At 43.9% G+C, this 212,500-nt stretch overlaps 6 protein-coding genes, 1 long non-coding RNA gene, 3 other non-coding genes and 1 pseudogene across 18 annotated transcripts; 6 read left to right on the top strand and 5 right to left on the bottom strand.

The window, feature by feature from the left end:
- The window catches only part of LOC106600989 (gap junction gamma-1 protein-like), a 39,221-nt pseudogene extending 29,589 nt beyond the window's left edge, over nt 1-9,632 (top strand).
- Nucleotides 9,633-17,416: 7,784 nt separating this feature from the next.
- On the top strand, nt 17,417-20,811 carry LOC106600988 (uncharacterized). Its single transcript, XR_001327927.2, has 2 exons — nt 17,417-18,457; nt 20,556-20,811. It is a non-coding gene; the product is annotated as an uncharacterized lncRNA (long non-coding RNA).
- Nucleotides 20,812-21,845: 1,034 nt separating this feature from the next.
- On the bottom strand, nt 21,846-27,417 carry LOC106600987 (alpha-2,8-sialyltransferase 8F). Of its 2 annotated transcripts, none has more exons than XM_014192811.2 (7): nt 26,684-27,417; nt 25,020-25,103; nt 24,779-24,856; nt 23,792-23,936; nt 23,585-23,697; nt 23,393-23,485; nt 21,846-23,231 (listed from the first exon to the last, which is right to left on the bottom strand). In XM_014192811.2, the coding sequence occupies exons 1-7, from the start codon at nt 26,767-26,769 to the stop codon at nt 22,754-22,756; spliced, it is 1,077 nt and encodes a 358-aa protein (XP_014048286.1). In that variant the 5' UTR covers nt 26,770-27,417; the 3' UTR covers nt 21,846-22,753. The 2 variants fall into 2 exon arrangements, with proteins under 2 accessions (XP_014048286.1, XP_014048287.1); XM_014192812.2 differs by having other exon boundaries at nt 27,132-27,417.
- A 46,456-nt stretch (nt 27,418-73,873) lies between these two features.
- Nucleotides 73,874-76,604, bottom strand: LOC106600986 (60S ribosomal protein L19). The gene is made up of 6 exons (XM_014192810.2): nt 76,356-76,604; nt 75,337-75,443; nt 75,053-75,175; nt 74,781-74,901; nt 74,270-74,380; nt 73,874-74,078 (listed from the first exon to the last, which is right to left on the bottom strand). The coding sequence occupies exons 1-6, from the start codon at nt 76,358-76,360 to the stop codon at nt 73,952-73,954; spliced, it is 594 nt and encodes a 197-aa protein (XP_014048285.1). The 5' UTR covers nt 76,361-76,604; the 3' UTR covers nt 73,874-73,951.
- On the bottom strand, nt 75,544-75,623 carry LOC123741955 (small nucleolar RNA SNORD53/SNORD92). Its single transcript, XR_006769478.1, has one exon. It is a non-coding gene; the product is annotated as a small nucleolar RNA SNORD53/SNORD92 (small nucleolar RNA).
- An 11,374-nt stretch (nt 76,605-87,978) lies between the features above and the next one.
- On the top strand, nt 87,979-124,514 carry LOC106600985 (voltage-dependent L-type calcium channel subunit beta-1). Of its 7 annotated transcripts, none has more exons than XM_014192803.2 (15): nt 87,980-88,258; nt 92,131-92,217; nt 109,102-109,221; nt 109,586-109,708; nt 110,002-110,138; nt 110,637-110,704; nt 114,155-114,183; nt 116,389-116,469; nt 116,573-116,631; nt 116,778-116,887; nt 117,613-117,621; nt 119,205-119,356; nt 119,500-119,595; nt 119,803-119,988; nt 122,227-124,514. In XM_014192803.2, exons 1-15 carry the CDS (start codon nt 88,169-88,171, stop codon nt 122,788-122,790), a joined length of 1,911 nt encoding a protein of 636 aa, XP_014048278.1. In that variant the 5' UTR covers nt 87,980-88,168; the 3' UTR covers nt 122,791-124,514. The 7 variants fall into 7 exon arrangements, with proteins under 7 accessions (XP_014048282.1, XP_014048278.1, XP_014048277.1 ...); XM_014192801.2 differs by lacking the exon at nt 114,155-114,183 and adding an exon at nt 113,420-113,580 and having other exon boundaries at nt 87,982-88,258; XM_014192807.2 differs by lacking the exon at nt 117,613-117,621 and having other exon boundaries at nt 87,979-88,258.
- Nucleotides 124,515-127,201: 2,687 nt separating this feature from the next.
- LOC106600984 (ADP-ribosylation factor-like protein 5B) lies at nt 127,202-131,350 on the top strand. Its single transcript, XM_014192800.2, has 6 exons — nt 127,202-127,622; nt 128,384-128,444; nt 128,553-128,700; nt 129,195-129,278; nt 130,215-130,366; nt 130,507-131,350. The coding sequence occupies exons 1-6, from the start codon at nt 127,577-127,579 to the stop codon at nt 130,553-130,555; spliced, it is 540 nt and encodes a 179-aa protein (XP_014048275.1). The 5' UTR covers nt 127,202-127,576; the 3' UTR covers nt 130,556-131,350.
- Nucleotides 131,351-133,084: 1,734 nt separating this feature from the next.
- Nucleotides 133,085-133,156, bottom strand: trnac-gca (transfer RNA cysteine (anticodon GCA)). Its single transcript has one exon. It is a non-coding gene; the product is annotated as a tRNA-Cys (tRNA).
- An 8,060-nt stretch (nt 133,157-141,216) lies between these two features.
- On the bottom strand, nt 141,217-141,288 carry trnac-gca (transfer RNA cysteine (anticodon GCA)). Its single transcript has one exon. It is a non-coding gene; the product is annotated as a tRNA-Cys (tRNA).
- A 2,058-nt stretch (nt 141,289-143,346) lies between these two features.
- On the top strand, nt 143,347-160,551 carry LOC106601046 (plexin domain-containing protein 1). 2 transcript variants are annotated; one of them, XM_014192924.2, is made up of 14 exons: nt 143,347-143,671; nt 156,391-156,545; nt 157,105-157,248; nt 157,465-157,534; nt 157,721-157,843; nt 157,935-158,053; nt 158,178-158,277; nt 158,379-158,471; nt 158,630-158,711; nt 158,793-158,853; nt 158,972-159,098; nt 159,379-159,408; nt 159,502-159,659; nt 159,786-160,551. In XM_014192924.2, the coding sequence occupies exons 1-14, from the start codon at nt 143,596-143,598 to the stop codon at nt 159,903-159,905; spliced, it is 1,458 nt and encodes a 485-aa protein (XP_014048399.1). In that variant the 5' UTR covers nt 143,347-143,595; the 3' UTR covers nt 159,906-160,551. The 2 variants fall into 2 exon arrangements, with proteins under 2 accessions (XP_014048399.1, XP_014048398.1); XM_014192923.2 differs by having other exon boundaries at nt 143,349-143,671; nt 159,379-159,414; nt 159,786-160,550.
- A 986-nt stretch (nt 160,552-161,537) lies between these two features.
- On the top strand, nt 161,538-208,012 carry LOC106600981 (LIM and SH3 domain protein 1). Its single transcript, XM_014192799.2, has 7 exons — nt 161,538-162,026; nt 178,027-178,121; nt 185,279-185,363; nt 197,441-197,548; nt 203,021-203,099; nt 203,839-203,951; nt 204,339-208,012. Exons 1-7 carry the CDS (start codon nt 161,958-161,960, stop codon nt 204,510-204,512), a joined length of 723 nt encoding a protein of 240 aa, XP_014048274.1. The 5' UTR covers nt 161,538-161,957; the 3' UTR covers nt 204,513-208,012.
- Nucleotides 208,013-212,500: the final 4,488 nt, after the last annotated feature.

The raw sequence follows: 212,500 nt of genomic DNA, 5'->3' as shown, positions 1-212,500 counted from the left end.
CTGCCCCTACCTCCAGCCCCATGCTCCCCTGTCCTACCTCCAGCTCCATGCTCCCCTGTCCTGCCCCTACCTCCAGCCCCATGCCCCCCTGTCCTACCTCCAGCTCCATGCTCCCCAGGAGGACCAGTGTTTCTCTGGCTGCTGAGGTTACATTGAGACACAGCTGGCCCCTCAGTCCTCACCAAGACACACACTCCACTGCTCTGCTCTGTCTGTTGGGAGACTACATACACAGATGGTCCAGAGTCTGTTGTGCATGAGGATGGAGTCTGGGGTTTCAAATGTCTGCCGGTCGGTCCATCCAGACTTGTTCAATGCGGGGTATGATATAATGGCGGTGGTGCGTGTCCATAAGAGGGAATCTAGTGGCATGGTTGCATTATGATGCATCGTAGAAAGTGCATCAACACCAGCGGGGTGTTGTGCACAGAGTCTGCGCAGTGTGTGGTAGAGATGAAACTAGGTTATGTAACCAACTATCCCCTAGGACTCAGCCCTAACCCATCTGACCTTGCTCCTAACCCCTCTCATTTGGGCCTTAGTTTGTCTGTTTGGCTCTGAGCTATGCTACGAGTGTTGGGGAGTTGATATAAGAGGAGTGCGTACAGAATGATGATACTATTGCATGGTCTGTGACATCTCTGCCTGTGGCTTTAAAATCATTGATCCGGACTAAAAAAGTTCAAAGGTTAGGGGTATTTTCTGCTAGAATGATTGAGAAAGGGAAGGCCAGGATGTTGGGGGTGGTAGGATGGTAGGGGGAGGCAGCTGGAGACGTGCCCATGTTGGAGGCTCTCGCATGGGCAGCTGGTGGTATGACGGCCCCAGGCTGCTAGTTCTTTCCATGGCGCTCCAGGCCTGTGAGTGCAGGAAAAGGCTAATCCTGACTGCAAGGCAGAGGACACTCTGGCCATCTTACATGGTGCCATCTAACATGGTGCCATCTTACATGGTGCCATCTAACATGGTGCCATCTAACATGGTGCCATCTTACATGGTGCCATCTTACATGGTGCCATCTAACATGGTGCCATCTTACATGGTGCCATCTAACATGGTCTCTCTGTTCGCATTCACTTTGTGTAACTTTTTCACAGTCACACATAAACGTATTCCACCTCTAGCTCACACATACACAAGCACACGTGTGAACGCACACACACACACACACACACTTTGTTCACTTTCACTTTCCTCCTCCACATGCACAAACACACACATACACACAGATATAACACACACACACACACACTTCCCATTCCAGAGAGACAGCATGTTAACATCCAGGGGTCTGTTACCCAGATCTTCCTTTCACATGGTGATGACTCAATGACAGCTGTCACTCGAGATCCCCGTCTGCCACAGCTAGCGCTGACAGGTAAGAGAAACACAATGCACATTCAAGAAACAGAGAACTGGACGGGGCTTACACAGCAGAAACTTCCAAAAAATAAGGAATGTGTGGTTAACAGGTGTTGGAGCACTCGGAAAAAACAGGCAGACATGTTTATCTTGTTACACTCAGGCTGTATTCAAACACGTATACTGACATCTGATGGATCCTCAGTGACGTCTTCCTCAGATGAAAAGATCCCTGTCTGTGTCACACTGTACTGTAGATTACAAGTCACTTAGTGCCGTTTATTAGCCTTGGACTGGGGGAATGTACAGTATGTGTCTAAGTGTGTCTTGGCAATGTGAAATCATTGGGAGGGATAACAGGGATGGTTCTATAAAGACGGTGTGTTTAATGATGTCATGCAGGAGAGGAAAGGCCAGAGCCAGACAAGAGTCCAGACGGTTGAAGGACAAACTGCATAATGGCTCTATGGGTTAATGTCAGCCCAGCTCCTCACTCTCAATATGTCCCCTCATGATACTTATTCATACATGTTAGGTATGAAGTGTTAACACTGGTGCAGTACTCACTTTTCTGTTTTGGGAGAAAAAAAATATATATGTAAATATATACTGCTAAAAAAAATAAAGGGAACACTTAAACACATCCTAGATCTGAATGAAAGAAATAATCTTATTAAATACTTTTTTCTTTACATAGTTGAATGTGCTGACAACAAAATCACACAAAAATAATCTATGAAAATCCAATTTATCAACCCATGGAGGTCTGGATTTGGAGTCACACTCAAAATTAAAGTGGAAAACCACACTACAGGCTGATCCAACTTTGATGTAATGTCCTTAAAACAAGTCAAAAGGAGGCTCAGTAGGATGTGTGGCCTCCACATGCCTGTATGACCTCCCTACAACGCCTGGGCATGCTCCTGATGAGGTGGCGGATGGTCTCCTGAGGGATCTCCTCCCAGACCTGGACTAAAGCATCCGCCAACTCCTGGACAGTCTGTGGTGCAACGTGGCGTTGGTGGATGGAGCGAGACATGATGTCCCAGATGTGCTCAATTGGATTCAGGTCTGGGGAACGGGCGGGCCAGTCCATAGCATCAATGCCTTCCTCTTGCAGGAACTGCTGACACACTCCAGCCACATGAGGTCTAGCATTGTCTTGCATTAGGAGGAACCCAGGGCCAACCGCACCAGCATATGGTCTCACAAGGGGTCTGAGGATCTCATCTCGGTACCTAATGGCAGTCAGGCTACCTCTGGCGAGCACATGGAGGGCTGTGCGGCCCCCCAAAGAAATGCCACCCCACACCATGACTGACCCACCGCCAAACCGGTCATGCTGGAGGATGTTGCAGGCAGCAGAACGTTCTCCACGGCGTCTCCAGACTCTGTCACGTCTGTCACGTGCTCAGTGTGAACCTGCTTTCATCTGTGAAGAGCACAGGGCGCCAGTGGCGAATTTGCCAATCTTGATGTTCTCTGGCAAATGCCAAACGTCCTGCACGGTGTTGGGCTGTAAGCACAACCCCCACCTGTGGACGTCGGGCCCTCATACCACCCTCATGGAGTCTGTTTCTGACCGTTTGAGCAGACACATGCACATTTGTGGCCTGCTGGAGGTCATTTTGCAGGGCTCTGGCAGTGCTTCTCCTGCTCCTCCTTGCACAAAGGCGGAGGTAGCAGTCCTGCTGCTGGGTTGTTGCCCTCCTACGGCCTCCTCCACATCTCCTGATGTACTGGCCTGTCTCCTGGTAGCGCCTTCATGCTCTGGACACTACGCTGACAGACACAGCAAACCTTCTTGCCTCAGCTCGCATTGATATGCCATCCTGGATGAGCTGCACTACCTGAGCCACTTGTGTGGGTTGTAGACTCCGTCTCATGTGAAAGTGAAAGCACCGCCAGCATTCAAAAGTGACCAAAACATCAGCCAGGAAGCATAGGAACTGAGAAGTGGTCTGTGGTCCCCACCTGCAGAACCACTCCTTTATTGGGGGTGTCTTGCTAATTGCCTATAATTTCCATTTGCACAACAGCATGTGAAATTTATTGTCAATCAGTGTTGCTTCCTAAGTGGACAGTTTGATTTCACAGAAGTGTGATTGACTTGGAGTTACATTGTGTTGTTTAAGTGTTCCCTTTATTTTTTTGAGCAGTGTATATACAGTGTTACTGTACTACTGTAATGTGAGACTGGTGTTAAAAACACTCCTGTTTATGTGCAGCAGTTCTAGTACACACTTGTGGGAACATACACACACACACACGCACACAAACAAACACACTCTAAAACAGCTGTATGCACAGCATTCCTGACATCTACAGTCCCTCCTCTATCCCAGGCAGGCCTTTTATGGTCACAGTGATCAATACTGCACATGTTTTATAGTGAGTCCAGGCAGGCAGCTTCAAACATTCCCATCTCTAACTCTAACTCTCACTCCCTTCCTGCTCCTCTCCTCTCCTCTCCTCTTCTCTCACACTATAGGAGACACTAACCAGGGGTCTGATGAGCTACAGCTCCCCTATGGGCTCTGGTGAAAAGTAGTGCACTATGTAGGGAATATGGTACCGTTTAGGACAGACCCTACAGTATGTCTACTCACAGCCAAGCCTCCACTCCCTCCAGCGTTCAGCAGACCTGTATTGGCCTCCCTCTATCTGAGCTCCCAACCTGCGAGGGGGAAGGAAGGCGCTGTGGAGCTCCTTTTAAACCTCAGCCTGAGCTCTTATTTCATGGTTGGCTTTACCTTTCAGTCCGACTCACAATGAGCCATGCACCATTGGAGCTACTTAGCAGTGAAATATATATATATATTTTGGTGGAGGTGTCACTCTGTGCAGAAGGCAACCTGGCTCTGGACACCTGTCCCTGTCCCCCCCCACTCCCCTGGGATCAGGCAGGAGGGTTAGGGTTTTGCTCCAGTGCCTTGGCTAATGTGGGTCTGCGGTGTGACTCCATGCTCCACTTGTTTTGGCCAGGCCGCCTGCTGGTTTAACTGGTGCAGTTGGACTGGCTGCCTGGAGCCCACGGCTAACCTACATAGACAGGCTTCATCTCTCCCACACACACACATCCATTTTAATACAGCACTACACACAACACAACACCACACCACACTACACTACACAATGCCATTTACACACCAGAACAACACCGTTAAGTCAACACAATCTGCACCTCACACCGAGGAGGGATCACTAAGAGGATTTATTCTCCAAAAGAGAGCGCTGATAGCTCAGTTCCTATTGGGATTATTTTGGCTCCTCTCTGCTACATTTGAGCATCTTTTTCTTTGGTTTGATATCCTATTGTTTGGTTTGATATCCTACAGCCCCTCAAAATACCCCCATTTATTTCACTGTGCTGAAACTGTGTTGTTGGGTTGGAATGTGTATTCTTCTGGGGTATACCAGAGAGTAGAATGGATCTAATACATGTGGAGATTGCAGTCGGTCTCAATTTCAGAGAGAACACTTGTTTGGATTTAGGCTTTTCTATCTGTCTCCTCTCCTCTCCGTAATTCATCTGTGACTCCTGCTGTTGAACTTGAAGAAGCGAAGCTCATTGGTCTAACTCGACTATCTCTACATTCTCTGTCAAAATCCTCTCACTCATCCGCTTTCATGATAAGATATTGCGCGCTCGTACTTCTTTGCTCTTCCTTCGAAAACTTTGAGACATGTTGGTAGACAGTACGTTATGTATAATCTCCTTTCATATTTGACTAATTCTCTCTTTTTCTCTCTGTCATCCCTCTGTCTTCATCACTCCCTCTTCATCTCTCTCCCCTCTCTCTCTTCATCATCCCTCTCTCTCTCTCTCCTTCCACCCTCTCTCTTCATCATCCCTGTCTCTTTATCTCTCTTGGTCTCTCTCTCCATCTCTCCCTCCACCCTCTCTTTTCATCCACCTCTCTCTCTCTCTCTCTCTCTCTCTCTCTCTCTCTCTCTCTATGTAGAGTCTGTGAGCAGGTGAGTGCGGGACCCTGTCTGCCCCACTGTCCAGTGACATAATGAGCTGGAGCTTCCTCACGCGGCTGCTGGAGGAGATCCACAACCACTCCACCTTCGTGGGGAAGCTGTGGCTCACCGTGCTTGTCGTCTTCCGCATCGTCCTCACCGCCGTCGGGGGAGAGTCCATCTACTATGACGAGCAGAGCAAGTTCGTCTGCAACTCGGGCCAGCCGGGCTGCGAGAATGTCTGCTACGACGCCTTCGCGCCGCTATCGCACGTCCGCTTCTGGGTCTTCCAGATCATCCTGGTGGCCATGCCATCTCTCATGTACATGGGCTACGCTGTCAACAAGATCGCCCGGCTGGACGAGGACAAGGGCGGGGGAGGGTTGGCCACTGAGAAAGGGGGAGGGGATGGAGGGGGCTACACCCACCGGAGGCCCAGGAAGATCTGCTTCGGGGCGCGGCAGCACCGGGGTATAGAGGAGGACCAGGACCAGGACCAAGAGGATGACCCTATGATCTACGAGGTGCCTGAGCCCGAGCCCCCTCGCCGGGTCGACCCGCTGGCCCCGCGGCCCAAGCCCAAGGTACGCCATGACGGACGGCGGCGTATCCAGGGTGACGGGCTGATGCGTATCTACGTGCTGCAGCTGGTGACTCGCACAGCGCTGGAGGCAGGCTTCCTGGCGGGCCAGTACCTGCTGTACGGCTTCCGTGTGATTCCCGTGTTCGTGTGCTCCTTCGAGCCCTGCCCTCACAGCGTGGACTGCTTCGTGTCGCGGCCCACGGAGAAGACCATCTTCCTGCGCATCATGTACGGCGTCACGGTGCTCTGCCTCACCCTCAACGTGTGGGAGATGCTACACCTGGGCATTGGGACCATCTGTGACATCCTCCGCCGTCGCCGCTGCCCGCCCCAGGAGGACGAGTACCAGCTGGGGCTGCTGGGATCCAGCGTGGGGGTCTCCGTGGGGGTGCCCGGGCCAGAGCCAGGCGCAGGGGGGTGGGGTGGTGGGGGATGGGGGTGCTGAGTACGTGGGGTATCCGTTCTCGTGGAACGCTCCATCAGCTCCGCCGGGCTACAACATTGTGGTGAAGCCGGAACAGATCCCTTACACGGACTTGAGCAACGCCAAGATGGCGTGCAAGCAGAACCGGGCCAACATCGCCCAGGAGGAGCAGCAGCAGTTTGGAAGCAACGAGGACAATTTCCCCACGGGAGGGGAGGCCCGCGTGGCCCTCAACAAGGACATGATCCTGCATGCCCATGACCAGCTAGAGGCAGCCATCCAGGCCTACAGCCAGCAGCACAGGGCAGAGGAACACCTGGGGGACAACCATGATGACAAGCCCCAAAGCAACATCACCCAGGCCCAGCCACAGCCTCAGCCTCAGAAGGAGCGCAAGCACCGCTTCAAACACGGCAAGGGGGGCAGCAGTGGAGAAGGGACTGGAAGCAGCAGCAACAGCAGTAGTAGCAAGTCAGGGGTAGGCAAGCCTTCTGTGTGGATTTGACCCCGTACATACACAAAAAGACAAACACACACATACACACTCCAACCCTGGCCTGAGCCAGCACTGACGGAGCCCCATATCCGTGTAGTGTATGTGTCAGTGAGGGAAGGGAAGGGGTGGTCCCGAAAGCGCCGGCGCCAGCACTGAATGGAGCGCTGAGGTAGTGGGATGTCATGCTGTCTTTCTGTGGATATTTCAACACCATGTTGTGCCTTTAAAAATCCCACAAGCTGGAGGAGACTAGCCTACAGTAGTAGTATTTCAGTGTGGACAGGTGAGAAGAGGTGTGTCAAAAGCATTAGTGATTTTTCAGCAGGCAGTTGTTTGTCTGGGTTGTCGCTGTCTAACCTACAAGACTCTGACACAACTCTCTGAAACAGTCTCTAGTGTTTCTGAACTCTTCCAGTTCTGAAGCAGACACTTGTTCTCTGTTGTCTTCCTACTGTCCCGTCTTCCAGTAGCCTGACGACTCACACTAAATGATTCTGTAGTTCGCTGCATACTTTAGTCTGAGCCTGCCATCATTGAAGTCGTTTGTGGGGACGAAGGGCACGTGGGGCATTGTACAAAACAAAGTCATCAGGGATTGGATCGTCTCTAACCAATCAGAGTCCATGAGGAATTTTCAAACCGCCGCTTTACCCATGTGTGTTCTGGCTCTGGTCCAACCCATCGGTTTCTGGACCAATCAGATGGCCTCGAATGTGTTGGCATTCGGTGAAGGGTCGGGGAGGTACTCAGATCCAGACTCATTGAGGAGAAGAAACTAACGTCTGTGGGCGTGGTGTAGCGTTTGGCCGGAGCAAGGATTCTGGGCAGCCAGGCAAGTCTTCCAGAGGATATTGGGCTGAAAAAATTACTAAATCGTTATCACCATCTCTTTTTTTGGGATTTCTGATCCATTTATTTATATCCCGTCCATTCTCTTGGTGATCCTGATTTCCATTCCAGATTTCGATCAAGATAATCTGCTGGCTGACTTTCTGCAAAGTCACAGACTTCATAATACATTGGCATCCGAATGAATGGACATCATAATGCAATGACATCATAATGCATTGAATGACATTGTAATACAAAGATAGTATAAAACAATGACTTTATAATGCAATGACATCATAATGCAATGAATGACATTGTAATACAAAGACAGTATAAAACAATGACTTTATAATGCAATGACATCATAATGCAATGAATGACATCCTAATACAAAGACAGTATAAAACAATGACTTTATAATGCATTGACATCATTATGCAATGAATGACATTGTAATACAAAGACAGTATAAAACAATGACTTTATAATGCAATGACATCATAATGCAATGAATGACATCATAATGCAATGAATGACATTATAATACAAAGACAGTATAAAACAATGACTTTTAATGCAATGACATCATAATGCACTGACTTCATAATGCAGGGATAATAATGAAAAGGTCAATCACAATGTCGATGTTCAAATTCCCTGAAGGCTATTGTCTGTCTATTTTCTCTCCAAGGTCACTGATGTTTAATGTGTGTGTGTGACTTTATATTTGACCCAGGCCAAGTCTTTAAGTGCATGCATCTTCCAGGTGGAGGGACTGTTCATGGCTTGATCAGATGAAAGTGGTCAGGGAGATGGTTGATGGAGACAGAGTCTGGTGAAGAGGGCTACTCTTGTAGCCACTGGAGTTCCCCACCTTCACAATGTGTATGAGAAGCAACTATTCTCACCATTAATTAATACCATTTATTGACAACTCCCTGTGTAAACCTGCACTCTTTTCACTTTATTTTATCAGTGTTTCTCCGTCTCTAGTTCTCTCCAGTTTGGACCTGTGTAAGGTTTTCTCAGTACCCGGTTGACATTTTATCTGTCTGGTTATTGAGTGCCCCCTGGTGGTACAGCTTTTAAACTAAGGATTTATCATCCCGTTAGTACAATATTACTTACTTTAATTTGGTATTTTACTAGTACTTACTAATTTCGAGTTACCAATGATCACCCAGCATTCCAAACACCTGAAGTTAGTCTCTCCAGTTACACAGTAGCCCACTGTTTCCTTTTCAACCTCTTCCTTCCAAGAGTCTTCCTTCCTTACAGTGTTCTATATGAGACCAACAAGGCTGGAATAAAAACAGCTCTCTAAGCTAGCCGTGTTGTTGAAGATCTGCCTCTCTGTTCTCCTCTGTCCAAGTATTTCTCTGAACTGCCATATAGGCTGCGTCCCAAATAGCACCCTATTCCCTATGGGCCCTGGTCAAAAGTACTGCAATATATAGGGAATAGGGTGGCATTTGGGATGAAGCTATAGAGACCAAACACTGTTAGTGTGATGACGGCAGCGTCACTGCCATTGCCAAGACAACGTTAGGCTACTATGCAGCCAGGTTGTCATGTAGCTTTGCTAAGGAATACTGTGGCCATGCTACCTGAATCACAAAGGAGAAGAACCTGTGTGCTGTATGTAAGACCAATCCTTTGTATTTTCTGTAAAAGTCGCTCTTTTTTCTATTATGTGTAAGTGTGTTTCGGTGTGTTTTGGGAGGTCTAATGTAGCAGAAGTTAAATTGGTTTCAGTTAGATTTTTTTTGACCAGTGGTGTTTTTCAAACTTTTTTTCTTCAATAAAGATTTTAAAAATAAACAATAAAGATTGTTTTTACAGATCATTTCTTCTAGAATTGTTTTTCCTTTCATTGCCTTCAAATTGTACAAATAATATATTTTTATAGGTACAGTAGTTGTGTATCATGTTGTTGATGTGTAAAATAAAAAATGCAATTGCCAAATGTATCCTTGTATGGAAATAGACTCGTATTTGCCATGTAGCAAACTTCTGGGCCCATATTCAGAAATCATGTCAGGGTAGGAGTGCTGATCTAAGATCAGTTTGGTCTTTTAGATTGTAATTACACTCAGTGTACAAAACATTAAGAACACCTGCTCTTTCCATGACAGACTGACCAGCTGAATCCAGGTGAAAGTTATGATCGATTATTAATCCCACTTGTTAAAATCACTTCAATCAGTGTAGATGAAGGGGAGGAGTTTTAAGCCTTCAGACATGGATTGTGTGCCATTCAGAGAGTGAATGGGCAAGACAAAATATTTAAGTTCCTTTGAACAGGGTATGGTAGTACGTGCCAGGCTCACCGGTTTGTGTCGAGAACTGCAGTGCTTTTGGGTTTTTGATGCTCAACAGTAAAAAAAAAAAAGCTTGTAAGTAATAATCCTATAGCCTATTGTACATGTTCAGTGTCACGTGTCCATGGTTATAAGGCAGCCAACAAGAAGTACTCCGTCCAGTCAGCTTCTCTTCTGGCAGTGATTGGATGATTGGTATGGACGCCAGGCAACCACTCACTCTGCTCTGATCCCAGCAAGCCGCAGGTGTTATATCAACCGCCCAATGAAATGAAATCACAGCCAAAGGTGCTTCAACAAAGTACTGAGTAAAGGGTCTGAATACTTATGTAAATGTGATATTTCAGGTTTGTATTATTTATTTATATCTTAAAACTGTTTTAGCTTTGTCATTATGGGGTATTGTGTTTAGATTGATGAGGAAAGAAAACAATTTAATATATTTTAGAATAAGGCTGTAAAGTAACAAAATGTGGAAAAAGTCAAGAGGTCAGAATATTTTCAGAATGCACTGTACATAGGGCAGCAGCCTCTAAGGTGTAGGATAGAGTACTGGGTGGTAGCCGGCTAGTAACAGTCTGATGGCCTGGAGATAGAAGCTGTTTTTCAGTCTTTCTATCCCAGCTTTGATACAACTGTCTCCGCCTTCTAGATGGTAGCGGGTGAAAAGGCCGTGGCTCAGGTGGCTGAGGTCCTTGATGATCTTCAATGTCAATCTCTCGCTTCCCTTTTTTTTTAATATATATATACACAATGCAATCAGCCCACATTAAATTCAGCACAGGAGAAAAAAAAGATTTTTTCCATTTAGATCCATTTAGTTTCAGTTAATTTATGGGTCATTCTTGAATTACGGTGGCATTTGGGCATGGCATTTAAAAAATTTAAAACAAAATTTATACATATATTTTTTTTTTTACATTCGGGTATATTTTCCCATTCTGAATCAACTAATATGGTATCTCAATAACTTTAAATAATTTTTACCATTATGATAACATTGTGCCACCAGTAGGAGTAGTAGCAATGATGGTGACACCAATGAGACATTTTAGGTAAATGACGATTTTCTAAAATGGAGACCACAAGTGCTCAAATCTAAGTTAATCAATCCTTTAAAAACAATTTACTAAAATGATATGAATAATCATTTTACTCACAATGTTATTTCCCTTCATTTAAATTGACTTACGCCACATTCACATGCTAGTCGGAACAAGGAAACTCTGAAATGTCTGACTTGCTAACTGGTTGTAGTTATACACGTGCCCGTGTTTAACCAGTTAGCAAGTCGAAAATGTCAGAGTTTCCTACTTCCGAATAGCATATGAATGCAGCATAACACCAAGTGACACTTTGGATTTAGACACACCAAGTTATCAATGGAATCCTCAAATGTATGACATACTAGAAGGGTATGATTAGCTAATCATTTTCTTTAATATATAGACCCCTCCCCCGATAACAGTTTGCCAATGGAGAGAATGCTCAAGGTCCTTGATATCCTTGTAATCAGTGATTCTAAAGGCGGTAACACCAATGACATAAACCTGAGGGACAGCCCACCCAAGTGGCGCAGCATTCTAAGGCACTGCATCGCAGTGCTAGAGGCATTACTACAGACCTGGGTTCCATCCCAGGCTGTATCACAACCGGCCGTGATCGGGAGTCCCATAGGTCGGCGCACAACTGTCCGGGTTAGGGTAGGGTTTGGCCTGGTGGGCTTCACTTGGCTTATCGCGCTTCCGCCGGTCGTCAGTTGAATGGCGTTTCCTCCGACACATTGGTGCGGCTGGCTTCTGGATTAAAGGAAGGGGTTAAGATGCGAGGTTTGGCGGGTCATGTTTCGGGGGACGCATGACTCGACTTTCGCCTCCCGAATCTGTTGGGGAGTTGCAATGATGAGACAAGATTGAAATTGGGGGGTAAAATAATAACAAATAATAATAAACTGAGGGACACACATTATACTAGTACAATTGTTTTTATTTTAATTGCCTTCTTTGTTTTTATTGATCTATACAATATATTAAATACTTTTGTTCACTGTCTAGCATTCAAAATAATACATAGATATCTCTAAATACCTAAAACATCACCTCTATACATCACCAGTGGGACAAACTAATTTGCTAGCCCCCAGTAGTTTCTATAATACATACAAATAAATGCGTTGCAGTATAAAGGACTTACATATGTTTTGTTATTAAATTACAGTTAAATAAAATGTAACATTTATTATTTGTCATGTTTTGTCATGTTTTTGTTTTTACATGGTGCCAAAATCAAGAGGCAGCATCTACCACGCAATTCAAGAATGACCCCTAGAGGCAGGGGGAGAGCTGGGCCCCTCTTTGAAATCAAACTGTATACAGTATATAGACTAAATGCCACAGAGAAAAGGCCCAGACTGGGTTCAAAGTACCTGGGTGTGTTAGGGGCCCGTACAGGGTCTGTAGAGGCTCGACAGTGGCTCTATAGGGACCTAGAGTCTATGCATCCCAAATGGCACCCTATTCCCTATATAGTGCACTACTTTTAGGGTGCCATTTGGGATGTATCCTGTATAATCTGTGTGCAGTAGGGGGCAGCTGTCTCTATGTGGCCCCAGCCAGCAGACCCTCAGTGGGACCCGGTCCCAGGCAGTATAGGGGCCATCTCAGAGAGAAGGAAGGCTGAGGCCCCATCTCTTCCACATCTGAGCATCAGTCAGTGCGGACTGGGGTGACTTATGGCTCCAAGATGGGGCCTGTGTGGTTTGGATTTGTGTGCATGTGTACGTTCATGTAGGGTCGGACTGGCCACCTAGCATTTCAGGCAAATGCCAGATGGGCTGGTCCATTTTTAGCTCAGTGGGCCTATCTAACTTTTGTGCAAAATTATCATTATCTGGTTAATAATGGGGGCCTCAAGGAAAAAAATGGGCCGATGTGGGGGCCTCAAGAAAGAAAATGGGCTGGTTTGGTGTCCTCAAGGAAAGTAATTGTCCGGTGTGTTATACAGTGCCTTCAGAAAGTATTGATACCCCTTTACTTATTACACATTTTGTTTTGTTACAGCCTGAATTCAAAATGGGTAAAATATTTTTCACCCAATATCACCCATCTACACACAATACCCCATAATGACAAAGTGAAAACATGTTTTTAGATATTTTTGCAAATGTATTGAAAATGAAATACAGAAATATCACATTTACATAAGTATTCACACCCCTGAGTAAATGCATATTAGAATCACATTTGGCAGCGATTACAGCTGTGAGTCTTTCTGGGTTAGTCTCTAAGAGCTTTGCACACCTTGATTGTACAATATTTGCACATTATTATTTTTCATTCTTCAAGCTATGTCAAGTTGGTTGTTGATCATTGCTAGACACCCATTTTCAAGTCTTGCTATAGATTTTCAAGACGATTTAAGTCAAAACTGTAACTAGGCCACTCAGGAACATTGAATATTGTCTTGGTAAGCAACTCCAGTGTATATTTGGTCTTATGTTTTAGGTTATTGTCCTTCTGAAAGGTGAATTTGTCTCCCAGTGTCTGTTGGAAAGCAGACTGAACAACAAAGGGGTTCATAACAAAGGGGTTGCATACTTATTGACTCAAGAGATTTCAGCTTTTCATTTGTATCAAATTTGTAACAATGTCCAAAAAATGTCATTGCACTTAAACATTATGGTGTATTGTGTGTAGGCCATTGACACAAACTATCAATTTAATCCATTTTAAATTCAGGCTGTAACACAATAACATTTAGAAAAAGTCAAGGAGTGTGAATACTTTCTGAAGGCACTGTAAATGCCAGGGCCAATTTCGGGTCCTAGTCCGCCCCTGCATACTTGAATGTGTGTGTGTGCAAGTGGATTTAGGTACTCTTCCAGACTCCGTGTCAACATGGTCTCAACATGGTCCCATGGTGCTTGGTGAGTGGGGTTGGAACTAGAAGGCGAGGGTATTCAGCAGAAGTGCAGATGTGACACATCGCTTTCCCAGCACTTTTCATTCCAGCAGGAGACATAATGGCTTGTGACTGGCCTTGTTGGCTATTTGTCTAACTGTGTGGGTTCTACATTAGACAGATAATTTTCTCAGACGTCACATTGTGTTGATGTCAGGCCCAGAATATAAACTGAAAAAAATAAAAGATCTCCAGTCTGACTGAATCAAAATGAAGTTTTGTCAACTGTCTACTCATCAGGAGGCTACATTATCTTCCTTCAGCATGTGTCTGTTGATGTCTATGTAGTTGAACCCTTTATGTGCACGCAGGGATCTATTTGTCTGATGATGGGTAGTCTGTTAGAGGTCCTCTATGTTTGTCAAAGTCACCTGTGGTGGCTAATTTCTGCATTACCAAATGAAGAGAGTTACAAACTTCACACACCAGTCAGAGTTATACTTAAACTACATCTTTAATAATTAAGAGTTTTTGCAAAAGCACTTGACTTTCAATGATGCGCTATCTCTAATGAACCATTGAAAGTGACTACACAAAAGTACAAAGATCTTTTATAGCCAAGATACACCCCTCTCAACGTACATGACGAACAACAGATCTTAGAAACAGTTCACAAAGGGACTTTATATTTGAGAAAGGAGTATCCCTTAGCCAGATAACATTCGCTATAAATTATCATTCAGTTTGGTCTCTAAGACGAGGTTCTAATCTCATTCCTGGTACTTCATAGTACAAAAACACCAACTTATCCAATGGCATATATCAATTGTCAACTCTAGATACTCCCATCTCAAGTAAACCCCCTCTTGATCCCACTTCTGGACAAGCTCACTGAGGGGAGTGACTTGCGCACAGACATTGTGGAGACAAATAATTGGTTCCACATTAATCACGCCATCCCTTCACATGGTTTAAGAATAGGTAAAGACACATTCACATATGAAGACAATGTTCCATCCTGTCCTCTTCCCTTTCTGATATTCTGCATAGCACCAGGGACATGTAAAAGACAAGCCTGACCTCTCCCTTCTCTGGGCCCCAAGTGACTGAGACCCAGCTAAGGGAAAAGTGCAAATGCCAACATTCATTATCCAAATGGATACATTCTAATGACAAGTACCTCACATAAGCATATTATGCAAATAAAACATCTTAATTATCTATGTTACCCAACTAATTCTGATTCATCCGCCACACACCCTTTGGGGATTTCATCACAAACCAACAGTAGAAAAGCAGTTTCATAAATAACATAATAACATTTGTGTTTTTCTAGCCTTTTGTAAAGGATGTTTCTGAGAGTTCCAGTCTGGTATCCCCATCAATGTATTTATTGTATGTCTCCCTGATGCCTGTCTCTTCAGTATAGAAACACCACATCACCAGAACAAGACAAGACTAACATGGACTTTTGGGATGTTGTTGTATTGTCCTCTTACTGTCAGTCGGGTTCCCGTTTGATTTTGATTGGTGGAGAGCAGGGGGCTGTACGGTCCTATCAGAAGGATTACAGTCTTACAGGCTGATGCTGTGTCACTATTCCAGCGACCAATGCAGCAGACGGGCCTAATATGTCACTTCTTCTCATGTCAGCTATGTCATATTTATTTGGCAGTTGTTAATTTGGTGACAGTTGAGTTTCAGGTTGGTATGAGAACATTTCAATCCTTGAGGGAGGCCTTGATTGACTGTCACAGAGGCCCCACTGGTATAAAGCCATTCTTAAAATAGAGGGGATTTTCTATTTGCAATCAGCTTGCTTATAATATCATTAATCATACAACAATGCACCAGTCGGAGATGGAACGGAGCTGAGAGCAGCAGCTGGCTCTACACTGAGGTCACAGTCCACATGAATGGGATCTCATGAACCCATGTTCTTGAACCGCAACATGTGGGGACCACTGCTTTCAAACAGTAACAAAAGTATTTTCCCTATTATATGTCCTCGCTGACTGAATTGGCAGTAAAGAAGCTATGTTACAGGGATGCAAACTGGTTTAGGGCTCATAAAGGTGGCACTTTTTCTGTTGCACTGAAACATACAAAAAAAATCCCTGCTACGGGGAAATGCAGGTTTTAACTAATGAAACAACAAAGAATATGATCTACATGGTCAGTCTCTGTGTGTAAAATAAAGTGATTAATGTGAACCTAACTCACAGCTAAAACATTTAAAGAATTTGTATTTATTATGGATCCACATTAGCTGCACTCTTCCTGGGGTCCAGCAAAATTAAGGCAGTTTATAGCATTTTTAAAACATTACAATACATTCAGACTGTGAGCCCTCAGGCCCCTACTCCACCACTACCACATATATACAGTACAAAAGCCATGTGTAAGTGTGTGTGTATAGTGCATATGCTATCGTGTGTGTGTGTGTGTGTCTGTCCCTGTTTGTATTGCTTCACAGTCCCCGCTGTTCCATAAGGTGTTTTTTTTAATCAAATTTTACTGCTTGCATGAGTTACTTGATGTGGAATAGAATTCCATGTAGTCATGGTTCTATTTAATACTGCGCACCTTCCATAGTCTGTTCTGGACTTGGGGACTGTGAAGAGACCTCTTGTGGCATGTCTTGTGGGGTATGTATAGCTGTGTTCCAGTGGTTCAAACAGACAGCTCGGTGCATTCAACATGTCAATACGTCTCATAAATACATGCAGTGATGAAGTCAATCTCTCCTCCACTTTCAGCCAGGAGAGATTGACATGCACATTATGAATATTAGCTCTCTGTGTACATCAATGGGCCAGCCATGCTGCCCTGTTCTGAACCAATTGCAATTTTCCTAAATCCTTTTTTGTGGCACCTGACCACACGACTGAACAGTAATCCAGGTGCAACAAAATTAGGGCCTGTAGGACCTGCCTTGTTGACAGTGCTGTCAAGAAGGTAGAGCAGCGCCTTATCATGGACATACTTCTCCCCATCTTAGCTACTGTTGAATCAATATGTTTTGACCATGGCAGTTTACAATCCAGGGCTAAAGAAAGCAATCCAATGACATTCAAGTCTTGAGAAAAAAACAATACACTAATATTACAGTTAGTCATGACAGCCTTTATAATTTAACACTTGTGACCACACACATCTAAATATTGCACTTGGGAAAAAAACATCTTAAGCAGGAATAGAATGAAACAAACAGGCATTCTATTTTTGCTCTTTTATAGTGGCCACTATAGACATCGATCAAGTGCACAAGGCTACATGTATGCAAAAAGAACATTCACTGAGTACAACATTTAATATGTGGTACTGACTGTCAAGTTCAACACAACAAAAGCAATATCTTTGGGCTACACTGCATTAATACATTGTACACTTTCTGCCTGTGGACATCTGTTCTACAATGTGCCAGCAGAGCATGATGCCCTTTCTTGGCATAATTGATATTTCAGGCAGAGAATACACCTGGCATCCGCCTTTTATCCACTGTATTGAAAAAGTGAGAAAGAGGGAAAGTGTGTGGTGTTCCTTTCACCTCTATAGTGGCATCCAGCTTAAACCAGGCCCAGCTCCTGCTACACTTCTTTAACAAGCAACGCCTCATTTTCACCCAATTCTCTCATTCTGAAAATTAACCACATACTGTAGAGGGAAAACATTAGTTCACAGATAGTTTGTTCGTTAACTAGTTAACATTTCACACAGATTGCCAGGGTCCAGTAAGCCAATGACGCGTTATAATTTGAGGAACGAACGGCAAGGAGTCGTATAACGTCACCAGTTAATACTATAGCGAATTGGTTAGGTTACTAACGTTAGCTCATCTGTTGTTGTAACGTTAGCTAGCTAACACCATAAACTCAATTATTTGCTCAGTTAAATTGGCTAATGTTGCTCAACATTTCTCTGACTAACTAACGGATAATTCGATACAACTAGCAAGATACTTAACAATACTTGTTCCACCACAATTCCTCCCTCAACTCAAACTTTCCAAATGCCAGTTGATTTTCGGTTACAGTTCATGAAGTACGCATCATCACCTTCTCACCCCCGTCTCCGTACCTAATCGTTATCGTTCAGTAAGTTAACTGGCAAACTGCCTTTCCACTCACCCGCAGTCTTTCCAGAGCGTGCGCGGATGTCTCTTCAGTCGCGTGCTGCATTCTGTCATGTGAACGATTGCCCGAGCCTTGGATACAGACAGTATTGCTCCAAACGCGCATCACTCGTTCGCATACAGTTTGTAATCATCCAACCCCCCCCTCGCCTAAACTTTTCTCATAGGATCTAAACAAATCACGTAGGTCACCTATTTTGGATTCAAAATGGCGAATTTCGCCAAAAGGCGACTAGCTTTGCATCCCTGATGTTAACATTATGTATTTGGGGAAGCAAGGGAAGGGAAGAGGAGAGGAGTAACACCAGTGCTTTCCAGGGGATTATTCCGGTTGGTTCTCTGCCCCAGGACGATAAGAAGACAAAGAGTATCCAGACGGTAATTTGAGGGATCCCCGTGGCTGGAGACACAGTGAAAATAGCAGCTCTGTACTGGCAAGGTACAGTAATGATAGTACAATACAAAAACTGAAATATTACATTTACATAAGTATTCAGACCCTTTACTCAGTACTTTGTTGAAGCGCCTTTGGCAGCGATTACAGCCTCACGTCTTCTTGGGTATGACGCTACAAGCTTGGCACATCTGTATTTGGGTAGTTTCTCCCATTATTCTCTGCTGATCCTCTCAAACTTCAGGTTGGATGGGGAGCGTCGCTGCACAGCTATTTTCAGGTCTCTCCAGAGATGTTCGATCCTGCATTGTCTTGGCTGTGTGCTTAGGTTCATTGTCCTATTGGAAGGTGAACCTTCACCCCAGTCTGACGTCCTGAGCGCTCTGGAGCAGGTTTTCATCAAGGACCTCTAAGTACTTTGCTCCGTTTATATTTCCCATGATCCAGATTAGTCTCCCAGTCCCTACCACTGAAAAACATCCTCACAGTATGATGCTGCCACCACCATGCTTTACCGTAGGGATGGTGCCAAGTTTCCCACAGACGTGACACGTGGCATTCAGGCCAATTTTGGTTTCATCAGACCAGAGAATCTTGTTTCTCATGGTCTGAGAGTCCTTTAAGGTGCCTTTTGGCAAACTCCAAGCGGGCTGTCATGTGCCTTTTACTGAGGAGCGGCTTCCGTCTGGCCACTCTACCATAAAGGCCTGATTGGTGGAGTGCTACAGAGATGGTTGTCCTTCTGGATGGTTCTCCCATTTCCACAGAGGAACTCTGGAACTCGGTTAGAGTGACCATTGGGTTCTTGGTCACCTCCCTGACCAAGGCCCTTCTCCCCTGATTGCTCAGTTCCAGCACTAGAAAGAGTCTTGGTGGTTCCAAAGTTCCTCCATTTAAGAATGATGGAGGCCACTGTGTTCTTGGGGAGTTCAATCTTGGCTCAATCAGACCTTTTTCGGTAGCCTTCCCCAGATCTGTGCCTCGAAACAATTCATTCGACCTCATGGCTTGATTTTTGCTCTGATATGCACTGTCAAATGTGGGACATCATATAGACAGGTGTGTGCCTTTCCAAATCATGTCCAATCGATTGAATTTACCACAGGTGGACTCCAATCAAGGATGATCAATGGAAACAGGATGCACCTGAGCTCAATTTTGAGTCTCATAGCAAAGGGTCTGAATACTTGCAAAAACCAGCCTCAATGGTAAGACATTCTCACACAGCATTCCATACATAGTTAATGCTATTGGTGGTGGCATAAGAGTCTGTTAATTTCCATCTTTGAAGTCTAGCGAAATACATTGAAATGGTGTGAAAAGCATATTGGAGTGGGGTTGAAGAAAAGTATTTAAGGGATAATCAACTAGGGGCTATGTGTTCCATGGAAAATAATGAACGAGGTGGAAGGTGTGTTCCATGAACCGCTAGGTGAGTGGAACTGACCTTCCACTGAATTGCATTATTTTCCAGAGAACGCATAGAGCCCCGAGTTGATTATCCCTTTTATACCATGGCTATAATTTAACACATTTGCCGTAGGAAATGTGTTCATTTGACGCTAGAAATGTGTTCAACATCCACTGAAGTAGCTAGCAAGTTTACTAGACAGCTACAGTAGTTGCCGTGGTAACCAAACAAACAGACTTGCTAGTTTAGCTAATCAAACCATCAGTCTGAGTTTACCATTATGAAAATCAAATAAAACAAATGCTGAATAGTGTTTTCATTTGACTTTTGCTTTCAAAAGGAGTTCAAACATAGAACATGTAAGAATGAACTATAGCCATTGAACTCTACCTTCCAAATATATCTTGCATTATAGGGAAATAATGCAAGCTCTAGAATGCCCTTCTTACCCATGCATCTAGTTTTATCCTATTACTTACGGCAGCTACAGTGCTAATAAGTCAATCCTGCATCCCCCCACCACTCCCTTGCTAATGTTGTTATTTAGTCACAGCACAGATTCTTTACTGTCACCATGGTCACAGGGGGAGAGTATTTATTGTTATAACACTTTGACCTGTGAGAGCTGGTAACAATGGAAACCCTTTTTGAAAGAGGACTCCCCAGAAATGTTTATGGGTGTCATCACTTCCCTGGTCTCCTTCTGTTTCCCCTTCTGTGTTTTTGCCCAAGGCTTCTGTGTCTGGGAGGTTGTGTTGCGTTGTGCCAGTGTGGGCATGGCACTACCCAGAAAGCCAACCGGGAGACTGAGGCCTGAGACTGAGGCTGGGGCCCAGGCCATCTCTGTGCTACATCCAGGACTGTGAAATGGTACAACGAACCAGAATGGAAAATATCTCTGTTTGAAGGGTTATGTAACATCAGTGTGTTAATGTTATTAATAAAAACATACTGTGCCAGGTCACTTTCAAACACTGGACTAATGACACTCCCTGGATCCTTTTCACATTTGTTTTTAAATTATGTGCAAAGACAATTTCGTGCTTCAGCATCATTACTCTGAGTTAGTTTGGCCTGGGTAAGGTATCTAGTATAGTGCTTGCTGTGTAAGAACCCTTTGTTGTTATTTTATGTTTACAGAATCATTGAAACACTGTTTTTCTTTCCCAAAATGTATTTTGAAATGATGAAACAAAAAGTGTTGGTATAGCAGTAGGGTGGTTCCAGGAATCCAGTCCCTTCTTGTGACCTAATGAGACTCTTAAGGAAATGTTCTCTAAAGTTGTGGGAACATTTGTTGTTAGCTGGGTTTTGGGTCTAACTTGGAGGGGGAAAAAACGGTTTTATTTCACCTAATTTTAACATTCTGTCATGAAGAGCACATGTTCAACTTAATAAAATAGCGTGTTTTCCCATCATAAGAGGTTGAATAAAAAAAATGACTATAGTCAGTGCCTATTAAGTGCCAAATAAAGTATCAGGGTTAACCGCAACAGCATATACCATTTAATCTTAAATCAGCCATTTCTCCTTGTGATAGGAGGAATGGAAGCTTGTTGTGTGAAACAGAGAAGGGCACTTGAAAGAAAGCATCACAAAAAAAATGTATTGTAAAAATAATTGTAGCCTGTTCCTATATGGGTAACAGGGTTGACATGTTCAATCCACTCAGTTTTCCACCATAAAACACCAGAAAATAGCCAAAAAGAGTAGAAGCAGCTCTGCTTTTACACTAATGATTTGACTGTTAGATATTCAATGTTTCTTTTCACATTTTTTTTTTAAAGGAATAGTTTCACCATATTAAAACGAGAGTTCAGTTCACGTAACAGGTTGACCTTAAAATGACGGCCAGGTTTTTTTTTTACCTTAAAATGAATAACTAAATCATGTGAAATAAATCATCTTCAGAAATGACTTTGTTAAAGCAATGAAATAACTAGGGCTTTACAATGATGGTGAAAATTGGTTAAGTGGGTTAGAATCTTTCTTGAAGTCATAGAGGGTGCACAAAGGGAGATCTAAAATTCAGAAGTCTTTATTCATATAAAAAAATATGATTTCTTGAATTTTCCATGTGCTCTACATTAAAGGGCGCTTCATTTAATTTAGCAGTCTTTTAAAATTCAATATTGGTGCACAATTTCTACTTAAAATATCAAAGAGACAAAAAAGGGACTCATTTCATGGAAGGACCCAGTACCACATTGAATGTATTATACACTATGTCATAATGAGATATGATAATTAATCATCATCGATATTAAATATAAATCTGAATGTAACAGTCCAGCTAAAGATTGCCCAATCCAGGAGGTATTAGATTGACATGACCATACATTCAGTTAACTCTTAAAGGCTCGCATGTGGGTTTTTAGGCTACAGTCAGGAAGGTGAGTCATATTAGGCACTACACTACCTACACTACCTCTGTAGTTGGGAAGGCCTCATCTAAACCATACATGTTCTAAAACACGTTGTATTTAAGTTCAACAAAACAAAAACATTCTCTAGATTCCAGCTGGAACACTTGATGATAAATACATAATTGTAAATCTATACAGTATATAATATGCATATTTCATGTATTTACACCCATTTTGGGTACAGTGCAAATGATTTGATTGCGGATCAACCTGTTCTGCAAACTCTCACACTGAGAATCTACAAATGGCTGCTGGGGAGACTAAACGTCCTAGCCTCCCCCTTGCTCCTCCACTGTGACCAGACATACGTCACATAAAACATGCCCCTGTGCTGAATAGCAGAGTGTTCTGGGCCAGTTGGGGCCATCCCATCTGGCAGGTAGCAAAGACATGACTGGGTAAGTGCATGACTGGGTAAGACTCCTGAGAGAGCCTATAGGAGGGCCCTATGTCCCTGTTGTGTCTGTCCTAGCTGTAGGTAAAGTTCCGGTAAAGGGGTGGGGCCTACCTGGCCGCGGGCGCACACTCTCCCAGGTGTATCCTAAGCACGCCCTGGCTGTGGAGTCTTAGCAGGTGGTCAAACTCAGCGGGCATGGCGTGCACCGTCTTCTTACTCTGCCTGTCGTCGTAGTAATGGTTGGCGAGGGGCTGGTGTCGGTGGGGGTGTTCATTAAAGGGCCAGAACCCGTAGAGATGCACATTGGAGCACAGCTCCAGCGCCAGGCTAGCCACGATGAGTCCTGTGCTGAGGCGTACCGTCCGCAGGCCCTGGCCCTGCCAGAAGTGTGCCAGACTCTGTAGGTACTCTGGGTTGAGGAAGACGGGCCGCAAGGGGCTGTCAAAGTCCTGGATGGTGTAGAGGGCCCGCAGAGACACGGGCGTGTTGGGGCCGTACGAGAAGGCTGGCAAGAGCATCAGGGAGTCGCCATAGCTACGCAGGTTCTCCACGAAGGGCCGACGACGCTCCTGCAGGCCCCCATATCTGAGAGAGGATGGGATGGAGAGAAAAAAGAGAGAGGTGAAGAACAGCTGGAGGAGATGAATTTGACCAGCACTAGAATATATGATCAGGTCATTTCTTGATCCACCATAAAACACCAGGTGATAAGCAGTATGAGAAGCCCAATGAGCTCCGAAACTCACTTCTCTATGAGGATGCTGGGATTAGCTGTCACCAGGTCTGTCTTGTTGCCCACGTCTCTCTCATAGCCGTTCTCCAGAGGAGGGAGGTTACACCTGAGAAAGGGAGACAGAGGGAAGTGGTCAGTGAATTTGTTTCTAACAATGTTTGAGAGGAAAAGGTAATTATTGTGGAGTAAGTTTTCTGTCTCACACCTGATAACAAACTGGGCGGAGTCGATTTTCTCTCCACAGCTGCTATTAGCTAGGATTCCACCATTCCCAACGACAGAACACGTATCCCATGTTGTATTCACAAAAGGATTCTCCTGTAGGCAACACAACATGTGTCATGTCACTCTCTTTCTTAAACACACACTCACACACTAATCATTGAGGTGACACTGGACCAGAGCAACAAACCTTAGCAAAGGTGCTGAACAGTTCAGGGGTCACCTGAAGAGGCTTCCTCTTCTCTCCATCGTACACAACCTTTGACCCCAGAGGAGTGTTGGCCTGTGTCACCATAGCCTTGGTGAGTCCATGACATCTGTTACTCAGAAGAGACCTGAGAACACAACAATAACCTTTTGATTATAAGATAAAGACACAGTATTAAAAGCATACTGTAAATTAATCATGTACTTCACACACACATTTCTCTTATTTTGAAACAGTCTGGTTGATAACTTAGGTATAAAAACCTACTGGTGATAAATGTAAGAAAATATCAGATATAGGAATACATAAAGAAGGCCTCATCTTCATCTGATATAAATATACAAATTGGAAAGGGATGTTTATTGAAAAGTATTGTCTTTTAGAAATTCCTTCCTTTCAAGTGTTTATTCATTTACAAAGCTCCTTACAGTTCGCTTTGATGTTGTTTGGTGTTGTTTAAGTCTCTCTATACTCTTTACTAATTCTGGCTTTACTAAGCCAGAATTAGCCTGCGGAGACAGGAAGCTGAGGAAGATAGCCTTGAGAAGGAAAATACCCACTGACTGACTGACGCAATGTGTCGCAACAATATTACATCTGACCTCTACTTCTACTGCTACTAACAGCATGAAGAAGTAAACGCTAACATTTCACAGGTCACTCCTCCTGCTTTGAAGCACAATTCCACATGCTTTTGCTTCTCAATCAAATGTATTTATAAAGCCCTTTTTACATCAGCCGATGTCACAAAGTGCTGTACAGAAACCCAGCCTAAAACCCCTAACAGCAAACAATGCATCTAGCTGATCAAGGGTGTAAACAGATGCAAACGCTTCTCATTGTTCTAGGAGTAGAAAGGAAACATCCCCTTTGTTATGGTTAGTGACCCTCACAAATTGGTCTTTGGCTAATCTTGGTTGGCTTTTAGTGGGGTTCAGAGTCTGGGTTTATAGTTTGTTTATATTTCACCTGAAATTTCTGAACTTGTCCTCCTGCTTCTTCCAGCTGTGAGAGTAGCGCTCCACCACTTTTTCAGTAACTGTATCCCTTTGACACACACACAGACACACACACGCACACAGACACAAAACAGAGAACATGCAGTTATGAACCATATAATGAAGTTAAGAACAGTGGAGAGACAGATGAGGTGGTTGTTGAGCAGAGAGGATTGTGGGTAGTGGTTGCCAGGGCGTGTATCTAGTCTCACCTGCAGCCCTTGCATGTTCCGGAGGGGACTGCCCCAGAGTTCATAATAGGATCTTTGTGGGGGGGTCTGCCAGGTTGGACATTGCTATGAACACAAACAGGGACAGAGGAAGACAGAGAGAATAGGAGGATGAGTAGACCTCTGTTTGAACCCAGTACACCACTTATCTTGTCAACGCTTGTATAGCTGCATTGTTTGCTGTTGTATTTGCAGTGTATTGCTTGAGTTTACCATGTTACCTTGAATTAATTGTGTTGATGTGGTAATTTACAGTGTGTTTACATTAAATCAATAGCTGAATGTTGTGCATACTATAACAACAACCTGGTGAGCTAAAGGGTTACTGAAGAGTTACACACAGCCATTTAAGCGTGTTTTACTGTTCAAACAGGAAACCCGAACACTTGAAGGAGTTTTACAGCAGCATTACAAACAGAAGTGCAACCCGCAAATTATCTGAATGAGAGAGCAATTTATCAAAAACAGTCTGAGAAGAAATCCAAGGGCAAGGTCAAGCCTGAACTTACTGTATACAGGTAATCCCCCTTGAAGTTTGCTATAAAGAGATATTTTAAGAACACACTATAGAGGGTGCATGGGTTTTCCTGCTCCACAATGTGACACTCTTGTGGACAGTTATTTATGGTGGGATAATTGTCATATCCTGCAGATGGTGAATGTCAAACACCACTTAGTTCTATGATTAATCTGAGTCTAAAGTCACTGTCACAGAAGGGCAGACGCTAAGCTAAAACAAATCAGCAGTGTGTTCATCAAGCGTGTTTTGGTAACAGCAGGAGAAGGCATTTTACAGTGACTTCTCAATCTCAATCTCTTGTTCTGTTCCCCTTTCACTTACTTATCTTCCTCTGCCTACAGGCGACATCTTCCTTTCCCACAGAAAACAGATCACTATTTCAAATCAATATCTAACAGAGCACACCTACAAGCACATGCTAGGTTTGTATGTTTAAAAAATATAAAAAATGGATCAAGGGGAGATAAGATCTGCTATAATATTTTTGTTTAAGTATGATATTTCAAAATGCACCAACGTTGAGCCTTCCATGTGCCTTTGCAACACCTTCCTCTTATTCTACCTATACTGTCAAATAAACAGTTGAGTTCGCTTCAGCACAAGATGTAAAATTAGTACAGGTTGTTCAGAGTTCATTAATAGTGGTCTGGTTTAAATCCACAGTCAGTTAAAGACATTGAGATTTATGATATGAAATCCATCAGCTCTCCTGGGGCACAAACTTAAGTTTCTCTCTCTCTCTCTCTCTCTCTTTTCCACCATATAATCAGGGTGTGTCAGTGGTTTAGTTAAGATACCCACAGTAACAAGCATTGAGAAAAACCAACCAGTGAACAGGCATAACCACCAAGACCAAACATATCATATTTCACCCCCTGCACAACTCTTACCTTGTTCCACTAGAGCAGCTACTCACACCAACCGATGTGAAACAATCACACATTAAAAGCAGAAGTGTGGAGACTCACTCCCTTCTGTCCTCTCTGTGCTTGTCTGGAGTATATGATGCTAGCTACCACCAGCCAGGCCTAATCCCCCAACCTAGCCCGTGGCTAAAGGCTCCAACACCTGCCCAGTCGAGAGGGAGGAAGTTGGGGAGAAGGGATGTGAAAGGAGTGGGACTCACCGGTCTCTGAAGACGTACCAGACGAGTGCAGTCAGGACAGTCCCCAGGATGGACAGGGTGAGCATAAAGCAGAACAGTCCCCTCATGCCTCTCTCCCCCTACTAGGTCCTCTGGCTGGCCCTCTCCTCTTCTCTCTCTCTCCCTCTCTCCTAGTGTCCCTCACTCAGCACTGACACATTAGTTTGTTTTGGCACCTTTCCCCTCTTTCATTTTATTTTTTCTACTTCTCATGCACCCTCCTCCCTCCCTTGCTATTTCTCCCTGATTGTACGTCACTGCTCACTCTCGCTCTTTCTGACTGGTTAATCTTTCTGTCTCACTCACTCCCCCTCCTTTTCCACCCTCTCTTTCTTTCTCTCTCTCTCTCACTCGCTCTCTCTGAGCGTTTCCAGGCACACAGCTTCTGTAAGCAGGCTATCATATCTCTGTCTGTGCCCTATAAAAATACCTCATGCGCCTCTCTCCTTTCTTTCTCTTCTTTCCCCCCTCTTTTCTCCCTCTCCACTCGGCTCCAGTAGAACTACAATGTCCGTCTTGTCCGCACGCCCTCCTTTACGTAGATTGATGTGTCTTGTTTCCTTTCATCTCTCTTTCTGGCTTCCTCTTGCTCACTCCTTCATTGAGAGCACACCATGCTCTTACTTTCTGTCCACTGTAGTCCCAGAGCTCAAGCTGTTGCTCCTTCTGCATTTTCCAACCCCACCCCTGAGCCCCAGCCTACTCTGCACTTCCCCCCTCCCTCCCTCTTCCTGTAATATCCGTCCCACCCCAATCTGAACCCCCTATTCTCTCCCCTCCTCTGCATGAAGAGCAGCCAGTAATATAATTCCCTGGTACTGAATTAGCCCAGGGTCTGCCTCTTGACTTGTGTGTATGAGTGTGTGTAGTGTATGTGTTGTGTGAGCGTCTGTTTGGCAGGGATTTATTTTTCCCCTAGCCAATGATGGTCAGAGTAGGCTAGGGGAAGGGGCTATCGGCCAATCAGATCGACGGTTTCCCTGTTCTCTATCTCGTGCCCTTTGACTGCCCCGTTCCATATCTGGCTGGCTCTGCAAGTTTACTTTCCAGGTGGTTTGCAGACTCAAGTTCAACTTTGTTTACAGCATCAAGCATCAGTTCTAAGAAGCTATTAATTAATATACCTTTTCTCACCCTGAGAGACGTTGAGAGAGAAAGAGAGAGAAAAATATATACTTTGTGTACAACGCAAAACCCCAAACAATGCATGCAGAGCAGAATATGGGCTACATCTGCTAGTTATCAAACTGTAATTCTACAACCACCTAAAAGGAAACAATGCCCACACATTCCACCACAAAACCCTCACCTACAGAGAGATGAACCTAGAGAAGCGTCCCCTCAGCCATCTGGTTCTGGGGCTCTGTTCACAAACACAAACAGATCCTACAGAGCCCCAGGCCAGAAAAACAGTTAGACCCAACCAAATTATGAGAAAGCAAAAAGAGAACTATTTGACACACTGGAAAGAATCAACCAAAAAACAGAGCAAATTGGAATGCTATCTTTTCCTAAACAGATAGTACACATTGGCGGAATAACTGACCACCGTGACTGACCCAAAATTAAGAAAATCCTTGACTATGTACAGACTCAGTAAGCATAGCCTTGCTATTTAGAAAGGTCACATAGGCAGACCTGGCTCTCAGGAGAACACAGGATATGTGCACACTGCCCACATAATGAAGTGGAAACTGAGCTGCATTTCCTAACCTGCCAAATGTATGACCATATTAGAGACACATATTTCCAATAGATCACACAGACCCACAAAGAATTTGAAAACAAGTCAAACATTGATCAGTTCCAATGTCTGTTAGGTGAAATACCACAATGTGCAATCACACGGCAAGATTTGTGGCCCGTTGCCATGAGGAAAGGGCAACCAGTGGAGCACATTGTAAATACCACCAACATTTCTCTTTTTTTAATCTTCCACCACTATTCATATTACAACTCTTTCCACTTTTTTAAAAACATTTTAGTCATTTAGCAGACACTCTTATCCAGAGTGACTTACAGTAGTGAATGCATACATTTCATATTTTTTTCCCCCCATACTGGTCCCCCGTGGGAATCAAACCCACAACCCTGGCATTGCAAACACCATGCTCTACCAACTGAGCCACACGGGACACATTGCTAAACCACTGATAATATAACACTTAAAATGACTTTATCTTTTTGAAACATCTTTGAGTGCAATGTTTACTGTTCATTTCTAATCATTTTGTTGATGTTGTTAAATATGTTTCTTCTTACTCTTGTTTATTGTTTATTTCACTTGCTTTGGCAATGTGCACATATGTTTCCCAAGCTAGAGTGATAGAGGGCTCAGGAATGAGTAGTCTGTGCTGATGAGCTGTGTGTGATGAGAACCTGTTTGTGACATAGCACTGAAGCTGGTTCAATCACCCGGGAAACTAAAGCAACACCCCAAAATGACTGAGAGGAAGAAAGACCAAGAAAGAAAGAAAGAAAGAAAGAAAGAAAGAAAGAAAGAAAGAAAGAAAGAAAGAAAGAAAGAAAGAAAGAAAGAAAGAAAGAAAGAAAGAAAGAAAGAAAGAAAGAAAGAAAGAAAGAAAGAGATGTCCTGAGGAATAATACTGGTTTGTATTATTTGTATGAAACCTGTCTCCAGTTCTGTTACCAGTTCTGGTGGAGAGAGAGGGGGTGTGGAATACAGAGGCAAAGAGGTGGAGGATAATGTTCAGGGTTTGGCTTTAGGAAAACCGTAGGCACAATGAACAATAAACACCAAGCTAATAGAGGCCACACCTAAATCATGTGTATTATACACCATATATACAAAAGTATGTCGACACCCCTTCAAATTAGTGGAGTCGGCTATTTTAGCCACGCCCCGTTGCTGACAGGTGAATAACATCTAACACACAGCCATGCAATCTCCATAGACAAACATTGGCAGTAGAATTGCCTTACCAAACAGTCATACATGATGGGAACATTTTGACATTTGCTGTATGGTTGATGAGAAACTCCAAATTGCAAATGTATGGTCCCTTACTAGACGTCCGCGAATGTTTCTAAAATTCGCCGATGGCGGCGGACCATGCACCGGGGCCAGATCTTCCGGGAAGTCATCGAACGAAGTCTCTCGGACATTCGGTTATCAATTTATAAAATTTTCACATTTTGTTCATTTTTCCGCTGTCCCGGTAAATTCCACCAGAGGGCAAATGGAATCATATTGCAAATGTACAAAACATCACCAATCACGACATGGCCGTTTCTCCTAAACGGAAAAGACTTCAAAGACGAAACTTGGTGAGCATAGGTTTGGCATAATGGGCAGTTAGCCCCGAAAAAGATGGCGTTGAGGCCTCAACGCTTTTGAGTTAAGGCCATTTTTCTGGGATTAAAGGTCAAAAACGAAAATAGAGCGCTAATTTCACCGCTTCACATCAAAGTACATGAACCTACGGTGTCAGGAAAAAAAGAACCAGACATTTATCTATCGTAATTTAAGAGAAATAGTAAAATGTACAATTGGTGATGCTCAAAGAAATGTGTTTTTTCCCCAAAAACAGTTACAGATCCAGTTGCTGCATGTTCAGACGAATCCGTTAAGGTGGGTTTCGGAACTCAACGTGATTTCTGTGATTTTCTGTGATTTTCTGAAATAACACTCAATCATTCAACCCTCTGTAAATAAGTCAGTTCTTAACATAAAAACTTAAAACTCAAAATTCTGTAAGAGCCTACCCCAAGGAGGATATGTGTTCACTTTCAGCTTCCTGTGTCAACTGGAAGTGCCTTAAATTGAGGTCATAGGGGCTGTTTCGAAGGGTTAAAAAGGTCACATCTTTCCAAAACTTCATATGTGTGATTAGGCAACCCTCATGAACTGTAAATCAGTCATTTCTCCCAATAGATGTCAAATACAAAACTCTCTCACACACACACACACACACACACATACACACACACACACACACACACAAACACACACACACACATACACACACACACACACACACACACACACACACACACACACACACACACACACACACACACACACACACACACACACACACACACACACACACACACACAGCAAGGATGGAGTGACACAGTGAGGGGCTTAACCTGTTATGGCTAGGGGGCAGTATTTTCACGGCTGGATAAAAAACGTACCCGATTTAATCTGGTTACTACTCCTGCCCAGTAACTAGAATATGCATATAATTATTGGCTTTGGATAGAAAACACCCTAAAGTTTCTAAAACTGTTTGAATGGTGTCTGTGAGTATAACAGAACTCATATGGCAGGCAAAAACCTGAGAAGATTTCATGCAGGAAGTGGCCTGTCTGACAAGGTGTCGTTCTTCTTGTCTCTGTTTATTGAAGAGTGAGGATCTTAGCTGTCCCGTGACACTTTCTACGGCTGCCATAGGCTCTCAGAAGGCGGCAAAATGCTGAATCGTGGCTTTGCAGGCTCTGGCTGAAAAAAAGTAGCGTGTTTGGGTAGTGGCTGGTTACAGTACTGTGAGACTCAGGCTCGTGCCCGCGTCGACCGAAAGCTTTGTTTTCTTTCCTCTGTTTAGCTAAATGGACATTCCCGGTCGGAATATTATCGCTTTTTTACGAGAAAATGGCATAAAAATTGATTTTAAACAGCGGTTGACATGCTTCGAAGTACGGTAATGGAATATTTAGATTTTTTTTGTCACGAATTGCGCCATGCGTGCGACCCTGATTTACCATTTCGGATAGTGTCTGGGACGCACGAACAAAACGCCGCTATTCGGATATAACTATGGATTATTTCGAACCAAAACAACATTTGTTGTTGAAGTAGAAGTCCTGGGAGTGCATTCTGACGAAGAACAGCAAAGGTAATCCAATTTTTCTTATAGTAAATCTGAGTTTGGTGATCACCAAACTTGGTGGGTGTCAAATTAGCTAGCCTGTGATGGCCGAGCTATCTACTCAGAATATTGCAAAATGTGCTTTCGCCGAAAAGCTATTTTAAAATCTGACACCGCGATTGCATAAAGGAGTTCTGTATCTATAATTCTTAAAATTAATTGTTATGTTTTTTGTCAACGTTTATCGTGAGTAATTTAGTAAATTCACCGGAAGTTTGCGGTGGGTATGCTAGTTCTGAACATCACATGCTAATGTAAAAAGCTGTTTTTTGATATAAATATGAACTTGATTGAACAAAACATGCATGTATTGTATAACATAATGTCCTAGGTGTGTCATCTGATGAAGATCATCAAAGGTTAGTGCTGCATTTAGCTGTCTTCTGGGTTTTTGTGACATTATATGCTAGCTTGAAAAATGGGTGTCTGATTATTTCTGGCTTGGTACTCTGCTGACATAATCTAATGTTTTGCTTTCGCTGTAAAGCCTTTTTGAAATCGGACAGTGTGGTTAGATAAAGGAGAGTCTTGTCTTTAAAATGGTGTAACATAGTCATATGTTTGAGAAATTGAAGTTATAGCATTTTTAAGGTATTTGTATTTCACGCCACGCTCTACCATTGGATATTGGTGCGGCGTTCCGCTAGCGGAACGTCTGTCCCTAATAGGTTTTAAAGACACACAGAGCCTGCAATGACATTACCATAATCTCTAGGCTGTGCCGAGTTCAACGAGACGCCCCGCTTGACCATAGCTCGCTCGGTCTGAGTGCAGCGACCGTGAAAAAAGAAGGCCCAAAATGAAGCCTGGCCCTAAATTTCAGGTGCTTTTAGGTGACAGCGGGAGAACCGTTAGGGTTAGAATCACAATTCGACCCCAGGAACGTTCCTGAGATCCTCCCGATCTGTGCAAGCCTAACCTTGACCGTGTGGCATTAACCCCTAACAGTGAAAACAGGGGTGGCACAGCTTCCTGTGCCAACTGGAAGTGCCTTAAATTGGGGTCACAGGGGCTGTTTCGAAGTGTTAAAAAAGTCACATCTTTCCAAAACGTCATATGTGTGATTAGGCAACCCTCATGAACTGTAAATCAGTCATTCATCCCATCAGATTTCCAAGAAAAACTCAAACACACACACAGCAAGGATGGAGTGACATAGTGTGGGACTTAGAGACACACAGAGCCTGCAATAGGTACCTTTGTTCGAACTATCAAAGAACCGTCAGACCTAGAGCTCTGAAACCTTAGAAACCTGTTCTAGAGCTCAAGTCGATAGTGCACAGTGAGTTATGTGGCTCTAGAAGGTTCTCAGACCGAGAAACAGCCTCGTACCTTTGCAATAACTTCAATTCATTTTGACCATCACGAAAATGACGACATTTAGAAAAGTCCCAGAGTCACAAGACTTGGTGCATTGAAACCGCCTCGGCCCATAGAGACAGACCCCAACGTTTCTGTCCGATAACTCATTCAAGGACCCCGTAGCAATGCCTGGAAAATGTGGATTTTCAGCACCAATTAAGGTCGTTGCTCGGGCACCGAATGACCTATCGAGCCGAAACTCGGGATTCGGGGTCGCCTCACATAGGCCTACACATAAAGTCAGAGCTGGACCCACAGCTAGAACGTCACTACGTGTTTTACGTTTTTATTATGGTTTAAACAGAAGGCGCTGTGAATAATAGGCCTGCTCTGAAATATGTGATAGTTGGCTTCTAAACGAGTTGGAAAAAGTGGGTGTGGTGTGAGTTTGTATCAGTTTGGTGTCCGAATGATATCTAATTGACTGATGGACGGTGACTTGCTGGCTGACTTTTGTCCATTTGCAATATGTTTAAACAGTGATAGACCATCATCAAAATGACATTCTGAAATCAACACCAATGAGCGATGGAGAGGAACCAGAATCACTGCCCGGCCATCAGTTAATTTCACATTCCTGCAGTTTTTTTGTGCATGTCAAATTCATGATGGTAAATGCCCATTGAAACATATTGCAAATGGACAGCCGTGCGCCTGGTGATTGGAACGGGTTACCAGGAGAACATTTTTTAAATGGTTTTTAACCTCTCTAGGCTAGGCGGGACGAATTCGTCCCACCTACGTAACAGCCACTGCTATCCTGTGGCGTGATTTTCAAAACCTTAAAAATCCTATTACTTCAATTTCTCAAACATATGACTATTTTACAGCCATTTAAAGACAAGACTTTCGTTAATCTAACCACACTGTCCGATTTCAAAAAGGCTTTACAACGAAAGCAAAACATTAGATTATGTCAGCAGAGTACCAAGCCAGAAATAATCAGACACCCATTTTTCAAGCCAGCATATAATGTCACCAAAACCCAGAAGACAGCTAAATGCAGCACTCACCTTTGATGATCTTCATCAGATGACAACCCTAGGACATTATGTTATACAATACATGCATGTTTTGTTCAATCAAGTTCATATTTATATCAAAAACCAGCTTTTTACATTAGCATGTGACGTTCAGAACTAGCATACCCCCGCAAACTTCCGGGGAATTCGCTAACATTTTACTAAATTACTCACGATAAACGTTCACAAAAAGCATAACAATTATTTTAAGAATTATAGATACAGACCTCCTCTATGCACTCGATATGTCCGATTTTAAAATAGCTTTTTGGTGAAAGCACATTTTGCAATATTCTAAGTACATAGCCCAGGCATCACGGGCTCGCTATTTAGACACCCGGCAAGTTTAGCACTCACCATAATCATATTTACTATTATAAAAGTTTGATTACCTTTTGTTGTCTTCGTCAGAATACACACCCAGGACTGCTACTTCAATAACAAATGTTGGTTTGGTCCAAAATAATCCATCGTTATATCCGAATAGCGGCGTTTTGTTCGATGCGTTCCAGACACTATCCGAAATAGTAAAGAAGTGTCGCGCGCATGGCGCAATTCGTGACAATAAAGTTCTAAGTATTCCATTACCGTACTTCGAAGCATGTCAACCGCTGTTTAAAATCAATTTTTACGACATTTTTCTCGTAGAAAAGCGATAATATTCCGACAGGGAATCTCCTTTTCGGCAAACAGAGGAAAAAATCCCAAAGGCGGGGGCGGTCGGGGTCACGCGCATAAGCCAGTGTCCCTTGATCGGCCACTTGAGAAAGGCGATAATGTGTTTCAGCCTGGGGCTGGAATGACGACATTCTGTTTTTTCCCGGGCTCTGAGAGCCTATGGAAGACGTGGGAAGTGTCACGTTAGAGCAGAGATCCTTAGTAAATGATAGAGATGGAAAACAAGTTCAAGAAATGGTCAGACAGGCCACTTCCTGTAAAGGAATCTCTCAGGTTTTGACCTGCCATTTGAGTTCTGTTATACTCACAGACACCATTCAAACAGTTTTAGAAAATTTAGGGTGTTTTCTATCCATATGTAATAAGTATATGCATATTCTAGTTACTGGGTAGGAGTGGTAACCAGATTAAATCGGGTATGTTTTTTATCCAGCCGTGTCAATACTGCCCCCTAGCCCTAACAGGTTAATGCCTTTAGGGGAGTGCAAGGGGTCCACTGTTGGGTAGGGAGCACCCCCCACCCATGCCCATCCAATAGGGGGCGCCCCTAGTCATTTTGGACATTTTTCAAAAAATCGTTAAAAACGATTTGATTTGATGACTTCCAAGTTCCAAACTGCCTCTGGAAGCAACATCAGCACAATAACTGTTCGTTGGGAGCTTCATGAAATGGGTTTCCATGGCCGAGCAGCCTAAGATCACCATGCGCAATGCCAAGTGTCGGCTGGAGTGGTGTAAAGCGCTTCGCCATTGGACTCTGGAGCAGTGGAAATGCGTTTTCTGGAGTGATGAACCACGCTTCACCATCTGGCAGTCCGAAAGACGAATCTGGGTTTGGCGGAAGCAGGAGAACGCTACCTGCCCGAATGCATAGTGCCAACTGTAAAGTTTGGTGGAGAAGGATTAATGGTCTGGGGCTGTTTTTCATGGTTTGGCTAGGCCCCTTTGTTCCAGTGAAGGGAAATCTTAACGCTACAGCATGCAATGACATTCTAGACGATTCTGTGCTTCCAAGTTTGTTGCAATCAGTTTGGGGAAGGCCCTTTCCTGTTTCAGCATGACAATGTCCCTGTGCACAAAGTGAGGTCCATACATAAATGGTTTGTCGAGATCGGTGTGGAAGAACTTGACTGGCTTGCACAAAGCCCTGACTTCAACCCCATCGAACATCTTTGGGATGAATTGGAACGCCGACTGCGAGTCAGGCCTAATCGCCCAACATCAGTGCCCGACCTCACTAATGCTCTTGTGGCTGAATGGAAGCAAGTCCTCGCAGCAATGTTCCAACATCTAATGGAAAGACTTCCCAGAAGACTGGAGGCTGTTATAGCAGCAAAGGGGGGACCAACTCCATATTAATGCCCATGATTTTGGAGTGAGATGTTCAACGAGCAGGTGTCCACATACTTTTAGTCATGTAGTGTATGTGATGAGATTTTATCAACAAGAGATAAGTCCTGTCTTTAACTTCCAGGGAAAAGCCCCATTGATTATGAGTAGGGCTCTGTCTTAAAAGCTACCGTTAATCTGGGAAGTTGCCCAGTAGGCTGGACTGTGCAGTCTTAAGCCTCCCAAAACAATAGAGCTCTAAGAGAGGTTCTCCTGGCACATCTCACAGTATGCCCCTGTATGCCCCTGCCCATGCAAAGATCCTGCTCAGTTATATAAGGGTACTAAATGTGCTACATTATGATTATGTGTAGTAAGGCTAATAAAAGATAATGAAGATCAGTCTGTTAATAACACAAACTAGGACTAATAGTGTTGTTAATGTTGGAGCTCACTGAGGCCATGAGGGAGTATAAGGACAATCTGACAGTGCTATTAGCTAGCTCTGTGTAGGCAGGGAGGAAGGTGAATGGGTGAATTGTGTAATGGTTTTGTGAATGATGACTGGTGTCTCTATGCTATGCTAGGCTCATGGATTCAGTGATTTATGTAAGCAGCTGGGCCTCCCATGGGGAATGTGTGCTATGTGTGTGCTGTGTGTTCCATTGGCCTAAGCCGCTGTACCATCTGGGATTGACGGTGGTCAGGAGGAGGGGTGGATGTTATGTCCTTCTAGTTCCGTTGTGTCATTTCCTATTGCAGACAGAAGAATGGACAGACGGACAGACGGACATACACGGACACACGCCGACTCTTCTATCTCCTATACACAGATAACAGTATTTCCTCTCAGATAATAATATGTATCCTTTCAGGATAGAAGAGGGAGTTCTGGGAAAGCTCTCTCTTCTTCAGATTGTATGAACTATGAACCTTGTATAGACGCAAGATAAATTACCCTAGAGCATGAGGCCTGTGGGGAGAAGTACACGGCAGCATGCATGCCTACAAAAATGATATGATAGGAGCAGGATTGTGAAGCACTGATAAGAACAGACAGCGCCAGCTTGGAACCCTAACAACGAAAGTAGCAGGCAGCAACACTGAGTATATAATATGCTAATAGTAGAAGGAGGCAGTGTTCTGTCTCTCTCTCTCTGTCTCTCTCTCTGTCGCTCTCTCTGTTGTTAAAAGTATCTAAGTCTCATCTCATTTTCCCCGTGTTACATGCTGTCCCACACACCACTCCAAGCCACATTAATTCCTTCTTATTACAAGCAAAAATTCCTTTTTTTCTAAGGGCACATTTCTAATCTTATTAAAGCCTCGCTCTCTGGGAACAACCTGCTCTCCTCTCCCCCGCCTCCCCCACCTCCCCCGCCTGACTGAATAATTAATAAATGATCAATCTAATTCAATTGAGTATACTGATTAATCTATTATTCAACAGAGAGAGGAGGAATCAGTCCAGTACACTCTCGATAAATTATCAAGATTTGTGAGTGTGTGTGTGTGTGTGTTTACTGTTGACCTACTACAGTAGATTTGTGTATGGATAAAGGTCTGTTTGAGAGTTCTAAGTTTATCATGAATGGTTTTCTGTGTATTTAGGTGAGTGTGTTTTGTACCTGTGTATTTGTTTAAGTGTAGATAAGTGCTGCTGGTCTTGATTGTCAAGGTGTTGGTTAAGTGTTGCTGTGTATGTTTCCAGGCTGACATAGCCCAGCTGTTGCACACAGGGAGCCTGAGAAAGAGCTTAGCTGTGGGGGTGGGATGGAGGGATGGAGGGGAGGGGCAATTACTTCCTGCCTGTGCCCATGTGACATCACACGGCATGGCTGGGCAGCTTCTGGATAAAGGACAGACGGGAACAAAAGGACCCATTGTCCCCTGGCAAATCAAATCAAATTTGATTGGCAGCATGCACATATTTAGCAGATGTTATTGTGGGTACAACAAAATGCTTATGTTCCGAGCTCCAACAGTGCTGTAATATCTAACAATACACACAAATCTAAAAAGTAGAAGAATGGAATTAAGAAATATATAAATATTAGGACGAGCAATGTCGGAGTCCAGAGTATAAATATATATGTATATGATGGGATGTATAGACGTTATGGACAGTACAGTGGCTTGCGAAAGTATTCACCCCTCTTGGCATTTTTCCTATTTTGTTGCCTTACAACATGGAATTAAAATTGATTTTTGGGGGGTTTGTATAATTTCATTTACACAACATGCCTACCACTTTGAAGATGCAAAATATTTTTTATTGTGAAACAAACAAGAAATAAGACAAAAAACTGAAAACTTGAGTGTGCATAACTATTCACCCCCCCCCAAAGTCAATACTTTGTAGAGATACCTTTTGCAACAATTACAGCTGCAAGTCTCTTGGGGTATGTCTCTATAAGCTTGGCACATCAAGCCACTGGGATTTTTGCCCATTCTTCAAGGCAAAACTGCTCCAGCTTCTTCAAGTTGGATGGGTTCCGCTGGTGTACAGCAATCTTTAAGTCATACAACAGATTCTCAATTGGATTGAGGTTTGGGCTTTGACTAGGCCATTCCAAGACATTTAAATGTTTCCCCTTAAACCACTCGAGTGTTGCTTTAGAATTATGCTTAGGGTCATTGTCCTGCCGGAAGGTGAACCTCCTTTACAGTCTCAAATCTCTGGAAGACTGAAACAGGTTTCCCTCAAGACTTTCCCTGTATTTAGCGCCATCCATCATCCCTTCAATTCTGACCAGTTTCCCACCACCATGCTTCACTGTGGGGATGGTGTTCTCGGAGTGATAAGAGGTGTTGGGTTTGCGCCAGACATAGCGTTTTCCTTGATAGCCAAAAAGCTACATTTTTGTCTCATCTGACCAGAGAACCTTCTTTCATATGTTTGTGGAGTCTCTCACATGCCTTTTGGCAAACACCAAACGTGTTTGATTATTTTTTTCTTTAAGCAATTGTCACGTCCTGGCCAGTATAAGGTTAATTGTTTTTGTAGTTTGGTCAGGACGTGGCAGAGGGTATTTGTTTTATGTGGTTCGGGGTGGTGTGTTTGTGTAAAGGGTGTTTGATTTAGTATTTCTGGGTTTTTGGTTGATGGTCTATGTGGTTGTATTCTATGGTTAGTCTGGTGTGTGTGTTTCTATGTTTGGTTAATTGGGGTTGGGACTCTCAGTTGAAGGCAGGTGTTGTCTATCTGCCTTTGATTGAGAGTCCCATATATTAGGGTGTGTTTGTGTGTGTGATTTGTGGGTGATTATTCTGTGTATAGCCTTGTGCCTTACCAGACTGTTTATTTGTCGAGTGTTCGTTTTTCGTGTTTTGTTATTTTGTATGTTCATTTTTGAGAGTAATTAAAAATCAAGATGAGCATTCACGTACCTGCTGCGTTTTGGTCCTCATTCACCGACAACAGCCGTGACAGAATCACCCACCACCAAAGGACCAAGCAGCAGAGGAAGGAGCAGACGGAGTTCGAGTTGGACTGGCGGGAGAAGTGGACTTGGGAGGAAGTTCTGGACGGGGCCGGACCCTGGCATCAGGCTGGGGATTATCGACGCCCGCAGTGGGAAATTGAGGCAGCCAAGGCGGAGAGGCGGTGGTACGAGGCCAAGTACGCGCTGAAGGAGAAGCACGAGAGGCACCCCCAAGAAATTTTTTGGGGGGGCAAACGGGTAGTTTGGCTAGGCGTAAGAAGAGCCGGAAGCCAGCTACCCGTGGTTATATGGAGGAGCGTATGGGGTGGAGAGCGCTATGTTTCGCTGAGGAGCGCACTATCTCACCCATACGCACGCACAGTCCGGTGCGCGTTATTCCAGCCCCTCGCAGGTGCCGTGCTAGAGCGGGCATCCAGCCTGGTAGGAGGATGCCTGCGCAGCGCATCTGGTCGCCGGTACGCCTCCGAGGACCAGGCTACCCAACTCCCGCTCTACGCACGGCTACCATCAGGCCCCTGCACAGCCCAGTCTGCCCTGTACGGGCACCCCGCTCGTACAGGGCTACTAGTTCCATCCAGCCAAGACGGGTTGTGCAGGAGGTAAGATCGAGACCGACTGTGCGCCTCCATAGCCCTGGGTTTCCAGCTCCTGTCTCTCGTGCGGACCCGGAAGTGCGTCAACCCAGTCCGACTCGTCCTGTTCCCGCTCCCCGCACTAGCCTGGAGGTGCGTGTACATAATCTGGTAAGCCCAGTACCAGCACCACGCACCAGGCTACAAGTGCGTCAACCCAGCCTCGCCAGTCAACAGTCTTCATCAGAGCTGCCCGCCAGTCAACAGTCATCATCAGAGCTGCCCGCCAGTCAACAGTCATCATCAGAGCTGCCCGCCAGTCAACAGTCATCATCAGATCTGCCCGCCAGTCAACAGTCATCGTCAGAGCTGCCCGCCAGTCAACAGTCGTCAGAGCTGCCCGCCAGTCAACAGTCGCCAGAGAGGTCAGACTGCGCTGAACTGCCGGAGTGGTCAGACTGCGCTGAACTGCCGGAGTGGCCAGACTGCGCTGAACTGCCGGAGTGGCCAGACTGCGCTGAACTGCCGGAGTGGTCAGACTGCGCTGAACTGCCGGAGTGGCCAGACTGCGCTGAACTGCCGGAGTGGCCAGACTGCGCTGAACTGCCGGAGTGGCCAGACTGCGCTGAACTGCCGGAGTGGCCAGACTGCGCTGAACTGCCGGAGTGGCCAGACTGCGCTGAACTGCCGGAGTGGCCAGACTGCGCTGAACTGCCGGAGTGGCCAGACTGCGCTGAACTGCCGGAGTGGCCAGACTGCGCTGAACTGCCGGAGTGGCCAGACTGCCCTGAACTGCCGGAGTGGCCAGACTGCGCTGAACTGCCGGAGTGGCCAGACTGCCCTGAACTGCCGGAGTGGCCAGACTGCCCTGAACTGCCGGAGTGGCCCGAGTGGCCAGACTGTCCCGAATTGCCAGACTGCCCAGACTGTCCCGAATTGCCAGACTGCCCAGACTGTCCCGAATTGCCAGACTGCCCAGACTGTCCCGAATTGCCAGACTGCCCAGACTGTCCCGAATTGCCAGACTGCCCAGACTGTCCCGAACTGCCAGACTGCCCCGACTGCCCCCCGGCGATGCCAGACTGGCCCGACTGCCCCTCGGCGATGCCAGAGTGGCCCGACAGCCTGGAGCGGCCGGAACCAGAGCCACCTCCAGAAATAGGTGGGTTGGGGAGGGGGGGTGTAGCACAGTGCCGTCGTTGACGGCAGCCACCCTCCCTTCCCTCCCTTTAGAAAAGGGGATTTTTTTTTTTGGTGTTGCTTGGGGTTATTTTTTAAGGTGCTTCTGGGGTAGCACCTTTAAGGGGGGGGTACTGTCACGTCCTGGCCAGTATAAGGTTAATTGTTTTTGTAGTTTGGTCAGGACGTGGCAGAGGGTATTTGTTTTATGTGGTTCGGGGTGGTGTGTTTGTGTAAAGGGTGTTTGATTTAGTATTTCTGGGTTTTTGGTTGATGGTCTATGTGGTTGTATTCTATGGTTAGTCTGGTGTGTGTGTTTCTATGTTTGCTTAATTGGGGTTGGGACTCTCAGTTGAAGGCAGGTGTTGTCTATCTGCCTTTGATTGAGAGTCCCATATATTAGGGTGTGTTTGTGTGTGTGATTTGTGGGTGATTATTCTGTGTATAGCCTTGTGCCTTACCAGACTGTTTATTTGTCGAGTGTTCGTTTTTCGTGTTTTGTTATTTTGTATGTTCATTTTTGAGAGTAATTAAAAATCAAGATGAGCATTCACGTACCTGCTGCGTTTTGGTCCTCATTCACCGACAACAGCCGTGACAGCAATGGCTTTTGTCTGGCCACTTTTCCATAAAGCCCAGCTCTGTGGAGTGTACGGCTTAAAGTGATCCTATGGACAGATACTCCAATCTCTGCTGTGGAACTTTGAAGATCCTTCAGGGTTATCTTTGGTCTCTTCGTTGCCTTTCTAATTAATGCCCTCCTTGCATGTCCGTGAGTTTTGGTGGGCGGCCCTCTCTTGGCAGGTTTGTTGTGGTGCCATATTCTTAAACATTTTTAATAATGGATTTATTGGTGCTCCGTGGGATGTTCAAAGCTTCCAATATTTTTTTATAACCCAACCCTGATCTGTACTTCTCCACAACTTTGTCCCTGACCTGTTTGGAGAGCTCCTTGGTCTTCATGGTGCCACTTGCTTGGTGGTACCCCTTGCTTAGTGGTGTTGCAGACTCTGGGGCCTTTCGGAACAGGTGTATATATACTGAGATCATGTGACACTTAGATTGCACACAAGTGGACTTTATTTAATTAATTATGTTACTTCTGAAGGTAATTGGTTGCATCAGATCTTATTTAGGGGCTTCATAGCAAAGGTGGTGAATACATATGCACGCACCACTTTTCCGTTTTTTGGGGGGGATTTTATAAAGTTATTTTTTCATTTCACTTCAGCAAGTTGGACTATTTGTGTATGTCCATTACATGACATCCAAATAAAAATAAATTTAAATTACAGGTTGTAATGCAAAAAAAATTGGAAAAACACCAAAGGGAATACTTTTTTGAATACTTTTGCAAGGCACTGTATATTGATAGAACATGTACTATATCTGTAGAACACATAGGACAGAATAGTATATGTACAGCAATAGTTAAATGGGATAGACCTTGACAACAATACAGTATATCCAGTGCATTTGGAAGTATTCAGACCCCTTGGCTTTTTCCACATTTTGTTACTTTGTTATTCTAAAATTGATAAAAATCAATTGTTTTCCTCATCAATCTACACACAATACCCCATAATGACAAAGTGAAAACAGGTTTTTGAAAACAGAAATACCTTATTTACATAAGTATTCAGACCCTTCGCTATGAGGCTCGAAATTGAGCTCAGGTGCATCCTGTTTCCATTGATCATCCTTGAGATGTTTCTACAACTTCATTGGAGTCCACCTGTGGTAAATTCAATTGATTGGACATGATTCGGAAAGGCACAGACCTGTCTATATGAGGTCCCACAGTTGACAGTGCATGTCAGAGCAAAAACCAAGCTATGAGGTCAAAGGAATTGTCCATAAAGATCTGAGACAGGATTGTGTCAGGGCACAGATCTGGGGAAGGGTACCAAAAAATGTCTGCAGCATTGAAGGTCCCCAAGAACCCATTGGCCTCCCCCATTCTTAAATGGAAGCGGTTTGGAACCACCAAGACTCTGCCTAGAGCTGTCTGGCCAAACTGAGCACTTGGGGGAGGAGGGCCTTGGTCAGGGATGTGACCAAGAATCCGATGGTCACTCTGACAGAGGTCCAGAGTTCCTCTGTGGAGATGGGAGAATCTTCCAGAAGGACAACCATCTTTGCAGCACTCCACCAATCAGGCCTTTATGGTGGAGTGACCAGACAGAAGCCACTCCTCAGTAAAAGGCACATGACAGCCTACTTGGAGTTTGCCAAAAGGCACCTAAAGACTCTCAGACCATGAGAAACAAGATTCTCTGGTCTGATGAAACAAAGATTGAACTCTTTGGCTTGAATGCCAAGCGTCACGTCTGGAGGAAAGCTGGCCCAATCCCTACAGTGACGCACGGTGGTGGCAGCATCATGCTGTGGGGATGGTTTTCTGCGGCAGGGACTGGGAGACTAGTCAAGATCGAGAGAAAGATGAATGGAGCAAAGTACAGAGAGATCCTTGATGAAAACCTGCTCCAGAGTGCTCAGGACCTCAGACTGGGGCGAAGATTCACCTTCCAACAGGACAACGACCCTTAGCACACAGCCAAGACAAAGCAGGAGTGGCTTCGGGACAATCTCTGAATGTCCTTGAGTGGCCCAGCCAGAGCTGAACCTGATAGAACATCTCTTGAAATAGCTGTGCAGCCACTTTCCACATCCAAATCCTTTGTATTTCTGACGCATATCACGCTGCAAGTCCTGCCTCTCCCATCTCCTCATTGGTTTATAGAAGCAGGTACACACGTAGGTGATTGAAAGACAAAATGTTTTGCCAGTTGTCATGGTAATACTACGAAAGTGTAGATGCCAATCACCATATACGCCGTGCCTGGACTGGGCACCGGCGCAGAGGAAGGCTCCGGCCATGGAGCAGGACTGGACGCCGTGCCTGGACTGGGCACCGGCACAGAGGAAGTCTCCGGCCTTTGAGCTGGACTGGACACCGTGCCTGGACTGGGCACCGGTGCAGAAGAAGGCTCCGGCCATGGCACCGGTGCAGGAAGCTCAGGGCCGTGGACCGTCACTGGAAGCTCCGGACCGTTGACCATCACTGGAAGCTCCGGGCCATTGACCGTCACTGGAAGCTCCAGGCCGTTGACCTTTCACTGGAAGCTCCGGGCCGATGACCGTCACTGGAAGCTCCGGACTATGAACCGTCGCTGGAAGCTCCGGACTGTGAACTGTCGCTGGAAGCTCCGCACTGTGAACCGTCGCTGGAAACCGTCGCTCCTGAGTCGGACGAAAAGTCCCCTCCGAATGCCTCTTCTCTGCCGGTGGCATCTTGGAGAAGCCTCTGGAATAAGTGGAATCGCATTGAGGGGATCAACAAAGCATCCAATTCAGGAAAGTCGAATTTTTGGTCGAAATGCTGGTGATGGCTCACATCAACACCATTATTCCAGAAACCCTAGACCTACTCCAATTTGCATACCGCGCCAACAGATCCACAGATGACACAATCTCAATTGCACTCCACACTTCCCTTTCCCACCTGGACAAAAGGAGCACCTACGTGAGAATGCTATTCATTGACTACAGCTCAGCGTTCAACAGCATAATGCACAAAGCTTATCACTAAGCTTAGGACCCTGGACTAAACATCTCCCTCTGCAACTGGATCCTGGACTTCCTGACGGGCCACCCTCAGGTCGTAAGGGTAGGTAACAACACATATGCCACGCTGATCCTCAACACGGGGGCCCCTGAGGGGTGCGTGCTCAGTCCCCTCCTGTACTCTCCGTTCACCCATGACTGAATGGCCAAGCACGACTCCAACACCATCATTAAGTTTGCCGATGACACAACAATGGTAGGCCTGATCACTGACCACGATGAGACAGTCTATAGGGAGGAGGTCAGAGACCTGGCCGTGTGGTGGCAGGATAACAACCTATCCCTCAACGTGATCAAGACAAAGGAGATGATTGTGGACTACAGGAAAAGGAGGGCCGAGCACGCCCCCATTCTCATCGACGGGGATGTAGTGGAGTAGGTTGAGAGCTTCAAGTTCCTTGGTGTCCACATCACCAACGAACTATGATGGTCCAAATACACCAAGACAGATGTGAAGAGGGCACAACAATGCCTATTTACCCTCAGGAGACTGAAAAGATTTGTCATGGGTCATCAGATCCTCAAAAAGTTCTACAGCTGCACCATCGAGAGCATCCTGAAAGGTTGCATCACCGCCTGGTATGGCAACCGCTCGGCCTCCGACCGCAAGGCACTACAGAGGGTATTGCGTACAGCCCAATACATCACTGGGGCCAAGCTTCTTGCCACCCAGGACCTCTATACCAGGTGGTGTCAGAGGAAGGCCCTAAACATTGTCAAAGACTCTAGCCACCCTAGTCATAGACTGTTCTCTCTACTACCGCACTGCAAACGGTACCAGAGCATTAAATCTAGGTCCAAAAAGCTTCTTAACAGCTTCTACCCCCAAGCCATAAGACTCCTGAACAGCTAATCAAATGGCTACCCGGACTATTTGCATTGAAACCCTCACCTCCATTTTTACGCTGCTGCTAATGTTTATTATCTGTGCATAGTCACTTTACCTCTACTTAAATGTATATATTACCTCCATTACCTAGACTATGTAATTCTGTACTATATTTCATGTTTTGTGTGGACCCCAGGAAGAGTAGCTGCTGCTTTTTCAACACCTAATGGGGATCCTAATAAAATACCAAATACCAACCTGTGTCCACTCACATTGACTCTGTACTGGTACCCCCTGTATATAGCCTCGCTACGGTTATTTTGTTGCTGCTCTTTAATTATTTGTTATTTTTCTATTTCCTTCTTTCTTTATACTTTAAAAAAAAAATCTTAACACTTATTTTTCTTCAAACGGCATTGTTGGTTAAGGGCTGGTAAGTAAGCCTTTCACTGTAAGGTCTACACCTGTTGTATTCGGCGCATGTGACAAATACAATTTTATTTGATTTGATTTGAGTTACTGCCGCTCTAATATCCAAAAGGTTCTTTCCGGCTGTATATAATAATGAAAACAACTTTCTGAGCTAATAATGTGAGAAATAACACAAAAATAAATAATACTGAAAAGTTGTTTCGGAGCCAGGAACAGGGCGCCCATGTTTATAGGCACCACCCCTAAAGACTTCTCCTCCTTCTTCCCCCTCATCACTCCTTCTGCTCCCCTGACCAACCCACTGCTGAGCTCAGCTGGCCTCTTCTAGAACTAGGCAAGGCAGTATGGTAGCATGGTGAGGAAGGGTGGGGTAGAGGGACTGGATTCAATAGCGCACCCGGCTACAATCCCTACAACCAAATCAGATGTTATTGGTCACAATCACATGGTTGTAGTTCCGACAGTGCAGTAATATCTAACAAGTAATCTAACAATTCCACAACAACTACCTAATACACACAGATCTAAAGAGATGGAATAAGAATATGTACATGTAAATATATGGATGAGAGATGACCGAGCGGCACAGGCAAGATGCAATAGATGTTATAAAATACAGAATGTACATATGAGATGAGTAAGATGTAAGATATGTAAACATTATTAAAGTGGCATTATCTAAAGTGACTAGTGATCCATTTATTAAAGTGGCCAATGATTTGAGTCTGTATGTAGGCAGCAGCCTCTCTGTGTTAGTGATGGCTGTTTTAACAGTTTGGTGGCCTTTAAGATAAGTTGTTTTTCAGTCTCTCGGTCCCAGCTTTGATGCACCTGTACTGACTTCGCCTTCTGGATGGTAGCGGGGTGAACAGGCAATGGCCCGGGTGGTTGTTGTCCTTGATGATCTTTTTGGCCTTCCTGACATCGGGTGCTGTAGGTGTCCTGGAGGGCAGGTAGTTTGCCCCCGGTGATGCGTTGTGCAGACTGCACCACCCTCTGGAGAGCCTTTCGGTTGAGGGTGGTGCAGTTGCCGTACCAGGTGGTGATACAGCCCGACAGGATAATCTCAATTGTGCATCTGTAAAAGTTTGTGAGGGTTTTAGGTGACAAGCCAAATTTCTTCCGCCTCCTGAGGTGGAAGAGGCACTGTTGCGCCTTCTTCAACACACTGTCTGTGTGGGTGGACCATTTCAGTTTGTCTGTGATGTGTATGCCGAGGAACTTAAAACTTTCCACCTTCTCCACTGGTGTCCCATCGATGTGGATAGGTGGGTGCTCCCTCTGCTGTTTCCTGAATTCCACGATCATCTCCTTTGTTTTGTTGATGTTGAGTGAGAGGTTGTTTTCCTGACACCGCACTCCGAGTGCCCTCACGTCCTCCCTGTAGGCTGTCTCGTCATTGTTGGTAATCAAGCCCACGACTGTTGTGCTGTCTACAAACTTGATGATTGAGTTGGAGGCGTGCATGGCCACGCAGTCATGGGTGAACAGGGAGAACAGGAGGGGGCTGAGCACGCACCCTTGTGGGGCCCAAGTGTTGTGGATCAGCGAAGTGCCTTCACCACCTGGGAGCGACCCGTCAGAAAGTCCAGGACCCAATTGCACAGGGCGGGGTTGAGACCCAGGGCCTCAAGATTAATGATGAGCTTGGAGGGTACTATGGTGTTGAATGCTGAGCCACATACAGTGTCTCGCGAAAGTATTCACCCCCTTGGCATTTTTCCTATTTTATTGCCTTACAACCTGGAATTAAAATAGAGGGGTTGGGGGGTTTGTATCATTTGATTTAAACAACATGCCCACCACTTTGAAGATGCAAAAAAAAATTTTTCTGAAAGAAACAAGAAATAACACAAAAAAACTGAAAATGTGACGTGCGTAACTATTCACCCCCCCAAAGTCAATATGTTGTAGAGCCACCTTTTGCAACAATTACAGCTGCAAGTCTCTTGGGGTATGTCTCTATAAGCTTGGCACATCTAGCCACTGGGATTGTTCCCCATTCTTCAAGGCAAAACTGCTCCAGCTCCTTCAAGTTGGATGGGTTCCGCTGGTGTACAGCAATCTTTAAGTCATACCACAAATTCTCAATTGGATTGAGGTCTGGGCTTTGATTAGGCCATTCCAAGACATTTAAATGTTTCCCCTTAAACCACTCGAGCGTTGCTTTAGCAGTATGCTTAGGGTCATTGCCCTGCTGGAAGGTGAACCTCCGTCCCAGTCTCAAATCTCTGGAAGACTGAAACAGGTTTCCCTCAGAATTTCCCTGTATTTAGCGCCATCCATTATTCCTTCAATTCTGACCAGTTTCACAGTCCCTGCCGATGAAAAACATACCCATAGCATGCTGCCAGCACCATGCTTCACTGTGGGGATGGCTTTGCAGCTCTTTCAGTGTTATCTCCTTGCCTTGTCCGTGAGTTTTGGTGGGCAGCCTTCTCTTGGCAGGTTTGTTGTGGTGCCATATTCTTTCCATTTTTTATAATGGATTTGATGGTGCTCTGTGGGATGTTCAAAGTTTCCAATATTTTTTTATAAACCAACCCTGATCTGTATTTCTCCACAACTTTGTCCCTGACCTGTTTGGAGAGCTCCTTGGTCTTCATGGTGCCGCTTGCTTGGTGGTGCCCTTTGCTTAGGGGTGTTACAGACTCTGGGGCCTTTCAGAACAGGTGTATATATACTGAGAGCATGTGACAGATCATGTAACACTTAGATTGCACACAGGTGGACTTTATTTAATTCATTATGTGACTTCTGAAGGTAATTGGTTGCACCAGATCTTATTTAGGGGCTTCATAGCAAAGGTGGTGAATATATATGCACACACCACTTTTCTGTTTCTTTTTTTCTTCACTTTTGTGTATTTTGTGTATGTCCATTACATGACATCCAAATGAATATCAATTTAAATTAAAGGTTGTAAAGAAACAAAATAGGAAAAATGCAAAGGGGGTGTATACTTTTGCAAGGCACGTACGTCTTGTGTCTGAGCCGCTGAATTGCGACTCCACTTTGTCCCTAAACCCACATTTCGCTTGTTTGATTGCCTTGCAGAGGGAATAACTACACTGTTTATATTCTGCCATATTCCCAATTATCTTTCCATGTTTAAATGCGGTGGTTCGCGCTTTCAGTTTTGTGCGAATGCCGTCATCTATCCACTGTTTCTGGTTAGGGTAGGTTTTAGTAGTCACAGTGGGTACAACATCTCCAGTGCACTTCCTTATAAACTCACTCACCGAATCAGCGTATAAATCGATGTTATTCTCTGAGGGTGCCCAGAACATTTCCCAGTTTTTGTGACCAAAACAATCTTGAAGCGTGGATTCCGATTGGTCAGACCAGAGTTGAATGGTTCTTGTCACAGGTACATCCTGTTTGAGTTTCTACTTGTAGGATGGTAGGAGAAAAATGGAGTCGTGGTCGGATTTGCCCGAAGGGAGGGCCTTGTATGCATCGCGAAGGTTAGAGTAGCAGTGATCCAGTGTATTTTCCACGCGAGTGCTACAATCAATATGCTGATAGAATTTAGGTAGCCTTGTTCTCAAATTTGCTTTGTTAAAATCCCCGGCTACAATAAAGGCAGCCTCAGGATATATGGTTTCCAGTGAAGTTCCTTGAGGGCCATCAGTGGTATCTGCTTGAGGGGGGATATACACGGCTGTGACAATAACAGACGAGAATTCTCTTGGGAGATAGCATAGTCGGCATTTGATTGTAAGGAATTTTAGGTCAGGTGAACAAAAGGACTTGAGTTCCTGTATGGTGTTATGGTTACAGCATGAGTCGTTAATCATGAAGCATACACCCCCGCCCTTCTTCTTCCCAGAGAGATGTATATTTCTGTTGGCGCAATGCTTGAAGAAACACAGTGGCTGTACTGACTCCAACAACATATCCCAAGAGAGCCATGTTTCTGTGAAACAGAGAATGTTACAATATCTGATGTCTCTCTAGAAGGCAACCTTTGCCTTAATTTTGTCTACCTTGTTGTCTAGAGACTGGACATTGGCAAGTAATATACTCGGCAGTGATGGATGGTGTGCACGACTTCGAAGTCTGACCAAGAGGCCGCTCCGTCTACTTCTTCTGTGGCGACGTTGTTTTGGGTCGGCCTCTGGGATTAGATCCAATGTCCTGGGTGGTGGTCCGAACAACAGATCCGCTTCGGGAAAGTCGTATTCCTGGTCGTAATGTTGGTAAGTTGACATCGCTCTTATGCCCAATTGTTCTTCCCGGCTGTATGTAATAACTCTTAAGATTTTCTATGCTAACAATGTGAGAAATAATACAATACAACCACCTGCCAATCACACTCATAATCATGCAATCCGTACTCATTAACATCCATACACAATGCTGATAATCCTATATGCCTCCTCCGGTTCATTCACAAACACACACAGGCAGTGCCACCCACCTTCTCCCCATAGCACCTGATAAGTGTAAGTGGGTGTGGGTGTGGGTGTGCTGTGAGAGCTGGCAGAGAGTACACCTGTTACATTAGACCCTGGTCTGAGCTGAACTGAGCTGAACTGGCCCTAGTAAAGCAGCTGGGAGTGACTCAAACCAGACCACAGCTGCTCCATCTTATCTCTCTCCCTGCCTGTGTCTGCTTTATGAGACTGGCCTGGATTGCAAGGTCACTGCCAGAGAACCAGCCTGGCCTCAGAGCCATACGAAACATACTTTACGTATTTCCAAGATGTATGATACCTACTAAAGGTTTAGTTACTTGAGACAGAAACGAAAGTAGGGAGGTTGGTAGGGGAGGATGGGTGGGCTTAATCCGTTCAGTCTAGCAATCCATAGGACAATGGTAGCATTTTAGCTAGCCCTTCCCCTAAACTAATTCTAAACCTAACCCAATTCACCTAACTTGCTACGTAAATGTACCTAACCTTTGTTGTTTTAGTTCTCCTAACCTTTGTTGGTAGTTCCCCTACGGCGGGTAAAGCAACCTGTTCTCAGATAAAGACATGCAATACTAAACATTGTACAATATGTACGATAAGTTGTGTGATCCAATTCCTATGCTATGCTATTATATGACCGATGAAGACGTATGATACTATACATCCACTAATTCGTATGATATTGTACAACCACTATTCCATTCATAATGTAACGTAAAATATCATACTAAATGGAGTGTCACAGATTTACATACAGAATAATACGAATTGCCCTGAGACCACGTTGAAAGGCCAGAAGCTGTATAGGGAACACTGGATGAAGATCAGTGTGCCTGTGAACCTGTGTATTTATCAGTGACGCCCATAATACATTTGGAAAAAGTGAATAGCAAAACCAGGCGTGATAAAGGCAAAACACATTACATGTCTTGGACTGGCGGAGTTAAAGATCATTAATAACGAATTGCAAAAATCACTGAAGTTGGAGACATATCTCCCTCACTAACTTTAAGCATCAGCTGTCAGAGCAGCTTGCCGATCTCTGCAGCTGTACACAGCCCATCTGTAAATAGCCGATCCAACCAACTACAGTGGGGGAAAAAAGTATTTGATCCCCTGCTGATTTTGTACGTTTGCCCACTTACAAAGAAATGATCAGTCTATAATTTTAATAGTAGGTTTATTTGAACAGTGAGAGACAGAATAACAACAAATAAATCTAGAAAAAAGCATGTCAAAAATGTTATAAAATGATTTGCATTTTAATGAGAGAAATAAGTATTTGACCCCTCTGCAAAACATGACTTAGTACTTGGTGGAAAAACCCTTGTTGGCAATCACAGAGGTCAGACGTTTCTTGTAGTTGGCCACCAGGTTTGCGCACATCTCAGGAGGGATTTTGTCCCACTCCTCTTTGCAGATCTTCTCCAAGTCATTAAGGTTTCGAGGCTGACGTTTGGCAACCACCAGGTTTGCGCACATCTCAGGAGGGATTTTGTCCCACTCCTCTTTGCAGATCTTCTCCAAGTCATTAAGGTTTCGAGGCTGACGTTTGGCAACTCGAACCTTCAGCTCCCTCCACAGATTTTTTATGGGATTAAGGTCTGGAGACTGGCTAGGCCACTCCAGGACCTTAATGTGCTTCTTCTTGAGCCACTCCTTTGTTGCCTTGGCCGTGTGTTTTGGGTCATTGTCATGCTGGAATACCCATCCACGACCCATTTTCAATGCCCTGGCTGAGGGAAGGAGGTTCTCACCCAAGATTTGATGGTACATGGCCCCGTCCATCGTCCCTTTGATGCGGTGAAGTTGTCCTGTCCCCTTAGCAGAAAAACACCCCCAAAGCATAATGTTTCCACCTCCATGTTTGACGGTGGAGATGGTGTTCTTGGGGTCATAGGCAGCATTCCTCCTCCTCCAAACACGGCAAGTTGAGTTGTTGTCAAAGAGCTCCATTTTGGTCTCATTTGACCACAACACTTTCACCCAGTTGTCCTCTGAGTCATTCAGATGTTCATTGGCAAACTTCAGACGGGCATGTATATGTATTCTTGAGCAGGGGGACCTTGCGGGTGCTGCAGGATTTCAGGCCTTCACGGCGTAGTGTGTTACCAATTGTTTTCTTGGTGACTATGGTCCCAGCTGCCTTGAGATCATTGACAAGATCCTCCCGTGTAGTTCTGGGCTGATTCCTCACCGTTCTCATGATCATTGCAACTCCACGAGGTGAGATCTTGCATGGAGCCCCAGGCCGAGGGATACTGACAGTTCTTTTGTGTTTCTTCCATTTGCGAATAATCGCACCAAATGTTGTCACCTTCTCACCAAGCTGCTTGGCGATGGTCTTGTAGCCCATTCCAGCCTTGTGTAGGTCTACAATCTTGTCCCTGACATCCTTGGAGAGCTCTTTGGTCTTGGCCATGGTGGAGAGTTTGGAATCTGATTGATTGATTGCTTCTGTGGACAGGTGTCTTTTTTACAGGTAACAAGCTGTGGTTAGGAGCACTCCCTTTAAGAGTGTGCTCCTAATCTTAGCTCGTAACCTGTATAAAAGACACCTGGGAGCCAGAAATCTTTCTGATTGAGAGGGGGTCAAATACTTATTTCCCTCATTAAAATGCAAATCAATTTATAACATTTCTGACATGGGTTTTTCTGGATATTTTTGTTCATTGTTCAAATAAACCTACCATTAAAATTATAGACTGATCATTTCTTGTCAGTCGGCAAACGTACAAAATCAGCAAGGGATCAAATACTTTTTTCCCCCACTGTACCTACCTCATCCCATATTTGTTTTTGTTTTTATGCTCTTTTGCACACCAGTATTTCTACTTGCACATCCTCATCTGCACATCTATCACTCCAGTGTTAATTGCTCATTTGTAATTACTTCGCCACTATGGCCTTACATCCTTACTTCATTTGCACACACTGTATACAGATTTTTCTATTGTGTTATTGACTGTACGTTTGTTTATCCCATGTGTAACTCTGTGTTGTTGTTTTTGTTGCACTGCTTTGCTTTATATTGGCCAGATTGAAGTTGTAAATGAGAACTTGTTCTCAACTGGCCTACCTGGTTAAATAAAGGTGAAATAAAATAAATATGATTTATAAATGCAGAGTAGTCAGAGATGTTGAACCTGAGAGTTCATTGAACAGCAGCTATTCATAGAGAGCATAATAATGTTAATAACTAATTGTTACAACCTGGCTCAAGATTGTAACAAAAAATGGGAAACCACACACTGAGTAAAGGAATAACAAAATGTATTTATTTCACTGAAAAAGTAAACACTCACAACAATAATCAGATGAGGCGTGAAGGTCAGTAAATTAGGTGTCAACTGCCAAAGCCTCAATGAAACAACCAAAGGTATGCATGGAGAGAGGAATCTCTGGCTGAATGGGGAAACAGTAGCTTTATGACACAGTTGAGCTTTCAGAGGTGTGCCCCATCAGCATTGACGACCCTCCCAGCTCCACCCACCTCACCTACTCCGCCCACCAATCTCCTGCAGCAAATCCCAGTAGACAGAGCAGGGAGTGGCCGTCACATTAATCATGCATAGAGCATTTCACTAATGATGTGTTCAGTAGAGGATATGTCTGCTTTGCAGTTCCCACCTGCCCCTGGATGAAGTGAAGCCTTGGCTCTCAGATAGTAGGTCCATCCTGCGCCTCACGGAGCCCAGACTATAGGGTCTTCCCAGTATGAGAGGAGTTGCTAGAGTTATTGAATAAACCTTTTTCCATAAAGTTAGAGCGAATTAAGATGGAATCTCAACGTAATTTATAACGTCCTACAAAGCCTAGGGTATCCATCAAACTAATTATCATTGCGGGATTAATGTGATGTAGTAAAATAATTGAAATACGTTGCATGAGAACATAATTGTTTTTTATTAAAAAGTGCAAGATCTGTTTCCTAGTCAATGAATGTCGATTTAACTCGTTGACTGCTAATCTATTCCTTTTGCGCACGTGAGAATCTCTGCGGAGAAACGCTTGGATCTTTAATTAAGGCTATTTTCTGGGAATTGTGTCGTTATTATGTGCCTGATGTTATGACTACAGACAATTGTAACTTGGGTTATTTGTGGGATTTCTTTGTGATTTCAATAGCATTGGATCTATGGTATTGACTAAAATCTAGGTTTCTGATTGTAATTAAACTATTGGTATTTTTTTTTGCCAGGACAGATACGGACGCCAGTGTTTGTTTAAGATATACACTGATCGTTTTAACAGCTTGCTTAGTTCAAATTGAAAGGCTAATTTATTCAACATAAGTAGTGAGCCGATTTCGATGTAACACGTTGTCTGTTACCTAAATGGTCTGCTGGAATAACATATTGAGAATGGAGTCGTATTTAAATAACTGAATTAAAGAAGAGACGGTTACCTAAATCTAATGAATTCTAATAATAGAGAATAGGTAACTGTGATAGAGCTGTTCCCACTGAAATGTATTTTTTTTCTTCTTATGGATTGACGGATGTATTTGATAAATTTGGCGCATTACATGTTACTTTTAAAGTCTTGGACATTTCATAAGAAGGAAGCCGAAAGAGAAGAGATAATTGTCAAGTTTCTTTTTAACCTTACGATAGAGGTAAGCGCAGAATGTTTTTTGATAATGGGTTATATTTTTTTCCTACTGGTAAGAATAGAAGAGTTAGTCGTGCTTGCTGGGCTATACCGGGCTGTAAGGGATTCAGTGGGATATTCACAGTAGAGGTCTGAATAGTTGAATCGGAAACGTTCAAAGATCATTTATATTTACCTAAACTATAAAACCGAGCAAAAGTAATACCAGTGAATTTGAGCAGAAGTTAATATATTCTAACATTATAGTCTGTTTCCATTATGTGGAACAGTGTCCAGTCATTAAAGTGGATTGCAGGTTAGTTTTGACAATTATGCTGATGAGACAGCACCAACTTTTTAAAGGTTCTATATTTGTTAAACAACAGGTTTATATTTTTACTAAATTAATGCAACAGGTTGAAATGATTAGATTACTGGAAAGGGGTTATGGGTTTGTTTATTGTTTATTTTAGGTGTCGGTTTCACTTAATGAAACACATATGATGTGATTATTCCTTCCGGGACTGATGGAAGTTCCCTACAGTATGTATGTTATGGGAGACATAGGAGATCACGTCTCAAACAACTTTTTATTAAATGCCTGGGATCAAATATCACTGATTCCTTATGCTGAGAATTTGACTACATTTGCGACAGAAAAAAGTATTGTATTTGGATTTATTATGGATCCCCATTAGCTGCTGCTAAAGCAGCAGCTACTCTTCCTGGGGTCCAGCAAAATTAAGGCAGTTCATACAATTTTAAAAACATTACAATACATTCACAGATTTCACAACACACTGTGTGCCCCCAGGCCCCTACTCCACCACTACCACATATCTACAGTACTAAATCCATGTGTATGTATAGTGCGTATGTTATTGTGTGTGTATGCATGTGTCTGTGCCAATGTTTGTGTTGCTTCACAGTCCCACTGTTCCATAAGGTGTTTTTGAATCTGTTTTTTAGATCAAATTTTACTGGATGTGTGAGTTACTTGATGTGGAATAGAGTTCCATGTAGTCATGGCTCTATGTAGTACAGTGTGCCTCTCATAGACTGTTCTGGAGTTGGGGACTGTGAAGAGACCTCTTGTGGGGTATGCATGGGTGTCCGAGCTGTGTGCCAGTAGTTTAGACAGACAGCTCGGTGCATTCAACATGTCAATACCTCTCATAAATAAAAGTAGTGCTGAAGTCAATCTCTCCTCCACTTTCAGCCAGGAGAGATTGACATACATATTATTAATATTAGCTCTCTGTGTAAATCCAAAGGCCAGCCGTGCTGCCCTGTTCTGAGCCAATTGCAATTTTACGAAGTTCTTTTTTGTGGCACCTGACCACACGACTGAACAGTAGTCAAGGTGCGATAAAACTAGGGCCTGTAGGAACTGCCTTGTTGATAGTGTTAAGAAGGCAGAGCATTGCTGTATTATACACAGACCACTCCCCATTTTAGCTACTACTGAATAAATATGTTTTGACCATGACAGTTTACAATCTAGGGTTACTCCAAGCAGTTTACTCATCTCAACTTGCTCAATTTCCACATGATGTATTACAAGATTTAGTTGAGGTTTAGTGAGTGTTTTGTTCCAAATACAGTGCTTTTAGTTTTATAAATATTTAGGGCTAACTTATTCCTTGCCACCCACTCTGAAACTAACTGCAGCTCTTTGTTGAGTGTTGCAGTCATTTCAGTGGCTGTAGTAGCTGACGTGTATTGTGTTGAGTCATCCGCATACATAGACACTCTAGCTTTACTCAAAGTCAGTGGCATGTCGTTAATAAAAATGGAAAAAGCAAAGGGCCTAAACAGCTACCCTGGGGAATTCCTGATTCTAATTGGATTATATTTGAGAGGCTTCCATTAAAGAACACCCTCTGTGTTCTGTTATACAAGTAACTCTTTATCCACATTATAGCAGGGAGTGTAAAGCCATAACACATGTTTTTCCAGCAGCAGACTATGATCAATAATGTCAAAAGCTGCACTGAAGTCTAACATGACAGCCCCCACAATCATTTTATCATCAATTTCTCCCAGGCAATCATCAGTCATTTGTGTAAGTGCTGTGCTTGTTGAGTGTCCTTCCCTATAAGCATGCTGACATTTTGTTGTCAATTAGTTTACTGTAAAATAGCATTGTATCTGGTCAAACACAATTTTTTCCAGAAGTTTACTAAGGGTTGGTAACAGGCTGAATGGTCAGCTATTTGAGCCAGTAAAGGGGGCTTTACTATTATTGAGTAGTGGAATGACTTTACCTTCCCTCCAGGCCTGAGGGCACACGCTCTCTAGTAGGCTTAAATTGAAGATGTGGCAAATAGGAGTGGCAATATCATCTGCTATTATCCTCAGTAATTTTCCATCCACATTGTCAGACCCCGGTGGCTTGTCATTGTTGATAGACAACAATACTTTTTTCACCTCTTCCACACTGACTTTACAGAATTCAAAAGTACAATTCTTGTCTTTCATAATTTGGTCTGATATACTTAGATGTGTAGTCTCAGCATTTGTTGCTGGCATGTCATCCCTAAGTTTGCTTATCTTGCCAATGAAAAAGTAATTAAAGTAGTTTGCAATATGAGTGGGCTTTATGATGAATGAGCCATCTGATTCAATGAATGAAGGAGCTGAGTTGGCTTTTTTCCCCAAAAATGTTATTTAAGGTGCCTCAAAGCTTTTTACTATCATTATTTATATAATTTCTTTGTTTCATAGTGTAGTTTATTTTTTATTTTGATTTAGTTTTGTAACATGATTTCTTAATTTGCAGTACGTTTGCCAATCAGTTGGGCTGCCAGATTTAATTGCCAAACCTTTTGCCTCATCCATCTTAACCATATCATTTTTCAATTTCTCATCAATCCAAGGGGATTTAACAGCTCTTACAGTCATTTTCTTAATGGGTGCATGCTTATTAGTAACTGGAATAAGTAGTTTCACAAATGCATCAAGTGCAGCGTCTGGTTGCTCCTCGTTACACACCACAGACCAGCAAATATTCTTTACATCATCAACATATGAATCACTACAAAACGTATTGTATGACCTCTTATACACTATATTAGGCCCAGCCTTTGGAACTTTGGTTTTCCTAGATATGTCTATTAAATTGTGATCACTACATCCTATGGATTTGGATACTGCTTTAAAGCAAATATCTTCAGCGTTAGTAAAGATGTGATTAATACATGTTGATGATTTAATTCCTGTGCTGTTTGTAACTATCCTGGTAGGTTGACTGACAACCTGATTCAGGTTGCAGGCACTGGTTACAGTTTGAAGTTTTTTCCTGAGTGGACAGCTTGATGATAGCCAGTCAATATTTAAATCACCCAGAAAATATACTTCTCTGTTGATATCACATACATTATCAAGCATTTCACACACATTATCCAGATACTGACTGCTCGCACTTGGTGGTCTATAGCAGCTTCCCACAAGAATGGGCTTTAGGTGAGGCAGATGAACCTGTAGCCATATTACTTCAACAGTATTTAACATTAGATCGTCTCTAAGCTTTACAGGAATGTGGTTCTGAATATAGACAGCAACACCGCCTCCGTTGGCATTTCTGTCTTTTCGGTAGATGTTATAACCATGTATTGCTATCACTGTATCATCAAAGGTATTATCTAAGTGAGTTTCAGAGATAGTCAGAATATGAATGTCCTCTGTTACAAGCAAGTTATTGACTTCATGGACCTTGTTTCTTAGGCTACATATGCTATTTTTAGCACTTTTCTGGGTTGCTTGATTGTTTTTAATGTTTTACTGGGAAGCTTATCAGAGGTAGACTTACTCATGTTATTTACTTTGGAGCTGATAGTGCAGGATGACGTGCTTAAAGTGGTCTTCCTACTATTGCACACCGCCTCAGTGCTAACAGTGTAACTCTGGTTTATAGGCTCATGATTACTGCTAACAATAGCTGTAGGATAAACAGATGTATTCGGTGCAATTAGGGGTACATCAATTAAATGACTTACTTTGTGTTTGCCAATGCCCCTAAGATCATGTACATTTGATGCAGCATTAGGATGACTCATTGTCACAATGGTAGGAATTAACTTAGCTGGTCTTGGATCATTTACCAGTCATTGTTTCAACGCAGCCTTGAAATGCTTGGATAGAGTCCAGGAGCCAAGATGATTTGGATGGACTCCTTCACACCAGTGCCATGATTACTGTATATATGTGATAACCTTTGAATGCTTGCAATGCACAATGATGGGAAAGTACTGGGTAAATGGAGATGTACTGCTTTAGTTCTCAGGCTGAGAACTAGATGTTTCTCACCATAGAGCTGCCTATGATGACAGCTGGTGATGTTGAATGGGCCTGTCTCTCAGGCAGCCTCATGGTCTGGTAAGGCCGGGAGCTCCAAGGATCTGAACCCGAGGCAGAAGCCACCGGAGAAGGAGACAGAGCCGAGGATGAAGACGCAGGTACCTCCGGATCCGATCTTGATTGGGAAGCCACCAAGGACAAAGGCGTTGGAACCGCTGGATCTATTTCTGGTCTGTGTCAGTTCCGGGCTCAACATCTCCATGGAGACCCCTGTTGCCAGAGGACGCCTTCTTCGACATCCACGGCGAGTGACGTACCTCCATGGCTGGTTGGTTGGGTCGAGAACAGTTCCATTCTCCAGGGAAGGGGGAGACCCCATTGGGGATGGAACCCTGCATAGCACTGGCCAGTCGGCGGTGGAGAGCCGACACGGCGGCAAAACTTCCACCAGACCAGAGCGGCGTCCAGCTACTGGGGTGAAAGAAAAATAAAAAGTAGGTGGGCGTAGGTTCCCCAGTAGCTTATGTAGGGTTGCTACTTGCTTGCTAAGAGTAGCTACTTTGCTCCTGTAGTCCTCCGCAAGCAAGCAGTTGCTACATTGAAAGTCAGCGTGGTCCACATTGTCCCGGAACAAAGCAAAGTAAACGCAGAACCTGCAACGCTGGAAACGTTCAATAGCAGCCTCCAATTGAGCCCGCCGAGCCAGCTAGGCTAGCTGGGCATTTTCGCGTCTCTCCCCCTATATGGAATCTGGCAAGATCCCAGGACAGATAGCAGCGCTCACAGCAATTTAGCCCAACACAGCCGCAGGATTCTAAATAAAATAAAAGTATATTAAAACACTGTCAGCTTTTAAACCGAGGTCTTTAGTTAAGGTTTCAGCGTTCAACAACAACAAACATACGTCGCGCTCTGATGACGTGTGGTAACAGGAACATCTAAGGCGAAACAGCTATTACATATGTTGTTGGACTTTGGTCTAGTAACGATATCAGGATCATTTTATATAGTTATGGAAAAGAGAGACCAGTCATATAATATAATATAATATAATATGGGAGTGAATTGTTAGACTCGGTGGCGAGATACATGTTGCCGTGTCTAAGGGTAGCACATAATACATTAAAATGAACAATTAATGATTTGAGGGAGTACAGTGGACGTATCATTATTATCAGGTTGGTTTTGTTTGTAGTTAAAACTTTTGGGTTGCTGAATTGATGAAGTATAGTGAATGCTAACAAAATGTTGTGTGTTTTTTTTCCCCAGGAGAATGGGGGTTTCATTGTCTCTCTGTCACATCCTGACCAGTATATGGGCTATTTGTTATTGTAGTTTGGTCAGGACGTGGCAGGGGGTGTTTGATTTATGTGGTTCAGGGTGTGTTTTGTGTATGTGTTTAGGTAGAGGGGGTATTTGATTTATTAGTCCGGGGTTTGTTAGTCATTGTTCTATGTTAGTATATTTCTATGTTCTATCTAGTCTTTTGTAGTTCTATGTTTAGTTAATTGGGGTTGGACCTTCAATTGGAGGCAGCTGGTTATTGTTGCCTCTGATTGAGGGTCCTATAATTAGGAGTTTACTTTTCATGGGTTTTTGTGGGAGATTGTTCTTGTTTAGCTGTTTGCCTGACAAGACTGTCAAGTTCGTTTTGTTTTATATACGTGTTATGTGTTTTTCCTTCTTCACCTAAATAAAAAGAAGATGATTATATATTTTCCCGCTGCGTCTTGGTCTCTACCCTACGACAACCGTGACACTCTCTTTGGAATGTTTCCCAGGGCTATGGTCTTGGGGAGAGCAGTGAGTGAGATTGAGGCCATAAACTGACAAATTAACTTCTTTGGGATAGGGGGCAGTATTTTCACGGCGGATAAAAAACGTATCCGATTTAATCTGGTTACTACTCCTGCCCAGAAACTAGAATATGCATATAATTAGTAGATTTGGATAGAAAACACTCTAAAGTTTCTAAAACTGTTTGAATGGTGTCTGTGAGTATAACAGAACTCATATGGCAGGCCAAAACCTGAGAAGATTCCATACAGGAAGTGCCCTGTCTGACAATTTGTTGTTCTTCTGTTGCATCTCTATCGACATTACAGCATCTGTGCTCTAACGTGACACTTTCTAAGGCTTCCATTGGCTCTCTAAAGCCGCCAGAAAGTGGAATGGGGTGTCTGCTGTCTCTGGGCAAAGTACAACAGCTCTGTTTGTGAGTGGTCAGCCTGGGGACAGTGAGACTGAGATGCGCATTCACGAGACTTCTCCATGTTTTTCTTTCTCTCTCTGAATGAATACAACGTTGCCCGGTTGGAATATTATCGCTATTTTATGAGAAAAGTAGCATAAAAATGGATTTTTAACAGTGTTTGACATGCTTCTAAGTATGGTAATGGAGTATTTTGAATTTTTTTGTCACGAAATGCGCTCGTGCGTCACCATTTGGATAGTTACCTGAACGCATGAACAAAACGGCGGTATTTGGATATAACTATGGATTATTTGGAACCTAAACAACATTTGTTGTTGAAGTAGAAGTCCTGGGAGTGCATTCTGACGAAGAACAGCAAAGGTAATCCAATTTTTCTAATAGTAATTCTGAGTTTAGGTTGTCCCAAACTTGGTGGTTGTCAAATTAGCTAGCCGTGATGGCCGAGCTATGTACTCAGAATATTGCAAAATGTGCTTTCGCCGAAAAGCTATTTTAAAATCGGACATAGCGATTGCATAAAGGAGTTCTGTATATATAATTCTTAAAATAATTGTTATGTATTCTGTCAACGTTTATCGTGAGTAATTTAGTAAATTCACCGGAAGTTTGCGGTGGGTATGCTAGTTCTGAACATCACATGCTAATGTAAAAAGCTGTTTTTTGATATAAATATGAACTTGATTGAACAAAACATGCATGTATTGTATAACATAATGTCCTAGGAGTGTCATCTGATGAAGATCATCAAAGGTTAGTGCTGCATTTAGCTGTGTTTTGGGTATTTGTGATGCATGCTAGTTGCTTGGAAATGGCTGTGTGGTTTTGTGTCTATGTACTCTCCTAACATAATCTAATGTTTTGCTTTCGCTGTAAAGCCTTTTGGAAATCGGACAACGTGGTTCTATTCAGGAGAAGTGTATCTATAAAATGGTGTAAAATAGTCCTATGTTTGAGAACTTTGAATTATGACATTTTGTGGTTTTAAATTTGGCGCTCTGATTTGTCACTGGCTGTTGAATAGTGTGGGACGATTTCGTCCTTCCTCCCCTAGAGAGGTTAAATAAGGTAAAAACAAGCAAAAATGGCCTTAAGGTTTGCAAACACCCACACACACACATCACACTTGTTATGACTATTTGTTGGTGTTTTTAACCTCTTACATCTAGACGTTCCGCTAGCGGAACACCTGCTCCAATATCCAATGATGGGCGTGGCGCGAAATACAAATTCCTCTAAAATCCGAAAACTTCCATTTTTCAAACATATGACTATTTTACAGCATTTTAAAGACAAGACTCTCGTTAATCTAACCACACTGTCCGATTTCAAAAAGGCTTTACAGCGAAAGCAAAACATTACATTATGTCAGCAGAGTACCCAGCCAGAAATAATCAGACACCCATTTTTCAAGCTAGCATATAATGTCACAAAAAACAAAACCACAGCTAAATGCAGCACTAACCTTTGATGATCTTCATCAGATGACAACCCTAGGACATTATGTTTTACAATACATGCATGTTTTGTTCAATCAAGTTCATATTTATATCAAAAAACAGCTTTTTTACATTAGCATATGACGTTCAGAACTAGCATACCCCCCGCAAACATCCGGTGAATTTACTAAATTACTCACGATAAACGTTCACAAAAAACATAGCAATTATTTTAAGAATTATAGATACAGAACTCCTCTATGCACTCGATATGTCCGATTTTAAAATAGCTTTTCGGTGAAAGCACATTTTGCAATATTCTCAGTAGATAGCCCAGCCATCACGGCTAGCCATTTAGACACCGATCAAGTTTAGCCCTGATCAAACTCCGATTTACTATTACAAAAGTTTGATTACCTTTGTTGTCTTCGTCAGAATGCACTCCCAGGACTGCTACTTCAATAACAAATGTTGGTTTGGTCCAAAATAATCCATCGTTATATCCAAACAGCGGCATTTTGTTCGTGCGTTCCAGACACTATCCGAATGGTAAATCAGGGTTGCGAGCATGGCGCAATTCGTGACAAAAGATTTCTAAATATTCCATTACCGTACTTCGAAGCATGTCAACCGCTGTTTAAAATCCATTTTTATGCCATTTTTCTCGTAAAAAAGCGATAATATTCCGACCGGGAATCTCCATTTAGCTAAACAGAGGAAAGAAAACAAAGCTTTCGGTCTACGCGGGCACGAGCCTGAGTCTCACAGTACTGTAACCAGCCACTACCCAAACGCGCTACTTTGTTTCAACCAGAGCCTGCAAAGCCACGATTCAGCTTTTTGCCGCCTTCTGAGAGTCCATGTGAGCCGTAGAAAGTGTCACGTAAGAGCAGAGATCCCCTGTAATGGATAGAGATAATCAACAAGGCCAAGAAATGGTCAGACAGGGTACTTCCTGTACAGAATCTTCTCAGGTTTTGGCCTGCCAAATGAGTTCTGTTATACTCACAGACACCATTCAAACAGTTTTAGATACTTTGGAGTGTTTTCTATCCAAAGCTAATAATTTTATGCATATTCCAGTTTCTGGGCAGGAGTACTAATCAGATTAAATCGGGTACATTTTTTTATCCGTCCGTGAAAATACTGCCCCCTAGCCATAACAGGTTAAAATACTATGTTTGATTTATTGTGTGTTCTATTTCCTTTGGGTTTAGTGAGTTTTCCATTTGTCTTAGTGCCAACGTATCTTAAAGGGGCACGCACACATATGGAATCTTCTGACGTTTTTATTTTTCTGAGTTTTAAACATATGAATTATTTTGATAAGAAATGTACTGGAAACTCCCTACGACATGTATGAAATGTTTGACTGTTTTTCATTAATTTGTCTAATATTAAGAAACACTTCTTTGAAGGGTTTGTATGACCTCTGTCCTGACTTTCCAGTGTGGTTTGATCACCCTCACTGGAAAACCATTTGGATAATGAATTTAAGGTAATTTGTAATACTGATTTGGAGGTCATTTGTAATATTGATAATTATGATGAAGTTTATAGTTAGCCATATTTGTGATTTGGACCAATGTGAAGGAGAGGGCATTGCCTTTGACTAAGGGTAGGCTGTCTTCAGTCTATTTTCCTATGACCGTATGGGTACAATTATTTGTCTTTATGGAGTTATCAAGGGTAGTGATTCTAATTCAATTTTGTTATTTATTTTGACCAGTAGTAGTGTTTTTTTTGCGTGTTTTTTTTTACACAATACTCACATGGGGAGTCATGTGTCAAAATGGGGGAGGTAACAGTCCACTGAGGTTTTGGATTGAAGTTTACACACCTTGAGTGATATGTAGGAGTGTATTGGGTGATATGTGAAGGAGTGTATTGTTGTGTTGTTTTTTCTGTTCTGTTTTGAAACAAATCTCACCAGATTAGATCTGCTGGATTGTTGGGATTTCTCCCGATGGGTTATAGGTCAATCTTCCTGATCCTGTGGCTCTGCGATGAAGTTGACAGTGTGATGGGGAGTATAAGCCAATTTGAAAAAATGGTTTCAATAGAATGTGTTATTCTCTTTGACATATGTTTAGACATTGGTATTAAGAATAATTGGTAAAAGTAATAATTTATCATATAGTTAATGCTTGTCTGGATTTCATGAATCAAAAATGAACTGAACTGTTGTTCTGATCTGTCCTCTCATGAAGTTATCATGAAAGGTGACGTCAGTCGGTGTCTTAATGCATGGATGAGATAATTGGACCGAACAGTGTGTGTACCTCAAAACCCCCTCTAACTGGCTGAAGAAAAGCGACAAAGGCGTTCAATACGGCCCTGTCCACACCACTTCTGTCCAACCTGTAAGCAGCGTCTGATCGGAGCTATCAACTGCTTTTCTCTCATGTCTTTTCTCTTAGGGGTGTGACAGGAGTCAACGTGGAGTGAGCATGGGGAGAGATCTGTTCCAAACTTATCTTATGTTGCTGGTATACTGGTTGATGAATTGACAAGACATAATTGGTGGTAAAGGTGATGGCGGCTCAGGTGAGACTTTGAAGTTGGGACATTATCATGGGCCATCCACTTTGAACTGTAAAGCAATCTGAAGAAGACAATGAAGAAGACACCAGAAGAATCAGTCAGCTGTGTCCAAAATTGATTTAGACTTGTCTAACAATTGTTTATTTTGGGGTATCAGGTTGATTGTAGAGGTCTACACACTACATAACATTCTAGTAATTTAGATTAAGAATGCATTAAGATACTGATCTGTATTATAATTGTGATCAGAAAGTTAATAGTAGAATTATAGGATAATTATACTAGATGTTAATATAAATGTACATTCTGCCGATGTAAATGTGTGTTAAATTGTTTCGTTTTTTTTTTACTTTGAGTGATAGGACCAATTTGAATCACTGAGCAATGTCATTCAACATTTTTGTTGGATAATTAATTGGGTTTTGATTATGATTTGGAAACTGAATGATTTTTAAAACTGGAGGATTGATTTGAGTTTAGTATGTTAATAACTATATCAGTGAAGCAATTAATGTATTATGGTTTGATTCTTTTTATTTCTGTTATGAACTAAAGATGTTGACACTATTCTCAGCATGCCCTGCTGAATGGAGAGGGTGAACTCTGATCTGGAGAGTGAAACTGATCCTAATCTATGTGATCTATAGGCATTGCCTTATACATAGTGGAATCATGATGCCTGTCTTGGTTCATGTTCATTAGGCACCAACGGAATAAATTTTTCTTAAACCAGGAGTCTACCTGGATTTGTCCAACAAGATATGCTAATATTAGTTTATGGGATGGAAATAGTTATTTCCACTATGCTGATCCATCGGAGTGTGATAGATAACTAAAGCTTATAATGCACTGCATTATGCATTAAATATGTGCTTTTCACTGTCTGTGAAGATATAGCTTTGAATCTCAAACTGTATGCATCTTTTGTTTTTCTTCATGGGTCTGTGCAGGTGACTGTGTATCATGACCTCCCCAGACAAATTGCTAGAATGCTTAGAATGTGTTGGAGGTTGAAATGGAAGACCGTGCTAAGTTTCTTGGGATGAGGCTGAGGCAGTGCTATAGCAGCCGGTCATGTGCAGGAACCCATGCAATGAGTTATTGCTTTTATGCTTCTTATTTTATGAAGAATGTATGCATTTTCTATGTGAGTTAATGTTCCTAAATCTTGTCATTTTCTTTTAAATTGAGAGAATTCTCAAAATGGGGGATTATGGTGGAAATGAAAAGATTGTTATAATACTTTTATTGCATCAAATGGTTGTTTTATGCAACAGAATAGAGGGTTCTTATAACTATTGTGTCTGTGTGAACTGAAAGTGGGCCTCTGGGAGATAACACTGACAGGAGATTTACGATGTCTTTGGGAATACCGCATTCAAGAGCATGAGTTAATGTTTCTGTTCTATACGGTACCAGGGAGAGATGACTCCAGTATGAAGTTGGGGGGCCAGACACTGGTCTCTACACAATGAGAACTGTTTTTACAACAGATACTGTCTGCTGTGAATTACAAGTATCTTTCATATTCTCTCTTTCTTTCTTTCTCTCTCTCAGAGGATCTGAGCCCTAGGACCATGCCTCAGGACTACCTGACATGATGACTCCTTGCTGTCCCCAGTCCACCTGGCTGTGCTGCTGCTCCAGTTTCAACTGTTCTGCCTGTGGCTATGGAACCCTGACCTGTTCACTGGATGTGCTACCTGTCCCAGACCTGCTGTTTTCAACTCTCTAGAGACAGCAGGAGTGGTAGAGATACTGTGAATGATCGGCTATGAAAAGCCAACTGACATTTACTCTTGAGGTGCTGACTTGTTGCACCCTCGACAACTACTGTGATTATTATTATTTGACCATGCTGGTCATTTATGAACATCTTGGCCATGTTCTGTTATAATCTCCACCCGGCACAGCCAGAAGAGGACTGGCCACCCCTCATAGCCTGGTTCCTCTCTAGGTTTCTTCCTAGGTTTTGGTCTTTCTAGGGAGTTTTTCCTAGCCACCGTGCTTCTACACCTGCATTGCTTGCTGTTTGGGGTTTTAAGCTGGGTTTCTGTACAGCACTTTGAGATACCAGCTGATGTAAGAAGGGCTATATAAATACATTTGATTTGATTTGATACAAATCTTAACCTTGTGACCCATTCCATACGTCTGTTGTGTGTCATGTAGACTGGAGGATGGACTTTGCTATAAAATTCTGTGGCTCAAACCAGCTCATTGAGTTCTCAGTGATCACCTCCAGGGGGTGATTACTGACCAGCTCCATTACTGCAGTAATTAAGTAATACAGTTTGATTGTTTTGAAGAAATCTAAAAGTCTCTCCTTTTGATTACAAAAATTCCACCACATTCACCTTCCAACCCTAAGCACACAGCCAAGACAACGCAGGAGTGGCTTCGGGACAAGTCTCTGAATGTCGTTGAGTGGCCCAGCCAGAGCCCGGACTTGAACCCGATCGAACATCTCTGGAGAGACCTGAAAATAGCTGTGCAGCAACACTCTAAATCCAACCTGACAGAGCTTGAGAGGATCTGCAGAGAATAATGGGAGAAACACCCCAAATACAGGTGTGCCAAGTTTGTAGCGTCATACGCAAGAAGACTCGAGGCTGTAATCACTGCCAAAGGTGCTTTAATAAAGTACTGAGTAAAGGGTCTGAATATTTATGTAAATATAATATTGAAGTTTTTTATTTTTAATACATTTGCTAATATTTTTACAAACCTATTTTTGCTTTGTCATTATGGGGTATTGTGTGTAAATTGATTAGGAAAAAAATATTTAATCAATTTTAGAATAAGGCTGTAACGTAACAAAATGTGGAAAAAGTAAAGTGGTCTGAATACTTTCTGAATGCACTGTATATCCTCTTCCTCCCCTGGTGGGCCATACATCACAACATGTGAAATGTTACAGAAATCCAAACCCATTCCCAGGGATGTTGTTGCCACAACAACTCTATAGTTCCCATCCCCATTAAGAGAAGACACAACTCTTGTCTTGTTCTTTGGTAGAGTTTTACTATGATACATCTCAATAACTAGGTGTTCAGCTTCATGTTCAGGATCTTTGTCAACCCAAGCGATTTGCCTAAGCTCAGCTTTTAGATAAGCAAACACCTTTCCTAGTACCTCGAGTGAATGACAGTAAACAAATCAAGACAGTTCAGGTCATTGGCAGGAACCTGCAGCAGTCCAAGCCTAATGTTTGGACTGATAGCTGCTTGAGTTGCCCTCGCCATATTCAGGATCTTGGTTAACAGGCGTCTGGACTCAAGATCACCACCAACACCGGTGTACCTGGAAAACACACAGCAGGATTATTATTTTTATTTTTTGGAACATTGTGTACACATCATGGATCTCCTTAAAAGAACAGTAGTTTTATTTTATCGAGTATCAAAACGGAGTTGTGTGGTTTCAGATAGTTTAGCAGAAAGCAGTCCCAGCAATGACATTTAGTAATATTTCAATAGATATTAAGCTATTCAAATAAACTATAATGACCAACGAGGGAGAGATGACAGGAAATGAACAATAACTCGTTTTAAAAGGATGACCTTTTTTATGCAATTTGAGTAGTGACAAATTCACTCGACCTTCTTGGTTGAGACCGTAGCTCTCCAAACCTTTTGAAGCTCTCGAAATGCTGGCTTTCCTTTTTAACCCTCTCCCCTGATTAGGCATAAAACAAACCAGATAAAGAATTTTGATGAGTGTCTAATGACTGACGTTAGTAATGCTAACTACACTGCTCAAAAAAATAAAGGGAACACTAAAATAACACATCCTAGATCTGAATGAATTAAATAATCTGATTAAATACTTTTTTCTTTACATAGCTGAATGTGCTGACAACAAAATCACACAAAAATAATCAGTGGAAATCCAATTTATCAACGTGGCGTTGGTGGATGGAGCGAGACATGATGTCCCAGATGTGCTCAATTGGATTCAGGTCTGGGGAATGGGCGGGCCAGTCCATAGCATCAATGCCTTCCTCTTGCAGGAACTGCTGACACACTCCAGCCACATGAGGTCTAGCATTGTCTTGCATTAAGAGGAACCCAGGGCCAACCGCACCAGCATATGGTCTCACAAGGGGTCTGAGGATCTCATCTCGGTACCTAATGGCAGTCAGACTACCTCTGGTGAGCACATGGAGGGCTGTGCGGCCCCACCAAAGAAATGCCACCCCACACCATGACTGACCCACCGCCAAACTGGTCATGCTGGAGGATGTTGCAGGCAGCAGAACATTCTCCACGGCATCTCCAGACTGTCACGTCTGTCACATGTGCTCAGTGTGAACCTGCTTTCATCTGTGAAGAGCACAGGGCGCCAGTGGCGAATTTGCCAATCTTGGTGTTCTCTGGCAAATGCCAAACGTCCTGCACGGTGTTGGGCCGTAAGCACAACGGGCGTCGGGCCTGTGGACGTCGGGCCCTCATACCACCCTCATGGAGTCTGTTTCTGACCGTTTGAGCAGACACACGCACATTTGTGGCCTGCTGGAGGTCATTTTGCAGGGCTCTGGCAGTGTTCCTCCTGCTCCTCCTTGCACAAAGGCGGAGGTAGGGGTCCTGCTGCTGGGTTGTTGACCTCCTACGGCCTCCTTCACGTCTCCTGATGTACTGGCCTGTCTCCTGGTAGCGCCTCCATGCTCTGGACACTACGCTGACAGACACAGAAAACCTTCTTGCCACAGCTTGCATTGATGTGCCATCCTGGATGAGCTGCACTACCTGAGCCACTTGTGTGGGTTGTAGACTCCGTCTCATGCTACCACTAGAGTGAAACCACCGCCAGCATTCAAAAGTGACCAAAACATCAGCCAGGAAGCATAGGAACTGAGAAGTGGTCTGTGGTTACCACCTGCAGAACCACTCCTTTATTGGGGGTGTCTTGCTAATTGCCTATAATTTCCACCTGTTGTCTATTCCATTTGCACAACAGCATGTGACATTTATTGTCAATCAGTGTTGCTTCCTAAGTGGACAGTTTGATTTCACAGAAGTGTGATTGACTTGGAGTTACATTGTGTTGTTTAAGTGTTCCCTTTATTTTTTTGAGCAGTATATTTTAGTTCCATAGCAATGAGACGTGTATATGCAAGGTTTCTAACACTATCTTCCTTGATATAACAATAGCCTAGACATTTCATTAGCCATCCTTCACAGCCATACTTACCATTTTTTATAGGCTACATGGACCTCATCCACTACAATTCCGAACGGTCTTTTCTTGTAGACTTCAGATGACGGCATGTTCCTCCACTTGTCGTTGAGGATCCAGGCTTTGGTCTGTCAAACAAACTGACATCGGCCGTCCAGTATGTCAGTGTCATTCTTCACCCCAAACTGCATCGCCTACTTTACCTGGTCGTCCATCAGCACGATCAACGGGGATATGACAATGATAATAGGCCTTTCACAACCCCCAAAGAATTGTATCCGCGGGCATAGCCGTGGGAAGTAAGGGTGCTGACAAAAAAACAAATCTAAAATAGCATTTGAGAAGTCGTTGGGGAGATAAGTGAGCCACAGAGTGATGTGATGTTTGTGAATAGTTTAGCCAAGCAAATGCATTTGGACAGTTAACATTTTCCATTTGGCTCTATACACCAGCATTTTAGATTAAATGTTTCAAATGAGGTGACAGTACAGTCACCTTTTGATGGTATTTGCATTGATATCTGTTTTACAGTTTAGAAATAAAAACAGTATGCACCTAGTCCCCCATTTGAAGTCATTTGGACAAATTCACTTCCAGTGTATTAAAGTACTCAAAACTTTAGTATTTGGTCCCATATGCCTTGCACACAGTTGCTACTTTGTGACTACGGGAGGAGAGTTTAGTAGGAAGGATAGAGCACCCTACTTCAGCTTCTGCGTTCTTTGTGCACAAATGTTGGAATAACACTTGCACTTTTTCTACTAGCACAGACTTTGCTGGTAACTACTTTGAGAAACATTTACTTAATATGACGTGGTTGTCTCGCCTAACTAAGTCAAAAACCAAAGTTCTCTTAATCCCAATACCACACAGTGTTTACGGTTCTTTAATACTGTTCTTATTATTAAAAAAGAGGGTTACATGATAAAAGCAAAACAAAACAGAAGGACAGGCCGGGGCACACTCACACCACATGCACACTAGAGTCCATAGTTGTTTGGCATGGAGCGTTCGTCACGTCAGCATCGTGGTGTTCTGATGCAGTAGTCGTTGCCTCAGCAGTCTTGTCATAGCGGGCCACTTCTGGAGAGGGTGAAGAAAGCTTCATCAGTAACATAATCGGGGCCAGCTTGAGCCTTTTGGGGGGCCTAAGAGGTGGGTCAGAAGTTTACATACATTCAATTAGTAATTAGTATTTCTTTAATCCATCTGGAGGCATTTTGCCTCAATAAGTGAGCCTCCCTTCAAGTGGTCCTTTATTTCTTTCATGTTAGCAATTTCTTAAACTTCTGTAATAACTCCCTTCACCCACTGCCGTCCAGTTTGATCCGGCATGCTACTGTCAACCACACGTTTACATACGTGCTTGAGTTTGTGAGCCTTCTCATATGAAGAACTTTAGCAAACTCAACCTCTCCTACTTTTCTCTCCAAATCCCCTGGTCAACGTGATCAGACTCACCGCAGTGACCCCACCCTCGTCCTTAAATTTCACCAACACCATGAACTCCACTTATCTCAGTACAACACTGCGAACCGAACATCCCTCATCACTACTCTCCTCCGACAGGAACTCCAAAGACTCCTCATGGTTCCTTTTCTTAACCTTTACTCTACCTCCAACTTTTCCCACACTACTCCATCCCGTCTTCCTAACCCCCCAACCTTTCCAGACATCTCTGCGCCAGTCACAGCCCAGTGTTGCTCAACCACCTCCACAGGATTTCACTCTCAAAACCACTTTCATGTTCGTTAACATTTTGGCAACAAGACATAATATCGAACAGAATTTTCACTGGCCTTCGTTCAGCACATTCAGGTGCGAAACATGTATTTTGAGGGATGTCTTTGCGCAGATCCTTAATTAACACCCATTCACATGAAACAAATGCTCAAAAGGGGTTAAACAATTCAAAGGAAGTCACATAAGCAAACCAAAACCCAGCACACAACATTAATAAATATTAAGACGCTTAAGTAAATCCATTCAAAATAAAGCACGAGGGAAAAGGACTAAATATAGGTGACATATGCACTAACTGCGTATGAGTCTGCTAAAAGACTCAAATCTAAAATTGCAGTTTAAGGCTGACCTTTAAAATATAATTGTCCATCTAAATCAGCATAAAGATTTATCCTAAATGAAAATGGCTATTTGAATATACGGTCCATGATCCCCTGCCTTAGTCCCTTCCCAGAAAGAAACATTCTATGGGGCGGCAGGTAGCCTAGTAGTTAGTGTTCGGCCAGTAACCAAACGATTGCTAGATCGAATCTCCGAGCTGACAAGGTAAAAATCTGTCGTTCTGCTCCTGAACAAGGCAGTTCAGGCCGTCACTGTTCCTAGGCTGTCATTGTAAATAAGATTTGTTCTTAACCGACTTGCCTAGTAAATTAAGATATGGACACAATTCTCAAATGGCATAGAAAAGTTGCCCAACTGATACAGATGGACTGACCAGTGTTGTGAAGTAGGTGCCACAGTGACCACGAGATCATAGCAATGATGCTACAGGATCCATTTTGTCCAACAGGTAGGCCTACCAGGGTTGATGTAATGATAGCTTATTCCAGAGGCAAACCCATTAAAAGGAATGAAGTACAATTATGTGACCAATAAAATTTGATTTGAAAAGGGTAGGGATAAGGTCAGTCAGACAATAAAGGGTACCACATGCAACCACACCCCGCATATACAAACCACTTAAATATCACCAACACTTATCACATTCTAACACCTTGTGGCACATCTGACAAGACAGTTTTACCAACTGTCCTCATAGCTCAATGTGGATTCACAAGTTAATAAAAATACCAAGATTCTTAGCTCATCATGTGGCAAATGTAAGGTCATGTAAAAAAAAGGCACAATTACTTTGCTGTGGTATGCATCGAGTGGCATTGTCCTGTCAACTTCCTACAAGCTTTTTGAAAAGCCTGGACTGAGGAAAAACAGTAAAATCAATCACACAATGTCATTGTGTAGGACAGGTTATATCCTTGTAAATAGAAGTAATCCAATGCCACTTAAGAACTGCCCACACAATTAATAAACCCATGAAATCATGTCAGGTAGTGTACATCACAGGTGTGATCAAGAGAGGACTCAGGAGACAGGGTTGTCTTTCATACACTTTTTATTGTCATCACTTGACAGAGGGAAGGGCAGGAGGTGCATGCCAGGGACAAGAAGCTGTTTACTTCTTGGTGGTCTCCTCCTCCTTTGACAGGGTCTTGATGATCTCCTCTTTCTTTGCTGCCAGGCGCTCCTCTCTGCGCTTACGGGCCTCCTTTGTCTTGGAACGACGGGCCTCAGCCTGGTCACTGCAGAGAGAAAAGTGGTCAAACACTAACTTATCTTTTGGCTGAACATAAATGTACATCTAACCATCTATAAACATTCCCATATAAAGATCTGCTTTTAAGTGCTCATCAGCTCAGTTCCTTCTCCACTAATACAAAACATTGCACATAGAAACATCTAAGGCAGATGGGAGTTGTGGTTTTAGACTTACCACAGAAGCTTCTTGCGGGCCTTGTCTGCCTTCAGCTTGTGGATGTGCTCCATGAGGATACGCTTGTTCTTGAACACATTACCCTTCACCTTAAGGTAGAGGCTGTGGTACCTGCGGGAAGGAAAGGGGCAAAACAAGATGAGCAAATTAATCTACAATACACGCTTTAAACAATTCAATAAATACAAAAATGAATAATTTAGCAATTAATGAACTACATTTGAATTTCCTTCCTAAATCAAATAGGAATTTGAACAGGGGTTAATCAGATAGCCAAGAGAAACATGACATCAAATTTCATTAAAGTTTGCAAAACCATTCTCAGGAAACATTTTTACCACTATAACTCTGGGTTGATTGTTAGCCATTATAGCTAGCAAGTTCAGCCTAGGCTAGTGGAGTTAGCTAGTTCAACATAATTAATGTGTAAGAGACATCCTTGAAATGGACCCAATAGGAGTTGCTATGCCCTGTGAATCTGTATACTCGAGGGTGGATGTGGAGAACTTACATGTGCCTGTCAATCTTATGGGACTCCCTGTAGCGACGGAGAAGACGACGCAGGATTCTCATGCGACGCATCCAGGACAGCTTCTCTGGCATACGGGCGTTGGCTGTACCCTTTCTCTTACCTGGTAGGGTGGGCAGAGGAAAGGATGGTGTTAGGCCTGAGATTAATACACCCCAAAATTCACAATCCTGTTTTCAGTACAAATCAGTTAAGTAAATAAAAAGACTACCTGATTGTCATCACTAGCCGATATAGCTACGACATTCACTCACCGATTCCTGTGTGCCTTCCCTTGCGACGCGCCAGCGTGTTCTTGCGGCAGCGGGCGCGAGAGTGCACCGTGACAGGCTTGCGGATGATAAGACCATCCTTTACCAGTTTACGGATCTGCTGGCCTGAGAGGGGACATAAAATATATGGGTTAGACAAAGCAGGTGAATTTACAGCAACAAATCAATATTCAGTCAACTACTGGGTAGATTATGCACAGGCTACATTAACTACATCACATAGTAGCAAAATAATGTGCTACAACACAAGTTGGCTGAATTCTTACGGGAGTTGGCGTTAGCAATCTCATTGGTCTCGTTGGGGTCCAGCCATACCTTCTTCTTGCCACAGCGCAGGACGCTGGAGGCAAGCCTCTTTTGAAGCCTGAGCATGCTGGGTTAGAAATGAAGAGTTAGCTAACGCATTACATTTTGTGTAACGCATAACTATGTTGCTAACATCATAACTTAAATGTTTGTAGTGTGAACAGGGGTTAATCAGATAGCCAAGAGAAACGTGACATCACAAATTTCAGCATAGTTTGCGAAACCATTCTCAGAATCATCATATTAACCATTTATCCAATATAACTCCGGGTTGATTGTTAGCCATTACAGCTAGTTAGATGCTAATGACTAAACGTCACCTTGGCTGCAACTGGGCTAACGTTACTCGACGTTAGGCTAGTAACGTTATCTAACTACTGTTAGTCGTATTGCTAAATATCATCCACACTGTTACGGTTCTTAGAAAGTGACATGGTTGACACTGAATCTTACAAGACACAAGTAACCAGTTCGCTAATACAAAGCATCGGGGAACATCAGTCAAAATCAGATACCAGTGTCCAGGTAGGTCTAGGTAACGTTAGTTGGCAAATGTTAACAAAATGTGGTAGACCAGATTTGCAAGCAGCGTAGCTAGCAAGCCTGCCAAATGTAAACACTCAGATTATTTGGAACATGGATATCGTTGATACTAACAATATGGGAATCAGACATGTTTTAAACGATCATAATCTAGTCAGCTATGATAGCGAAGGGGTTTAACTCGCATTTGTTTAACGTTAGGCCTAAATGTCTCGTCTCAGAAATCTTGGTCGACAACATGGCCTCCCTGGCTTGGAACATCGTGCGACACATTTACACATGAAATGTAACTTTACCAATATGAAATATGTGAAGGGACTTTGACGGAAGTGTCGCGTACATGTTGGGGCAACCTTAGTAAACGTTTAATGGCCAATTAATGTTATTTTATAAAAAAATATGCGAATTTAGACTCGCACAAAGTCGGTTGGCTTACCTCATGGCTGCTACTGCAATAGAAAAAGGAAGAGTCGAGGGACGGACAGGGCCGTACCATTAAAGCTACAGGAGAATCCAAAATGAGATATACAGCGGTTCTTTTGTGAAATAAACGGAATACGACACACATATAATATTTTTCATGTGAAGAGTTAGCATTAAAGTACTAATTGGTAGAGAGAGCGAAAGTAAGAGAGAGCGATATTGTCTGAAATCATAAGATAACGTGTATAGAAAATATGTTCTCCCCTTATCTGGGAATAATAGTATATTCCAAAGGTGGGGAGTGATATCGCACTGCATTGTGGGTGGAATCATACAAAATGCAGCTCACTACTCCACCACAGGAGACCAAATGTCGAAACCAAAGACTAAAACCGTCAACAGCTGACTGACAATGTCAGAGGAAACGTTTCTGTAAGGCTACGTTTAGATAAGCAGCCCAATTGTGATATTTTTTCCCCATTAATTGGTCTTTTGACCAATCAGATCACCTCTGAAAAAGATATGTGAAAAGATCTGATATATAGAATTTACTTTTACTCAAGTATGACAATTTAGTCGTTTTTGACTTTTACTCAAGTAGTATTTTACTGGCTGACTTTTACTTGAGTCATTTTCTATCAAGTTATCTTTACTTTTACACAAGTATGACAATTGAGTACTTTTTTCACCACCTTGAAGGAGACCCGAAAGTTGAAGCCAAGTTCGTGTGACATGCATTGTGTGATTTCCTCTCTGAACTGAAAGAGATGGAGACCCGCACACTGGTGAGAAAAAATAATAAATCCAAAACTGAGGCTTGAATGCAAAATAAAGATTTTTATTAGAACATCATGGTTCCCAAAAAAAATCATAAATAGAATGTGAAAACAAAACACAAACGTTTTGGCGTCAGGCCACACTCAGTGTAAATCTTCAGCAGCACGCACACCTGGCTTCTATTTCAAGGATAATTGCATATGATCAAGCAAGACAGAAAATCAATAAATCTGTACCTACTACAACATAATGCATGTTCTAGATTATATACAATAGGTACAAATGCGGCAAGAGAAATATCATCAATTATTGCTTTTACATATACCACGTGAACGTTTCCTCTGAATAAATAACACAGGATTCTAATACAGTATGGAGCTAGAGAGACCACTAGATGGGGCTATCGATCAACAATAAGAGGCAATATACCAGCTACAGAAAACACTTCAATAACAATCCTTAATTAATAAAATAAAATACAATTTTATTTGTCATGCCGTGACGATTTTAGCATGTAAATCTTGGTGGGGCAAAAAAAAAAAGTGGATACATGCCAGCAAAGCCACTACAAAACACAACACTAAACAATAAATTAATTGCAGTATAACGGTGACAAACGGTGCCCACAAACTGTTAGGACCTACAGAAAGCTGTCCCATCAGCATTCCCAACATCTTACCACTGCTACACCTGGCTATCAGCGGAGCCTTGTCTGGCAGTGAAACAGTTCATTCAGCCTCATTTACTGCCTTTTAAAAAACCATAGCTGATATGGCTGACTTATTTAAACAAATGTGGTTTCTAATGACAATTGAGATGTACAAACGATGACATAAGGGGACAACAAACCGATAAGAGGCAACCCGTAATTTCGATTAAGACTTTAATGAGCGAGCTAGGATGAACGTGGTCAATAAAGCTATATGTTTAGCACTTTTGAAATGTACAGTGGCAGAATTCAGAACATGGGCCATTCATACAGTGTTCTCCCTGTACACCAAGTCAGAACCGTAGGATAAATACAGGGGGCATATAAGCAGACAATGAAAGCTCTTACAATATTCAGTGATTACATTTCTCAAAAACAGGTTATAGGCTACATGTGCACCACCAAGTCAGAACAGTAGGCGAAATTAAGAGGGGTAAAAATACCAAATTATTAGGGTGAGGCACATGGGCTACTAACATCGTACTACACAACATACACTTTGTATTACTTTCTTAGCTACAGTATACATATCTCCCTGGCATATTACATCATTTATGCAGCAGCATACAATACATTTTTGGACTCACCTTGTTGTGCTGAGCTCACTTGAACAGGAAGGTGGCGCGGCGGTCCTTTGTGGGCAAATTTTGTCATCAAAGTCTGGCATTCTCTGGATTTATGGTGCTTTCAAAACAACTGGGAGTTTGGAAAAAAAGAAGGTTGAATCATGATGACATCATTGATCTTCAGGTCATAGCTCCAGAAAGAGGCCAGATTTACAATTTCGAGTTGGATGACCGTTCAAAGCATATTTTCCCAATCGGAGCTCATTTATTCCCGACTTCCCAGTTGTCTTGAACTCACTGAAGTCAAGTTTTCACAGTTCCAAGTTAACAGTTGTTTTGAGCACGGCACAAATCATGCTTCATTGACAGCATGGCTAATGTTGAATGTTTAATCCCAGATTTGGGACCACACAGCCAGCCACTCCACTGAATAGCAGGCTAGTGATTGCTTTGCAATGCTTGCAGTTAGTCACTGATTCCTTCCAAACTACTCATTGTTGAATTTGCGATTTCCAGCTTGTGTATAATGTTTATGTCCAATGGCCGATGAGCACCGATACGTTATATCTATAATTTCTCTTCATTATTTCTCTTCATATGACAAGGATTACAAAGGATTTGCCAGTAGATTGTCGACTTGATTCATGATGATAACTGCTAGCTAAGATTTTGAAAGTATGATGTTTGTACAGTAAGGGGTAAAGTGAATATGCATAGATAAGAAACAGTGAGTAGCAGCAGTGTAAAAACCTAGTACATAGGTCCTGGATGGCAGGAAGCTTGGCCCCAGTGATGTACTCAGCTGTACGCACTACCCTCTGTAGCGCCTTACGGTCGGATGCCGAGCAGTTGCCATACCAGACGGTGATGCAACCGGTCAGGATACTCTAGATGGTGCAGCTGTAGAACTTTTTGAGGATCTGGGGTACCATGCCAAATCTTTTCAGTCTCCTGAGGGGGAAAAGGCATTGTCATGCCCATGACTTTCTTGGTGTGTTTGGACCATGATAGTTTGTTGGTGATGTGGACACCAAGGAACTTGAAACTCTCTACCCGCTCCACTACAGCCCCATCGATGTGAATGGGAGTGTGTTCAGCTGTCACAATCGTCGTAATAACATTCAGACCAAAGCGCAGCGTGATATGGTTTACTGGAATGGGTTACTGGAGTAATTTGCTTGACCAAAAAATAACTGTATGACATTGACACCTGCAGTGTCATATGAATCAGGAACTGAATGGACATCAGTAGGCAAACAGCTGGAGAGAACGCTCTCACCTGAATGCTAAGCCCTTATGCAGCCCAAATGAACTAGTCAATTAAGCAATAAGGCATGAGGGGATGTGGTATATGGCCAATATACCACGGTTAAAGACTGTTCTTAAGCACGAAGCAACGCGGAGTGCCTCGATACAGCCCATAGCCATGGTATATTGGCCGTATTCCATGAACCCCCGAGGGGCCTTATTGTTATTATAAACTGGTTACAAATGTAATTAGAACAGTACAAATAAATGTTCTGCTATACCCGTGCTATACGGTCTCATATACCACTGCTTTAAGCCAATCAGCACTCAGGCTCAAACCACCCAGTTTCAAAAGGCACATAACCTCACATAAATACTTTACACTGGACAGAAGAAGGGGACGAAAAACAATCTACACTCTGTCACACCCTGATCTGTTTCACCTGTCATTGTGATTGTCTCCACCCCCCTCCAGGTGTCGCCAATCTTCCCCACTTATCCCCTGGGTATTTATACCTGTGTTTTCTGTCTGTTTGTGCCAGTTCGTTTTGTTTGTCAAGCCAACCAGCGTTTTTGTGTCTGCGCCTGCTTTTACCCAGTCTCTCTTTTCTCGTCCTCCTGATTTTTGACCCTTGCCTGACCATGTACTCACCTGCCTGACCACTCCGCCTGCCCTTGAGCCTGCTTGCCATCCTGTACCTTTGCCCCACCTCTGGATTACTGAGCTCTGCCTGACCTGAGCCTGCCTGCCGTCCTGTACCTTTGCCCCTGTTGCTATAATAAACATTGTTACTTTGACATGATCTGCATCTGGGTCTTACCTTGATACCTGATAGTACGAACTGGCCATGACTGACCCAGCAGACCCGGGCCAGCTGCGCAACGTCACCTCCACCCAGAGAGCCACCATCGGTATGCACGAGGAATTGCTTCGTGGCCTTGTGGAGGGTTTCCAAACATTGGCTGAATGCCATGACCGGGTGTTGGACAGTTTGCTGGAGCAATTCCGTGGGTTGTCTGGGAGGCTGCCTACCACGGTGGTAACCCCACAGCTCCTCAGCAACTCAGCTGCTAGCAGAGCCGTCTCATCGGTCACTCCACCTTCTCGGGAGTTCCGCTTACCACCTCCGGAATGCTTCAATGGAGAGCCGAGCACCTGTCGGGGTGTTCCTAGCTCAGTGTGCCCTCGTCTTCGAGCTTCAGCCCTCCTCCTTCCCCTCGGATCGCTCCAAGATAGCCTACCTCATCCAGCTTATGTCCGGGAGGGCTCTCACCTGGGCTACTGGCGTGTGCGAACAACAGCCGGCCATGTGCGCTAGTCTGGAGGGGTTCGTGGGAGAAGTGAGGAAGGTTTTTGATGTCCCGTTCTCCGGGCGAGAGGCCGCCGAGAAGCTAATCCAGCTTCGGCAGGACTCCCGCAGTGTAGCTGATTATGCGCTGCATTTCCGCATGTTGGCAAGGAGAGTGCTTGGAATCAAGAGGCACTGTTTGATATGTTCTTGCACGGCGTCTCGGAGCAGGTCAAGGATTAGCTTGCAGCCCAGGAGTTATCTACGGAGCTCAGTTCCCTCATCGCTTTGACCATCTGTATCAATGAGCGTTTACGGGAACGACGGAGGGAGAGGAATTTGGATTCGTTCGCACGCCCAGGGATCCCACCTTACCTCCGAATCTTCCCGGAAGCTCCTGACGGTCTCGTTGCCGAGAGAACCCGAGGCTTCCCGACCTACACTGAGGGCTGCTGAAGATGGCCGAGTCACCGCTTCCTGAGCCTATGCCACTAGGCAGGGCTGAGCTGTCGCCAGTGGAACGACCATACAGGATTGACACGAAGAGTTGTCTGTATTTCGGGACTCTTGGTCATTTCGTGTCTTTTAAAGAAATCAGGCTCACCGGTAGGAGCAAGGACTCTGGTGGGCCATATGGAGAATGTTCCTGCTTCCCCTGCTCGCACCGCATTTCATGCCATTCTGCTATGGGGAGACCTGCCAAATCTCTCCGGGTTCTCATTGATTCTAGGGCTGACGAGAGCTTTTTGGACGCTACCCTGACATCCGAGTTGAACATCCCCACTCAGCCCCTTTCCATTCCCATGGACGTTAGAGCACTGGACGGACGCTCTATAGGCCGCGTCACCCACAACACCACTCCTATCAACCTACGGGTGTCGGGGAACCACAGCGAGGCTATCCAGTTCCTGCTCATCAAGTCCCCTCTGATTCCCGTGGTATTGGGATTATCCTGGCTCCAACAACACAATCCCCTCATTAACTGGTCTACTGGTGCCATCATGGGCTGGAGCCCGTTCTGCCATACCCATTGCCTGAAGTCAGCACAACCTGCCCTGGATCTCTCCGCCAGTCCCACGGAGTACCAGGACCTCTGGGAGGTGTTCAGCAAGGCCCGGGCCAAGTCGCTTCCGCCGCACCAACCCTATGACTGCGGGAGGGATCTTCTCCCTAGCACCACGCCGCCCTGGGGACATCTCTACTCCCTGTCGAGACCGGAGACCAAGGCTATGGATAGCTACATTGGGGACTCCCTATCTGCTGGATTTATCCGTCCCTCTTCCTCTCCCGCTGGCGCAGGGTTCTTCTGCGTGGAGAAAAAGGACAAGACCCTCCGCCCGTGCATTGACTACCGGGGACAATGACATTACGGTTAAGAACTGTTACCCGCTACCACTCATCTCGTTGGCTTTCGAGCCACTCCAGGGGGCCACTGTGTTTTCCAAGTTGGATTTACGGAATGCCTACCACCTAGTGCGGATACGAGAGGGGGACGAGTGGAAGACCGCCTTCAACACAGCCATTGGCCACTACGAATATCTGGTCATGCCCTTTGGCCTCACCAATGCCCCTGCTTTGTTCCAGGCTCTGTTGCATGATGTCCTCCGCAACATGTTGAACCGGTTCATCTTCGTCTACATTGATGACATCCTCGTCTTCTTCCTGGTCCCTTTCAAGAACACATGCTCCATGTCCGGCAGGTCCTTCAGTGCCTTCTGGAGAATCAGCTGTTTGTGAAGGCGGAGATGTGCGAGTTCCATCGCTCCACCATCCCCTTTCTTGGTTACATCATCTCTGCTGGGAGTGTCCAGATGGATCCCGGAAAGGTGAGAGCAGTTATGGATTGGCCCCAGCCTACATCCAGGGTGCAGCTGAAATGTTTCCTGGGGTTTGCCAACTTCTATCGCCGCTTTATAAAGGGTTACAGCACCCTGGGTTCCCCCTGTCAGCACTGACCTCGCCAAAGGTTCCGTTCACGTGGTCTCCAGCTACTGACCGGGCGTTCCGGGACCTCAAACATCGCTTCACCACAGCTCTCATCCTGACCCATCTCGTCAGTTTGTGGCGGAGGCCAATGCTTCGGATGTCGGAGTGGGGGCTGTCCTGTCCCAGCGTTCTGCCCTTGACCTCAAGCTACATCCCTGCGCCTTCTTCTCCCATCGCCTCAATGCCACGGAAAGGAACTACGATGTGGGGAATCGTGAGCTTCTCGCGGTGAAGATGGCGTTGGAGGAATGGAGGCACTGGCTGGAGGAGGCGGAACATCTATTCATTGTGTGGGGAGTATCTCCGCACCTTCAAGCGCCTCAACTCCAGGCAAGCCAGATGGGCCCTGCTGTTCACACGTTCAATTTCTCCCTCTCATACCGGCCGGGATCCAAGAATGTCAAGCTGGATGCACTATCCCACCGCTATAGCCCCACGACTACTACCCCGGAACCCGAGACCATCCTTCCCACTTCATGCCTGGTGACGGCACTCAGCTAGGGAATAGGGAAGCAGGTCCGTGAGGCGCAGCGGTTCCAGCCTGAATCCCGGGGGGGTGGGGGGCCCTGATAACTGGATGTTCGTTTCTGACGCCGCCCACTCCTCCAGGCTTGCCTGCCACCCGGGCGCTCATCGGACCCTGGCCTTTGTGCGACAGCACTTTTGGTGGCCTACTATGGTTCCAAACGTGTCCGCATTCGTCGCCACTTGCACGGTGTGTGCACAGAACAAGACTCCTCTGCAAGCTCCGGCTGGTCTCCTCCAACCTCTGCCTGTCCCCCAACATCCCTGGTCTCACACTCCCTGGACTTTGTCACGGTTCTTCCCCCATCTGACGGCAACACCGCCATCATGACCATGGTGGATCGGTTTTCCAAAGCCGCCCACTTCGTTCCTGTCCCCAAACTACCCTCTGCCAAAGAGACGGCCCAGCTCATGGTGCAGCACGTCTTCTGGATCCATGGTCTGCCCGTGGACATGGTCTCCAACCGGGGTCCTCAGTTCTCGTCCCAGTTCTGGAAGGCATTCTGCACCCTCATTGGGTCGTCGGCCAGCCTGTCCTCCGGGTTCCAGTCCAACGGCCAGTCGGAGCGAGCTAACCAGGACCTAAAAACTACCCTGCACTGCCTGGTCTCTGCCAACCCCACCACCTGGAGCCAGCAGCTTGTGTGGGTCGAATACGCCCGCAACAACCGTTCCCTTCCCTGCTCTGCCACGGGCCTATCTCCCTTTGAGTGTTCCCTGGGGTATCAGCCCCTGCTCTTCCCTGAATAGGAAGAGGTCGGCATACCTTCTGCCCAGATGTTTGTGCGCCGCTGTCGTCGTACCTGGAAGGGAGCCTGGTCGGCCCTCAAGACCACCTCCAGGTATCAACGACAAGCGGATCACCATCGGGCCCTGGCTCCCCGATATCATCTTGGGCAGAAGGTATGGCTGTCCACCCGGGATCTGCCCCTCCGGGTGGAGTCTCGCAAACTTTATAGTCCCTTCTCCATCTCCAAGATCATTAGCCCCTCTGCTGTCCGCCTTCTGTTGCCCCGTACCCTTCATATTCATCCTACATTCCACGTGTCTAGAATTAACCCCGTGTCTCACAGCCCTTTGTCTCCTATTGCCAGGCCCACCCCTCCTCTCTGTGTCGTCGATGGCCATCCGGTGTACACAGTGAGACGTCTCCTGAGGGTTCGACCATGGGGCAGGGCTATCCTGTACCTTGTTGACTGGGAGGGTTATGGCCCAGAGGAGAGGTGCCTGGTCCCCGCTAGAGACATCCTAGACCCAGCCCTCATCACCGACTTCCACCGCCGGCACCCCAGTCAACCAGGTAGGATGCCATGTGGCGCCCCTAGAGGGGGTGAAGGGGTACTGTCATACCCTGATCTGTTTCACCTGTCTTTGTGATTGTCTCCACCCCCCTCCAGGTGTCACCCATATTTCCCACTTATCCCCTGGGTATTTATACCTGTTTTCTTTCTGGTTGTGCCTGTTTGTCAAGCCAACCAGCGTTTTTGTGTCAGTGCCTGCTTTTCCCCAGTCTCTCTTTTCTCGTCCTTCTGGTTTTGACACTTGCCTGTCCTGATCCTGTACCCACCCACCTGACCACTCTGCCTGCCCCTGACCCTGCCTGCCGTCCTGTACCTTTGCCCCACCTCTGGATTATCGACCTCTGCTTGACCTGACCCTGCCTGCCGTCCTGTAACTTTGCCCCTGTTGCTGTAATAAACATTGTTACTTCGACACGGTCTGCATCTGGGTCTTACCTTGATACCTGATACACTCAACACATACCTGTGTGTTGTAGATTCATGAACCTCCCCCAATGAAGAAGATTACTTATTCAGACAGGATTTCCTCTCTATTTTATTTTTGTATTCGTTATTGCTACTACTATTTTTATAAAAAAAATGACATTTTCATTAAGCCTTTAAAAACATATTAATGGGAAAAGTGTATTTGTGAAAACTGAATAAATACTGAAGTGAAGTTGATAAATACACAAAGGATGGCGGTCAAGATTCAGTAAGAACATAGTAAAAAGTTCTAGATGAACCTAGCTGGCCACATCTGTACTGCTAACCAGGACCTAAAAACTACCCTGCACTGCCTGGATAAGAGCGTCTGCTAAATGACTAAAATGTAAAAAAAAATGTAAATGCTAAGCCTCAATATTATTTGACTATTATTCCCCTGAGTTCAGCCACGTCAGATCAATTACTGTGCATCAGACTGTAAGGAGGAATGGACTACAGTATGCCTGTGCATCGCACAGTATGGACATGAATGGACATCTATCTACAGTACCAGTCAAAAGTTTGGACACCTACTCATTCAAGGGTTTTTCTTTATATTTACTATTTTCTACATTGTAGAATAATCATGAAAACAGAACTATGAAATAACACATGGAATCATGTAGTAACCAAAGAAGTGTTAAACAAATCAAAATATATTACATTTTAAATATTTGAGTAAAGTTACTTGTGTAACTCATCTCTGCTGTCCTGCGCCTGACTCCTCTGCACCAGCTACACCCAGACCACTACAGATGGACTGTCATTTCTCTTTGCTTATTTGAGCTGTTCTTGCCATAATATGGACTTGGTCTTTTACCAAATAGGCCTATCTTCTGTATACCACCCCTACCTTGTCACAACACAACTGATTGGTTCCAATGCGTTAAGAAGGAAAGAAATCCCACATATTAACTTTTAAAAAGGCACACCTGTTAATTGAAATACATTCCAGCTGGTTGAGAGAATGCCAAGAGTGTGCAAAGTTGTCATCAAGGCAAAGGGTGGCTACTTTGAAGAATCTCAAATCTAAAATATATTTTGATTTGTTTAACACTTTTTTGGTTAGTAAACTCAGAAAAAAAAGAAACGTCCTCTCACTGTCAACTGCGTTTACTTTCAGCAAACTTAACATGTGTAAATATTTGTATGAACATAACAAGATTCAACAACTGAGACATAAACTGAACAAGTTCCACAGACATGTGACTAACAGAAATGGAATAATGTGTCCCTGAACAAAGGGGGGGGGTCAAAATCAAAAAGTAACAGTCAGTATCTGGTGTGGCCACCAGCTGCATTAAGTACTGCAGTGCATCTCCTCATGGACTGCACTAGATTTGCCCGTTCTTGCTGTTAGATGTTACCCCAGTCTTCCACCAAGGCACCAGCAAGTTCCCGGACATTTCTGGGGGGAAATGGACCTAGCCGTCACCCTCCGATCCAACAGGTCCCAGACGTGCTCAATGGGATTGAGATACGGGCTCTTCGCTGGCCATGGAGGAACACTGACATTCCTGTTTTGCAGGAAATCACCCACAGAACGAGCAGTATGGCAGGTGGCATTGTCATGCTGGAGGGTCATGTCAGGATGAGCCTGCAGTAAGGGTACCACATGAGGGAGGAGGATGTCTTCCCTGTAACGCACAGCGTTGAGATTGCCTGCAATGACAACAAGCTCAGTCCGATGATGCTGTGACACACCTCCCCAGACCATGACGGTCCCTCCACCTCCAAATCGATCCCGCTCCAGAGTACAGGCCACTGTGTAACGCTCATTCCATCGACAATAAACGCTAATCCGACCATCACCCACGATGAGACAAAACCGCGACTCGTCAGTGAAGAACACTTTTTGCCACTCCTGTCTGGTCCAGCGATGGTGGATTTGTGCCCATAGACAACGTTGTTGCCGGTAATCTCTGGTGAGGACCTGCCTTACAACAGGCCTACAAACCCTCAGTCCAGCCTCTCTCAGCCTATTGCGGACAGTCTGAGCACTGATGGAGAGATTGTGCGTTCCTGGTGTAACTTGGGCAGTTGTTGCCATCATGTACCTGTCCCGCAGGTGTGATGTTCGGATGTACCGATGCTGTGCAGGTGTTGTTACATGTGGTCTGCCATTGCGAGGACGATCAGCTGTCCGTCCTGTCTCCCTGTAGTTTTGATGTCTTCACTATTATTCTACAATGTAGAAAAAAGTAAAAATAAAGAAAAACCCTGGAATGAGTAGGTGTGTCCAAAATTTGACTGGTACTGTATTTATGACCATTATAACAATGTAGTGCTCATATGGGGAAAATAAAATGCAATGTACCTTTGATTATCATGTCTCATGATTTTAATGTAATGAATATTGACTTATCTGTATAACATTGGTATCAATGTACTGTATACTTATCATCGTCAGGTCTATATGATGCTTTTCATGTTTCTCTGATTGTATTGAGATGAAGTGAGTGATGTGACAGATAAAATGTATACAAGAAAAAACAGTAAGCCAACAGGCTACATATCCTCGCTGATGTACCACTGGTGACAAGTGCCTACAGTGCCACTTGAAAAGAGGTGAGCTTCGAAAAATGTGGATATCATCTGTGGTTGGACCAGGTTGCAACCTAGTCTAATTGCCTTACCCATTACCCAATCACAAGACATCCCTTCCGTGTTGGTCTCTCGTTGATTAATCAGTGATGAGGGTGGGGCCTGGTCAATGGGGCGTGAACCTATTCCGTTCGCAGCTGGAATCTCGAGTGGAGCGCCCGCTCCGTATCGTCTGAGTGAGGGAACGGAGGGTGGTAGGCTAGGGTAGACTGTAGACGACGCAGCTGTTGCTATTGTACTACGCTTGGGAAGCACCCTCGGGGAAACAACGGCAAGTAATTATCTTCGTTGACAATGACTATAGCGATATCATCATAAATATATGAATTATAAAATAGAATTGAAAAAGTAAATCAATGGTACAGAAAAGTAGTATGTCCAGGACGCCTTCGACCTCAACCCAGGAGATCCAAATGGACATGTTTGATCAACATCCACACGCACAGGTAAGCAGTATAGGCTACAACTCCAGCCTACCCGGGAAATCTCACTGTAGGTTTGATGGAGCCAGTCCGCCTGTTGCTGAAGCTTTTGTTTAGACATTTTGACAGTCCACAGTTTGACTTGTCATAACAGGAAAGCAGGTGAACGAAACAGCTGCGAATAAGATTTAATGGAGTAGGTTATAATTCCCTGATTTAAAAAAAACGTGTATGTGAACTGTATTAGTAGGCCTAATAACCAGGGTAATAACAAAGTAATGCATGTATTCTTCATCTATAGTAAAAGCATTGGTTTGGTCACAGTGGGCCATTAATATGGTAATTAACTGTGGCTGCTGTGCGTCTCTTCCGTTTCTCGTTACCATCTGCAGCTGTTCCACTTTCAAATAGAACCACAGGAATTCTAGGCTATGACATTCATTTATTTTTTACCATTTACGTGTTGGAAAAGTGTGTGTTATTTATGACATGACAATGACTATTTTTGGTTTGACCATTTGATGGTTAATAATTACACAAAGCTGCCTGTTGTTGTAGGCTAATGCTAAATAATGATGGATGAACGAACTCTGATGTCTTTTCCGCAATTAGCGCTATGTGCTACACGTTACTAGATGGATGAAGTCCACAAGTGATGCAAGCCACGCCCACGTATTAATGGACTGTGTGGACAGTGGACACGATTTTCTCTCTCATCCGTTTTGCCTTCATGCAGGAGTAAGGACACCGAACTATGTTTAAATGGCTTTATAGCCTACTCATAGCTACTGCATTGTTATTTATTTGCTGCCAGGAACTGTCATGGCATCAAGGTGCTGCTGATTAATGATGATGATCACTAACAAACTTTTTCCCGAAATGAGAGGCGATGAAGACACATTTAATGGAATAAGATCGCACATAATTATCATATCATGTGTTATAATGCTCTTCCTTCGAGCCATGCCTTTTTTGCCCTCCAAAAACAGCATATTGGCTTTTGATAATTGCTATATCTGTGCTCATGCAATGTTTTCTAACACAACACTTGTTCTTTTAGAACTCTAAATGTTCAGAATGTAACTTTTTTCTGTAGCTATAAATGGCATTCGGGAAGTTACAGTATATGATAAAACTGGTTATGTGGGCATGATTGGTCATAAAATCGAATGGGGGGGAAATGAGAATGACCAGAACAAACCCGCCCAAGCTAAGCTCCATCATTGTCTCTCCACGGAAACCGCGACATCACAGAAAAACAACACATACTGTATACAACCCAACACCTCAAGCCATGCCAAGTATGCTTCCTGCACGCCTCACTCTCCCACTCTTTCTCTCTCCATCTCTCTCTCTCCCTTCCCCATCATTATTTCTCTCTCTCTCTCTCTCTCTCTCTGACTGTTTTTAGCTGTCAGATTTCTATCCCTTGCGTGTTAGTGCTGTGCTGAGAGACAGATGGACCCCCCTCCTTGTGTAATGTGGTGGGGAAGGGTTTGTGTGTGGCACTCGGATCAATTAGATATAAAGTTCACTCAGACCTGCGGCGGGTCACGCTGGCATATTTATAACTCAGCTGTGGAGAGACGACCGGGGGACCACACTTGTAGACTGTGTCCCAAATGGCACCACATTCCCTACATAGTGTACTTATTTTGACTTGAAGCCCTGTGGGTCCTGGTCAAAAGCAGTGCACCATATAGAGAAAATGGTGCCATTTGTGACTATACTAGTAATATCCTGGAGGAAAGGCCCCCTGGCCCCCCAGCAACACTGAATGGCAACAACCAACCCCAACAGAGATGGAAATATATGAGCAGGCGCCGGAGAATGCTGAACTGATCTAAATCAAGCCTGGATACGATAGCTCAGATTATAGATTGTGTTTGTTCTTCTGCGTGCAGCACCAGCGGAGGAGTGCTGTTGCTGTATGTTTGCCTGGAGAATGTTCGACTGTGCTCTGTTAATGCTGGAAGACAGAGACACACCACAGGCTTGTCCTCCCATCCCTCCCCAGTCTACAGTTCCTGTCTAACAGAGCAGCGTTCGCGTCACCCCCCCCCCCCTCTAATTAGTCACTTAGCCCTGGAGGTTGGTTACCGACAGGAAACCTCCCCTCCCTACTTCCTATGGCATTTCTATGGCATTTCCCTGCCCTTTAATGTAGCCAGCATCTCCCCATGGCCAGCTCAATACAACCCACCCCACGCCCCCTTCATTTCCTACAACTCACCTGTCAAGGATGCAGAGATTGTGTTGTGTTTTCTCTTTTCTTCAGCCTCTGAATATGATCTGTAGTGTGTAGACCACAGAGGATGATGCCCATGTCCGGGCCAGCGTTGTTGCGGCTGTTGAGAGCACATTTGTTTAAAAGTTGTCAGCACAGGCAGAGATATACCTCTGGGGACTAGGGTGCCCCGGCTCAGTGAGGATGGGAGGGGAGCTGGACTACAGCTGGACCTACAGCTTGACTCAGACCCTCTAATAGCTGGTCCATACCTCACACTGAGGAGTATTCTGATTAGACCTGTAGTAAAGTGTACCGGTCTGATAAATTTGGTCATAGCTGTGGGCGCAAGTGTGTGCGTGCGTGTATGAAGGTGGGGTTGGTTGGGTTGCTGGGAGCAGGTGTGTGCGTGCGTGTATGAAGGTGGGGTTGGTTGGGTTGCTGGGAGCAGGTGTGTGCGTGCGTGTATGAAGGTGGGGTTGGTTGGGTTGCTGGGAGCAGGTGTGTGCGCGCGTGTATGAAGGTGGGGTTGGTTGGGTTGCTGGGAGCAAGTGTGTGCGTGCGTGTATGAAGGTGGGGTTGGTTGGGTTGCTGGGAGCAGGTGTGTGCGTGCGTGTATGAAGGTGGGGTTGGTTGGGTTGCTGGGAGCAGGTGTGTGCGTGCGTGTATGAAGGTGGGGTTGGTTGGGTTGCTGGGAGCAGGTGTGTGCGTGCGTGTATGAAGGTGGGGTTGGTTGGGTTGCTGGGAGCAGGTGTGTGCGTGCGTGTATGAAGGTGGGGTTGGTTGGGTTGCTGGGAGCAGGTGTGTGCGTGCGTGTATGAAGGTGGGGTTGGTTGGGTTGCTGGGAGCAGGTGTGTGGCGACAAACTGTACAGTTTGTGCTCGTAAAGTGAGCATGAAAGAGAACATGGCTCTGGGAGGTTGATCATGTTTTTGAATGTAGGAATATGTCCCATGTGGGTGTCTACCTTTTGAACACTGCACATATTCATGCATACAGTACACGTGTGAGTGTATTGTATGTTCCTGTGTACTATTCTTGTGGCCTCCGCTCAGGCAGCGGTCCCTGTCCATCTGTGCACACAGGAGCGGCACAACCCACTAGTCTGATCCATCAGGCTTCCTGATTGCCAACAAATGCAATTATCCGGCACTGCGTATCCATGGTGACGTGGCCAGGGTGGGCTCTAATGCAGTGGAGGGCCCTGCCCAAGCCAGATTGGCTGATCCCTGGCTGATCCCTGGCAAATGGCCTATCACATTACAGGGTCCCGACCTACATGAATAATGACAAGTAATGGAGGTTGAACATGAAGCTGAGCTAAGATGGTGGAGTACACTGGAGCTGGGAGAAGACCAGGACACATTGTCTCCTTTTAACTCCCATCTCTGGCAGCGCTCCATCTGTTCTGGTCATTGTCTTCTATGTCCCTGAAGCTCTCCTGATCATAGAGTTCCAGTACACTAAACAATTGAATTTTGTGGACTTAAGTCTTGAGATGAATTTACCGCTAGAACAAAGCTGGGAGGTTTCGTCATGTTTTCTCAACAGAAAATATGTTTGTGAACAAAACTTTGTTCAAGTGTACTTTTTTATTAAGACTTGCTTTGTGAAGCTTCTTCTAATGTCTCTTTTTGGTTTGTTGTCTCCTTATCTTCCTTCCTTCTAGGGAAAGTATTCCAAACGGAAGAGCCGCTTCAAGCGCTCCGATGGAAGCACCTCCTCTGACACCACCTCCAACAGCTTTGTCCGGCAGGTAAGACCCCCTATTCGCCTTATGCTGTACCTATACTGTACCTTATACTAGACTGCCTGATTCCTCTGATAAGTTCAAGAGATTCATAGGTGAGAATAGCCCGATGGGTCAGTATGGATATTGCTGCAGCACTGTTAGCGCCTTCTCATATAAGTAACCCAAACACATTCACATGGTCACTCGCACACAGCCATCAAAGCTCTCTGCAGTTTTACTTACATTACATGTTGTTATCATCTTACTCCTCCCCCTTTCCTTTCCTTCTCTTCTTTCTCATCTGTGCAATAGCTGTCATTTCTTTTTTCCTTGACCTATCTCTGTCACCCCTCATTTAGGTTGCTCTCATATACACAATTGATGCCTCTGCAGTCCTCCCCAATGGACGCTCCCACCTACTCAGGACTCAATGTTTTTCACTATGAATCAACAATAAACTGGTCAGATTGATGCAGCTTGGATAAGAACAAGACAGAGAGTGTCTCTTAGGGACTCCAGGAGATAGATCTCCCCAGTCCTGATTGTCATGCCCTGGTTCCAGGTCCTCATGTAGGGCTCAGACCCTCCCCAGCACGCCCTCCCCAGGTTCCCCGTGGTTCATTGATCAACACTGTCAGGGTGAGCCCATGGGAGCCTGCTATTCTCCAGCAGGAGAGACATGTTTCAGAAACATGTTTCCATGGGGGAATGTACCACACAGAGACACTTCCTTTCCGGGGGGTCTGGAGAGAGGGGAATGGGGTTTAAGGTGACACACGTGTCATCACCATCACAGCTCATCATGCGGACATGACATTTTATTAAAGCGGCCCTGTGTCATGCCACCATGTGTCCCCTTTTCCTCCCCGACCTCTTCATTTGAGGGAGGAAACGTTTTGCCCCTGCCTGACTACATTAACCTGCTGGCTATGGGTGTCACACAAAAAAAAACTCCCCTCTCTTGGCAGTGAACACAGGGAGTGTAGCCTTCCTGTGGATTCTAAAGGTTAGCTATCTTCATCCTCTGTTGCACCCCTCCCCCTCCCTCAACCTGCTCACTGGCACATCTCCTCATTAGCTCTCTGTAAGTCTGCTCTGAGCCGGACATGTACGGTAGGAGGGGCAATTAAAGTGGGTGTGTCCCAAATGGATACCAACCTGTATACAACCTGAATTTGCAGTCAACCCTTCATTTAGATGTCATAACGCAGTATGTAGGCAGGCTATGTAATGTCTATGTATGCAGCTAGCTGCACTGTATGTGTTTGCCCCCTCTTGCGCAACTGCGAGCTGAACACTCTTTCCAAGCTTTAAGTCTCTCTCACACACACACACACACACACACACACACACACTGTCACACAATCAGCCAGCGGTGGAGCCGGTACACTGGTCTGGTTTCCATGGCAACCAGCACACTGAATCTCCCCTCTGTGTGCAGGCGCAGTGGGATGGAGAGGAGGAGAGGATGTTTAGATGGATTAGTGTGTGTGTGTGTGTACACAAGAATAGAGTACTTTAGATACACAGGGAGTGGCAGGCATGTAGTAATGAGCACCATTACTAGCCGGGATTGTGACCTGGGAAAGAAGAGGCAATATGGGTGTGAAAGACACAAGATGTCGATCAGATGCACCTCTTGTGACCGCCTTGCCTCTTTGGAATTGTTCATCGCTGTTACAATGTCTGGGCTGACTGAAGATGGTTTGAGGATTCAATTCTACATATGTCTCTCTTTATCTATCAATCTCTTTCTCTATTTCTCCTCTCTCTCTCTCTCTCTCTCTCTCTCTCTCTCTCGCACACACATTCAGATGGGTTTTTGTGATCAATACAGTTGACTGTCCCGCTGTCCGGCAATACCCTCCAGCTATTCTACCATAGAGACATGAGATGAGCTGACCCCTACACAACACAGTCAGTGAAGGACCATAATCACTCTGGCATCCATAGGGCTCATTTGCCGGGGTTCAGTTTCCTTCTTTGCCATTCCATTTAGAGCAACTGTGTCAGTCCAACGCTATTAGGTCATGATTAATCATTATTTTTGATGGCACCAGGGTCAGGTCAATTCGCTGTTTCACAATAGAGGGGGCGACTTGTGTTACGTAAAAGAAAGCTGCTCCAAGCTCAGGACAAATAAATGAAATACTACGACCGCAATGTTCACAGGATGAAGCCTATCTTAATAAATCACCCTGAAATCACCTCTTCTCATTTGAGTGAGGAGAATTTGATAAACCGATAGTTACAATTTCCTCCATCTGAGTGGCTGTTAGTCATTTTTCCTCATTATTTTTCGCCCTCGTATTTTCTCAGCTGTGTGGGAGAGAAATCCTGCTATGGTGTATGTTCCGTTTCCATTGGAAGGGTAAACGTAATCAGTCCTTCTGTCAGTGCAGCCTGGCAGTAGGCTGCTTCTCTTTGAGGAGAGGGAACCAAACAGTAGTCTGAGTGGCTGACACTTGGGAGTGGCTCTGAGAATACTAGCCTGCCTGCCTCTCTCTGGCAATCTGTTCCTCATGCTGTGGACCTGGCTGGCTGGCTGCCTGTTCATCACCAGTCAGTCAACCACTCCTGCGTCGCTATGGTGAGGCACCTGTCACAGTGTCAGAGGTTGCCCTCTGCTGGTGGAATAGAGAGACACCAGAGCTGTGTGTTCCCCTCCTCCACCCTCCACCCCACCTCCAACCCTCTGCTCTCCTGGCTAAGGCCTAGATTCAATCAGATCAAGCGTTAACCGGCGACAGCCCACATCCACATAGCTGATGTACACTGGCGTAGCACACACCCCCACGAGTCCCCCCCCCCAATAAAACCCCATACATCAACACCCTTTTTTTTTTTAAGGAATAAGAAAACAACATTTTCTCTCAGTCTCATGGAAAAATGTATAGAATAGCAGGAAATTTGCTCAGGGATTCTTTAAGGTTGGGACTCTCCTTGTCTGACGGGGAAACTTTTTATTTTATAGTTGAAAACAATTATTTTGTTGCATTATTTGAGCTTAAAATGTACATTTTTATTTTAGAATTTTCAAACTACTTTCAATATTATTCATTTCCATGTCGGCTCTATGCCTGGAAATGCAAATGATCCCAGTTTCATAATAAAAATGTCAATAATGGATATTAACTGAAAAAATATCTTTCTTGTGACTAAAGAATATATTTTAAAAATTGTTATTCCTAAAAGATGTGTTCGGAGATTTGGCCAACAGCGTCAGATTTGTCTAAACTCCTTATGTCCTCATTACATATAGTGCAATGCATGGTCTGGAAAGTTCTCTACTTTTGATAGATTTAAACAGACAATATGGGAATCACCCATATAATCAACGCCATCTGGAATATGAATGTTGGTTCAAATATGTTACATTTAATTAGCTTCTAGTCATAAAGCAACTGAGGAAAAAACAAATTGCTACTGTGTCTACCACTTGAATGAAGAAGAAAAATGCAATTTTTGTTAACTCTGGGAAACATCAACTCCTTCAGGGTGATGACAGATCTGATGGAATGGTTGTTTTTTATTGGGGATTTTCAAATGAATCGTTTTCCATATTTTACAGATGTTTGTATTGCACTTGACTTTTTAGAGGCAAACATATGTCTGTCTTGAGTATCTGTTGTCAACTCCGTCAGTGGCTTGTCAACTATGTCTCTGATGGCTTAACCCCTTCAGATAAAAAAGAACATGTCATCACCGTTCTGCATCATATGCTTAAAAAGTCGAAGTATTTGTTGTTTTACGTTCAACATCTATAGAAAAACGTGCCAAAATGCTAAAGAAATTAGCCCTGCAGCATTTAATAGTTCTATAAAACTTGGATTACATATTTGAATAATTGAACATTAATATTTGAATAATCTAACGTTAGATTTAGAATTGCTTGGACCTTGCCCCCCGCCCCTCTAAACTGTGCTACGCCACTGCTGATGTTTTGGCAGTGTCATAGGTGGAACTGCGTTGGGAGCTGTCAAATAGAAGAGCAGCTGCTCTTGTGATCATTGTTACGAAGCCACATGCGTTCAACTCGCATTATATAGAAATAATGACGCTCAAATCGAAACTCATTAAACAAAATAATGAGGATTTCTATCAGCCTAATCGAGGTGTGGATTACATCACACATTCCAGTGTTCGAACTTGTAAACAAGCTGCATGGGATTTCGCTTAGTGCGACTCCATGCAGCCAATGGCAATGTCCGCTTTAGGTACAGTATAATGCGAGGAGCCACTTGTGGGTTGGACAGCTCTAACGCAGTTCCACCTCCAACACGTCAAAACATCAGCTATGCGGATGTCGACTGAAGCAGATATGATTGAATTGGGCCCTTAGTTTAGCAGGCTGGAGCCATTTTAACTGACTGACTGCTGTCTGGCTGGCTGCCTCACTGGGCCAAAGAGTTCAAGTTCAATTACTCTTCTTCACTAATCTGCCGACTCGCCTTGATTTATTTTCTGACTACTTGAAATTATCTAAGTTTGCGTATCTGCTTTCAGATCGTATGATCATTACATAAGGAAGTATGATCATTACATAAGGAAGTATGATCATTACATAAGGAAGTATGATCATTACATAAGGAAGTATGATCTAAAGAAGAAGGGACATGTTCATGATAGTAGAAGCTGAAATAATCCATTGAAGTGCAAGACTTTAGAACTGAAAGCTAGTAGGTATTGTATCTAGTTTGTGTAGCTGGAACAGGTATGCCAACTGCTGCCTGAACTTAATCAAAGAGATTTTAGAATAAACCTGTGTGCCCTTGAAATGTGTCAGTTTTATTTCCCTTGTCTTTAGGGGGCACTCACCTCCTGGGTGCTGACTGGTTCCAAGTGTGCTGTCATATTATTGCACACTGGATGTCCTTGTTGCTGCCCCCCCAGTCCCAGTCCCAGCTCCCCCCCCCCCATCTAGTCACTTCCTCCCCTCTAACCTCATATCATCCCCTTGTTTGATGTCCTGTTCTGGGTATAGAGAGGGAGAGATCAGGTTAGAGGAAAGTTTTTTTTTTTCCTGCCCCAGCCTCTCTCCCACGTCAGTGGGGGCATTGAATGACTGACGGCTGCATACCAAGCCTCCTTCTGGGGCTCGCTGCGTTGCGTTCACGGTCCTGTTTCTGTCCTGCCAGGGCTAAATATAATTCCCCAGTTTGCAAATGTAGCACAAGTCCTGCAACCCGACCCCCCGCCCCCCCCCCACAGTCCCAGCTCCCTCACTCCCCTCTCCCTTCCTCATACACAAGGTTCAGGTTCTTGGAGGTGGGGGTGTGTGTTAGGAGGGTTAGGAGAGCACTCTCCTATTTTCACACATGCAGTACTCTCTTTCTGGCTCTCTCTCTTTCAGACACACACACACACACACACACACATACTTTTGGACTTACACACTTGCCGGCACGGTCTCTCTCTCTCTCACACACACGCGCACACACACACTGCTGGTCGTTGGTGTGGACTGTGGCTTTGCCCCTCTGGTTTGCCGTGGTGTGGCGAACGTGGCAAGCGCGGTATGGAGCAGACCGACAGGTATCGCAGGCCCGGCATGGTAAGACAGACCTGGCTAAACCTAAACGCTTTACACTTTTGGTGAGTTTGTTTTGGCACCTAGTCCGGGAAGGGCGCCTTGCCGTACTGTAGGAGTGTGTGTGTTGGAGTATGTCTGTGAGACTATGTGGGCGAGTGTGTCAGAGAGGATTGACATTTAGGTTGGTGGACAGGACACATTAACTTAGAAAAAAGTTTTTGATGCGCCATTTCCTGGTCTCTCTCATTCTCTCTCTCGCTCTCTTTGATCCTCTTCTTTCGCCTGCGTTGTGTGATTCCATTTTGGGCTGGGCCACAGCTGCAGGAAAGGCGCTGGGTTTTTAATTAGACTTCCAGATCCCCCTGGTAGACTGCCTGCCTGCTGAGAGACCCTCCAACCTCACTGTCCCAGACCCTAGCCCCTACAGCCATTTTATGAGGCTTCTTTCTTCCTCTCTCTCTGTCCTGTCCCAGCTGGTCCCAGCCTGGATCCCCAGAGACGCAGATCACGTAGTGCCTAACGTCAGTGTTTCCTAACAAAGTGTGTCCATGAGAATGTAATGGTTTTGACCTCCACAAGTTTCAGACCGAGTGCTATATTTATGTTGCTGATTTCTTGATAGGAGGGTATTTTCTGACGTTTTTAGTGCTTTTTAATGTTACATTTCCTAGGCATATTGTCATTGTTTTGGTTGTTGTTTTGGTTTCAGAGTACCTTTTTTAAATGCTGTATGTCTCAACAGTATAATTAGACTTGCCTAATACTACTATCTGCTATTAGCTTATCCTTTTTCAAAAAGTGATTGTTGATATTTCTTCATTAGTGCCCACTTTGAGCTGAATCACACCTCTCTGTGTATTTGCGATGAGGTCTGTACATGAGCCATGTTTTTAGTTTTTGTCTCTCTCCGCAGCGCAGGGCCTTTTTTAGCTAGCAGTTCACAAAGACACGGTTGTCCGTCGTCCAGCCCATTGTCATGACAACGGCAGGCATCGCGTACCAAGCACATGGCCATTTAGACATTGGGAAGCGCCACTGGCCATCGCGAGACACGCAACGTCTCTAACGCTCCTCTCTTAGTACACTGTTAACTACCAACCTGGCTTTCTGCTTCTCAATACCTGTTGCTTTTTTAATCCTCTGGAAGAGTGTTGCTTTTTGTTGTTGCTTGTTGTTCTTCAGTTCCACCGCTGACTGGTGTTGTACCTACTGTTTTATGTCAGTGCTGCTGTTGTGGGATGTGAAGCCCCTGTAGAATAGGGATTGAGCCTGGGCTGATCATTCTGTCCGTCTCCCTCTCTGCTGGCTGTCTGAGTGTGTGTTTGCCCTGTCTCTGACTGTGTTTACAGCTGGGTAGACTGTTTGCTCCGATCACACAGAGGGCTGGAGGGAGGGCTGGAGGGGAGAGGCAGAAATACAGCCTAGGGGAGTAGCGAGATTGTGTGATCTTGTCAGGATTCGAATGTCATAATTAATCATACCAGTGGTTTGGTCCATTATTGTATTTCACTTCGGTATCTTTTCTTGCGATCTTTTCGATCGTATTTCACTCTGCCACACACACCGCCTTCTCACTTTGAATCTTAGTCTGTTTTTATCGGTAGATCTTTATATCATCATCAAGGCGCGGCATATGACTTTACAACACATATTCTATGTTTTCAGACAGTCACAAAGGAGGACACTAGATAGATGCATATAATATTCACCCACACATACTGGATACCGTGAGCTCTGAAAGTATTGGGACAGTGACACATGTTGTGTTGTTTTGGCTCTCTTCTCCGGCACTTTGGATTTGATATGATACAATGAGGTTAAAGTGCAGACTGTCAGCTTTAATTTGATGGTATTTTCATCAATATCGTCGGGTGAACCGTTGAGATATTACCCCATTTTTTTGTACATAGTCCCCCCATTTTAGGGGACCAAAAGTATTGGAACAAGTTCATTTATATGTGTATTAAAGCAGTCAAGTTTAGTATTTGGTCCCATATTCCTAGCATGAAATGATTACATCAAGCTTGTGAGTCTACAAATTTGTTAGATGCATTTCCTGTTTGTTTTGGCTGCGTTTCATATTACTTTGTGCCCGATAGAAACAAATGGTAAATGTATTGTCACTTTTATTGTAAATAAGAATAGAATGTGTTTCGAAACACTTCTACATTAATGTGGATGCTACCATGATTTAATCCTGAATGAATCGTGACTAATTAGGAGTGAGAAAGTTACATATCATGCGTCTGTAACTTATCTGGCGGTAGCCTAGCGGTTAGAGTGTTGGGACAGTAACCGAAAGGTTGCTTGTTCGAATCCTTGAGCCGGCAAGGTGGAAAAATCTGCCAAATATCATGCGTCTGTAACTTATGCTGTAGCCTGTAGATGCAATGTACACATCTCCAGTCCATAACGGTGTTCTACCGTTCTCCCTCCATCATGCCATCACGTATTGGAACAGTAACGGCTTCACTGCATCAGAAGAGGCAACCTCATTAATATAATTCCTCCCCTCAAGGCAATGCTTTTCACCCCTCATTATTCAATGCTCTTGTCTTTCACACTCCAACTCTTTCCTTTTCCCTCTCCCTCTTCTCTCTCTCCTTTTCTTCACTCTTTCTCTCTCGCCCCCAATTTGTTCGATATCGGAGCTAAGCAGGTGTGAATTCATCCCAGTGGATGCAACTTTGCAGATGAAGAGAGCAGGAGAAGAAAGGCAGTCAAGCCTGCTTGGTGAAAATTGCAACCTCTCATACCTCCATGTCTCCGTGTTTTCATCTGACTAGCCCTGTCTACTAGCTCTGCCCAGCAGCTCTGCCTACTAGCTCTGCTTACTAGCTCTGCCTAGCAGCTCTGCCTACTAGCTCTGCCCAGCAGCTCTGCTTACTAGCTCTGCCTACTAGCTCTGCCTACTAGCTCTGCTTACTAGCTCTGCCCAGCAGCTCTGCTTACTAGCTCTGCCCAGCAGCCCTGCTTACTAGCTCTGCCTACTAGCTCTGCCTACTAGCTCTGCCCAGCAGCCCTGCTTACTAGCTCTGCCTACTAGCTCTGCCCAGCAGCCCTGCTTACTAGCTCTGCCCAGCAGCCCTGCTTACTAGCTCTGCCTACTAGCTCTGCCCAGCAGCCCTGCTTACTAGCTCTGCCCAGCAGCCCTGCTTACTAGCTCTGCCCAGCAGCCCTGCTTACTAGCTCTGCCTACTAGCTCTTCCTACTAGCTCTGCCTACTAGCGCTGCCTACTAGCTCTGCCCAGCAGCCCTGCTTACTAGCTCTGCCCAGCAGCCCTGCTTACTAGCTCTGCTCAACTCTTCCCAGCTCTTCCTACTAGCTCTGCCCTGCCCTGCCTACTAGCTCTGCCCAGCCCTGCCTACAAGCTCTGCCCAGCCCTGCCTACAAGCTCTGCCCAGCCCTGCCTACAAGCTCTGCCCAGCCCTGCCTACAAGCTCTGCCTAGCTCCCCTGGACCAAACTCCAGAGGACATACAGTTACATAATTCCAACCTGACAGCAGTGCAGCTTGATTATTCATCTTTGGTCCATTGTTATCTGATCAATTCATGTGTTTGCTGCACCTTTGGATTTTGGGGTACAGTAACCTTACTGAGTTTTCAACGAAAGCATTTCTTACTGTAAAATGTATTTTAATGGATAAGGAGATATGTGTGAATATTTGCCAAGAAAATATAGTTTGTGAAACCTTCTGCCATGGCTCAGCTTTGAAGTGATTACCGATATCCTCGTCCTCCTTCTCTCCTCCACCGCAACTCTACCTCTTCCTCCTCCTCCCCTCCTCTGGGGTGGCAGGTAGCCTAGCGGCTAGAGTGTTGGGACAGTAACCGAAAGGTTGCTTGTTAGAATCCCTGAGCCGGCAAGGTGGGAAAAAATCTGCCATTCTTCCCTTGAACAAGGTAGTAAACCCCCACAACAACTCCTCCTCGGGCACCAATGATGTGGACATCGATTAAGGCAGCCCCCCCCCCCCCCCCACACACACACACACACCTCTGATTCAGAGGGGTTGGGTTAAATGCGGAAGACTCATATTGGTTGAATACATTCAGTTGTGCAACTGACTAGGTATCCCCTTTCTCTTTCCTCCTCCTCCTTGCAGACTTTGCTTCTTTCTTCAATAAGAAGCAAAGTCTGCCATGACGTCTCGCTCAATGCTCAGTGGTATTCACGTGCTTTGAAATGTGTATGTCTGTGAAACCTTAGAAGGCTTAGATTACATGCAACATTTCTGTTATGTCTAAATGTTACCCACCCATACAAGTCAGATGCTACTAAAATATTCTATGAATCTTGTCAATGTATTTGGTGCCATATGTATTTCTGACAAGTTCTAGGGAGAACATATACGAATCTTGTCAAATTCCGGTAGATCTTTTCCATACGGGTATGGAGTGACATTATCAGAGATGTGCGTATTATGAAACATTCTGTCTTATTGATTTGGGTGTGACCCAGTCATTGTTATATAAGTCTATGGGCCCAGCTCTATAGGCAAAGCCTTGAAGCAGGATGTTTATCAAATACAAGCTCAGCTGTAGCCATTAGTCACCAGTTGAGTGTGTTTCTGAGAGCATGTTAATCTAGCCATTTCTTCTGCCTTCACCACTTCCAAAAGTGAGCGGTGCCATTCTGATGGTGTCTCTCATCCTCTTATGTTTATCTCTCTCTCTCTCTCTCTCTCTCTCTGAACTAAGCAACTGGGCTGGTTACTATGACACTACTGGGATCTCTGGCCTGGCCAATGGGAGAGCAGCTATGGGATCAGGTGGTCTTTAGCTATCTTCAACAGGAGCTGTGAAGTGAAGCAAGCAACTAAATTAGTGACAGAATCCATTGACAAAGAGAGAGGGAGTGGAAGAGAGGGAAGGACCGTATGCAGTAAAGGAGCATGTAGCGAGGCGATGGGAGAGGGAGAAAAAGAGAAAGGTGGAGGAGAGAGAGGACAGTAGGAGAGAAAGACTAAGAGTAGTTAGAGGTATCCATACTGCCTGTTGATCGGTACGTCACCCTGGTCTCTGCCTCACACTCCCCTCCCCCTCCAGACTTTATTTGTTTAGTAAAGGATTGATTGATGAAGTCCCTAATTGTGTCTCCCTCTCTTTTTCTCTCCATCGATTTCACACCCGTCTTTCTGTCTTTTTCTATTCTGCGGGTTTGTTATGTGGCGTGACCAGGTTGAGTGAGTGAGTCACGCATACTGTAAACACACGCGCACACACACACACACACACACGCAGACTCACTCATCCCTCTTGCTCCCTCTCTGCTGCTTTCACTGCATCACAGACCTGTTGCAGCAGTCAGCGAGTTGCTGTTCTGTGAGAGTTATTCTGAGGAGGCAGTAAGCTATTCTCTCCTCTTTATTCTCTCTCGTAGACAGACACAGTCCTCTTGATTTCTCATCTAGCTGAATTAACCTTTCTATGATATTCAGCTCTCCATGTTGGGATGCACCTGTATGGGTTAGAGGATGACTCAGAGCCGGTAAGTGGCAACGGCTATTATCACCATTATTAAACACTGCATGTCTGTATCGGGGAGATGGGCAAGGGTGTGTGTGTTTGTGTTAATGAAACAGGAAGTAGGGATAGTCGGGTGGCTCCCCTGGAAGTGTCTAATCGTTGCCTTGGTTACCCGGGCGTGGCATTGCTAAGCCACCGCGGATTTTGATGCGACAGGTGGCGGCACTAGAATCGACGTTCTGTTTGTTATTAATTCAAACCGTATAAAGTGACACAGTAAATATCAAAGTACCTAGCTCTCACTCGCATACAGTATTCCTGTTTGTCAGCGGCAGGTTGCCCTAGTGTACATTTAGCCCTTCTAGTCCTGTCTGGTCTCTATTGCTCTGGAGCAGAGATGGGGGCTGAAGCCGCGGAAACTTCACCGCCGACCCTTGACCCTGTTTACCTTCTGGGGCGTTCTGGGACTCAACCCTTCTTTTCATTTCTTCTTGTCTTTCACACGGATCTATGCGTAGCATCAGTACCTGTAGTTGCTGTTATAACAGGCAGAGACCAATAGGGAGTCCGAGTTTTCTGATTTTGTGATGGCACGTACTTCTGTGCTAATTACCAAATACCTACGTGTTTGAACTCCCCACTTTCTCATCGGGGAATTATTTCAAGTCATTACATATGGTGGATGTCAATTCTCACCACATTCTCACCTCTATTTTAAAGCCCCACACCTAATGACTCATTCTGCCTCGCACATTCAGCTGTCCGCATTCTTGTCTGCACCTCCCACGGGTGTATGCAGCAAGCGAGAGAGAGAGTCTGACACCTGGAAAAACAGAACAAGTGAGATAGTTACATAAAGAGAGCACTCAAACATTTGACAAGTGAGCGAGGCTGTACTCCCAGATCTGGGCTGTAGTGTACAGTATACCAGGCAGGGAACGCTCTGCCTGGCCTCCCTCAAGAGGAGGCCAGGCCAGCGTTTTTATTGTGTGGTATGGGTGGATTAGGGTCAGCCAGAGAGGCTCAGGTTACCAAGCATCACTGGTGGTGAAAGTGGACGAAACCATAGCCACTTCATGAGTAATTTATCAGTGCTAATATTAAATCCGGGCCTTAGGCCTTTTTATCTCTCGTTTCTATCTCTCTCTCTAGCTCTCCCTCTCTCTCTGACACGACCACACTCAAACACATCAAAGCGCCTGATCAGATGTTATTCAGGTTTGCATATGTGTTTTGATGCATCCACTTCACACTCATATCACACCAGCCAAGTGTTATGTGCCAGACAGCAATGTGTGTATTTGATGAGTAGGCTTGAATGCAGGCAGCCAGGCAGGCAGGCAGGCAGCCAGGCAGGCAGGCAGCCAGGCAGGCAGGCAGCCAGGCAGGCAGGTTCCCTTTGTGCCTCCAGGTTATTAATAAAGGGTGAAACAAAAGAAATGCCACAGAGAGGTTGACCTGATGACAATTAGAGGTGATTGTTTGGGATATTTGCCTTGAGCCATTCAAAATGAGGTAGGCACCAGGCAGTAGTACAGAACACGCTACAGTACATATTATGGTCTGAACAGAGATGGACAGAACACGCTACAGTACATATTATGGTCTTAACAGAGATGGACAGAACACGCTACAGTACATATTATGGTCTGAACAGAGATGGACAGAACACACTACAGTACATCATATTATGGTCTGAACAGAGATGGACAGAACACACTACAGTACATATTATGGTCTAAACAGAGATGGACAGAACACACTACAGTACATATTATGGTCTAAACAGAGATGGACAGAACACACTACAGTACATATTATGGTCTGAACAGAGATGGACAGAACACACTACAGTACATATTATTGTCTGAACAGAGATGGACAGAACACACTACAGTACATATGATGGTCTGAACAGAGGTGGACAGAACACACTACAGTACATATGATGGTCTGAACAGAGATGGACAGAACACACTACAGTACATATTATGGTCTGAACAGAGATGGACAGAACACACTACAGTACATATTATGGTCTGAACAGAGATGGACAGAACACACTACAGTACATATTATGGTCTAAACAGAGATGGACAGAACACACCACAGTACATATTATGGTCTAAACAGAGATGGACAGAACACACTACAGTACATATTATGGTCTGAACAGAGATGGACAGAACACACTACAGTACATATTATGGTCTAAACAGAGATGGACAGAACACACTACAGTACATATGATGGTCTAAATAGAGATGGAGCAAAGCATAGGGAGATGGGAAAAGACAGGCAGTGGAAAATAACATGTTGAAAGAAGAGACAGAGGGACAGAGTGAAGGAGAGATAAAGCAGAGGGAGAGAGAGAGATCCCAGGGGAGGAAAAAACGGATTATCACGTTGGGCACAAGGCCTTGATTGTGTTATACCACATAGAGATGAAACGCTATGACATTTTCATATCACGATTATAGTGACCAAAATGATCACAGTTATCAGTATGATCGCGGTATTGTTCAAATGTGCTGGAAATGTTCAAAAAGTACTGATACACTGAAATCATTTCACCAAGTTTTATATTGAAAAACCAACAAACAACAAATGAAATTAGCAGCACAATGCACTTTTTGTGTGCATAAACATGAAAGTAATAACATTAACATTAAAGATGGCACCATGTGGCCATGAGAGGTAAACGTTTCCCTAGTGCAGGTTTAAATGAACACAACCTTAAGTAAGCTAATCAAATAAACAAACAACAAATAACATTAGCAGCACTCACTTTGTAGTGAGGCACGGCAACCTCCATCAGCCTCAGAAAGCCAGGCCTCTCAACAATATGAAATGGCATCATGTCCTTTGCAATGTAATATGAAAGGCCTGCAGTGAGGTCTTGAGCATTTTTTTGATGTGGGTGCATAAGCAGCCTGCCTTTTAAATGCTTGCTCGAGTGTCTGTGTCACAACTGTAGATGAGGGACCAGTAGCATCACTGGGTTTGCCTGCTGCACGCCTGTAAACAAGGGAATAGCAAATGTATTTATTATTATTATTGGTGTTACGTTATAATTATTAGAATTATAATTATTCACTTACACACACAGTCAATCTTCTGTGTTGCATTTGAGTGTATGCAATGACCCCATGCACTATTGACATAAATACAAATTAATCTTAAGAAGACAGTGATAGTAATTGCAATGAGCCCAACAATTGACATACATACAGGAGTCTTGTATAGGAGTCTATAGTGTTTCTGCTGTTGGAACACTTTTACAACCAAGTCGACGTCTGCCGGATTTTTAAATTAACAAAATATGTTGATTGGGTGACTAAACTAAACTCAGCAAAAAAATAAACGTCCTCTCACTGTCAACTGCGTTTATTTTCAGCAAACTTAACATGTGTAAATATTTGTATGAACATAACAAGATTCAACAACTGAGACATAAACTGAACAAGTTCCACAAACACTTGACTAACAGAAATTGAATAATGTGTCCCTGAACAAAGGGGGGGTCAAAATCAAAAGTAACAGTCAGTATCTGGTGTGGCCACCAGCTGCATTAAGTACTGCAGTGCATCTCCTCCTCATGGACTGCACCAGAGTTGCCAGTTCTTGCTGTGAGATGTTATCCCACTCTTCCACCAAGGCACCTGCAAGTTCCTGGACATTTCTGGGGGAAATGGCCCTAGCCCTCACCCTCCGATCCAACAGGTCCCAGACGTGCTCAATGGGATTGAGATCCGGGCTCTTCGCTGGCCATGGCAGAAGACTGACATTCTGTCTTGCAGGAAATCACGCACAGAACGAGCAGTATGGCTGGTGGCATTGCCATGCTGAAGGGTCATGTCAGGATGAGCCTGCAGGAAGGGTACCACATGAGGGAGGAGGATGTCTTCCCAGTAACGCACAGCGTTGAGATTGCCTGCAATGACAACAAGCTCAGTCCAATGATGCTGTGACACACCGCACCAGACCATGACGGACCCTCCACCTCTAAATCGATCCCGCTCCTGAGTACAGACCTCGGTGTAACACTCATTCCTTTGACGATAAACGCCAATCCGACCATCACCCATGATGAGACAAAACCGCGACTCGTCAGTGAAGAGCACTTTTTTCCAGTCCTGTCTGGTCCAGCGACGGTGGGTTTGTGCCCATAGGCGACGTTGTTGCCGGTGATGTCTGGTGAGGACCTGCCTTACAACAGGCCTACAAGCCCTCAGTCCAGCCTCTCTCAGCCTATTGAGGACAGTCTGAGCACTGATGGAGGGATTGTGCGTTCCTAGTGTAACTCGGCAGTTGTTGTTGCCATCCTGTACCTGTCCCGCAGGTGTGATGTTCGGCTGTACCGATCCTGTGCAGGTGTTGTTACACGTAGTCTGCCACTGCGAGGACGATCAGCTGTCTGTCCTGTCTCCCTGTAGCGCTGTCTTAGACATCTTACAGTACGGACATTGCAATTTATTGCCCTGGCCACATCTGCGGTCCTCATGCCTCCTTGCAGCATGCCTAAGGCACATTCACGCAGGTGAGCAGGGACCCTGGGCATCTTTCTTTTGGTGTTTGTCAGAGTCAGTAGAAAGGCCTCTTTAGTGTCCTAAGTTTTCATAACTGTGACCTTAATTGCCTACCATCTGTAAGCTGTTAATGTCTTAACAACCGTTCCACAGGTGCATGTTCATTAATTGTTTATGGTTCATTGAACAAGCATGGGAAACAGTGTTTAAACCCTTTACAATGAAGATCTGTGAAGTTATTTGGATTTTTACGATTTGTCTTTGAAAGATAGGGTCCTGAAAAAGGAACGTTTCTTTTTTTGCTGAGTTTACATAGCGTGTTATCGTGTGCAATGGGCGAATAGTCTGCAGACACACAGCGCATGCAGCAGAACAACGTGTCGTGTTTTTACAATAGTAGGTAACACTGAAAGCTTCAGTTTACATTATTGACAAGCTATTAGCAAGTTAGACAGACAAACCATGACATTTTTCCCCATTCCGAAGTCCCCACATCATGCATTGAGCTAAAAGTTAATTTACCTTGCATTCGCTATAAAGTAGTGGGTGATGGTCACGAAGATGACTCGAGATTTATAGTGTTGCCCCCTTTCGGAGAGTTTTTTGTTGTTGTTGCATATTCTGCAAACAGGGTGACCATCTTTGATTTAAGTTTCCCTCAGCACTCTTGTAAAACCCAAAATACGACCACACTTCAGATTTGGTCCTCTTAGAAGGCTGAAAAATCTCCCGAGCGCTGTCACTGCCTTCCGCCATGTTTTCACACAAAACAAAACCCACGCTGCACGCTGCGCCTGCATCAGACGGTTGCTGACTTTGGTTGATGCTGGACAGTATTTACCTTGAGTTTTTCAAACCGTGGTAAAACACGGTTTTAATGATAATAAAAATTTGAAATAGTAATACTAATCGTCAGGAATTTTACCGTGGTTTGTCGTGAAACCGGTAACCGTTTCATCCCTAATTCCACACACACCTCTACAGTCCACTCATTTCTCTCCCCCATGTCTGTCTGTTGGTGCTTGTTATGGGGAGGTGTGTGTGTGTGTGTGTGTGTGTGTGGTTCCAGTAGTACTGTTGCTGTCTTTATTGTCCTTACTGGCACAGGGGTTTTATTCGAGGATGTGTGGTCATGCCATAGAATACACTTGTGTACACGCACACACACACACGCGCACGCACGCACTCTCGTACAAACATACAGCACACTAGAAAAAATGACCATGCCACTATCTATCTCCCACATTCTCCTTCTTTCCTTCTCTCTCTGCCCTCTTTCTTTCTCTCTCGCGCACATAAACACACACTCACTCACTCTCTCACTTCCTTACTGTGTGTGTGTGTGTGTGTGTGTGTGTGTGTGTGTGTGTTGCAGGGCTCTGCCGACTCCTACACCAGCCGGCCGTCGGACTCAGATGTGTCCCTGGAGGAGGACCCAGAGGCGCTGCGGAAGGAGGCAGACCTACAGGCCCTCGCCACCCTCGAGAAAGCCAAGGTCAGAGGTCACCATGGCCCTTCCCTGTGACCCTGTCCCTCTGTTATACAGTACCCCCATACAGCCATACAGAACAGCACAGTCTTTAACCATTCACCCTGACCCTAACTATACACCTGACTATTCTTGCTAACAGTGTCCCCTCAATGTTTTATGTACACGGTTAACACATATTATAACATGTATTTCTATTCAAGTAACATTCACTAACAGTCTTTGTGACATAATAGACACTGAGCGACATGACAAGTTGAGTAGTATCTCATCCTGTCTTGTCCGCTCTGTCGCCCTCATTTCATTCATTATTCTTATCCTCTATTCTCATTCTTTGTTCTGCCTTTTTCTTTTGCTCCCACCTCCCCAGACCAAACCAGTAGCCTTCGCTGTGCGGACGAATGTGGGCTACAACTCTGGGCCCAACGACGACGTCCCAGTGCAGGGCATGGCCATCTCCTTTGAAGCCAAAGACTTCCTACACATCAAAGAGGTACCAGAGCTGCGTAAACATCACTGGGCCTTCTTGTTTCTTATTGTTAGATTGTTTCTGAAGATGATTTAGTCCCCAGACCCTGGAGCTTTACGAAGACGGCGGGATATTGTTCAGTTATAATATGAACATCCGGTTCTATATATATGTCTGATTGATGTGTCGACAAGCAAGCTAAGATGGCGGCGGTTGTTGCCTTGGCAACAACAGCAGGGGCTCTGAGCGAGGGAGGAGAAGACTGGTGTGTGTATTATTGGGTGGTATTGAGGTGTCTGTCTGTGTGCTCTGTGCAGAAGTACAATAATGACTGGTGGATTGGGCGTCTGGTGAAGGAGGGCTGTGAGGTGGGGTTCATCCCCAGCCCAGTCAAACTGGAGAACACCCGGCTACTGCAGGAGCAGAAGATGAGACAGAACCGCCTCAGCTCCAGGTACTGGCTGCTGCCCACACCCATGTCCCCTGGCACGCATCACCCAGTCACTTTACGGCAACATAGATCACTTACCTATCGGCTCCGTCATATCAGAGCTGTTATCAAACAGGGTTGGGCTAAATTCGAATTGAAGGCAGTTAATTCAGAAAGTGATTTGAATTTGAAATAAGTAGCGTCTACTTTTCAGTTTAATGAGAAGTCATTGAAAATAAATGCCCTTTTTTCGATTATTGAATTTTCATTTTAGTTTACTTTCTAAATTGACTGCCTTCAATTTCGAATTGAGCCGACCTTGTTATCCAATTAGCTTCCACAATGCATGCAACATAATACAGTACAATGATCACCCAATCACCACTTCACAACAGTCACTACTTCACAATTAAAAATGGGAAAAGTTACATTTATTTTCAATTACAATTTTTTTTCAGTCCACCTCACTTTTCACCTACCGGTAACCATCCACTCATTGTTCTCTCCTCCTCCCTCTTACAGTAAATCTGGTGGCAGCTCCAGCCTGGACGTTGCCACGGGAACACGCAGGCCCACCCCTCCTGGCACAGGTAAGGTCAGGGGTGGGGGGGGGGGGTCATCATCACCTCTCGGCTGGCTAGAATGAGACACACACACTACAGCACTGTGTGTGTGACGATAGATATAGCCCTCTGTCGCGGCCTGTCGCTAATATTCCGTGTCGATTTGAATTGGATAGTTGGTGATCCATGATGAAACGGATATCTGCAGTGTGGAGTGGAGCGTCACAGTGGGGGTGCTGCTGATACTGGAGTGAGATAGACAGAGAGAAGGAGAGGCGTCCTAGCAGGTCATTAGTATGGCTAACAGGACCAGCCTGAAATAGAGCTGAGGATATAGTGCTCCTCTCATTAAATCTGATCACTACGCTTGGCCAGACCAGGGATGCATCCCAAAGGGCACCCTATCCCCTACATAGTGTACTAGTTTTGACCAAAGCCTTATTGGCCCTGGTCAAAGGTAATGCACTTTAAAGGGAATAGGGTCCGATTTGAGACGCAGCCCATACCTTATGTGTTAACACTGAGCAGCAACAGTATAGTTCAGTCATGCTGCTGGATCGACAGTACTGTTCACTGAGACGGAGGGAAATAAATAGAGACAGAATGAAAGATTGATGGTGTGGAATTACAGAAATATATACAGTACTGTTAAAAAGTTTGGGGTCACTTAGAAATGTCCTTGTTTTTGAAAGAAAAGCAAATTTTTGTCCACTAAAATAACATGAAATTGATCAGAAATACAGTGTAGACATTGTTAATGTTGTAAATGACTATTGTAGCTGGAAACATCAGATTTTTAAAAAATGGAATATCTACATAGGCGTACAGAGGCCCATTATCAGCAAACATCACTCCTGTGTTCCAATGGCACGTTGTGTTAGCTTATCCAAGTTTAAAACACCAGTCTCAACGTCAACAGTGAAGAGGCGACGTCGGGATGCTGGCCTTCTAGGCAGAGTTTCTCTGTCCAGTGTCTGTGTTCTTTTGCCCATCTTAATCTTTTCTTTTTATTGGCCAGTCTGAGATATGGCTTTTTCTTTGCAACTCTGCCTAGAAGGCCAGCATCCTGGAATCGCCTCTTCACTGTTGACGTTGAGACTGGTGTTTTGCGGGTACTATTTAATGAAGCTGCCAGTTGAGGACTTGTGAGGCGTCTGTTTCTCAAACTAGACACTCTAATGCACTTGTCCTCTTGCTCAGTTGTGCACTGGGGCCTCCCACTCCTCTTTCTATTCTGGTTAGAGCCAATTTGTGCTGTTCTGTGAAGGGAGTAGTACACAGTGTTGTACGAGATCTTCAGTTTCTTGGCAATTTCTCACATGGAAGAGCCTTTATTTCTCAGAACAAGAATAGACTGACGAGTTTCAGAATAAAGTTCTTTGTTTCTGTCCATTTTGAGCCTGTAATTGAAGCCACAAATGCTGATGCTCCAGAACCTCAACTAGTCTAAAGAAGGCCAGTTTTATGGCTTCTTTAATCAGTACAACAGTTTTCAGCTGTGCTAACATAATTGCAAAAGGATTTTCTAATGACCAATTAGCCTTTGGATAAACTTGGATTAGCTAACACAATGTGCCATTGCAACACAGGAGTGATGGTTGCTGATAATGGGCCTCTGTACGCCTATGTAGATATTCCATTAAAAATCAGCCGTTTCCAGCTACAATAGTCATTTACAACATTAACAATGTCTACACTGTATTTCTGATCAATTTCATGTTATTTTATTGGACAACAAATGAGCTTTCTTTCAAAAACAAGGACATTTCTAAGTGACCCCAAACTTTTGAATGGTAGTGTACATGTTTTTATGAGATAAGAACTGACTGGGAGTGAGTTCATTGAATAATTGAATTGAAGACAGACGGACTAGATCAGACGCGTAGATTGACTGTAACTGGCAATGTTTCTCCATTGATGGATTACCTAATAATAATGGATGTGTAGCATTAATACATAACACTTCTAGTATGGTTCTCTGTATCAACCATATTTGTTATACCTGAACTGATATACCAAACCCCTCTTCCTGCTTGGCTGTGCCAGCTTAAAACACTCCTACCCACATCCAAAACACAGAGCCCTCACCACCGTAACCAGTCCCAGCACACAGCAAACCCCTCTTCCTGCCTGGCTGTGCCGGCTTAAAACACCCCTACCCACACTCAAAACACAGAGCCCTCACCACTGTAACCAGTCCCAGCACACAGAAAACCCTCCTCAGGGCAGCTACACACCTTTTTCTGCCTCCACCTCCTAGCACCTCTTCTTCTCTGCTCGCTCTCTGCTCTTTCTCTCTCTTTCTCTCGTCTCCGCCACTTCTTCTTCAGCAGTGAATAGCTCTCTCTTTCACCTCCTTTCTCTCCACATCTCTCTCTTACTCACTGTTCTGTTTTGATCGCTGTTTTTCTGACCTGCTCACACACTGATTTCGTTGTGACCAAAAGCATTTATTATTTTTTTAGTCACCTATTGACTTTTTATTTCAGCACTGTTATTTCTGGTTCAGAACGCTGTCATTTCTCCCATTTCTAGATCTCAGATCGGAGTCTGTCCTACTCTCTGCTTTTGATTGCCTTGTCTTTTAGTGAGTGTCTTTCTTATCATGCCTTTCTTGTCCTCCTTTTTCTCTTTCCTCCTTGTTTCTTTTTCTTCCTCTTTCACTATTGCTCGATATTCTTTCTCTCTCTTTCTGTCATTCCCTGTCCTCTCTCTCTCTCTCTACCCCGCCCCACCCCTCAGCTCATGTGGACATGTCCACGATGGCTTTTGACCTTGACCCCCTGGACCTGGATGCTGAGGAGCCCCCTGAGCCCCAGGGTGACCCTCGCTCCCCCAAGGGCAGCGCAGGCAGCGTCACCTCCCCCCAGGGCCAAATCCACCGCCTGCCCTTCTTTAAGAAGGTAAAGCCCTCCAGGGGCCCCAGGCACTACGGCTGCTTCCCCTCCCCACCTCCCTTCAACCAAACCCCCCCTACCGCACGCAGCTATGGCCCAGTCCTAGGCTATAATAACCTCTGTCTGTCCCCACAAGCCCCTCCTACACCCCTCGTCTCTGACTTACTGACCTAAACTGACCCACCGTTCCCGCCGCTAGCTAGCGCCTGTCTGACTCCCTAATCCCCATTGGCCCCTCTGTCTCTGGTCACCATGGTAATGCCGAGTTATGTTTGCCTGTGCGTTTCTGCGCTGATTAACTGGGCGAGGGGTTGAGCTAAAGACGAACCTGCACATGTTCATACATTCACCGATGCAAAAGCAATGTATGACTATTCGTCGACGGTGCAACTCTAAACAATAAATGTCATTGTTGATCAGACTACAATGGGTGTGGTCTCCACTGTACTATTGAACAGCTCCACTCCCAATTCCCAACTAATCGTCACCTGTCAATAACAACACGTCCTCTGTCTTTTGTGCTTTTTTGTCCCTTTTGCTCTGTCTTCTCGCGGGGGTTGTGTGCGGAATGATACTGTAGGTGGTCCAGCTAAACAGAAACAGAAGTCGGTGAGTCAGTGCTGACCTTTAATTCACCTTTACCTTCTGTTCTGTCTCGTCCTCCTCCTCTTCCTCTCTGTTGTCTCTCCATGTTCCTCAGTCTGCTCTCATGTCAGCTTATGCTAGAGAGAGTGGGAGGTGACTGGATTTTAACATTTCCTAATTTTTGTCAAGTTTTTCACTTATTCCCCAAGAAGAAGATTTCCGTGTTGCAGTTGTCCCCAGGGATATTGTTTTCCAAGATGATCAATTAAGAAATTATGGAAAATTTGAAATTATAGGGAGGAACTGTAGGAAGGGAAATGTTAGTTCCACCCCCTAAATGCAAGCAGGGCTTCCATTTGTCTCTGTCGTCAAAGCTGATTGGGTAAACACGGGCTGTCAGTATGCAGTCAGAGCTGATTGGGTAAACACGGGCTGTCAGTGTGCAGGCGTGTCACGGCCCCTGTCACACACTGTTCTGGTGAACGTTAATGCTCCCTGATTTGTTTTCATTCCCATTCTGGACGGCTGCTTTGAGTGACAGCCAGTAGCCTATCATCAGCCCGCCTCGCTATCCCTCCCTATCTCAGAGCTGTCAACACAGCTTTGATCCCATAGATACAGGAGACTGTGGAGACAGAGGCACACTTTGTCCTCCAATAGCAAAAAACCCACTTTCTATAGATTACGTGAAAGTTCATGTTATTCAGAAAGAGAGAGATTAATGGTGATACACAGTACACTTCTCTCAGCACTGCCCCTCTAGAGATGAGCACCATTTGGAAAAGTTCTTAAGTGTATTTTTAGATGTAGTGAATCGTAATGAGGTGAACTGAGTCCGCTGCCTGGTTGTGGAGGTGTGGCTTTATGTAACGTAATGTAACTTAGTGGAGGAGAGCTCTTCAAGCCTCTACGCTACTGCTCTCAGTGCACTAAAGTGCTGCATGGAATACAGAGGAGAAGGCGTGCTGAGAATACAGAGAGCTGACACCGAATACACACTAGCACCCTACAGGTGTAGGATCTTAATTTGATCCCTTTTTGTTGCTGAGAATCTTGAAGCTCGTTTGCATTTCCTGCAGCGTGATTTACATACATTTACTGAAAACCCACACTAACACACCGTTATATTAACAGTATTGCACTTTTCATGTACACTACTTTTGGCCAGCTAATAGCCTAACCATGGATCAACCAACGTTATGGACGAAACCTTCAAAACCTGTTGCTGCAGGATTATTTTGCTATGACAATATAGGTCAAATGAAGATCCTACATCTGTTTTCTCCTAATTCCTGCCTATCTGTTAGTGGATAGACCATGGGACCTGTTCTCTTCTCACCTGTCATTCCAAAACAGGACGCTTTCTATAACAGAACAAATGCTTATAGATGCGGTATTGGGCAGATGAATCATGCTCCTCATGATTCATATTGATGGAATGTTAATGTATGCATTTGTTTTACTTGTTAGAATATTGATTGACTGTGTGTGGGTGTTTTGCGTAAGAGTGCATGTTCATTTTCAATGTGATTTGAGTGTTTGAAGTAAGTGTCTGAAATGCATTCTCTGTATGTTGGTTAAAAATGAGGTCTCTTTCTGTAGGTTTAGTGTGTGCTTGTTGTCCATTTTCTCTGGGCCTAATAACCCATTTGGCTTGGTGTCTATCTGGCTTCTTTCTATACAGCAAGAGGGGTCTACCACACAGATACATACTAAGAGAGAGTAGGAGAGAGAGAGTTATCTTTGACTGGAACCACAGTCACGTAAGCCTTTGGCTGGACGAAAGCTCCTGAGAATTTTTAGATATCAATAATGGCTCTTACGACTCTCCATAGCTCATTCTGATCCAGTTGAATTATAGTTCATTTCATTTGCTATGACTGGGAGAGCAGACTGAGAAATGGAAATGAGGGCTCTCTGTGAACATTTTCCGCTTGGTCTTGGTGCTTTTATCCTCTCCAAGATAATAAATGGGCTCTGTCTGAAATGCTTTATATATCATTCAGACTGTAGTACACTGTACAGAGAGAGGGAGAGTGTTGACATAATGTTGATTTATGTGTGTGTTTCTGTGGCGGTAGATTGTGCAGCTCCGTACGTGTGCGTACAAAGTGGCTGTAGATTGTGCGTCTCAGAGTGTGCGTGAGCTCTGTTCGTGTGTATGTCTTTGTTCAGACACAGTGGTTATAGTGTCTCACCCCGCTCTTGGTGCTCTCCTGCCTGACCCAGATGGAGCATGTCCCCCCTTACGACGTGGTCCCCTCCATGAGACCCATCATTCTAGTGGGGCCGTCACTGAAGGGCTACGAGGTAAGGCTACTGTGTAGCTCAATCTCCCCAACTTTCTTCATGGTCTATTATACCGGTCATATTCCACGCCTCAGTTGTTCTTCTTCTCCTCGTCTCCCACCAGGTGACTGACATGATGCAAAAGGCTCTCTTTGACTTTCTCAAGCACAAGTTTGAGGGCAGGTGAGTTTCAGGCCAGCCAGAGAACACGACTGAAATATTTACCATATTTAGTAAAGGTTGAAAATGTCTTCAACTTAGTATTTAGTTAAAGTGCTTTTAGACGTTTCCAGTTCTCAGCCCTGATTGGTTGATCGTGTTTCTTCCAGGATATCCATCACCCGGGTGACCGCAGACATCTCCCTTGCCAAGCGCTCGGTCCTCAACAACCCCAGTAAACACACCATCATCGAGCGCTCCAGCACCCGCTCCAGCCTGGGTAAGACAGGACCTGTAGGGCAAGACATCGTTGTACCTTTTCTTGTAAGAAAACCATTGATCACAATAACACCCACGTGATACACACACCCACGTGATACATTTCAAAAAGCTTTGTTAGTTCATGTTTCTTATCATCCGTTGGGCTATTGTGTTGTTACCTTTCACTATCAGTGTTGTCATATATCAATCTTAGCTTGTGTAAGTGTTTGATCCTGCTGATGACCTGCCCGACTCTAAATGAAATACCAGTTTGTACTTGGACAATGACTGGTGTTTACCTTTCTCCGAATATTGGGAGAAAGATATTTAAAAGTATTGTTCCTGTTGGTAATAGCTACCAGGTCAACAAAAGGTCAGGGAATATTGGATGTTAGCATCTATTGATAACATACAGTAGGGACCCTCATAGTCAATTTCATTGAATTACACAAATGTTTTTACTTAGGTCATCAAGCCACTCCATTTGGCATAGATAGTCTTCAATATCAGTGAGTAGGGCTAAGCACAGAACAGCAAGGCCCCTCTAGGGGAGAGGCTAGCTGAGCAGAGTGGGGCAGTGTAGCCTGTCCACAGGAACCTGAAAGGGTTGTCAGCCTTCTACCTTTAATTACTCGCTGTCCCTCTCTGATCTGGCCTCTTCTCTTTCTCCATCCTGTCTTTTCCTACCCTCCACCCACCTGTCCCTCTCTTCCACCTTCCCTCCACTCGCTCTACGTCTGTCAGACGTACTGGGTATGTATGCTCTCAACCCCACGAGGAAAACAACCAGGAGCTTTTTCTCTCTGTTCTCCTCCCCTGTCTGTCTGTCTCTCACTCTCCTCATCCCCTCAGACCTCATGCATCTGTCTGCCTGTCTGTTCCTCACACATGTTTGTGAAATCCTGTTGCTTGCAGTAATAACAATTTGAACTAAGGCTTGGAAAGAGTAGACTAATTACACAGCAGAATGAGTGCTCAGTGGGTCTGGTGGCTCTAGGCTGCTCAGCTGAGCGTCTGCCTGCTGTCTGTCTGTCTGTCTGTCTGGGGTTCAGGGGAAATGTGATAGCGGGCCTGGGGGGGCAACTGTGATCAGGGAGGAGTGTACAGGGGAAGATGATACTCCCCCCTCCATCCCCCATTGCCTCCCACCCTGTGACCCAGAATCAGGGACCCTACTGTAAAGCAACATGCAACAACACTTTACCTACAAGGAGCCTGTATGCATACTGAAACTCAAAACACAATTAGACGTTCATATATTCATGTGTTTATATACCGTACATCATTGGTTACTACCAATCTCTGATCCAAGGAACACATTCTTCACAGAGATGCAGTGTAAATAGAGGAAATGTGGAGGTTAATAAAAGCTAGGACAGTTTGTTAGGTTTTCATTATTTTAGGTAAAGTTCATTTCTCTTATCTCTGCTGAGCTTCTGGTCGCTGCCTTCCACCTGCAGGTTTAATTCCCTTTCTACTTCAGCCCTTCGGAGGGAGACCGTCTGAAGCCTGCAGCCCCTCTGCAGATTACCTGTCCCCTGTATATGTCATTGTGGCTGGGGTTGCTACCAGAAGCTCCACAGAGAGATAATGTAATTGTGGCTGGAACACCCCCCCCCTTCCCCCCCCCCAAGAAAATGTACACACATCTGAGCGTATGATAAATGTTAAAACCATACAGGCTCTTCTAGGGTTTTGCTGAAGGAGAATAAGAGTGTACAAAGCCGAGAACATCCAAACAGACTGACACGTTTGCAATGCCTGATAGCTCTAACAGCGAATGCTATTACACTTCATCACTTTCAGATGATTTTATTCATTGACATGTTCAGAACAGTATACCAAGTGCCGCCACAGGCATCTCATTCTCACAAGCCTCCTTCCTTCCCGAGTTTGAGTTGATATAAAAAGTTGTGTTGGAGATCTATATTTACCAGTGCAAAACATCTGTTACTACTCGTTGGAAAGTGGCAACAGAATGAGAATGCCCCAGTGTTCCATTTAGTGGCGTGTAAATGGAATATCTAATGCGATGGGTTCTGTTTCCCATGCACTGAACCTCTTGCCAAAATGTTGACATGCATGATAGTGTTAACATGCCACGTTTGCATGTGCGTGTATGTATCCTGTTTATTTTGAAATGGTGAGTGTGTGTGTGTGAAATATGAGTTATCAAAGTGGCAATAGTCCCACTGATCTCCTGTATACTCCAGAAGGGATTTAAATGTGGACAGAATTGAGATTTGACAACCAATTCAATTTGTATACTCTGTGTGTTCAGGCACCTACTACACCCTGTTACTTATTGCATTTCCATGTTGTTCTCTACCACATAGCGGAGGTGCAGAGTGAGATTGAGCGTATCTTTGAGCTGGCCCGCACCCTGCAGCTGGTTGCCCTAGACGCAGACACCATCAACCACCCCTCTCAGCTGGCTAAGACCTCCCTGGCTCCTATCATCGTCTACATCAAAATAGCCTCACCTAAGGTACCCTCTGAGAGGAGTGACTTTGTGGTCGATTGACTTCCTCGATCACGTGCTACTGAAATGGCATGTATGTGACTGAAATGTCTGTAGATGTGACATCTCTGTCAGTGACCAGCGGTATGTTGTTGCCTGTTTCCCTTCAGGTCCTCCAGAGGCTCATTAAATCCCGGGGGAAGTCCCAGGCCAAACACCTGAACGTGCAGATGGTGGCAGCAGACAAGCTGGCCCAGTGCCCCCCTGTGAGTGTCTGTCTGTGACCCTGGATTCTGTGGCCGAAAGGCCCATGTTCTTACATGCTGTTTGCCCTGAACAAATGAATTCACAATGACCAGTCTGAACAATGGCATTGGCTTAACATTGAAATGAATGCCCTTTTAGGTAGTTGGCTGAATCTCTGACGTTGACAGGTGAGACACTGACATAATGTCCCTCTGTGTTGTATGTAGGAGCTGTTTGACATCATCCTGGATGAGAACCAGCTGGAGGACGCCTGTGAGCATCTGGCTGACTACCTGGAGGCCTACTGGAAGGCCACGCACCCCCCCAGCAGTAACCCCCCCAACCCCCTCCTCAACCGCACCATGGCCACGGCCGCCCTGGCCGCCTCCCCAGAGCCCGTCTCCAACCTGCAGGTACAGGTGCTCACCTCCCTGCGCCGCAACCTGGAGTTCTGGCCCGGCCTGGATGGCCCCGGGGCCGAGCATGGGAACGTGGCCGAGCACGCCCTCTAAAGGCCAGCTGTGGGGGACGGGGGACGGCTCAGGGGGAGCGACACCCCCTTCCTAATCCAAACCCGGCTGCCTGCTCTCCAGATATATCTCCTCCCATCCTCCCTCTCTCCATTCCTCTCCTTGACCTGAAAGAAGGAGCCTAATCACATTGTTTAGACCACATCCTCATTCATAATACTGTCTAGAGAAACACCACATGCATGGAGAGATGGAGGGGGCTGTTTACTGGAGAGTGTGTACTGGGTCCATCACATTGGATCCAACTCAATAGCACATACACACACTTACACAGACATTCATATTCACACACACACTTACAAACACCACACACACACACACACACACACACACACACACACACACACACACATCAGAGTACTCGGAACAGTATAGGCCCCACACATTACTGTGAAAGCCTTCTGCATTAGAAAACACCCACACACAAACAGAGAGCTTCGTCCTCTTCGAGAAAACTGCAAATGACACAGTATGTTAGAGCAACACACACAGCAAAATTAGCAAAGGAGAGTTTATATGGGCAGGACACTGGATCCAGACCAAACCAGCACTGGGGAGGGTTTTCAGGAGAATAACACACACACACAATCACATTGGAGTTGTGAAATGAATTGACGGGGGCAGTTATTGGATGAAATGAAAATCCTCCATCATCCTTCCATCAGTTAGAGAGGTACAGTACCTCTGTCTCTGGTCTGTTGCCTATTCCCTGTTTACTGTAATTGGTTGAGAAAATGGAGTTGTGTGCCCCTTACCCAACCTCAGGGCTTCCTGCCTGGCCTCCTTTCTTCAGCGCTCCTTTATCGTCTGGAAAACGGTGTCCAGTTTACTTCCCTTCTCCGTGTTGCCATGGCACCGTCCCTGAAAAGGAGCGAATCATCTCGGCTGCTTGGCCAATGTGTGCCTTGTTTTTGTGGCATAGTTTCTAGTTTTCTGATTTGCGTGGCGTGGCGTGGCAGGGATGGGCTGTGTGTGTGTGTGTGTGTGTGTGTGTGTGTGAGAGCGTGCATATGCGTGTGCGCATGTGTGTGTAAAGTGATGTGGGCCCTGACTAATAGGAATGTCCTATTTCATTAATTCACACAGGAAACTCTATCCAGCAGAAAAATGATAACCTGGGTCTCATCTCCAATCAGCCACTGGCTTCAGCCAAATACATACAGCATGACTCATGACGGTCATAGTCCAAGACCTTGTGCAAGTGTCCAAGCTGCTTCCATATGTCAATGAGTTATACCCACAGAATTGATTTAATCGTGTTCATTTAGACATAAATGCACTATTATGAACAGTGCTTTCTCTGATTTCAATAGGTCGTATTTGATATGGTGCGGCTGGCTGTACATTGTCTTACGTCAGATAGCGCGTCGATTCCGCCTGCACTGATCTGTCTCGGTTGAGGGCCCGAGCGTCGCGTAAGAGTAACACAATCTGACAAAAGACAATGGCGGCTGTATAGATTCATTACAATTCGTTCAGATGGAGGAGATTTTGTTCACTTATTATTTTCCTGTCAATGGGTGTGACTAAGCTCTGCCTATTCAAAGTCATTAGCAAGGATTAGCCAAATGTTGGCTTGACCCAACTCTAAAGTGTCTTGTTCATTGTGCTGAGTTAAACAGAACGTGATACTTGCTACTTAGGATGAGGAACATGCTTGTGAATGAAGAGATATCACAATTAGTTGAAACATCATTTGAGCTGCTGTGAAAAATCAGCCAGAAGAGGGCACTGTTGGTTTTGCAGCCAGGTGCTGGACATGGTGTTTTGCTTGCCTAATGACTGCATGGTTGTTTGTCTTACAGATGATGAATGAACACATTTCTGTAGTCTATGGAAAAGAGTCTGTGTGCATGTATTAAATACAAAAAAGAATGTCACTTTGACCAAGTAATTATTTACACGGTGTCTTTTAAGTACTGCATAAATATATTCATCGTTATACTGTCAACCTCTTTGTGTTGCATTGTGAATTGACTGACTGGCATTACTGATATCTTGTTTTATCTGACTGCACCCTAACCTGTCCTAACCCTGTTGACTAACCCACTGCCTGGGCCTTGTTCTGTCTGTCTCACTGTGTCTCTGCATGGCGTGTGGTGTGGGCGGGGCTCGCTGCAGGGGCCGTACCTGGTGCACGGAGAACAGAAGCGGGAAGGGCCTCTGTCGGAGTGCGGTGGTAGCGGCAGTCTCCATGACTACCAGAGTGACCAGGGAGGGAAGCAGCAACCACAGCAGCACCAGCAGCAGAAGCAGCAGACCTACCTGCACTCCTCACGGGGCCAGCTACGGGCAGGGGGTGGGAGGGGCCTGTCCCGGCAGGACACCTTCGACTCGGAGACTCAGGGCAGTCGGGACTCGGCCTACACTGAAGCAGGGGACTCTTGCATGGACATTGAGACCGACCCCTACGAGGAGTCTGAGATGTACCGCGGGGTAGGGGGCGGGGGCAGCCGCCTCCACCTGGCCCAGCACCACGGCCGGCAGGCCTCCTGGGAAGACGAGGGGGCCGAGCCGGACCAGGAGAACCTCAACCACCCTCCCATGCCCTCCCACACCCAGCCTGGGCAACATGGCCGGGCCAAGCTAAGGGAGAGGTACTGCCAGGAACCCGGGGACACCGGCGCCAACATGGGCTGCAACAAGAATCAGGAGGACTGGGGGAGGGACGTGTACATCCGCTGAACACACATCACAACGTATGGGCTCTGAGGCTGACGGACAGACTGGGGGAGGAAGGGGAGGGAGGGAGGAAGTTCACGGTTAGGGCTAGGGGGTTAGCAGGGAGAGGAGGGTGGGTTTGGGGGCCATGCCAATCAGAGGCTCATGAATTAATCTGTTTACAACCCTATTAAAGAGGTACTTTTCTCATTGTTGAGTACGCTGTAAAGAAAAAAACAACTGCCAGATGCCATCCACCTCATTCAGTTATTTTAGCTATATTCAATTTATTTATGTTTTGAGAAGAAAAGCAGTTTGGTTGGTCTCTTTTTAGTTTATTTTGTTAGTACTACTGCATGAATACCATGGAATCCTACAGAACTGACAGCACGAGGACAGTTATCATTATGATTGTGAATTCATCATTGTGTGATCTGTATGGCTTAATCTCTGTAGTGTAGAATGTGAAGGCTGATAGAGCTGTAGTCTGTCATGTCTGTCCTCTGCCGTCTTAAACAGGGTTGTATGTCCCATGTACAGTACAGAGCATCAGGGTCTCTATCCCCACAGCTTCAGGCTCAGCTTCAGGATTCAGACACTTTCAGGATGGATCCTAAGCTTTTTGAGTCCCTCTCCTCCGATTCCTCGTCACCCAGACCTTAAAAGCTATCTTGTGGAAAAGTTGCCATAAACTCTTCAGAATAGTTTATTGAGATAATTGGTTTATTCGTTTGACGCTTACCTTAATGTTAAGAATAAAAGGAAACACCCCAAAGATATTACTTCCTCTTCCCTAACCGGCTTCAGCCATAGCATTTAAATAGAATTGTTTTTGTCTGGTCTGGTTGTCCCCATCTGTTTCCTGCTATTTTAGGGATACTGTCTGTCTGTGGGTGATAGCTTTGCTCCTGTAGTATACATCATCTTTTTTAATGTGGTACTGTTCATAAGCAGCACTACAGTAGTAGTCGTGTGAATGAAATGTCCTACCTAATAGTCTCTCACACCCTCAGACTTTACTTCAAGAACTCCAATCACAAGTGCCGGAATGTTTCGCCAAGCCACGTCCACCATTGTCATGGTGGGATGTCTTATCTCGTCACACTCACTGTTTTCATATGTGTGTCTTTACTGTATGTGTCTTCTTGGCTACTACCCTGCACTGTAGCCCACCCTGTCGCTCCAGCCTCCAGCACGATGTCCACCACCATCTTGCTTTCTCTGCACCAGCTTTGTGTTGTCTACGTGTTACAGGGCACACTAACAGTTATGTAAGAGTTATTTTGCGTGGTAAATCACCCCAAACGTTCAACCAAACAGCTAGCTTGTCTGAATGTCAGATGCCATGCACTTCTCTTCTTGATTTCTGACTGACTTTAGTGGTGTTTTTTCTGTGGACATTTGCATTTTATAAGGTCCTCAGTTCTTTAGCGCTAGTGAGAGGAGTGTAAAGGGGGGTGGGGGATAGGTACAAAACATGTTCTTTAACTCAGTTAACTAAATGGAGGATCCACAAATGTCTTTGGTGGGCTCCTTCTGCCCACCCCTTTCTTCAGTCAAATAAATAAATAAATATTAAATAATAATTCGTAAATAATGTTTATTGTTGCGTTATCGCAATTGTTAAAAAGATGAAAGAACATGTATCATTGGTGCCTGATTGTAGCTACATTTTGCTTTTTCTGCCTTTCATTTTTAATCTGTGGATAAATTCGTATTTTAATTAAAATTTCAATCAGAAAAAAAAAGATGCTTGGTATTTTCATTGTGTCACTCCTTTGATCAAATCAAATTGTATAGGTCACATACACGTGGTTAGCAGATGTTAATGCGAGTGTGGTAAAATGCTGGTGCTTCTCGTTCCGACCGTGCAGTAATATCTAACAAGTAATCTAACAATTCCACAACAACTACCTAATACACACAAATCTAAAGGGATGGAATAAGAATATGTACATATAAATATATGGATGAGTGACGACCGAGCAGCATAGGCAAGATGCAATAGATGGTATAAGATACATTACTCATCTCATATGTATATACTGTAAGATATGTAAACATTAAAGTGGCATTATTTAAAATGACTAGTGATTCATTTATTAAAGTGGCCAATGATTTAAGTCTGTATGTAGGCAGCAGCCTCTCTGTGTTAGTGATGGCTGTTTAACAGTCTGATGGCTTGAGATAGAAGCTGTTTTTCAGTCTCTCGGTACCGAACTTTAATGCACTTGTACTGACCTCGCCTTCTGGATGATAGCAGGGTGAACAGGCAGTGGCTCGGGTGGTTGTTGTCTTTGATGATCTTTTTGGCATTCCTGACATTGGGTGCTGTAGGTGTCCTGGAGGGCAGGTAGTTTGCCCCCGGTGATGAGTTGTGCAGACCCCACCACCCTCTGGAGAGCGGTTGAGGGCGGTGCAGTTGTCGTACCAGGTGGTGATACAGGCCAACAGGATGCTCTCAATTGTGCATCTGTAAAAGTTTGTCAGGGTTTTAGGTGACAAACCAAATTTCTTCAGCCTCCTGAGGTTTTAAGAGGCACTGTTGCGCTTTCTTCAACACACTGTCTGTGTGAGTGGATCATTTCAGTTTGTCTGTGATGTTTACACCGAGGAACTTCAAACTTTCCACCTTCTCGACTACTGTCCCATCGATGTGGATAGGGGATGCTCCCTCTGCTGTTTCCTGAAGTCCACGAAACAGCAGAGGGAGCTGATAATCACTGATGATTATCAGGGACACACACTTTCACATCCTCTACACCTAGAGGGGTGTATGACTGAATACATTAGTTTGCCATTTAAATTAGCTATACTTTCATTTAAATGATCACTCAATTCTTGCAATACAAGTAACTTAAGTATATTGGTGATTGAAGCCGTTGTCAAATAACAGAAAACCTCATCAGGTGCATGACTTAACAATACATATAACAGCTGAAGCTTGCTGTAGTTCCCCTTTTGTTGCATAAACTATGGCTTAAAATATGGTTTCTGTTTCTCTTGCGAAGGAAAAAAAGAAGAAAGCCTCTTGTGGTTTTTGACTCATCTCTAGTTGAAAACACAACAGCCGCAGGACTCAGCTCAGCGCGTGACGTGCCCTGGATTGTCATGCCTCCACTGTGGAGGAAACTTTTTTTTTTTTTTAATTCCAGACATTTTAAAAGGAAGTAAGAACCATATAATGTTCTATAGGATGAAGTAGTTAAGTAAATATCTAGACGTTTGGGTGTGGTGGTCCCTCTTCCTGAATCTGCGATCATATGTTGCATCGTTTTTCAGGCTTTCCCTAATGTCCAAACCATGGCCCAGAGTGACCCCTGACTGAGTCCTACCATTACAGGATTCTTGAGTGAATCCCATGTAAATAAATAGAGGCCTGATCAGTGTTCGGATTAGGGTAGATGTCAGCAATATTCAGTAGGGATCCGGCTATGATATTCAGTACGAGCACTGGGGCATACACTTCACAGAGTAACTAAAATATATTAATGTGATTGGAATGGAAAAACGGAACAGCTAGTGATCCTGAAGTTACATGGAAAACACATTACCCCCTGCACTGCCATAAAGATCCAGACTTCTAAGCAGAAGCCTCATGTTGTGGGACTATCACTTCTACCACCAGGACATTTTAACTTGGGAAAGTCAAGCCCTGAAGTTAATTCAAACACATTCTCATTCACAGGAATAGAAAGGGAATACCAGGGGAATGTCACAGTCATTGTTTTACTTTTTGATTCCATCAATAAATATCACCTGTAGAATTCCCCTGAAATGAGGCTTGGTCAAAGTACACGGTACTTTACGGGGCAACTAAGATATTAGTGCAGAGTGCCGTTTTTAAAACAATTGATGGATATTCATGTGATTGAAGGGGATCAGCTAGTGACCCAGCCCACTGGGCACAGATGTCAATTCAACGTCTCTTCCAAGTTGGTTTAATATAATTTCATTGAAATGACATGGAAACAACGTTGATTCAACCAGTGTGTGCCCAGTGGGTGAGGTTTACATGCAAAAACATTACACACTGCACTGTGGTGAAATAAAGATCCAGATTTCTTAGCGCCTAAAGTTGTGAGACTATCTCACTTCTGCCATCATTGTAGACAACATTTCAAATTGGGAAAGTCATGCCCTGAAGTTTATGATAAACACTATCTCAATCACAGGAATAGAAAGGACATTCCAGGTGAATGTCACAGTCATTGTTTCACTTTTGGTTACTAAACATGTAGAATTCCCCTGTTGAAATCAGGCTTGAGGGACTATAAAGTAGTTCCGCGTCCATGTGTGGGTGAGATGGCGTTGTCCTCCCGTTCATCAGAGCTCTCATTTTATTCGTCACGTTTGCGTCATGTTTCGCTACAGAAGCGTGGCCACGCCCGCTTTTAGCTGCTGAGGAATTCCTTTGCCCCGCCTTTTTCTGTGACTCGCTCCAATCATCCCCCAAAATCTAGCTAGCTAAGTAAAAGAATGCATTGCCTATTTTGATCGCAGAATCAATTTGGTATCGATAGACAACCCATGGGCACATATCTCGTTTTGTTGGTGTCGATGAACGTCAGAAAAATACCTTTGTAGGCTGTGCTACCTAATGTTTTCCAGGTAGTTGGCTTATTAGCCTCGAAGCACAGGGTTAGTTATCAGTACAGTTATTTAGCTAGCTAACGTTAGCTATCTTTGCTTGAAGTGTGGGGTGCCTATTGTGTTAGCTAGACAGCTACCGTTAACAGCTATCTGATTTGCTGTGTTTGAAATATTTTCATATTTCTTTGCGTTGTCTTCATTCTCATCACCGGTGGATATGGGACTACTCTTTACCAAGCTGATGACTGTCTTCGGAGACAGAGGTAATAATTTGTGTGCCTGAATACATTTAGCTAATTTACTGCTATTATTGTTGCTCCTAAGTAATCTCCACTCCGTGCCTGATCATTTCTGCTTGCTTGGTTTGGTAACGTTAGCTGTTTTGTAGCAGAGTTGTTATGGACTGGATTTAAATTATGAGAACGCAAGCAAAGCTGTTAGGCGTGATTTTCAATAACGTTAGTGACAGTTTAAAAAATGGTTAATTTCGGCATAGCCAAAATCGTAGCTAAATTTCTAAGTACACCGGGCACCTTCCAATAACTGGTTAATTTCTGTCGGACACGCGCTAGTCTGTACTGGATGTTCTGTTCACTGTGTCAACGTTCTGCACACGTGTCCCGTGTAATTATCTGTTTTCTATGTAACGGTAGTGATAGTGAATTGCATTAATATTATGCAACCAATAACATTTCGTCAATCAGTACTGTTTACCTCGTTGATGAGATGATGGCAGGTTAGAGGTCGCTGGGGTTGACTACCAGGGTCAAATGGCCCTTGTTTTACCTAATAGTGACACTGCAAACAAACAGGTTTTGACCCCTTTGGATAATAAAGATGTCTGCCCATGTTTTTCATATCTGGTATTTGAATCCGTGACTAGACCCTTCAAAGAGAGTCCATCAGTCACACGTGTTATCAAGGTGATGATTGATTAGCTTTGGTGGTCACAGGTCTGTGAATGGCAATCCATGTGTCATATGTACAAGTGTGTAAATCACTTTCCTCTTTCCTTCTCTCATAGAACACAAAGTGATCATAGTGGGCCTGGACAATGCTGGGAAGACCACTATCCTCTACCAATTGTGAGTGATATCAAAATAGATTTGTATAATTTATGATCACATAAGTGTCAAATTTATGCAAATGATATTTATAATCACTTAGTCATAACAATCACTCTGTCCTCTCAGCCTTACCAAAGAGGCGGTCCACACCTCCCCCACCATTGGCAGTAACGTAGAGGAGATCTCTGTACGCAAGACCCGCTTCCTGGTATGGGACATCGGAGGCCAGGAAAGCCTGAGAGCCAGCTGGAACTCCTACTACTGCAACACAGAGGTACGGATCTGTCGGTGTGTGTGCGCCGCAGAATGTCTTTGTCGAGGAACAGCATGTGTTTTTTTTATGTAACAAAGTGTGTACAGGTGTGTGTTGGTTTCTGGCCAGTTACAGCTGGAGTAGAAATAGAACCCTGCTAATGCTTAAACACTTTTTGCTTTAACTTCCCTTTCCCTCCGAGACTGTCTGAATGGCTACAGCTGGAGACAAGATGTATTTCAGCTGTCCAACGATTAGGCCAACATTGAGTTATTACACTTTAACCAGCAGCTGATTGTTGTTGTCATTGATAATGCATGGGAACACTATTACATCATCTGTTACAGAACTAACCATATCAGTCTGCTGTCCTGTGTATTCCTCTAACACTCTAGACTCTTACTGAAGTCATATTAAACGTTGATGAGATGAGAGCACTCAGAGCCAGGGGTAAAGTTAAGTGAGTAAGTTGGTCCCCTTTGGCCAGGGTATTCAGTTGTTTTGTCTCTCTTTAGATTGTGATTCTGGTTGTGGACAGCACTGACCGCGAGCGCCTAAATCTGAACAAAGATGAACTTCACCGCATGCTTGCACATGAGGTAACAACCACCTGGGTTTTTTGGGGGCATCATGGGAAGGGGGAGGGTCAGCTCAACCTCACTGTTTAGATTTTTTTTTCTTTCTGAAGACCAGTTTCAAATGCAGGAAAGCACCCTATTCATTCTTAACTTCCTTTTTCCTGTATATGACACACCAGAAATATTAGCCGATTGGAATTTCCTTATTGTATCAACAGGTGGATGAGTGAGGATTACTTTTTAAGAATAAGGGCACTTTGTTTTCTAGGTGGTTCACGTTCCATTGTCACTCACCTTATGTATCTTTTTAAAGGTGCAATATACAGAAATCGCGCCACCATTTCCTGGTTGTTAAAATTCTAATAGTTAACCTAATTTCAGTTTGTGACAAACAAGCAATCTATAGTGTAGAAAATTGTTGTACCATCCAAACTGCTGTGAAATATCTTTTTGATAACCAAAAATATTATATTTTTAGCTGTTTGAAGCTGGTGTATAAAATCGCTTCTTAGACTTGCTTTCAATGAGAATGACAGATCTATAACTCACATTTCTATATGAATTTGATCAGGTGGCCCAAAAAGTCACATATTGCAGCTTTAACATGTTGACACGTGAGCTATGTTCATGCTCTCAATATGACTCATATCACCACTACAGCGCAAACAAACTGATTGCAAAACCATGATGGGTTGTTTCAACATTTCCCCTGTGTGAATCAGTGCATTGACAGCTGAGCTGTTCAGTTTATGTTCTGCTGACGCTGCTATTTTCTATTATCTGAGTCGTCGCAGCGGAGAGATTCTGTAGATATCCACAGGAAACGCTCAGACGTGTAAATATGTTGAATATAAAAACGAGATAATTGTGCCTCTCTCCTGTCCTGTCTGACTGGTGTGTAGGACCTACAGAATGTAACCCTGCCTTTCTCTCCTGTCCTGTCTGACTGGTGTGTAGGACCTTCAGAATGCTGCGATTCTAGTTCTGGCCAACAAGCAGGACATGAAGGACTCTATGACAGTGGCAGAGATCTCCCAGTGCCTCACCCTCAGCTCCATCACAGCCCACTCCTGGCATGTACAGGCCTGTTGTGCCCTCACAGGGGAGGGGTGAGTACACTGCATAACTACAGACACACCTGGGCCTCCTCCGTTTGTGTGTGTTATAACGTTCCCGATAAATAACCTTAAGTCAGTCAAACACAGTTTAATTTTCAAAACCATTTCCATCTCTTTCTCCTAACCTCCAGACTACCTGCCAGTCTGGACTGGATGAGGTCTCGTGTCCTGGCCAGTTAGAACTCCTTCCGTGGGCTCATCCCAATTGGAACCAGGACAGCTATCCTTTGACCCAACAAACACAACCTCTCAGATGTCGCAGCCAAAGCCACAGTGCCCAGATCAGGATCTCCACTATCTGTAGTGACACTGCCCCTCTGAGCCCCAGGGGTGGCCCCAGTCCTCCCCTGTCACCCTCATGCCTTACCCAGCCTTTAGTGTGTATGCCAGGGCTGACCAGAGTACAGGTCTGCCTCGGGATAGAGGAGGCCTGGAGGAACCTGGCAGAACCTCAACTAGACATGCCAGGGTGTGCCAGTGTGCATGTGCGTCAGCATCTATGTGTGGTGTGTGTGAGACTCCGTTCTAGAGGTCCACCATGTTTACATAAGAATCCCTACCTGTCAGACCTGACTCCATGAGGATGACACAGTATGCCCCACATAAGCTGAAAAGGGACCTATCACAGTATTTACGCCTCCTGTCCTCATGAACTCCATAGAGGTAGAATGGGAGGTTGCATTGGATTTCTTTAACATACAAATCTGTATCTCTGACTTGAGGAAAACCACAGTACCACAGGTTAAGAGGCCAGACCTAATGGTGATCAGACTGGTGCTCAGCCTTCTAAGCTATCAATGCACAAATTACTTGAAGTATTTATATCAAAGAAGAAAAAAAGGGGTTGCTTGACAGTGAAAAACAAGTATTGTCTGATTTAAAACAGGTTAATCATGTATTTTTATACATATACAGTGGCTATGTATTTTACAGTACAAAATATTTTTTGTACAAATAAATGTTATTATTGATAAACTGGTGACTGGGCTGCCTTCTCTGTAGTAGGGGAATTACACATGGAACAATTTGGGAACGCCTGAACCAATGATTTATATACTGAACAAAAATCTAAGCGCAACATGCAACAATTTCAAAGGTTTTACTGAGTTACACTTCATAGAAGGAAATCAGTCAATTGAAATAAAGGTATTAGGATTTCACATGACTGGCCAGGGGTGCAGTGATGGGAGGGCATAGGCCCACCCACTTGGGAGCCTGGCCCAGTCAATCAGAATGAGTTTTTCCCCACAAAGGGTTTTTTACAGAAAGAAATATTCCTCAGTAACCGCCCCTTCTCGGACGATCCCACAGGTAAAGAAGCCGGTTGTAGAGGTCCTGGACTGGCGTGGTTACACCTGGTCTGCAGTTGTTAGGCCGGTTGGATGTACTGCCAAATTCTCTAAAACGACGTTGAAGGTGGCTAATGGTCGAGAAATGAACATTCAATTCTCTGGCAACAGGTCTGTTGGACATTCCTGCAGTCTGAATGTCAATTGCACACTCCCTCAAAACATCTGTGGCATTGTGTCATGTATGCAAAGCTGCACATTTTAGAGTGGCCTTTTATTGTCCTCAGCACAGGGTGCACCTGTGTAATGATCAATCTGTTTAATCAGCTTCTTGACATGCCACACCTGTCAGGTGGGTGGATTATCTTGGCAAAGGAGAAATGCTCACTAACAGGGATGTAAACAAATTTGTGAACAACGTTTGAGAGAAATAAGCTTTTTGTGCATATGGAAAAATTCTGGGATCTTTTATTTCAGCTCATGAAAAAATGGGACCAACACTTTACATGTTGTGTTTGTATTTTTGTTCCATATATATATATATATGGAACACCCGTGTCTTGCTCCCATGCAGATTTTGTATTTGCCAAGGAAGGCAGATTAATGTTCTGTATTATGTCGTATAATCTGGAGATTGTGCCCTTCAGATACAGGTTAAGATCTAAACACTTCTCGACTGTACACTTAGTAGGCTCGAGTGGAAATGAAGGGAAATGTGTTTTAGCAAAGCTGCGAGTTTGCCGGTATCTATAAAAAGTGGGTATTGGGAATATTATGGTCAACCCTCGGAGTATAGAATGGGACGAATGTGTTATCAACAAATAGGTCACAAAAAAACCGCCAGAACTGGAATGCCGTGTCAATCTGTGAAGCTGTGAAGAGATGATTAGATGTTAATGGAGAGAAACCGCTTGTTTGTTTAAGGCTAAAGTGATTTCGGAATTGGGACCAGATTTTAATATAACTCACATTTCTATGTCAATTTCGTGGGGTTGCCGAGGTGCCTTATTGCTATTGTAAACGGGTTACCAACGTAATTAGAGCAGTAAAAATACATGTTTTGTCATACCAGTTGTATATGGTCTGTTATAAACTGGGTGGTTCGAGCCCTGAAATCCGATTGGCTGGCACGGCTGAGGGCTGTTCTTACGCAACTCGGAGTGTCTGGACACAGCCCTTTTAGTCGTGGTATACTGGCCATGTACCACAAACCCCCGACATGCCTTATTGCTAATATTAACTGGTTACCAACGTAATCAGAGTACTAAAAATACGTGTTTTGTCATACCTGTGGTATACGGTTGTCAGTCAATCAGCAATCCAAGGTTTATATTCCGAACTGTTTTTAACAACTACACTTTACTTACTAGTCTTGATAACACCAGCCTCTCCACAGCTCGCGCATTAGCGGGTTCAAAATAGGGGGCATCCGGATTTGAACCGGAGACCTCTTGATCTGCAGTCAAATGCTCTACCACTGAGCTATACCCCCACTGTATCTCAGCAGCACAATAAAAGCTAATTATCCTAAGGATGTCAATTATGTTCATAAATTACAAAAAACATTATTTTATGCGGTACAGTTTGTATTTTCGGTTAAAAAAAAATGCATTTCACGGGTTATCGACGTTTTTCAAGACGTGTTCGTCTGTTAGGGGAGCGCACACTGTGTACTCGTTTCCTCCACTAGGAGGAGACAAATACATGTGTCTCTTGGGTGCTTTCAGTACTGTACAGTACACGGTATTTTATATACGCTATCAAGGGAGAAACGAATGTTAGTGTTTCTTTGTATCTTTTTGTCAGTAACAACATCAGTCGGCTCTCATGTATGCCCAATGATATATTTTGTTTTTATGAACATGCGTGCACCCTAAACACATTAGATAAAAAGATGGGTTTGGTAACAGTGGTAAACCTCGGATAGTAAAACTCTAGTTCTGTCGCATTTCATTCGTGCATTTGCCATAAAACAACAACAATAACCACTCACATGACACATTTCGACCAGTTTAAGTTTAATGGTGTGTATAGGGCAGGAATTAATGATGAGACAATTAAGGGTGCAGAATGTTGTTAAAACCGTGACCACGGAAACCAAAAAACATGCGAAAAGGCCTGTTGGGAAGACAATGCAACAACAACAACAAAAAACCAGCTCTGCAGGCCTTATTACATCCCAGCCACTTGAAATGACATTGAGGTTTATTTGCATCACAACAAGGAGATTGCATGCCTCAGAATTTCAAAAGTAAATCTGGTGGTGATAGAAACGTGTAAATGACTAGAGAACGACTCTGACTTCAGGACTACAATAGGCCTGCAATACAATGAATGACCTTCCATCAGGCATGTCTGCTAAATTTCTTCAACAAGGGATTTGAAGGAATGGGTACAATTTTAACAGCTAGTTAGACTACCAGCTGATACTATGAGCTCCCATTGCGATTGTTTTTTAAATTGTGTCTTGTATTTAAGATTGTCCACTTTGTGGTCCCCAAATACCTATGTAACTACTTTAACTTGGTCAGGGAGAGGAGCAGTGGCGTAAAGTACTTAAGTACTACTTAAGTCGTTTTTTGGGGTATCTGTACTTTACTTTACTATTTATATTTTTGACAACTTTTACTTTTACTTCACTACATTCCTAAAGAAAATGATGTACTTTTTACTCCATACATTTTCCCTGACACCCAAAAGTACTCATTACATTTTGAATGCTTAGCAGGACAGGAACATTGTCTAATTCACACACTTATGCTTAATTTGTAATGATGTCTGAGTGTTGAAGTGTAAAACTGGCACCATCTGGTTTGCTTAATATAAGAAATTTGAAATGATTATACTTTTACATTTACTTTTGATTCATTCATTCAGATCTAGGATGTGTTATTTTAGTGTTCCCTTTATTTTTTTGAGCAGTATATATATTTCTAATGGAAAAGGAATAGAGATAGACATACATTTAAACTGTAAACTGGCTAAAACTGACCATATGTGCATGTTTGTTTATAGCTCTGTCTATGTCTAGGCTTCAACATCCCCATATTCTGTTTGCCTATGGCAGGGATGGGCAACTTTATGAGGGTGGGGGCAAAGAGAAAGCAATACAAAAGTAACTGAAAGTTATCAGATTACGTTACTGAGTTTGGGTAATCCAAAACCTACGTTACTGATTACAATTTTGGACAGGTAACTAGTAACTGTAATGGATTACATTTAGAAAGTAACCTGCCCAACAACCCTGTGTTCACTCATGACTGTGTGGCAGCGCACATCTCCAACTCAATCATCAAGCTTGCTGACGACAGAACAGTGGTAGTAGGCCTGATTATCAAAACAACGAGACAGCCTACAGTGAGGAGTTAAGAGCCCTGGCGGTGTGGAGAATAACCTTTCTCTCAATGTCAACAAAACAAGGAGCTGATCGTGGACTACAGGAGACAGCAGAGAGACTTCGCCCCCATCCACATCGACGGGGCCGCAGAGGAGAGGGTGAAAAGCTTTAAGTTCTTTGGTGTGCGCATAACTGAGGACCTGAAATGGTCCCTTCACACCGATACTTTGGAGAAGAAGGCGCAACAGCGTCTCTTCAACCTCAGGAAGCTGAAGAAATTCAGCTTGGCCCCTAACACCCTCACAAACTTCTACAGATGCAACATTGAGAGAGCATTCTATTCGGGCTGTATCACCGCCTGGTACAGCAACTGCACCGCCTGCAACCGCAGGGTTCTCCAGAGGGTGGTGCGGTCTGCTCAACGCATCATCGGGGGAACACTGCCTGCCCTCCAGGACATCTATAGCACCCAGTGTCACAGGAAGGCCAAGAAAATGATCAAGTACCTCAGCCACGGCCCATCCACTACCATCTAAAAGGCAAAGACAGTACAGGTGCATCAAAACTGGGACCGAGAGACTGATAAACAGCTTCTATCTCCAGGCCATCAGACTGTTAAACAGTTATCACTAGCCAGCCTCCACCCTGTACCCTGCCCTGAACCTTAGACACTGTCACTAGCCGGCTACCAACCAGTACTCTACCCTGCACCTGTACATAGAGTCATTGAACACTGGTCAATTTAATAATGTTTACATACTGTCAGTGGTGGAAAAAGTTCTCAATTCTCATACTTGAGTAAAAGTAAAGATACCTTAATAGAAAATGACTCAAGTAAAAGTGAATGTCACCCAGTAAAATACTACTTGAGTAAAAGTCTTAAAGTATTTGGTTTTTAAATATACTTAAGTATCAAAATTAAATGTAGTTGCTAAAATATACTTAAGTATCAAAAGTAAAAATACGAATAATAAAAAAATCCTTATATTAAGCAAACCAGAAGGCACAATTTAAAAACATTTTTTTTACGGGTAGCCAGAGTCACACTCCAACACTCAGACATCATTTAAAAACAAAGCATTTGTGTTTAGTGAGTCCACCAGATCAGAGGTAGCAGGGTTGACCAGGGATGTTCTCTTGATAAGTGTGCGAATTGGACCATTTTATTTCCTGCTAAGCATTCAAAATGTTACGATTACTTTTGGGTGTCAGGGAAAATGTATGGAGTAAAAAGTATATATTTTTCTTTAGGAATGTAGTTAAGTAAAAGTAAAAGTTGTCAAAAATATAAATAGTAAAGTACAGATACGCCAAAAAACTACTTAAGTAGTACTTTAAAGTATTTTTACTTAAGTACTTTACACCACTGCATACTGTTTTACCCACTTTATATGTATATACTGTATTTTAGTCATGGCTCATCCATTATAACCATCTCCACAGAGGAACTCTAGAGCTCTGTCAGAGTGACCATCGAGTTCTTGGTCAGCTCCCTGACCAAGGCCCTTCTCCCCCAGTTGTTTAGTTTAGCAGGGCGGCTTGGTCTAGGAAGAGTATTGGTGGTTCCAAATGTCTTCCATTTAAGAATGATGGAGGTCACTGTATTCTTGGGGACCTTTAATGCTGCAGGATTTTTAAAATATCCTTCCCCTTCCATCTGTGCTTTGACACAATCCTGTCTCGGAGCTCTACGGACAACTCCTCATGGCTTGGTTTTTGCTCTGACATGCACCGTCAACTGTGGGACCTTATATAGTCAGGTGTGTGCCTTTCCAAATCATGTCCAATCAATTGAATTTACCACAGGTGGACTCCAATCAAGTTGTGGAAACATCTTAAGGATGATCAATGGAAACAGGATGCACCTGAGCTCAATTTCAAGTCTTATAGCAAAGGGTCTGAATACTTATGTAAATAAGTATACATTTGTAATAATATCCCCCCCCCAACATTTGTTTTGTCATTATGGGGTATTGTGTGTAGATTGCTGAGAAAAAAACAATATTTAATCCATTTTAGAAAAAGGCTGTAATGTACAAAAAGGTGGAAAAAGTCAAGGGGTCTGAATACTTTCCGAAGGCACTACAGTATTTATATTGAGGACTCTGACATTGCTCGTTCTGCTATGTCTTATTTATTTTGTGCGTTAGGATTATGTGTATTGTTAGATTGCTGCACGGTTGGAGCTAGAAACATAAGCGTTTCGCTACACCTGCGATAACATCTGCAAAACTGTGTACTTGGCCAATAAACTTTAATTTGATTTGTTCATTTGGATATCAATGCTAAGATATGTCGTCTAGGTTCGTAGAGGGTATACACTAACACAACATTTGTTTTATAAATTGTATGTGTCACTCAGTTCCATAGTCAGTAAGGGCCCGATTCCAACATAGTAAATTATGCCTTTCTTACATATGCACTTCCTACACACTTCTCAGTAGTTGGTATTCAGACTTACCTTATGAAGGTGCTTAATGGGCTTTGCAGGCGTGGTTCCCTTGCGCACGCTGAATAAATGTAATTCAAACCCTGAAAACCCTCTAACTTCCTAGCCGGCAGATTTTCAGGGTTTTCAGTACATTTATCTTAAGCCATCTCTTCAAATACAGTGTACCTTTAAATTTGAATTTTGATGACAGACTCAACAGAATAATCCAGAGAACGGGTTCAGAATATTAGGGATCAATGAAAGAAAGCCATCTAAATATATGCATATTGATCTGTCGTTTCAGCACCAATTGATAGATTTAAATTACTCTGTGGTCACCTACATTTTCAACCTCTCCCTGACCCAATCTGTAATACTTACATGTTTCAAGCAGACCCCCATAGTCCCTGTGCCCAAGAACATCAAGGTAACTTGTCTAAATGACTGCTGACTGTAGCATTCACATCTGTAGCCATGAAATGCTTTGGTCATGGCTCACATCAACCTCATCATCCCAGAAACCCAAGCGTTGCAAAATAAATGTACACATACATGTTATTCAATCATTGCACCCACCCTGCTCGCGCGCGTCAACGAGCGTCCGTGTAGCCAGGCGCTAAAATAGAACTTGGTTCTATTTGTGACGCTCGACGCGCTGCAAGTCCTGTCTCTCCCATCTCCTCATTGGTTTTTAGGAATATATACGCCCACGTGGGTGATTGAAAGATGAGCTGAGGTCCACACTCCAGTCCAGTCAGTTGTGGTAATGCACCTAAAGTTGGTAGCCCACCGCCATAAAAAGTCTAAAGAAGAAGAAGAAGCCTGAAGGTGGAGAGATTACTGGAAAACAAACGTTTACCCTTTTATCTGTTGATTAATTGTCGGAGTAGAGGACCTTGTGCATTTCAGGTAAAATGCAACCTAATGTTTATATCCCAAGACAAATTAGCTAGCAACAGCAAGCTAACTAGCTAAATTGCCATAAATGTTTAATGCTTTTCAACCTGTTCCCGAATATAGTTGGTTCAGAGTTTGTTTTGATATTTGAACCTGCTTCTCCTGATTGCATCTGGTGTGGCGGGACAAAATCAACACGCGTGCGATGGAGCACACGGACACACGCGCGTATGCCGTCTGGTAAGCATGTTAGGTCCCTGGGACTGAACACCTCACTCTGCAACTGGATCCTGGACTTCCTGACGGGCCACCCCCAGGTGGTGAAGGTAGGCAACAACACATCCGCCACACTGACTCTCAACACGGGTGCCCCTCAGGGGTGCGTGCTTGGTACCCTCCTGTACTCCCTGTTCACCCACGACTGCGTGGCAGCGCATGACTACAACACCATCATCAAGTTTGCCGATGACACAACGGCGGTAGGCCTGATCACCAACAACGATGAGACAGCCTATAGAGAGGAGGTCAGAGACCTGGCAGTGCGGTACCAGGACAACAACCTCTACCTCAACGTGGGCAAAACAAAGGCGCTTATCATGGACTACAGGAAACGTAGGGCCAGACACGCCCCCATTCACATTGACAGGGCTGTAGTGGAGCAGGTTGAGAGCTTCAAGTTCCTCTGTGTCCACATCACTAACGACCTATCATGGTCCAAACACACCAACACAGTTGGAAAGAGGGCACGACAATTCCTCTTCTCCCTCAGGAGGCTGAAAAGATTTGGCGTGGGCCCTCAGATACTCAAAAAGTTGTAGAGATGCACCATTGAGAGCACCTTGACTGGCTGCATCATCGCTTGGTATGGCAACTGGTCGGCATCGGACTGCAAAGCGCTACAGAGGGTACATTACTGGGGCTGAACTCCCTGCTATCCAGGACCTCTATACCAGGCGGTGTCAGAGGAAGGCCCTAAAAATGGTCAAAGACACCAGCCACCCAAGTCATAGACAGTTCTCTCTGCTGTCGCACGGCAAGCGGTACCGGAGCGCTAAGTCTTGGACCAAAAGGCTCCTGAACAACATCTACCCCCAAGCCATAAGACTGATAAATAGTTAACTAAATAGGTACCTATACTATCTGCATTGACCATTTTTGCACCAACTCTTTTTGACTTTATGCACACACACTGCCCTCTACCCACACACTCACATGTACTTACACTGACACTGACACTCCAACACATACACACACACACACACACACACACACTCACACATAACACGTACACACAGGCACACTGTCACCACACACACACACTTCCACACTCATCACATACACTGCTGCTACTGTCTATTATCTATCCTGTTGCCTAGTCACTTTACCTCTACAGTATATTTACATATCTAACTCAATTTCCTCGTACCCTTGCACATCAACTCGGTACATAGCCAAGCTATCATTGCTCATTGTGTATTTTTTCCTCATGTTACTATGTTTTTCTATTATAATTTTGGTTTTGTTGATCGTATTCTGCATTGTTGGGAAGGGCCCGTAAGGAAGCATTTCACTGTTAGTCTACACCTGTTGTTTACGAAGCGTGTGACAATTAACATTTTCTTAGTTTAGATTTGATCTTATTTAGGGGTTAGAAAAGTATTTATGAATCACAAAAAACTGGTTTGGAGAGCCTTTACACACGAAAGAAAGAACACGGTGGTTTGATTCATTCAGAAAATTGCCACATTCAGATCTTAGACCCATGGTAATGTTGGAAAATTTGTGTACGTAGAATTATAATAGGGAGAATAGTGTACAGAAGTAGGCCTTGTCTATTGCCTGCACTAACCATGGAACTGTGTGAAGACACAGCCAAGTATTGCACCATACGTCAGGTTCAAACTGTTATGGCTTAGTCGGCGCTCAGCTCCGTAACAATTGAATTAGCTTACGTGTCATCTTTAAACAAATATGATCAACTGTTACTAATGATCCTCAGCAACAACCACATGGCCGTGACGGCGCTTACAGAGGAAGAAAATGAGGATAAACGAAACAATTGAATTAAATGGAATGATAATGTAGGCTATACCAACTGAATTGATCTAACAATCAATTGGCAGTTGAATGTGTGTTGTTATTAGGCATACTGACGGTCAATACCGATAGTGTCTAATATTTAACATGATAGAAACAGGAAACGGAGAAAGTTGGGGTAGCCTATAATTAAGACATTCGAGAGAGAGCCCATCTCTGCCAGTTACAATAAAATTCAGTACAATTTAAATTCTGCATAATGGCACAGAATTTCAGAAACTATACTGTGGGAAAGTCGATATGTTGATATGCTTCAGTTTGCAGCCATATGACTGGTTCAACATTTGTCTCGCAATAATAAGATAAAATGTTTCTAAAAGAAGTGTCGTTTATATTTACAATTCCCTTATCCAAACGGATTACTCATTTACCTAGCTCTTATTAACAGCTCTTATCAAGTTGTAAATTGCAGTGCATGAAGAATGGGGTTACTGTATTTCTATCAGAAAAAATACAGTACATGCTTTTTCCACTTGGAACCGCTAGGTTCTCTCGACCTTATTCATTGTTTCCTTCTGCGCAAAGACGGTGGAATTATTAGGGATTAAGTCAAGGTCAGAATCTGGATATCTGTAGATACATTTCCACCACACCTTCATTTATTTGATCTCCACCCAAAACAAATAGCAGGTGAATAGCATGCTATTCTCAAGCTTAAATTCAAGGTCAGAATACACGTAGAGAGCAAACTGCATAGAAAGGGAATTTATGCCCCCTTAACTCGGGTCGGAATCGGGCCCATGTTTATGTTTTCCTTACCTACCCAGTTAGACACCATTCAAAGAAAATGAGGGGGCACCCGGATTTGAACCGGGGACCTCTTGATCTGCAGTCAAATGCTCTACCACTGAGCTATACCCCCTGATAGAAAGTCTAGTCACCAGAGGTATTCTAGTCAATGTTCTGAGTAAGTGTTTAATAGGTTAGTGCTACTAGAACATTGCTCCACCCCCTGTAACTATAAAGTGTATGTTTTCTTTTCTTTTTCTTTAACCTTTATTTAAATAGGCAAGTCAGTTAAGAACAAATTGTTATTTACAAGGACAGCCTACGCTGGGTCAATTGTGCGCCGCCACGGGACTCCCAATCACGGCCGATTGTGATACAGCCTGGAATCAAACCAGGGTCTGTAGTGATGCCTCTAGCACTGAGAAGCAGTGCCTCAGACCGCTGTGTGTGTGTGTGTGTGTGTGTGTGTGTGTGTGTGTGTGTGTGTGTGTGTGTAGGGTTGGGTTGGGTAGGTTACTTTCTAAATGTAATCTGTTAGTTACTAGTTACCTGTCCAAAACTGTAATCAGTAACGTAATTTTTGGATTACCCACATTTTGTAATGTAATCTGATTACTTTCAGAAGCACACACACACACCGCATCCAGAACACAGAGCCAATATTTACCCAGCCGTCTGCCCAACACAGGAGGATCAGATGTACAGACACATGAAAGAGGAACAGAAAAATGGAGAGAGAGAGACAGGGTGACAGGGAGAGAGCTGGGGAAGAGAAAAAGTGGGAGATATAAAGGCTACTAAAAAAAGAGTGAATGAGGAAGATGGAGAGAGAGAGCTGTGTTAAATGAGAGGGAAAGAGTACAGAACTGAGTGAGTGTAATACAGGAGAGGAGCTGAATATAAGAAATAGAGGAATGACACTGAAACAGCAGAACATTCTTTGGAAGTTTGTATTTTTACATCCATATCCAACATGTTATTGACCTCTTTGAATCTGACTGACTCGTGGAAAAGGTATAATGTGAGTCACTTACAATTCAAGTCTCTCCCTCTATTAATGTTGTAATTCCCCAGATGACCAGTAGAGACCAGTGTAAGCAAATGAAATTGTGGGAGCTTATTCAGAACATGCTCATAGAAATCTGTTTACAGTAAAACCGAGATTTATCTTTTCATTGTGCAAGAGAAGTGTCAGTTCTATTGTAACATTCCAATGTTCAATGACATTCTGAGTATCATGCCCTACTAAATATGGCCCTAGCCCTAGTATTCAGGCTACGTTTTCCAGCAGTGAATCTAGTAAAGTCTCAACTGTCATTTCCTCACCAGCGTTCTCCAGCCTGATTTTTCAAAGTGGAACTGATTGTAATGGAACAGCTGAGAGAGAAGCGGAGTGATGGTGGAGACAAACACAAAGTGCTTGTAAAGGAAAGCTTATTTGAGCAGTGTAACAGACTAAACTGCTATCGCATGTGCCTGGAAATTAAACCATAGCCAAACAAAACAAGACATGCCCTTTTTCATATGACCCACAAAATGTATGCTCAATACTCAGACAATATGTTTGTTTTGTATTGACTAGATAAACATTCATAGCAGTGAGCATGGAATACCATAACTAAAGTGCTTATGGACAGTACCTGTATATGTCATTGTGGTAATTATCTGGTATGGTGGCTGTATGGTTAGAAGCACTGTTAACTGCTTGTTCTTCACAGCAGTTTATAACCAGAAGGTCAATAGACAGATTCCGTGAAGAGATTGTACTGTTTTTGGACAGTACCTGTATATGTCATTGTGGTAATTATCTGGTATGGTGGCTGTATGGTTAGAAGCACTGTTAACTGCTTGTTCTTCACAGCAGTTTATAACCAGAAGGTCAATAGACAGATTCCGTGAAGAGATTGTACTGTTTTTAATGCATTCAGTTAATTTTCTGCAGCAGCCATGTCTGAACACAGAGGCACTATATCATTGTCCAAGGCTAGGAGATGCCATGGCATGGCATCTACTATTGAGTTCCCTCAGAGATAAGAGAGAGGGCTCCACTGGGATTCCAGATGATTTCACTAGAATCCAAGTCCAAATATGGAAGGAGAGAGACAGAGACTGGGGCACATCAAAGCAAAGAGGATGGATATAAAACATGAGAGAGGCAGGACATGCAGGGAGAGAGAGAGAACACTTTCATCTCCTCAGCTGCTACGCCTTATCATCCCTCTGTCTTTGTAATCACCATGGCAACGGAAGAACAGCATTGAGAGGGTGTTGTAGAGGGAGAGAGAGTGTGTAAGTGGAGAGAGCATGTGAGGGAGGGAGAGGAGAGGGAGCTACAGGGTGACTGGGACCAGGAGAAACTCTGTTGTTGAAAGAGAAGAGAGGGAGAAGAAGGAAGAGAGAATAAAGAGAGAGCTGTGTGTTTTTGTTGTTGCTGAACAACATGTGTCTCAGTGTGCTGCTGCTCATCTTTCTCTCCCAGGCAGAGTTGGGGAGAGTTTGGGCTCAGCAACAAACAGGTAAGCTTTTCTTTCTCCCCTACCTCTCCTGTGTTTTCCATCCTGGTTATCTTGTCTCAGTGTACTTCATCACCTTTTTTCACCTGTTGTCTCGTCCCTCCTTCTCTCCTCATTTTCCCCATGCATCACTCTCTTCATTGGGGAGGATGGGCTTGTGGTAATGGCTAGAGCAGAATTTTTGGAATGGTATCAAATACATCAAACACATGGTTTCCATGTTTGATGCCATTCCATTCGTTACGTTCCAGCCATTATTATGAGCCGTCCTCCCATCAGCAGCCCCCATTGCTTCACACAGCCTCTCTTTAGGTCACTCAGGTGTTGTACTTTCTGCCGTACAATATCACCTCTTCCAGGCGCTTCTCTACCTTTTTTAAATTCCAGAATCATCTTTTATTTACATAATATATGCCATTTACATCTGTCCATCTCTCTTTCCCCTTCATAGCTCTCACACTTCCATCCTAAGAGGTCACAACAACTTATGATCACATGGAATAATAACAACTTTTGTATTTAACATTAAAGAAAAGCTGTGAGCGTTATGGCATTCTTTTTTATTTGATATTTCATGGCTTTAATAACCTACGTACAGATGTCTTTGAAGACACTGTCTTTACTCATTTACTTATACAAGGGAAATGGTACAGGTTCATGATTGTGTTTGGAAACGGGCATGCCCTTATACTCTTTGTTTGCGCAGAAAAGTTAGTCCCTAGTTTGCAATGAAAGTGTGACCATAAAAAACACCATGTTCCAGAAACGTGCAAATGACTCAGAATAACAACCCACAAAACAGCATTGCTTCTGCCTAAAATTAGATTTGGACATATTCCTCCCTGCCACTCTGCTAGCCTAAAAGTCAGGCAGTCCAGGGTGGGAAAGGAGAGGTGAAACGACAGAGAGAAAAAACTGTTGGGGAATGTAAACAAAAAGGTGGTAGCTTGATGAATCGTGTGTGTTTTTCTATCCTTTATTTATCCAGGTCTTTCTCATTGAGATAAAATCTATTTTTCAAAAGACACCTGGTCCAACAGCAGCAGGGGGAAAAACGTTTCAGACACAACATTGCACAAAACTATAGACACACATAAGTACAACAATGACATATTACATGTGTGTTTGTATGTATGTGTGTTGAAAGTGTATGCATTTCTGTGTGCTTGGGGTGTGACAGGAATGCTTGTGGACCGATGGAGGGGGATGCATTGTGATGTGTTTCTCCTCCTAGCCATTTGTCTCCACCACTGCATTCCTCTTTCTATGATCTCCTGACTTTTCAAAACATCCTGTAACCCTTATTAGACAAATCTCTGCTCCTAATTCCTATTTTATTTCACTAGTACTCTTTGCTGACTGTCTTCCTCTCGTGACCTTTGTTTTGCTCCAAAATTCCTTGAGGAAAGGCAGATGCATCTCATTCTCCTTCACTGATGCTATCTACCACCTTCAAAACAACAACAGCTCTTCACTGAGCTAAATGAATTGCTTTTTTGTGTTTATCTTACACAGCATAAAATTAGATTATTTTATTTTTTACATGCATTGTAAAAAAAAAAGCTGTTTGAAATAGGATCAAGTGGAGCTACCCCTCGAGAGCTTTCTGCAGCATCTAAACCAGATTATGAAAACACAGTTTGAGCGATGAAAATGAATTGTGAGGCTGCTGACCTCAGAGCTTGGCTCAATGTTCTTTGTCCTGTTGAGAATTTCACTTAACAAATGACTTGTGTCTGGTCCAGCCATACTGGTGCCAAGCCTGCACAGAAAAAAATGGAAAGGATAAATCTGGATATACTAAATATCTGTGTGGCTGACATCCATAGATGTGAAATCACTGTCGTGGAGATTTTGATCTGCAACAGCAAAGGTCATTGTGACATCTTTACAGACACTTCTGGCAAGTTTCAAGAGAACAGAAGGATTTGTGAAGTAGGGATAGAGGAGCAGGGAGGGACACAAAGAACCTAAAATCCTAAAAGAATTCTGCCACTTTTCAACCTCATATTCATTATCTCCAGCACCATACCAGTGTCTACATACGTGTTCACGTCACGTTTCTATGATCTGTGGTTAAAGAGATAAGAAGAAACGTCCTAAAATATGGTCATCTGTGACATCACAGAGTAGGATTAAAAGAAACAAAAATAAAACAGTGATTTTCAAAACCTTGTTTCTAGCCAGAGGGGGTATTTTATTGCTCTCCATGTCACTGTGTATCTCATAGTGTTTGAAAATCACCGTTTTTTAGGTTTTTTGTAAATTGTTCATGATCTCATCAGCTAGAATATTATAACTTTGTCTTTTTTTTCTACAAAGCATAGAAATGCTCCATTTTCACATATGTAGAAATGGTATTGTGCTGGATATAATGAAAATGAGGTTGAAAAGTGGTAGAATTGGCCTTTAACGGTTCTTTGGCAGAGTTAAAGAAAGTGATTTTCTGGATGATGAGGTGTGATGTTGGCATTGGGGAATAAGACATGGTTCAGCGCTGATCTTCATTGAGATGCCTGACTTAGTTCGTTATGGGCTTTGTCTTATCGTACAATGAAAACCAGAATTAATTCCTTTACCTCATCCACTGAGAGATTGGGTTTCACCATAACAAAGGAAGTATGAGGTCATCAGTGCTCTCTTGTTTTCATAGAAGAGATCTTGGTGTTTTTTTCCAAATTTAAAATCTCTTGTTTCAGCATGACACCTGTTACCTTATAAGCTTTATCATATATGTTTTCGGGTATTATGCCACCCACCAAGTCTTATTTGACTGATATGAGTAATGTGTTCAAGTTATAACGTGAGGACAATTTGCTTGATTAGCTGCATGCAAGTTTTTCAGACTCTTCACAGTCACTTTCTGTTGGCATTCTGGATGATGGTTGTTCCTCTTGTGGGCCTGACCCTACAATTACCACTGCAGCTGTAGTGAGTGGGTGTGTGTGCATGCAGTATGTGTCAGTGTAAAGCAGGGATGGGCAACTGGTGGCCTGCAGGCCCTTTTTGTAGGCCCGCGGACCAATAAAAAAACATATATATTTATTTAGGAACTCATTTGGGTCTCAACTTAATGTTGAGAGTTAGAGTTATAGAATACACAAAGTGTAAAACTGATACTTTTTCTCTCCGCCTCATGGAAACTAGTTATCACATTTGAATTGCATGAAATTAGGTATAAAATTGCAGGCAATGCCATGACCTGGTCACAAAGCCTAACAATCAACATACATTTCAATAATCCATAAGAATGGCTGAAGAAAAATATTTAGCAATATTTTTGCCATATTAGGTCAAAAGTTCACTTTTTAATTCAGGTATCAATGATCATTTACTGTGGGTTTGTAGTTTGAAGCTTTTTTTTGTCACGTGCACAAGTACAGTGAAATGCCTTTCTTGGAAGCTATTTCCTAATGCAGTAACCAATATCAATGTAGTGCTACAAAATAAAATAGAACAAAAACACACAAGAAATAGAAATAAGAACACTGGAAAGTAAGTATGCTATACACAGGGTCAGTGCCAATATCATATTTACAATGTGCAGGGATACAAGTGTGATAGAGGTAGATATGTATAGGAGTAAGGTGACCAGGCATCAGGATATATGATAACAGAGTGTCAGTGTGCGTGTTATGTGTGTGTGAGCAAATTAAGTGCATGTGCTAGAACGTCAGTGAGTGTGCATAGAGTCAGTGCAAAACTAAAAAAGAAGGTCTTTGTATTCATATGATCGGCCACATTGAGTTGAACTGTGGAAGTAGTGTGGCATCCGGCTGATCCTGAGCCAGCCCTGGCAGCCGCTCCCATGCAGGAAAGGGTGTGCCCTCTCACCCTCCGGTCTGACTGACCACTCACAGAAACCGGCCTGGAAATATGGGCTGAGTGGTTTCATAGCATCAGGGTTATTTTAGTGCTCAGGCCAGAAGGCTGTTTGACTGTCTATCGGCCTATGAGCTGTAGTTTAAACTTGACAATGTTAAGAGAGGGTGTGGTATAGTTTTTCTGCAGACCTGACCTCTGTTTTAGACAATTAAAATGAAATGAAAGGAAAGCCTGAGGTCTGTGACTAAGTGACAGTTGCCTGTGTTTAAGCAGGCCAGACACTCAGCCTTGGTCCTTATAATATAACAGAGGAGGTGTTTATGTTATAATGGTATTCTCACTTGTCATGTCCTATTTCTCCTCTGTCACCAGGCATTCCAATACATCAGTGGTTCCCAGACTGTGGGGTCGAGAGGTCGGCGGGGGGGGTCAATTGGGCTTTCAACTTACTTTTAAAAGTTGTAGTAGTAGACGGCACCAAATTGGGTAGTGCATCTACAGTTTTCATCTTGTCATGTCAGTCATCGCAGGCGTTAGAGAGATATTTATAACTTGTCCGAAATGTCCAGATCAACTGGCCCATTTTAGCTAACATTTTTTTAGGTCGATTTTTTTGGCCCATTGATTTTGTTGTAATGTTTGAGGCACTCACTCTTGTCGTGATGTGTGTTTTGTCCTATATTTTAATTTACTTTATTTTTATTTTTAATCCCAGCCCCCATCCCTGCAGGAGGCCTTATGTAAATAAGAATTTGCTCTTAACTGACTAGCCTAGTTAAATACATTTAAACTTTTTTTTAAATTAACTCAGATATCACATGAACACAAAACAGGATGTTCTCCAATGATGGAAGGGGGGGCCAGAGTGAAAAAGTTTGGGAGCTACTGCAATACATGATTTATCACCCCCGCATGCTGGTTTTAAAAACAGACATTCTAGAACACTATAGTCACATATGCCTGATTCTTCAACTGGTTCTGTATGTTCTCTCTCTCCCATCTGGGGAGATGACCCTGGATTGTAGAACTGTGCTGGAACTGGGTTCACAAGAGAATTGGATGTTGTAGCCATAGAAATAGAATGGTCCTATATGTTTTACATCACCAACCATACCACACCTCATTTCCCCAGAAACATGCTGCAGTGCAGGCAAACGCATACGTCTATGGGGAAAACGTGACACCAAAGATCCAATTGGACTTTTTATATTTTCTTTTGCAGAGACGGTCCCCGTACTTCTCCTCAAAAAGAAGAGCAAGGATACAAAACAATCTAGGACCAAATCTCCCTTGTGACACTACCCACTATCACAGGCCTCTCACGCTCTTTTAGCATTTTAATTGCCCTTTAGTCCCCTGCATTTCCTATCTCCCTCTTCACAGCCCTCTATATACTCCTTATCTCGACTTGAAGCCTCTTGATGTATTTAATTGTTCTCCCCCTGCTCTGGGTATAATAGTCTGTAGAGTTATGCCGTATAATTACTAGCCTTGGTGCTAGTCTGTTTGTTTCTGCTCGCATGCCAAGCAGGCAGTAGGTAGCCTACCTGTTAAGAGTGTTGGGACGGTTACTGAAAGGTCACTGGTTCGAATACACTAGCTGAAAAATCTGCCGATGTGCCCATGAGCAAGGCACATAGACTCTAATTGCGCCTGTAAGCGCCACTGGATAAGAGTGTCTGCTAAATTAATGTACATGTAAACACCTTATGGAATTGTCATGCCAAACATATGTTTGTCTTGACAATGGAGTAGGCAGAAGCACAAAAAGATCTGGGACCAGGCTATAGAATGCATAGGAATTTAACTTACAGTGATTTATAGGATCTATATCAGTTATGGGTTGCAAGAGCCTTTAGCACAATTGCATCCAGTTGGACAGTGTTGTACATGCTTGCAAGATAGTGGTCATTATGTTTTAGTGACATATAAAAATATGACTGAACATTTCCTTTGAAATAGACCTCTGCTAGAGCCAAAAAAAGCATACCATGTAAGAATCTCAAATGAGAACGTCGACAAATTAAGACATTTACGATTTACAAATATGATGGAGTGATAAACCCCTGATCGCCTGAGTCTATTTGAGATGAGGGCCGTTAGATGAACCTTAGCTGCACTTAAACCCTCTTCACACCCTTCTCTCAGCAATCATCCTACTAGTATGACGGAGCACATGCAAAACAGTCTGGATGGAAGCGTGACTCTTTACCACAACAGTCCTTTAGGAAGTGACACCTCATCCTTCACCTCCTGCCCTCTTATCAGAATCCTCTAGACAGGCAAGCTCCTCTTGTTGGCTTGGTGATAAGCCAGTGATTTAAGTACCAATGGCCTTGAGGGTTTTTACTCTAGACCACTTAACTGATCAGAGCTGGCCAACTACAGCCCTGCTCCCTCCAAACCCTTCCCTTCCAAAACATGACCACTCATTGCAATGCAGACCATCACAGAGAGAATAAAGCTCTACATATTGTGGCAATGCATTTCTGTTGCTGTTTTACACAACATAAGAGGCACCTTATAACAATGACCACTTTGTATTTGATGCAGTTTGTTTTCCAAAGCCCATCTCCGTATTCAGCAGTCATGTTTCATTGATGCTGTAATGAAACAAAAGATGGCACATCAAGAAGAAATATCATATTCCGAGTGTACGCAAACATCAGACAAAATGAGCCCTGACAATTATGGGTGGTGCCAGTATGGTCAACACATTGCTAGTAATACTCATCTGTGGCCGTGGTTTGATGAGGGCTTTGGATTAGAATATCACTAATCGCTGGTGAAGTGATCACTAGAACCACATTTTGAGGTGTTGTGAATGAATGCACTTTCATGGTTTGAGCAGCTGGCCTGTGTTTTTCCTCAGTCTACTAATTTTAGTGTGTGAGGTATGCCAACTTAACCGATAAGTTATATCACTAACACCTACTTTATGTCTCCTACCCACCCACACAAACACTTGTGGCCACCATAGAATCAGATCATTGCCAACACACATTCCACTTGCAGGTTATTTCAGTGTTTGGTTTAGCTTTCTATTTATATGCTAAACATAGGCTTCTTTTCAGATTTGCCAGAGACAAGCCACACGGACACAAACTGCTGGCTAGTGTTAGTCAAGCACCAGATTATTCACTTAGGGCTAACTATACCTAAACGTTCTGAAGAGTTTAAATGAATGAAGTGATTTGATTAAGAAAAGGGCAGTTTATATAAAATAAACGCCTGTTTGTGCCAGCCAGGGTTGATTCCACCCAGTCGGTGCAACAACAAAATCGGGTAACAAAAATTGCCATGTTCTGAGTCGGAGTTCTATCACACAAGGTATCCGAGAATAACGAACATCACTTTCGCTCTCTGATCTAGTAAGAAAATTCAAACATGACCAGACTGCAAACTGTGTTACCCGCCTGTTACCCAACTCAGTTTGATCTGCTCAACAACAGTTATTTCCAGAGAGAATTTGCGGCAGCCAAGCTGACCACGGCATGTTCATGGTGATTCCACCGGGAAGAGTGAGATTCACAGATGGAATCTCTTTGCTTTTTTGTTTGCCATGTGCCTACCGATATTCGAAAACTTCCTGTCGTCTACTGAAAGCAAGAGACAAAACAGTAAACGTATATAGTACAGGAAGGTGCCCAAATTTAGGGTTACAAGAGACACTCCGTTTGAAAAAGAAAAACACGTACGGTAACGTTTATATAGTAAATGTGATGTCATGAACACACCCTCTCTTTCAGAGTTGGACGAAAAATTACTAAAAGTAGTGTAACATTTAAGCTGTCTGGATCAGGAAAGCAAGTTCATCAGAAAAAAACGAATCATGTAATGATGACGTTGACAATAAGTGAGATTGTCAACGTTGGCTGGTGTGTTTATGGACATATTCAATATCTCCCTATCCCAGTCTGCTGTCCCCACATGCTTCAAGATGGCCACCATTGTTCCTATACCCAAAAAGGCAAAGGTAACTGAATTTAATGACTATCGCCCCATACCTCCCACCCTAGACCCACTTCAATTTGCTTACCGCCCCAGTAGATCCACAGATGATGCAATCGCCATCCCTCTGCACACTGCCCTATCCCACCTGGACAAGAGGAATACCTATGTAAGAATGCTATTTATTGATTATAGCTCAGCATTCAACACCATAGTACCCTCCAAGCTCTTCATTAAGTTCGAGGCCCTTGGTCTGAACCCCGCCCTGTGCAACTGGGTCCTGGCCTTCCTGACGGGCCACCCCCAGGTGGTGAAGGTAGGAAACATCACCTCCACTCCTCTGATCCTCAACACTGAGGCCCCACAAGGGTGCGTGCTCAGCCCCCTCCTGTACTCCCTGTTCACCCACGACTGCATGGCCTAGCACACCTCCAACTCAATCATCAAGTTTGCAGATGACACAACAGTAGTAGACTTGATTACCAATGATGTCGAGACAGCCTACAGGGAGGAGGTGAGGGCTCTGTGAGTGTGGTTCCTGGAAAACAACCTCTCACTCAACGTCAACAAAACAATGGAGATGATCGAGGACTTCAGGAAACAGCAGAGGGTGCAACCCCCATCTACATCGACGGGACCGCAGTGGAGAAGGTGGAAAGCTTGAAGTTCCTTGGCATACACATCGCTGACGAACTGAAATGGACCACCCACACAGACAGTGTGGTGAAGAAGGCGCAACAGAGCTTCTTCAACCTCAGGAGGCTAAAGAAATTTGGCTTTCACCTAAAACCCTCACAAACTTTTACAGATGCACAATTGAAAGCATCCTGACGGGCTGTATCACCGTCTGGTATGGCAACTGCATCGTCCGCAACCGCAAGGCTCTCCAGAGGGTGGTGCGGTCTGCCCAACGCAGAGGGTGGTGCGGTCTGGCAAACTACCCGCCCTCCAGGACACCTACAGCACCCGATGTCACAGGAAGGCCAAAAAGATCATCAAGGACATCAACCATCTGAGCCACTGCCTGTTCACCCCACTGTCATCCAGAAGGTGAGGTCAGTACAGGTGCATCAAAGCTGGGACCGAGAGACTGAAAAACAGTTTCTATCTCAAGGCCATCAGACTGTTAAACAGCCACCACTAGTCTATGCCTATAGGCATAGACTATAAATCACTGGCCACTTTAAGGAATGGAACATTAGTCACTTTAATAATGTTTACATATCTGGCATTACTCAACTCATATATATATACTGTATTCTATACTATTCTATGGTATCTTAGTCACTTAATGTTTACATATCTGGCATTACTCAACTCATATTTATATATCTCATATGTATACGTACAGTTGAAGTCGGAAGTTTACATAAACTTAGGTTGAAGTCATTAAAACTCGTTTCTCAACCACTCCAAAAATTTGTTGTTAACAAACTATAGTTTTGTCAAGTCGGTTTGGACATCTACTTTGTGCATGACACAAGTCATTTTTCCAACAATTGTTTACATTATTTCACTTATAATTCACTGTATCACAATTCTAGTGGGTCAGAAGTTCACATACACTAAGTTGACTGTGTCTTTAAACAGCTTGGAAAATTCCAGAAAATTATGTCATGGCTTTAGAAGTTTCTGTTAGGCTAATTGACATCATTTGAGTCAATTGGAGGTGTACCTGTGGATGTATTTCAAGGCCTACCTTCAAACTCAGTGCCTCTTTGCTTGACATCATGGGAAAATCAAAAGAAATCAGCCAAGACCTCAGAAAAACAATTGTAGACCTCCACAAGTCTGGTTCATCCTTGGGAGCAATTTCCAAACGCCTGAAGGTACCACGTTCATCTGCACAAACAATAGTATGCAAGTATCAACACCATGGGACCATACAGCTGTCATACTGCTCAGGAAGGAGATGCGTTCTGTCTCCTAGAGATGAATGTACTTTCGTGCAAAAAGTGCAAATCAATCCCAGAACAACAGCAAAGGACCTTGTGAAGATACTGGAGGAAACTGGTACAAAAGTATCTATATCCACAGTAATACAAGTCCTAGAGCGACATAACCTGAAGGGCAGCTCAGCAAGGAAGAAGCCACTGCTCCAAAACCGCCATAAAAAAGCCAGACTACGGTTTGCAGCTGCACAGGGGGACAAAGATTGTACTATTTTGAGAAATGTCCTCTGGTCTGATGAAACAAAAATAGAACCGTTTGGCCATAATGAACATCGTTATGTTTGGAGGAAAAAGGGGGAAGCTTGCAAGCCAAAGAACACCATCCCAACCATGAAGCACGGGGGTGGCAGCATCATGTTGTGGGGGTGCTTTGCTGCAGGAGGGACTGGTGCACTTCCCAAAATAGATGGCATCATGAGGAAGTAAAATTTAGTGGATATATTGAAGCAACATCTCAAGACATCAGTCTGGAAGTTAAAGCTTGGTCGCAAATGGGTCATCCAAATGGACAATGACCCCAAGCATACTTCCAAAGTTGTGGCAAAATGGCCTAAGGACAACAAGGTCAAGGTATTGGAGTGGCCATCACAAAGCCCTGACCTCAATCCTATAGAACATTTGTGGGCAGAACTGAAAAAGCATGTGCGAGCAAGGAAGCCTATAAACCTGACTCAGTTACACCAGCTCTGTCAGGGGGAATGGGCCAAAATTCACCCAACTTATTGTGGGAAGCTTGTGGAAGGCTACCTGAAATGTTTGACCCAAGTTAAACAATTTAAAGGCAATGCTACCAAATACTAATTGAGTGCAAATAAACTTCTGACCCACTGGGAATGTGATGAAAGAAATAAAAGCTGAAAGAAATAATTCTCTCTACTATTATTCTGACATTTCACATTCTTAAAATAAAGTGGTGATCCTAACTGACCTAAGACAGGCAATTCTTTTTAGGATTAAATGTCAGAAATTGTGAAAAACTGAGTTTAAATGAATTTGGCTGAGGTGTATGTAAACTTCCAACTTCAACTGTAGATTTTAGTATTTTGATCATTTGTGCAATTAATACAATCCCTCAAAAATGTGCATGTCAGCAGTCAAGTTTTGAAAATAAAGCTTGATATACAACTTTATCTCGCAACTGTATTCTATACAGAAACGCACAATAAAAAATCTGATGCATGGACAATGTTCTGTGCACATAAAACACAACACTGCTGACATAACCGAGAAGGCTTGGATGTTGCAAACAATGCTAGCCAGCATCTGTATGACACCAGATGGCGACAGGCCAGTAGAACTAACAATGGAATGTAGCTAGCGTAGACAACATCTCCAGCACCACACATAGACAACATCTCCAGCACCACTCATGTGAAACACCTCCTGACTTAGCTAGATGAACTGGCAACTAACCATCTCAATAACTCACAAGCAATTGCCATGCGATAAACAAACAAAAAACAAAAATGACAGCAACAGATCATGACCAGACTGCACTGAGAAATGTCCCGAACCAAACAAAACACTTTCTGCTTTCAGCCCCCTACTCAAAGCACTTTAAAAGAAAACCAACCAGACGCAACTAAACAAAATGTCCAGTGGGGGGGCTCTACATCACAACGTGCAATCAAAGCCTGAATGAGGCTATGGCCACACATGGAAAATGAAAAACGGATGAAATCGTATATGCATTCTTGTTGAATCCGTCATTTCTGTAATTTCCAAACACAAAATCTCTATGTGTCTCCGGTCTGAGAAGCAGAATAACCAGATGCATTGTGGCCTCAAGCAGAGTGATGTGGGGACATGTGTTATCTGATAACCACAGTGGTCCTCAGAGATTGGTCCCTCCTAATCCCAGATGATTTCAAATCCACATTGAGTTATTTGTTTGGATAATGTTTTAGCAGAACGTTGTGGAACATATGCTGTATTGTAAGTAGCTTTGGGAACTGCTCACAACTTTGGATCCAAGAGACAGAACATTGCAGTCCATGGGATATGCAAGACAAGGAGAGGAGGAGGAGGAGAGAAAAGCAAAGCGGCAGACAAACAAGAAATCCTCAAGGCCTTTCTAGTTTGTTGTATTGTGATTAGACTATGGTCCAGCCAACACACGTCTTACGTGTGTGTGTGTGTGTGTGTGTGTGTGTGTGTGTGTGTGTGTGTGTGTGTGTGTGTGTGTGTGTGTGTGTGTGTGTGTGTGTGTGTGTGTGTGTGTGTGTGTGCATGCATGGGTGCGTGCAGTTGTAGGAACTCTGAAAAAAGGAGTTCAAAAGTTGAAATGCATGCCAGCATTCCCTCATGGCCAGAGATATGTTAATGCTATGTTCACTTTCAGCCCACAATATCCAAACCATTGAGTAATACACACTCGGTTCAGGGCTATGCAGTAATCTAAAGCCAGGGTTGGGGAGTAGTTAACTACATGTAGTTCAACTAGTAATTTAACTACATTTTGCAGCATTCTAAATTCTAATCTTGGTAGTGTTTTCAGAAGTGAATTACTTTTTTTCTGCGTGGGTGTAGCTACTGAACTACACACACATTTTTTGCAAAAAGAAAATATGGGTGATGTAGGCAAGAATATCCTTTATTTTTCAGCATAAGACCTGCCTAATTCTCACTTTAAACTGATTTGTGTTTAATGGGCTAAATTAAACATTCTGTTAACATCTGACTCCAGAGTGTTCTGTTCTTCCGATTTGTAGTCCATGACATTTCAGATTTAGATATGATCATTTTTCACAAAGTAGTTTTGATGTAGTGAGCTACTTTTTCAAAGTAACTTTAGTTAAGTGAACTATATTTTTCTTAAGGCTAGCTTTAGTGTATCTTAACTTCCACCAGTGAGAAGTCATTTGAAGTAGCTTCCCCGACTCTGCCTAAAGCAGATGCTTGATTTGTTTATAATGTGCCCGACTGGGTTCCGAAATGCACCTTCTGACTGACACTGACTTGATCTGTGTCACTGACTCACTGTGTTTTGGACAGAGATGCGGTATCATGTGAATGGACAGCAGCACGATGAGAGGCCATCAGACAGGACCCCCAGAGAACCGTGGCTGGGTTACGCCAGGGTGGCCAGGGAAGTACTGGGAGGAGGACTGACCATCAACACCCTACCAGACAACATGACACACTTAGTGGTGAGTGGCGCTGGGGCAGTTGTCCAACAACACACTAGTGTGGGCAAGATGTGTATGTACAGTATGTCAATGCGAGATTCACTTATTCCAGTTGTGGTGGTAGAATACTGCTCCCTGCTGGCCTTATACAAAACAAATCAATGATGAACCACATTAGACTGCAGAGGGTATATTGAAAAGAGTTGAACAATATAGATCAGATCAAATTGCAGTGAATCATTTCAACCTTGCTGCTGAAAGTTATAGTCCAAGACATTCAAGGATATCCTAAGATTTCTAAAAGCATATCCCCTTAACTTATTTAGTATGCACCTTGCATTCTTCATATTTAGTATCCCTCTCTTTTTATACTACTATGTAATAAACTGGAGACTAGAACTCAATGTAGATTGTGTGTTTGTTTGTTTATGTGGGCTAGCATTCAAATGTTGCTTTCACTGTTAACCCTGTTGTTCATTATAACATCTCATCTCCACCCCCCGTCACACCATTATTCTATCTCTCCCATCGCATCCCTCAACTTCTCCTCTTGCACTCACCTCTACTGTTTCTATAACAGGAGGACGCTGGTAGGTATTACTCATGGCGTAGTTTTGGCCCTGATGACCAGCGCACAGATGAACTCTGGGTAGATCTAAACGACCTAGAACATGGCCAAGTCAGAATGCATGGCATTTTGTCCAATACACACAGACAGGCTGCGGTGAGTTATACACTTAGATACACACACACACACACACACACACACACACACACACACACACACACACACACACACACACACACACACACACACACACACACACACACACACACACATACACACATACACACACACACACACACACACACACACACACACACACGTACATTCACGCACATTTAATTTTCCTCCCTCTCTCTCTTCCTCGTATTCCAGAAGGTTGCCCTCTCATTTGACTTCCCCTTCTACGGACATTATTTGAGGCAGATTACCATAGCAACAGGAGGTACATTTCATTATTCTTCCGACACATGGCAAGTTGTTCAAACTCAGATGGAGCCATTTATCACATTTCTTCCTTTCTACTCCCTGCTTGTTACTTACGTTAAGCCTAGAAGGAGTGAACTATTGTAACTACCAGTTGCCACTTGCCATGCATCTCCATAGAACCCTGACCTCTGACCTTCTTCAGGGTTTATTTTCATGGGAGAGGTCACACACCGCATGCTGACAGCAACACAGTACATCGCTCCCCTCATGGCCAACTTTGACCCCAGCTTCTCCAAGGAGTCTACTGTTCAGTACCTGGACAATGGTAAGCCATAGAGTAACATTCAGACAGCGTTTGTTATTTGACTTTTGACCCTTGGTTGACCTCTGTGTGACCTGTCCTGTACTGACCCCAGGTGAGGTGTTTGTGGTGCAGTGGGAGCGGGTGAGACTCCATGGGAGGGAGGCAGAGGGGGCATATACCTTCCAGGCTGCCCTGCACCTCACAGGGACCATCACCTTCAGCTACAGAGATGTGAGAGAGACTTAAAACATGCACACTTATGAACCTTGTACAACACATTTCTGATTTGAATGTATTCCATCTAAACACAGGCACACTCTGTCCATTTTTCTCTACTTGTCTCTCGCTCTTTCAGATACCTTTGCCAGTGGAGGTGATAAGTTCTGCTGAGCACCAAGTGAAGGCAGGGTTGTCAGATGCATTCATGGTGAACCTGCCTTCCCCTCAATCCTCAGGTTAGCAGCAAGGGTTCCCTAACCCACAGTTATCCAGGTTGGCAAGTCTTTGATGTCAAAGACTTTTGCTAAAATGATCTGAAATGATATCTCTCACATAGATGCCCAACGTCGGCTCTACGAGTACCATCGGTTGGACATCGATACAACTAAGATCACCAACAACTCTGCCTTTGAGTTCACTGCATTGCCTAGTAAGCAACTAATCTCTATCCCTCATACAGGCCTCTCAGACATTTCATCCTCAATAACCAGTCACAGGCACAGCTTGGTATAATGTTAATGCCAATGCCAATCATGTCGCTACAGAATCAAAACCCAGGTCTCTCTGTCTCTCCCTCCCTCTGTCCAGCCTGTCTGCAGCATGACAGCTGTGAACTCTGCCTCTCGTCCAATCTAACCTCTGGCTGTACCTGGTGCAACGTCCTCCAGAGGTGAGCAGGAGAGGAGTGTAGGTCACTATCTGAATAAAGGAGTCCTTGTTTCTTTGTGTTTGACATCTGTGTCTGTTTCAGGTGCTCAGACGGAATGGACAGACACAGGCAGGAGTGGCTGGACTACGCCTGTTCAGAAGAGGTAGAATTGGACAATGTCAATGAACGTTCACATACTTTACATGTACTGTACATCAAATGTAAATCACAGTCTCAGCTTCCTCTGTTAAAACCACAATTGTCATCCATTATATGGACAGGCCAAAGATGTCTCCTGTGAGGATTATTCCAAGGGGGTACCAGACAGCTCCATTGACCCTTCAGTTCCCTCAGACTTTGAGGTCACCACTCCCCTGGGGCCCCTACTAGAAGGCCCTGCCACGGAGAGTAAGTCAAGTGTGTAAATGAGTGTGCCTGGGAGGGTTTATATCGGAGAATTAGAGTTCAACTGTGCATGCAGCAGTGTTAAACAGAGCAAGAACAATGATGCCATAGTAATGCTCTAGCGCTCAGTGTCTGTCTTTAGCCAGTGCCTACAGTAATCTGAGTGTTCTTAGAACATGCAAAGAAATTGCACAGAAATGGAGTTCAGGAAAATAACAATGGAAGCAGTTTGAGTCCTAACTGCTCAATATTCAAACTGATCCTACATTTGATCTTCCTGCAGATGACACCAAACGTGTGATTCTATACAATGGTAAAGGTGGGTGGATCTTGATTCCCTTTGAATTGTGTGTATGGAGCTATGTTACAGGATTTTGATTGTACATTGTCTCTCTTTCCTGGTTAGACGTGAAGACAGGCCCTCCGAGACAGCACGACGGGTCAGCTCACACAGGAGTTATAGCAGGTGTAGTAGCTGCATTGGTGCTACTGCTGGCTCTGACACTTCTGGCACTTTACATCAACTCTCATCCTTCTGCTGCCTCACCACTCAACATCCTACAGGTTGGTAACACTATCAGGGCTCACATTCAACCAGCTCTGTCAGTCTATGTCCTGCTAAATGTAGACTTCTACTCCCATTCTCTTTAACCTTTTAAAACAATGACCTGTATGATCTTATTTCAATAGCGACGCAACAGCTACTGGCCATCCATGAAGTTCAGGAAGCAGGGATTCCACTCCAGCTACGCAGAGGTGGAGGTCGAAGGTCACGAGAAGGAGGGAATCATGGAAGCTGGCCAGTGCTGACCGGATTGAGGAGCAACTGGATGATGAGGAGAGAAAAATGAGTTTGTAGGAGAGGAAGGAGAGAGCTTAGAGTTACACACACATTCCCTAGTCCATTACACAAATAATATTTTTTTGTTCATTCATTTTTCAATAATCACTTCAACAGTCCCTGTCTTTGTTGGCAAAAGAATGGGGGGTATTGTATATCATTTTTGGTGGACAAAGTCTTAAACTCTTCTCGTACACATCCGCGACTCAGGTTTTAGGGAAAGGGACAAATGAGAAGAGGCCACTTTTAGGCTTTGCTAGAATTTCTTTGTTGAGTTCCAAGTTTCTCAGCAGGTACGGATTGCTGTCTCACAATTTACCACACACCTCCATGGGATATGTAACTGGAATAAACTGTGATACATTATGACTATCAACATCCATGGAAAAAACACTATAAAGGATTCTGTATCCCTGCGCTTCCATGACAAGAACGAAGACCAGTTGAGGATGTTCTTCAATGATAATCTCTGTACAGTTAATGTTTGAATGTTTTGTTCCTGTATTGCTTTTTCTATACACAGTACCAGTCAAAAGTTCGGACACACCTACTCATTCAAGGATTTTTCTTTAATTTTTACTATTTTCTACATAGTAGAATACTAGAAAGACATCACAACTATGAAATAACACATATGGAATCATATAGTAACCAAAAAAAGTGTTAAACAAATCAAAATATATGTTATATTCTTCAAAGTAGCCACCCTTTGCCTTGATGACAGCTTTGTACACTCTCAAAGCAAAGGGTGGCTACTTTGAAGAATCTCAAATATAACATGTATTTTGTATAACACTTTTTTGGTTACTACATGATTCCATATTTGTTATTTCATAATTTTGATGGCTTCACTATTATTCTACAATGTAGAAAATAGTACAAATAAAGTAAGACCCTTGAATGAGTAGGTGTGTCCAAACTTTTGATTGGTACTGTGTATGCCAAGAATGTATTTCATAAATTAATCAGAGGCAATTCAGTGCTCTTCGTACATGACTTTGACCTTCCAAATTAAACCCAGATTGAGGATCCTGTTTTGAAATACAGCACTTTGAAATAATAAAGCCATTTGAATGAATAATGTTTAATTGTAATGTCAACCAGAAAAGGAGAAAACTCAAAGTGGGCCTGTAATTTCTGCATCCTGACCAGTGAAACCAATTCTGATTTGCGACAGCAGATGTCACCCAAACCAAACTCATTTACAACTGTATTTCATGTAGGCCTTTACAGCAGCCTACATACAGATTGTAGCAGATGGCATGATCATCATGTGGAATAAAAATCGTTGGCGTGTATTCTAGATACTTTTTCTAAGTCATGTTCACGATGTTGTCCTGCGCCTGTTCCACTGTGATGGTGGTTTCCACTAGATAGCACAGCTACAAAGTAAAAATGGGCTTTATCAAAAAAATTCATAAAAACACAAAATTAATTTGTTGGTCTTAATTGAAGATTAGGGTTAGACATAAGGTGTGGTTAAGTTTAGGGTTAAGGCTGGGTTTAGGTTTAAAATCAAATTAGAAGAAGATACATTTTAGAAATAGGCGGAGTTTATGACTTTGTGGCTGTGGTAACTAGTGACGACAAATGATGGCGGTGTGATAAATCTAGTTCCGCATTCCATGGAATCAACCAACTTAAAAGCATTGAGTATTGCTATTTGCGTTGGATTTCAGTATCAAATATAGTATACGCTGATCGATCTCCATAGATTGATATCTGATCACGGGATTTATCCAATTATAAACGTCGCCTCTGAAATCAAGTGTCTCCCGTGGGACCACCCCCTTTCCTTTCTCATCGGGAGCGCGGCATTGGAAAGAGAGGCGCCGTGCCCGCGCTTTACGTGTCTGGTTCGTGTACTGACAGCCAGCTGTGCGATTAGAACGACAACAATCTCCCGGATTTGATAAATCCATCCGTCAAACTCGACACGTATTGTTTGGGAAGAACACTTTTACTTGACAAATATTTTTTTTAATCGTTTAATTTATCCAACTAGACAGCATTCCTCAAACATGAATCCGTCGTGTGGCAGATGTGGCACAATCGTGTACCCCACGGAAAAAGTGAATTGTCTGGACAAGGTAAGGGAAAAAATATTTGCAACCAAACATTTGAATTCGCAGTCCCCTGCTTCTGTTTGTGTATTAATCATTCCATTTTCAATACAATTTTCTTTAGCGTGTTTAATGATTTGTGATGCCCGGGCAGGTAGGCTAACATTAGCTAGATAGCACGTTACCTGTCTGTGTGGATGTGATTGTGAACGACTAGTAACGTTAGCTAGCTTGCTCTTTTGATTTGTTGATGGACGTTTAGCTAACTAGCTAATTAGGTTTACTAGCTAGTAATGTTATCTAGCTAAGTAGACGTTTTAAATTCAGATTTTTATTTCACATTTGCCACGTTGGATTTTAACAGATTTGAATGCTTGAACGAAGTGTTTCCTGTTTTCACCACAGACAAGCCAGTTTTAGCTCGCCGCGTTAACGTCTGGTTAGCTAGCTAACGTTATCAATGACAGCAATGTGGTTAACATTGCCATCAGCCAAACATCAGACCAAAGTGCCAGATTGTGATTGATGGCATTAAAGATTTACTCCGTTGCATTGTGAAATCTATCTTACTAGGTTAGCCCAAACTGTTAATTTAAGTTAACGTAACGTTACCTAGATAGCGAGATTAATGAGCATGTTCGTGATTTCGAAGTTAGTTTCAGTTCTCACCAAATCCAGAAATAAACATGTGACGCGTTACCATCGCGAATTTCATAGCCATAACTTCCTGGTGTAATTTGTGTCAGTGTTTGTTTGACTCAAGCTAAGCATCTTGGTTTTTCAGGTTGGAACAATAATTTGGGGTTCAGTTGCAATATAGTGCCTTATCAAAATCCAGTGTTTGCTAGCAGCTCGCACACGCTACTCCGGATAAGGAAGTGTAATCTATCAAGGTGTGGAAGATTTAAAACTCAAAGGGAACAGAGCCATGCTTCACACGTTAGGTGAAATTGTCAATACTTTTTAAAAAGTCCACACAATGTCACAACATCCATCTGTGAGGGCTTTGTGTGCACGCACAGACTAGCGAGTGTAATATAAAACAGTCACTCTACTATCGTGGTCTTGTCTCTTGTCACTCAGTACTGCAGTAACACATGTTCTGCAGCATGTTGTACCTGTCAGTTGTTGTCTTGTGTAGCTCATTGTTATTTATGCTGTCAACGGAAACGACAATACCTTTATGGCACATCTAGCCAAGTGTTTAGCGTGTTGGGCCAGTAACCGAAAGGTTGCTGGATCGAATCCCCGAGCTGACAAGGTAAAAATTTGACGTTCTGCCCCTGAGCAAGGCAGTTAACCCACTGTTCCCCGAGCGTGGAAGACGTGGTTGTCAATTATGGCAGCCCCCCTGCACCTCTCTGATTCAGAGGGGTTGGGTTAAATGCGTAAGACACATTTCAGTTGAATACCTAGTCAGTTGTACAACTGAATGCATCTCCCTTTCCCTTACACTCTTGTCAATCAAGCTGAACCGCACAATCCCTGTACCCACTTCTTTATGCGCACAGGATAGGCCAAGGCTATAATAATCACATTCTCATGTGGTCCCTCTTTGTGTAATTTGTAGGTCCGTTACTTTTGCTGCCAGAGCGCACTGAGCAGAGTGCACATTGCATTACTCTAGTGGAGGATGTGGGTGGGGTCACCCTTTGTGGTGAGAGAAGGATGCATAGGCATTTTCTACACACTCTCAGCCTTGTGATGCCGGGGGCAAGTTTACAAATTGTCTACTGGACATTGGGAAGGCCTTGTGTAGTCGACCATAAGTGGGTGTAAGCTATTTGGGTCGATAGATGGAGCGTCTGGTGAGAGATGATAGCGCACATTACCAGACATCAGAGATGCCAATACTTGTGTGCACTGCACTCCCATGGGTTTGAACTCCTCATACTCCGTGTTGCGCAAGAACAAGGCCCTTGTTATTGTTGTCCGACAGGATGGAGATGAAATTGACAACCCTGACCTTGGATTGAAATGTTGATCCCAAAATAAAACTATCCCTTACATATTCATGTAAACTGTTTCTGGGTGTTCTGGCTAGAAATCAGGTGAACTGAACATCTGCAGAACCGCCACCGTGTTCTCTGGAAAATCGTGAGCACGCCGCCCCGACGCGGCGCACATTCCGGCAGACAGACACTCCCATAAAAATGTGCTCTGTCAGAGGCCTGCTGTGCTGCCTTGTCTCTCCCTCTGAGCCCAGGGAGCGTCTGTCTGTCTTAGCTGCTATTCCGCATCAGCGCTCTCCTCCTCAGACATGAAAACAACCTCCATATTCCCCTTCTGGGCACTGGCTGCCCTTCTCGTTTGTTTAAACCAGACGAGGCCAGCCGCGACGGGCGGCAGTTTTTCCAGTCTGGTTCAGGTGAAGGTAGTCAAGGCTGCAGCGTGCGGATCCCTCTGCGACCGCTGAATACTTGCTTACCTGACAAACTGTCTTCTGGTGTAATGTATGGGGCTGTGCTGTGGAGAAGCTGGGTCATAGACGCTTGTTTGTCTGCCGCCCTGCATTTCATTATAGTGGGACAGGGCTGGGATCTGCAGGAGGAGGGGGCACCTGAGGATGAGGTGTAAAGACAGGAATTGTTATGTGAGACTTAAGAGATTAGGCATACTTATGTCTTGCGTTCAATATGTTGATGTTGCCTGTTACTAATGCAGTACTATGCTTCAGAGGTTTTTGACAAGTCCTCCTAGCTATCGAAACAGATGAGTGCTGTTGAGGACCAGGGGCCTCACTGTAAGGGTTATGTTAACTGCAGGAGATGGGATTTTGCCAGATAGTAGGTTATTCATAACCATAGTGCTGACTGTACACACTATGCAAACCTGGTTTAACCAAGCTCGTAAACATGGCTGTGTGCGTGTATGCCTATTTGAAAGACTGGATTTGTTTGACTGTGTGCAAGACAGTTGATAATGTGTACGTCTGTGTTTCTGCATTGTTCTAAGAGTCTCTGTTATATTGATGGCATGATTTCCTGTGTGGGAGATTCTGTATACAGGTAATCACGTACTCAATATGTACCTTCTACCCTGTCTGTGACTCGTACCTATACTTTTTTTTTTCTTCATTTGGATGGACGTTCTCTCTCTCCCTATGGGCAACCATTTCTGCAAGGAGTCTTACCTGCTTTATCAATATTTTGACATAAATACCACTATACGTCTGCTCTGTGGCTTCAAACGTGTGTACCTGGGTGTGAGCGGCCCAGGCAGTAGGGTGAAGGCCTTATCAGTTTCTGCCCAGCAGGGAAGAAGCTCACAAGTTCCTCTCCTCTTTGAAAAGCAGAGCCTCCCGCAGGTAGAGGGGGAGAGTAGGGAGAGAGAGAAAGAGAAACCCGTGATCTTCCTCAACTCTGGAAGAAAGGCAGGTTCAGGGAGGGGAAGCACGCACATAAGGCCCTAAAGAAGAATAAAACAAAGTCTATTATCTCGTGTTCCGGCTGAAATATCGGCTCTTAACATGCAAGGTAACATTTTGGAATGCGTTCATAAGCTAACTTGATAAAAGCTTTTAAAAAGATCATAAAAGGTTACATTAGGGCTAGGCAGTATACCGTATTTGACTATATACCGGTATTGATGCATGGACCGGTTTGGGTTTTTACTTTACCTTCTATAACAGTATTTGAACGTTTGGTTTGTTAAATGTGATATGCCGTGTGTGACGTCCATTTTTATAGTTTACTTCGTTACTTGAGTCATCTCTCTCCGCTCTCTCTCCACGCGCTTTCCACACAGACCTAGTCCCGCCCCCTGTCACTCAAGGAGAGCATTTGTTGTTGCTTGACCACTGGACACCTTTCTTTCAGTCTCTATGGTCATTGCAGCACATGCAACTGTTTCCAATTTGATCTTAAAATAAATCCTCAAGTGTTGTATAATTACAATATTAGTTTCTTTCTTACATCTGCAAACAGCTAGTTTGTATTTTCTTAGCAAGTTAAGCTAAATTGTTAGCCACTAATGCTAATTGCTAGTTAGCTGGCTAGTCAGAGCAATCGTAGCTAGCTAATACAGCCTGATACCAGTGCTGGTGGAGGCCTAAATCAGCAAGTTGTTTGTGCAACAGAGTCTTCTAAATCAAAGAGGAATAGGCGAAGCATGAATATGTTGGCTATATGAATAAAGATTTAATGTAGCCAAAAATTATAGGGTCCCCTAGGAAACGTGTAACATTTTCGTTCCTACCCTGTCACAATAACTCATCCATGGCATTTTCATTCGTTGTCATGTCAATCAACACTGTATTCAAAGTGCCCACTATTATTTATATTCGAACTATAGAATTATAATAAACATTCTATTTCCATGATTCCAAAATTTCACCCAATTGTTTTGATCTAAATCGCAATTGCAACATTTTGGTAAAAAATAAGGCCTAGTATTTTTGCCCATATCGTGGCAGTGTGGAAATGATCTCAAATGAGTGCTGGAAATGCAGAAATGTATGGAAATGTAGGTAATTATTTCAGGTTGAAGTTGAATTGAAAAGTATAAAACAATGATATTTTGGTCAAATCGTCCAGTCCTAGCTTTCATGCTTACCACACCGCTCGTGTCGCAAAATACTTTTACACATGCATGTTATTCAATCATTGCACCCACACTGCTCGCGCGCGCCAACGAGCGTCTGCGTTGCCAGGAGCTAAAATAGAAGTCCGTTCTATTTGTGACGCTGAACGTGGTGCAAGTCCTGCCTCTCCCATCTCCTCATTGGTTTATAGAAGCAGATACCCATGTGCCATCTCCTCATTGGTTATACCCATGTTGGTGATTGAAAGATGAACTGAGGTTGGTCAGTCATGGTAATACACCTTTATAATGAAAGTTAGATTGCAATCACCGTATTAAGTCTAAAGAAAAAGCCTGGAAGCAGGCAAGATGACTAGAAATTATTCGGTTGGCCATTTTATGTGTGGATTAATTGTCGGAGTAGAGGACCTTGTGGATTTCAGGTAAAATAACAATTCAACGTTTATATCCCAGGACAAATTAGCTAGCAACAGCAAGCTAGCTAAATAGGACAAATTAGCTAGCAACTGAAAGCTAGCTAGCTAAATTGCCATAAATGTTTAATGCTCTTCGACCTGTTCCCAAATTAATATAATTGGTTTAGAGTTTGTTTTGGTATTTCAACCTGCATGTCGTGATCGCGTTTGGTGTGGGGGGACAAAATCAATTTGCGAGTCCGGTTTGGGTATGGTGTTTTTTTTGCTCTGAGTAAATGCAGGGTAGAGGTTTCAAAATAACAAGAATGGTCAAAATGTAGCCATATAAATGGCATGCATAAACAGGCGAAGCAAGGCTCACCTCATCATTGACATTCCCTCAAGGTGCATTTTAGATTATCAAATTATGTGGCGTATTTATTTTATTTTTTAACATTTTAGTACCGCTTTCTGAAATTGGTTATGGTTAGTTCTAATCACATTCCAGATATTATAAAATAGAGCCCTGGAGGATAAGATTAAGATTTATTGTGGCTCCTGTTTAAAATTATTTAATTAAATTGCGACTGGAAAAACGCTTTCAGTGTAAACTGAAACGACTAAACGCAAATGTATAAAGTATGTAGAACGGGCGGCAGGTAGCCTAGTGGTTAGAGCGTTGGACTCTATCTGTCGTTCTGCCCGTGAACAAGGCAGTTAACCCACTGTTCCTAGGCCGTCATTGAAAATAATAATTTGTTCTTAACTGACTTATCTAGTTAAATAAACTAAAAATATGTAGAAAAGATTATGGACCTATGTATTTTAAAATAATTGAATCTTTGAGAACTAACAATCATCAATGAAAGCTAGACAGTAAGGGAGAATTGACAATTCCAAAAATAATTAATTTAGCAGTATAGATCTTATGTTTTAGCAGAAGAACACTGCATTAGCCATGGCAAAATGCATAGCATTTGAGAAAATTGGCTGTATAACAGCAACATTTTCTCTCATCTCCATGGTAGAATATATAGAATTGCAGGAAAATGGCTTTAAAAAAGCAAACATTTCTCTCAGGTCCATGGGTAACTAGGCCGTCACTGTAAATAAGAATTTCTTCTTAACTGAATTGCCTAGTTAAATAAAGGTCAAATACAAAAATGTAGAAATATAAATGTGTAGAATTGCAGGAAATTGGCTTAGAATGCTAAAAGAAGTGTGTAAAAAAAAAAAAAAAAAAAAAATTTCCTGCCGCTCTAACAATCTGCTGCACCCTCTGCCACACCCACCACCTTAAGCCCCTTTTGATCCAGACACAACCCTGCATGGTACACAGTCTTAGTTAGGTCAAAGGTCAGAATGCAATCTGTTGACTGAACCAACAGATACCGCCACCATCATTTTAAGGAAAGCTGAGAGGTCACACTCAACTCCTCCCCTGTAGCTGAGTCATGTCCACTCCCCCGCTCATCATCTTGGCTGATGCAGTCACACCCCTACAGGCACAAGCCTCATCATGCACTGTTGCTCTGCAAAAAACATATGCAAAACCCCTCTCTCCCCAAATGGCCCCCTCCTGGCTATCTCGTCAGGATCAGCAGTGCCAACTCTCTGCACGCTAGTCTGCCTACCGCCTGTCAGCACTGACTGGACCGTTCTATAGACTGTTTATAACAGGCTCATTCAAATACACGGCGTCCATGACTAACACTGATGATCTGTCAGTTGATCTTATTCAAATAGGCCTTTCTGATACGGTCTGATCAGACAAGCAAGTCATGTAATTCAGTGTTTTTCCACTGAAATGAGCCTAGGCCTATTTAAATAGTTTGGCAAAATTTAGATGGAATGTATTTTAAAAACTGATTAATGTTGTCCGAGGGGTGAGCGGTTTTTCCAGTCAGTCGCCTCCATTTGTGACTCAGATCAGAGGCAGGGTCCATGGTGGAGTCAGTCACCTGAGGTAGTGACTCATGCGTTGCTTCCCTGGTCAGGTGACTTGGTAAGGTAGTTAGTTCTGTGCTCTGTATGTGTGTCTATGGAACTGGGACACCCATTGCTCTCAATACTATGGTTCTATTAATAGGAATACAGAGATTTGATTTTCCTGTTCTCTCTGTGTGAGAGAGAATTTAGGAAAAGACTGTGGAGAAGGGACTGTTCAGACGAACTGTAAATGAACAGTTCAAGCTGGGTCTGTTCTTCCTGTCCAGAAACAAGTGATTCAACATTCTACCAAAATGCCCTGAGTCTCTCAGCTCTCCACAATCAGGGATTTCAGAATTGTTTGGTGCCGGGCAGGCGGTGTCTCTGTCTAAGCACACTACAGCAGATCTCCACACACTCACCACAAGTGGTCTGTTGATGCGTGTTAAGTGCATATTTTAGCGAGCGCTGTGCTTCTCCCACTGGCCAACATAAGCATTTGAGTGTGGTAAAAGCAAACGCATCAGGTAGTTCAATAATTAACAGTGGGATTTAATGAGTTAGTGTAGCATTTCCCAAACTCGGTGCACTTTTTAGTTTTTTGCCCTAGCACTACACACCTGATTCAAATGCTCAGTTGATTAGTTGCATCAGCTGTGTAGTGCTGGGGCAACAACCAAAATGTGCACCCCTTGGGGTCCTGAGGATTGAGTTTAGGGGAAACCCTGAGTTAGTGGCAGCCAGATGTGGGCTCACTGAGGCAAACACACACACACACACACACACACACACACACACACACACACACACACACACACACACACACACAGTGAATGAGTGCGTGTGTGTGTCTGATAACCTTGTGAGTGTAGTAGTGTCCCTATCGGGTGTGCACACAGCCAGACAACGTGTCTTGAGTGCCTCCTATAGCCTGGGGTCTGTCCATACTGGGCGGGGTCTCGGCCGCAGTCTGAGGGATCGTTAGGCTGACCGAGCACGTTCACAACATTTAGTCCTGGGCCCCTGCTGACAGACACACATGCCCGGGAGCTGCGCTGATGCAGGGAGACAGTCCTGCTTTTTACTGGATCACATTTTCTCGGCCTTCGTTTCTGCCGTGTCCCGATTCTCTTACTGACTGCCTGATCCAGCCTCTCAGCCTCAGCACCCACTCAGGCCCCAGCCGGGTTCTTCTGGAGTCTGAACACTGATAGTCTCATTCCCTCGTTCTAAATGAATCGCTCCTCCTCTCCTTGTCTCTCAGTGGTGTATTGGCCCCAGAGATGGCCATGGAATCTGTGGGAGGGAGTAGTCCTGACCTGGTGGGTTTGCAGGTTTCGGCCAGGTATTATATTTTTTTTTGACACGGCTGCAATCCAAGCCTGTTCTCTATGGAACTGGAATTCGCCCAAGGTCAATATTGAGTTTACCCCGGTAAACACAGGATCAAAGTCCACTGCTGCCATTCAGCTCACCTTAACCCCTCCGTTTGCGGCATTAGCGCCCGCAGTCACACATTCTATTGGGTCCCTCTTTGTTCTATTTGTTTATCCATCACTGCTCAATAACACAGATTAGGATTACAGATTAGGGGAGATGCCCAGAGGGAATGTAGAGCGTATGGCAACGGGGAGACTGGAGTTGAGACATTAGGTTGGGATGAATATTTAGACAGGTGGACAGACGCCTTCTAAAATGGCCACCGCATCTGGAAAAAGCTGAGGCCTAGATTTTAGTAGAATTGTGAACTACCCACACAGTGGTGGTGTTTGATCTGTCAGCGATTTGACATGGCAGAGCCACAGAGAGGGAGAGGCAAAGACGATGCATCCGCCAGTGGGTCTTATCTCTCTGACTGGGCCTGTGTAGTGTGGTTGGGGTATAGGTTTGGCCCAGTGTTGCTGGCTGGCTGTGGATCAGAGCTCCATTGACCAGGGCCTGTGTCCAGAATGAGCCCACTCCTTTGTCTGCCTCAGCCCGGCTCTGCTGGTCAGCAGCTTCACACACACACACACACACACACACACACACACACACACACACACAGTCCTGGGTGGTCCGTCCGTAAAGGCCAGTGTGAGAACAGACTAGAATTCTGAAAAGGTATCGGAGAGAATGGGGTCATGGATTTAAGGCAAATGCTTTTGTCCCGTAGTGGATAAACTGCATCCAGGAATCCCTGCTATATGTTCTGGAAACACTCTTTGTTCAACAATCCTCCCCTAGTCATTGTAGTTGTCTTGTCTATTCCGTAGTGTTGTAATGTGTATCCGCGGCTGTCGTGGTGGATATACTGACCCTCTCCAGACAGTGAGGAGAGAAGATGATTTATAGTGTGCTGTATTAGTATTATAATACTAATAATATTACTAATATTAATTAGTAGTAATGTGCTGCATGCTTTTATTTTAACCTAGCCTGTATCACTGTAGACCACACAGGGACCTGATGATACCCCCAGCCTGTATCACTGTAGACCACACAGGGACCTGATGATACCCCCAGCCTGTATCACTGTAGACCACACAGGGACCTGATGATACCCCCAGCCTGTATCACTGTAGAACACACAGGGACCTGATGATACCCCCAGCCTGTATCACTGTAGACCACACAGGGACCTGATGATACCCCCAGCCTGTATCACTGTAGACCACACAGGGACCTGATGATACCCCCAGCCTGTATCACTGTAGACCACACAGGGACCTGATGATACCCCCAGCCTGTATCACTGTAGACCACACAGGGACCTGATGGATACCCCCAGCCTGTATCACTGTAGAACACACAGGGACCTGATACCCCCAGCCTGTATCACTGTAGACCACACAGGGACCTGATGGATACCCCCAGCCTGTATCACTGTTGACCACACAGGGACCTGATGATACCCCCAGCCTGTATCACTGTTGACCACACAGGGACCTGATGATACCCCCAGCCTGTATCACTGTAGAACACACAGGGACCTGATGGATACCCCCAGCCTGTATCACTGTTGACCACACAGGGACCTGATGATACCCCCAGCCTGTATCACTGTAGACCACACAGGGACCTGATGGATACCCCCAGCCTGTATCACTGTAGACCACACAGGGACCTGATGATACCCCCAGCCTGTATCACTGTAGAACACACAGGGACCTGATGATACCCCCAGCCTGTATCACTGTAGAACACACAGGGACCTGATGGATACCCCCAGCCTGTATCACTGTAGACCACACAGGGACCTGATGATACCCCCAGCCTGTATCACTGTTGACCACACAGGGACCTGATGATACCCCCAGCCTGTATCACTGTAGAACACACAGGGACCTGATGATACCCCCAGCCTGTATCACTGTAGACCACACAGGGACCTGATGATACCCCCAGCCTGTATCACTGTAGAACACACAGGGACCTGATGATACCCCCAGCCTGTATCACTGTTGACCACACAGGGACCTGATGATACCCCCAGCCTGTATCACTGTAGACCACACAGGGACCTGATGATACCCCCAGCCTGTATCACTGTAGACCACACAGGGACCTGATGATACCCCCAGCCTGTATCACTGTAGAACACACAGGGACCTGATGGATACCCCCAGCCTGTATCACTGTTGACCACACGGGGACCTGATGATACCCCCAGCCTGTATCACTGTAGAACACACAGGGACCTGATGATACCCCCAGCCTGTATCACTGTAGAACACACAGGGACCTGATGATACCCCCAGCCTGTATCACTGTTGACCACACAGGGACCTGATGGATACCCCCAGCCTGTATCACTGTAGACCACACAGGGACCTGATGATACCCCCAGCCTGTATCACTGTAGAACACACAGGGACCTGATGGATACCCCCAGCCTGTATCACTGTTGACCACACAGGGACCTGATGATACCCCCAGCCTGTATCACTGTTCACCACACAGGGACCTGATGGATACCCCCAGCCTGTATCACTGTAGAACACACAGGGACCTGATGATACCCCCAGCCTGTATCACTGTTGACCACACAGGGACCTGATGATACCCCCAGCCTGTATCACTGTTCACCACACAGGGACCTGATGGATACCCCCAGCCTGTATCACTGTAGAACACACAGGGACCTGATGGATACCCCCAGCCTGTATCACTGTAGAACACACAGGGACCTGATGGATACCCCCAGCCTGTATCACTGTAGAACACACAGGGACCTGATGGATACCCCCAGCCTGTATCACTGTTGACCACACAGGGACCTGATGATACCCCCAGCCTGTATCACTGTAGACCACACAGGGACCTGATGATACCCCCAGCCTGTATCACTGTAGAACACACAGGGACCTGATTAGAGATCGACCGATTATGTTTTTTCAAAGCCAATAGCGGTTATTGGAGGACCAAAAAAGGCGATACCGATTAATCTGCCATTTTTTATATATATTTTTTTATATCTATCTAAAAAATTATGCAAAAACCGTGTTGGAGAAGAAAGTAAAAGTGCAATATGTGCCATGTAAAAAAACAAACGTTTTAAGTTCCTTGCTCATATGAACGCTGGTGGTTCCATTTAACATGAGTCTTCAATATTCCCAGGTAAGAAGTTTTAGGTTGTAGTTATTATAGGACTATTTCTCTCTACCATTTGTATTTCATATACCTTTGACTATTGGATGTTTTTATAGGCACTATAGTATTGCCAGCCTAATCTCAGGAGTTGATAGGCTTGAAGTCATAAACAGAGCTGTGCTTCAAGCATTGCGAAGAACTCCTGGCAAACGCAGGAAAGTGCTGTTTGAATGAATGCTTACGAGCCTGCTGCTGCCTACCATCGCTCAGTCAGACTGCTCTATCAAATATCAAATCATAGACTTAATTATAATAAACACACAGAAATACGAGCCTTTGGTCATTAATATGGTAAAATCCGGAAACTATAATTTCGAAAACAAAATGTTTATTCTTTCAGTGAAATACGGAACCGTTCTGTGTATTATCTAACGGGTGGCATTATTAAGTCTAAATATTGCTGTTACATTGCACAACCGTCAATGTTATGTCATAATTATGTACAATTCTGGCACATTAGTTCGCAACGAGCCAGGCGGCCCAAACTGTTGCATATACCCTGACTCTGCTTACACTGAACGCAAGAGAAATTATGCAATTTTCCTAGTTAATATTGCCATTTAACATGAATTTATTTTAACTAAATATGCAGGTTTTAAAATGTATACTTGTGTATTGATTTTAAGAAAGGCATTGATGTTTATGGTTAGGTACATTGGTGCAACGATTGTGCTTTTTTCGCAAATGCGCTTGTTAAATCATCCCCCGTTTGGCGAAGTTGAAGTAGGCTGTGATTCGATGAAATTAACAGGCACCGCATCGATTATATGCAACGCAGGACACGTTAGATAAGCTAGTAATATCATCAACCATGTGTAGTTAATTAGTGATTATGTGAAGATTTATTGTTTTTTATAAGATAAGTTTAATGCTAGCTAGCAACTTACCTTGGCTCCTTGATGCACTCGCGTAACAGGTATGCCTGCCATGCAGTCTCCTCGTGGATTGCAATGTAATCGGCCATAATCGGCGTCCAAAAATGCAGATTACCGATTGAAATCGGCCCTAATTAATCGGCAATGCCAATTAGTCGGGTCGACCTCTAGACCTGATGGATACCCCCAGCTGTAATGCCCTATTCCCACCACAGGGACACTGCACAATCTACTGTGTGTGTTTGAATGAATGTATGTTTGTCTATCTGCTTCAGTGGACTGTCTTATTTGTGTGTGTGTGTGTGTGTGTGTGTGTGTGTGTGTGTGTGTAGGCAAGTAGTGGAAAATGTTTAGTGAGCGGAAGAGGGAGAAAAAGGAATGGCTGACTAGAGAATACCCTAGAGCCACGTTAATAAGGACTGTATCTTTCTCCCTCCCTCTCTCTTGCCTTCCCTTGACAGCAGGAACGGCCAGATCATTGCCTCACTCCCTGGCGTTGCTCTCATCCACCCCTCCCTCCCCTCGCTCTCTCCCTCCTTTCATGTTCCTTCCTCTTTCCCTCTAGCCTCCCTCCCTCGGTCCCCCTCTGAACCCTCAGGCCACAGATCAGCCTGCTGTCGAGAGGCGGGGGGGTGTGTGTGTGTGTGTGTGTGAGTGAGACTAAGAAGGATAGGGCTGTTGTGAATATGGATAGAGGGAGAGAAGGAGACCCAGGCTTGCAGAGATGGACGGAAAGGAAGAGAGAGGGTCAAATCAAACTGAACACACGTCTTTTCCAGCAGTCAGTCATCCCATCAAGAGAGCTCAATGTGCTCTGTTGGCAGTGTTGTGAATGGCTATGGGTGAGTAGGGTCAGGGCAGGGAAACTGGTTCAGTCACTAGATGTGTGTGTTTCTGATTAACGTTAGATCTCCACACAAGGCCAGGAATATCAAGGCGGTGTGACTTTGAGGCCTTGATTATGCTGCCAGCTAGGTTAACAACCTTTCAGGACATTTAGCTCTTAATTAAACACTGTGTCTATCCTCTGACACTCGCGTCATTGTGCAACCTCTTCAGAGAGTGGCTGACCATTAAGAGTGGCGTTAGTGGAATACTAAGAAGGTGTGCTGGATGCCTGGGGCAGTTGGAATGACTTTTCAAACGCACACAACTACCTCTCCATCCACCATGGTAGAAGGACTTTCTGACAGGATGCTCAAACCAGCAGGTTTCATCTCTAAAACATGAATAAAACTGTTCAGGGATCCTCAGTAGAGGTTGACCGATTTAATCGGAATGGCCAATTAATTAGGGCCGATTTCAAGTTTTTATAACAATCGGTAATCGGTATTTTTGGACATCGATTTGCCGAATATTTATTATTCAATTATTTTTTTACACCTTTATTTAACTAGGCAAGTCAGATTAAAAACACATTCTTATTTTCAATGACGGCCTAGGAACGGGGGTTAACTGCCTTGTTCAGGGGCAGAACAACAGATTTTTACCTTGTCACCTCGGGGATTCGTTTTTGCAACCTTCCGGTTACTAGTCCAACGCTCTAACCACCTGCCTTACATTGCACTCCACGAGGAGCCTGCATGGCAGGCTGACTACCTGTTACGCGAGGGCAGCAAGAAGCCAAGGTAAGTTGCTAGCTAGCATTACACTTGTCTTATAAAAAAACTATCAATCTTCACATAATCACTAGTTAACTACACATGGTTGATGATATTACTAGTTTATCTAACGTGTCCTGCGTTGCATATAATCAATGCGGTGCCTGTTAATTTCTCATCGAATCACAGCCTACTTCGACAAACGGGTGACGATTTAACAAGCGCATTTGCGAAAAAAGCACAATCATTGCACCAATGTACCTAACCATAAACATCAATGCCTTTCTTTAATATCAATACACAAGTATATATTTTTAAACCTGCATATTTAGTTAATATTGCCTGCTAACATGAATTTCTTATAACTAGGGATGTGACGTTGTCACTTCTCTTGTGTTCCGTGCAAACAGTCAGGGTACATGCAGTCAGGGTACATGCAGTCAGGGTACATGCAGTCAGGGTACATGCAGCAGTTTGGGCCGCCTGGCTCATTGCGAACTGTGTGAAGTCCATTTATTCCTAACAAAGGCCGTAATTCATTTGCCAGAATTGTACATAATTATGACATAAGGTTGTGCAATGTAACAGGAATATTTAGAGACTTAGGGATGCCACCCGTTAGATAAAATACGGAACGGTTCCGTATTTCACAGAAATAATAAACGTTTTTGAAATGATCGTTTACGGATTCGACCATATTAATTACCAAAGGCTCGTATTTCCGTGTGTTGTTATGTTATAATTAAGTCTATGATTTGATATTTGATAGAGCAGTCTGACTGAGCGATGGTAGGCAGCAGCAGGCTCGTAAGCATTCATTCAAACAGCACCTTCGTGCGTTTGCCAGCAGCTCTTCGCAATTCTTCAAGCATTGCGCTGTTTACGACTTCAACCCCCGAGATTAGGCTGCTGTAACCGATGTGAAATGGCTAGCTAGTTAGCGGGGTACACGCTAATACCGTTTCAAACGTCACTCGCTCTGAGACTTGGAGTAGTTGTTCCCCTTGCTCTACATGGGTAATGCTGCTTCGAGGGTAGCTGTTGTCGATGTGTTCCTGGTTCGAGCCCAGGTAAGAGCGAGGAGAGGGTCGCAAGCTATACTGTTACACTGGCAATACTAAAGTGCCTATAAGAACATCCAATAGTCAAAGGTATATGAAATACAAATCGTGTAGAGAGAAATAGTCCTATAATTCCTATAATAACTACAACCTAAAACTTCTTACCTGGGAATATTGAAGACTCATGTTAAAAGGAACCACCAGCTTTCATATGTTCTCATGTTCTGAGCAAGGAACATAAATCTTAGCTTTTTTTACATGGCACATATTGCACTTTTACTTTCTTCTCCAACACTTTTTTTTGCATTATTTGCATTACTCCAACACTGTTTTTGCATTATTTAAACCAAATTGAACATGTTTCATTATTTATTTGAGGCTAAATTGATAGTATTTTTATATTATTATATTAAGTTAAAATAAGTGTTCATTCAGTATTGTTGTAATTGTCATTATTACAAATAAATAAAAAAATCGGCAGATTAATCGGTAGCGGGTTTTTTCCTGGTCCTCCAATAATCGGCATCGGCGTTGAAAAATCATAATCGGTCGAGCTCTAATCCTCAGTGCTGCTTTGTTCTATGAGGGAGTTAACTTTTACAGAAGATGGGTGGGGTGTCATGGTGGACTTTGGCAGTTCTCTCTAACAGTGGATGTGGCTCTGCTCTAAACGGTGTCTAGTCAGCTACTGGGCTTCACGCATGGGTTTTGCAAACACGCCACACGTCCCGTGACGTGGCTTATAAATAACCACTGTGTAGACATGCCCAGAGAAAGAGGAAGTAACCCCTCTGCGCCTGGACAAACAGACCTCTCTCTTTCTCCCATCTCCCTCTTTCCTCCAGCTAAAAAGATGATTATGGTCTTATTCATCCACATATGTCACTTCCTGGTGTGAATATGCTGTGTGGTTTAGGTCCTCCATGCTAGCATTGAGAACAGTGAAATGAATGTCTAATCTCTCTCCCTCCCTCTCTCTCTCTCTCTGACAGTACTGGCACAAAGGATGCTTCAGCTGTGAGATCTGCAAAATGACTCTAAACATGAAGAATTACAAAGGCTTTGAAAAGAGACCTTACTGCAATGCGTAAGTAGTCCCCAAACCTGTGTGGGTGTGAAAGATGTAATAGAGGTTCGCAAAAGGCTCAGGAGTTCGTCCCTCTTACCAAACAGAAGTGTCTGATTTAGCCTATTGCAGAAGACTGGTCCAGAGACTGACCCAAGGTGGCGTGTGTGATGTTCCAGACCCAGCTGTGTGTACTTCAGAGCAGTGTAGAGGCTCCTCAGTTCCTCCCTTCCTTATTTCCTCATCTCCTCGCCTCCATTTCTGTGTCTCTGGCTCACCGACGAGAAGGGCTGGGTGTGGGAAAGGGCATGCTTACACCCCTCTCACACACCCCCTCCTTGTCAGGGGGCCAACAAGGAAAATTCCATAAGTTCCTCAGCAGTGACACACACACCAGCCAACTCATACTTCACACACACACTCCCACTCAAGCACACACACCTACAGCTGGTTAAGAATCCTTGGAATCCCTCTCTCTCCGCTCCAATCATTTTTGCCTCATCTCACGGTGTGTGTTTGGGGAAAGAAGGTGTGGCTTTCTGTTCTGACGAGCTTCTGCATTTGCTTTCCCCCTTCCCCACGCGCGCACACAGTTAGTGACCCCCTTCACTCGCGCGCACACAGTTAGTGACCCCCTTCCCTCATGCGAGCACACAGTTAGTGACATGCACTTAATTACACATCTGGCTAGGAAAACACTCTTTAACTAATGATACACCTTTGCAACCTTCTCCTCCGCTTCTCAATATGTTTGTCCGTCTGTCTCTCTGCCCAGAATCCAACCAGGAACACACACACATTAATTTTGAGTACTGGAGAGTAGGGATTTTCCCATGAACTTCCTCCTTCTCCAGTCACTCTCTTAGATCCCATTCTTTCAGAGAGATCATGCGGCTTTGCCTTTAGCAGGATAATCTCTACTCTCTCCTCAGACCTCTGTTCTCCCTATCCCTCCTTCAGGAAGCAGGCCCCTCCAGACTGTTTATTGCTCTTCTTTCCGCTTGTGTAAATCCCTATTCGTTAGAGTAAACCCCATCAGCGGAGAGACTCCCCGGCTCCAACTCTACTATAACTGTGTTGTGGTTTTACTGTGATCATAGGTTTCTCCCTGCAGTGGATAGAAACCTGTTTGTTTTCACTGAACGCTGCCCACCCACAGCTGGGCTGAGAATCCCTGTGCCCTGATTAGTCGGCCAGCTCACAGGGGGATTGTAGGAGATTTAGGAGGACGGACTGATTGGAAATTCTTCTTGACGATTTGTTTCCATGGAGTTCGAGAGCGCCTTGGGCAAGCTACTGTCATACCGTTGTTGTTCTCATGACCCCTGGATTCACAAACGCTGTAAACCAACTTTAATTTAATCAATAGTGTTTACAGAGGCAGTTTCACCTTGACCAGTCGCACCATGTTCCATAGCAGGCAAATTCAAATCTGGACCTCCAAGTCAGTTCCATTGTTGATTAGGCCTGGGAACTGCCAGGGACCTCACCATACGATATTATCACTCTACTTAGGTGCACTTACAATATGTATTGCGATTCAATACCGATTTGATGTTCCCAAAATATTGCTCTGTGTGTGTCTGCTGCAGAGAGTCGAGAGAGCATGAGAAAAGGACTTTTGATCAGTCATTGGAAAGAAGTGCTGAGAACATGTTAGCTCACTGTTTATTAAACAAATGGAGAACAGGCTATTGGGTGAAAATGACTGGCGTTTTGGTGCAGGTACAGCCGAGTTGCACTCAATCACCCTACCTAGTTTTTATTTTATATATAGAAATCGATACTTTGCGGTAAAGTACTACTGCTGAGTATCAATCTTCCCTTCTTATCGGTGACTGCGACGCCAGGCGGGTGAAATGAATTGTCAGGACGGGTAGAACAGAAACCCAGCAGTACTCCGGACCTCCAGGCTCAGATTTCAATAGCCCTGTTCTGTAGTAACACAGTAGGCAAGTTTTACTTTCAAATTGTGTGTAACTGTATAGTTAATGAATAACAGAAGTCAACACAAGCCATTCTTTCTGAGAGAATTACATAATCCCAGTGTTGTTGCAGCGCTGGTACATTCCACAGTTTGCCCAAGTGCTCAGTGCTAGGCCCTGATCGAAACTGACTGGATAAGAACCCAGTCAGTGAAATGTCTCAGCCAGACATTTCTTAACATTTTAGCCTCTGTAATGGTTTCTGTCAGTCTCCCTGTGTGGACGTCAGTCAGACTAGAATTTACAGCGGCTCGATCTTAGCTCCGTCTCTCTGTGTTCTGCCATCTACACCAGCTCAGTCCCATAGATAAAGCCAGAGGCTTACCACACATCTACTCTATAGTACTCTGCCCCGGCCTACCTCAGAGTAGCTTCCATTGATTTTCTTCCCTGACCACGATCCAGGGTCACATCAGGTATTCTCATCCCATTAAGGGGTAGGCTCATTAATTTAGCATTGGGGATACACTGATCCTAGATCAGCTACTTTGTCCTTGAGTGCCCCTATGGACAGGAGTGGGTGTGGCCTTCCAGAAAGTTATTTTCCACCTGCTCCTAGTTCCACTATGCCAGTAACCCTTGCTCTCTCCCTTAGTGGGTTAGAGCCTGTTCTATCATGTTGACTGTAACAGTGCAATAACGTGTGTCTGTGGCCGTCATTGATAGCAGAGGGAGGCAGCGTGTGACTCCTAACCTTGTTACACTGCAGCCTGACAGATGGATGAGTGTTATTGGTTACTGACTCAAGACTCATGCATGTACAGGCATTACATAGCCTTCACACACGCATTCTTGTATAACTGGTCCCCACAAGTATAGTTAAACTCGTCCACACACACCAAAACAAACTCAAACGCACAATGAGTATCAAGTATCTGTGTGCCAGATGCACACCCGTCTCTCTGTTCCATGCTGCAGCAGCCTAAAGCACAAAAGATGCTCTGTAGAGCACACACTAGCCACAAACCAACCAGACACACCCGTATCCCCAAATAAAACCTACAAATAATCTATTAGGACTTTTAGAATGCAGTGATTGGAGGGCACCTCAGTTTACCCAAGCCGCCCAATCACAGTCCTAGAGCTCTAATAGAACAGTAGATTACAACAGGATGCTGTTACCAAACGTTACACATGACATGGCAAACTGAGGCTTCAGCTCTCACCCTGACCAGAGCTGCCGCTAGCACAGCCAACCACTACATTTGAATGGAATTTGATAGCAGCACTCTCTCTGCCTTTTCAGGAACGTGTCTGAGCATACACACGGACCTGTGTGTGCTTACACGCTCCAGTGCGAGGAAGGTTGCAGGTAGCCAGCTGTTAGAGGTAAGGCAGCAACCGGAGGGTTTCCAGTTCGAATCCCGGGTCCAACAGGACAAATCGTCCATGAGGTGAGCCGGCAACCAGAAGGTTGCTGGTATCAAATCCTAGATGCCTTTGCCTGACGTTTTTCCCTTGAGCAAGGCCCTTAACCTCCCACAACAACAGCTCCCTGGTTGCTCAGTGTGGCAGCCCCCCACACCTCTCCAACAAACCTGTATGTGTGTCTTTTGGAGGGGTTGGGTTAAAAGTGGAAGTCACTTTTCGGTTGGACCTTGTGTACAATTGACCAGTATAAGTGATCTTAATCTTAATATCATACAGCCTGTAAAGTGCTCTGTTCAGCACTTTCACTATACTCTGGGCTCACACTCCCTCTCTGCTGTTTGAGCTGAGCTGTGTGCTGGTTTAAAAGTGCTTGTTAGTTCGTTTCTCCTTCCTGGTAGTAGATAATTGCACGGCATTCTTCAGAAGGCCTCATTGTTTGAGGCTTTGAGCTCGTCTGTCTCTCTACATCAGTTTAAGTATAAATTCAATTACCAAGTCAAGGAAACACTAAACATATTGCCTAACTGGGATACCCCGAGGCAGGGATACCCCCCCCCCGGGGCATGCTGGGTAGTGGATTCCATATGAGCAGCTAGATTCAGTTGAGGGAAACACAAATGCTTCGTTTGCAAATTATGTTGGAGTGTGCCCCCAGCTATCCATAAATTAAAAAAGAATGAAATGGTGTCGTCCGGCTTGCTTAATATAAGGAATTTGAAATGGTTTATACTTTTACTTTTGATACTTAACCTCTTGGGGCTAGGTGGGACGCTAGCGTGCCACCTGTGGTGCACTCCATCAACAGCAGGTGCATTTCAAGAGCGGCAAATTTGAATCCAAATAAATGTCAAAATTCAAATTTTTCAAAAATACAACTATGTTACACCATTTGAAAGATAAACATCTCCTTAATCTAACCACGTTTTACGATTTCAAAAAGGTTTTACGGCGAAAGCATAAATTTAGAGTATGTTAGGACAGTACATTTACAAGAGTTGTGTGTAATGTTTTGTCAAGTCAAAGACAGGGTCACCAAAACCATAAAACCAGCTAAAATGATACACTAACCTTTTACAATCTCCATCAGATGACACTCCTAGGACATTATGTTAGACAATGCATGCATTTTTAGTTCTATCAAGTTCATATTTATATACAAAAACAGCGTTTTACTATGGCATTGATGTTGAGGAAATCGTTTCCCTCCAATAACCGGCAGTCAAGTCAGCGTCACAAATTAAATAATTAAAATTAGAAAACATTGGTAAAATATTATATTGTCATTTAAAGAATTATAGATTTACATCTTTTGAACGCAATCAACTTGCCAGATTTAAAAATAACCTTACTGGGAAATCACACTTTGCAATAATCTGAGCACTGTGCCCAGAAAAATACGCGTTGCGATACAGACTAGACGTCATGTTGGGGAGATCTAAAATCGAAAATACTATGTAAATAATCCATTACCTTTGATTCTCTTCATCAGATGTCACTTCCAGGTATCACAGGTCCATAACGAATGTAGTTTTGTTCAAAAAAGCTCATCATTTATGTCCAAAAATCTCCGTCTCGTTAGCACATGATGTAAGCCAGCCGGACTTCTCGTCATGAACGAGGGGAAAAAATATATTTCCGTTCGTTCAAACATGTCAAACGTTGTATAGCATAAATCATTAGGGCCTTTTTAACCAGAACATGAATAATATTCAAGGTGGACGAATGCATAGCCTTTTATAACGTATTGGAACGAGGGTACCCAACATGAAGTAGCGCGCCAGGTGTCTAATGGGACATCACCGTTCCATGGCTCTTGTTCGGTCAGATCTCCCTCCAGAAGACTCAAAACACTTTGTAAAGGCTGGTGACATCTAGTGGAAGCAATAGGAAGTGCCAAAATATTCCTAAACCCCTGTGTTTTTCAATGGGAGAGGTTTAAAGTCAATACAACACATCAGGTATCCACTTCCTGTCAGAAAATGTCTCAGGGTTTTGCCTGCCAAATGAGTTCTGTTATACTCACAGACACCATTCAAACAGTTTTGGAAACTTTAGAGTGTTTTCTATCCATATATAATAAGTATATGCATATTCTAGTTACTGGGTAGGATTAGTAACCAGATTAAATCGGGTACATTTTTTTTATCCAGACGTGCAAATGCTGCCCCCTAGACCCAACAGGTTAAGTATATTTAAAACCAAATACTTTTAGATGTTTACTCAAGTAGTATTTTACTGGATGACTTTCACTTTTACTTGAGTCATTTTCTATTACGGTATCTTTACTTTTACTCAAGTATGACAATTGAGTACCTTTTCCAACACTGGTTTTTCAACACCTGCTATGACTCAACCAGGCATTTAGTAACCTTGAAAGAAACAGCCCCCCCCACAACGCATACCCTCCTGCCAGTCACCTCTGGTCCCTGTTGACGGTGACAGGAGACAAATAGAAACGGACCGTTCTGTTAGAGATGTCATCTGTCTACATGGGTTCTTAATTCCCCCTTGAGACAACCTCTAACAGTGACTGAGGTTTATTTGAGCTGCTTTGCTTTTCTTCAAATTCTAGACCTCTTCAAGTCAAATCTGGACCTTGAAACCAGTTCTGTTGCTTTTAAAAATAATTCTTCCCTTCTTACCAGGGACTGATTTTTAGACCTGGGACACCAAGTGGGTGCAATGAATTATCAGGTATAACAGAACCAGCAGTAGTCCACACCTGGTAGGTCAGATTTAAATACCCCTTTTCTAGACCAGTGGTTCTCAAACTGGAGGTCCCGAAAAGGTTTTGGGGGGGGGGGGTCGTCAGTGTGTGAATCTGAATGGGGGAAAAAAACTTTTTTTTTTTTTACCCCCCCCCTTCATTTTAATAGCCTCTATTTCCGTTTGTATTTTACATTGATACCTTTGCCTATTTGACCTGGTGACTAACATAAGCTTACAGTATTGCATCAAATGATTGTCTCAAAAACATTATCTGTGCTTCAGAACCAAGAAGTTGTGTGTCTTGATTGTTGACCAATGACCAGTCATCAGCATTGGTGTGCAAAGGCGGGAAAGCCTATATCCACATTAGTGACTAGAAAGCACTTGCCTGGCAAAAACAGTACGTTTTATATATTATCCACATAAAATACACTTCAGCAATCTGTATTAGTCGCGTCTTTGCAATAGGCTACCTGGTGATTTCATTGATCATTTTCATATTTCAGATGGGCATCGTTTGAGTGTTGTCATTATATACCTCAGTGGTGGTACTGGTTGTATGTCTGAAGATGGCTGTATCACTCTACCTTTAATACTTATGGGATGAAGATGGAACATTCTGGCAAATTTAATTACGGTATTTGTGAGGACGAGAGAAGCTACAGACAGATCATGCTTCCTATCCGATCCTGTAACGCGCGCTGCATACAGGTAGGCCGTATGATGCTGCTGGGCCTGGACTCCACAGAAGTAACATGTAAACCCTCGTTGATATTGGCTGCTGACATGAATGCCATTCGGTTCAAAATGCAGGTGTAGAACTCATTTCTGTGTCTAAAGTCTACAAAATAACGAAACAAAGTCTACACCTGTTGTATTCGGCGCATGTGACGAATAACATTTAATTTGATTTATCTTGTGTTTTAGGGCTGTAATAACAGGTTACATTTGCCCAATGCACAGCGATTCGTGCATGTGCGTGAGAGCAGGTCGCGAGCTTTGAACCACTCTCTTTTCGCGGGTCGCCGGTCAGAAGGTGTGAGAACCACAGTTCTAGATGGTGTGAATGCCCTGTGCTAATGTTTTCCTCCTCCCTCTCCTGTGTTTTTACAGACACTACCCCAAGACAAACTTTACCTGCGTGGCCGACACTCCCGAGAACCTCCGCCTCAAACAGCAGAGCAAGATGCAGAGCCAGGTAACTAGCAACTCATCAGAACACACACACACACCCTTTCTATTCCATTTTACACACCGGTAATCCCAGTTCACAGGCCTCATAAGACCGTCAGTGTGGGAGTAATTAATGATCCTCATATTGAAATTGTCTATGATGAGGCTCTAATGATCTATGATGAGGCTCTAATGATCTATGATGAGGCTCTAATGATCTATGAGGAGGCTCTAATGATCTATGAGGAGGCTCTAATGATCTATGAGGAGGCTCTAATGATCTATGAGGAGGCTCTAATGATCTATGAGGAGGCTCTAATGATCTATGAGGAGGCTCTAATGATCTATGAGGAGGCTCTAATGATCTATGAGGAGGCTCTAATGATCTATGAGGAGGCTCTAATGATCTATGAGGAGGCTCTAATGATCTATGAGGAGGCTCTAATGATCTATGAGGAGGCTCTAATGATCTATGAGGAGGCTCTGGCTCTAATGATCTATGATGAGGCTCTAATGATCTATGATAGGGCTGGGCAGTATACTGTATTTTACTATATACCAGTATTGATGCATGGACCGGTTTGGGTTTTTACTTTGCCTTCTATAACGGTATTTGAACGTTTGGTTTGTTAATTGTGATACGCCGTGTGTAATGTCAATTTTTATAGTTTACTTCGTTACTTGAGTCATCTCTCTCCGCTCCCTCTCTCCGTGCCACTTTCCACACAGACCTAGCCACGCCCCCTGTCACTCAAGGAGCGCGTTTGACGTTCCTCAACCACGAGACGCTTGAGTTCGGTCTGCATGGTCAGCGCAGCACATGCAACAATGTTGATGACAACCACAATGCTGTTTTCACTTTGCTTCTTAATATAGCAAACAGCTAGTTTGTATTTTCTTAGCAAGTTGCCCTAAATCTTGTGAGACTCTTAATTGTTAGTCGCTAATAGCTAGCTAATAAATGTACTGAGTAAGAGCAAACGTAGCTAGCTAATACAGCCTGACTCTATCAGTGATGGTGTAGACCTAAATCAGCATGTTTGTGCCACCGTATCTTCTAAATCAAAGAGGAATATGCAAAGCAAGACTATGTTCGCTACATGAAGTAACTAAGAGAACATGCAATATAGCCAAAGCTTTTTGGGTCCGCTAGGAAACACATATCGAAACTTTAGTTCCTACCCTGTCACAATAACTCCTCCCTGGCATTTTAATTCATTGTCGTCTCAAGCATCACTGTATTCAAAGTGCCCACTATTGTATTCTAACTATAGAATTAGAATAGTCCTTCCATTTCCATGATTCCTGCTTGCACTTCCCGGTGGCTCAGTTGGTAGAGCATGGTGTTTGCAAAGCCAGCATGGTGTGTGCAACGCCAGGGTTGTGGGTTCGATTCCCACGAGGGGCCAGTACAAAAAATAAAAAATGTATGAAATGTATGCATTCACTACTGTAAGTCGCTCTGGATAAGAGCATCTGCTAAATGACTAAAATGTAAATGTAAACTGTTGGTTCTCTGCCTGTGTCATTGCTGATTCTCCTCCAGTCATGGTTCTCCTCCCACTCTGCTCTTTTCCCCTCTTTCTTTCGTTCATTCATATTTTACCTCCCCAGAAGAGACAGTCCCCCCTCTTTATGACGAAGAGCCTGTCTCTATTAGCATTCCTCTCATTTCCTTCCTCTTCAGATTTCACTTTTATCTCGTCCTCCTTCGACCTCCCTCCTCCTGTATCAGTGTCTTTCTGTCTCTTCCTTTCTCCCTCTTGTTTTCTTTCTCTCCCTCTCGTAAAGTATTGTAATGAGGTGTGACAGACCTCCCTACCCTGCTACCATAGCAATAGGGTTCCCGTGGCAACACTGCGGGCAGTGGTGAGGGGATAGAGAAGCGGCCCCAGTTCGCCACACACCCTCCACCTCCATTCGCCACTAACACTCAAATGATGAGCTAGCATGGACACACACACATGAACGTACAGTAGCTAGCTACAGACACACACACACACACACACACACACACACACACACACACACACACACTTGCATGTTCACAGTTTCCGAGACACACGGACAGTTTGAGTCAGAGGCTATTTCCTGTCTACTCCTCTAATACTCTATGACAAGGCCTCTGCTACGGCCACACACAGTATGTCCAGGAAACGTCTATGGGAGGCTCACAAAGGACCCTTAGTCAGTTACATGGAGTATTCCCCACACACACTTAACTCACACACAGCTACATTTTATAAATCATTTAGTTTATATGAATAATCATGTTCTCCAGTGTGATTAGGATACGTATTTAGGAGGACAGGTTATTTGTAGTTGTTAGTTGAATGTACTAACACCCCATGTAGAAAAACACCATCTGTGCCGGTCTCTCTTCTCTCTGATTCCCCCACCCCACCCCCCATATATCTCACACACTCTCTCCACCAGCTCTTTGCCCCAAGAGTCATGTGGACTGGAAGCGATAGTCTGACTCAGTCCTGATGCCCCCCCCACTAGTGTGTCTCTCGTTCCATCTCTTTCTCTGTATATAAAGTAAAAGGATGACTAGAAGACTAGATTTGGAGAAATGGCCACTGCAGTCAGTCACAGTCCAGACCCACGCTGATTAACAGCACCACCACCAATCCGGATTACATGCAGAGGGGATGGGCGTGTGTTTGTGTCCCTGTGTTTGTTTCTCTCTGAGTGTGCGTGTGTCGGGGTTAGCTGTGGATTAGCAGCCATATTGACTGACTGTCCCAGTGTATGTAGTCTGCTAACCAGCTCCCAGGGGGCTCCAAGAGGACTGGGAGGATCCTAGAAGTCCAGTAAACAAACAGATTGAGGCAACATGGCCACACAGAGATAAGAGACCAGCCACACACAGAGAGGAGGCTAATGGGACCACTGACAGATGCTGGAGCTAGTATCTACAGCACCAACCTACAGAGAAGATCAACCAGCTCCACATCTCTGCTACGTGTAAACAACACACACAGCCTACATCATACGACAAAGTGCAGTAGCTCTAAAACGGACAAAAAACACACCACCAACTCTTTAGTGCACAGAGAGCAAATCTCCACTCATCTTATTATAGCAATAACAGGTGACCCAGTTTGGGTATTTTGGTCAGTTTCTTTTTCCCCTCTCTCAAAATAGACTGTCATTCTGGTACTTCCTGTGATAGAAGGCTGATTTCTATTGGCCAGGCTCTGAGGCCTGGTGGCTGCTGGAACATCTGGACATGGGTTGGAGACAGGTGGGGTGGATTTTGGGGTATTGAGAAGACTGGGGGTGAAAGGTTATGAGAGACAGTTGGCCCTAATAAAACTGTCTGGAAAATGCATTGGTTTGTCTTACTGCTAGAACAGGACAATGGGGGTGTACAGTTGAAGTCGGAAGTTGACATACACTTAGGTTGGAGTCATTAAAACTAGTTTTTCTACCACTCCACAAATTTCTTGTTAACAAACTATAGTTTTGGCAAGTCGGTTAGGACATCTACTTTGTGCATGACACAAGTCATTTTTCCAACAATTGTTTACAGACAAATTATTTCACTTACAATTAACTGTATCACAATTCCAGTGGGTCAGAAGTTTACATACACTAAGTTGACTGTGCCTTTAAACAGCTTGGAAAATTCCAGAAAATGTTGTCATGTCTTTAGTAGCTTCTGATATGCTAATTGACATCATTTGAGTCAATTGGAGTTGTACCTGTGGATGTATTTCAAGGCCTACCTTCAAACTCAGTGCCTCTTTGCTTGACATCATGGGAAAATCAAAAGGAATCAGCCAAGCCCTCAGAAAAACAATTGTAGACCTCCACAAGTCTGGTTCATCCTTGGGAGCAATTTCCAAATGCCTGAAGGTACCACGTTCATCTGTACAAACAATAGTACGCAAGTATAAACACCATGGGACCACGCAGCCGTCATACCGCTCAGGAAGGAGACGCGTTCTGTCTCCAAGAGATGAACGTACTTTGGTGCGAAAAGTGCAAATCAATCCCAGAACAACAGCAAAGGACCTTGTGAAGATGCTGGAGGAAACTGGTACAAAAGTATCTATATCCACAGTAAAACGAGGCCTATATTGGCATAACCTGAAATGCCGCTCAGCAAGGAAGAAGCCACTGTTCCAAAACCGCCATAAAAAAGCCAGACTACGGTTTGCAACTGCACATGGGGACAAAGATTGTACTTTTTGGAGAAATGTCCTCTAGTCTGATGAAGCAAAAATAATAGAACCGTTTGGCCAAAATGACCATCATTATGTTTGGAGGAAAAAGTGGGAGGCTTGCAAGCCGAACAACACCATCCCAATCGTGAAGCACGGGGGTGGCAGCATCATGTTGTGGGAGTGCTTTGCTGCAGGAGGGACTGGTACACTTCACAAAATAGATGGCATCATGAGGATGGAAAATTATGTGGATATATTTAAGCAACATCTCAAGACATCAGTCAGGAAGTAAAAGCTTGGTCGTAAATGGGTCATCCAAATGGACAATGACCCAAGCATACTTCCAAAGTTGTTTCAAAATGGCTTAAGGACAACAAAGTCAAGGTATTGGAGTGGCCATTACAAAGCCCTGACCTCAATCCTATAGAAAATGTGTGGGCAGAACTGAAATAGCGTGTGCGAGCAAGGTGGCCTACAAACCTGACTCAGTTACACCAGCTCTGTCAGGAGGAATGGGCTGAAGTTTACCCACCGTATTGTGGGAAGCTTGTGGAAGGCTACCCAAAACATTTGACCCAAGTTAAACAATTTAAAGGCAATGCTACCGAATACTAATTGAGTGTATGTAAACTTCTGACCCACTGGGAATGTGATGAAAGAAATAAAAGCTGAAATGGAATGATTTATTATTATTCTGACAATTCAAATTCTTAAAATAAAGTGGTGATCCTAACTGACCTAAGACAGGGAATTTTTACTAGGATTAAATGTCAGGCATTGTGAAAAACTGAGTTGAAATGTATTTGGCTAAGGTGTATGTTAACTTCCGACTTCAATTGTATTTAGTAGACTACAGTAGAGGGATTGACGGAACATCTGAAAGGCAGTCAGCAGTGCTCAATTTGGTTGCCTGACTGTTAAGATCACATACAGTGCATTCGGAAAGTATTCAGACCCCTTGACTTATTCCACATTTTGTTACATTGGTGACTTATTCTAAATTGGGTTAAAAAAAATATTTCCCCCCCTCACCATTCTACACACACTATCCCATAATGACGAAGCAAAAACAGTTTTTTAAGAAATGTTTGCAAATGTATATATTTATATAAAAAATAGCACACTTACATAAGTATTCAGACCCTTTACTCAGTACTTTGTTGAAGCACCTTTAGCAGCGATTTAGTCTCGAGTCGTCTTGGGTACGACGGTACAAGCTTGGCACACCTGCATTTGGGAAGTTTCACATTCTTCTCTGCAGATACTCTCAATCTCGTGTCAGGTTGGTTGGGGAGTGTCGCTGCACAGCTATTTTTCAGGTCTCTCCAGAGATGTTGGATTGGGTTCAAGTCCGGGCTCTGCCTGGGCCACTCAAGGACATTCAGAGACTTGTCCCAAAGCCACTCCTGCGTTGTCTTGGCTGTGTGCTTAGGGTCATTGCCCTGTTGAAAGGTGAACCTACACCCCAGTCTGAGGTCCTGAGCGCTCTGGAGCAGGATTTCATCAAGGATCTCTCTGTACTTTGCTCCGTTCATCTTTTCCTCGATCCTGACCAGTCTCCCAGTCCCTGCTTCTGAAAAACATCCCCACAACATGCTGCCACCACCATGCTTCACTGTAGGGATGGTGCCAGGTTTCCTCCAGTTGGCATTCAGGCTGGAGTTCAAGCTTGGTTTTTATCAGACCAGAGAATCTTGATTCTTGTGGTCTGAGAGTCCTTGAGGTGCCTTTTGGGAAAACTCCAAGCGACTTGTCATGTGCCTTTTACTGAGGAGTGGCCTCCGTCTGGCCACTCTACCATAAAGGCCTGATTTGGAGTGCTGCAGAGATGGTCGTCCTTTTGGAAGGTTCTCCCATCTCCACAGAGGAACTCTAGAGCTCTGTCAGTGACCATTGGGTCTTTGTCACCTCCCTGACCAAGGCCCTTCTCCTCCAATTGCTCAATTTGGTTGGGCGGCCAGCTCTAGGAAGAGTCTTGGTGGTTCCAAACTTCTTCCATTTAAGAATGATGGAGGCCACTGTTGGGGACCTTTTTTGTACTCTTCCTCAGATCTGTGCCTCGACACAATCCTGTCTCGGAGCTCTACGGACAATTCCTTCAACCTCATGGCTTGGTTTTTGCTCTGACATACACTGTCAACTGTGGGACCTTTATATAGACAGGTGTGTGTGCCTTTCAAAATGTCCAATCAATTGAATTCACCACAGGTGGACTCCAATAAAGTTGCAGAAACATCTCAAGGATGATGAATGGAAACAGGATGCACATGAGCTCAATTTCGAGTCGCATAGCAAAGGGTCTGAATACTTATGTAAATAAGTTAGTTCTGTTTTTTATTTTTAATAAATGTGCAAAGATTTCTACAAACCTGTTTTTGCTTTGTCATTATTGAGTATTGTGTGTAGATTGAGGAATATTTGTATTTAATCCATTTTAGAATAAGGCTGTAACAAAATGTGGAAAAAGTCAAGGAGTCTGAATACTTTCCAAATGCACTGTATGCCCAGAAATTCAAATTAGCTGTTGACACTCAAAACATATGTAAAATTTCTGTCTTCCACTTAAACACGAGAGGAACCAGAAAGATCAAATGTTGAAAGGAGAGTAGCCTATATTTAGTAATTTAGCACAAATGGGACCCACACGTCACACACACATTGTGAATCATGACCCAGTCATCTCCTGCCTATCCTCACAAGGTGTGTGGATAGGCAGTCAAACAGCAGTCAGGTGACCTGTGTGGTCAAGGAGCATTTAGAGCCACAGACCCTGACCAACATGGGTTCCAATCTGGCCCAGAGTGCACCTCTACCTAGTTTCCACTTTCCTGTCTACCAATAAACCCATCAAATACATTTTTACATTTTAGTCATTTAGCAGACGCTCTTATCCAGAGCGACTTACAGTAGTGAATGCATACATTTCCATATTTTTTTCTCCGTACTGGTCCCCCGTGGGAATCGAACCCACAACCCTGGCGTTGCAAGCACCATGCTCTAGCAACTGAGCCACACGGGACCACATAGGGAGTGGGACTGCCCCAGAACAACGCTGGCTGGCTGGCTGTAAGAGATGAGTGTAGTCGTAGAAATATAATATATAGATTGTATTTCTGTAAGTGTGAGACTGGTCAGAGTGCTGCTTGGTAATGGATTACTGCAGCAGGCTCTTCCAGGGGTGGGCCAGGCGGGTGGATATTAGTTATTGGTGCAGTCTAGCACCAGAGAGAAGTGATTGTCAATGTTGACATGTTACTGGGACTCTTATGTTTCATAATGAACCTGAGTATGTACTTCTGTGTGTGTGTGTATGTGTTGGTAGTTAATTAGTGTGTTTGTTTACTGTAGTGTGTATGAATCCACAAGTGTTGCCTCAGTGGCACAGTAGACCAGCTGTGTGTGAGGGAGAGCTGCTGTGTTCATTGTCATTAGAGCGATACCCATCTGATTCTACATGGGCTGGCCACTTCCTCTCATATTGAGGGTCACACTGGGAAGGGAGGGGTAAGCACGCACAAAGGCCTATGCATCATGGTTTCCGTTAACTGGTAATAGCTGGCTTTTAGCTGTAAATTATTGTTTTATAAATAGAAAAGCCGATAAATAAAATTGGCGCCGGCCAATTTTCCAGGAGAAGAATAAATCTAATTTGCGAAATAATGCTTTTATTTGTATTTATTTTTTACTATTTGGTGGAAATACATTTGACTGTTTATTAGTCTATAGGTTAATTTGTATAACATGTCAGACAGAATGAGAGCTGCTGCTGAAGCATCTCAAACAGCAAATGCATATGGTGCTTTAAAAACAACTGAGAACTTCAGGTCGGTAAGTTGGACCTCTAGAAAGAGGCCCGAGTTCCAGACTTGGAATTCTGAGTTGGATGACTGTTCAAAACTAGTTTTCCCAGTCGGAGCTAGTTTAAAAAAAAAAGCATTTATTTATCGTGCTTGAAGCATTGCGAAGAGCTGCTGGCAAAACGCACGAAAGTGCTGTTTGAATGAATGCTTACGAGCCTGCTGGTGCCTACCACCGCTCAGTCAGACTGCTCTATCAAATAATAGACTTAATTATAATATAATAAACACACAGAAATACGAGCCTTAGGTCATTAATATGGTCAAATCCGGAAACGATCATTTCGAAAACGAAACGTTTATTTCAGTGAAATACGGACCGTTCCGTATTTTATCTAACGGGTGGCATCCCTAAGTGTAAATATTCCTGTTACATTGCACAACCTTCAATGTTATGTCATAATTACGTACAATTCTGGCAAATTATTTCGCAACGAGCCAGGCGGCCCAAACTTTTGCATATACCCTGACTCTGCGTGCAATGACCGCAAGAGAAGTGACACAATTTCACCTGGTTAATATTGCCTGCTATCCTGGATTTCTTTTAGCTAAACATGCAGGTTTAAAAATATATACTTCTGTGTATTGATTTTAAGAAAGGCATTGATGGTTAGGTACAGTCGTGCAATGATTGTGCTTTTTTCGCAAATGCTCTTTTGTTAAATCATCCCCCGTTTGGCGAAGTGGGCTGTCTTTGTTAGGAAGAAATAGTCTTCACAGTTTGCAACGAGCCAGGTGGCCCAAACTGCTGCATATACCCTGACTCTGTTGCAAGAGAAGTGACACATTTTCCCTAGTTAAAAGAAATTCATGTTAGCAGGCAATATTAACTAAATATGCAGGTTTAAAAATATATACTTGTGAATTGATTTTAAGAAAGACATTGATGTTTATGGTTTGGTACACGTTGGAGCAACGACAGTCCTTTTCGCGAATGCGCACCGCATCGATTATATGCAAAGCAGGACAGGCTAGATGACTACACAAGGTTGATGATATTACTAGTTTAACTAGTGATTATGATTGATTGTTTTTTATAAGATAAGTTTAATGCTAGCTAGCAACTTACCATGGCTTCTTACTGCATTCGAGTAACAGGCAGGCTCTTCGTGGAGTGCAACGTAAAGCAGGTGGTTCGAGCGTTGGACTAGTTAACCGTAAGGTTGCAAGATTGAATCCCCGAGCTGACAAGGTAAAAATCTGTCGTTCTGCCCCTGAACAAGGCAGTTAACCCACCGTTCCTAGGCAGTCATTGAAAATAAGAATGTGTTCTTAACCTCTCTAGGGAAGGTGGGACGAAATCGAGGGCGCCAGATTTAAAACCACAAAATGTCATAATTCAAAGTTCTCAAACACAGGACTATTTTACACCATTTTATACATGCACTTCTCCTGAATCGAACCACGTTTCCGATTTCCAAAAGGCTTTACAGCGAAAGCAAAACGTTAGATTGTTATGAGTACATAAATGACCACACAGTTACAAATAACCACACAGCCATTTTGCAAGCAACTAGCATGCATCACAAATACACAGCTAAATGAAGCACTAACCTTTGACGATCTTCATCAGATGACACTCCTAGCACATTATGTTATACAATACATGCATTTTTTTCCCGATAAAGTTCATATGTACATATAAAAACAGCATTTTACATTGCCCCGTGATGTTCAGAAAATATTTTGCCTCCATTACTGCCGGTGAATCAGCACCACAATCTACAAGAATACTCGTCAAAAACATTGATAAAATATTAAACTGTCATTCAAAGAATTATAGTTTAACATCTCCTGAAAGCAATCGCATTGACAGATTTCAAAATAACTTTACTGGGAAATCACACTTTGCAATAATCTGAGTACTGAGCTCAGAAAAAAACACTAGGCGATACAGATAGCCGCCATGTTGAAGTCATCTAAATTAATAAATAGTATTAGAAATATTCACTTACCTTTGATCTTCATCAGAAGGCACTTCCAGGAATCCCAGGTACTCAACAAATGTTGTTTTGTTTGATAAAATCCATAATTTATGTCCAAATAACTCCATGTTGTTTGCGCGTTCAGTAAGGTACTCCAAATGTAGGGCACGCGAGGGAACTTTCACGACGAAAGGTAAAAAAAAAATTGTATTTACGTTCGTTCAAACATTGTAAAACATCAATCTTTAGGGCCTTCAGAACGTGAAGATTCAGTAATATTTCAACCGGACGGTTCCTGTGTCTTGAAAAAAGTTTTTGGAACGGAGCATCCTCTCTCGTGAACACGCCCCAATGAAGTGATGTCATTCCCTGGTCTCCAAGTTCCATGTCTTCTAATTCGGTCTCTTCATCGTAGACGCTCCAAACAACTTCCTAAAGACTGTTGACATCTAGTGGAAGCCTTAGGAAGTGCAAAATGAACCCTAACTCACCGTGTGTTTGAATGGCAATGACTTGAAAGGACTACAAGCACCAGAATTCTCACTTCCTGCTTAGATTTTTCTCAGTTTTTTGCCTGCCATATGAGTTCTGTTATACTCACAGACATCATTCAAACAGTTTTAGAAACTTCTGAGTGTTTTCTATCCAAATCTACTAATAATATGCATATTCCAGTTCCTGGGCACGAGTAGTAGGCCGTTTAATTTGGGTACGTTTTTCATCCGGCCGTGAAAATACTGCCCCCTACCCTAGTGAAGTTAACTGACTTGCCTAGTTAAATAAATAAAGGTGTAAAAAAAAAAAATCAGAAATGCCTCTTTAGTGTCCTAGGTTTTCATAACTGTGACCTTAGTTGCCTACCGTCTGTAAGCTGTTAGTGTCATAATGACTGTTCCACAGGTGCATGTTAATTAATTGTTTATGGTTCACTGAACAAGCATGGGAAACCCTTACAACGAAGATCTGTGAAGTTATTTGGATTTTTACGAATTTCCTTTGAAAGACGGGGTCCTGAAAAGGGACGTTTCTTTTTTTCCTGAGTTTATTGTGAGGCATGTCTTTCAAGGTGTTTCAAGGTAGCCTAGCAGTTGTGCAGTTATTTTAAATAAACTTTAATTGGCCAGTATCCAAAGGCACAATTTTAGTCGTATTAGCAACCCATGCTAGTTGTTGAATATTAGACCTAACCCTCTTTCTTAATGTCTAACGGATGTTTTCATCTTTCACATCAAACTGCTCACATGTGTGGTGCGTTTTCCCGCTAATTGCATTATGGGACATACATTTGCGCGTGTCCTACTGCCTTGTGCGCATTGCTGCAATTTTATAATGTTAAGAATGAATAGTATCAACATTTTAAGCTAAAGTTCTGATCTGTTTCATCGGACTCACTGCTTTTTAAACATTTTTGTTTTTATATATGTAGCCTTGGCCTACTGGTTGTATGAATTTAGGATCTATCATCCCACAACTATCGCAGAATCTGTTTGGAATAGGATATTTCTTTCTCAACAAACTAACCAATAGAATAGGTCAACTTTTTCTACTATGGGGGACAGTAGATTGACATAGGCTAGTGATTTTCCTGCTCATTTGGCCTACTTGTCTTGTTGGCTGAGATGCCCTCTGTTGTACACACACCTCTTGGTGTGACCTTATTAGGCTATGTCAGCACATCCTGTGTGTATGGTCTCACTGCCCTGGCAACAGGAAGTGACTGTCACCACCACTTCTGAGGGAGGGCGGGCGGGCCGCGCACGCTAAAAATCATTAACTATAGCCTGTTTATTTACTTTCTAGTTATATGTACATATAACTCATCTTAATTACCTCGTGCTCCTGCACATAAACTCGGTACTGGTACCCTGTGTATACAGGCATGTTATCGTTACTCATTGTGTATTTATTACTTGTTATTGCTTCTCTATTTTCTCTGCATTGTCTACACCTGTTGTTGCTGATGTAAAAATAGCTTTATAAATACATTTGATTTGTTTACAAAGCATGTACCAAAATAAAATGTGATTTGATCTTATTTTTGACTCTTTCAAACATTTGACTCTCTTGAAGTGTGTGTGTGTGTATGTGTTAGGATTTACAATGACTATACAGTGTGGTCTGACCGGGTGTGATTGTGTGTTTCAGGTGCAGTACAAGGAGGAGTTTGAGAAGAACAAAGGGAAAGGTTTCAGTGCCGTGGCCGACACGCCAGAGATGCAGAGAATCAAGAAAACACAGGACCATATCAGCAACGTACGTCTATCTGTCAACGCTCACACGCAGTACCTATCACAGGACAGGATCTCTCTCCCTCACCCTCAGGTTGTTTCAAATGGAACCCTGGTCAGAGTAGTGCACTATAGGGATCAGGGTGCCATTTGGGACTCAGGCCTACACTGCCCACCCACTAAATATTCTGAGTGGGTGCCAATCATCACAAGTGCCCAGCCTTTGTACGGGGGCGTGCCTGTCTTTTTATCTCTTATCTGGAGTGCTGGCTCCTTTGACCGCTCTCTCTCACTCTGTCATATATACACTACATGGCCAAAAGTATGTGGACACCTGGTCATCGACCATCTCATACCAAAATCATGAGCCTTGATATGGAGTTGGTCCCCCCCAGCTGCTGTAACAGCCTCCACTCTGTTGGGAAGGCTTTCCACTAGATGTTGCAACATTGCTGCGGGGACTTGCTTCCATTCAGCCACAAGCGCATAAGTGAGGTTGGGCACTGATTTTGGGGATTAGGCCTGGCTCAGTCTGCGTTCCAATTCATCCCAAAGATGTTCGATGGGGTTGAGGTCAGGGCTCTGTGCAGGCCAGTGAAGTTCTTCCACACCGATCTCGACAAACCATTTCTGTATGGACCTTGCTTTTTGCACAGGGGCGTTGTCATGCTGAAACAGGAAAGGGCCTTCCCCAAACTGTTACCACAAAGTTGGAAGCACAGAATCGTCTAGAATGTCATTGTATGCTGTAGCGTTAAGATTTCCCTTTACTGGAACTAAGGGGTCTATCCCGAACCATGAAAAACAACCCCAGACCATTATTCCTCTTCCACCAAACTTTACATCTGGCACTATACATTGGGGCAGGTAGTGTTCTCCTGGCATCTGCCAAACCCAGATTCGTCCGTCAGACTGCCAGATGGTGAGGTGTGATTCATTACTCCAGAGAACACAATTCCACTGCTTCAGAGTCCAATGGCAGCGAGGTTTACACCACTCCAGCTGACGCTTGGCAATTCACGTGGTGATCTTAGGCGTATATGCAACTGCTCGGCCATGGAAACCCATTTCATGAAGCTCCCGACGAAAAGTTTTTGTGCTGACTTTGCTTCCAGAGGCAGTTTGGAAGTCAGTAGTCAGTGTTTTAGTCGAGAACAGATGATTTTTAAGAGCTTCAGCACACAGCGGTCCCGTTCTGTGAGCTTGTGTGGCTACCACTTCGCGGCTGAGCCGTTGTTGCTCCTAGACGTTTCCACTTCACAATAACAGCACTTACAGTTGACCGGGGGAGTTCTAGTAGGGAAAGAATTTGACTAACGGACTTGTTGGAAAGGTGGCATCCTATGACTGTGCCACATTGGAATTAACTGAGCTCTTCAGTAAGGCCATTCTACTGCCGATGTTTGTCTATGGATTTTGCATGGCTTTGTGCTCAATTTTATACGCCTGTCAGCAACGGGTGTGGCTGAAATAGCCTAATCCACGAATTTCAAGGAGTGTCCACATACTTTTAGCCATTTAGTGTGTGTGTGTTATGTACAGTCGTGGCTAAAAGTTTTGAATGACACAAATATTAATTTTTACAAAGTTTGCTGCTTCAGTGTCTTTAGATATTTTTGTCAGATGTTACTATGGAATACTGAAGTATAAATTACAAGCAATTGTCAGAGGCTTTTATTGACAATTACATGAAGTTGATGCAGTGTGTCAATATTTTTGTGTTGACCCTTCTTTTTCAAGACCTCTGCAATCCGCCCTGGCATGCTGTCAATTAACTTCTGGGCCACATCCTGACTGATGGCAGCCCATTCTTGTATAATCAATGCTTGGAGTTTGTCAGAATTTGTGGGTTTTTGTTTGTCCACCTGCCTCTTGAGGATTGACCACCAGTTATCGATGGGATTAAGGTCTGGAGTTTCCTGGCCATGGACCCAAAATATTGATGTTTTGTTCCCCGAGCCACTTAGTTATCACTTTTGCCATATGGCAAGGTGCTCCATCATGCTGGAAAAGGCATTGTTCGTCACCAAACTGTTCCTGGATGGTAGGGAGAAAATGCTCTCGTTGGGACCATTCTTTATTCATGGCTGTGTTCTTAGGCAAAATTGTGAGTGAGCCCACTCCCTTGGCTGAGAAGCAACCCCACACATGAATGGTCTCAGGATGCTTTACTGTTGGCATGACACAGGACTGATGGTAGCGCTCACCTTGTCTTCTCCGGAAAAGCTTTTTTCCGGATGCCCCAACAATCGGAAAGGGGATTCATCAGAGAAAATGACTTTACCCCAGTCCTCAGCAGTCCAATCCCTGAACCTTTTGCAGAATATCAGTCTGTCCCTGATGTTTTTCCTGGAGAGAAGTGGCTTCTTTGCTGCCCTTCTTGACACCAGGCCATTCTCCAAAAGTCTTCGCCTCACTGTGCGTGCAGATGCACTCACACCTGCCTGTTGCCATTCCTGAGCAAGCTCTGTACTGGTGGTGCCCCGATCCCGCAGCTGAATCAACTTTAGGAGACGGTCCTGGTGCTTGCTGGACTTTCTTGGGCGCCCTGAAGCCTTCTTCAAAACAATTGAACCGCTCTCCTTGAAGTTCTTGATGATACGATAAATGGTTGATTTAGGTGCAATCTTACTGGCAGCAATATCCTTGCCTGTGAAGCCCTTTTTGTGCAAAACAATGATGACGGCACATGTTTCCTTGCAGGTAACCATGGTTGACAGAGGAAGAACAATGATTCCAAACACCACACTCCTTTTGAAGCTTCAAGTCAGTTATTTGAACTCAATCAGCATGACCGAGTGATCACCAGTCCTCGTCAACACTCACACCTGTGTTAACGAGAGAATCACTGACATGTCAGCCGGTCCTTTTGTGGCAGGGCTGAAATGCAGTGGAAATGTTTTTGGGGGATTCAGTTCATTTGCATGGCAGAGAGGGACTTTGCAATAATTGCAATTCATCTGATCACTCTTCATAACATTCTGGAGTATATCCAAATTGCCATCATACAAACTGAGGCAGCAGACTTTGTGAAAATTAATATTTGTGTCATTCTCAAAACTTTTGGCCACGACTATGTATTCATGCACCTCCTTACCACTCTGATGTGCAGATTGTCTCTTAGTCCAGAAGTGCTGTGTGAAGCCTGGGCACAGGGTTATGTTACTATGTCCCTGTGTGGTCCTCTGTTGCAGAAGGCTGCTCCCTAGGGCCTTGCTTGCTCTGGCAGACCAGGGACACACATCCTGACATCGCAGCACATAGTTGCCCTGCTCGGTCTTCTCTAATGACTTAATGAGTGTGGAGGGTGTTGGTTAATTACTGCTTTCATACAGGATCAGATCCTGTGTGTCTGAGACGGTGGAAACAGACACACACACACACACACACCAACACTTCTACAACCACAGGCAAATAAAGACAAATACAGAGAAGAGAAACCTCATGAGAAGTCTGTTACAATGTCCCAGCTGTTAGCAGTGTGTGTGGACAGACTAAGCCAAGGGGCGCGGCTGATGATCTCTGTCTTTCTCTCCCTCCTCCGCGGATGTACCCACACTCAGTAGGCCACAGAGAGACAGACATGTCCAGCTCTCTTTGAAATGTGAGATGTCCAATTCCAGCCCCCTCTCGTTCACAGCTGTCTGGACTAGTCCCCGTCTCGCTCTCTCTCCTTATCTCTCTGTCATATGACTCTAATTGACATTCATTTAGAACGTTCACTAAATTCTCCATCCCTCTCCCTTCCTACCTCCTTTTACTTTCTACTGATTCATGTAGTGAGGGTTAAGAGGAAGGGGCGGGGGGCTCTTTTGTGTCCGGGAGTGGGACTGGCTTGGACTGGGATTTTCCTGTTCTCTCACACACACACACACACACACACACACCATCTGTGTACAACCTTCGCCTTCAAAACAAACAGAAGTAATGTCAGACTCTCTCACGTAACATATTGAACATGTTGCTCGCTCTGTCTCGCATAAAAAAACTCTTCTCAGTCACTGAACGCAATGTCATCACTCACACTTAACACTGGCATCTCCTCCAGTCAGTCTGTGAATACACTCTTCTGACACTCTGAACACACTGGCCTCTTTCACCCACCTAGGGAGGGAGAGAGAGAGGGAGGGGGCAGAATCTAGGCTGTGTGAGTGTCTTATCGTTCAGTCAGGCTGGGAATATGAGTAGGGCTGTTATACTGCAATAAAGGATCAATCTCTCTCAGGTTTATTGGTCATTGAGATGAATGCTGTCTGTCTCTCTCTGTGATGTTGACTGGGTTGATATATTATTGGTGCTGCTGGTTGTGATGCAGCTTTGATTTACCTGAATAAACAAGGAAAGCATGTCTCTATACCAGGCGGTGTCAGAAGAAGACCCTAAAAATGGTCAGACTCCTGCCACCCTAGTCATAGACTGTTCTCTCTGCTACCGCACGGCAAGCGGTACTGGAGCGCCAAGTCTAGGTCCAAGAGGCTTCTAAACAGCTTCTACCCCCAAGCCATAAGACTCCTGAACATGTAATCAAATGGCTACCCAGACTATTTGCATTGCCCCCCCCCCCCTTCACTCCTCTGTTATGCATAGTCACTTTAACTCTACCTACATGTACATATTACCTCGACTAACCGGTGCCCCCGCACATTGACTCTGTAGCGGTACCCCCTGTTTATAATCTCGTTATTTTACTGCTGCTCTTTAACTACTTGTTACTTTTTATTTCTTATTTGTATTTTTTAAACTGCATTGTTAGTTAGGGGCTTGTAAGATGAAGTAAGCATTTAACTGTAAGGTCTACAACTGTTGTATTCGGTGCATGTGACTAATAAAATTTGATTTGACATTCTCACCCACTATTTTTGTTAGGCATGATATATTTTGCACCATTCTTTTCTGTCTTCCTCCTTTGGGTCTCTGTTACTCTTTCAATTTCTTACCCTCGCTTTAGGCCTGTCGCTCTCGCTCCTCAACTCTCTCCACTTTTTCTCATTTCACCTGTTCCTCGTGATGTGTCAGCAAGCGTTGCTAGGCAGCGCTGAGGTCACCCAACTTCCGACTGCGATGTAATTTCCTGTGTCAGCAGGCCTATTGTAGAAACAGAGAAGCACGTAGCCTAGCACTGTAGCGCCCCACCTATTACACACGCAGCCCGCCTTCCTGGGGAGGGATCTGGAGACACCTGCTGGACACGACGGGAACTGCACTATTTCCCTGCTCTAAATAGCGATCTGCTGGACTGGTAGTCAACAGGATGCAATCAGGGTTTTCTTATCAAACTAAGCAGCACCATACATGACATCTGGGTATTATATCTAGTCACTCTGTATTAGAGCTAAATGACAAATGTCACAATGTAAATGTGTGTGTGTGTGTGTGTGTGTGTGTGTGTGTGTGTGTGTGTGTGTGTGTGTGTGTGTGTGTGTGTGTGTGTGTGTGTGTGTGTGTGTGTGTGTGTGTGTGTGTGTGTGTGTGTGTGTGTGTGTGTGTGTGTACACAGATTAAGTACCATGAGGAGTTTGAGAAGAACAGGATGGGAGGAGAAATCCCATCTCCCCAGCCCAACAGCCCCAATCCAGGTACACATGCTGTCTCTCTCTCTCACACACACACACACAAACTATGAAAATACATTTATTAAAGTTGCACGATGCCATTTCTTGGTTGCTAAAATTCTAATGGGTTGCCTAATTTCACAAGCAAGTAAAGTGTAGAGAATCATTGTACCATCTAAAATGTATTTTCCACCACCAAAATGTGGTTACCTTTTGCAGCGTTAACATCAGCGAGAGTAGACAAATGGTTACATTTATCCCTGGGCATAAAATGTTTGCTCTTTCTGCTCTGTGGACAGTTCCTGTTTTTAGCACACATGAATACAGTGTTTGTGAGCTAGTGGTTAACCTGTGCATTCACTGTGTACATGTTGTCACCTCTCAATATCACAGCGACTCATTGTTCTAATAATTGACTGAAAGGCGCTAAATGATGGCTGCATGTTTTGACTTGCTGTGCTGTGGAATTCTCTGAATCAGAGCCCTGGGGCTGACCAATGAGATGCCAGTTAGATGGAGAGGTAGAGGTAGAGGGGGGGAAATACAGCAGGAGGAGATGAGAGACGGGGGGGATTGTTTCAGAGTGCCGGGGAATGGGGGATCCCATTTGTCAGACTGAATAGCCAAAAATGTCTATCCTTCACTCTGATTCAATCACTCAATCTCTCCCTCTCACAATTCTCTCTCCCCAACTCACTCTCGCTATCTCTGGCTGTCTCTTCCCTCTCTCCTTTCCCCCCTCTCCCCTTCCCCCTCTCACCAGTGTTCCAGCAGCCCCACCAGCCCCCTGCTGCGTCTAAGAACTACAGCTATGAGCCAGCAGCGGCTCCTGGACCAGTCCGCCAGGCGGCCGCCGCCCCCCCTCCCAGCTCCGGGGTGAGACAGAACCATCCTCTCTATTGTGTTAGGATCTATCCCAAATGGCACCCAATTCCCTATATAAAGCACTGCTTTTTACCAGGGCCCATTCTGGCCCAGTCAAAAGTAGTGCACTATATAGGGAATGGGGTGCCATTTGGGACACAGCTACTGTTTTCTCTCTGCATGGTGGACCCCACTGTGTCTGGCAGTATCCACATGACCCCCCCCCCAGTAGCTTTGTCTTGTTAGCAGAGACTGACCGTCTCTGTTGAAGGTGGTGTTATAGGAACTTCATCTTCTCTTTCTCTCCCTTTCTCCATACCTTCTCCCCTCCCTCCTATTCCCTTTTACATCCCCTCACCCTCCATCTCTCTCTATCCCCCCTTTTCTTTCTGTGTGTAGAAGCGGTACCAGGCGGTGTATGACTATGCGGCAGCTGACGAAGACGAGGTGGGCTTCCTGGAAGGAGACGTGATCGTGGACGCGCAGGTGATCGACGAGGGCTGGATGTACGGCCGTGTGGAGCGCACTGGCCAGCAGGGCATGCTGCCTGCTAACTATGTAGAGGCCATCTGATCTGAGAAAGAGAAGTGAGGGAGGGAGGGAGGGAGAGAAGCAAGTGAAAAGCCCAGTGCCATCTCATCTTAATGCCGCTTTCTATTTCTTTCACTCGTTCTCTGATCTGTCCTGTAAGAACCCCCCTGGTGTACCCCTGGTCTGCTCTCCTCCAACGACAGACTCTCTGTCTGTCTGTGCTGCAGTCTGTCTGTCTGTTTGTCTGCCTGTCTCTGTCCCAATTCTTCGGTCCACTAAAAAAGCAGTCACAAGTGGAATTTAAGTCTTAGAGAAGTAACATACCTCCATCTTACAGGCTATATATACGTCAGGGGTCATAGTGTATCACAACTATCCTAGCTACAGCACTTCATATTCCAGCAAACTATGATGCAAAACGTTATCAACCCCCCTCTTGTCAATCAAGTTGCCATGACAGCAAAGAACTGAGGCCAATGTGGTCATGAGAAAATGAGTTTGGAATGTGGGGGTGTGGCATCTTCAGAAGTTTGTTTTTTGTTTTTGAAACTGTTTGAAATTGGCCTGACTGGAAGCTCAGTGTAGAATCTTACTGTATCTGGGCAGTTAGAACTAAGCTTGAATATTTGACTTGTGTACATTCCATTAACCCCATTGATGTCGCATCAGCCAGTCAGTGAGCAGTCTACAGTATCAGTCTTACCAGAGAGGTCTTATATATTTCTATAACTACACGTACGCATTTATCAATAGTACTTATCTGTTACCTCACCTGTCTTACCCTGTTCTGCACTGCATTGTGGGTATTGTTCAGAAACTAAACTGTGGGTATTGTTCAGAAACTAAACTGGAATCCTATCTTAACTGAAGAGCACCTCCTGCCTTGCCTTGTACCTCAAGTTCAGGCATTTGAAGTACAGGAGGGATCAGGGACGAGTTAGTTAGGGGACGTGGTTACAATCTTCTTACGATCATGTCATCACCTTTAGTCAGTGGGTGTGAAGATGTTCTCCCGCTCGCAGCCTCAAACGCCTTCCGACAGTCTTACAGGAAGCTGAGTGACGTGGTGGTTATGGTTGGAGGGGGTCTGGGGAGGAGAGAGGGGGCGGGATCAGGCCAGGCTCTGCCCCTATTCCAAGATCTGAGTTTATCAATCGTAAGCGCGAAGGCCAAATACAATTCTCAAAACAATTCTGTATCGTTAATCTTTTTTCTTTTTTTCACTTGTTTTGTTATTAAACATTCCAATCCTTTATGAGAAGTGTTGAACTGAGGTCAGGAATCCAGGCTGTGGTAAATGTTAGTGTTTCTATTTCCTATCATGCTGTTTTCTTTCCCTTTGCTTTTGTTGGTATTGCAAGAGGCTTATTTTAAAAATGTCAATGTATCAAATACCTTTCAGAAATAAAACGGCAACTCGATTTATGAACCAATAAGGCACGCTAGTTTGTCTAGACCTGTGCGTATGCTGGGTTAGCAATCTCACAGATTTAGATCCACGGGGTAAATCAACCATCAACCTCCTGGGTTATGTATTTGCCTGATAATTCATCAACCCAATTTGCCTGTTTTTTTTTATTTATTTTTTTATTGTGCCAACTCGTGACTGGACTATCTCGCCCAGTTCTCTTTTCCATGAAACTCTGAAGAGTGGAGAGCGATGTTCTGGAGTGCCACTGGCTCATGAATATTCACATGCTCATTAATGAGCAGTCGTCATGGCGTATAGTAACATTAGGCCCGCTCCCTCACCCGCATTCTAGATATTCTCTGACATTCTATAGGCACACATTTCCATAGGACATTCCCTACCTATATAGTGGCACGCCTGTGTTAGTGTTGCACACACACAACTGAGAAATGTTACGCAACAATGTGTCAACTTTCATAGTAGTAGCTACGAGATCTGTCTGGGTGTCCTCTCACGGGCAGATTCTTCCAGTTCCGATCGTTCTACGTTCCATGTCCTGAGGGACCGCGTGAGGCTTGGAGAGGGACGCGGTTCAGTAGAGGGGGAACTCCACCTCCTCCTTGACCTCTTACTTCTCTTATCTCTCCCATCCTACTGTTTCTTTTCTCTGATGCACTGTGACTGTCACAGACGAGGGTGACACAATGGGATTAAAAGTCTTGTTCAGCTTTATAAAAACAAAACAGTACTCTCACCGTGTAGCCTGATGGTGGTGTTGTACAGTTGTTGTAGGTCATTTTGCTGGGGAAGGAAGGGGCTTTGCCTGCAGACTAAAGCTGTAGTGTGGAATGATTTTGATCTAATGAGGTAAGGGGCAGTATAAAGGGTAAACGGCACCCGTTTTAATACCAGTGTGGTGGGACGTGTTGGACAACAAGTAGGTGTTGACCGTTCATATCATTTTGGCTTCAACTTTGTAGTGTGATGAGTTATAACAATGATGTTTAAATGAATTAGAATGAACACACCTCAACCCGACTAGATAATCAGATTGCCGTGCTGATAAAAAAGGTAAGTCTAGGCTGGCATTTAGCATCTATGATCTCTACTTGACAACTGGACATTTTTAAACTCGTACACTGTAGGAAGGGCAGTTTTGGGGCAGAGCTATTGGAAGTCTCATTTGCTTTGCTGCAGTAACTGTAGAAAGGGTGAGGAAGAGGTGGTTTGGCTTGAAGTGAATGTAGTGTTCTTGGGAGTTTTTATGAATTTGATTGGCCTTGTACAGTATCTGCAGTCAATGCCTCTCAAAAGAAACTTGCCTTGGCTACTTGGTGTGTTTTACAGATGGGGAATAAACCAAGCCCATGTTGGCTACCACAGTTTTTCCTTTGCAGTGATGTGGATTTCTTTTAGTTGCTGGGTGGATTTAGGAGGGAGGTGAATGATGGTGGTAGTTGGAGGGAAACCAATCCAAAGTGGCTAAAGACGAGCCAATGGTGTTTTTGTGTGACTTGAGTGATGCTAGACCACAGTGGCAAGGCGTAGACGTTTTTTATTGTACCATGTTATAGTCTGTATTGAGCTAGGAAAGGGATGCTGTTAACACACTACTACCCCCAACCAGGAGGGCGGTGGTGGTAAGGAAAGACTTGGAATCTGTCAGGAGACCAATATTCTCTTCTGCTTTGGTATCGCTCCTACAACTCTGCAGTATCTCATATCATCACCTTGTTCTCCTCGCCCAATGTATGTGGTCATATCAGTCCTATGGCCAAGAGTCCTCCAACCTTCAACCCCAATTAAAGACTCCTATGTTTCTGATGAATCAATCATTCCCTGCTTTTGTATGATACTGGTATAGAAAGTGCAGATATATAAATCACATCAACCAACCACAAACACTGACCTAGCATTCAGACCGATGTTGTGCATTCCATCAAACAATGATTTTGTTTTGATAGCATTTGTTATTCCGATTTTTTTTTGACATGCATATATTGACATTCTTAAAACAAAATCAGACTCCAGTTGAATTTTAAGGAACTGATAAAAGCGTCTCATGTTGCCCTGTTTCAGCACTTCGAATTGTACTTAAAGATTCTACAGATTCAATAAAATGTCATTTTTACTCGGTAGCGTCCAGTATTATTTGCTTCCTCATTCGGTGTGATTCCTTGGCTATATGACTACGAGTTTACTGAACACTAAACGCAGATTGCGTGTATTAAATGTATATGGGACTGGGCCCTCAGTAAAAACAAATGTCCCATTTTTTACGCTACTCCCTATCCTGGTTTTAATGTCTACCTGTATGCTTCCACGCATACAATATTATAGAACGTAAAGGGCGGGGAGGGGTTTCGTGCAGAGAAGAGATTATTCTGCTCCGGCTATTTCCGATCTCCCCCGATCTGCGCCGGTGTTGAGGCTGCCAATTTCTTCGTCGTGTATTCTGGGGATACATCTGCATCCTCCATTTCTGGCATTCTCATCATGTTGGACATTTTAGTGTTGATGTTTTTCGCTATCATGGGACTTGTTTTCCTATCCTACATCATTTACATGTTATGATGTGTGTCCGGATTTTGGACCCAGCCGGTGGACGGGCCGGGATATAAAAGATGTTTGGTGAGCCTCTCCTACATCCGCGCTACCCATCGCTGACAATGGTAAGTAGCGCACACAGATGAGAACGTCAGCCTCTTATGCTCTTTAGTTATTGAATTGTAAAATTGCGAAGATACAAAAACGAAAGATTAAGTTATATATGACAGATAGTGCTGAAACGATGATGGGCTATATATTCATATTTTTTTGAATAATATAAAACCAGTTTCTAGTTGGCGTTATGATACGATATTGGTTCATACTATTAAAAATCTTACCACCGGTATTTATTTTCTTTCAATTATGAAGCTATAGTAATGGTGGTTAAGGTGCTGGGAACTCTGTTTACCCTGTGTCCGGGGAGTATAATAAATGTGACACCTGTGCATCCTGCTCAATCTGTTCCAGGGAGGAATGCTCTTCTACGTGGAGGAGAAGGGGGGCTTTACTGCCACTCTGGGGGGAATGAAGATGGCCCATCAGAGGGGGAAGACCTTGTAGGATGGATAGACTGGCAGCTGGTGGACACTTCCCCTCTGTTGGTCTCTGTAGATTCAGCCACCCGACTATGATGACCCTTATCGAGATCGGGTCTCCTGTACCCTAGTAGGCTCCAATAGGCAGCCCCTGTGCCCTGCGCTCCATCCCTTTTGACTCCTCTTCTAAAATGTTAATGTGTGTGTAGAACGCATATGAGTTAGTAAAGATGTCAAATTGGTAAGGATGTAAAGCTGTAAGGTTGTATTGCGGTAGTATTGTTTGCGCCTATCTGACTACACTGTGAGGGTTAACACTAACCCCCAAACTGTGCAATCCTATCAAGGAACTTGGACAGTTATTATCGTAGTCATAGTTGTTTTCTATGAACAGGCTGAGATGCTCTTGATTGACCTCTACCTGACCTAAGCGTTGAAGCAGGAATATGTCCTCTCTGCCCTTTTACAATCAGTGAACCTAAAGGCCAGGGCGTTGTGTTAATACAAAAGCTATTAGCCACCGTCACACAGAGATTATATTGACATGTCAGTACTAACAAAAAATGTATACGTTAAAAGTATTAATAACAATCATGTTGGGGGAGATTGTCTTGGGTCTGAGCTAAACTGTTTGTCCTGGAAGAGGTATTCCATCTAATTGCATTAAATTGATAGGATCCGGAAGTAACTCGCATATCATCACTGTTGTCACTGTAATCATGAACGACTGATTTATCTTAAACAGTATTGATAACAGTCGAGTGGTCCGCACACTGAATGCATGTTTTTATTCATCACTGGAGTTTGTTTTTCTCTCACAAACATAAGTGTTATATTTATCAGAGCCAAGGCAACTGCCGATATTTTTGTGTGAAGCCATTGAAATAAAGATTTGTGCACGACAACCTGGCTAACTTTATTTCACTTCAAAATGTGTGAATGTGCATAGGTATGCGAGAGGGAGTGAATAATTTGAAGGAATTTTTATGTTGCCTACATTTGAAGGTTTGAGTACAGAAGAAACAAGATCGCAAGCCAGTGGTTGACATAAGAGCGAATGTGTGCAAACACACAGTGTACAAAACATTAGGAACATGTTCCTAATATTCAGTTGCACCCCATTTTGCCCTCAGAACAGCTTCGATTCGTCAGGGCATGGACTCTACAAGGTGTCGAAAGAGTTCCACAGCGATGTTGGCCCATGTTGACTCCAATGCTTCCCACAGTTGTGTCGAGTTGGCTGGATGTCCTTTGGGTTGTGGACCATTCTTGACACACATGGGGAAACTGTTGAGTGTGAAAAACCCAGCAGCGTTGCTGTTTTTGACACACAAACCGGTGCGCCTGGCACCTACTGCTATACCCCGTTCAAAGGCGCCTCAATCTCATGTATTTGAACCAGCTCTGTTTGGTTATAGGGTTATTTTTTATTTTGGGGGGGGAGGCCCCCTAGAGGTCGAGGGGAAACGGCATTGAGTACAGTAGATCAATAAAGCTACAGTACTCTAGCACATGGTTTCCCAAACTCGGTCCTGCCCCCATATTCAGACCCTTTGCTATGAGACTTGAATTTGAGCTCAGGTGCATCCTGTTTCCATTGATCATCCTTGATGTTTCTACAACTTGATTGGAGTCCACCTGTGGTAAATTGATTGGACATGATTTGGAAAGACACATACAGTACCTGGATATATAAAGGTCCCACAGTTGACGGTGCATGTCAGAGCAAAAACCAAGCCATGAAGTCAAAGGAATTGTCTGTAGAGCTCCGAGACAGGATTGTGTCAACCCACCGTTCTGGGGAAGGAAACCAAAACATGTATTCAGCATTAAAGGTCCCTAAGAACATAGTGGCCTCCATCATTCTTAAATGGAAGGTGTTTGGAGCCACCGATACTCTTCCTAGAGCTGGTCGCCTGGCCAAACTGAGCAATCGGGGGAGAAGGGCCTTGGTCAGGGAGGTGACCAAGAACCCAATGGTCACTCAGAGCTCTAGAGCTCCTGTGGCGATGGAGCAAACTTCCAGAAGGACAACCATCTCTGCAGTGCTCCACCAATCAGGCCTTTATGGTAGAGTGGACAGACGGAAGCCACTCCTCAGTAAAAGGCACATGACAGCCCGCTTGGGGCGAAGGTTCACCTTCCAACAGGACAACGACCCTAAGCACACAGCCATGACAACGCAGGAGTGGTTTCGGGAGAAGTCTCTGAAAGCCTGGACTTGAACCCAATCGAACATCTCTGGAGAGACCTGAAAATAGCTGTGCAGCAACGCTCCTCATCCAACCTGACAGAGCTTGAGAGGATCTGCAGAGAAGAATGAGAGAAACTCCCCAAAGGGTCTTAATACTTATGAAAATGTGATCAGTTTTTTTAAAATAAATTTGCACAAATGTCTAAACCTGTTTTTTCTTCGTTATTATGGGGTATTGTGTATAGATTGAGGGATTCTTTTTAAATAATCAATTTCAGAATAAGGCTGTAACGTAACAAAGTGGAAAAAGTCAAGGGGTCTGAATACTTTCCGAATGCCCTGTATATCAAAGATGGTGGATAAAGGAAATGGATGTTTTTTTTCCCCCATTGAAATAAAATGGTCAAGGTTCCTTTCTGTGTAAGTAGGCGTTCCCTCTTTCGCATGAGCTGTGATCTCGCGTGGGAAAGCATGCTCAAAGATGGTCACGTGAGAGAGAATGCCCACTTAACCAGACAGGAACCATGACAAATTTCTTCAATGGGAAACTGCCCAATAACAGCTAGCTCTTGTCTACTTATTTCTAACGTGTAAAGCCTCACAGAGGGTATTCAATCGTGAGGGCAAATTGATAGTTTATATTGCAAAGATACAATATAATAAAACAAAACACACCAAAACTGACAGGATGCACACTGATCAGAAAGTAAAGAGAGGCTAACAATCTATAACGCTCCCTTTCTTCTGCACAGTTCTCTCACAGTGAGAAAGAATAGGATTACAAAAGTGTGCTATGCTTTCTTAATTTGATCTAATTCACTAGTACCATATATTTTATCAGATGACTAGGTGATGGAGTGGCTTTAATGTTAGCTCGCCTGAGAGAACTGAACAGGCTTCTCTCTTTTATGTGTACGTTTGTGTGCTTTTAAGGTGCTCAATTGGGGAAAACACTTCCCACAGTCAGAACAGTAGTAAGGCTTCTCTCCTGTGTGCACTCTCTGATGAATGTTTCAGGCAGATGATTTAATGAAGCATTTCCCACAGTCGGAGCAGGAGTAAGGCTTCTCTCCTGTGTGTATTCGCTGGTGATATTTTAAGGCATCCAATCGGAAGAAGCTCATCCCACAGTCAGAGCAGGAATAGGGCTTCTCACCTGTGTGAATACGTTGGTGTTTTTTTAAGCTGCCCAGTTGAGAGAATCTCTCTCCACAGTCAGAACAGGAGAAAGGCTTTTCTCCAGTGTGCACTCTCTGATGAACTGATAGAGCTTGTGATTTTGTGAAGCACTTCCCACAATCAGTGCAGTAATACGGATTCTCTCATGTGTGTATTTTTA

The sequence above is a fragment of the Salmo salar genome, chromosome ssa03 (assembly GCF_905237065.1).
Source record: "Salmo salar chromosome ssa03, Ssal_v3.1, whole genome shotgun sequence".
Lineage (NCBI taxonomy): Eukaryota > Metazoa > Chordata > Actinopteri > Salmoniformes > Salmonidae > Salmo > Salmo salar.
The sequence above is the reverse complement of the archived record's forward strand: the minus strand, read 5'-3'. Positions and strand labels throughout refer to the sequence as shown.

Coding starts and splice junctions, on each gene's coding strand:
- LOC106600984 (XM_014192800.2), top strand. CDS start 127,577: ATGGGACTACTCTTTACCAAGCTGATGACTGTCTTCGGAGACAGAG. Junction 127,623..128,383: donor GACTGTCTTCGGAGACAGAG/GTAATAATTTGT, acceptor CTTCTCTCATAG/AACACAAAGTGATCATAGTG. Junction 130,367..130,506: donor TGTGCCCTCACAGGGGAGGG/GTGAGTACACTG, acceptor CCTAACCTCCAG/ACTACCTGCCAGTCTGGACT.
- LOC106601046 (XM_014192923.2), top strand. CDS start 143,596: ATGTGTCTCAGTGTGCTGCTGCTCATCTTTCTCTCCCAGGCAGAGTTG. Junction 158,054..158,177: donor TCACCTTCAGCTACAGAGAT/GTGAGAGAGACT, acceptor TCGCTCTTTCAG/ATACCTTTGCCAGTGGAGGT. Junction 158,472..158,629: donor TGAGTTCACTGCATTGCCTA/GTAAGCAACTAA, acceptor CCCTCTGTCCAG/CCTGTCTGCAGCATGACAGC.
- LOC106600981 (XM_014192799.2), top strand. CDS start 161,958: ATGAATCCGTCGTGTGGCAGATGTGGCACAATCGTGTACCCCACGGAA. Junction 178,122..185,278: donor AAGAGACCTTACTGCAATGC/GTAAGTAGTCCC, acceptor GTGTTTTTACAG/ACACTACCCCAAGACAAACT. Junction 185,364..197,440: donor AGAGCAAGATGCAGAGCCAG/GTAACTAGCAAC, acceptor TGTGTGTTTCAG/GTGCAGTACAAGGAGGAGTT.
- LOC106600987 (XM_014192811.2), bottom strand. CDS start 26,769: ATGAGGGGACTGTTCTGCTTTATGCTCACCCTGTCCATCCTGGGGACT. Junction 23,937..24,778: donor GACAAGTTCAGAAATTTCAG/GTGAAATATAAA, acceptor TTGTGTTCTCAG/GTCTCTTCTGAGTAACAGAT. Junction 23,486..23,584: donor TCCGCCCAGTTTGTTATCAG/GTGTGAGACAGA, acceptor TCCCTTTCTCAG/GTGTAACCTCCCTCCTCTGG.
- LOC106600985 (XM_014192801.2), top strand. CDS start 88,169: ATGGTACAGAAAAGTAGTATGTCCAGGACGCCTTCGACCTCAACCCAG. Junction 119,596..119,802: donor AGCTGGCCCAGTGCCCCCCT/GTGAGTGTCTGT, acceptor TGTTGTATGTAG/GAGCTGTTTGACATCATCCT. Junction 119,989..122,226: donor AGCCCGTCTCCAACCTGCAG/GTACAGGTGCTC, acceptor GGCTCGCTGCAG/GGGCCGTACCTGGTGCACGG.
- LOC106600986 (XM_014192810.2), bottom strand. Junction 75,176..75,336: donor GATTGCTAACGCCAACTCCC/GTAAGAATTCAG, acceptor GTCCCCTCTCAG/GCCAGCAGATCCGTAAACTG. Junction 74,079..74,269: donor GCCCGCAAGAAGCTTCTGTG/GTAAGTCTAAAA, acceptor TTCTCTCTGCAG/TGACCAGGCTGAGGCCCGTC.